Source organism: Amblyomma americanum, chromosome 2 (assembly GCF_052857255.1).
Source record: "Amblyomma americanum isolate KBUSLIRL-KWMA chromosome 2, ASM5285725v1, whole genome shotgun sequence".
In the NCBI taxonomy this organism is placed as follows: Eukaryota; Metazoa; Arthropoda; class Arachnida; order Ixodida; family Ixodidae; genus Amblyomma; species Amblyomma americanum.
Window position 1 is genome coordinate 35,061,473 of NC_135498.1, and position 258,355 is coordinate 35,319,827.

General features: G+C 48.3%; 11 protein-coding genes and 1 non-coding gene across 36 annotated transcripts in view; 7 read left to right on the forward strand and 5 right to left on the reverse strand.

Moving 5' to 3' along the window:
• The window catches only part of LOC144120972 (tectonic-like complex member MKS1), an 86,424-nt gene extending 68,245 nt beyond the window's left edge, over positions 1–18,179 (reverse strand). For 2 of the 3 annotated variants that reach the window (XM_077653812.1, XM_077653810.1), the window contains exon 1: positions 17,927–18,179. The gene's annotated coding sequence lies outside the window, so the exon portion shown is untranslated. The remainder of the gene's footprint in view (positions 1–17,926) is intronic. The other variant, XM_077653811.1, reaches the window with a different exon arrangement.
• Positions 18,180–18,328: 149 nt separating this feature from the next.
• On the forward strand, positions 18,329–78,015 carry LOC144120974 (uncharacterized). Of its 19 annotated transcripts, none has more exons than XM_077653822.1 (21): positions 18,329–18,686; positions 21,908–21,997; positions 49,885–50,038; positions 52,877–53,142; positions 54,050–54,067; positions 54,217–54,691; positions 55,268–55,378; positions 55,847–55,924; positions 56,019–56,071; positions 57,259–57,325; positions 57,497–57,582; positions 57,882–58,299; positions 58,984–59,115; positions 59,499–59,899; positions 60,945–61,003; positions 63,072–63,249; positions 66,863–66,978; positions 69,268–69,351; positions 71,072–71,262; positions 71,424–71,577; positions 74,163–78,015. In XM_077653822.1, the coding sequence occupies exons 2-21, from the start codon at positions 21,978–21,980 to the stop codon at positions 77,537–77,539; spliced, it is 6,438 nt and encodes a 2,145-aa protein (XP_077509948.1). In that variant the 5' UTR covers positions 18,329–18,686; positions 21,908–21,977; the 3' UTR covers positions 77,540–78,015. The 19 variants fall into 19 exon arrangements, with proteins under 19 accessions (XP_077509948.1, XP_077509953.1, XP_077509955.1 ...); XM_077653823.1 differs by having other exon boundaries at positions 18,334–18,394; XM_077653824.1 differs by lacking the exon at positions 18,329–18,686 and adding an exon at positions 19,618–19,636.
• LOC144120977 (uncharacterized) lies at positions 64,123–66,063 on the reverse strand. Its single transcript, XM_077653834.1, has one exon. It carries the CDS (start codon positions 65,973–65,975, stop codon positions 64,254–64,256), a length of 1,722 nt encoding a protein of 573 aa, XP_077509960.1. The 5' UTR covers positions 65,976–66,063; the 3' UTR covers positions 64,123–64,253.
• Positions 78,016–82,088: 4,073 nt separating the features above from the next.
• LOC144120979 (syntaxin-like) lies at positions 82,089–109,376 on the forward strand. Of its 4 annotated transcripts, none has more exons than XR_013312506.1 (11): positions 82,089–82,273; positions 86,474–86,560; positions 87,775–87,874; positions 88,703–88,777; positions 90,936–91,012; positions 94,638–94,746; positions 95,865–95,938; positions 97,053–97,190; positions 97,923–98,033; positions 101,138–105,733; positions 108,957–109,376. XR_013312506.1 is itself a non-coding variant. In XM_077653837.1 (11 exons), the coding sequence occupies exons 1-10, from the start codon at positions 82,241–82,243 to the stop codon at positions 105,687–105,689; spliced, it is 888 nt and encodes a 295-aa protein (XP_077509963.1). In that variant the 5' UTR covers positions 82,100–82,240; the 3' UTR covers positions 105,690–105,733; positions 108,957–109,376. The 4 variants fall into 4 exon arrangements, 3 of the variants coding, with proteins under 3 accessions (XP_077509963.1, XP_077509964.1, XP_077509965.1); XM_077653837.1 differs by having other exon boundaries at positions 82,100–82,273; positions 105,606–105,733; XM_077653838.1 differs by having other exon boundaries at positions 82,100–82,273; positions 105,606–105,733; positions 108,967–109,100.
• An 899-nt stretch (positions 109,377–110,275) lies between these two features.
• On the forward strand, positions 110,276–117,769 carry Ran (RAN, member RAS oncogene family). The gene is made up of 6 exons (XM_077653840.1): positions 110,276–110,404; positions 111,269–111,313; positions 111,927–112,011; positions 112,814–112,939; positions 114,313–114,500; positions 117,081–117,769. Exons 2-6 carry the CDS (start codon positions 111,272–111,274, stop codon positions 117,297–117,299), a joined length of 660 nt encoding a protein of 219 aa, XP_077509966.1. The 5' UTR covers positions 110,276–110,404; positions 111,269–111,271; the 3' UTR covers positions 117,300–117,769.
• Positions 117,770–118,317: 548 nt separating this feature from the next.
• rl (Mitogen-activated protein kinase rl) lies at positions 118,318–136,759 on the forward strand. Its single transcript, XM_077653835.1, has 8 exons — positions 118,318–118,502; positions 120,484–120,610; positions 122,270–122,325; positions 122,838–123,027; positions 124,199–124,562; positions 127,616–127,725; positions 131,463–131,667; positions 134,057–136,759. Exons 1-7 carry the CDS (start codon positions 118,375–118,377, stop codon positions 131,616–131,618), a joined length of 1,131 nt encoding a protein of 376 aa, XP_077509961.1. The 5' UTR covers positions 118,318–118,374; the 3' UTR covers positions 131,619–131,667; positions 134,057–136,759.
• A 3,744-nt stretch (positions 136,760–140,503) lies between these two features.
• LOC144120981 (small integral membrane protein 14) lies at positions 140,504–152,137 on the reverse strand. Of its 2 annotated transcripts, none has more exons than XM_077653841.1 (5): positions 151,952–152,137; positions 145,314–145,448; positions 142,744–142,792; positions 142,198–142,334; positions 140,504–141,231 (listed from the first exon to the last, which is right to left on the reverse strand). In XM_077653841.1, exons 2-5 carry the CDS (start codon positions 145,383–145,385, stop codon positions 141,193–141,195), a joined length of 297 nt encoding a protein of 98 aa, XP_077509967.1. In that variant the 5' UTR covers positions 145,386–145,448; positions 151,952–152,137; the 3' UTR covers positions 140,504–141,192. The 2 variants fall into 2 exon arrangements, with proteins under 2 accessions (XP_077509967.1, XP_077509968.1); XM_077653842.1 differs by lacking the exon at positions 151,952–152,137 and adding an exon at positions 151,043–151,179.
• An 11,592-nt stretch (positions 152,138–163,729) lies between these two features.
• LOC144118464 (sperm-specific sodium:proton exchanger-like) lies at positions 163,730–202,372 on the reverse strand. Its single transcript, XM_077651401.1, has 18 exons — positions 202,130–202,372; positions 200,623–200,766; positions 200,356–200,524; positions 195,746–195,827; positions 191,916–192,160; positions 190,655–190,744; positions 189,491–189,585; positions 189,293–189,353; positions 183,410–183,622; positions 183,161–183,343; positions 181,692–181,856; positions 180,893–181,018; positions 180,142–180,237; positions 179,282–179,461; positions 178,209–178,346; positions 176,026–176,223; positions 168,012–168,179; positions 163,730–163,850 (listed from the first exon to the last, which is right to left on the reverse strand). Exons 1-18 carry the CDS (start codon positions 202,363–202,365, stop codon positions 163,815–163,817), a joined length of 2,625 nt encoding a protein of 874 aa, XP_077507527.1. The 5' UTR covers positions 202,366–202,372; the 3' UTR covers positions 163,730–163,814.
• On the forward strand, positions 197,737–197,809 carry TRNAR-UCG (transfer RNA arginine (anticodon UCG)). The gene has a single exon. It is a non-coding gene; the product is annotated as a tRNA-Arg (tRNA).
• Positions 202,373–203,532: 1,160 nt separating the features above from the next.
• On the reverse strand, positions 203,533–214,946 carry LOC144119615 (uncharacterized). The gene is made up of 5 exons (XM_077652189.1): positions 214,933–214,946; positions 208,684–208,739; positions 207,410–207,670; positions 203,975–204,112; positions 203,533–203,666 (listed from the first exon to the last, which is right to left on the reverse strand). Exons 1-5 carry the CDS (start codon positions 214,944–214,946, stop codon positions 203,533–203,535), a joined length of 603 nt encoding a protein of 200 aa, XP_077508315.1.
• A 1,774-nt stretch (positions 214,947–216,720) lies between these two features.
• On the forward strand, positions 216,721–219,730 carry LOC144118465 (uncharacterized). Its single transcript, XM_077651402.1, has 3 exons — positions 216,721–216,954; positions 218,272–218,538; positions 219,100–219,730. The coding sequence occupies exons 1-3, from the start codon at positions 216,725–216,727 to the stop codon at positions 219,287–219,289; spliced, it is 687 nt and encodes a 228-aa protein (XP_077507528.1). The 5' UTR covers positions 216,721–216,724; the 3' UTR covers positions 219,290–219,730.
• An 8,241-nt stretch (positions 219,731–227,971) lies between these two features.
• On the forward strand, positions 227,972–242,029 carry LOC144119616 (uncharacterized). The gene is made up of 9 exons (XM_077652190.1): positions 227,972–228,054; positions 229,078–229,341; positions 230,831–231,065; positions 232,075–232,243; positions 234,419–234,558; positions 237,368–237,509; positions 238,841–239,002; positions 239,765–239,896; positions 241,808–242,029. Exons 1-9 carry the CDS (start codon positions 227,982–227,984, stop codon positions 242,027–242,029), a joined length of 1,539 nt encoding a protein of 512 aa, XP_077508316.1. The 5' UTR covers positions 227,972–227,981.
• The last annotated feature ends 16,326 nt before the right edge of the window (positions 242,030–258,355 follow it).

Here is a 258,355-nt window from a genome sequence, read left to right on the forward strand (position 1 = left end):
TAGGCACTGTCTGTGAAGCTTTTGTAAAGGGGAGACTCTGCGGCACGGATCACGGAGTCCTGATGGAAACTTATTCAGACATTCCATAGGCACTGTCTGTTGAAGCTTTTGTAAAGGGGAGACTCTGCGGCACGGATCACGGAGTCCTGATGGAAACTTATTCAGACATTCCATAGGCACTGTCTGTTGAAGCTTTTGTAAAGGGGAGACTCTGCGGGGGACTCTATGCTCATTCGATTCACAGCTGAGTGTAGATATGTTCTAGTACCTCCGGACTGTAAGCACTTCGTGCAGCAAGCTCCGACCGTATTCTGCCAGTTGCAGTTAATATGGGAGACCACCACCTGTGCACTCTTACGGGTCGCGTAGCTTTCCCGTAATAGGCTATGGAAATCCTTCCCATACACTGCTACAGCGGGCCGACCTTAACTTGTCTTCAATGTAAAGCGACACGGAAGTTGTCCTCTATCGATAGGTTGAAAACTAACCATTTCGACAGATTTGCCTGTCTGGTTGGGTTTGAAGACTTATAATGAACTGTGTATCTCTAACCAAAAATTTTAATTTTAACCCAACGTTTCGAAGCCGACTCGGCTCCTTCATCAGGGGTGACCGAGGGCCGGAGCTATTAGATATCTATCGATAGGGTACCCAGTTTTAATCACGTAGATAAGACTCTCGCCGAAAACAGGATGTTTATAAGTTAGAAAGGGTCACAAAACGAAACACAGGTGGCGGCAACACCAGCTGATTATGGAAGTAAACTGCGTGCGTAGAAACCGGTTTATTCGCTGATCTCAGAGGCCATGGGCTGCACACCCATAACCTGTGATCACGGAGTCATTTTCGGCGATGACGTCATGAGATTTAATGGAGAGGCGGAATAAGTTTGGAATCCAATTTTCGCGCCAATAAATTGGTCTTTCACCGCCGCACAAGCGCCGTCGTAGCCAGAAAGCCACAGAATCGATATTTATTGAGAACAATAGTTGGTTGTCCTCTGTGTATCACACATATGTACCAACATCAATTATCACCGCCGCACAAGCGCCGTCGTAGGCAGAAAGCCACAGAATCGATATTTATTGAGAACAATAGTTGGTTGTCCTCTGTGTATCACACCTATGTACCAACATCAATTATCACCGGGTCACTACATCACTCCAGGTTATCTTCAGTAGCCTTGACATGACAGACCGCCGCTTATCTGTTACGCCTGTGTTGCATTTTTCAGTTGATGACATCTAGCGGCACGCGGAAAGGCGCACAAGGAAACGGAAAAAAAGTTGGTTATTACCGTATGCAACCCCCCCCCCCCCCCCTTTTCATCTCCTGTTCTGACTTGGAGCTTCCCCTTTAATCCCTTCGTCGTTTATTCTGGTGACGTCATCGGCACATAACGTGTCCCTTCGAAAAACAGGCCGCAAATGTCTCCGGGAATCGATCGGGCAGCCGCAGTGTTAATGCGTTCTTCGCCGTAGCAACTGCAGATACCGATGGCGCGCATATGTACAGCGCAAAGAGAAGAAAATTGAAAAAAATATATTTCAGACAAACAAATAAGCAAACAGGCAAACAAACGGATGGAAGGACGGAAAGACGAACGGGCGGCGCAGGCCGTAATCGAACAAACCGTAAACAAAGAAAGGTCCTTCACCCCGTGCGAGCCGGGTGTCTCGAAATGTTGAAATGCTTCGCAGTGTCGTTGCTTTTTACCGAAGTTCCGCTTGTGCCGAAATTTCCCGCTGCTGCTAGGTTGGTGCGAAAACGGAGGTTCTTTTTTGATTTCAAATTTGCCGAGAGAGTTCGTTCGCAGGTGTGCGTAGCAGGGATTGTCGACGTAGAACGTTCATACGGCAGGTGATTCGCTCGTGTCGCAAGCAACTGCTCGTGTAATGTAGAAAGGAAAAAGAAAACACGAACGTCCTTCAAATGCCATTTCGCCATTAACAGGAGACAACGAATGATGTACGTGTATACCATACAGCTCGAACTTCTGTCCCTTTTGCCCCCCGTATACGAACATCTTTTCCCCGACATATGATCGGTGGGTCACGGGGCGGAGTCGCGGTATCCAGTACAGTGCCCCGCGACATTTGACGAATAGCGCGCTCCTTCCCGGTTCGTATTTATTTTCTCTTTCAGTTTTTTTTTTTACCCGGTACCTTTTGCATTGTTTGCTTCATTTCATCTCCTCCGCGAACTTTTTTTTTTTGCTCGCGGTCCGAAATAACAACGGTCCAAAATAACACGCGCCACGCGCGAGCTCTCATTTCACATTGGTTAATTTTTTTATCTCGATTTGCTGGCTTTACCATTTTTTTTCGTTTTTAGTGCCAGGCGCACTTCTTTGTTTTCGTTTCTTTTCCTGCGATGCGCGTCAGCTGCTTGCCATATGTTTCACGTTCGCTTTCCGGTCATATACAGAACAATGCGTCGACCTGCGTCTATTACTTCATTTTTTTTTTGTTTGAAGGAGGAGTCGCATACGCGATGTACTTACTGCACATGCGTCCAGAGATACATAACGCTGACGGTATGTATAGTTAGGTGCACACGGGAAAAGAGACTAAATAGCCCGCGAAAGATTTAAAAAAAAACGTAAAAAAGAAAACAAAATATACTTAACAACCCAAGTAAATAAGAAAGAATACAAATTCAACAGGGCACTTTGTTGGCCTAAAGTGCGGTTAGCGAAAGCCTTTAGCGCGGTGTTACTGCTTGTGTCGCTGATGTGTGGTGATGATGTTGATTAAAGACGACACAATTGCTCAGCGCAGTGCTTTATCATGTACTGAGGTCCGAGTTACGACATACTACACCAACCGCTACTATTGCTATTGATAAACTAATTACTAATTTACTCCTTTGCTAATTACTAATTAACTATGCATAGTTAGCGCATTATATAGCTGCGCCATAATACACCATTGATGGCGTCATCAGTTTGGTTGACAGCTATAGTGTGACACTTTTCTGCGAACATCCGCGCTGGCGAGTCATGAGCCTATAAATAAAGGCTTTCGCCTTAAAGCGAGCGGCGAAGCAGAGCAGGCAGATATGGTGTACGGAGCAGTCGAGTATTACGTCCCCGCCAGCGCACGATATTTTGTCCTTCGACCGCGTGTGTTCGTGCGCGCATTGGCACCCGTTAAATGTCGTTCATGCGCACGTAAGGGGGGCGACCTTTCGCTTGCCCTTATAATGTACATAATCTCCAAGCTCGTGAGCTTCAACTGTGCTCGCTTCGCCCCCTGATGGATGACCGGATTCTTTCTTTCTTGATCCGTATGCGGTTCACGTCTCACTCTCCATCTCGCTCTGTGTGCTTTATTTTTTTTCTATTGAGTTGTTTCTTTAGGGGTCGTCAGTTGTCGCGCGCGGATATTAAAACGGCCGCGACACGCACGCGTGGGCGGCGGTGTTTCGTCAAAGCACTGTCTTTGTAAATCTGCGCGCGGGTCAGCGACCCCCCCCCCCCCTCCCCCTTTCCATACCCCCTCCCACCTTGTGCGGAATGAACGCCGCCGCATCATCGAAGTGGAGGCCTTCGTTTATCTTTTGTGTGCATGGCATATGCGCAGACGGCCGAGTTTTAATGGTCGGGAACACGCGGTCGGAGCGGATCTGTCTACATAGAGAACCAAAGGCAGAACAAAAAGAAAGAACTGGCAAAAATTTCGGATAGGAAGAAATGCATCCTGCCTTTGTGTGTCATTGTGAAATGAGCCAGGAGAAGAAAAAAAATTCGTCTGCTGTTTTTTTCTTTTTCAGCGAACACGCATGCACACACCCGCGGACACACGCAAGCAGCAGAGAGGGAGACGCAGTCAAGTGCACGCGTTGCTCAAACGGGAGGAGGAGGAGGGGAAGCGAGAGGAGGAGACAAAGAGAGAGAGAGAGAGAAGAAAGAGGTCGCCCGCGGTTCGTTGACACCGTCGGCAGGTAGCGGCACTTCCGAGAAGCGTCGTGTTGTCGGTGAATCGCCGCGTTGTCTTGCGCTGCTATTCTTTCGCCGTCATTGGAGTTTTTTTATTTGTTTACTTATTCCCTTTCTTCGGCGCTCCGCAGTTGCAGCTAAGGCCGAAAGTTATATTGTGTTCCCTCTCTCTGTGCGTATAGCCGACGAAAATCGAAGAAAGGGCTCGGGAGCCGCAGGGCGGAAGTTTCTCTTTTTTTTATTTATTGACTTAGTTTTCGTGAATGCGTGCGTGCGGGCGAGCTAGCCAGCTAGCTCTAATGCGCTGTATAATTCAGGGAAATCGAATCTTAGTCCGGTAGACACGACACAGAAAAAGAGCGAATGAGGTATTTGTCTTCGACATTGTTATCGCGATACTCGTGGTTTACACAGACAAGAACGACAGATACAGACAGGGCGCAAACTATCAAGTGATTTTATTGCGGGGGAAATTCGTTTTATATGAACTGTTAAGATGAAAAAAGAAGGGACACAAAAACAAGTAGCTTCCTGGAGATGAGTCGTCTAATCTTGTTCTGCTGACAGGCATGAATAGAGGATGCAGTCTTTTCAGTTCCTTAAAAAGTTAATCTCTCGCTTCGTCAGCGCTACCGAAGGGCCGCTTACGCAAGTGCCTTCCTTCTCAGACTTCATGCAAAATGCTTCATATAGTATTTGTCTTGCCTTATAGACAGATGAATGCGATGTGTGGCCGTGGACCCTTCCTCCTTCGCGAGGGTACGATTACCCCTCTGTCGGTGCTGTAGGTGAGTGCCGACGGTTCTAGATCGAGCTATGCGTCGGTACGGCAGACCGACCTCTAGTCGGGTACGGCGCTATGTTAAAATTCTCTACCATAACTAAGGTTGCCGTACATACCGCACCATGTGCACCGCCAGCAGCAAATAATTCTCAGATGGACCCTCATCTACCTGTCGACTTGTCTGTGCACTGTAGTGTATGACTAAAGGCCAACACAGGTCAGAGGTTAGCTTAGGGTATTATTGAGCCTTGCGTGGTTTAACCTGCCAGAGACAGCGCGTGCGCGTATTTCTTCTATCCTGCAGGAATTTAATTCTATCACTGCGCGTGTTGTTTCTCTTTACATGGATAGCCTTTACATGGATAGTCTGCTGTGTTGAAAGGAAGTGACGCCACTTCCTGTAAAGGGCGTTTGGTGAATTCTTGTACGTTGGTTAAGTCGTGCTGCCCGTCAGACGACTCTTGCGTGCTTAACGTAGAAATGTTGGCGAAATAAATATACCGCTCGGGTACGATGGCAGTGCAGTGTCCTTTTAAGCGTCCAGGCAGTCGGCTTCACCGCACGTACTCTGCGCATTGCGAGAGAGCCGACGTTATGTCAGCTGTTTTTTGTTAGCTCGAGGGGAATCAAGTGACGTTCTCCCCACCGCCGACGAGCGGAGAATTGCGGCGCAGCTGCAGGACACGAGGATACACAGACGATGAATCATCGTAGCGCGAAAAGAAGCATGGGCAGTGAAAACGAATTGTTCCTTTCTTGTGTGGAGCTTTGAAAGATGCCTATTATGAGCTCCATCCCCGCACGCAAGAAATAGGCGCAGCTAAGTATACGAGCGCATTAAAGGTCAACCTCGCGGCTTCCGCCAGCTGAAGCCTGTGTTTTGAGCTTCACGCAAGCGAAGGACAGGTCTAATGCTGGAAGTTTACCCTCGAAGTTGGGCTTCTGAATGTTGCTGCCATGTACTGAAACGCGCAGACGTAGGACAGATATCAGGGTAGAGGACGAGGCACAAGACAGACTAACGACTAATTAAATGCTCCGATCTTCTGTTGAATAAACGCTGAAATTAACCCAAATAAAACATCAAGAAAAACGTAACTACATTGAAATTATTACGAGACACGTGCAATATGTCACATGAGGAGAGCTCATCATCCTGTCAGCTGTTTCCTGTGTGGGATGATGCTGTAGCTTCCGCCTACACGAACACCATATGTGCCAGGTGCCGCATTAACTAGCCCAGATAAGCATTACTAAACGTTATACAGTCTGCTGCTCTTCTTGACATTTCGAGCTCGATGCGGTCCAAAAATTTCTTCGAATTATGCCGGGTATGAATTAAGGAGGGAGCGGGGGACGCGGCTTTCAGCAATTTTTATTTTTATTTCTTGATGTTTTTGCATGAAATTTTTGAGCATATTAGAAATAATTTTATGACTACTGCCACAATTTCACAGTTATATCTCCGGAAAATTGTTTTATAATATATTTTTCCTCTGAATCATTCATTCATTCCGTTCCTACTGTCGTGCTACAGGCCGAGTCATTGTTATAATTTTTTTTTTTCGCGGAGCAAAAAAATATGATTTGAATCTTTGCGATGCAGTGGCTATTGACACATCTAGAGTGAGGAGAAAATTTCAATCAAGAAATTTAAAATTCAGAAATTTGAAAAGCAAATAATGTCTTGACCTGCATTATGGCCCTAGGAGTGCAACAAAGTAAACGGACTAATTCCTGGTCGATTTCATCAATGAAAATTCTGCAGAAAAGGCGAAGCATACAAGCGGATACAACATTCATAAAAAAGGGGGGGTCATTTTTCGGGTTATCTTAAAGAGAATCTGTCTAATACACTCGATGTTAACGGGATCGTACCGTCAGTTCGATTAAACCATAATTACGATTAAACGAGTCAACATATGCCACCCAAAAGTATGTTATTCAGATGAGATGGAAGCAGGCGAGAAAACAGATGGGGCAGATGATAGAGCGACGAGATAGAAAGACAGTATATCTATAGAAGGAGACGGGACGGATGAGGAAAAGAGTAAGGCTATTAGGCCGCGACCAATCGCGGTGACGTGTATACGTAACGAATACGTATATGCATATGTAACGATGTCTCGGCGCAAATTGCGAAGCTCTGTGCACGGTAACAACGATAGGAGGGGGTCGCAACACGGCTGATGTGGCACTGCCGATGCTGTGCAGTTCTGGCGCAGTCGTCGTCCGCGCACTTGTACAGAAAGCTCGAACTGCGCGCTGAGCTGTGCGTTTATGACAGTCGTCGCTGTATGGCGGGCCCGATGCAGGTTATGTGCATGCAAATCGGGTCAGGTTTCGAGCGCTACAGCCAACTCGTAAATGAGGCAAGTGTATACTTCCCCGGTGCGCCGTTTTCACGTTCTTGACAGGTATGTGGACGACTGTGCGTCACAACGTGTATTTCTTTTTCTTTTTGCTTTCGCTCGATCAACGACCTCTGCATCTTTCGTACGAGGTCGATGAAGTGGGTAAGATGATGTGGTTTATTTATAATAGAGGGAGCCACGAAAGATGGAGGAGTGAGATTCCAGGGTGCTGTTGGAATACGAACATAGGAAAGGAGGCTGTACAGGAACATCATACAAAAGTGTGTTACCCCTTTTCCTTTTTTCTTGTCATTCCGGTCGTGGCGAATTTAATAATAATAATAATTGGTTTTTTGGGGGGAAAGGAAGTGGCGCAGTATCTGTCTCATATATCGTTGGACACCTAAACCGCGCCGTAAGGGAAGGTATGAAGGAGGGAGTGAAAGAAGAAAGAGAAATAGGTGCCGTAGTGGAGGGCTCCGGCATAATTTCGACCACCTGGGGATCTTTAACGTGCACTGACATCGCACAGCACACGGGCGCCTTAGCGTTTTTCCTCCATAAAAACGCAGCCGCCGCGGTCGGGTTAGAACCCGGGAACTCCGGATCAGTAGTCGAGCGCCCTAACCACTGAGTCACCGCGGCGGGTAAGGCGAATTTTCCAGCTCTTTATTTTGATGCAATAACATTAGAAGCCCCATGGGGCCCAAAATGAGTCGCCGGCCATAAAATTCTCCCATTGGCCGAAGGGAAATGACGTCACCAAACCAGAACATTCCCATTGGCTGGAGCGAAGTGACGTCACCAGAGCGGAAGTGAAACCACTCCCAGTAAAGGCACCAACAGCTGCTGATGTTTGCGCATTGCCAACGCATAATGAAATAAGGTGTCCCTGTGAATTTTTTTAACATCGAAATGTTTCAACCCAGAGGATGAAGAAACGTGCGATAGTTTCTTCGTCGCCGAAGCTAATTATGCTGAAGTGCTCCGCGCGTTGTTCTTCCATGCGATCAGAGCCATGCGTTATTCGCTCTCGCGTCGGTAGCAGGCGACTCGCTCAGACCGATTACCTTAACGAAGCGATCCTCGCGACAACGCTCAAGACGGTGACAAACGAGGCCAGGCCGACATTATTCGACCCGACATTCCGGGCTCATGAATACACAGATATCCCGCGATCTTCCGCTACCGCATGTGTGCGCGGTGCCGATTAGCGTCTACAGGCGCCGAGCTGTACAGCTTCCGCGTTCCCTCCAGATCACTGTCACGACGGCCCGACTTGGCCTTCTCTTAAAACCGTTCCCGCTGCCGCGAAGCGCAAAAGGACGAGGAATAACAGCGTCAAACAAGAAGACAAAAGGAACCAAGGCCGCGGCTCGAATGACCTGCATGCGCGCGCCGGTTATTCGAGCAGCCGCGCAAATGACGACCAAGAGAAGAAAACAATGGACAAAGAAGAGAGGGAGTGAAAGCAACAGGAGAGCTGTGGTCGCGCTGTCGGCGCTGCAGCAGCGCTTCGCCTCGGCATTGAAAAGGTCGCCTGCCTTCGTCGTGCGGAGTCAAACGACCCGGAAACGCGAGGCGCCAAGCGAGCTGCGAGATGCGGACCCCCTTCCTACAATTCCCCCCCCCCCCCCCTCCCCCCACTCTCTTTCTTCCCGCCGAACTCCCTTCCGTTCTTCCTACAGCGCTCGTTTTTACTTTCCATTTCTTTCTTTTAATTCGTTCTCTCTCCTGGCCGTTCGGGGCAACGGAAACGGGCGCGGCTGGGATGCGAGTGAGCGTACGGCATATACCCGAGCTCGCGCGCGTGGCCTCGGCTAATTGTGTGCAGCGTCCTCCGAGGTGTTCTGCGATCGACTGAGGAGAATGTCGCCGCCGTTGCTTTCATAATGACCTACCGCGCGGTGGCTTTGGCGTTTCGGCATGCTGAGCCCAAGGTCGCGGGTTCCAATGCCGCGGTAACGGCGGCGGCCGCGCTTCGACGACGGAGGGCGGATACGCAAGAACGCCCGCACCGTTTGTCTTGCGATGTCGCCACACGTCAAAGAACCTCAGGTGGCCCAAACTGATCCAAAGCTCTCCGCGAATGAGCTTCGGGCCGTAATTAATTTATTACTTCAGAATGACATTCACGACTGCTTTATGATCAGTATGATACGCACTGAGATTTTCAGTTCTAAATGTAGAGATATTCTTTGCTAAGATTAAATCAGCGCTTGAACCATGAATGGTGGTTGGTTGAGTTGCATTGAAAAGGTGTTCCCGATTGCTCACACGCGCCTCATCATCCATCATTTAGATTTGATGCTTGTTTTGTTTTTTCATAATGCAAATGAGTACTGAGCTGTATGCTGAATAATAATAATAATTGTTTTTTTGGGGGGAAAGGAAATGGCGCAGTATCTGTCTCATATATCGTTGGACACCTGAACCGCGTCGTATGGGAAGGGATAAAGCAGGGAGTGAAAGAAGAAAGAAAGAGGTACCCGTAGTGGAGGGCTCCGGAATAATTTCGACCACCTGGGGATCTTGAACGTGCACTGACATCGCACAGCACACGGGCGCCTTAGCGTTTTTCCTCCATAAAAACGCAGCCGCCGCGGTCGGGTTCGAACCCGGGAACTCCGGATCAGTAGTCGAGCGCCCTAACCACTGAGCCACCGCGGCGGGTTAGCTGTATGTTGTATGCCTGTTTTCAAAGGAGATTCACCTTTATATATTTCTTTCATTTTTCATTTTATTTTTATTTTTCTTCTCTTTTTAAATCTTTAATTTTACATTACATTTTATTTATTTTAATGTATTTTATTTTTGTTTATAATTTATTTTACCTTTTATTTTTTATTTCTGTTTATGCCGTTGGGTACTTTTCCACTCGGAGTAGCATTCGATTTTTAGCCTGGCGTTTTTTGCTGACGACGCCGACGACACGAAAATATCCTTGTATACAGCTTCGCTGTAAAAAAAAAAAAATGAAACGCCCTGCTTAAACGCATAGAAAAATATCCTTGTATACAGCTTCGCTGTAAAAAAAAAAAAATGAAACGCCCTGCTTAAACGCATAGAAAAATATCCTTGTATACAGCTTCGCTCTAAAAAAAAAAAAATGAAACGCCCTGCTTAAACGCATAGAAAAATATCCTTGTATACAGCTTCGCTGTAAAAAAAAAAAAAAAAAATGAAACGCCCTGCTTAAACGCATAGGCCTGCGAACGGAGCTGCAGCGGTATTCGTTTCCAACTTGTTAGCGGCGGAAAGTGGAAGCTACGAATACGAGCTCGAGGCGTGGACTTCCAAGCCTGCAGGTGCGATTGGCACGCGAGCGCGTTGAGAATAACGACACACGTTGCGGAAGCTGTCGCCGAGAAGCGCTTCGTACGCACGATGACGAACGGCCAAAGAAAACCGTGGCGAGCGCATTTCCTGTCCCCACGAAGTAGGTCAATGACCCCGTTTGCCAAGCATTTCACTTCAGAGAAGCCGAGCAACAGGCCGTGGAAAACCTTGTGGCCATCGTAAAACCCCGTTGGCGGGCACTGGGCCTTATTAGCGATAGAATCCAGCACCCCGAGGTGGATGTTTCCACTGCCAGCAAGGTAAACAGTTCTGTGTGGTGCGGTGCGGTTTGTGTTGTGCGGTACAGTATGTGGGCATTTGCTGCTCCATAACTACACGCGGTCTGTGAGGGACGCTAGCAAGGGACATAGTTCAGTATGGGTGCGGTGCGGTGCGGCGTGTGGTACGTGGTGCGGTGTGGGGCGGTATGGTACGGTGCAGTGTGTGGTGGTGTGCGGCCTGTGATGTCTGTGAGGGGCGAGCAAGCTGTGACACGGAGTGCGCAGACGAGTCGCTGTCGCGGCTTCACTGCGCTGCACGCAAATCAGCCACAACGAGCAAGCTGTGACACGGAGTGCGCAGACGAGTCGCTGTCGCGGCTTCACTGCGCTGCACGCAAATTAGCCACGATGCCACTCGGGAGACAACATAACGCCTGCGTGGCACGGTCCGTCTGCGAGGAATATGACGACACAGTGCGCATCTGAGCGAGGCGCGCCAGACTGCGTGTGTCCGAGTCTGCGCTGCAGCACAACGTGTCGTAAGGCTAATGCACCACACGCGTCACGCGCTCAGTGCCGCGTGGATGCCTGGCGCGATGCTGGGCCGAAGGGGAGAGACAATATCCGTCAGAATGGCACGGTCACGGAGGGACAGTGTGGGAGAAAAGGAGAGGAAAAAAAAGTGTGCCGAATTAATTTGGCGTGACTGAAATCTTCGAGTATAAAAGGACCCGCGACTCTCGTCGTTTTTTTTTTTTTTCACGGCTTTATCTGACACCGTCTTCTTTATTAGTTTATCCAACGGTCAATTTGCGCGAGCGTCACTGGAACGAAGGTAAATACGCTCTACACACGAATACGCATATATAAGGGAGTAAGCTGTCATCTACCACTCTCCCATTTAGGGACAGGATATGTCAAGTCAAGTTTATTTCAGCTTTTGTCTTACAAAAACTGTGGGTGACGAAAAAAAAAGCGGTTTGCAATGACCGCTTGACAAGCTTCGTCACCCGTAGAAGTTGGCAGCATTAGCAGACACAGTTACACATGAGAGTCACTATACATTGTTAAGCATTGTTAGAGAAAGAAAAAAAAATGACAGGTAAAAAATCAACAGAGTAACAAAATACAACCTAGTCAATAAACAGTTCCCTAAGTGCAGAAGTCATTTTTGTTAAATTGCTATAGAGAGGGGTGTTCAAACATTTCGGAAGAATATATTTTAACATCGCACAGCCGTAGTTTGTTCTGCATCTGGGTAATGCGAACATTCCATGGTCTATAGTTGCATAGGGTGTGGCATATGGTACAAGAGGAACAGTGCGGCTCAAAAAAGGGTCATTTCGTGCCGTTATTTTTTTTTTTATAAAAGCAGGCAAGCCTGTAGTCAAATAGCTTATTAAACGGAATAGTTTTATATCATTGTTATATTTTGTATGCTGCCCATGTTCCGGAGCAGATTTCTACCACTAAATGTATGGAATGGTTACTCATGGCAACAGAGGCATACTCCCACAGCAAAGAATAGTAACTTGCTGCAGTCAGCACTGGGAAGAGGCTTTCAAGCGTGGCACCGGAGTTCTTGAGGTTAGCATACAGTGGAGGTTGAAACCTCGGTTAAAATCTTAGTCACTCCTAGAACTTCGCGTGTTTTAAGGAGGCAATTTGTTTGCGAGGAGGGCGAGGAGTCAGGTTGGCGTCAACCACCACAGACATCAGGGCAAATGCCGACATATAGGAGAAACCGGGCGGCGTTAGTATTTCTCTCTCTCTCTCTCTCCATTTATGACTGCGCACGCGTTAATGGCAACTGAGGCGTATTTCATTTTAAGAAATTAAACTGCGAATTACGAGAGACAGCAGGAGGAGGGATGCCGTCATACAAGCATCCATACAGCACTATACGGAACGCCGATTTTCTTTCCCTTTCTTTTAAAATTATACTAGAGTGCAGGAAGTGGTGAAAGTAAAGAGTAAGTAAAAAAAATGCGTAAATTATGGTCCTGAAATTTGCATAGAGACATTTCAAGTGTGGCCATACAAAATAGACATAAAAGTTGTTGCAAAAGGCCAATGTCTCGGAGGTCGGCAAGCAGAAAGTTCAACGTACGCCGCTTCTGCGAAGGCCAGGGGAACCAACCTTTTATTTACGTTTCGTTGTCAACGGCAGGGAGGAGAACGCGGCCTTTTTTAAGTGGCAGTATTTAAGCTCAACCACATATGCCGGTGATTCCGAAAGAATATGCACCTCAGTATTATAGCTGAGTCACAGTTATCATCGGCGACTAGTCACGTCACATGTGCGCGCGTCCTCAGAGGCAGCTTCAAGCGTAGGCGGCTGGACCGCCTTCCCGGGGTGCACTGGAAGTCACTGTACCATACCATACAATACCATATCATACCATACTGTACCATGCCCCCTCCCTCCTGCCGCGGTGGCTCAGTGGTTAGCACACTCGGTTACTGAGCCGGACGACCCGGGTCTATACCACGGTTTACAATTTTATATCACACCATTTCATGCTATATCAGGCCATACCGTACCATACCATAGAGTGTAACCAACTAGGTATACAACCCCCGTTGAAAACTTGACAGCACTTCGCTGGATGCTTCTCACTAAGCTCGGCGACTTCCTAATTGGCACCCGAGTGTTTGGATCAATATTTTTAATTTGGATTAATTAATGCAGACTAATCAATCAATCAAATGGGCGCCGTGAAAAAAATAAATGCCAACGTCTACTGTACACTTCATACTTACCAATTTTCCTTGTTTGTCGTGGTTCATGTGAGCTAGGAGCCCCTGTATGTGATGATGCAAGAGCCTCGCACGGTCACGTGACATTCAATACTTGACGCGACCCGCAGCATGGATGCGGCAAGAGACGACCGCATCAATGAACGGCGTGCTGTCGCGCCGTCTTTTCAACGCCGAGAATATGCGTATATATTTGGCTCTCAGCTCCTTATAAGACGAGCACAGAAATCCGTGCCCGCCGCGCCGTCCATTCGAGCTCCTGCCGCGCGCGCGCGCGTGTGCATATAATAACACGCAAATGTGTTGAAATGTGCCGTGTATAGCAGCAACCGGTGGTGGTGTAAGGTAATGTATACGGCTGCTGTGCGCGTATTATACGGCGCACAGTTTGCTAAAGCCCGCGTACGTCGCGTCACCAACGTCCGATTCATTCCCCCCCTCCCCTTTTCTCTTCTTACGTTCGTTTAAAAGGAACACACGCAAAACTGCGCACGGTGCAACCCCTCCCGATATATACACTGTATAACAAAAGAGCGCTCGCCCACGACTCTTGGTATCTCTTTCAGAAACGCGCGACCGACCCCTCCCCCTTTTCCCATTTGTTCACGTTTGCTTCTCCCTAATTTCGTAAGAGCGGCGCAAGGACAGAGGGAGAGAGAAAGAAAAGGGGGGGGGAGAGAAGAGTGGCGACGAACGCCGATCCGCCTTCTCCTTTCCTCCCTGCGATGCCGGCCTTTCCTTCCCAGTCTCCCCATTTGAACGCGAGGACCACCGGCACCACGATCACGAACAACGGCGCGGCAGACATTCCTGGCGAACGCATAATACGCGTGTGTACATTGAGCGTAGTCGGGGATGGGGGGGGGCTGCCCCGCTAGGCAACTGGGTAACGCAGTGAAGCACGCCGCGTCGCTCGTTGTTGCGAAGGGGAGTTTGGGAGAGAATGTGGGGCGAGAGGGAGGACAAGACGGCAGCGCATTTGTATATATCCTTGTATACACACGCAACACACACACGCACACACACATTATATATATATATATATATACACACACATCCCAGCCTCCTGTGCTGGCGCACAGCAACGCCGATCGTTTCCCGAAAGCCTTTTCCATTTCCCCGGCTTCCCCGGAGTCTCTCCCCCCCCCCCCCCCCCCCCCGGCTTCTCCTCCTTCCCTGCTCCGTGTTCCGGCATTATGCGCGCGCACGCGTACAATGTAGCGAAGAAGAGAGAAAAAGAGAAGAGGCGAGCGAAAAAGATACGAAGCAAAAGAGAGGGGAAAGAGGGGGATACAAAGAAACTATGCGCGCCCATCCCCCTCCAGTGAAAGGAGAGGCGGCCAGAAAAGCGAGATCCTAAATACGCACGCACAGCGACGGGCGAGTGACTCGATCGATATCCGGCAGTGGCTAGGCTAGCTGCGGCTCGGCTTTCTACTCTCCTCTTCCCCCCTCTCTCCCTCCCTCCCTCCTGCGGAGGAACCCAGCCGAGCTATTCATTTTGCTTTGTGCGGGTGGGTTGCTGCAGCGCATGGCGCAGGAGCGCTGCGGCGAAGCGGAGTTGCCGTGCGCTCGGTGTCCCTTTTTTTATTTTATGCTTATCCTTTTTTACTCCTGTTTTCTGCTCTTTTTATTTCTTTTTGACGGCTGTCTCGCGAGTTACATTGCTTCTAAGGAGGTATATCGTCGTGCGCTGACGAAAGCTGCACCAACCGATGATACCGGGTGTTTCGAAACAGTTGAAGTGAATTAATTTCTTCAAAGCGGGTGATTACAAAATAAAAAGAGACAAACTGAGAAGACGAATGCCGCTGTTACGTGTTAGGAGGCCACATTTCTTCATTCAGTTCCTTATCCATCTTACAAAAATCAATACGAAGTCAGTTTCCTGGGTCCAGCTGCACTACCATGAGGTGTTTTTGAGCAGCAGCGGCCGTTCGTGTCTTGGCCAATCCGCCGCAAAGGGGAAGTGCCATCTTCTATTTGAGGACAACAAAATAACAAAGGCACAGCGCCGAGTTCGTTCATCATTTGACAACACGCACTCTTAGTAGGTTAACAGTAATTAGCCTCTTCCCACGTCACGAGAATCACGTTGGCCTAGTGAGCAACGACAATCACTTGCTCAGAGGCAACCCCCCTCCCCCCCCCCCCCCCGGCCCTTACTTTTTGCCGTGCAGCTGCAATGAAAGGAAACGCCAGGCGGGCTCGGCGAAATGAGTCAAAAGCGGTGCCATTTATCGTTAGCCAATTTGTGAATTCATCCCTAATGGCAGCGTGTAACAAAAGATAAAAAAAGAGGTAGCCCTTGCACTCCGGCCGTCTAATTGCTGGCAAAATGCCATCGCCGTGGGTTGGGCAAGAAACACAGCACGCGCCTTATTTCCTCGTAGACATTCAAGTCGAGTGAGCAATCTCGCAGTTCCTGCAGCCAGCCGTAAAATAATGTGCCCTCTCAAAGCGTACGCCCCGCTCCCATCTGCGCTGCAAAGCGAAGCCGACAGATAGGCGTAACAGGTTTTCGCATTAATGGAAGTGGTAACATTAAACGCTATATGGGGGTATCGCGGAGAGGGTTTGCAAGCGACGGCGCCAGTACGGACGCAATGCCGTCCTTTACATTCAGCAACCGTTTGACCTTGGCTGACCTTGCCGTATGCTTCCTCTTGACGACCTGCAGCGCTACGCGACGCGTTTCCGGGCGCATTTTTTTCTTCAGCTGGACCGCGCAGGTGCACATGAGTATCCAATGGCGCAAGCGCCAGTGGACAGAAGCTGTAAAATGGCTTCTGTACAAAAAAAAGAAGACAAAATTGAAAAGGGGGACAGCCGTATATTCCGTTAAACAACAAAGAGCCTTCTCGTTTGCCATCTGTCGACTCCGCACTTCACTTAAAACGGCCCGACTTCTGCTCCGAACGGCCCAATATAGATCCTCTCCTCGCTTCTGCCATTACCGCTAGGCAACGCGAGCACAAAGCCAAAGAAGCGATACAAAAGAGAAACGCCTGGCCAAAAGTATCACAAAGCAAACATCCAACAGGCCCGGAGAGGAAGGAAGGCACCTAACAAGAAACATAGAGAAGAAAACAAAAACGCATAAAGGAAGCTCGCTCGCTCTCCTCCCCGCCAAAAGGAAGAACCTGTCAAAAAATGCAAGGGGGACTCGGAGCTCGCGACAGACGATGAAATCTCTGCCGGCAATGGCGTGACGTCAAAGCACCACGTGACCGACGTCGGCCAATAACGGAGCAAGGTCGAGGATGTCTGACGCTGGTAACGCTGGCTGGCCTTCCCGCTTCCTTCTATCCTCTGCGTCGTTGCGAAGCGCGTGGAGTCGACGACAGATGGCCTTAGTGGGCCCCGTGGAGACGGACAGAGAAACCAACGAGCTTCCGCGGTAGTCTGCGGCCTACGTGCGCAACTGCAAACGGAATTAGAAATTTTGTTTTCTTGCTTTTCTGCAGATATAAAAAAAAATGCCAGTCACTCAAGACCATTTCCAAATGCTCCAAGTGGGCCGATAGCCCTGAATTTTTGTACCGGGCCTTAGATGCACAGTACTGGTTACAGCACCGAAAGCATTACGTCAGCATGAATTGAACGCTTGCATTTGCGGATGACACGTTATAAACGCACACAGTACTCTCATTCGTTAAAAAGCTGCAGCGTATTGTTCGCTTCTCAGATTGCGAAGCACTCATACGCTGAATATCAAGTTTCACTTCTTGAATACCCTCACGCTTTTGTTCACTAGATCACATATTTGCATGCATTCATGCATTTCTTCAGAGTTAGCTTTTGTGCCAATCGCTGAGTGGTTTCAGTGGGGCGACACCAACACCTATTCCAATTTTGGGCACGGATAAACTTGAGCAAGAGTGCCGCGTTGGCAGTTGTGCAACATGTGCGTACGTTTAGCGCTTGAAAAGCAGGACACGGCCTCCGTATTTCGTGCCACTAAAGAAGCACAGATATTTAAAGATATATTTGAGCGGCGCGTCTGCATAATCTCGGATACCACGCTAGCACACCAATCGCACGGCGGTGCCTGGCCTGGCCGTAAGGCAAGCTTTTTAAAAAGGCAGCGACGGAGGACAGTTTGCGCGATACGCTGTGATAAATATGTCACCAACGCCGACTCCCTGCTGCGAAATGCACCGCTGCCAAGTAGGACACGTGACCGAGAAGACGTTGCATACGCCCAGCTGTTATAGTAACAAAAGCGACGGCCGCGGCATATTTATCACGCAAAGGATTTGTTTTGAAGCACGCACGCGGCAAGTGCACTTTAAGAATCTCTTTTTCTCATCCAGGTAATAGAGCAACGCTGCAAAACACATACGATCTGCCCAACTGCCGTTACTTTTTTAACGTGCTTGGGGTCGCGGCCCCAGCATGCCAAGTGCGAACGAGACTTGCACCACAATTCATGCCTCATTTAAGTGCCTAAGAATAAACTGAGAAATAACAAGGCAAACAACGAAAAACAAACAAACAGACGGTGCAATAGGACGCAACGTACTACCTCCGCTGGCCTTTATTTAGGTCGCTATTGCGGCGCGCATGGCCCGGGCTTTCTCCACGTCGTGGCGCAGCAGGTTCACTCGGATCTCAAAGCAGTCTACGAAGGAAACACTTTTGCGACGTTCTCCACTAACAAAACGCGTAAAAACTCACGCAAATCCGCACAAATCCGAAAGCTTCCACGCAATCCACGGCCAAAACATACCTGCCAGGCTAGTTTCTTTACTTTTTTGCTCCGTTTCTATGCAAACATTCATCCCGCAGAAAAAAAATGTTGAGTTTAAGTGCAATATATTGTTATTTGAAGTAAAAACGCTCTATTATATAATATGAGGTTGTTTTATTTGTTATTCAAATATTTTTTTAGTTGAGCTGAGAGGGTTGGCGAAAAATAAATGTTTACGTTTGTGTGCTGCTTTTATGATGGCGGCTTGTAAAGGAAAATGTAGACTGCTTCGAGATACAAAAGGTAACCCCCCCACCTTCTGACTTGGCGCTTGAGGAACATGCCTCGAGATTACGCTGCAGGAAATGATTTCGTAGCTCGTGCCCGTCACCCTGTGTGGTTTCCGTGGCGACACGGCGCTTCCGCCAGCGCCTAGTCGCGTGCTGGACAGACTAAGCCTATTACAGGTTTTGTGTGCCGTCTCCTCCGCTCGCAACCACGTATCGCGCCTGATGCGCGCTGACATTTTTGGCCAGCAACGGGGCATCGTTTCGCCGCGCTGCCACGGCTCGTCCATCGCCGGCTGATGTGTTGCGTGAGTAGCTGAAAATGTCTCTCCGTCCGTCCGGCTGTCCGGACGGAGAGATCCCTGTCGCACACTCCGTAGTAGCAGCACGCCTTTGCCCCTCACAGCTGTCCTTTGTAGCGTTTCAAGAAAATCTGTTTATTTCTCGGGCGACGGGGATTTGTCCGTCGTGCCGCAGGTTTTTGCTCTTTTGTGGGAGGTGTTTTGACCCGTGTGCCGCGCTCGTTGGAGTTCCCGGCGGGGCTCGGCCGCCGCCGATATGCACCGTCGTATTCCGTTCGTCCTTCATGGCGGGTCGCCGTTTACGTAACCTCTCGTGGTTTGTCGCTCCTCTCTCGGCGCGCACCACCGGGGGCAGATAGTGAGCAGGAGCCGATAGCGGGCCGTGAATGTTCCCCCCTACCGCTCCCGAGCCAGCTCCAGGTTGGTCCGCTGCGTGCGCTATCGGACGGGTCGATGCGAGTTTGCTGCTGTCCGCTTTCGACGTTTGTCGCGCCGTCGCATGTTCCCCGAGCGGACAGCAGCTGTCGTGGCCCTGCATTCTGCGAGCGAGCATTCCTTTTAACTCTTTCTAGTCTTTTCCCTGTTCGCCACCCGCCGCTTCGAGCACGCCGGGCATTGCCAGCGCGCCTTGAGGGGCGCCGACCCGTCCCTAAAATACGTGCCTTGCCAGGAGAGCCAACTGCCGGAACGGGTCACGTCCGCGTGTGTGTGTGTTTGCCAGCGAGGATCGGAAAAAGCCGGAGAAATAGCACGCTCACACGGGCCGATGTCAGTCGCCCGACTCGCACTATCGTGCGCCTGTGTTGTTCGTCGAGGCGCGGAGGAGGAGGTTCGGGCGGCGTTCTCGTTCCGTATAGATGAGCCGCGTAAACTTGATCCGGCCGGCGGCCGCTTTGTCTTCCTCCGTGCTGCCCGTTACCTTGCTGTATGTACTACGCAAGGCTCGACGTCTGCCGGCTGTGTTTATCTCTCGGTTGTGCTCGAAAATCGCGCTCATTTCTTCTTCTTACGATGTGACAAAATTAGCGTACGCGAGTGCACGTTTTGTATCGTTGCTGGGATTGCTGTGAGGAGCAATGTCACTGCATGATAACGTTTTACACGTCTCTGCCGTGCGTGCAATATACTACGATTTTGTGTGCCAGTGTCTCGTGTTTTCTTTCTTTTTTTTCTTCGTATTGCTGCGCGTGATTTGACCCTGGTTGAGCATGAAGTGTTTGAATGTGTTTCTGTGCGAATGTGTTCGTGTGTGTAACGTCGAACGCTCGCGTGCGCAGTTTTGTATTTTGCTTCAAACTTGCTTCGCTGAATGGGGTGCCACAACACTTTGTAATGTTGTGTCGAGATGAATGCAGCGGTGTCATTGCGTTTTTCTTTTCTAATGACGGCGAAATCTAAATGAAATGGCGTATATCAGTCAACATATGCTACTTCAGGTCAGGAATGCCGCTTACATTTATCGGTTTTTCCCTCATTTTATGCTTGTCATATGCCTTTTTTCACATTGAGAAAATGCGTGCAGTGTTCTGGCAGTTTCACCATGTCGTTGCTCTGGTTGCATGCTTCCACATAACATGCTGACATTGCACCATTGCCAGTACTTTTCTTCATGCCTTAGGCAGAAAGGAAATGTATATGTGAGCACTGCTTTTTTTTAATGATCCTACACCATGAGAAATGACGGGAACAGTTGCCAAAGCATGCTGTGGGCTTCATGTAGAGCTTCGTAGTGGTGTGTCACCTGGATTGATATGGTCTTTAATGCATGCTTTGCGATGTCATACCGAGAGGAAACATCTAAATGTGGGCGTTGGGAAGACAAGTAAATTTAAAGCAGTGTGAAGGCAGTTAATTGCATGCTTATTGACCCAGTGATGCGCACTTTCTCTGTTTGAAGTGGCAGCACAAAAGTATGGAATAAATACTGAGCAATTTTCGTGTATTTAGTCAAGTCTTACAAAAATGAGCTGTGGTAGACAGTCAGTTGACACAGGCTAAGTCTACAGATATAGCCTTACATGTATGCTACACTCTACATTGTTGTGGCTTGCCGTGGAGCTCGTCCTACTGTGCATTGGTTCTTATGTCGTAGATGTTGATGTGTCCTGATTAAGTGGTTGGCTGTGGGGTTAGGCCTGCGCTTCAGAGTCTGCAGCTGATATTCCAGCTTCAGTGGGATGCTATGCAAGTGCATTAATCCACTTTGGCGGCGCAGAAAGGAGCTTTATGCCTCTATATGGCTTTCCACATTTAGGCTCGTCTTGAACTGTACTGAATCTCTGATGCTCTTGCCCTGCGTTTCCTCACCTTCCCTCCACGTCTTTTGCGCTGTTGCCCGTAAAGTGAATCTCTTAGCTGTGCAATCCGTAATTCTCATTTCATTTGTTAGTGTTGCCTGAAGGTGGTGCATTTGATGCTTACAATGCACGTAAAGCTGTTGCAGCATGAGTGAAATGGGCAGACTTTCGATTTAGCTGCGGTCGACTTGGCCCCTTGTGCAGTTCAGATTGTGTTGGGTGCATTGTTGGTTGTTTTGGATAGTAAGTAGCAAATGTGTGCCGTCGCCTAGTTTTTTAAGCTGCCCATGGGGGCAGTGTTTTAATGCGAGGCTTTTTCTCTGGTAGGGCATTTTATCATTTATGCAGATTTGCAGATGGTGCTCTGCATCATATCTCATGCTTTATGTTTGAGGGCTGTTTATATGTAAATGGGTATTGAACAGCTAGCATACTACTAACATATTGTGGTATGTCACAAGCACTCGCTCCATCTATCAACACATGCTAATGTTGTAACTGCAGTAACTTGGACTGCTGGGAAGAGAAGGCACTTATAACTGTTTCACTAAGCTACTGTGTTACTTTTGAGGGACTAAATACTTTGTTTCAGGTTTCTTGAATGTCTCTCTGTGTAGCTTGCATGTTGAAAGAATACTGAAATTTCCACTGCATTGCAATTGACTGTGGTGTCCTGTAGCTTCAGTCATACTACCCAGTGTTTTGTATCAGCGTTGGCATGTGCATGGGTAGGACGCTGTCATTCTTGGTCTATTTCTAGTCTGTGCGAAAATATTTAATGTCTTTTCACATTCCAATAATAGAATTGGTGTGTGTATATTCGCAGTGCTTTGCAGTGTAGCAATAGCAGTTCGTGTGGTTTTTTGTGTCTAGAATGTTTTGCTCGAAAACTATTAGTGCGACCTGACCTTGTGTGACCTGTGCTCGCAGGCTTCCCCTATGTTAAAGGCCGAGCTTCCTAGTTCCGCAGCAAGGAGGTTGTGCATTACGGAGGACTTCCATGGACAGCCGTGGAATAAGGTGAGCGCCGGAGCACATTTGGCTTATTCATCTGACTGCTTTCCTTACGTTAGGGTGCGTCTGTGCTGTTGCTTATAGAACGGCTGCATTGAGCGGATGTTTGAGGGCCGGCCGCATAGCTGGCTTGGCACAGTCTTTCCCTGTGCGTTGGGGGAACACGGTCTTCATGTGATGGGTGTTCGGTGGGAAACTGTTTTGCTGTTGTTTGAAGCCACTGAAGACAGCTTGGGATGGGAGTGAGTGCATTGACTGTGCTTGTGAAGCATGTGCTGGTGCCAGCTGTGAAAAATGCTAGGGCATGGGCTGCGGATACTGCTCTATGGCATGGCAGGCTTGTTGCATCATGGCTATAAAATGCCACGTGCCTAGGCCGCTGCCACTTTCTCTGTTGCAGCTACAGTTTTGATGGCATTTAGGCCATTCTCTATTGATTTGTCGCTCTTGGGAACATTGAGCAAAAGTAAGCAGAGCCGAATTGATTCATGCTCACAGGATAATGGGAAAAAATATCGGCATGAAAAACCATAAAATTGAGGTCAGTTTGGCAGACTAGCCCCAGCTGCGCAGAGGTGCTATTGTGATTCTTGTAGCTGCCTCAGTAAGCCTCGTTTAGACACTGAGAAGAATTATGCTACAGGAAGTGCTTATTTTGGGTTGCTTGTTTTCTGGAGGGTTGGAATGCACTGGCTGTTGCCCATGCATTTTGGGTCTGCGGACATATCCAAACAACAGGTCCCTGGTGCAGACTGCAGTTCGACTTTTGAGCAATGCAGAGCAGTCAGTGGCTGCAAAGCACTGTGCTTGCTTCAATGAACTGCTAATGGCATGTGTCACCTTATTCGGCTTAATTGGAGTTGCTGTGCCGGCCTACGGCCTGGTACCTGTCTGTGCACTTGCAGTTTAATTGTATCTTGAGCAGCATATGCGCACTTGCAGTTTCGCCTTGACTTAGAAGCTTGCGGCATTACACAAGCAGCACTAGGCACTATAGGGAGTGTACACTGCATGGAGTGCACGCTGCATGGTACCAGAATTAACAGCTTCCTCGTCGGACCCGTCCTCTTGTTACAACTCGGTAATGGCAGAGGCGATCTTCTGCAGACTGCTGCTTGTGATTATAGCGGGAAATTTGCGCTGAAAACTCGCAGTGCCAAGAGGGACACTGCAGAAGGTAGAGCAAATGTAGCAGACCATGCCTAATGGTTATGTGCGGACAGTTTTGCACCCTTCTATATCAAGTGACAAAGCTCATTCCTGTGGTGTTTCTCTGAAAATGATAGGATTAGCAAGCACAGCACAGTCATTGATGAAGGTTCCTTGTGTGCATAATTGATGAATTGTTTTGACCTCAGCAGTCGAATAATCACTCGATTCCCGGCTCGCCTGGCTGATGCTGAATTCGTTATGCCAGGGCGAGTTTATTAGTGTGGTCATAGTCTTTCAACATCTGTGTTCTACATTTTGTACGTTTTGTGTTCAGTTCACATGAAAGCGGCACCGGCTCTTATTGCTTACGGGGCGGCATTTGTGCTGGGACATCCTTTTTCTTTTTAAAAACATCTTGGCACTGTCTTATCGTCATTGGAGGCGTTGGGATCAAGGCGCCCCTGGTCCTTTTGGCCTTCTTTGCACGAGTAAATCATGCCATTGTGACTTGTCTCGATCTATCGGGAGCCAAGTGCTTGAGATCCTTTCGATAGCTTTCCCTTTTGTTCGGAAATTGCTGGAAAAGCATCAAACCACGAGTGCTTAGCTAGCACGCATAGTGCTTTTGCCTGTAAGGAATGGGAAGTGTGTGGTTTTTCTTTGCATTTACCACAGGCTGGTTTAGTACTTTTCCTTCCCTATGTTCTTTTTTTAGTGTCTGCATAGCTGCTGTTTGTACACACCATGATGGTTTTTTATGTTCTCTGAGCGCTTTTCTTCATTCCTTTGCCACTGTTTTCTCGGCATAAGCATCTCATATATAGCATCTTCAGAGCATAGTGTTACATGTTGTGAAGTGTGATGTTTCGAGATTCTTTTGACAAATGCTTCATTTCCCGAGGCTGTACTGTGATTTTGCCCGTAATGTTGTGGCAGGTTGTTTGGACGTGGAGATGCTGCTTGCTTCCTGCTTTATGTCGCACTGGTTGTAGATCTGTTCAGGCTTATCCTGCAAAGTTGGCACTAATAAGGAAACCATACAATGAATACCCTACCGTAAATGGTTTCCTTGCTTCCAACGGTGTGCCTTCCAAATTAGGGGCAGTAGTTCAAGACCCTTCACTCCCAGCTACTTCCATAATAAGCGGGATCTGCACCCCAGGCACGAGACAGTTTGGAAGGAAAGGTTTAGCCAGTTACCAATTCATAGCTGGCCTGCCTCACCCCCTCATGATCGCTGACACAATTGAACAACCACTTCGGTCTGGGTGTTATGCTGCTGAAAAAGGCCAGCCAGCCACCCAGTCTTGCTGACCCTACTGAGTTGTCGTCACCCCCTCTATAAGAGTTTCCAAGGATGGCATCTGGGTGCACGCACAGTGGACGAAACTCTTTCGGATTACTTCACTCTTCCCTGCCCCCGAAAACTAGGCTCAGCTCAGGAATGAATGTATGAGTCGTCCTGTGGCGTCAGGTGATTGTTCTGGGGCGGATTAATTTGGCTGAGGCGTACCCTCTCGCAGCCACCCACCCAGTTGTTTTTTATGGATGACATTTTTTTTTTCTTCAGTGCATTCAGGCTTCAGTCTCAGGCATTGTGCATTTTTAAGCTCGGAGGAAGAAAATGATGCTCGCTTTAGAGGGTTTGCTTGATTGAGAGCAGAAGATAACGATTCGTCATCTTCCATTCTACTGCCGTGTAATCCTTAATTGTGTATTGCTATATTTCTTTTGTAAATCGGTTCTTGTTTTGGTAGAAGATGACCTTTGGTAGAAGTCGACGGGTCCAAGGCTGGCACGTTCCATGCTTGCTATCAACTTCAGCGCATTTCACGCATTACTTGATAATCACTGGGTGAAACTGGAGCTTGCTAGCAACAAAATATTGTCACTGATCAGCATTTTGGCGTGCACAAGACTTGAGATTGCTTTTTTTCTATGAATGCACCCATTTCACCCTGTTAACCTTCCTGTTGGCTCGCGCTTGATTGATTGATGCACTTATTGATTCTTGAGCATTTGCGTTCCTCAAAGAACCCCAAGTTTCAAATAAATACTGCAACATTTGAATATGTTAGGCTTCTATAACACCAGAAGAAACATATACACCATAAAACCGAACGCAACAATCGCCGATCAGGAACGAACAGGTTTCCACGTAGGCAGTTATTTCCTGGTCGCCCTCCTTAACCAACAGGTTGGGTTTCCGTTAAGCGCCGGACTTGTTAAAAAAAAAAAAGAAAACGTTCCTCTTGGCAGTTCCCCATTGAAGAAGCAACATTTACACACGCCAGCCACTCCCAGGTCCCTCCTGTCCATAGTGGAAAATTTTTCGGGGATCTCCTCAGGGGTTAAAGGAGGAATAAAAAAAGAAAGGGGGGGGGGGGGGGGTCGGGCAGGAGCAAAACGTTTCCTTACACCGCACTTTCGGCAGGATGCCGTCACTTTCTCGGCGGCCCCTTCTTGGCCGGGCGAGTGTGTGCGGCGTTGTCGCCCACTTGCTAGATATTTTGGCGTTTTTTTCCCTCTCCTAACCGGGCGAGTTTTTGGTCACTCTCTCCCTTCACGGCCGAAAGAACTCGCCTGCGTGCGTCGGTCCTCCAAGAGAGAGAGGGGGGTGTCGTTCGTCCGCTATACTGGAACCGACGAACCGCATTCGCTGCGGTCGGGTTGTTTTTGCTCGAAATGGGAACGCCGGGGAAAGGGTTTCTGCCGTGACGACGAGTGACTGGTGCACCGAACGGCGACTGCGAGCGATGCCGAAAAGCGCTGTGCCCCCCTCTCTTGCTCTTGAAGAAGGCGGTCGGCCGCCGCTCTTTTAAAAATAGGAGCGGAGCTGGTCTTTCTCCTGCATAATGGGCGACCCCCGTAATCCTTTTTGCCTTGAGTGAACTGGGCTCTCACTCCGCGTTGCCATTGTCGTGTGCCGTTTGACGACGACGCGGGGGTGTGTGTGTGTGTGGGGGAGGGGTTGTAGCGGACGCCAGTACAAAAGGGTGAAAGCGCTCTGGAGCTAGAAAGGAAACGGGGCCTCCCGCGTTCGCTCGCAAGGACGAGTGCACCGCCACCACCAACGTTGGTTGCTGCCCCGTGCGGCCGTCCGCCCACGTCACATTTTACGGAGCTTCGTGCGTGTTTTTAGCGTTTTGCTTCGGTTTGAGTTTATACGGGTGGGCGTTTTGTTTTTGCGTGCGTTGTCTTTCGTGGTCGCGCTTTTTTGTTGTGGGGACCTCGTTAGTGGCAGTATTCATAGCGCTCGTCTTAGTGCAGTAGTAGCGCCGGTTTAGGACCGAACGGCTGCGAACCTGCCGAGCGCTTGTCTTGCGGCCGCAATTTCATTTTTCATTCCGTAAATGCGAACGTTTCGCATCCTCACCCGAATACCGATGAGCTGTCGTCGCTGTAAGGCCGTGCCTATGATGCCCCCCCACTTGCATTCTAATGAGGGCGAGATACGAGGATGGCCCCCCTCTCTCTCCGTGTGACATGTTGCTGCACGACGGAGTGGTCGGTGCTGCCTGCACTTCGCACCGATCATTCGGTGGTCCCTTCTCTACGGCGGCGGTGGGAAGGAAGCCGTCCTCGCTCGCTGACGTCCTTCGGCCTCGGCAGGCTCGCGGAACTGCGCGTCAACAAACGGCGGCGCGCGAAGGGTTCTGTGTAACGTAACGCCGGCTGCAGGAGAGAGAGAGAGCGCGGCTACATTGCGTTGCGCTAGCCTTGTTCTTTTGTTTTGCACGGCCCAGCCGCGCGGCGTGTTGTCTCTTCGCCGCCCGGAGAGGAAGGGGGAATTGTCATCGGTCCCTCCCAGAGGAGCGAGATGGAGAGAAGGACGGGTAGACGTGAATGAACCCGGCGTGACCCCGTCCCGACTTTTTGGGACGGCGTCGTCGGTCGGTTTTGTTTGTTTGTGCGTTGCTGGTGCTACGCTTCCGCTCTTCTTCGATTCCGTTGCCCCGGTGAAGTGCATTGCTACCGGGGCCACCCTCTCGTACGAGCACTCTCTTTCGCCCTCCCTTGAACCCAGCTTCCGCCCCGCTGGGGGGGGGGGGGGGGGGGGGGGGGGGTTGCTGAAGAACTCGCTTGAAAAGGAAAGGAAAGAATAGGGCTTGCCCGAATTACGTCAGAGGTCGTTCCCAGAGGTCAAGTTTCTTCTGCAGAAGCCTAGTAAGGGGAGAAAGATAGTAAGCAGGAAAGGGGGGTCGGCCGCGGGGAGAGCACGCAGGAACAGAGAGTGAGGAAAAGAAACACCGCGTCACTGGGTTAGTGATGATGTGGGAACCCTCCCGATTCGCCGAAGGGAGAGAGAACGACAAGGGTGAAAAAAAAAAAGAACAGAAAATTCCCGGAGGGCACTAGCTAACGCGTCGTACACTGAAGTTGCGATGCGTGAAAGGTCTTTCCTTTTTGTGTTCTTGGCCCCACTCCTCGCACCTTGGGCACTTTTGACTTCCTCCTCCTGTTTCCTCTCGGGCCGAACCGTGAAATGGATGCTTGAGAAGAGGGGGGGCGGTCTAGAAAGGGAGCGGGAACCGCACCCGCGTCGTGATTGTCGGTCGGTCGCTCGCCGCGGGCTTTGAAGCAGCGACGCACGCGTCGTGCGGAAGGGAGGCGGCAGGTGAGTTACCGCAGTGTCTTCCCTCCTGTTGCTGCACAAGAGTATTGGGGGAGGTGGGGAGGGCATCGGCAGCCAGAGAAGTTCGCGCGCGCGCGTAGCGGAGTGGGAAGCGCGCGCGGCGGGCCCGAGTCCCTGACCTTAGCGGAACAATGAGGAGAGAGGCATCCTTGGCTGGCGGCGCGCCACTCCCGACGTCGCCGCCGCCGCTGCCGGCCTCCCCCCGCGGCGAGCGGCCATGTGGACCGGCCCCCGTTGCGTTCGTTGACTCGCCGTCGGAGGAGAGGGCTGCCGCTAACGTGTGGCCTTCCATCCTCCTCGTTCTCCTCCTCGCTGGCTGCTGCCGCCGCACCAGTCGCTCGGCGTTCGGCTTGAGAGAGGCGCCATGTCGTCGTCGGCGGAGGCTGCTACGTACGCCGCTCGGCCATGAGCAAAGTGAAGACGCTGCCTGCGGGACATTTGTACGCAGCACAGCCGGCGCATCATCACCACCACCACCACCTCACCCTGTAAGCATCGGCGCCGTCATGTCACCGGTGCCTGTTTGTGCGCGCTCGCCTGATCTCGGATACCGCCGCTCCGGTGGGGGAAATGTGTCCTCCGGTTTCGGGAGGGGGGGGGGGGGGGTGATGTGCGCGCTTCCTGGGCCCCAACGGCGAGTTCCATTCAGCTCGATCGTCGCCACGAAGCGTAATTTTTTTCTCTCGTTTGTTGGATGTCTCCGGGGGTGGGAATGTTGGAGGGTACGGACTTTGGTATGTGCGGATTACCGATCGCTCGCACACTGTGGGTGACGACTGGCTACATCTGCGGCACAGGTTTGTACGACACCCGTCACAAGGTAGGCCCTGCGAACCCTTTTCTTTCTGCTCTCGTTTGTGCTGCTGTCCCGTTGCTCGGAACCCCCGGTCTTTTAAGAGCGAACCGCAGGGCCTCCGCTTCCTTCACTGCTCCGGCAGAGTGGTGGTCCCTGCTGTCGGCGAGAGAACTCGTTCCTTCTGCTTTTCTTATTTTCCGCTGCCGATTCACCTACTTAACTTCCCGGCCCGTCGCTTCTTCTTGTTGCCAGCGCGGTCGTCCGCCGCCATCTTTCACCGTTACGGGCCGCCCCGAGGAGAGCGCTACGCTTCCACCGCGGGGCCGAAATTGGGTCGCGGGAACACTGGCCGTGGTGGGGCCTTTGCTGCTGCTGCTCCCTCCCTCAACTCCTTCGCCGCCCCGAGGGGTGAACCTCTAAACGTCGTCTCTCAGGGCGAAGGAGGGGGAATGCAAGTCCAAGAAGGCATTGCTCGCGCCTGCATCCAAGCCGCCGCCACGATGTCGTGTTTGTCTGTGCTCTCTGGCCCGCTTCCTTCTCTTCGTGAGGCCCGCCGCGTTGGCTGCTGCCAGCTCTGTCCGGAAAAGACCTTCGACGTCAGGGACGGGGCGCTGTCGAGGCGCCGTAGCCTGCCTCTCTTCCCTTGTCGCTGTCTGGCCGTCTCGCGTGCATTGTGAGCCTCTCTGACGTATTGGAAGCGGGACGGCCGCTTTTTTATTTCTTATTTCTTTGTACCGCGCCTGTCTACCCGTGTTGCCGCGAAAGAAACCGGCCATTATACGGAGCGTCAGCCGCAACAAGGCGCTTTTCATTATCGCGATTAACTCGGGTGCAAAAGGTCCAGGTTGTGTGCGCCTATCCTGAGCAAATCGTAGCGCACGGAACGGTCCGCTAAAGTAGGAGAGATAAAAAGAAAGAAAAGCGCAGTCCAGCGGAATGAAAAGCACAAATACCGAACAGCGACAGGAAGGCGAAGGGAGAGTACAATAAAAAAAAAAGCAAAGCTCTGTGTCAGTCCGTGCTCCCTTGCGAGGGAGGGCAGTGTAATACAACAAAGAGTATACATAAAAAGACCCGCGGTGATGGTGCAGGAGGGAAGGGAGGGGGGAATTCCGGACTATCGATTTTTCTTCCCAAGCAGGTGCTCTGCGGGGGCTGGGGCGCGCGTGAGTGCGTTCTGTTCGTGCGCGACGCTTTCGCAAGCCCCCGCGCTCGCTGTGTGTGTCGTGCGCGTATATACCTCCTCCTTTCACCGGCTTCTCTTGTTACTTTGCTTCTCCGTGCGCCCCCCCCCCCCTCTTTTTATTCTTTACTTCTTTCTCGTTCGTGTCTGCGCGCCGTTCGTCCGGTTTAGCTTGCTTTCTTTGTGTTGTTGTTGGCGCCGTCTCCTCTGGAGCGTGGTCGTAAGTTGTCTTACCTGCGGCGCAACTCCCTCCCCTGTGGGAAGTACTGTTAATAACAATAATGACGATGAGGCGCGTACACGCCCCGTGTGGTGCAGAGCGGAGAATGGGGCGCCCATAAAGAAAAAAAAAAAGAGCCCGTCGCGTCACCACCCATTCCCCGTTGGTGCGAGGTTGCTGGATATATAACCTTGACGCTGCTGCGGTGACTGGCGAGAGAAATTCCGTATTGGTCCGGTTGTATTATGTGCGGATGCCTGTGCGCGCCGGTGCCGAGTAGTGGCGTTCTCTTGTTCTCATCGTATTTCGTAATCTTGCCGCGTCGGAGTTGTTCAATGACGCCCCTTCCACCCCTTTCTTCTTGGGAGCCCTATTTGTGCGTCCCAGGTGTGGCCGCTGTCGCGACTTGTGTACGCCGGTTGCAATAAGCCATCTAGCAACGCTCGCGCGGCTTCCCGGTTTCTGTATCGCGTAACGGGCTTTTGTGACAAGAGCTTCGCGACTTATCGCCGAAGTGTCGACGTTAGCTAAATCGGGCCGATTAGCGCTGGCGTCTGCTGCTGATCGCGGGGTAATGACGTGCCCTTCCCAGCAAAAGGTTATTCAGGACATACCCGCCTCTGAGTAACGACGCGCTGTGGTCCCTTTCCTGGCGGGACCTTATACGTTGGCTCTTTCTTTGTGCGTTATATTTGGCGCCCGTCCTGCAGGAATTTTTGAACCCTCGATTTGCATGGTCGAGTCTTCTTCCCCCGTCGGACTTGGCCTCGAGGCCAGATGAGAAATGACCCTGTGTGTGCGCGCGCGGGCTATGATTGAGCATCCTCGGTGTCCGCCTTTCAACCCGTGGTGCAAGCGAGGCCTCTCTGTGGCGCGCGCTTTTTTCTTTGTTCTCGCCGCGTTTCCGTGGAGGCCGCCATTTCCATCACCAAGGCGAAGGCCTACCGCTGTTGGCTTCGCAAGAAAGCAAGCGGCTCGCTGTTTGCTGCCGACTTCAGTGCTGCGCGAGGTTTGAAAGGCCCGCGACCGTTTCTCGAGGGGTTTGCCGTATTCTCAAGTGGCGGGCTCATCGTGGCCGGGGAGCGTTTGCGCTATCGTCGCTTGTGCGCTCTAATCTTTCCGTGTCGCGGTAGTTTCAGATCTGTGTCACGTGTTTGGAGGTGCTTCAGAAGTTCTGTCGCGGCCGCGTTTTGTTCTCTGTAAAAAGAAAAAAAAAAGACATCGCATTGTCTTCTCTCCGCTTTTCTGTTTTTTTTTCTTTCGGAGCCGGAGTGCTTGAGCACCGATACCCGACGCCCTTTCCTGCGCGATATTGCGAGCGGCGTGCGCTGTAATACTGCCTTATCTCCGCCAGATAAGGTTCGATAAGGGCCGTCTAACGTACGCCCATGCCCGCTTCCTTTGCGGAAAGTACGCGGAGCCGTCGAGGGGTCGGAGATAAAAAAACTTGCGGCTGCGCGTGTTTGATAAGATTATGCGCGGACTGACCATTGTGTCCGAATGGCAGCCCACCGCTTTTGTTTCTGTTTTGTTGGTTTTTCCGGCTTATCGCTGGCAGCGTCCTCGATTATCGCCTGGGCGTGGTATGGTGACCTCGGTCAAGAAACTGCCAACCACGGTTTGATTTATCGCTTTGTTTTCTTTGACGGCGCACCCATCGCGCGACGCGGCACAATGAACAAGAGCCCGCGTGAGTCGTCCGCCCTCGCAAGACAAATACGCGCCGCTCGTTTCGCTCGCTGGGTTTTGACTATATCGACAGGCGTGCGCGGTGAGCGATAGGGCAGTGCACGGGGCCCGATGGATGGCTTCGCTGTTTGCTTTGTCTTTGGTGCCGGGTTTGGCAGGCTGAGTCTTGCTTCTCGGGTCACTGACTCTGCGCGCTCGCTTTTTTGTATGCCGTGTCGTCGATGGTTGGCGCTGGTTTTTTTGTTTTTTTTTCGTCCGTTTGGAGACCGCCGAGTACTGAACTTTTTGTCTTCGCTATTCGTCACTGGTGTGCTTGCTGCAAAAATCATTGTGCTGTTTGCCATGTATGTCGCATCTCGTCCTCTGGTCGTTGGTGGTATTCTGGAAAAGGCTTAGTCGAGGTCCGCCTGCAGATTCGGAGGCGGCCTGCTGTCCACGTGCAGCTTTCGCCCGTTTTTGCCGCTACGGGGGAAGGCCGCGAACGGCTGGCTGTTTCCGTGCTAGCGTTCTTTGCAGAAAATATGGCTCGGAGTAAAAGCTGAATGCCTTTTATGCCGGTATTCAGCGGTAGATCCATTTTCGGTTACAAAAAAGCAGTCGGTTGGCTTGATAGCTATAACTTCTCTGTGTCGACTTACTCTGGCAACTCATTTTTTTTTGCACGTTGGCTTCAAAGGTGCCTGTTATTTGAATTTTTTTTTGTATCGCGGAGCGTAGTAGCTGAATTCTGTAACTAAGTGCGTCACTCGGCAGAGATGGCAGTCGTTGTCACCGACTATGGCGAATCTATGATCGCGATGCTTTTTCGCTCGCGGTTGTAAACTACTGTGGAGGGCCGTTGGTTGCGTGCTCCCGTCAGATCGTCTGAAGAGGGCGAGGAGGCGGCCATAGCCTTGGCGATGGTCTCCGCCCCTGCAGAAGCCGTCTTCAGCGACTCTAAATCTGCGATTCGTAATTATGCCAAAGGCCGGGTCTCCCCCGTCATCCTATCTCTCCGCTCCACCAAGGGCCAACTCCGCCCGATCCAGTTGATCTGGGTTCCTGCGCACTCATCCCATCCAGGGAACGAGGCGGCCCACAATCATGCCCGAGGATTCGTCTACCGGGACGTGGTGTCGTCCGTCCTGGGGGTGGGGAGAGATCGTGTGGTTACATTTCATGACATAACCATGCACTACCGTTTAGGTAGACTTCTATATCCCCCAGCACGTATTTCTCTCACCAAACCCCAAGAGGTTGCGCGGAGGCAATTCCAAACGAGCACCTTCCCCAACCCCGCGATATATGCCCGCATATACCCTGGTGTCTACGCTCCCTCCTGTCAACTATGTGGCCAACATGCCACTCTTTCCCACATACTCTGGGCTTGCCCTCAGGACTCCTCCCTCCGCGAGGTTTGCAGCTGTCGAATCCAGACCACTGGGAGGCCGCATTGCTCAGTTTCCGACTAGGACACACAGATCTGGAAGTCGCCGAACGCCACGGGCTCATGGCCACTTGATGGGGCTATAACCCCCACGCCATCTTCTCTGCTACTTTTGTCGACGAAAATAAGGTTTATCCTCCTCCCGTGTGTGAAGGTTGCGTCATTCGGTAACTTTCCTGCCGGCGTGCGCTTGCTGCCTTGGATATCAATTTCGGGCGCAGTCCCAGCGATAAGACCGGGCCCTCGTGTCGGTCACGCGGCCAATCGGATGAACGCACTTCCCTAGGAAATGACCGGTCGCCCTCGACGCATTCGTCACTCGGCGAATTGTTGCCGACTCATCCTATTGTGACCGCTGTTTGTGATCGGCCGCTTGTGCAGTCAGTCGCCTATGCAACCTAGGTATTTACCTTTTTGGCGATGGAGAACAATCGGCGGACTTGCTGCATATCGCTCGTTTAATCTTGTGTAGTTGTCGCTAAACTGCGCCCTGGAGAGGTGCGAGCGATTCCGACGGGCTCGTCGTACACCACCGGCTCTACGCTGGCTGGCAGCCTTGTGACATTGTTGCCGTCAGCATCGCATAAAGTTTTAGTGGCTTTGCGTAATTCGAAACATTATTACCCTGTCCTCGTCGCGTTCGAACTGCGTCGGAATTTGACTTAGTTCCCTTGGACACGCAGTGAATCGTGCATGTATTTTTTTTTTTTGCATTCAGGCCGTATACACTTGCGTTATTTTTATTACGCTACCAGCAATCTGTGGTGATCGGTCGCCCTGCGTTTGGTGCTTTTCGGCCGAATATGCCCTTGCGCCATAAAGTGTCCATCGTCACCATCAAGGTTCTCATACCGCGTAACTCGTGCTCTGTCCACACCTCCTCCCCTGTTATATCCCCAAGCGACGGGTATCTCACGATGGAGGCCGACAGCATTTTGCTGATGCAGATAGCCTAGTTATTCGTTTTTGCGTCATTAGGATCAGTATAACGGTACTTCGGTTGTTGACCCCGTTTGTGTCAGTGGATTATTACCACGAGCAGGAAGACAACGCATTCGGGGGCGGAGTGATGGCGTGCAGGCAGTTTGCTATAACAACGCGGCCGGCGCAAAGCAGTACTAGGGAGTTTGTTTCGAGTACGTACAGAGCTCACGTACGCATACGTGAGAAGTCTACGAGCATACGCGCATGTCACTTCAAACCCTTTTAGTTGCACGTACGCGACAGTCGCCGCGCGTTCTTCCTAGCGCCATTTACTGACAGATGAAGACACTACTGTAGCCACTCTTAAGACAAGACGAGTCAAAACCAAGCCAGTCCAACTGCGTTGGCGCTAGCTGCAAAATTGCCCTTATATCTGAAAAGCAAAAGCTATTTGTCGCTTGAAACTTTATGCAAGGGTAAGAATAGGCAAATCGATGGCGAATACAACAGTCTAGAACACGATATCGGATCGATGGATTGGCGACGAAGCTGTTATCGCTGTGAAGCGGGCGGGCAGGGTGCCGCCATGTTTGACAACGCTGCGTACGCAAGCAACGCAAAGACCCCAACGTAAAAATCCGAATGTCACGTACGTACGTGAGACTCGCGCATTCCCTTTGCGTTCTGCGCATGCGCACTGGTCACCCGTAAGAGCTCTACGTACGTGAAACTAAAACTGTCTCTTAACTACAACTAGAGATCATGGGGCGCGAGGCCACTGTCTTCCTCAGCGGACTCAGCTCCGTTGATGAATACAGTACGGTTCGCGGCGCAATGAACCCACCCACCGGCGTGGTTGTCTAGACACCCCCCCTCCCCCTGCTCTTGGTATCCGCGCAGTAACGAAGGGAGGTCGCCCATGCCCCCTCCCAACTTTTCCTCTTGTCCTGGCTTTCACGCCCAAGGAGAAGAGCCTTGACATTTTCTTCCTTTTCCCTCGACGCTGTTATGGCCGCGGCGATGGCGGCTCGTGACCGTGACGTGTCGCCGTCCTCCGCCGCCGAGATTACATGCGTGTACCCTCTACTTCGTGGGGGCGGGAGACGAAGCACACCGAATGGCCTCGTCCTCGACGTAGCCTGTGCATCCTTGGAAAAAGAGAGGGCAGCGGAATGTCACAATCAACCAGCGGGGTCTCGGATATTTCTTGTTACTTGTTCTCTGATCGCTATGGCGGTAATGCTGTGGAGAAACAATAGCCTCGCCGGGCTGCCGCTGTGGAGAGATGGAAAGGGGGAACCGTTTTCTGCGCATGCAGTACACGGTCTTCGATAACGCGGTATCAAAAGGCTTTTCGTGCGTTAGTGGGAATATGGGGTCGAGCTTGTTTCGCCATGCAGTTACCCCTCTCTGTGTGTGCGTGTGGGAGATAGGACGCTTGCGACGTTTAACAGGTGGCATGCCATTCTTGTTAGGTGCCTCTTTTTTTTTAATTGCGTAGAAATTACTCGCGCTGATCCGGAACACTAAAGTGTCGCGCGCGCTGTCAGACGCGTCCTTGTTGTGGCACCGACTTGTAATCGGTTTGTTTCGCGTGCGCTGTACGCACGGCTGCCTATGAGTCACGTCGCCCGGACTCGTGGAATTCGAATGTCTGTTCGCCTAGCCGGCTCGAATTTCTGTCCGGGGCCGGTTGCACAAACTGCGCGACACGAAGGTGGCGTTGCCTGTCAGCCAGCGTCCTCGTTCTGTCTCCCCCCCTTTTTTCCCCCTCTACCTCTTTTCTGTAATTAACAAAGCGTGATGGAGGCCGCCGCTGTGACTGAGTGGTTATGGCGCTCGGCTGCTGGCCCGAAAGACGCGGGCTCGATCCCGGCCGTGGCGGTTGAATTTCGATGGGTGCGAAATTCTAGAGGCCCGTGTGCTGTGCGATGTCAGTGCACGTAAAAGAACCCCAGGTGGTCGAAATTTCCGGAGACCTTCACTACGGCGTCCCTCATAGCCTGAGTCGCTTTGGGACGTTAAACACCCATAAACCAAGATAAACCAAGCCAAAGCGCGATGGTCTGACTGGTGCGGATTTTTTTGAAGTTTATTACTTTTCTGCTCGGTTGTAGTGTTGGAGAGAGATTCAGGCTCTGCTCGTTCCATTGGTGTGCCCGTTAAAGAACCTCGGCGGTCGAAATTATTCAGAGCCCACCACTACGTCTTCCTGAGTTGCCTTGGGACGTAAAACCCCCATAAAATCGCGAAAAAATCGTTTACCGTGGGAGGGGCCCGACAGTGTTAGAGAGACTTGCATTCATCGGCACTCGCAGTTTCTCGATTTTGTCTTTCCCGGTTTCAGACATCGGCCTGCCGAGAACGCCCCTATTTCGGCGCGGGGTATGTAGCTCTGGACACGAGCTTGGGGCACTATCTCAAGTATATCTATAGTCTTAAGGACCAGTGGGAGACCAATCTACTCAGCTCCGAACCGGAAACTCAAAGATAATCCAACTGGCCGAAGACGCCGCCAGCGCCTACGATATCCTGGCTGCCGTCTAAAGCAGGGGTGTGGAAATAAAGTTACTGATGATGATGATGCTCGGCCGCTAAGACAGGAACTTGCCTGTGCCTGCTCTCCTGCCGGACTAAGAGGGTCCGGTTGCGCGCCGTTTTTATAAACTGATTCGTGGCGCGGCGCCCGGGCGACCCTTTATTACGCCGGCAATTAGCCACGACGGCCTTCGGCGTTTCCCGGACGTCGCGGCTGTGACTGGAGAGCCGGTAATCTTCTTCTAACTGTTCTCCGCAGCGTCCCGATAAACGCGAAATGTAGACTCTCGTGGGTTCCGGGAGGAGTTCGTAGCGGTCAGAGGAGGTCCTTTGTGCATTCCCTGTCTCGTTCAACTAGAAACAGCACCGGGTGCCCATGGCCGTTCTCATTTCTTCGGTTCCGAGATAATCTGCGAAGGGTGCACCCGTCGCGACGCCGGACGATCAACCGACCGCTTTGTTTCCCTTCTCCCTCTCCGTCGTCCCCAATTCACGTTCGATGGCGGCGGCCCCCGCTGTCTGTCCGATCGGCAGGAGCTCTTGTCCAACTGCCGAATGTCAGAAGGGGGAGGAGAGGAAATGACAGCGGCTGAGCGAAGCGCGCGCTGGGGGGGTGCATAGAGGAAGCTGGCGAGCGAAGCAGCGCTGCGAGAACGAAAGAAGAAAACGAAATAAGCGGGTTGGAGCAGCGTGAGATGCTGAATGTTATTGTTACTTCCGCGGAGAGAGGGGGGTGCCGCCCGGCGATGTGGCTGGCTGGCAGGCGGGCCGTTCTCCTTCGCCGACTTGTTTCCTTTCGCTCGCCGTCTCCTTTATCCGTTTCGTGATTCATCTTGCTTTATTCATTCCCCCCTTCGCCGAAGAGCAGCCATTTCCCTCCTAGTATGTACGCGAAGCGATTTTCCCCTCCCGGTTTTGTGTTTATTTTTCCTTTGCCTCTTCGTCGCCCGACGGCGCACGAGAGCTCTCTCTTGCATTGCTGGCGTGGTGGTGGGGGGGGGGGGGGGGTCTTTTTCGTAGTTTCTTTTTCTTCTTACCGCCGCCCTCCGGTTTCCTTCTCACGCGCGCGCCTCCTCGGGCGTCTTCCTTTTTCTTTATGCGGGCTTGGGAGCTCTTTCCTCTTCCTTTTATGCTGAGCGTTTGCGACACACACGCACGCCCAAGCCGGAGAAAAGAGGAGAGAGAGGGGGGGAGCGCACAACTCGTTGGTTGCGCTCGACGTGCGGAGGTGTATTAGCTCCGTTTTCTTTTGTCGTTCATTTTTCTCGCTAGCCGTGCGTCTTTTGATTCTTTGCTGCCGCGCCTCCCGCTGTGAGCCGCCGCTTTTCGTGGGGTGCAGCTCGGTTCGTTTTTTTTCCTCTTTCTTTCTTGGTCTCTTTGTGTTGTTATGCGGGCGGCTGTACTGGCATGCCGGCTTGCTTTCTTTTTTTCCTTTCATCCTGCGGTTGGTCGTTCTTTGTGCTTTTATTTTCGGCGCCTGTCATGCAGCCTGCTGGCCTTTCCCCTTTTTATTTCGTTCTCTTCGGCATTTTCTTGTTTTTGTTTCCTCTTCTCTCACGTTCGCGCGCTCTCGGATAGCTCCGCTGCCTTTCTATATCTTTTCATTCGTGGGCCCGCTTTGTCTGCTTTATTGCGTGGCTTGCGCCTCCTGCCTCCCCGGGGCTGGCTTGCTGTTTATCTCTCGCCGAAGCCCCCGTGCTTATCGCCTTTCCTCTACTTAGGATTTTATCTTTATGTACTGCTTGCTTCAGCGTTACCTCGTTCTTGGCGCGAGAGCGCCGCAGCCTGGCCTTTATTGCGGACGGGGGATTTCTCTGGCGGGCTGTTGGTTCTTTTCTCGCGTTTGTTTCGTTTTCGGTCGGGCGTGGATTCCCTTTCCGGACAGTTTGTTGCGTCCATGTTTTTTTTTTTCTCATTGGCTGGTATATTTTTCGTCCTTCGCTCGTAGTGCCCTCGCCACGTCGGAATCGGCGGCAGCTTCTTTTCTGTTCGGGTATTTTAATTCTGTCTCCCCCACTCCACTCGCGCGCGCTTATCTGACCTCCTGCTCGGCTTTCTATGTTTTATTTCTGGTCTCTCTCCCTCGACCCGGCAGCGCCCACGGCTGCTTTTGTTCTTAGTTGTTGCTCGTCCGGCTCGGCAATTTCCTCGCTACGTCTCCATCCGCGTTTTTCTTGCTGCTCCTTCGTGCGCCTTGTATTTTGCTGACTCGTGCCGTTGCTATTGCACCGGTTCCTCCGAGCAGGGCTTCTCTTTCCTTGTGCTTAAATTTCCTTTTCATATTTCCTTTCCTTTTTTTTATTCCGTCGGCTCCTCCGTGAATCCAGTCATCCAGCCAGTGCCTACCTCGCTCTTTGCTTCTGCCCCCCCCCCCTCTCTCTCTCTTCCTTACTAGCGGCAGCCGGCTGCGTGTGTTTTCTGCCTATATTGGTGGCTGTTATTTTTTTCTTTTACTTCGCTCCGCATCGTCGTCATCCATCCACTGCGTTCGTGTGTACTCGGTTTTTGGTTTTGCTTCCTTCTCTCGTGGCCTCTTTTTGCTGGGCAATTCGCTTTTATTTCTTTTTCTCCTTAAGCTGCGCTGCCTCTTTTTGTTTTGGTGTTTCTGACTCCGTGTTCGGTACGCGGAGGTACGGGTGAGGGCTGTTCTATGTCGCTTCGCCGTTAAAGAGCCGCTGCCGCGTTTCATTTATTTTTGCTTCTTGCCGCTGCTTGTCTTTTTTTTTCTTGTGTGGCGCCCGGTTTTCTTTTCTGCGAAAGGGTCGTCGAGTCGAGAAGGAAGCTGACGCCGGCCGTGGTAGCGGCGGACGACTGTGTGTGCGTGTGTGGGAAGTGAGGCTGGAGAGAGGATTTAGCGCACCGATATTTTTGGGCGGGCGTGCGCCGAGAGAGCGGAGTGGGAAGCGGCGCGGGGAGGGTAGCGCGCTCCTCAAGGTCATCGGCTTCAGCAGCGCGCTCTCGCTTCGCCGTTGACGCCGCTCGGCGGCGGCCGAGGACGAACGTCGGCGCATTTAAATTGCCTCTCCCCCTGGATTCTCTTCCTCTTCTCTCTCTCTCTCCCTTCCGCTCTCTCCGTGTCCTTTTGCGCGCGCAGCGCGCGGCCCGTTTTTTTTTTTCGCTTCTGCGTTTCCTTGTTTGCTTTTTTTTTCCTGCGCGCGCGATGTATCTCTCTTACTTCATCCTTACTCCATTTCGATTCCCGCGCCCTCTGGCCCTCCTCGCAGTCGCCCCCTCTCTTGATCTCTCTCCCTTCTGACGGCATTTCCTCGGCGCGCTTATGTTTTCTTTGTTGCTAAAACCTGTTTCCTTTTTGTTTCGTTGCGCGCGCGCCGTGCGTTCGTTCGTTCGTTTCGTGGAATGGCGACGGCGCGTAACCAACTGAACAACGCACAACTCATCGTACGAGGGGGGTTGGCTGCCGTTGCCTTGGGCGGCGTTCGCTCGCTCGCGGGGCTTGTTGCAGTGAAGCGGGGTGGGGAATAAAAATAAAGCGGGGAGAAACAGCTGGCAAGTGCAAGGTGTACGAGAAAGGAGGCTGCTGCGTTCCTGTTTCTCCTTTATATATTTTTCTCTTCGCCGAGCGCCTGCCTGGCGTGTTTTGTTTCTGTGTGCTGAGAGGCCCCCTTTTTTTTTTTACTTGCTCTTTCGCTCGGGTCGGCGCGCTGGCTGCTTTGGAGGACGGCGGTGTGTGCGCGGCTGGTTCTCCTTTTAGTTTTTGTTATTTTGATCGCCGGTGCGTGCCGGTTGTGTCGTCGTGCCGCGTGCGTCCGTTCCTCGGCTAAGTGCCGAAACTGGTTGGTGATGCTGTGGCGGCGGCGGCTTCGGCCCGTCTGGTCCGTCGGGCGTGCTGGCGGTTGGTTTGTTGGCCGATTGCCTAGTTGAGCCCCCCCCCCCCCCCCCCCCTCCTCTTCTTGGTTCTTATTTTATGCGAGTGCGTGAGAGGAGTTGCTGGTGGCGCTGTAGTAGTAGTACGCGCCGCATCGTTCTCGCTTTGGGACCCGCTTGGCGCCGCGCGGGAGTTTATATTTGCCTCTCTTTTCGGAAAATAAAAAAAAAGAAAAGGCAAGGAAGCGCTCGCTAGGGTTGCGCTTGTTTGACCCTCTTTTGGGGGGTTATTTTTACTTTATTCCTCTCCGTTCTGTGTACCGGGCGCGTTCCCGGTTCGGCGGGTTTGTTTGTTTCTTTTGTTTTTGCGCTTTCTTTGTCCCTCAAGGAGCTCGAGCACGTGCTCTCCGCGAGCTCGCGCGCGCTCGTTTTTGCGGGCCCTTCATTTGCTGCTGCCTTCCTCATTTTCTGGTGGGAAGGGGTGAGGCTCCTTCTCAGCTTGTGCTCGCCTTCGCAGAGTGTCGGGCGACTTTTGCTTCTCTTCATCCCTCTCTTACTCGCGGCGCCGTAGTTTGTGTGTGTGCTCGTCGAGCCAAAGTGGGGGGTTAGTTGGAGGAGGCGGCCCGTGTTGTTTGTCTGGCGCGTTTCGAGTCGACCTCGCTTCTTTGGCCTCTCTCTCTCTTGGAAGCGGCGGCGGAGGTTCGTGTGCGGCTTAACCGAACGTGGTCGGCGGGCGTTTCCGAAGCGGTCTCGCCGACCGCCCCCCTCCTCATCTAAAGCTGGAGGTTGTGGGAAGGGGCGGGAGGGGGGGGGGGGTGCTCCCCCCCCTCTTCTTGCGCCGGCGTTTTGCAAGTGCGGCGTTTTGACTATGCGGTGGCGGCCTTGGGTGTGCGTTGTTTTGTAGATAGGCAGATGAAAAAGAGGCGGGGGGGGGGTGCTCCCTTCTGCCTGGCTCTGACCTGTGAGATGTTTTTGTTCGCTGTAGGGGCACCCTGGCTGAAAAGCGGTAGTTTGTTGCTTTCGTCGTATTGTTTCTTCATTTGCGCTTCCTCGATGCATTACGACCGCGAGAGAGAATAGCTTGGCACCCTCTCACTTCTTATACGTATGTGTTCTTTTTTTTTTCTTTTCGTGAGCGTGTATATCGTCTTCCTCCTGCCACAGGCGTGGGCTGTTTTGTGGGGCACTCGTGGAACGTCCGGTTTGGGCGATGATTTTTTTGCTGCGCTGCTGCTCATATCCGCGTTCTTCTCCTTGTCATTTTCTGCCTTGCTTGCTTCATTACTTAGAAGCGCGTAATACTGCTGCTTACTACTATTCCTGCTGGTAACTACTACTACTATTGCTGCTGGTAACTACTACTACTACTATTCATGCCGGTAACTACTACTACTACTATTGCTGCTGCTTACTACTACTACTATCGCTGCTGGTAACTACTACTGTTGCTGCTGGTTACTACTACTACTGGTCACTACTACTACTGTTGATGCTGGTTACCACTACCACTGCTGTTTACTACTACCACTATTGCTGCTGATTACTACTACTACTACTACTACTACTATTGCTGCTGTTTACTAGTACTACTGCTGCTTACTACTACTATTGCTGCTGCTTACTACTACTACTACTACTATTGCTGCTGCTGCTGCTTACTACTCGCACACCGAGGTCTGGCGGCTGGCGTTTCTCGGAGGTCGAAGAAGAAGCGCGGTGGTGGTCTCGCGGCCGGCTCGCGTGGAGCCGATCGCGTTCGAAGAAAAGGAAACAGAAAAAAATATCCGGTGTATCGCGCTATGGTCCTCGGGTTGTCCCCGCTCGTGTGTCGTTCGGGGCCGACGTCTTTCGCAGCATGCGAGCGCGGTGAGTTTTTTTTTTTTTTTTTTCTCGCGAGACGGTCCTCCTGACCTTTCAGTGTCAGTGTGCTACGATAGCTTTAAGGTGCGCCTGGACGTGGCCAGTACCTGCGGTCCTCGGGGCCTGCCTGTAAGCGCGCCCTTAATTACAGGAAACTGCGGCTTGGCTGTGCATTTTTTTTGTAAGTATTTATTCCACTGCAGACAGCGGAAATTGGAAAAGGAGAACTCGGGCAGTCTTTAAGTGTGCAATAGTAGAAGTGTGTAAATTGCGATTTTTTTCGAAGCTCGGCCGGAGGCGCTTAGGTGTACAGGCGGTCTTGGACCCCCCCCCCCCCCTTTTTTTTTATTGCTCTGTTGTTGTTCAGAGACAAGCGCATTCCGCAAGGCGGAAGTCTTTTTGTTTGATGTTTCTTTTTGCGTGCATCTACATGACCCGCAAGCGTAACTGACGGTGTGCGCAACGAAGCGGAGCTACGCGGTATCTGTCGCCAATCGGCGACTCGCTGGTTATCTGCTTCCGTGGTGCCGCAGCCTTCGCCGGCTCTGCTTATCGTGCCGCGTTTTTCTTTTCTTTCCCCCTTATCGCGCTTCGTCGGTGTTCGTTGGAGGCGGCGCTGTTGCCGTGTCTTGCGAAGCCCGTCCGCGTTGAATGCAAATCGGTGTCTGAATTCTGCAGGAGAAAGAATTCTTGAAGGTAGACTCGCATACCCGCTTCCCTCCCGCTTTTTTTTTTTTTTGCCCTAATGTCCTCTTCCGCGCGCGACTATTATGCACGTGCGTTCTGTTTGCCAGAATTTCTCTCATTTGCCTTTTGCGCCCGCGTTCGGAACCGCCAGCTTGGCAGGTGCCCTGTGGGGCGGGGTCTTTACCGCTTCCGTTCTGTTGGCTACCCGTTCTCTATCATTCGAGTAGTCTTGCCTCGCTGTAGCGGCTGCGACTGGCTCTGGATTAAGTCCGTTGGCCTGCCTTTACTGATACTTCTGCGCTGCCGCGTCCGGTGAACTTATCGTGGCTGGCCGGCGCACGCCTTTTTTTTTTTTTGCCTTGGCATCAGTTTCGACCGAAGCCACGACCTCTCTTGTCGGCGCTGTACGCGCAAGGTTTGAGGTTCGATTCCCGGCGTCGCCGGCTCCTCAGCGGTGCTCCGGTGGGTAAAACTTTCCCCCACACCCAGCGGGATGCTCAGTGGAGGGGGAATGGGTCTTCCACCCCCGCCTCAAGCAGAACAAGGGCAGTTAATAATGGTCATCATAATTGGTTTTTTGGGAAAGGAAATGGCGCAGTATCTGTCTCATATATCGTTGGACACCTGAACCGCGCCCTAAGGGAACGGATAAATGAGGGAGTGAAAGAAGAGGTGCCATAGTGGAGGGCTCCGGAATATTGTCGGCCACCCGGGGATCTTTAACGTGCACTGACATCGCGCTGCACACGGGCGCCCTTGGCGTTTCGCGGCGGGGTTTTCGAACCCGGGAACTCTGGCTCGGTAGCTGGGCGCGTTAACCGCTGGGCCACCGCGGTGGGTCAAGGACACTTGCCTTGCCGTGGCGCCTTTCTGACCGAGCTGCCCCTGCTCGATTGCATTCGAATCGTCCCGGTCGTGTTTTTGTCTTCGCCGGCTGTCTTGCTGGGAAGGCCGTGGCTTTGCTTTGCCAGCGTATATGCTCGGTTCTGGGTGGCGACCTCCCTCCGTCGGCGCCCGTCAATGCGGGAGAGGCGGCACTTCAGTTTTATTCGACCGTGAATGGTGGGAGAGATGCCTGCACGCGCAGCTGCCGGCGTGGTCGCGAAAACAGGCCCATGCCTGCCTCGCCTCCTCATTGCCGTGGCGAGGCTGCAACCTTCTTCCCTCTTGTGCGTCGAGGGGCCTTCGCCTCCCGAGATCATTGTCTGCCACGCGGACCGTTACGAGCGAGCGCGTGCGATAACATCATCTCTCAGTAGGGGGGGTTTACTAAGGCAGAACGGAAGAAGAAAGATGAGTGAATAAAAGAAAAGAACTCGCAGCCCCGCGGTTTCACAAGTTTCTTTTTCCATCGCCGCGGAGAGGGACGCGATCTTTTCTTTTTCTTCCTCTGTCGCTCGCATTGATTGGCTCGGCATTTGCGGCGACCTTGGTTACGGCAGTGTGGCGAGCTCTGCCAGCGTTGCAGCGGTTGACGTCGTCGTAGTCGGTGCCTTTTTAACGCGACTGCGTTAAGGAGCTCGTGTCGCAGAAAAGCCGGTGTCGTCGGCGTCTTTGACCGTGAGCAAAAAATGGCGCATCTCGGTGGACACCTGAACCGCGCCCTAAGGGAAGGGATTTTCCTTCCCTTACGGCGCGGTACGGGTGTCCAGCGAGAATTGTGAGACAGGCGTCCTTTCCTTTCTCTAAAAAAATATTTTCATTTTATTTGCCTTACGGCGAGGTTCGGGTGTCCTACAAGATATCTTTCCTTACCTTAAATTGTCTGGGAAAGGGGTCGCACGGAAGGACAGTGGCGTTCCGTGGATTCCTTGGCAATGCTGCAACACGCTGTCGCGTCCTGCTCTTAAAGGGGAAGCTTAATCGTCCTCCAAATTTTTTTCTTTCACTTTCATGCATTTTTGCTTTTGTGGACGGACTTTCATCGTGTCCACTTTGGTGAAACCTTGTGTTACGGAAGAGATTGGGGATGACTCGTTTGCGGTAATTCCTAAGAGCTGGATTTGGCTTTCTGGCTTTTATAGACATCTCAGGCGTTACAGTGTTCGGCTTGTGCCACTTCTTCCTGGGGTCTAGCTGGTACTGCTAGTCGACCAGGCAATTTCGTTTGCGGGTCGTGGGTGCTGTAAGGTTTCTACCAGGTGCACTGTGCTGGTGCTGCAGGTCATCATGATTTTAGTCTTGTGTTTCTGTATCAAGGAACATCGAGTGGTCTTCACCACATCTTGTGCCAGCTCTCTCTTACTGCAGCTGCATGTGTCAGTACTCCACTCAACATTTCGCCTTTCTTGTCCTTGTTTTTTTTTTTCTCCTGTAAGGATATGCAGTGAAACCAGCACCCTGCAGATGCAAGGTCCACAGTTGTTGGATGGAGTTCTTTCTTGCATGAGTTGGCTCTCCTTGCATTGCACTGCTTGCCATTTGGCCTGTCTCGCCTTGCCGCACTGCTGCGCCTCTGCTTCAAGCGCAGAAGCGTGTGCCAGTGAAGGTGCAATCCTTGTGCCCCGTACACCTGCTTGCTTGGCTTTTTCTCAGACTAGTGCTAGGCGGCAGGGGCCCATAACTGACAGAAACATGTGGTAGGATTATCATTGAAATCAAAACGTCATGCTGTGTCTTGATGTGTTACCAGGCATGACGGTACTGGCTGAGTGAAGAATTCTAATTTTGTAAGGAAAATCTCATTAAGTAGGATGAACTTATTCAGCGGTGTAACTTTGGCAGCAGTTTTCAGTTTCTTTTTTTTTTTCTCTAAAACGTTCTTGTTAAAAATTAACTTGTGATATCTCTGCCATGTTTGCATGTGTTGAAAAAGGTGCTGTCATTACAGTGATAAGTAGATGGCGGAACAATGGCAATGCAACTCGGCCCACATAGCATGGTGACATGTTTCAGTGCATTTGTGTGCATGTATGCATAAAAAAAAGCATATGTGTGCATGTATAATACCATGGATGTAATTTAATGGTCCCGAATGCATGTATAATTTCATCTCGTTCTCTAACCAAAGATTGTGGTTTTCAGTCAAGGCTGCATTTGCATTCTAACTTGTCATTTCTACTGGCCTGTGACCGCTTTATCACTCGGTAGTCATTTTTTTTTTTTTGCAACCTATTTGGGTGTGTTAGAAGCGTTTACTGGTTGCAGATTTTGCCTTAAGGACATTTTAAGGTATTTTGCACCCGCCATTGTGGCATTGGGCATTTCATATGCGAAACTTTCCATTGTGGTGAAAAAAAAAAAGGTTCTTTATTTAAATGTCGCTTCAGGGTGCGATCTCAGTGCCGCCGCGTGGTACCCACTGGTGATACCATGAGTACAACCTTTCCCATGCCCCAATGCACTGCTTTTCTGAAATGCTTGGGGAATGGGTGCTCTACCCCACCTTGTGTAGCTGAAAATACTTGTGCCGTGGTGCGCTCTTCGGTCAAAGCTGCCCTTGCACCATAATAATCATCATCAAACATAATTTTTTGGTCCCTTTAACTTGCTTGCTCAGCTACCGCTTGGAATTATCTTCACACTGAAATGTCAGTGATGGCACAGCTGTTGGAAGCCAGGACGTTCTTGTTATTCTGCAAGCATTTGTTGTTTGCCGCAGTTGGCGTGACATTCACAATGGATCTCTCTCACTTCTCTGTCATTGCTCATTGACACACATAACTGTATAGTGCATCGGCACTGAAGGGCATTGGCATATGAAACGCTGCCGGCATGTTGTAGTGCCGGGTTCTTGCTGGAGCTGCTGCAGCGTGACGAAACTGCTCAGCGTTGTGAATTCAGCAGCGCAGTGATAAATTACATGTTTGTCTGGCAGCTTTTTGTCTTTTCATCCCATTATGCTCTCGAAAAGGTCTCCTGCCATCCTTGTCTTCACGTAGAATGCCGTCTGCGGTCACACTCGTGGCACAGGAGTTTTTTTTTTTCTGTCGTTTTGTGCTCCGCCTTGTGACTTCCATAGATGAGGAGGCATGTCTGCGTGCATGCACTGGGGGCATAATTCAAGAGGCATTGATCTCTTCAAGGCAGGGCAAGTGCAGTGTCAGTAGCATTCCAGTGGGTCCTGAGCTAGAGGTCGTTTTTTTTTCTTTATTGCAATTTTTATTTTCGGATCGTTGTTGGGAAATGCGTGTGAGGCCACGTCAGTTCCATGCCCTTCCAATGTCTCTGCCTTCGTGCTGCAGCTGGCTGTAGCAGCTTTTGCTTTGTTGTTGTTTTTCTGACAAGGGACCCATCATTTTTCTTGACGACGCTTGTGTAGACGGCAGCAGGTGTTTTCAAGCGGGCCCGCTTTCATATTTGTGCCGCGCAGTGGAGCTGGTGTGTGATGGTTATGGGAAGGACGAGAGAGGAAGGATGGGTCAACGTCTGACTCAGGGCTGCCTCCTCAGTCGCTTTTTTTCCCTCTCCTTGGGGTTGGAGCACATGCGCAGCTGTCTTCTCCTTTGTGCCATTGGCCTGGCAGTTTGCTCCGCTGCTTTCCAATTAAGAGGCGTCTAAACATTCACGCGGGAGGGAGCTGCGCATTTCTCGTGCCGGCATGTTTTTCCGTTAATGCGACAGACAACGTGTTTGAGTGAAGGCATCGTGGCATGCGCGGGGGGAGTGTTGCTGATGCTTGTCATATCGATGCCGGAATTTCTGTGTGGACTGTGGCTACTGGTTGGTCAGTAGCGTAGCGTATGGTAAATTCTTTCTGCTTGGGAGTGCAACGGTGGATGTGAATACTTAGTGGAAGACTCCATGAGAAGCGAGCCAGACTACATGTTTCCAGTGCCTTTGAAATGTACAGGCCAACCTGAATGTTACTTACACTGTCCTTGAGTTCCCTGCAAAATATTTGCTGAACAATGGTGGCAGTTCAAAGGTATGATAGACATGCTTTTTTTATTGCCATTTCTGTTTGGCTGTACTTGTTACGTGAGCAAGGCAGTAAAAACATTCTTTAATGTCTTGACTGAGCTGGGGCTTACACTTGCAGAGCCATGCTGTGTTTTTATACAGTTATGATAGTAAGTTTCAGTTTCCGCATGGGTGTTTGCTCGCTTGCTGGCATTACCGCCATCTGTTAGCATGTGTAGAGAACTTTTTTTTTTTAAGCGCCATCCGGTATTACTGCCAGCCCCCATCTTGCTTGCTATTAGTCATGGCTTACCCGGAGGGGAGCGTTCAAGGCTCTCATGTGCCTGTGACAATTGCCCGCATCTGCAGCTGGGCGCTTGATGAGAGTCTGTAAATCGGCGCATGCGTCGTCTATTTCCTGTTACCTTTTGGGTGGGTGTTTTGCGGGAGATGCGTTCTTGCAGCTGTGCGCTCATGTGCACCCTTGTCTGACGACGGACACCTGTGACATGGATGCTGGCCTGGATCTGTTGGTGTGCTGTTTCTTTTGTTCTTTTTCCCCTCTGCAATGCATTATGTTGGAGCTTGGAAGCAGCGCTAGCTAGGCCTTGCATGTTCACTCTTCCCACTGTGCCGCGTGCTGATGATGTGTTTTGTGCCTGAGAAAAGTGACACTCAGTGCGGCCTTTTGTTTATAAAAAATGCCTGGACCATTGAAGCACTTGATGGCTTATGTAACATCTTGCTTTCTGGCCAATGCCAATTGCTGCTTAACAGTGGGCTGTCATTCAGGCTTTTGTGGTATAAGGAAAATACGTTGGGTAGTATTTTTGGTGTAAGGGTAGCAACCATTATTCACACAATTTTCACATGCTTTGTTGCTATGAGCTACAAATGAATGGTTATGAGAATTAGTGTTATTGCTTAATGAAATCTCTCGGTATATGTTAATTTTTTTCACCTTTAAAAATTGCAGATAGGAACGCAGCTGGGAGAGGCTGTTTTGCCAGTATGTTATCTAAAATTGGCAAAAGATACAGAGGCAAGATTTAAGATGTTCTGACTTGTCAAGTTTTGTATAGCTACACGTCTTGGGACCCAGCTGCACCTGTGTTTGCCAACTGATACCTGCTACAGAGCATGCAGTCCTTCCGCTGTGCTAAGAGCAGCTGCGTTTGTTCTCAGCCATTTGTACGCTCCTATCTGGGGGTTTATCGCCACCCGTGTGCAGTGATAAACCGGGCGCTGTGGCCCACCTTTCCTGTCAGATATTTTTTTTCTTGCCTGAATATACGTGGCAACAATGTTAGTTGCTCATTGGTTGGATGGGGAGCAGGATTCCTCGTGCTTACTGGTGTGTTTATTCATTGTGCCGTAGACATGCGAGTGCATTCATTAGTTTTTTCAGATTTTTTTCCCTAATGGTCGTTTATTTTGTTATGTTGGGTGGGTATTGAATAAGGAACGCAGTTGGCAACAGCGCTGATTCCACGTGCTGTAATGGCTCAGTGGCTATGGCATTCTTCTTACTGAACACGAGGTTGTTGGTTTGAGCCCCTCTGTGACTTACACTTTAATGGGGAAACGGCTTTCATATCGCGAAAATAGAACAAATTTTAATTTCCCCCCAAATTTATTCGAAAACAGCTCAGAAGTGACCTTCAAAAGCATTTTCTGTGACCGTAGGTATCAAAAAACTGGTTGAAACCTCCGTGAAAATGCCATTTTCTCAAATGTTTTTTGACCTGACTGCCCTCCTTGCAGAAAGCATAGTATGATATTGGCTCATGTATTTTTATGCGGTTTCTTGCATTGTGTTTCTTGGTAAATTCTTTATGCAGTGATGTTTCTATATTTCTGAATTATGTTATAATTTTTCACTCACTAATTTGACATGACGATCAAGAGTGCAATATGCTTGTTCAGCATTATGGCTGGTGCGTGAGCTGGCACAATATTCAACATGACACTTGGGGCAGTTCAGTGCTCAGTAAAGGTCGCTTGTGACTGTGTATATGTATGTATATCTGTTCCAAATAGCCTTGCATGTGCCCTTGGTGCGTGCTTCTGGCTGCAGTGGCTGCATGGAGTGTGTTCTTTGTCTCTGTGCTGCAGGGGCCATGATGCGGGCTCTCCTTACAAGCGGGCTGGGCCCTTGAGTCCCCCCCTGGCTGGCACACGGGGCTACCCTTATCCACAGGATCCAACCCGGACACACTTCTCGCCCCTGCTCAACTCCACCCAGCAGAGCTACCGCGATGCCTTCCAGGTGATCACCTCTGCCTTTGTTCTCATTTGCTCTTGCAGTCTATTTGCTGTGGACTGCTTCAGTTTTTCTTGCTGACAGATGAGTGGCTCTTCTTTCTCGACCTTGCCCCTGGCATATTCGGGAGAAATCTTGTGTGGACTCAAAACGTATCTCATTCTGTGTGCTTCTTCTGTTGGGAGAACTTGGAACTATGCTCGAAGCTATGATATTTGAGGGCGTTGTTTGAGGGAGTTCTGGCTGTGAGCAAGCACACCAGGCAGTTCGTTGCAGCACTTTGCATGCTTGTTTTGCTTTTAAGCCTGCTGCTTTGGATAGCAGGCAACCAGAAAAGAAGTCCCACTGGCCGTGGCACCCACTTACTGCAGCGATTGTACCTGGGAGGTTGTCAAGAGTGTTGCAGTGGCGCCATAGTGGTACTAAGTATTGCCCATCGCAGCTGAGAGCGCCGTGCTCTCCTGGATCATGTGATTGCCCCCCTTGCCAGCGAGAATGGAGTATGGCTGTGTTTATGTGCCGGGCTTTGAGAGTCTGTCATCTGTTGCCTGGAGATCTATGTACAAAGTCCCAACTTTTCTTGCGCTGCGTGTATCCTGGTTAGGCCTAGCAGGTGTGTTATTGTGCGAGTGCAGTGCCCTTGCTGCACAAGTGTACGGCAAGCAAACCAGTGCAAACACAATACCCTCCCTGCTGTTTGTTTGCATGTGCGTGAAAGGTTGTCTATCACGCAGACCAGCTTGTCTGCACGTGCACCTCATGAATAATCTTCATTGGGAATGCATCTGTCAACGGGTATGTGTTATCATTTCCGCGCAGCCCAGTCAGTGTGGGCTGACAGGCCGCGGCCTAGCTTGGCAGCCGTCCAGGCTTGCGTGCTGTTCTTTTCCTCCTTCTCGCCCCCTCTTAGTGTCCCCTCTGTTATCAGCCCTTGGTGGCATGTTCGTCCCTGGACTGCATCCGCCAACTTTTTCTTTTATCAGTGCCGGGTAACAAGAGCACACACAGAGATGGGAAGTGGGCGAGGCAGTGGAATGGCAATAGCTTGGGCCAGCATGTGTGTATCAGTAACAGAGCGAAAGTTGCCCCCAGCCCTGCTGTGTTTCCTTCACTCGGTGGACGGAGAGGGAAAGATAGATTACACGTTGCAGCAGGGTGGCAGTGGTTTTTGAGCACCCTTCCCCTCCCTGATAAGCGGGGCAAGGCTCCTCCGCTATCGCATATCATTGTGTGCTCCAAGGTGTTGCTGCTGTCGCCCCGGATAAACATGCCACTTAGCTTATCCTGGTCGTCTGGGGCGGGGGTTAGTGCAATAGGAGAGGAGGAGTCTGGCTGCACGCTATCAGCAGCCCACTTTTGTTCCAGTTGCACTTCTCATCCTCTGTCACATTCCATCTTTGTGCCTTGATGGACGTTTTTTTCTTGCTCATTTTTTTTTCTTTATCTGCCCATCTTGCATGAAGCAGCAACATTGCAAAGTGTCTGACGTGTCTGGCTGTGACCACCCCTCCTTGCATTGATAGTGCCGCATTTGGCAAGTGCACAGAATAAGAGCGGTGTTCAAAGGCCCCTGAAAAAGGTTGTTTTGGATTTGCCTGTAAAATGCCTGCATTACAGGCCACCAAGCGTTTATGCCACGTACAAGGCCTCAAAAGCGAGTCGATAGTTCACAATGCATGAAAGTGGTAGTAATTCTAACTGCAAATTCCACTTTATATAATCATTGCTCTGTACATTGCCATTCAATACGTTCAACAGTTGAAAGCTGTGTGGCTTGCAGGTTGCTTAGGCTGAGCAAATGACGACAGGCATCTGTAAGGCTAATCCCGCCTATATTTTACGCCACCACCACCGCCACCTGCAGGTTGCTTGTGGGTGTAAACGGGGCAGCTACGGGATAATGGTAGAGGAAATAAAGCGCAAGTTTGCCCGCACGTCTTGCTTGCACACGCGATTGCTCTGGGGCATGTGAAGCGTTCTTCCAAACTTTGCATTTTTTGGTCTCCAGTGGCGGAAAGCTCAATTTGGAAGATTTGTGTTCCTTAGAAATTGCAGCAGCTGCCAAAATACATTGAAATAAGGGGTTTTTCCAATTACCCACTCCTGCTTTGTAGCCATGTTACTGCCGCTGTTCTCCCAGCACCTCATGGACATGTTTAGGAATAACTGTAAGATGTTGAAGTTGCTTTGTTGGTGATGCGAATTGGATCTCCTAAGGGGTAGGGTTCAAGATTTGGGAAAAGTGTTGTAAAGTGTTGGAAATTAGTGGCCTCGTGCGACCGCAGCGGTGGCCTAGTCGTTTGAGCATCCGCCTCGCATGCGGGAAGTGCGGGGTTCAATCCCCAGTGCCGCTGGGTACCCACCGGTGATACAGTGGGTACAAGGTTTCCCCTGCCTGGTGCTCGTCTTCTTTAGGGTGAAATGCTTGGGAAATGGGTCTTTGACCCCACCTTGAGAAAAAAAGAAAACCTTGTGCCATGGCGCTCATTGGCCAGAGACGCCCTTGCACCATATAAATTCATCATCATCATCATCTTTGGTGGCCTCATGCTGGGGGCACACCCACATTATTGTGAGCACCAGTGTCGGTGACCATTACCTCTTGTGGTGGCTAAGGAAGTGCATTGAAATTAAGAATGCAAAATAGGGTTTTCTCATGCATGCTGAGCAACCTGGCTTTTAACTGGTCGCAAACCACGTAGTTAAACTTGGCAACTTAGTGAGTACATCCTAGTTCAGCTGGATTTATCAAAGACTATGTTTATTTTGTTCCCTTGGGGGCAGTCTAGCTTTCAATGCTGCGTCATTACTGCAAGGCACTGATCGGCTGCTTGTTTTAAACAGTTGCAGGCAGAGCGGCAACACCAGCAGCAACAGCAGCAACAGCAGCAGCAGCAGCACCATCAACATCAGCAACAGCAGCAGCAACAACAGCAGCAGCAGCAGCAGCAGCAACAACAACAGCACCAACAGCAACAGCAGCAGCAACAGCAAGAGTTCCTTTTGGAACGGTATCGAGAATCCGAGCCACAGCATGTGCGGCGGAGACCCTCCTTGCTCCCCACGCCTGCGGAGTATGCGGCGAACCAGGAACGGGCCGAACGTGAACGGTGGGTCTCCTTCTGCTAGTATTTTGTCGACTCATGCAGTGGCGTGCACATACGTGCAGACCTTGGTGGCCTCCGTTGTTGTCGGGCCAAGCTGCTGCTAGGTAGTGCAATGTATTGCTTAGTTGCAGTGTGTTGAATTAATGGAACTTGGAGCACTTCTATGGAACGGCAAGGATGTTGCAATGTGCCCTACAGTGAGACGCTGTGTTGCGAGATGGGCGTAGGAGAAAGTTCACTACTGCCATTGCTTGTTTACTTTCATGTCATGGGTACAACCATCGGAATCTGCTCCCTGTTCACCACCACTCTGGTGCTGGAGCCGAGATTGGCCTGGCCTGGCCAGACTTCACTGTTTACAGGCAGTACATCCTCGACAACATTGAAAATACTCTGGCTGCTGTTAGTGGCACAGTTGCGTCTGTAGAAGAGTTGTGTGGTTTCTGATTCATTTCCCCTTAAACCAGCCGGCTTTAGTGTGTAGTGTCTTGAGCCTTCTATCCAAATGTTGCTTATTGCTAGGGAGGCAGTTTTGGAGTGTCAAACCACATTAATGATATGGCAGTAATTAAACTCTGCGTTTCGTAGCCGAGTACTGCTTACAATGCCCTACCCTGCTGTGCCTTTGCATCAGTCTTGGTGAGCAGGATTAACCACTGTGCTGTCTGTTTTGCTTACTGCATTCCTGCCTGCCTGTTGCAGCTTGGTAGGCAAGGGGCTTTCATGCTTGATCTTATCAGCTATCTTGTTTGGTATACAGACACCATGGTTCTCCTTTTCTGGCAGACCATACGTTACAGAACTAAAAATGCTGCAGTGTGCACCGTTTTTGTCTCTTCTTTCTCTGTGCCCATTTCTCGAGCGTTTCCTTTCCAAATGCTGCTGCTGTTGAACGCGCTGGACTTGGCAGCTGGCATGGACTGAGCAGGTGTGTGTATGTGTGTGTGTTTGTGTGCGTGCACATGTGTGTGTGCGCATATGCACACCAACCATCGACAAAGCAGCAGCGGTGCACATGCTTTGCATGTGCACTGTTGTTTTGTTAACATCCTGTGTGGTGTGTGTGTGTGTGTGCAGGTACCTGGAGGCATACCGGTTCCCGTATGAGCAACGTGAGTTGGCCGGGGCTGGCCTGGTGGGCCTGGTGGGCGGCCCCCCCGGGGGCTCGGCGACGGCTGCGGGTGCCCTCGTCGAACCACTGGAGGTGGTGCACCTGAACAAGCGGCCCCGGCTGGGGCTGCTGCTAGGCGACCCCAGTTGCAAAAGCCAGCAGCCCCTGCTTATCGACACCTCCTCCTCACCCCACCACCATCACCACTCGTCCTCCCACCTGGCGTCGCATCACCTGGGTGGGGTGGAGGTGAAGAAGGAGCCCGCCGCCTACGTGCCCCAGACAGAGGCCATCTCGCCCACGCTACCCGGTGAGGATGGCCGGCCCCCCCTCTCGCCCCAGGGCCGGTCCTCCAAGGACGACCTGCTCAATGCCATCAACCGGCTAGACCGGGAGATAGCGCAGGTCGAGTCGCAGACCAACAAGCTCAGGAAAAAGCAGGTGGGTAAGGGCTATCTGAATCTGCTCCCAAAGAGCTTTGAAGGCCCCCCCCATTCCCGAACCACAATTCACCTTTCGTCGCCTAGTTCAAGGAAAGTCTCACAGTAGCATTCATCATTAAGATCACCTGCATTTTAAATCCACATTTCCAGCATCTTAAGCACTAAAGCTCTTGCACCTCGCTCGCCACTGTCCCTGCGCTAGACATGCACACTTGGACTTGCTACATGCCTGACTTCATGTCTCAGTGAACACTTATTGCCACCAGTGACATTGATGGAGGTGCGTGCTCCTAATGAAAAGTGTACATGCCAGAATCTGTCAGTCTTCTATGCAGCAATTATTTTGCCATGCTGCAGCTCGTCAGGGGGCCGCTGCAGCAGTGCAAAGGGAAAGGGTTGCAGTACTCTTTTGTAATTAAATGTGGTTGAGAGAATTATGGGCACATGCTGTGCACACTACATGTTCTGTTCGTCCTGCCATAAATGTTTGCTTTGCTTTTATGTGTTGGCAATCACCTGAGTATTCTGAAAGATTTTTCTTTTCTCTCTGTCCTGTTTTTTTTTTCTTTTGCAGCAAGAGCTAGAAGCAAGCAGCCCTGCTGACAGCAAAAAGGACTCGCAGGACACGGCACCCATTGAACCCAAGCAACTGAGTATTGCTCAGATTGTCTACTCTGAAAATAGGGTACGTTGCTGCCCGGCCATTTCTCTTTCGGTTCCCTTGTTGTTAACTTGCTTTGGGGAGTGCACTTTGTTACTGCAGTGTCGGCAACGTGTACCCACTGCAGGGTGCACATTCTTGTGGTGCTGCCGTGTTTAAGTGGCATGTGAAACGTTTTCCATTTCCCCACTGGAACGTTCGCCTTCCATGGGAAAAATGTAAGAAGAGAGGAACATTTATGAGAAAGAACAGAGGTACAGTCCTCTGTGTCTTAATTTTTATTTTTTTACATTTTTTGAAGTTTTTGTGCCAGACATAGAAGTGTTTACACATTTCTACACTGCTTAGTCTCTCAGCTAGCACAGTAAGTGTGCCTCTTTTAGAAATGAATGCAAAAAGAGCTCTGAAGGTTTGCTCACTTTCTCGCTTTTTTTTGTGTGGCATATTTGCAACATTTTTGTTGACCACTTCCCGCTTGTGTCACGTTCTTAGTGGCTATCCATTTCTTTGCAGAAAAAAGCGCACCTTGCCCATGCCGCTCTCGATAATCTAGGCCCGAAAGTGGATTTGGTGAGTGGTGCCCATTGACAGCCATGAAGTTGTGTGCAAACTTTGCCCATGGTGTGTCGAGTAATGAACCGCAACGTTTTGTTCTCATTTGCAGCCAATGTACAATCAACCTTCTGACACTGCCATATATCATGAAAACAAGAAAAAGTGAGTTCTGGTTTCTTTAAGACGCAGTGTAGTCGAACCTGGATACATCAAGCCCACATATTTCGAATTATTGGCTATAGCAAACACAGACTATCCCCTTGAAAATACTGTGTAAAAGTATAGGGCAGCTGTGTAGTATATCGAACTCCATTTTCGCCGGCCATTCGATATTTCGAACGCTGTGCCGGGACCGATCTAGCGTTTTCAACTTCATTACTCACAGCAAAAACCAGACCAAAATTAGCGTGCCCGGCCGTAATTTGCAGTTCATGACTCTTCAGATTGGGAAGCCATAATTTGTCATGATTGTGGGTGCGGTTTCAGCCTCTATCTGCATATCGAATTTTCTCTATATCGAACTATTTTCCGATTCCCTTGGAATTCGATATATCTGGAGTAGGACGCTCTAGCGGGCTAGTTGGTTCATTTGAAGCGAACGAGTAAAACTGCGCAAAGAGCACGGGACGAAAGGCGCACACGTGCTTGTCTGTGCTTATGTGTGCCTTTCGTCCCATTCTCTTTGCGCTGTTTTGCTCATTCGATATATCCGGGTTCGACCTTAGTTGATTATGAAGCATCATAAAGTGAGCTGCGCATTCCGAGACTCTCTTAGTGGGATGAAGATTGAGCGCTGTGCTCATTTCGTTCTTCGTCTCGGATTGCACTGTTCTCTTCACGAGATGTTTTTTTTTTGTGTGTGTGTGCTTGCATTTGGATTTTTAGTGCTCAGTGCAATGTTGGGGCCATTGTTCACTGCAGTTCTTACCAAATAGCACCCGTATGACAGGCCGCAGATTGCAGCTTTACCATGAACTTGAGTCACGGCATTGTGTGTTGGCATTTGGGTAGTGTGTCTATTTCTTTCATGTTATAGGAGATTAATATAAAGCAAAACAAGCGGCCTTAAGTAAATAACAAATTCTTTGCTTTTCTCTTTGTGGTTTATGTGGAGATTCCGTTACAGAATATCACATGGGCACAAACCTGAAGTGACCTTGAGAGCTTGGCACGCCATCTTACATTTCGCTCTGCAATTTGATCATTCTGACATCTTGCAGTTTGTTTCTGCGTTGTCGTGTTGCGTGGAGATGGGCACTTCTCTGGGGTTAAATTAATTCACCATGTTTGTTGCTTTGTGGTTGTTCCTGTAGATTGGCACTCATGGTCTTATTTTATCCATTTTTCAGATTCCAAGAGTTTAGGAAAAGTTTGACATTATATTTTAAAAGAAGAGCACAAGAACGAGAATCCAGGGTGAGCTGTGTATTTTTGCAGATTCTCGCCTTGTGGTGTGGGATTGTCTTACTGGCTTCTGCTCTTGTGCCTTTGTGGTGTACTTGGGGATTCTGCAGCTGTTCTGTTCACTAGACATCTCGAAATTTGTTGGCAGTCATCTGACGCACGCTTTTGTTTTTCTTCTTGCAGGAAAAATACTTAACAGATACTTATAATCAGCTCATGCAGGCATGGCTGAAGAAAATGGAAAAGAGGGAAAACAATGCTGCACGAAAGTGAGTATCTGAGGCTCCTGCGGCGCTTTTGTCATTGTTCCTCGCGTGCTTGTTGCTGCATCAGTGTTGTGCAGGATCGTGATACTTGTGCGCTTAGACAGCAGTAAATGCAGAGACACATAATGGGGGAAGGCGCGCAAGTGCACAGGGACTTGTTGTGCATAAAATTAAATGATATATTTGGAATCTGCACGCAAAAGTGCGTGTTTCGTGGCGATTTCAACACGCCAAAAATCAACTGGGCATCTTGAAACCGTGAAATTTCGTGGAATAAATTTGGTTCTGCCTAACGGAAGAAGGGACGCGTGTTGCGGTGTGCTGCCCAGGGCCAAGGACCAGAAGCAGAGAGAGTTCTTTGAGAAGCAGTTTCCCGAGCTGAAGAAGCAGCGGGAGGACCGGGAGCGGTTCTCGCGGGCAGGCCAGCGGGTGCGCAGCGAGGCCGAGCTGGAGGAGATCATGGACGGGCTGCAGGAGCAGGAGAATGAAGATCGCAAGATGCGGAGCTACGCGGTGGTGCCCCCGATCATGGTGGACGTGCGGGTGCAGCGACGGCCGCGCTACCTCAACCGCAACAGCCTGGTCGAGGACCTGTCGGCCGAGTACAAGGACCGGCAGATGCAGAACGTCTGGACAGACCAGGAGAAGGAGGTTTTCCGCGAGAAGTACCTGCAGCACCCCAAGAACTTCGGCATCATCGCCTCCTACCTGGAGAGGAAGGTGAGGCTGCAAAAATGGTAGTGACGCTCGTCAAAGCATCCTGTACTTTTTCCTTGTATAGTGCGGTTTTGGGAATGCAGCAGCAGTTCAGAGCCCTGTTGCGTCGTAAAATTCTGCCAGCATTGTCGGTTCCAAATAATTCCTAGTTCATGCAAGTAACTCAGATAACCACAAGTTTGCATGGCAGGTTTCTCACTTCTTGCAAGGTGCCTCTACCTGGTAGAGTTCGCTTATCAAGTCAATTCTTACTGTTTTCACATTACGCGTCTCCAGCCGCTGCGGTGACTGAGTGGTTAAGGCGCTCGGCTGCTGGCCCGAAAGACGCGGGTTTGATCCCGGCCGCAGCGGTCGAATTTCGATGAAGGCGAAATTCTAGAGGCCCGTGTGCTGTGCGATGTCAGTGCACGTTAAAGAACCCCAGGTGGGCGAAATTTCCGCAGACCTTCACTACGGCGTCTCTCATAGCCTGAATCGCTTTGGGACGTTAAACCCCCATAAACCAAAACCAAACATTACGCGTCTCCCACTCTAATGGCCAGCGTGAGGCTTGGCATGTTGCATTGTAAGAGGGGGGGGGGGTTTACCTGTGTAGTTGCTGCTCTCATGGTTGACTTCGCTCGTGACAGTTTGGCAGCCCCCTGAGACCTGACCCGCCTGGCCCCTTCTTCCCACTTTTGTTTGCAGAGTGTGGCGGACTGTGTCCAGTATTACTATCTGACCAAGAAGGGCGAGAACTACAAGCAGCTGCTGCGGAAGCACAATGTCAAGAAACGCACAAGAGCCATGGTCAAGGCTCCCATTCCACCTGCCTCTCAGGTATGTGCATTTCCTCGACTGCTTTTCTTGCTTTAATTCTTATCCTAGCTGTGCTCAACAAAGCTCGAAATCAGCTCCAAAATGATTCTCTTTTTTTGGCAGCTGCAGAGAATAGGGAGCAGACTGCTGACACTTGTGCCCTTTTGATGCATGACTAGCTAATTTATGTATCTGAAAAGTTAGCCCCCTCAAACTTTGGCGGCAAGTGACCGTTAGCACTGTTTTAAACTTCACTCCTCCCCCCTCCAGAACTTACCATGGTTCTTTGTCTGATGTTCACAAATAAAGCCTCGGAACTGCAAACGGTGGCAATTGTGCATGTATTTCAGCCCAATTTTCGTTTGGTGTCAGGCTCATGGACTTGGCGTCTGGTGTGCTTTCAGTCGCAGCCTGTGACGAGCTCCTTACCGGTGCGCAACCCCCTGCCTTCGGGCAGCAGTGGTGGCAGCAGCGCGAGTACGAGTGCTACCACTGCCACCACCACCACCACGACCACCACCACCGTCACTTCGACGGCTACGACCAGTACGAGTGTGACGACCACCACCACGGCCACCACCACCGTCACCACCGCCACCACTACCGGTGCCGTTAGCACGGACAGCGTCAGTGGCACAACCGAAGACAAGGCCGCAGCTCCCCTGACTGCGACACCCTCAAGGGGTGGGTCTCCGTGCCAGCCCTCCGTGGCGACTGTAACTCCGCCTCCGACACAGCCCCAAACTAACGGTCCCGTGGGCGAAGAAGCCAGCAAGCCACCATGCATTGTGGACACCATCAATGGGTGCGTAAGCCAAAGTTGTTTGTCCACAAAGCAGACAGATTGTAGTGTGATGTAGAAAAGGCAAGGGACAAAGAGAGGAGGGCACTTCTCAGTGTCTCCTCCGTTTGTTTCTATGTTGCGCTACAGGCTGTCTTCGTTATGGAATGCGAACATGTCCGAGCGTCTTCCGTAGTCGACTATTTGTTCAAAAGCTGTGTGCTCCATTTTCTAAATTAACATCGGACCACATGAGAGGAGAACCTGCATGTGGCAACAGTTTGGTTGCAAAGGCTAGGAATCCAGTTTGTGAAAATTGTGCAAATTTGATCCAAGCAACAAGTGTGTGTTATCCAAACATTTCTTGTGCCACGAGGAGAGGCGTCTTTGTATGCTTTTGCAATGAGAAGTAATCCATTGTCTGATTCATACTGGATTTTTCTTATCCCATTGCAATTTGCAAGCCACCTAAATGCATGAGTCTTGCAAAGGCACACGCGCAAAGGCACATGCCTTTGCATGTGCCTTCCCCTCGCAAGCCTCCTGAACTGTGCACACATAATGCCTGTTTCACATGCAAGTGAAAACTCTTGCGAAACCTGCTGCCGCGGCGCAAAAACCTGCGCAAAAAAAGAATCGTGGCAGTGAGTGGTGAGGTTCCAGAAAGTTGGAAATTTCCGTTGCAACGTGCTGCTCCATTTCTCAGTCGCTTGCAATTGAACCACCCTTAACATTGCATGGTAATTGCGCCTAGCCGTTAGTATTGGACAGGCAGAAGTTCATGTATATCTTCACACGTCACTTTCACTTCGCTTTCACCTAATCTTCTGGTAGGCAGGCTAATAAATTACCATGCATTAATTATTCTTTGCTGCTGGTTTAGTAGGTGTGTCAGTAATAAAAGGTCTTGTCTGGGTTGATGACTGTCATTTTTTTCTGCACTTCCTGTAGTTAGTATGAAATTGGATAAAAGCTGAGGCATGCTAGTGTAAGCTGACTGTGATTTGAAGTCTTCTTTGGTATTTCTGTGACAAAATTTCAACAATCACTTTATTGTTTTCTTTCACAGCTTAAAGACCCCGGTGCTCGACAAAGTTTCTGAAGACAGCACTGCTGTCTTGACGGAAAGTAAGTGCATGTTTCTGATCACGTATCTCTTTTTGCCAGGGAGTGCTGACGTGGACTGTTGCAACTGCTGCTGCTGCTTGGTGTAGAAAAAGTCTAGACTACAGTAGAATATCGAAGATACGATTATGCTTGTTCCAAATTTTAGGATGATACAAATTTCGAAAGTGTCTTGGATGTTCTACTTTGTACAGAATATGTTACGATATTATGCGAACAGTTTTCAAGTCGGCACTGGTGATACGAATGTGTGATCGACCACCCGCACCACCTGCATCTTGCAAGCTGCCGGAGCTTTCCGCCACACCCAACTGCCCTCGCCAATACATCCCTTTGTTTACTGCTGCCTGCCTCGAACGTTTTGTGTGGTGTCACGGCGACTTTAGATAGCACTCCATAGCACCTGAGTGACGAAACTGCGGCACAGTTTTGTGCTTTTTTAGCTGGGCTTATCGGCAGAATCGAAAGGTGCAAGCAAGTATTGCCGACTTTTTCAGCTGGAAATAATTGAGCCAAATAAACTGTTTCATTCTGATGTTCAATTTGACTTGTTTTGGGTCATAATGAAAGCGTGATGATACGAATATTTTTCGAGGTCCTACAGAATTATATCGAGATTCTATTGTAATTGCCGGTCACAGGCCTGGTATTCTCTGCTCTTGTAAGGCAGATAGGCGGGTTGTTAAGAGTGGTGGCTTCTGCAAGATTGTTCATTTTGCACGAATGCTGCCCCACACTAAGTTTTCAGCGGAAGGTTTTTCAAACTGTATAGCTAACGTTGGGGATGGCCTCAAAATCTTCCTGCCCTGAGAGCTATCGGGGTTGAGCTCAAGGTTTCGGGGGGTGGCGCTGGTCCAGTGTCCTGCGCCGTAATATACCTTGTCCCAGCCTGGTTAATGCACCAACTGTATTTTGCATTAATTCAGTTGCATCTCCTCTATAGTATGTGTATCTGAGGTTTGACAGACGAATTTGTGCAGGTTCTGCAAAAAACAGGCTACAGCTGCATTGAGAATCTTCAAAACAGTGATCACACAGGTGCATTTTTCCTAAAACATAAAATGCAATAGACTCATGAATTGTTCCCACTTAAACTTTGTATTTATGTTTGTAATGAAATAACTTGCGATTGAAGTGCGTTTTTTTTTTTAGCTGTGTTTACCTTTAATTCATATTCAGTGTAATCTTGATATGGTTTCTTAAAAAAAAAAATGATGTGTGAGAACTAATCATGCAGTGCAAAAGTTATCGTACATAATACCAGATTTTCTAAAATGATCACCCATGCATTTTTAGATTTAGTTTTGCATTCTTCTTCCAGGCATAGTTCCAAGAATGCGGAAAAAAGGATATATATACTCTCCTCTGTAGCCAGCGGAATGATTGCTAGGACATTTTGTAATTTGCATCTGTAATTATATTTTTCCTGCACATTTAGGTGTGCTCAAAGATTTTATGCCTTTCAATTACTACTGTTCCTGTATGCGGTAAAAAAAGGAAGTGCTGAAGTTTTTGCTGTGCTGTTTCAGTTGTCCTTTATCCATCTTTTTTTTTTATTCGCAGACAATTGTAATAAACGCTGTTCAGTGTGTTGGGTGTAGCCTGTGCCTACTCTTTTTTTTAAATTTTTTTTTGTGTAAGAGTGTTCGCATTGTTTTCGTGTATTCTCAGTTCATTCCGTGCACTGTATGTAGTGTATTCCTCAATTTTATTTTTAGAAATCTGTTTAATTTGTTTGTGTATGTATATAAATTAGTTGTACTGTAGCTGAACAAGGCACGGATGTAAGGGCAGATGTGCTCCAAAATGCAGACATGCTCTGCCTTACAAGGCCCTTACATCCCGTGACGCTTGATATTTTAAAGGGTTGAGGCTGATGGGGTCCGCACAGGTGTGTGCGTGTAGCCCCATGTGGTATTGGTTTGACTGGTGGAGATGTTCCGTGCCAGCAGTTACTCTGGGTGCTCAGTTGAAGTGCACTTGTTGGATGTACGTGTGGCTAGGTGCGGGTTGGGTCGGGTGCAAGAACAGCAGCATCTGAGCCGACTGTGTTGGGTCTGCGTGTGTGCAGGAGGAGAAGCGGGCCCCCCATGCATGGTGTGCCAGTGCCGCCTGGACAAGGGCGGCCAGTGGCGGCCCCTGACAAAGGCTAACTGCCACATGTACGGCCTCAAGGACACAGACCTGGTGCCGGATGCACGTGTGTGTGTCTCCTGCCGGTTCAAGACGGTGCGCCAGCGCTTTGTCCAGTACGTGGGCTTGCCCAACTTCTCTTTTGCACTGCGCTTTGCTGGGGCAGCTTTCAGGGCACCGCTTCCGCTGTGCAGCTGTGTGGTCCAGACAAGGGTCACATTGTGGGCTTGGTGGAAGAGAGATCCTGGCATGGCAGGTGTGGGCTTGCATGTGTGTAGTGTAGTAGTGATGAATTGGCAGAAGTGCCTCAACTTCACTCTGGCCATCATTTCTGCGTGTGGAGATAAGCCCAGAGATGTTCCACTTGCTCAAGAACATTTCGGGGGTGCCACAAACGAAGGTATTGTGTGGTGATGGTAAACATGCGCCCAACCTTCTCTTCTTCTTGCACTCGTGTTCTGGAACTTGTATGTGGAATCTTGGGCATTAATCAAGTGGGCTAATGCAAATTGCACATTACCTGCATGAGCACACTTAAGGGGGGACACTGGTCTTAGAGCTATTTTCCTTATTTTGAAGCCTATCCTGATGAAATCATACAAATTTGTTCAGTTTTTTATGCTGGTTTCAAATATGTAATTTTTTTCTTTCGAAGTCAATTAGTCAATGAAATAATTAATTTTCATTGTTCATTAATTAGTACCTCCGTGCAGAAAAATTGGCTCTATAAAAAATTATTTCTAATGCATGGCAACGTAGTACAATGACCAGAGAGTGCAACGATCGAAGCAGTTTTTTCATTTTACCCTTATTAGCAATTTTGCAGCACTTGGAATACCATCCTTCAAGTTCTGCCTATCATGCTTCAATGAACTTTGCAAAATAAAAAAAGTTTTGAAGGTTAATTAAAGAGTTCTGCTTCGATCATTGCACTCACTGCACTTCCAGCTTTCTTTAGCAAAAAAAAATACATCTCTGCCCATCATAGGTGCAGAGATATCGACAAACTAAAACAAGCAGGTGTCCAAAATTTGCGTTTTGAGAAAATTGAGAAAAACAAACTAGACATAATTTATTCAAAATTTCATGAAGATATATACATATTTACATTTCTTAAGGGCTAATAAGCACCAGGCATGTAGTCAGACTGCTTGGTTTGACTAGAATGGCGCTTTTTCAGTGCCTGATGCATGGTTTCAGTAGAGGCACGCTTGCGTGCAGATTCTGCTGTCCGGCGCCTGTCTTTCTCGGTCATCCTCCTGATATTATGTTGGCCAGGGTTCATACTGAGCTCGCTCAGTATTTGGAAAGATGCCTTCAGGTTTCCCGCATTGAAGCGGACAACAGCCTCTGCAACGGCTGCTTGAACTGAAAACAGTGAAGCATGTCTCTCCTTTGGTGCAAGCGACCATATCAGCGAGTGCAGGCTTTCATTATTATTTTGAGTTTTGCCACGCAAGCAACGCTGCAGTAGCTTTGGGTCTCCCAAGCGCTCATATATGGGGAAAAGTGCTTTGCACACATGTGGCGGCAAATTATACCTGTGCTTGGGAGCGGGCTCGCCCTTGGCTGCAGCAGCGTTCTGGCGGCACCATGAGTTTGGGCCTGTTGGGCACAAAGTGTGGTTCGCTGCACTATCATTTGATGTTACATGATAGTATGTCGCCATCACGGCCTTGTGCATGGCTCCAATATCTCCAGCATGGGATTTCAGGGCCCAGCTGTAATATGATGTCAACTTAGTGACAAGGTCGCCTGTTAGCTTTCCTTTGCCACTAAGGCTCTCTTTTGCATTGCCTTTATGCTTGGCAATTGCATTGCGCAGAGCCGTGCCCATTCGCTTCTGCACATGGTTCGTGCAGTCTTCTTTTTGTATTTTTATATAGCCATACACAGACGATTCTTGCAGTGCAAGAAATGTGCGGCTATCGCCATCTGAAAGGACAGTTGTGTATCTAAGGCCATGTTTTTCCCATGACCTTTCGAATAACACAAGTCCTGCCTGTACTTCCATTTCACCGGACTTTTTGTCCGTGTTTTTTTGGCACAAGTGGCTGTCACTCCATGCTTGATAGGACGGGTCGTCGTCCTTAGGCCCGCGCTCGCACCCGGCACAGAAATTGCTAAACACAACGTAATCCAGGACGAGCCCAGTAAAAAGTTCAATCACTGCACCGACACCGATGCGGGATGAATGACCCCGAGTCATCCACGAACCATCAAAAGAGACGGAAATGTTTCCGGGGTTGTCAAGGTTCAGCTCGCGGTAGAGCTGCCGAACAGAATTTGCGCTGTCCTTCAACACTTCTTCGGCTGCGCGTGTTGCTGCGGGCGTCAGCTTGCTTTTCACATAGCTCTGCCACGTTTTCGTGTGCAGGCCACGATGCGATATATTCATCGCAGCAAACACATCATTTAGCGCGGTTCGCCTATTTCCGGTACTTTGCATCGCGCGTGCAGCAAGAATGTTTACGGCAAACGGATTTATCTTTTGGCTGCCTTCCGCGCGTGGCGAGCTCCATGCCGACGCAGTGTCTCCGCAATTCACACACACGAGGGACAATTTCACCGCTAAACCATACTCGCGATTCCCTTTAGAAACGTGCACATCTCCGCCACACACTCTACACTTCACGGCACGCAACAGTTCGTTGAAGGAGTCTAAACTCACAATAGAGAAAGCACTATCGTCCGCACGGCGACCGTCTGTACCGTCAAGGGGACAGTCGTCACAGCTTCCGATGAAATCAAGCTTTTTCTTCGTCGCTGCAGTCGATTCCAGCTCCTGCAGAATTCCTTCCGCTTTTCGCTTATTTTCAAGCAAGTCCGAAGGCTGCAGCATCGTTGTGTCGCAGCGGACGCGGCCGCTGTGCGTAGACGTCGCTGAGCTCGTTAGGCCTATTTCGTCCGCGGGGACTTCACTTGCCACTGGCTCCTGCACGTTCTCGGAGCATTCGGGTGACGCAGGACGTTTTCGGAAGTTGTCACCGCGTGCGGACTTCTTCTTTTTGCCGAATTTATGGCGCGAACGAAATTTATTGAGAGGCATCGTTGGACCTCGGTCTCGACTGTCAACAAAATGGCGTCTTCGACGCTTCCAACGCTGGCTCAAGCAGACGATGCATGGCGGAATCCGCCAATCGGATGGCTCGATTCAGTCACGTGTGCTCAGCAGCGAATCAGACCCAGCATTTTTTGCTTTTTTGTGGCTCTTTTTCTTGGTGGCCACTGAGGGCTTGCAGCCAGCAATGGCGGGAAATTGAAGCCTAGAGAGCGCTCTTTCAAACGAGCCCAACATGGCCGCGATCGGTACGGTGGAACGCCGGCTCCGCACGATGAAAAATGTGCCGTTTTTTCGTCTGCTCCTGCGCAAATTCAGACTGCGCGGTGATCTAAACTCAATAATACCCTGAAACTACTGACTTCTGGAAGAAGAGAACTGGTAAACTTGGAGAATAATAGCTGAAGATTCCGAAAATGCTATTTTCAGAAAATCGGTTTTTTGGCCATTTTTTGGTCTCAAAGACCCGTGTCCCCCCTTAAGCTTAGAGTGAACACAAATTCGGGTGTTCACACCTGCAGAACCGCCCACTGCTCTTTGCACCTACTAAACAGCAGTCAGGCTTAAGTTTCCAGCACTGGAGTGCCTTGCATTTTTGCCTCGTCACATGTGGCGTCCATTTGTGTGCTCGGTTGACATGGGCTCCACCTTCTCCCTGGCATCTGCAGGTGCCCCATACCGACGTGCAAGACTCCCAAGCGCAAGATGAAGAGGTTACGACCGCTCCCGGCCAAGTGGTTGGAGCTCGACAAAGACCTCAAGGAGTCCATTAGCAAAGAACTGCGTAAGTGGAACCCACCTTTCCCCAAGTTGTTTGACAAGCTGATGTGCATCAGGAGCATGTGGATAATGGAATTTGTTTTATTTCTTTGAAAATTTACATTTAGCACTCAATAAATTTCACTGGGATTGACTGGGCCCCTGTGTATTTAGTATCGGCACATCCATTGTGTTGTCCCATTAGGACTATGGTGAACGGGCCTCGTGCTTTGCTCATTAGGTGTGCTATTTGCGCAGCGCTCTTCTCGATTGGTATGGTGTTAGCGGTTTCTTGTAGGAGGAGAGATCTGCAAGTCGGAAACAGCGAGACTGGGTGCTCTACGTAAGCTGCAGAGCTTGTGTTTCCCATTAAGGCTATCTCATTTTCCTCCACACCCTATTTGACAACACAAGCCTGCCATGGGGCTAATCCTAGCATGTTATGAAGCTGTTGTTTTCAAAGCATGTCACTGTATCGGTAGCGTTGCAGTGTGTCATCAGTTAGTACCGTAAAAACCGGACTATAGGTCGGACCGGAATATAGGTCGACCCCCTAACTAACCAATTCTAAAAATGAAAAAGATCTTCTTTCAATGGGAAAAGTACCGAAAGACATCCTTACTTTGAAACAAATGCGACTCGAGAGGTTGCACAATGGTGACAGTATTTAATTTCATTTAAATGCTGCTTGTATGTACACCCGGCAAATTTTTTAACAATATCGCGCACCAATCGGCCCGCGTGTTTGTTTCTGGCACAGGCAAGTACGGCGCTGTAGAGCAAAGCTCTCCTCTTCATGAATCGCTGCAACCAGGATGGCGAGCCTTTGAATTGCGCCCTCGTGAGTCTAGAGGCACGCGCGATCTCTGCCGCTTTCACGCGGATGCATTCGGCAGTCACAGGCAGCGATCTTGCTCGCAGCGCAACATTTCCTTCCTATTCTCGATACATTACGCAGCTTCTGCCTCCGCCAGTACTGAATGCTCTTTTCGGATACTCCAAATTCGCGCTGTGCCGCCAGGCTCCCGTGAGCTTCCTCGTACTCAATCGTGTTTTTCTTGAAGGCGACGGTAAATTGAAGGCGACGGTAAATTGCCATTAGCTTCCGCTTTGCATCTACTGAAACGCAAAATGGCGGCACTGCTGCTGATGGCGATGGTGATGGAGGCTGTTGACTTCAGCCACCCATTGTTGCAAGACTTCCGTATTTTTTCCGCCAATGGCCGGTATATAAGACGGGGGTCGACTTTTCACCATGGTTTTTTGAAAAAAAGTTCGACCTATATTCCGGTTTTTACGGTAGTTACTGTATTTGCTCATATTGAACGTTTTTTCCCTTGAAAAAATTGGTGCTTGTTCAGTAGGTATGTTTATTATTCAATTAAAATTTTCATCAGTTTTAGTGACTGATGTACTGGACACATTATTTGAGAGTGCATTTGTTGTGCAAGTATGGCAAATGATTGTTAAATTTGAAGCCCATTTTTCATTTTCATTACATTTGCTTCAGAGCTAATGACCCAACAGGCACTCATTCAGTTGTGTATTGTTTCTGAAGAGTGGTGCCCCGGAGATTATTTTCAGCAGGCCTGAATTTGCGGTGAAGTGTGGCTTGCACCAGATGATCTGTGTATGTGATGATATTGCATCACAACAGAGCAAGGTTGCTTTAGCTTTTGGAGTTCTTACCAAAGGTGTCTTTCCATTAGTGTGTTCCAGCTTCCTGCATATTTTTATGTGAAATATGAATTTTGTGACCTAACAATATTAAGAATGTTATAAAATTTGCTCTACAATGACAGCTTTGCCCACATAAAGAGAGAGAGGTTTTAATTTCAGCAGTCTTTCAGTTCTCCACTGGGAACCGTGTGGTTGAAATCCAACCTTGTGAAGTGTTTCTGTGCCGCAAATTCATTGTGTTGCGAACTTTGTTTAGTCAACTAAGGCTAAAAGCTAAAACAAAGGTGCGCTCTGGCAGAACGTCTAGATTTGTTTGCAGTGTCAAAATAAAAAAAAATTGTGCATTGGAATTGAAGTCCTGCCCATTGGTGCTCTAGAGCTTCATATCTTCCTCGTCCCCTGCTTTTGTGTGTGCGTGTGTGTGCGTGCGTTGCTGCGCACATTATTGTTAAACTTTATCTTGCCTTATTTCAGCACGTTCTAGGTAAGCAAACTCCGATAGGTGTGGAAGACCCGATTGTTGCTCGTGGATATTAATAGTACGCGGCTTTGTTAGGCTGTGTGTGTGTGTGTGTGTGTGTGTGTGGGCTGTGGTGCAAGCTTTTCCTTTTGTTTCTTCGTGCTGGCTTTGCAGAGATCCCAGCAGGGATTCAGAAGTGTTGCTCTGCATGCTTCAACAGGATAACTCGCAAGCTGGATCCACATCCTCAGTCGGAAGGTAAGAAGAACGAGCATCACCCACCCTTTGTGCCCCGTTCATTACCAGGTGTGCTTCGCTGTGCACTGCATGGCAGGCAGTGAAAGGTTTTTTTTTTTTCTTCTTCTCCTACAGACACATTTCGAGTGCACAGAGAACGTGCAAAGCACTTTCAAAAATGCCGCTTGGTGGTGTGACAAAATTGCTACGAACTTTTAACTGTAGTATTAGATCTTTTTGCCATGTCTGCACTTGTTGTTGAGGGGATTTTCAAACTCGCAGCGTTGCACAGATGGCTGCTGCTCTTTAATATCCCAAGTGAAAGGAATAATGTAGGATGGCACTGGCACTCTTTTGCTTATCTCTGCTTTTCCAGGCTCGCCGCTCAGTCCTAATTGTCAAGTCACATTGTCCGCAAGTTTGGCCATCCTCTCAGTCTTTTGTGTGTTGTGTGTTATCGGAGCATGACTTGCAGGGTGCATTTTCTTTCATTTTTATTAAGTTTTTTTTTGTGATTAAAGCTGCTGCTACAAGTAATTCCTTGTCAACTCTGTCGTGATTTGCTTAACTTCATGGTTTTGTCCTAGTTCATGCATATAGGCTGCAAAGAAGACAATGACTTGCATGCGTGAAGTGCAAATAAAGAATTTTTGCATCTGTGAGCCTCTGTTGCTGGTGTAGGGTGAACACGTTTAAAGCATGTGACTCCTTACGAACACGAAGCTTTCTTTCTCCTGTATAAGTGCACCTTCCACACAACATGGTTCTCCATCAGCAGCTGTGCTGTTGCCATCAGCATTTACTGTCACTGTGCTCATGTAATTCTGCATGCAGCACTTGCAATGCAGGGACATTCTCATGCCTATTGTAACTTGGGGGACATTTGTAATCAACTGATTTTAAGTGGTTTTTTTTTTTTTTTGCTACTGTGGTTTACTGGCAGTAAACACAGCTACCAGTATACACGGCAGATTAATCACCACCGAGGAAAGTCGCTGTACATGTGCAAGCAGCCTGGGTTTGGAATAATGGTTACATGTGTCTGGGGAGGGTTGTTGAGAGGAAGGGTTGTTCAATTTTGAGAAGGGCTAGATTAGTTGCATGGTGTCTCATCGACATTTGCTGTGCCCTAGCAAACACTGTTGACTATTAGCTAATGCTGAACACTTGAGCTTCTGTATACATGTGTAATTGATAGCAGCATGCCCTGGCACTTACGAGATTCTTTTTGTTGCACAGCTATGCCATAAGACACTATAGCATGGCTTGATGAGTAAGTACAGGCAGTCTGTTGAATTATTTACTCCTTTCAGTGTTCATATTTTCTTTTGCTCTTTTTTTTATAGTGGTCTGAACAGTACAGCTAACTTAATGCCCACTTATAAATGGTAGGCCAAATTGACTTTTTTTTTTCTTTTGTCATTTCAGTAAGTCTAATTGTGAAAAAATTTTCTTAGAGTAGCAGTGAAGTGTGGAAGGGCTTTGCTTACTGTTATGTGTGGTCTTGGTGAATGCTTAGCTGTGGGGTGGAAAGGCCCGATCGCTGTTAACTAGTGGTATGCGCTCATGATGGATTGCCCCATGGAAGCTGTGGTTGCTGTGACACTGTTTATTGGATCACTGCAGCCCATTGGCACAGCACAGTGAAAGGGGACAGGGTGTGTGCGTTTGATTGCCATTCATGACAGCAGAAAAACTGCATCTTCTATTGTTAAGTGACGTGTGTGGTGCACTTGTGCAGATGTTGGAGACAGCTCCCGGTGGACAGAGGAAGAGATGGAACAGGCCAAGCACGGACTTCGGGAGTACGGCACGGACTGGACGGCCGTGGCCTCTGTCGTGCAGAGCAAATCCAAGGAGCAGTGTCGCAACTTCTACTTCAACTACAAGCGCAAGCTGGCACTCGACGAGATTGTGCGAACCTTTCGCGAAGTGAGTGGGGCTGCTTTGACGCTTCTTCATACGCTCTGTTGTAGGCATGGGCATGTGGTGAAGCTTTAATCGTGTCTGCCATCAACAGTACAAGTGGTGCTCGCTCACTTGGGTCAAAATGTGCCAAGCCTTCCGACACAGCTCTCCCCTCTTCTTTTCAGACTCAGGCCACTAAAGAGGATGGAAAACGACAGGTGACTGACGACGAAGACAGCGGTGAGACGACGACGAGTTGTGAGGAGGACAATTGTGTGGACCGCTGCAGCAGTGATACTGCTAGTGCCAGCAGCCCTTCGGCCAAGCAGATGGATGAAGGTAGGACCTTTGCATTCACTTTGTGTGGGCTCCTTATGTAAATGATGCTGAGAGGTGGGTGGGCTTTGCAAGGGACAGTCAAGCAGCAGTGGTAGGGTTGTTAAATGTAATCTTTGCATTTTGAGTCTTCTCTTCTCGTAAAGTGTAAGGGGTATAAATTTGTACAAAAACCTAAGGTGAAGTATTGTCAGGGTTACAGTCAAGCATGGAAATCGCCTTTAACCAAATTGGCTTTTTTTTTTTCTTTTGACCATGGTCAACTAACATGATTTATGGGAAGTGCAAAAAAAAAGCTGTTTAGTGAGGGAAGGAAAGGTGCAGTAGTAGTAGTCTCACTGAACACTTGAGCTGCAGAACACTTAAGCTGCTCTGTGAGGAAACGAACCGAGGGAGTGATAGCACAGAGAGATTCCGTAATGGAGGGCTCCACCTTATTTACCTGCATAATTTGTGCACTTTTTTCTTAAATTTAAGGCTTAAAAAAAGGGATGTGCAAATTACCGGGAACATGTTCTAAAAACTCTACAAAGATAATAATGCGGAATGTATATGGTATACTATCACCGCGTATAAGTCGGCCCTTTGCGCTCCTCACTGGCAAAGGAATAAGAAAATAAAACAGACCCCCCCCCCCCCCTGCCTGCCACAGATTCACGTTGTGTAGTTCCCCGCGTGATGGCATGCATGCAGCTCGAATTAATAAATGCAAAACGATGAAGTTGAAAAGCCAGTAGTGAAGAGATAAATGGAGATACAGGGCAATAAAACGTGCACTCCTCTTATGTGGCCCAACTGACCAGCGGGCAACAGAACAGGCAGCGATTCAGTAGTTTCGGATTCTGGCACAATGTGTGCTCCGGAGGTTACAGGAAGTTTCCTCTCGCAGCCATTAGTACGGGAAATCGACCGGAGGGAAATCGGCTGGAAATCGGCCGCCGACACGAGACGGCCGAGCAAATGGCGCGCAGTTGCCTTTCCTTACTGGAATCAATTTACAAACGAATGAAATTTTTTTTGACACGCTCTCACCTTTCGCGGCTGCACGCGGTGGTGCGGCTGTGCGGATTTTCCCAAGCCTGCCCTGCACGCACCCGCGTGCAAGCTGGTGTGCTTGCACAGCAGGGAGCTCAAAATTTGCAGTTCTTTTTTCAGAAATTCGGGTAAAAAGTTGTAGGTGTGCAAATTATGTGCGGCCTGCAAATTACGTAAATACAGGATATTAATTTTGGCCCCCTGAAGTTCTTTAACATCTTTTTACATTGATCTGCACACAGATGTTTATGCATTTGACATCCATTGAAATGCAGCCGCCATGGCTAGGGGGGATCGGTTCTGTGACGTTCTGCTCCATAGGAGAATGCTACGACTGATCTGCATATATACCATATTTATGCGCATAATTTGCGCACTTTTTATTCAGAAATTAGGGCTCCAAGAAGCGGGTTCGCAAATTACGCGGGGATTACGCGAGCGTGACTTAAACAAACTCCACATGGGTCATAACGCGCAATATAGGTATGGTGTATGTTGCTGTGTATACGTCAGCACCCGGACCCGCACCCCACGCTGGCCGCCCCCCGAAAAAAGATCGCTCTAAATGAAAGGCCACCCCCCCCCCCCCCCTCCCCCCTTTGCGGGATGGCACGAAGGTGCATGCATGAAGCTCGATAAGAACACTAAAACAGCGTCATTGCTTGCGGCCCAGCCAATTGTTCGGTAGTTCCGGATTCCGTAAGTTTGCTTTCGTAACTTCGTCCGGGAAAACAACAGCAAATCAATTATCACACCACTCGCAAAATGTACACCCGGCCAATTCCTTAACAGTACTGCGCGAGCGTGGACCAAACTGCTTGTCAGTGCCTTGTCACGGCGCGGAGCCAGCGAGAATAGCCACGTGCGCTCAAGTTTGCCAACACAACAATTGTTGTCTATGGGCAAACTTATGCGCACGCGGTTATTCTCGCTGGCTTCCCCGCTCCGCGCCGTGATAAGGCACTAACAAGCAGTTTGAAACTTGCCCTATAGTGATATCCCATGGCAAGACACGACTGAACTACCAAACACAAGCTGTCAGAGCCACCAAGAAAAGCGTAGCCAGCAGTCGAGTCACATGCATCAGCCAAACAGCGGTGTCGGCTCTTCTATCAGCTGCCGATCCTCCCCAGAAGCGCTGCCGGCCGTTCCGAGTGGCGATGCCACTGGTGCTGCCGTGATTGTAACAGCGGCCTCCGATGCCACCATGAATGCCCAGTACACAAAATATTCAAAAAAGCTTCCGAACAAACACACGGAATAGCTGAATGCTACTGGGTAGAGCCATAGGGTAGAGCCTGCGTGCATGATGGTGGTCTAGTGCAGCACGGTGTGTAAAGTATGTGAGTGAAAAATTTTTTTTATAAACCCAGATGATGATACGGTTTGCCGCTCTGTGCATTGTAGGAAGTGTAGGAACAGTGCATAGCTGTGATTTCATCCGGACCTCTCGTTGTAAAGCAAAACATAGGCAAAGATTTTGCATGTTGCGCACAGACTTACTACTATGGGCAGTGTATAGAGAGCACTGTTGCATGTCTGCCTCTCTTCAGTTTCAGGCTGGGATGACAAGCCAATACCTACACGGCCAACTCTGGCTGTGTCATCAGCGCCAGTGCACCATGCAGAGACATCTTCCAAGGTGCCACCAGACTTAAACAATGGCCTTGAGGCGTCCGCAGACTATGACAGCAGCGCGACGGTCAGTGCCGATGAGGGCCAGGGTGCACCAGAGGGTGAAGGGTCTTTGCGGCATGCGGGCCCCCGGGGCGGCCCGCCAGACTCCAAGGAGGCCGGCCACGAGGGCCCCACCTGCATGCGGGACCTCATCTTCCAGGCCATTGAGATGACCCTGCAGTACTCGATGAAACCCGGCCGCAACGGCCCTCCTACGAAAGAGGGCCCGTCAGAGGTGCCGCCACAGCCCAACACGGTGACGCCCGAGCCCGCGCCACGCTCGTCGCCATACCTGACAGCCGCTCCCAACAGCCTGGCGCATGCCGAGGGCCTGGTTGCCCAGTTCCCCCATGTGGCAGCCCCACCGCCCATCACTGTGTCTCGGGATGACGAATATGAGGTGCAGGACTTGAGCAAGAAGTCCTCGCGGGAGCCCAGCCCACCCCGGGAGCTTCGGCGGGAGAAGCTGCCACCTACGCCCTTTGCCACGGCCTACTCGCCGCAGCCGTATGTGCCAGCTGCCCAGCCGCCGCCGGCCCACTCGAATCATCTGCGACGGACGCCTGACCCGTCGCCGCAAGCCCTGTTCGTGCAGCGCCCATATGGGCCCCCAGAGCGGCCTCCACCACACCTGGTGGCCCAGTCGCTGGCGCCACGCAGCCTAGCCAAGGGTGGCAAGAGTGCTGTGCCCCCGCCGCCGCCACTGGTCGCCGCCAGCAAGCCGCCGCTGTCGCCCAAACTCGTGTTCAAGGAGAAGCCCTCTGGCTCCATCACCCAGGGGACGCCGCTAAACCAACCGGCCGCTGGCAGCTTCCCACCACGCTACGAGGGTCTGCTGCGGCTTACGCCGCCGCAGGGCAAGGAGGCCTCGGCCGCCGGCTCCATCACCCTGGGCACGCCCGTGCCGCACGACAGTGCTCCCAAGAAGGCCCGGACGTCTGACGGCCCTGAGGCCCGCGTGTACGACCCAGCTGAGCAGTACTACCGAGCGCCGGGTGGCTTCCAGGGCCCGTTCCCCTCTGGTGGCTACTCGTCGCCTGGCTTCCGGCCCAAGTACTCGAGTGAATCTCAGCTGAGCAGCAACCAGATCATGATAGACTTCAACACATCCAAGCAGATGCAGATGCGCCGGGGCTCATCCGGTGACTCTCGGGCCTCACCGCAGGCACGGGACTCGAGCCCCGCGCCGGCGCTGCACCCAGTCTACCAGGTGCCGTACTTTGGGGCGCAGGGCGGGCCGCCGCCACCGCCGCCAGTGTTCCTGCAGCATGCGCCTTCCGTGGAGCGGCCTCCGCCGCCTCCCGACGCTTCGGGCGGCTGGGGTCCCCCCAGCAAGCCACTGGGCCTGCACCAGGGGGCTCCTGGTGCTGTCGGGGCCCGCCAGAACGTGATCCGCAGCGTGCCATGGTCCACGGCGCCCAAAAGCGTCATCCAGGCACCAAAGGCCGGCTCTCCACGTGCCGATCTGGAGAGCCCCGGCCGCCGGGTGCAGTCTCCACGCGGTCAGCCATATGCCGTGGTGTCACCCTCCAGCCACGACCCCTTCACAACGTTGGTGAATGCGGCGGCCGCGCAGCCGAGCCTGGCCGTGCCCAAGGAGGACCAGAAGCCCCGTGAGCGGCCCGCTGTGGAGGGCCTGGAGAAGTCCCTGCTCGAGATGCACCAGAGGCCGCGGCAGTTCGGCGACATGCCGCCGCCGGACTTCCGCGTGGGGGCCGCCGCCGAGGCAGAGCGGATCCGCGCTGAGGAGCGGTTCCTTGAGGCGCGCCGTGGGGCGGCAGAGACAGAAATCCGGCCGCCGCTACGGCTTGCTCGGGACGCCTTCTCGCGGGAGCAGTTCGAGCGTGAGATGCGCCAACAGGTGTCCAAAGACCCAAAGCCATTCCTCAGCCGCACGCAGCAGGCAGAGCTGGACAATGAAGCGTCGCGTATCTTCTCGCAGTCCTTCCAGAAGGACAGCCCCAAGCCGCAGGGCATCACAGCTGCCAATCTCATCGACGCCATCATCACGCACCAGATCAACCAGAGCACGGAACCAAAGCAGAACCCAGGCGCCATGGACACCATTCTGTCGCGCTACGGCGAGCCCAAGGGCGCCTCGCTACCGCCCCGGCTCAAAGCGCTGCCTACTCGCGACGAGGTGGTCACCATTGAGGATGGGCCACCGCCACCCGCCCGCATGGAGCCCGAGAAGGTCATCACGCTCAACCAGCACATTGCCGCCATCATATCCAAGAACATCTGCAACCCGAGTGAGGGCGGCCCCAGCCCACTGTATAGCCGCATGCCGTCAGACGCCTCAGAGCGCATGGCTGCCGGGGGCTATGCGCCGGCGGCCGAAGTACCCACCGCACGCACGCCCCCTGAGGCCGACCACCCACAGACATACCACAGTTGGAAGCTTCGCAAAGCGCTGCAGTCTGAGAAGGAAGAGCGCAGCCTCATCCGGAACCCGCAGGGTGTGCCGCCCTACGTGGAGCCCATCTCGCCGCCGGGCCAGCCGTCCCCAGGACCCCCCGAGTGGGGGCCGCCGCACAGCATGCCCCCGAGGTCCTCGGCCGACACTGTTTCATACCTGCGGCCCTCTCTGCAGCAGCAGCAGCAGCAGCAACAGCAGCAGCAGCAACACGTGGGCCTGTCTGCACTGGACTATGTCAAGAACCGCATCGTCGAGGTGATGCGCACCACGGATGAGCCTCCAACGCACAAGGGCGCCCGCGTGCCCGACCACCCCCCCGAGCGGCCACTGAGTGAAGGCGGCCACCCGGGCCACCCGAGCCCGTCCTCGGGTCCCCCGCGCCCAGCGTCGGCCATCGAGGCTGGCCACCCGGACTGGCGCGGCGGCAAGTTCCGTCCCCGGTCGGTGTCGCCCTCGGGGGGCGCCGCCGCCGGCCCGCCGCCGCCGCCACACCCGCACTCCGCCTCGCGGCCGCCGTCCCACCACCAGCACCGCGACGACGGCCGCCGCGAGCTGGAGCCTGTATCACCGCCCCGGGCCGAGGGCCGCTTCTACCCGGCCCCGGCGCCGCCGCAGCCATTCCCGACGACGTACGCGTACCCTTTCTCAGCGCTCTCGGTGCGCTCTATGGCCGTAGCGCCAAGCAACCCGGTGGGCAGCAGCGTGGCGGCCGGCGGCGGGGGCCCCTCGTCGCTGGCGTCGGCGGCGCCAAGCGCGCCAACTTCCGTGCCCTCGTCCTCTTCTTCCTCGGTGCTGCTCTCGTCCCAGTACGAACCCTTGTCAGACGAGGACTGACACGACGCGACGAGTGTGCTTGCCTCCACCACCACCACTCACTGCCTCATCTCTCAGCTCAAGTTGCCGCCACGACGACGACGCTCCCCGGGGGGGACTTGTACAAAGGGGAATTTGTATACTGTGGGGCGTAGACGCGATTGTGACCCGGGCCAAGGGTTTGGGACCCAGACACCGCCCCCCTTCTCTCTATCTCTCTCTCTCTCCTGCTCGCGTGTGCGCGCTCTTGTACATTACTGTCTCGTTTCTTCTCTGTTCATCGTTTCTCCACCCCTACCTTTGTTTTTTCTTTCTTTGTGGGCGACGATTGTACATAAGTTCCGGACATGTCTCCTCGCGCGCTAAGGTTATTTTAAAAGAACACGTTCATTCACAGAGAACAGTTGGAGTGCTGACGTGCACGCGAAGTGTAATTGTCTTGTTACCTGTGTTTTATTTTTTTTTTTTGAGAAAAAAGAATTACCTTTATCATGCGACATTGTGTGAGTCTGGAATCACTTGTGGTTGTGCATCGGACATTGTTTCCATTGTCATCAAGGTTAAGGACATTTTAAATCAAATTGTTCCGCTTTTTAGTTAAGGATATTTTTGTTAAGGACTGCTTTGCAATTAATGTTTTTAAGTTGTGATCCTGCAGGAACAAAACGGAAAACGCTATTAAAACTGCCATCCGTTACCTTCACGGAAATTGCTGCTCGACAGACATACGGTTGGATCTTGACTGTTTTGCTGTGTCCCCACAGCATGCGTTTGAGTTTGACTATAGCCACCAGGCACACAATTCATTCGCCAGGTGCACCATATCGAATGCTATGGGGAAGGAATTCCACATGTCACTGTTGGTACTAATGCGGGGTCTAAAATAAGGCAAAGCTCGAATGTTTTGTAGGCTGTCTGGGTTTCATGCACTCAGTGCTGTTTTGTCACTGAGGAGGACTGGAAATTGCATAAAGCATTGTATATAATTGTCGGATAAATCTTGGCCCCTTGGTGGCCACGGGGCAGCTGTGTCATTAGGCACACCACAGTGGTGCCGAAGTTGTTCACTTGTTTCGGTATCGGCCTAGGAAGTGAGCACCACTAACTTGCAGGGAACGCTGAAATATGGCCACTTGATGTTGCCTGTGGGGGATTGCTACCTTCTCCTGCATTGCGATGCTCGGGCACTCGTCACGTTGGAGCAAACTATGGAGACACTTATTCAGGTAGCTGCTGCGCATGAGCAGTGACCTGGTGGAGATGCGCACCTGCCACCGTGCATATTGAGGGAGGCACCTGGCTTGTCCAGCGTAGAATTGGACTAATCTCCACTGTGCTGAAACTCTGTTGAACCAAACTGTGGATTCGTAAGTATACCGTGTGCGAGAGATTTGGTGCCATTGTGAATGAGCGTGTTTCGGGTACGGCTGCTGAATGTGCGCAGTGGCTCCGTGCCTGATGTGAAAATGCAGAGTCGAGGCGTGCGTGGGCTATGGGCGTAGCGTAGGAACCATATAAATGTAATGCCCAAACGATTTTAGCAGTGCCGAGCAGCATCTTAATGCCATAAGTGACGCGAGAGTGTACAAACTTATGGACTAGAGCTCCGGTTTTCGATGCATGACCCGTAATGAGTTCGGCATCTGGTGCATTATCTGGCGAGCGTTGGGCTCCGTGTATTAACGCGACAGCGTTAAGGGCCCCGTGCCGCAGAAAAGCCGGTGTCGGCGTAGGCGGCTTTGTCCGTGAGCGAAAAATCCCAGAAGTGTGCACGTAGCGCCATCAGGCGCCGCCCACTAAAACCACTCTCTCTTCCTCGCAATGTACCCAACTGCCCCAAGACGGAGCGCGCGACTGGGAACATACAGGATGTTAAAGCAAGAAATTGCCAAAGAAAATATGTGATAATTGTAGGGGAAGCTCTTTGTTGTTTGAGGCCAGGACGGGAGTTTTGCGGACTAAGACATAATAGAGTCCGGTACCACGAGATAGACGCGTTGTGCGCTGCGTGCGGAGAGGAGGAAACTGCTGAATACTTGCTAGTTTTCTGTACAGGGCTTCAAACTGCAGTGGAAAGCAGCGGGGCTGATTTATGCAAGGCATTGTGGTTTAAGGACAGTGAAGGGAAATTGGATTTTAAGCGGGTAGAAGTAACCAAGCGAAGGTTATCTGATTGGTGGCTAAAATCAAGACGAGTAAAGGCTAGGTGGCTTGAGCCACCGCCCGATTTAAAGGGTATGCTGACAAATGTTTTCCAATCCAATAAAGGGTTCAGCCTTATCCATCCCGCTCGTGTCATTCGGGCGCAGTGGGGCCGCGCGGGGACGCGGGAATCGCGCGGTGAGCGGCGAATAACGCAGCGCACATCCAAGGCGCGTTCACCACGAAGCTTGCGGCTTGCTACCCGTTCGTTCGGCGCGGAAGCTGTGCTGGCGTTAGTGGCATCGGGTTTGTCGAGAACGATGTGCCGACGAACTACGACTGCAACTTGGGTACCGCGCGTTTCGGCAAGGCGCCTGGCAGCGCTTCTACGTGGTTTGCCGCTCCGCGCGCCCGTTTACCGTACGTAGCAGAGCGATTTGTCTAACGGGCAAGGCGTCGCGCCGAACGGGCGACGGCGTTCCGTCGACTCCGTGGCAGTGCACGCTGTCGCGTTCCACTCTTACAGGCGAAGCTTAAGCGTCGATATTTTATTAGCAGCTTTAATGGCGGATGGGATTGCGCAATGACATCCCGGATATGTCTGCGTGCCGTGCACAACACTCTAGCTGTGCTCCTCGGTCGACTGAAGTGCATGGTACGGATGTAAAGCTTGCGGACAGAAAACGTACTGCATCGTTTTCTCGCGGATGAAGTTCTTAGAAAGTTAGGACTCTCGCAAAGGGGTGATCACATCACAATGGTAAGTTGGCGCCGTTTGCAAGGAACCTGTCAATGTCACAGAAAAGAAAGGTGCGGCACGAAGACTGCTGGTTTGAAAAGCTGCGAGCGCTCACTGGCGTAGTTTCGGATCGTCTGTGCACGTGCGCAAATTGAAGTTCTTGGAAATGTTATTTACCGAATTGAGTATGGACCGCGTGGTTTTAGTCTATTTCAGGATTCCATTAGTCGCAGCTGCTACGGCGGCCTTGTTTACGATTTCTGGCCCTCTTGGCCGTTATACGTCTGAACAGACACGCGCAGTTTTCTTTCACTTAGTGCGGAAGCACTATTGGACGCATTTTCCGGTTTCGGCCATGCTTACAGTCTTTGCCAAAAGTAACCAGGCTGCACGGTTTGCTTCTCAGGGGTATCCTATAAAGCGGCCAGTAGCGAGACCCAAACACTCCATAAAGCACAAGGGTATCTTATAAAGCGGCCAGTAGCGAGAACCAAACACTCCATAAAGCACAAGGGTACCATATAAAGGCTGCGTTGTGGAAAGCGGTCTGCCATCGTGCGGCAAGGATTGTTTTTGTTTCTGAAACCTAAACCACGGAAACGCGGCGCGCCACAGTGGACGTTACCGGTCGAATTCAAAGTGGTACTTGGTTTGAACTATAGTTTGAAGTCATGCTGCTGTGTGGGAAATTGTGACTTTATAGTTGCATACAACTGAAGTCTGCAGTGAAGCTCCGCCCACATTTAGGATAGTGCACAGAATCCCCCCACGACAAAAACCATAGAGTTTCTTACTATGACAAAAACGTAGTCGGTTGTTAAAACTTCTTTTGTCACCTAAACAGGAAGCTAATCACGAAAAAAAGTTAGAATTTTCATGCCTAGCTTGTTTAATAGAGTCAAACATAAAAAAGATGATTTCGTTTTGTTTTTATGACTGGCTAGCGAAGTAATACAGTATGCCGCGGACCATGGCCCAGTGTTAACAACTGCTATTTTTTAAGTTGTATCCTACTATAATAAATCGACAGAGCGAACGTCACTCACCGGATGTAGGCGCAACGAACGTGGCCCGCAGTTTCGTGCACTCTTGTTTTGGGCAGCGATATGCGTAGCAGATACGCTTTTGCGGATTTCATAATCGACCGGCCGCGGTAGCTCAGTAGTGAGGGCGCTCGGCTTATGATCCGCTGTATTTTTATGGAAGCAAAACGCTAAGGCGCCCGTGTGCTGTGCGATGTCAGCGCACGTTCCCCCCCATGGCGTCGAAATTAATTCGGAGCCCTCCACTATAGTGAACTAGAATACCCTCCACTACGGCACCTCTCTTTCTTTCTTCTTACACCCCCTCCTTTATCCCTTCCCTTACGGCGCGGTTCAGGTGTGCAACGGTATACGAGACAGATACTGCGCCATTTCCTTTCCCCCAAAACGAATTATTATAATAATGAATTCGAGCAGCATCTCGGGTGAAATGTTTGCAAAGAACATCACTGCCAGTTTTGGTTCCGATTTCTCGCTCAACGGCGGTATAGAAAGCGATATGCGTGTTGGGCCTCGGTTTGCTTTTATTTCATGTTTAAAATGTTTTAAGAGCACAGGAACAAATTATATATAAATAAAACGTCTACTCACTCAATGCCTGTAATTATGACGTCACGTCCTAAAAAGTTTCACCTTCACTGCCTTCACTTCCTGGACGTAAATAATGGTTGACGTCTAGTGACCGCCGGAGCAGAAACTCCTACCTCCGCTGAAGATGTGAGGTTTTTCGAAATTGATGTGTTTCAAGCGGTGTAAATTATTGTGTGAAGAGGAGGTCGCCAAGAGGAACTCTCGGCCATGATCAAAGACAGGATATCGGCGCTCAAAGCGGTACGAATCTCGTTCTTTTCCGACAGTTGTCCGCCCCGTTCGCTCCGGCACTTGTTGCTCGTAGTGCGCGCTCTCTATTTTCGCTCTGTATACAGAGCCTCACTTGCGAACGAGTTCACAAGAGCGATCCGTGTCAGGATTGCCGGCTGTAACAATAAGCGATGCGCAAAGGATGGTTCTGAGCGAACCTTTCTTCGGCTGCAGGGTCACCCGCGCTTTGAAAAGGAAACTCGAAACCTCCATCCATCATCTCGGTCCCAGCGGCATTTCTTGCTTGTGCTATGGTCGTGGCCCCTGCGTGCTTGACGATTGCTCGATTGCTCGCTCACTTCGGTTTAACGACTTGGCTAGCAAAAATCGCGGCAGCTGTGATTGTTCATCGCGGCTCAGTTCGCTTGGGCAGTCGCTGCGTAGGCAGCGCGCTGAGCTTTATTTGCTTCATTTTTGCCTGGCCTCACGCATGCATTACAGCTGGCTTACAGACCCCGTCATGCATGCACTTGCGATCCTTTTTTGCGCTTTTGCTCTGTCCAGCCGCCTCACTGTCGGCCGCGTCCTCTCTGGCACTACCTGAACCGATCGCTTACGTTTGTGCGTGCTTATGCTCAATCGACTGTTTCCAAGAAAAGCCAGATCGAACGTCTCTGTTCGTTTATGCGTCTCTGTGGCGCATTTCTGAATTCACATATTGGGATTCCTGTTCCTGTGGCTCGGCGACCTCGGTGCTTATTTATTTTCTTGTTTGGACCCGGCACGCGCGCCGCACCCGTGCTTATATGCATGGGCGATTTCTCCCTCCGGTCTTTATCTGTTGTGTCGGTTTGTTGCTTCCTCGGGTGCTCCTTCTCGAGCTAGCAGGCGTTTTCTTGTTTCTGCCTGTTTTGTTGTTGCTGCCTGAGGCAGTTCTTGAAACGAATAAAGCGGTGAGCCGCAATTAAAAGGAGCGCCAGGGCTCAAATGCGTTGCAGGGCTCTGTGGGAGCACCTGCTGCGAGCATGTGTTAATTCTTGTATACGTGGTACTTAATTATGAAAACGAGCATTCGGCGCACAGCGGTGTGTGCCCTCTAATACTGCCCGGCTTAATGTTTGCGGGATTCTTGAAGCATGCATATACCGTAACTGCTGCGTACGTTACAATTTCCTTGTGCACCTTTGCTTGCCGTAGACATCGCATGCCGTTGCAGAATTAATAGAAATTTTAGGGTTTAAAAAGTGCAGTGTTACGGGAGAAACTAATTGCCGACTGACTGCCCGGGCCATTCGTGCACGCGTGTTGTCATGATGGAAAATTAAAGCAGTTTTAGTGGAATCTGTTTAATCCAAAAGCTATATGGTTTCATTAATTGTAAGACTTGTTATAGTTGAGTCAAGCAGACGTATGATTTTGGCCCAGATAGTCTATTCTTGTACCCATGCCGCTTGTGCGCAAGAATTGCCTTTCAGTTATTAATATGACAATTTTCTTTGTCATAATTTTAGGAACCGGTACGAAAGTTTCAGTTTTATGTCATACACTGTCTTCATGACCAGAACGCAGCTGAGAACCTACAGCTGGAAGTTCTTTCCTGGATATAGTGTTCAAAAGCACAAAACGCACTCAATGACATTCAAGTGTGTTATTAAAATTATTTTGCAGAGAATCCTGTCATTGCTTTGTGAAGCTGAAAAAGTAGCCATCCACATGTCAGCACAGAAGTCAGTGTGGCACATGGCCTATCAGCATTGGTGCATAGACAGCTCATGTGAGAAAAAAAGTTTTAGTTAATTGATAAGATGTTTTGGGGTGAAGTAGTGTGCTCTTTTACATAAGCAATGAGCACAATATGCATTTCATAAGTGAATGAGTTGTGGTTAACTGATAAACAGTATGTTAACCCATATATGCCAAAGCTTCAGATATTTGAGAAGATTAAAATAGTTTTCAATACAGAATGTTTATTTCACTTCAGTATTCAGAATCATCTTTTTATTGGTGGAAACGTTTTTTTCAACACAACACTTTTGAGCCCTTTTTAAATTCTCTACCTGTTACACGTGGTAACATCGACTTTAAAATCATATTTCTCATTAATTGCATGTGGTGGTTTGCTTATGACAGTGCGCAAAAATTATTTGTTTTTCTTGTCGAATTACAATGAAGTTGATAGGGTCAAATTTCAAGAATGGCATCCAGAGAATACTGGCGGATATTTCTGAACGCACAAAACTGAATGCACACAACATAAACAACCCTTGCACAGGAAATGTTTAGGCCCTCTTGAATCTACGCTAGCTGGTGCAAGCTTTTACGAAATGAACTTATAGAGTTACTGCGCAAAAAAGCGGTGTCCTACATGTAGGACTCTATAGGCATATATTGGTTAAGCTTAAGCTTGGCTTTAAGTACTTCATGTAACATTCAGCGTACATATGGGAGTCATTCCCACTATTTTCTTTCCTTTTTTGCCTGTGAGGTATTGCAGCGAGTTTTTGTGAGTGCCCTGTCACATGATATGTTGATTTTGCATGTGGTTTTTCGTTTGTGTGATGTCTTAAAATACTGCAAATGTGCTGAAATTTTCCAAGATGGCAATTACAAATTTCACAAGACCACAAGACGGTCACAGCATCTGTATTTGCTGGCCACCATCAGCACACATTGCATATTTGTCCCCACCAACAGTGTGAGAGTCAACCCCATTGTTATAAGACTTCACCTGGAACAACCCCACCACAAACTGTCTGTTCCAGGAAGCCCTGATGAACTACTTTATTCACAGCCATGCTGCAGGTGTCCAAGAAAGGTGAAAGTAGAACTTATGAGTCAGTGCAGTGAATCCTGTGTATGCAGCATCATGCATTGATATGTATGCGTAGTATACGAAGGTTCTTGAATATGAGATAAAAATGGGATAAGCATTGCTCTAAGTGCTGTGTAATCATTTCATTAAGCCACCAATTGCTGTTTTTAGAGATGTTAATGATGGAGAGTTGTCATGTGAAAACCTGTATGTCCTTTAGCATATCTAGGATGTCAAGAAAGCATGGTACTCAGGTATCCAAATTTATATTGTGTGGCAGTGCAAGTTGCAACTTTTGCAACTAGTTGCCCATTTCAGAAACTCGTGAGAATAGTGTTGTAGTAGGTCAGGGAATGCAAGATAGAATGTGAGATTCACTGTATAGAATAAAGTGGTCTGAAACCGCTAAAGCCATTTTGCTTCATGAAAAGATTGGGTCTGACCGTGTATCTGCATTTTATTATGTCCATGATGAGGTGTGAGCAGATCCTTATTTGTGTCGCGGTGCCCTGCAGCGTCTTCTTGGCATCTGCACATTGTATGCCAAAGTTACTTGTCAGTGTTGTTTTGATGAGTTTTGATGAGGTTTGTCCATGCGAAGGTTGGAGTGTGTAGTTATTTTCAAATAATGTTTTATTTGGTTTTACCTGTGACTATGTTTAGGGGGTTGGTGTAAGGAATAAAACTTGAGGGGACACTCAAGCTCCACCTTAAGGGTATGACACGATAGCTGTAATGGGTCCTTTAATTGGCCTAACGTCATGCGTAGTCCTCATACCGATACAGCCGCCGGTGGGGCTTGTGAGATCGAAGTTGCTCTACTCTAGCAACCTCTTGTGACCAATCATTAATTTAGCAGCCACCTGCTGTGGTGGGCAAGCTGTGTCACAAGGCCATGGTGGCACATGGTGGCAGGTGGGCCACCTGCTTTTTCACTCACAGTGACGACATCGGTGACAATGCCGGATTTTCTGCAGAACAGGAGCTTTAACGCAATCGCATAAAAATTGGAAACATTTGTTTCCAATTTCTGCACCCTTCTTTTCCCCAACCCTTGAATCTCCAACTCTCCGTTTGAATATTTGGATGTCAGTTAAGTAAAACTCCATGGAAAATCCGGGACTGCTATAACATATGTAGCATACCTAGCAGTAAGCTCACAGCTGTTTGTGTGCCGTGAAAGGTATGGCCAAAAAGGAATGAAAGTTTTGTGAAGAATCATAGCAGTTTGATAATTTCAGCACTGACTTGGGCTCATATGTGTTCATTATAGACTCTTGGAAACAATCTGAAATTACTGAAAAAAAAAAAGATGAATTTGTGCACAATGGCCTTACTTTGTGTGGGCAACCTCAGCTGCAACCTCAGTATTGCTATGTAGTTAAGTCTTGTTCTGCTGCACTGGAAATGTATTGCAGGCCCAGCAGGAGGAAGATGACTTGGATGGAGATGTGGCTGTTACGCTGGAGACTCCTCCCACATTCATGGAGGAGTTCTTTGCAGAGGTGATATTCAACTGTCTGCTTTCTGTTGACTTGCAATACACAGTAGTGCTATGTTTCGGGGAAATTGTTTTTCCAGTCTTCTGTCAGCAAAACCTGAACCTTTGAAGTTCTCAAATGCTGACCAGTGTGGCATGGCAGGGTTGGAATGCTTCTTTTGCAACCACCTTTGGTGGTTAGATACGGGTGTAGAAACCGAAGTCATGGTGTGCTTCTTCCAGCCGTTGTGCATGTTAAGCCAGCAGGATCAATGTTCCAACTGGCATGATAGCATTTGTGACAGAACTTGAAAAAATTGGCGGTGGTTTAGCTCTGGTTAAACGTGGAGTGACACGACAGCTACAGCTGGCCGAGTGGAACTTGCTCAGCAGCTGCTCCGCATCACGTGACCAGCCACGGCGCCACATGAACCACGTGACCAACCACGCTGAAGGCTCGAAATGCTACCGTAATGTAGCTATCGCTACAAAATATAAACGAGCAGAACGTCAGGTCAGGCTATCATACTGTCACTGAGCATCCGACTATGGCCAGGCGAAATGGGTAGTGGGTTAATTGGCTTCACCACTATTCAGTAAACATATGCCAGTACTGAACATTGCAGCAGGTCCATTTGTTTGTTGAAAGCTTTGGGTGTGCGTACTAGAGTAGAATCAAAATTGTGAAATCTTTAGGTAGAAGGAATGTCATGCATTTATTCCTGTCAGCAGCAGATGACTAATGCAGCGGACTAGACTTGTGGCACTTGTGTGGGATTCTTAGTGAGCTGGCAACTGATCACGGTTTGGTTCTATCCTGTCTGATGCTAAGGAGATAATTTTCAGTGCAGTTGACCCGGAGGAAAAGATGAGGTTGGTCTGGGAAGCTGGCCTTACTGCGAGTTAAGGGTTCTTGGCAGCCTAATGCTATTCAGAAGAGTGGCGGACCGGGCTAGTTGGTGCACGTTTGACATTTTTCGAAAGCGCTACAACAACACGGACAAAGAAGGAACAGACAGGGACAAGCACTCGCCCCTGTCTGTTCCTTCTTTGTCCGCGTTGTTTTAGGGCTTTCGAAAAGTGCCGAATGCTGTTAAACTTTCCTTCATTTTTGCTCATCTATCTGCAAAATCAGTGTGGTGCCAGTAGTACCCTGAGAAGGGGCCTCTGCTGTGCCCATCCTGCCTCGGGAATGTGCACTGCAGAGCACACAGAGGGTTGTTTGCTTCCTTGTTTCAGGTGGAAGAGATTGGACAAAACATAGACAAGATCGAAAGGATTGTGCACGACATGAAACGGAAGCACAGTGCAATACTGTCTTCGCCACTTCAGGACGAGAGTGAGTCACCATTGGGCCCTCGTGTTCTAGAACAGGGGAGAAAACATGCGGAGAAATGGATTGAATAAAATAAAAAAGAATACACAAGATTTAGCAGGTGTACGCACTTCAGAAGTGTAGATATACAAAAACACCCTAACCCACTGTCTCATGTGTACGTTAATACATGCACTTATATACATTATGCAAACATAAATGAGACACGGATGGGCATGCATGCAACCATAGCAGCATAGATGTATGTACTTACACAAATGTACAGTTGCGGGCAAAAATTTGAGAGGCGTGTGCTTGGTCAACAAATTTACCGTAGTGCTGGCGCCTCGCGACTCAACCACCTGGTGTTGATGGTAGTGGGTGGAGCATGCACATTCCCTGATACTTTCAGGCGTATGAAGTGACTGGCTTGCATGACAGCCAGAATAATTCTCTTCTGCACACTCACATCCCATAAACTTTTGCTGCCTACTGTACATACATGCAGCAGTGCAGGCAGGGACTTTTTTTTATTCCTTTTTCATGCCCACGCTATTGAATGCACACACATGCATACATGAGGCACAAATGCACGTGCATGTGCGTGTGGGAAATAAAAGAAACACAGATGTGCATATTTAGCCGTGAAAACAAGGAGAAGGAGGACATGTAAGAGAACAATGTGGATCACCCAGGGATTATTTCGCTAATAAATAAAGCAATGAATCTGAAAATAAACTGCAGCTCAGTGTCTGCAGCTCAGGCTCACTATTGGGAGTGTACTACAAATGTGTGATTGGCTTGCCTTCTCATAATTATGTCTTGCACTAATCATCTTTCTTTCTCACATAGAAATGAAGCAAGACTTGGAAGAGTTGATGGCAGATGTCAAGAGAATTTCCAATAAAGTGCGAATGAAGCTGAAACGTACGTTCTCTGAAATCTTTTTTACGTGCATACTACCTTTTCACATGTACCATCACACATAACAAGTTTTGGTTGCACTTGCATGGATGTAGGTGTTCTGCACTATTGATGTTTTTATGCTTTTAGACTTCTTTGTAGCAGACACATTGTATCGTTTTTGTTCTTTTTTCTGTTGATTCCCAAGATAGTAGATATGTAATATTGCCTGTACTTCTGCCAAATGCTACCTCCAGCAAACTTAGTATATGTTGGTGCAATATTATAAAGCACTGTTCCTCTTCTGTGCCTCCTTAAACCTAGGCAAGGAGTGTGCTTTGGAATGAAGGGCAATGACACTGATCTCTCGATAGTTTGAACATACTAAATTTGAACTTCTGGTTTATTTTGTCTCATGAACGCCAAGTGCACTAAAGATTCCATCCACCTTGTCTCCATCTACACGATTCTAACAAATTGTTGCTCCCTTTTCAAGTCTGAATTGTTGAGTGTGAAATCTGCAGCCTGACTGGCATTTTAGCGGGAAAGCACTGCTTATCACGGTTGCAGCCAAAAACCTTGTGTGAAGCTTGACCTTGAGGGTGACCTTACTTCACGTGGTTCCGACCAAGAATTTTGTGTGAAGCTTGACCTTGAGGGTGACCTTACTTCACATGGTTCCGACCAAGAATTTTGTGTGAAGCTTGACCTTGAGGGTGACCTTACTTTTTATGGTTCCGACCAAGAATCTTGTGTGAAGCTTGACTTTGAGGGTGATCTTGGCCAACTTGGAGAAATAAAATAAATATTGCCGCGACTGGGTTTCGAACCTGCGGCGTCTGAACAGATCAGCTTTGCTGGCCACTGCACGAGAGCACTATGCTATCGCTGCAGCCGATCATGCCTCGTTTTAAACTAAACGCAAGATAAACACAAAGCAAAACCATGAGCCAACCAGGCTAGACACAAGCTTTAGCACGTCTACCCGAGTTAACCCCGTTAAAACCTTACCGCTTTTGTGAGCAGTCTTGACTTTTTTCATGTATTGAAGAGAACATGAGAAGCATTTTTTTCTCTCACCATTGCCATAGTCATCACATGTGTATAGTAGCCCTCAGTACAGTCTAATAGTGTATATTCCAGGTCTCGATGCATGTGAAATTCATTTTCTGATAACTTTGTTGTTCTTATTTGTGGAATTGATCAATGCACAAGGCCGATTGATCTGCATGTTTTTTGAAGCAGAATGAGGGTAATGCCAGTGTTCTGGCTTTTTGTATTGGGTCACCCTTTCTCAAACATCCTGGGAATTGCACTCAATCAATTTTGGTTCATCTGAGAAAATTCGTGTGCTTGCGATAAGTAAGGGGAGCAGTTATTTTGAAACCGTTTTTGTTTTTGGTGAAGAAGGTTATGATCCCCTCAGCACATTTTAACATTTGTGGTAGGCCATTAAACAAGGCTTATTCCCTAATGTGAAGCAATTAATTTTTTGCAGGTTTTTATTTTTCACCTAATAATTCCTCCAAATGTTGCTAGTTTGGGAATTTTCTAAATGTTACTGCTTTCAGTCCTTTTTTTTACTATATTTTGGGTCTAAGTGATTTCCCATTTTTGACTGCCAGTTTGCACTCTCTGCCAGTCCAAATAAAAAAGCATGGTAACGCTCCAGTATGGGATAGCTGGGTTTAACAATATGAAATGCAAGAAGCTTAGCTAGAGTAAATTTTTTTTTGAGAAATAAATTTTTGAAGTTAGCACAGCGGTGTTCATTGGATGGAGACATGCAGTGCTGTGTACAATGCGCTTATAGCCTTATGTGGCTGTGAGACCGCCAATCACTGCATCTGTGATGCTTGAGGTAGAATGGTTCTGTTCTCTTTTACCCATACCTGCCTTAGATATTTGAAATTAAACATTTTGCAACTGTTTTGTACACACGTCTGTGACTTTTGCTTTAAGTGTGTGGTCATGTAAGATGGAAGCCTTCTATTTGTGTTCACATAACAATGTCTTTCTTACCAAAATTTTAGCTGTTGGTGATTAAGCGCAGCTGGCAACAAGTGTGACGAAATGTGCTCCACAATTAATCAAACTAAAAGTAATTAAACAGTCTTCTTTCTCGTATAAGACAAGCTTAAAACAGCAAATTTTGAAATGGACTTCCTTTTCTGCGACTCAGTGATGCAACAGAATATCGATCAAGAGGACCAAATGGTTGGGAACAGATCAGCTGAGCTCAGGATACGAAAGACACAGGTGAGCTTTTGAGCAATACCTTAAGGTCACTGTTTAGATGAAAAACAATGTGGATTCTTTATTAATACATAAAGCTACCACTTTACAAGATCTTGTGTATTCTGCTTGTGTAACATATGTCCCACTTGGAAAAGAGTAGATACCCCTTGGAGTAGTGTTACTGACCGCTACTGTGTACTTCAAGTGTTATGTCTTTTGTATTAGTAATAAGCTGATTACAATAATGGTCATATATTTATAATATTTAAACAAATTTACTTGCGATTGTGTGACCTGTAGTTACAGCCAGAGCAGTTAGCAAATTAAAAATTGAGTTATAATTCTTCATATTAATATTGTGTGTTTGTGAGTAATGAATTTTATTTCGAACAGTCCGTTGGAAGCTTGGCATGAAGTTTAAGCTTAGCGACACAGGTACCTGCTACTTACTTGGGCCACTTTTGTAGATGCAGGTAATCGAGTGTGGATCAATATACAAGCGTAGCGAAATTTGTGCTGACAGTGGTTGTTATAACCATTGCTTTCAAGGATTGCCTATATCGTGCTGCAACAGTTTTAGTGCTTCACCAACAAAAATTCTGAAAATTTCTAAGAATAGCTGAGAAAAATGTAAACTAGATTAGTATACAACTAGTGCGTTGAATGGCCTTTAGATGCAAACGGCATTGCAGCCTGCTGGGGTTGCTGTGTGGCAACTGTCGCTTGCATCAAAACCTCTCGAAAGAGGAGCCTTGCTCACTTGTTGCCTAAATGTGATTAGCATTCATAGAGTCCATCAGTCTCAGTCCTTAAAATCTCAGGGATGTCTCTGGGCCAAAAAATGCCATGTATGAGCTGCTGGGACAGAATATTCCACTTTGCATCACACTGTTGCGTCACACTGGTAGACGGGTTTGAATGCTCCTGTCACCTAAAATGGTGGCTTGTTTGTGACACAACAGTTGGTACGTGAACATGCAGAGTTTGGCAAGTTTGGAGCGGCCTGGCAATGGAGGCAGCTATCTCCCACTGAATGCTGATCACATTTTGAGCACTTAAGATCTGTTGTCCATGGAAATCCCCCCGCCAAGTTCTTTTCTTTTTACCTTTGTGCTGCTGTTGTCAGTGTAATGTGGCGCTGCTCTCTATATGCTGACCATTGGTGGCTTTCAGGAGTTTGTGTGCGGGTGCTGTGGGGGAAAAAGCACATCCCCGGGAGACAGGTCTTTCCTCCTCTCTCTGCCTCTTGTTTTTCTCTCTCTCTATCTGCCTTTCTTGTTTTTTTACTCTCTCTGACTCCTTGCAGTATTTATGGGCAGTCTTGCTTGGCCCCTGACTCTCTCTCTTGCATGCCTCGCTATTAATAAGCCTGCTACTGCATTCGACTGGGTTTGAGGTTTTGCAACTTGGGAATTTTATTATCTCTCGTTCTGCATGGTGTGCTTTGGGACTTCTCCTCCTGTGCTAAGTTTCTGTTCTTTTCTTGGCTTCTTTCGCTGCTTTTTTTAAAATCCTTTTTCCACTACCTACACTCTAAACAGAAGGCAGTTAAAAGGGAGTAACCTGTCCTCCAGTGCACTTAATTTCCTTTGTAAAAGGGAGTTTACTCACTTTTTACTCCCATATAGCCGCATTCATGTTTAGGGTGTGAGCACTTTCACTTTTGAACAGTACCTCACAAACAATAGAGTTTACTGAGGACACTCCTATACCTTACGCCCACCACACATGATAGATACCCTGTGAACATCCTCACTTGTAATGTGTACTTCTCTCTGTACTGCTTTCGGTACCAAACCGGTCGTAGTATTGGCAGTAGTGGGCAAGAATTTCAATTTATATAGCAAGAAAGTTTGTTCGTGCACAGCAGGGCTGTTCTGTCAAACCAAAATATTTTTGCACATGCGAGCGGAAAGGAGACACATTTTGTATTTATTGTAGTACCTTTTTTTTAGTTAACTTGTTAGCAAGCTGCTTTCTTTGGTCATTTTATTTTGTGCCAGTGGCTTGACAGAGCTACACTGCAGAGTAGTTGCCACTGCGATAGCCGCGAGAAGCGGTTTTCTCTGGGACTAATCTTTGGTACTGTATTGTTCACTAATACCCACTTGGGTTGTCCGTGCTGGGCCTTATTGTTGAAGCTTTGCTTGTTGGATGCTTCATGACACCCATTGGGTACACAAAGCAGGAAACTTGGATGGAGATTGTCTGAGGTGCTTGTGCAACACTGAGCAAAACAAACTGATTAGAGAAAGAAATCTATCTTTACTAAAATTCGTGAAATAAGAAGTGCCCTCACTTAGTGGCGCTGAAAGAACACTCCTTTTTTGGGCCTGGCAGATTGCAGCCGGTGCATGCACCTTGCGTGATGGCAGATATTTAGCATTAATGGGTACACCCTGCCACTCACAATTGGTTGGCGAGGTCAACATGGACCAGTCACTGCTGTAGCTGTAGGGAAGACACCGACACTGCTCAGTGTTATTTTGGTTGACACCATTGTAAGGTATGTGAAAGAAAAACTAACAATACACATGCTTGCAAGGCCTTTTCTGCTTGTGTGCATTTGCTCATGTTGCTAAAGTAGTGGCTTGACATGCTGCATTCTAGTGCCAAGAGCATTCTACGAGCATGGGACAGCTGTAGTGTAGATGGCAATGGCAGCTAAGACTGCTTGTTGCCATGCCTTACCATGGTTGCTGTTTCTGGTTTGATTCTTCTTATTGTGCCGTGGAAAGTAGTATGCATAATGCATCCGTAAATTAAAGTATCTCTGGAAGAAATTTTTTGGATCTGACTTCAGATATCGATGATGTCTCATGATGAAAGAAATTTGCCTTTTTTTCACTTATCTTGTAGTATCTCTTCTTACGTGCAAAAAAATTGGTAGTATTAACGTCTGTTGTATTGAACTGTGTCATATGAAAAGGAGTGTTTCTCTAACCTACTGTGGCTGATTTATACATGGTTTTGTGAATAACGAGCAGGTTCTTTTCTTTTTTGTTGTTATGTCTTTTTGTATTGCAGTAGAATCTTGGTTATACGATCACGGTTATAGGAATTTTGGGATGATACGAATTTGTAAAGTTCCCTAGCCAAAGTGCATTCTGTACAATGAGCAGATTTTCGGATGTTCCGAACCCTCTTCCATGCCACTGTGGATGATACGAATGTGCGAGTCGTGAGTGCAAACTAAGTGCACTGAGCGCACGTCACCGACGCTGCGATCGCAAGTCACGTGGCACGCACCGCGAGCAATGAGCAGCTGCTGCACGTGAGCATAAATAAATATCATCACCCGTGAACAGATCTGCATGAATGAATTTCTCGTGCTTCTGCATGCAGACTTTGTTCGTATTGGATTGTACAAATTTCGGGTGATATGAATATTTTTCTCTACCCGCAAGATACGTATCATCAAGATTCTACTGCACTCTTCTGGTGTTCAAGCAGCAGGCATAAAATATTAGTTAGATGCAGTTATTTCGATCAGTGTGTGCCTGTCAGAGCAGTTATGTAAAATCGTTTTCGAGGTTGATTGAAATAAACTGAGCAGACTTTGTTTAAGCCTTTCCAAATCCGTGGCTGTGAAGATCTCTGTGGTGAAAATATGCACATTGCTGACATTCCTTCTCCTGTGTCCCAGCACTCGACGCTTTCTCGCAAGTTCGTTGAAGTTATGACAGAGTACAACAAGATCCAGAATGACTACCGGGAACGGTGCAAGGACCGCATCAGGCGCCAGCTGGAAATCAGTGAGTCAACAGATTTTTTTGCATGCATTCCTGTGGCTTCTGTGCTTATTTTATTCAACTGAATTGTGTGTTGATACAGTGTTCAGATGCAGAAATATTTTCATTGTTCAAATTGGGGATATAGCTTTAGTGCAGCTTTCTACTTTTGTAGAAGAGGAAGTGTGCTGTGATGTCAAACATAGCTCTCTGATATTGCAAGTTGCAGGTCCTTAACTTATCAACTGCCGTGCATTTAAAGGGCTCTGAAGAAAGGGGCTCTCAATAAAGATGTGGTGTGCCTGGGATATTAAAGGACACCTCTTCACGAATATCCTCCTGCAGGAATTTTTAAAATGAAATTTGTAGAATCTGAATTACCTGTAGTCAAAATTTGAACTTCAGCATCATTGCGCCTTTCCCCCTCCTCTCGTCACTTTTTGCATGCTCAAAGGTCAGCGCTCTTCCGCCGTCCCCACCGCCCACGCTTGCGGAAATTCATGGGGAGGGGGGCAAGCTTCCTGACCTGCCAGAGCGACGCGACTGACTGGCCGCAGCGATGATAGCTTTGCAATGTCTGAAAGAATCTAACCAATAGCCATCTTTTAACTGCATGTGCAGGAGCATGAGATGGAGGAGGGTGCGAGCATGACAGAGACGGCGGAAAGGACTCGCCAAGTTTCGCTCGCAACTGTGGGTTCCCTGCTGCATGTAGAAGTGTATTATTTGGACCAGGTGTCCGTGGTGTCCATGACGTGACACAGTGTAGTGATTGAGCGAGTTTATATACTCTCCTCGGAAGGCACTGTTTCAGAGTTCCTTTAACTCATCAGTCACGTGCGGTGATTACAGCAGGGTTGGGTAAGGTATGTGTATTAATAATATGACACCGTAGGTCAGCTTTCTGCTGTTTACTTTTCTCTGATATGATTAGCTCTGATGTGGATAAATATTGACTTTGGTAAGATCTGTAATTAAGTCTTGTAATAACTTCCTGCTGTGTTTATTGCTTCGTTGTGCTTGGTTCAAGTGCTCTTATTAAGTTTTATCATTCAGTGCTGTGTTTATTCTGCCAGTTTATTGGCTTCGTGCATCATATTTGTACAGATGGGCAGAATTGAAAAAGCTCTCTCATTTTTCAGCTGGTAAGATGACAACAGATGAGGAAATTGAGGAGATGTTGGAGAGCGGAAACCCGGCCATCTTCACTCAGGGCGTGAGTCCTTACTTCTTGACTGTCATGCATGCATGGCTACACGGTTGTTTTATTTCCAAACAAGTTGCTTTTGACATGGGCAGCATTATGAAGACTAGTGAGAAGGATTGCACTTCACTGAGAAACAGATAGTTGCCCCAAACGTTGAATATGACTTCCAACATGCAAGATATGGTTGGAGCTGTCTCATTGATGCAATGGTAGCATTATGCGTGACGAGCTTGGCATTTCAGCAAAACTTGTTGTTGGGCTAGTTGGTAAGCCATGATCTCAGAAGAACCAGCGCAAAAAGGGCAACGGACAAGAGCTTTGCATCCAGCAACCAATCAAAAATGTACAGCTTTCTGTAGTATGTATCGCGGTGCATTCATATGCTATGAAGTGCTGACCGTACTGGGGTTGCTGCCTACCAATTATGGTTTATACTGATCACGACCATTTTTAGTCTTATCTGCCTTGAAGTCCTTTTTTTTTCTATTCTTTGTTTCAAGTTTTTGAAGCTGTTAGCATTTGCTGGCTGCTGTGTGGGATCAGATTGGAGTTACAGACTATCTTGGTGTTGACAAGAATAGGTTTCCAGACAAAGCAGTACGTGTTAGCCTTGCAATAATTGTTTTATTTCTAGTTTCCGGCTTCTACTAAGCTAGTTTTAATATGGCCTGAAATGTACTTTGTTTTGTGCATGCTATGTAGCCAAATGATCCAGTGTTTCGTGCATGTCAAGTGAAGGTTGTAAGTTCAATTCTCAGGGTGGGCTTCATATTTTCTTCAGCTTCGTCAAATATTCTTCCATGTAAATGATTTCTCGATTACCGTCCTTCAAAAAGCAACAAAAAGTTAATACTCTGTCATGGATTTCCTTGGTCTCAGAGACCATTAGATTGTTTTGTATACGCAGATAATTATAAAACATGAATGGTCTACTGTTCGTGCAGTGCTGTGCCCTCTTCAACTCTACTGCTCCCTCTCTGAGAATTCTTCGCTGTCATACTGCCAATCTGCTAGTCTAGGAGGAAGCAAATTTATTTCTCTGTTGGCCCAGTAGACCACTTCCTTTTTTTTATTGGCACAGAAGAAACAAAACTTTGCTGGTTCTTGACGCTATTGCGTGCAGATTGTGATGGAGACTCAGAAGGCCAGGCAGACGCTGGCCGAAATCGAGGCTCGCCATCATGATATTATCAAGCTGGAGAAGAGCATCCGGGAGCTTCATGACATGTTCATGGACATGGCCATGTTGGTTGAGAGCCAGGTGAGCCATGTATTCCACCTTGAAGAGGAATTAGCCAACTCTTCTGTTTGGCATTTAAGAAGATGGGAATAGTTAAGGTTGCTGGCACAAGAACAGTGAAAGCAATTTATTGGTTGTTATCTGACCTTTTATACAAGAGCAGCTTTTTGCCTTCTGTAATGCTGGTGTGGAGGCACTGAAGTTAAGGCAAATCACGTTGTATTGTGGGGGACTGGCAGGGACATCAATGTAAGGCCACCTTTCTAAATTTGCTTCATTAATTCAAAATTGGGTATTGTTCAGCTGATGTCCAGTCCTGTAATCAGTGTTGGCTACCTTGAACAAGTGCAACTTTCTTGTGCTGTTTCTGGCTTTTAACATCATTCAACTACTTTAATTTCTCTGGTTACAGGGAGTATTTTATGCTTATCACTGTTAGTGATTATTCGCTGTAATCCAAAATGCAACTCTGAGCTAGTTGGTGATGTGCTTGCTTCGTGTGACACCCTGCAGAAAGCTGAAGGATGAACATTCAATCAACAGCTAAGCCACAACGGATTTGCGTATTTATTTCTGCATTTGACATTTCTCTTTCCGTGCTCCCACATTGTGTAATCGCTGTAGTCATTGTGCTTAACGTGCGGCAGAATGCCGGTGTTGCATGTCTTTTGCAGTATGCCTACATCTGTGCTGGCTGAATTTTGCTCACGAGGAGTGGTGGGTGTAATGTCGTAATTAAAATTTTTCTTAAAGGGTGAAATGGTGGATCGCATTGAGTACCATGTCAAGAATGCTGCAGCCTACGTTGACACTGCCACTCAGGAGACACGGCGAGCCGTTCGTTATCAGAGCAAAGCACGCAAGGTGAGCGTAAGACACTTTGTGGTGGGCTACGGGCTACCTCTCAGACCATGTAGTACATGTGTTTACGTGTGTGCATGTGAGGCACATGTGTACCTCATTTGTGAGACTTGGAGGAGCTGTGTAAGAATTTCATGCCGTTCGGGAGTTTAATGATTTTCAAAGTAATGTTTATGGCTCTAACTCTATTCACCTGGCATAACTTAGATCTGAATGCTCTGAGTAACAACAGATTTAAAGAACTGGCAAAAATAGTGTGGTCAGTGCTAAAAAAAATCTTGCATGACATAAAGAAATATCCCCAGAGTTGCTCACAGCTGCATTTCTTTCTTTTCCTTTGATGGTGATGGTTCCTCCAATTGATCCCCAATTAGCCCCGTCCTGCACCCACCCCTATTCCCAGCAGGTTTTCCTAGTCTTGTCTTTCCACCCAGTTCTGTGCTGCCATCACCTGCGTACACTTCCTTTTCCGGGGTGTCCACTCCGTCGCCCTAACAGGCCCCTGTTCATCTGTTTACATCTGTTCTCCGCATTGCATGTCCCACCCAGGTCTGTTTCCTCCTCTTGGTTTCTGCTAGGACTCGCACGGCCTCTTCTAACAGCATTTGCTGTTGCTTTGCTCCACCTTGTGGTTTCCCCAAGATGCACTATGTGAGGCAAGGTGCACACAATCTTTGGTCGTGTGATCTGACCTTTGTAATGTGTCATTTCAATCCTCATTTTGACAAGGCTGCTCATGAGCTGATTTGTTGCACAATGTGGGATGTGTTGCAGTTTTGGGATGGCCTTATTGGAGTTTTCCTGCCAGGTGATGCTCAGTCTTACACCCCACACCACCCCATTCCCCACTTCCCTCTTGGTTTTTGTTTTTTGTTTTGCATTCCATATTGTTGTTTCATGTTAACTTTTTTTTGTCATGAGTATGACACCTTCCTGTTTCCTGCCCCCGTGACCCATTCATTGATTTCTAGTAGTCTTGGTTCTCTTCTGTTCTCGTTATATTTATTTGTTTGCTTTCGTTTGGTTCATGTTTTCAGTTCCCTTTTCATTTTTTTCCAGAAAAAGATAATTATTCTAGTCCTGATAGTGGTCATCGTCGTCATCCTGGCCATTATTATCTTCCTGTCGGTGCGGAGGTGAAAGAAACTGAAAGAAAGAACGAACCTTGCGTAATGGATTGTTGACGGGTTCCACCAGAATGCGCGTTTTAACAACTGCGTGACGTGGTGCAAGGCCTCGGCTTGGGGTACATCTGGCTACAAGGCAGCAGACCTGCTGCCTGTCTCGCTAGGAAGTTCTAGCCAGTTCTCTCCGTACTATGTTTTTCATAAATAGCCCACATGGTATAGTTATATTTTGTTTTTAGCCTATGATAACTGCTGGAGTAGTTTGTAACATGACATGCTCTGCCTTACAAAAGCGCTTTTTGCGCTGTAATATTTTGGTTGGCAGATCTGTAGTGTTGTATGTAACACACCCTTTATTTTTTTTTAAATGTTCATTTGGTATAAGTCACGATGTTTCTTGTCAGTTAAATCGTACTTTTCTGTTAAATGATCATTTCACTCACTACGTCTCACTTTATTCTTGAGTGAGTGGGAAAAGAGTGGCTCTCTGCTGGTTAGCGGATGTTAAGCTCTCTGATTGTCTGCAGATGGTTAGCTAACACTCGGTCGTGTTTTCACACCCTGAGTATGAAGGCAATAGTGCGAAAAGACAGTACTAGGCTGTTTCTGCATTTTTGCTGAATTGGCCTAGCAGATGCCAGTACACGTTGCAGTTTTAGATGTCATTGAGGGGTCACTAGTGCATTGTTTGGGGATTTCCATGCGTTTGTATTTATTTATTTTTTTGAAGGAAAAGCTTCCATGTAGCTGAGCCAAATATGCCATCTTTTTATGAAGCATCAGTGAGAAGCATTTTAGATATTAGAAAAACGAGATGACAAAATTCTGGTTTTGCCATATTTTCTGCTGTATAGGTGACATTATTTTCCAAAATCTTGTGACTGTATGTCATGGAATGATCGGACGGGCCTGTAGGTTTAAAAAGCTTTTTTTAAAAAGTTCTTTAAGGGCATACATATGTGTATGTGATATGTGATGTGTGGCAGCTTGTAACAGAAGCGAAGCTACCATTGAGAAAACTGTTCACTGCGACATAGAACTGGTTATTATTTATGTTGTTGAGACAGTAACCAATGACCACTGCTAGATGAAGCTGCGCCTGTCACGTACACCACCTTTCAGTTAACTTCATAAATAAAGGTGTGCTAGCTCATAATGCCTGTGGGCAGGGCATTTTTTTTTGTGCGTTATTCTTTTATGCTCATCTTAAGGATTGTGCTTATGCACTAACTCTTCCAAAGCTAGTGCAGTAGTACAGGGAAGAAGGAGACAAAGAGATAGGCACTCCTCAAATACGCTGGACGTGTTTGTGTGGCTGTGCTTTTGACATGCTACTCTGAATAACAAATCGTGACGGATGACCAGAAAGTGCACCATCTATGGAAAATGTACCATCTATAGACCGAAAAATATGGCATCCTTTATTTACAAAGTCGTTAGCGGTTACTTGGTTGTAAGTTGGAACATGTTTTGTACTCGCACAAGCACTGACTACCAAAAATTGAATATTTTGGTTTTTCACGGTTCACATGTCGGAAACCAAAGATCGAAGCTATACATTTTGTACTCTTCTAAACCTAGTTCATGTGTTGTATTCAATGAATATGTGTCTTAGGGCTGAAAGTACTGGTCAGTTACATCGAATTATTGCCCGAGGCTTTTTATGGGTTGGCAGAAATTAAGAAAATGCTGCTTCTACATAGCTTTTTGATGTTGGAAGACTTTTTCTTTCTGCCTTTCTTTGCTTTTGCATTTTTACAGGCTTAACACAGTGCCAGCATGCTGCTGGCTGAAGGCAGCAGCATAGTTGATTGCATGTGGATGTCGTATGCCTTTAGTTTGTTGTTTTATAGTCGTATGTCTGAATCTCTTAAGCATTTGGTTACCATTTACAGGGTATTGAAACTGCAGGCTTTGCTTAGCGGATGTGGAAGTGCATGGATTTTAAAATGGTGCTTTCTTTCTTCTTTCTTTTTTTAGTTTGACGTGGCCAGAGCTTTCCTGTGACGGTAGAGCATGCATAGTCATGAATTCTAGTCTGTTCTCTCTTTTTGTTCCCCTCCCTTCTTGGAGCTTGAGGTGGGCATACCTATTTTGCAAATTTATGTTCATATTCATGGCTTTTCTCCAGGAAAATATGTGGCAATATTTGCTTTTTTGTGCAACGAAGGTGTATCTGTTATATTGACGGCACTTACGGTTACCATATTCATACAGGCGTAAGCCGACTCCTGTCTCCCCTTCACGCACCTTGCACTCCCTGCTTTCCAAAGTGAGAATAATGGGACCTGTCTAAGTGCCACTCAGGTTATACATCTGGTGGCAAGATTTATTGTTTTGAGGCCGTAGATTTGATTGGGCTGGGAAGGTGTTCAACTTGAGCTTTTGTGAATACGGTGACCCGTAGGGACAAGGTGACCAAAGTTGTTAAGGATTTTCCATTCTTCCTTGTTCTGTCTGTTTACTCACTTGAGTTTACTGGCATTATTTTTATGTTCTGTGACATTTTGTTCTTTTAAAGTGTAGTGAATTTTGTGCATTGGAGTGTAAGACTGAGTGTGCATTGCGCATGACGTGTCTCCTGCATAATTTTTTTTATCCAGTGAGACCTTCGTCACTGCTAGCAATAACTCTCATGCTGATTACTGCGTATTTTGGCTTAAGTGTTTTAGTAATGAACTGGGATATCAGCATTAACAACTTATACGTATGTGTGCATTAAAGGAAGCTGCATGGTGAGCAAGTGACAGCGTAACCTCATTGTGGTTGTGCACTAGTATAGTAAGTGGGCACTTCGCATGCCTGGCAGCATGGTGACAAGCCTGGCATGAAGTTAGAGGCATTTAATGCTTCCTGAGCTTTACACAAAAATACAAAACAAACTGGAGGGTATCAGTCACGCAAGCGGAATGGGCTGACCTGAAAAGTTTTAACGGCGCAAGAAACAAAAGCTGCTGTTGTTGCATTGTACAGAAGCTTCCCGTGTTCCTTTCCACTCTCCCAGTGAAGTTCTGTGCTACAAATTGTGACAGTGCATCGTGACAGTGTATTGTGTAGGAGGAAAGGAAGTGATGAGCTAGTGCAGCTTAGCTTCCAAACTCCACATCAGCACTTTTGATGCTGCCATTGCTAGTTTCGCATCGCCTTCCATGTGATACTGATGTTGCGGTGTGGGCGAGCTACCTGACAAGTGGTTATTTGTAGGACTCATACAGGCAAGACGGGAGACATTGTGGAAGAAAACAGTGTGTTGAATCTCGTCACTTTGCTTTTCAGCTGCTTCACAAATGGAGTCCACAAGCAGGGCGCTAAGGATTATTTGCCGGAGGTTTTTGTCTGCTTCCCTCATCATTAGGGAACAAATCATTATGGAAATGGGTCCATAGAGAAACGGGATTATAGGGAAACTGGACCGTATGGAAACAGGCCGACTGGCACTGTGGGTATCAGATAAATAAATTGATTCCCTTTCTTGCAGAGAGCAGCCTTTGAGTGGAGAAAGGTGAAAGAGGCCTTCTAATAGGAAAAAAAAGCTTTAGAAAAAATAAAGAAGGCAACATCACATAAAGGAGCAGATTTACGGAGGTGTGTGGGTGGGAATGGCTGCCCCACCTAAAGTGACTAATTTTTAATGAGAAACTCCTATTGGATGCTATTCTTTTTTTTTTTTTCTGAAGTTTCAAAAGTTGCATTGTGCACATGTGACGTCCTCACACCATTCAGTCGCCCCTCCAAAGAGTTGCTTAGAAATCTTCTTCCGATCATTATCATTTGCTCATGTCTTGAAGCAGCTGTACTGAAAGAGCCTGCCATGGCCAATTATTTGAGAAACCTTTAAGGTGGAAGGGAAGATTCAAGGCGCAGCACAGTGCAGTTAAGAAAGTGGATAAGTGTAAATGGTGCCTGAGGTAAAACAGAACCAGTAGCTCGCAGTGGTGAAATTCCTTTCCACCACGTCTTATTACCTACGTATGCAATTCTTTAACTGTCAGACACCATTTTTGGCTCACTGCTCATGTAATGTCCTGCAGCTGGTCCTGTGCAGTAGAATAAAAACGAAGTGCCTGAGTATGTTTGCAGTAGTATGCAAGCACAGGCCACTAATAATTTTATTTCCATCCAATCACTGGCACCTCACTCAGTAACTCTTTGCAGCCTGTCTGGTGCAGAAAACAGCTGCGGTAGGGAAACTTCAGCAGCACTGTATGGAAGAATGGCTGACAGGAAAAAAAGACTAACTATATTTCATTTCAGGGCTTCAACAGGTGCTGAAGCATTGCAGCCTGCGCAAGTGACCAATGAGAGAGTGCGCTAGTATTTATTGCAGGACTGCCTTGGATGAGCATTTATAGCTATGACAGTTGCTGAAAGTCGAAGCTTAAATTCTAAACTTTATAGGGCTAGGAGTGTTTCCTACAAATGCTTCCTGTCTAACTTTTTGGGTCTGTTATCACGGCCCTTCAGCACAGCTTTGAAGTAAAAGTAGCATATATTGCAGAGTTTCGTGGTTTTCATGTGCTTTTAGAAGGAAAAGGACCAAGGGCTCAGGGGTTTAATATGTGCTCCTACATAAAAGCACTATGAGTGTTAAAACAGGTTGTTTACAACTATTTAATGCAAATGTGCCATGTTTAACCGGAGCAATAGTTCCTGTGTTGTGATTAAGTCATGTGCTCATGGTAGTGCATAGAGCAGCATGCATTTTTTTTTTACTTTTGGACGCATTGCACATGCATATGTACACACTAATGCTGAAGTAGCATTCTACTGATATTCTCTTCCTTGAGTGCCATAGTTGTTTGTTTCAGGGATAAGTGGGTGTTATTTTATACATTTTTATGTATTCCAACAAAACATTCTCGGTAAACGACACATCACTAGAATTGATCTGTAGGTGTTGTCTTGTTTTGAGCTGCATTTAAAGCAGAATATTGGTTGCATGCAAACATGCAGTGTGTGTTGTTCTATTAAGCATGCTGTGTACCAATGGGGAGAACGTGTATTTATTTTGTTGTGGCTTGGTATGCGCTGTGCTTCCACTGTGTTATGTCGGACAAAGAGTTTATCCTTGGATTTTTTACGTGGTAAAAGCAGAGATTTTCTAGAGTAAAAAGATATGCCAAAGTGGACTGGCAATCTCTTTCTTAAGCATGGATGCGTTTGTTCATAAGGTTGCTGTCTGAACCTGAAATTGGATTCTTGCGTATCACTTAGAAAGGGACCTTCAGTCTCCGTATTCAGGGGAATCTTTCAAGATAGATTAATTTTCTGAAGTGGGAATATTTATGCTTAATATCCATCTATCCGTAGCCCTGTAGTAGAAAGAGTTGGTGGATAATTAACTGCCATAGCCTAGCTATGGTCCCAAATTTGATATACAGGCTGCCGTGAAGTTCCTTTTGAAAAGGCCGCATGGCTTTTTTTGTGGTTGTACTATAGGCATATCTAAGTGGATTTCAGTTGTAAATAGATTTCAACTGCAATTATCTTCTCATTAAGGCATGCTTTTATTTAGCATATCTGACAAGTTGCTGACGAATGATGTTCATATAGACTGCGCAGTGGTATATCTGATGCATTACAATTTGTTACAGTGGTTATAATTAAGAACGAGTGGTTATAACGAATTAGTATAGTGATGATGTTGCATGTAGCATTATGCTGCCTAGATGAGTGAGCTGTTTGACACTAGCCTTGTTATGTATGGTGGCTGCACATGAAAGAATATTGATGTTGTGTAGTTGTTTTAGTTTGTGTTGTTTATACAGTTTCACATTGTGTGGTCTAATAAATGTTGCATTAGGTGAAAGATTTTGTTGCAGCTTTTCTTTTGTAGCATACACGCTTGGCCGCATGTATTTGACCATATCTTGTCGTAATCAAACGTAAGTTGCTTATGTTTTCTTTTGCTTTGCCTGATAATTTTTGTTTGTTAATTCACCTATCAAATGAAATCTGTTTTGCAGTTGCTGCTTCTTTTTATCCTTTTTTGAGCTACAAGTCATTTCTGTTTGCTTTTTTGTTCCCTCTGTTAATCTGCACACCTAACTGGGAACAACCTACTATTTGCATGGTAAACATAAATTTCAAACAGAATAATGTGCTAATGCTGGTGTTTACTTGGAAGGAGTCACATGTTTTGTGCATGTAGTGGAACATTGCGCATGGAGACGCTGCTTTTTTCTTGAGAGGCAAAAAAAAGGGGGGAATTTCTATTGCTTCAGAAATGGTTTTCTTCATGGAGGCAAAACTTATATGCAAACAAAAAAAAATCTATTCTTTCAAGAACAGCCTTGTGGAGTGCCTTGGTGTAGCATAAAGGACAAATTAAAATACATTGAGTCAGTGTTGTGAGAAGTAGTGATGTACAATGCATCAGTTTAAAGGCACGAGCAAGTGCTGGTTTTTTGGCTGGGCGCATCGGTAACTTCAATATTTTTTCTTTCAGAAAAGGGTGTTCATACTGATCTGTGTTGCCATTTCTGCTGTCCTTCTGGTCATCATCATTGGCAGCTGGGTTGGTTTGTCTTAGCTGTGTTTCACAAATGCAAGAGGAAGCAGTTGAATAGGGACAAGGTTGGTCACTATTTTAAATGTTTCCTTTTTCAAAGGAACTCATTTTTAGAAGAGTACGGTTTAAATAGAGTTTTTATTTTCGTGTTATATTGTGGAACACATGGAATGTACCTCAGACAAAGGGGCTCTGTTTGTAACTGCTAGTCGGGTGGAAAAGATTTAAATGACAGCCATATAATTTGCTATTTTCCCGCTAACATTGAGAAGAAGAAGAATGAATATGGGTATGTTTTATGAGCTTGAGGTCTTTGCAGCAGTTGCAGTATTTGTTTTATGTGCTTGGCTATAACTAACTTGCGTATGTCAGACACACAGGCAGGCTCAAGGCAGGGAAAGGCTTCCTGTTGTTGATTTCACTGATTAAGATTCAAATAATTGAACTCAAACAGTCCGTTAAATATACAGTTGTAGAAAGACAGCATATGCTCACACTTTTCAGACTGGCTTTGTTAAAGGACTCTAGGTACCAAATTTTTGCTTTTGTGCTTTCTTCTTTCGAACGATGTGTTAGACATTGGTATACATAGAGCACCCCATGGTATTCGCCTATTTCCGCTAAATAATTTGTAATTGAAATTCTTCTTCGCGCTGTTTCAGTTTTGGTTTCATGAACCGAACGATGGCTGTGATGTATAGTTGGACTTTAGGTCATGTGAGGCACAAAAAACAGCGGTATTGTTACATGGTGGCCAGTGAGGAGCGATGAATGATGGCATTGAGGTGATTTTATTGGCTGCTGGCCTAGCGCGAGTCCTTCGTTCTCACGTCACTGCCAGCTTCGTCATCTTCGTGACACTACCCGCGGCTGCCGAGCGATCGTCCCGATTGTGAATAGAAGAAGACACCGACGAAGAGACTGCACTCAGTGGTAATGGGTTCAGAGGGTGGTACAAAAGAGATGTCATGGTGGTGAAATACTGGCTGCCACGATGAAAGATATGGGCGAATGAGTCCTGGTCCACGAAGCTTCAGGGCCACAGGTCGCCAGGAGCCGACGGCTGAAGCCCTTGGACACGCTGAACAGCATGGGCAGGGAGCTGGGTCCTCGCAGGTGGGTGTCGTCTCGGGTTGGTGGGGTCTGAAGGTATGGTAATTGTGCCCGCTGAGTTCGTCGTGTCAGGTGGTCGAAGCGGGCGATGGGGCGGGGGAGAAACCACGAGGTCTGTTCAGGCTTGGCAGGTTGGGGCATGGCTGGGCGGCGCCCCAGCCACGAACTCACAGCAGACGACCACGGCTGACGGAGGATGCTGAAGCTGCAGGACCAGGATGGGGATGTTACCCCACACCTCCACCAAATGTTACGTGGCGGCCAGCCGAAGAATGAGGCGTGATGAACGATGGTAGTGAGATGATTTTAATGGCTGCTGGCCTTGAGCGAGTTCTCCGTTCCCGCGCCACTGTCAGCTTCGTCGCCTTCGTGACGGTATAATTGCTGATAAGTCGTTTGTTTTAATTCTAGCTCTTGAAGCAGTCTGGTTTAAGTGCTTTAGTGAGTTAAAAGTATATATCGGCATTTATATTGCACTGTTTTCGTTCCTCTTATGACCTAAACTTCAACTGCACATCACAGCCATTGTTCGGTTGATGAAACCTAAACGAAGAAATTGAATTATAAATTATTTAGCAGTCGTAGGCGAATATCATGTGGTGATTCATATATTCTAATTCTAACACATCATTTCAAAGAAGGAAACATGCAACAAAAATTAGGCGTCTATAGTCTTTTAAGCATGGAAGAGCTACATTGAAAATAACTTTGCTGTATTTTTATCTGCTGTTTCTTTGATGTTTAAAATACTTGACTTCTACCACATTTTTAGATGTGCATGATTTAGAGCTTGTAAACAGCAGATGTTGGAAGGGAGAACTGGCTTAATGGAATATGCGGGTGGAAAAAAAAAATGCGATGTTTGTCGAAAAACGTCATTTTCGGTTTTTGCCTATCTGATGATGTGCAAGTCATGTCCAATAATTCCAGCACCGAATATACACGCAAGTTATTAAAACCTGTGATGTAAACACGCCAGGTGACCGAAAAACGAGCACAATTGAGCTGCTGTCACGACCACAACACATTTAAAGAGCAGCATTTCTCCCCATTGCGGTGCTGCACGCAGGTGCAGTACGTTTTCTTTTTCAAATGCATCGTCTAGCTTGAAAAAAAAAATGCGTTTTTTATGTCCCCAGAAGGTGCACTGCCACTGTCTCTTTAAATAACTAAGGACGCATTTCTTTTGTTTATCATTTTCATGCAACTTACGGCTTGTGTGTGATACTATTGCAGTTACCCTAATCACATCACAATGAAATTTAGCATGGCTATGCTTCACTATATGCTGAACGTAGCCATACTATTTTTATTGCAATATATGGTGGGGAATGGGAGTAAAATTGTTGCAACCATTGTAGTCCTATCATAAAGAGACACTCTACAGGTATTAATTTTTGAAAAATTCAAAATTTTTTACGCATGGCGAACTTTTTTCTCATTGCATAAAAGAGATCACAGTAAGCAAAATAAGATACTTCTCAGAGCTGTCGTGTGTATATACTGGCAACAGATAGGTGCACAAGAACATCTCTATATTTCAAATGCATGACTTGCAAAAAAACGAACCAAGCAAGATAGGCGAAATTGACAACAGATTCAAAAACAACTGATGAATATATCTAAGCTGTGAAATTTTTGTGAATAATATGCTATGAACAATAAAGGGTAAAGTAGATGATGTCTACACAGTCACTGCACATGTAGTAAAGCAAGTATTTCCTTTGTGAAAATGGTGCAGTCTCTGTTTTTGTCTCAGCGACGCGAAATTTTCACTGAAGTGCGTGAACAGATGCAAAATGTCCATGGTGCACTTTGAAAGCATTTCTCTTAGCCCGTGTGCAGGTTTGGAATACCAAAACCTCGCATACCATGTCACATCATGAGAACACAAATATCAGAGATAATGTGCTCATTGATCACAGCAGCTTGTGATTGTGGTCATTTAGTTTGATTTCAGACTAATTTTTGTTTCACCTCAAAACAGTCATCATTAATTTCGAAAAGCATGCTTTTTTCGGCCATTATATATCTCGCCTGGTTGTAGAAATGTCATGCTTTCTGCGTGAAAGACTGTTCCATCAATACTCCAAAGTCCCTGGCACACTCGTGCTCTAGGGAGAACATACTTTGAATTTTTTGTTTATCTTATCAACAACTGTCCTTTCATTGCAGCCCCCTAAAGTTTTTCAGATGCCAAGTGTAGATGCTGCACCTTCTCAAAGTGGAGCCGCAAGTGTTTGTTCTCTGGCAAGCGATGTCGTCACGTGATCAATGGAAGGTTTCATGGCCAGTGCACCTTGATGTTCTCTGCATAGTTCCTCTCACTGGGAATAAGTCTCGGACCGAGGAGAGGACAGACCAAGCATTGTTGAGTCGCCAAGTATCACTGTTGTCTTTCTTTTAGACCCTTGAATGTCGCACACGTCAGTCGCTCCTAGAGGGAGGCTGGAGAGAGAGCTTACATATGCTAAGTGTGTATATATTATACATATGATTATGTACATGTTACAGGGGCGTATGTATACGCAGATATACATGTTTGTACTGTATAGTTGTAGTTGGAAAAGAATAAAAAGAGTTTTGCATAATGAGCATTAAGTGGTGCTTTGTCTGTTGGCAGTCATTGTACAAAGTGGCGTAATCTAATGAGAATTGTGTGGTGATGCACATAGTTTTTATTGCAAAGATGTGCAGACTGGTATACTAGCACTGCTTTAGCTAAGCTGTAACAGGAGAACCATCTCACTATTTTCATTTTGTTCTTGCTAATTCCGACCTTAGTCTGCGAGGACAGGTACTGTGTTGCTTTCAGTTTCGGGAGAGTCCCTTGTTCCAGGAAGCCGCCCCGAGAGAAGGAAGCCGGTGTTAACTGGTTGCAGAGAACTGTAGAGGATGGACAGGGTCAATGACATGGGAGAGGCCTTTGCCCTGCAGTGGGCGTAGACAGGCTGACGATAATGATGATGATGTAGAGGAATATCTGATGGGACGACTTAGGGTGGGAACGAAGCTCCTGATCCCTGATCATCGAACAAGGAGGGCAACCTCCTGCTTGGAGTGGGTTCTCGTCCCCGGGTAAACTATCCGGTTAACCAATTAGGCTTGTTCGATAGGCTGCGCACCTTGATGTTAAATCTGAGCTCGAACTCGGTACACGGAGCAGTGCTAACAGCATTATATACTGGCTTACACGTTCAGCAGCGCTACGGTTCGTTCAAAGGCCGGTCCTGTGGGTTGTAATGGCTCAGCGAAGTGGTTGACTGGGGAGCTGTCGTGATTCATATCACCCGCCATTGTGACCACAGCCTCGACCAACGCCTCCTGCCTCGACGGTTGCTTCAGAAAGTGTCGTTTCAAGAAATTTGAATAAAATATTTATTGATCGGCGTCAATAGTGCGTGATGCAGTTTTTTTATTAGTAAGTAGAAGGTGCTACTCTTTTTTTTTATGCAATAAAAACGAAACCAAACGCACTGCGGCTTTGTGGCGCTGGTGGCGCCACCTGCGGCAATTCTTTTACCGAAATCCGGTGCTGTGTATGTGTGTGTGAATGCGCAGTTGTGAGGGAGAATCTATTTAAATCGGCCTGAAATCCTTGTTTTGTTGACGTCTACGTTCTTGTAAGTAATTTTCGTTCCTGCGACCTTAATTTACCGGAGTTATTATTTGTTTCAGTGCTGTCAGCGGCGAAATGAGGTTATTTTCGCTGTATAGTGCTTTTGTTCGGCCGAGGCCTAGGAGGCGGTATTTTGTGTCTGGTACAAATTGGTTCGAATCAGAGAAAACTTCCGCTGTTTCGTGTAAAAAGTACGGAGTGCAACATAAAGGATAGATTCTGGCAGCCCTGTTTCACGTTTGCGGCTCGTTGGCTGCCGTAAGTACCGCTAGTAGCGCGTTGATAGTGAAAATTGGCGCCATCGGCATTAACGTTCATCGTTAGCCACTTAGCCCTGCGTTCGGAAGTTCCTTGGGTAGGTCTGCCGAACCGTTGGTTACTAGCCTCAACTTACAGAATTTGCCGAATTAAAGGCAAGAATCGGCGGCAGACAGCTCCTGCCTCGCGTGTTGGAACGCACTTTTCGTTGACGGCGTTAGCCTTACAAAGTGCCGGCAGATTACTCATACTTGGCCCTCACAATACGTTTCACACGGTTCCACAAACGCTCATCCCGGAACCGACGGAGTAGCGTGCTTGCGTCTTGCGTCATCTCTGCTTGGTTCGGCGTCGCGAGTGCGGTAGCTGTCTGTTTTTTGTTGAACGGACGCGCGCACCGTGGAGTCGTGTATATTACTGGCCCTACGTGATGACCCCCCATTCATTACTTTTAGCTTAGTATGATCTCTGCTGTATGCTCTCATAAACATCCCGGCGTTGGCGGGCGTTTCGGTCGCGATATTGAGGCGAGAGGGGCAATAACCGCGCCTAATCTTAGCTGTCGATTCTGTCACGAGCGTGCCTTTGACAACTGGTCGTCTTTTCGCAGACAATGCAGCAGCAAGACCTCGGGGACGCGGTCCCTACCTTCAAAGTGAGTAGCAACGACTTAAGGCCATTCTTAAGTGAAACGATTACAAATAGCTGTTGTTTTTGTCAGTGTGCAGCGAGTGATGATTCAGTTGTGACCGAATGGCGAAGCCCATGCCGAGAACTGTCCCTCTAATCTGAAGCTGCACATTTGTGAAAGCCCTCATCGTGGACCTCGTAGTTCAAATATGTACCCCATGATGGAATCTTAGTGTTACTTGTGTGGGAATCTGATAGTGCACAACTTGTGTTACATGATGGAACATTTTTTATTCTTAAATATCATTTTAAACCTCTACTAGAAGTAAACACTGTATGTTACTTGCACTTTGTAATCTCTCTAGCTTTGACGCTTGTTGTGTGCAAGGCTGGTGATGTGTTTGGCCATAAAATTATTGCTTAAAAAGCAGTGAATTTCAGCTTAGCTTTGTTAAAGGTTAGTTGTTTAAGCATGTATGGTCCTGCCTTTTTTTTAAAAGAGCATTTGTCAAGATAGTCTGGGTCTCATTTGAGCCAAGTGCAAGAAGGTTGCTTGGAGGTGCATGAAGAATGGTGGCTTCATTTGCTGTCTGTTCACATGTGTGTCATGTTCGTGATGCAATGCTTTTTGTCTGCAGTGTGTTCTGGTTGGCGATGGTGGTACGGGCAAGACCACTTTTGTCAAGCGCCATCTGACCGGAGAGTTTGAAAAGAAGTATGTCGGTACGTAAGATGCTTTTGTATCTTGCTAAACCATTACTTCTGTGTGGTAAAATATGCCAGGCTGGGTTTTTGAATTTGTATGAAGTGGCTGTCTTTTCTTGTCGCAAGATTAAGCAGTGTATTTAATGTATGAAGTGGCTGTTTTAAAATGGGCCTACACAAGAGCGCAGCCAATGATGATTGACTTGTCACCAGATGGCACAACCTATGCGGAGGATTTTGTCCCTCTAATCTGAGGCTGCAAGTTGATATAACAAGCCAAGCTTTTTCTTTTAGTTGCTGTGTGGGAACATAGAGCCTGTCTGCAAGACATGATTTGTAGTGGACGTTGTGCTTACTGCCTAATTAAGTACTGCAACTGGGAAAGGCAAACTCTACCCTTCAGTCAAAGCATGACTTTGGCCTGTTAAGTAATCGTGAACAGGCTTGTCTAGAGTGCTGAAACGACAAGCTGCTGACTAAGTAACGTAAATGCATAGTGGATTGCATGCTGTGTAGCGGCATGTTGCTCAAGTTTTTTGTTGTTGCATGGAAAAGCTTTTTTTTTTGTAACTTTGAGCTCCTGCTATAAAATTTCGTTTCATTTGCTCTGCGGAGCACCGCTCTCGCCAAGCCTGCTCATGTCTCTACATTGCGTCAAGGGGAAGCTTGGGGCATGCCTGGACACTCTGTGGGATTCTCAAAAGATGCAGCATTTCATAATTTAGCCCACTGAGGTTTGGGTCCTGCTGAAACATAGCAGAAATGGAGTCATTGCGGCAAGTGTGCTGACCTACCTTTCTTGTGATGTGTTGTTCTACAGCCACCCTTGGTGTGGAGGTCCACCCCCTTCTCTTTCACACAAACCGGGGCCCCATCAGGTTCAATGTTTGGGATACTGCAGGCCAGGAGAAGTTCGGCGGCTTGCGTGATGGCTACTACATTCAGGGTGAGTTGTGCCTGAAGAAAAGCAAGCTGGGCATTCTAAGCAAGCTCTTGCTTGTAGGTTGAAAGCCGCTGAGTGCGGTACTAAAGCTTCTTTCCTCTTCCCTTTTAGTGTGAGAGCATTACTTGAGTAGCAGTCCTGAAAAAGCCAGTGGGTCTCTAGCCTCAACCTTTGTTCATTTTATTGTGAAAGCACTATTAGCCTCCTAAACCGCAAAATTCAAAGGTGGACGTCAAGCCTATCGGATACCTGCAAAAATGAATATTGACGCAACTGGGTCTTGAACCCATAGTGGTGCGAACAGATCAGCGTCACTGGCTACTGCACAAAAGCACTATGCTATCTGTGTAACCGATCATGCCTCGTGTTCAAGTGCCACACACTTGCGCTGTGCTTTGCACGTCTTTTTCAACTTCCATCCGTTCGCAAAAAGCACTATTAGCCTCCCACCTTGCAAAATCCTCAGGTGGACGTGAGACCTCTGTGTTAGCACGAAAGGAAATGCTCATACTGGCCCCTTGGGTCAGTGGACACCTCAACCATGCTTTGAGCTACGTGGAAGTAGTGACGGAGAGGTGTGTGCTACATTTACATGAGTGCAGAAACGAGCCACTAGAGCAATAGGCCGCCATCCTTCATTGGGTTCATTGGCTTGACAACGTTGCATACTCCGTTGATTATGGGGAAAGGAAAGACTCGTAACTAGCTCCTCTGTAGCTTCCCGGGTTCGCTCTCAGCCATGCTAAGCCGCCAGCCGTTTTGTGTAGTCCCTTGGAGTTGGACATTTCTTGACCTGTGTGCATCTTTTTCGTGGACACCTGCTGGAAGTTGCTGGGTAAATGTCATGCTCTGGATTAAATTCATTAGGCATTGCACTGCTGGTGTGTAGGTTGTGCAAATGGTGTGCATTGGCTACAGTCTGTAATGCGTGTTACTTGTTAGTATGAAGATGAATTTGAACTAACTTGATCCAGTGTCACATTGTGTATGCGTTGACTGCACTGTGGAGCTTGCTGTTTGCATGCTGTAATCTGTAGACAAGTGCCCTGCACTAAAGAGCAGCCTTTGAAAGCGCAACGAGCAGAAAGGTTGTCATTTTGAGAAGCACTGAAATTTGAATGATAGCAGACTCAAGCAGCTTTGCAGTATGTACCGTAATATGCAGTAAAATCTTGGTACGACATTGTGAGGAGCACGGAAATTTGAATGATGGCGTCCTCAAGCAATCTGGCAGTCTACGGTGAAATACAGCAAAATCTCTTATCGTTAGTGGTACCACGACTTTACTTTATTGTTGCTCGTGCATTATGTGCTGCAGTTGCCTGTGGAAGATGTGGAAGCGTTGAGCCTCCTCTTTTGTCCTTGCATTTGTACAGGCCAGTGTGCCATCATCATGTTTGACGTCACCTCCCGTGTCACATACAAGAACGTCCCCAACTGGCACCGCGATCTTGTGCGGGTCTGTGAAAACATCCCCATTGTGCTCTGTGGCAACAAGGTGGACATCAAAGACCGCAAAGTCAAGGCCAAGTCCATCGTTTTCCACCGGAAAAAGAATCTTCAGGTGACTGTCACCATTCTTGGCACCCCTTTGGCAGCCTTGCATGCAGTAAATTTGCTGTTTGGACAGTATGCAGAAGCAAGGCTGCTTCCTATTTCTGTCAAGAATTTAGTCGTCTGTTTATTTTTTCTTTTACTGTAAGTGAAGGTTAACTGCATACGAAAGGCAAAAAGTGCAGTGGATGGACAGAAAACAAGCATTGTGTATGCATAATTTTGCAGCAAACAGTAATGAGTGAAAAACAGGAGATGCTGCACAACCCTTGGGTAACTAAATTTGACATAACAAATTTTTAGTGAAACACATAGCATAGCACACTGCATTTTTGTCAATGGCTGTGCTGTTCATCAAGCTTGCCTATGTTTTCTAGGATCCATGCTCGTAAGCCTTCGGGGATGTAGCCGCCGCGGTGGCTGAGTGGTTATGGCGCTCGGCTGCTGGCCCGAAATATGCAGGTTCGATCCCGGCTGCGGCGGTCGAATTTCGATGGATGCGAAATCCTAGAAGCCCGTGTACTGTGCGATGTCAGTGCACGTTAAGGAACCCCAGGCGGTCGAAATTTCCGGAGCCCTTCACTACGGCGTCTCTGATAGCCTGGGTCGCTTTGGGACGTTAAACCCCATAAGCCAAACCAAACTTTCAGGGATGTCAAGAAACAACTGTTGCCTTAGCTGGCTGCTCAAACAGTAACAAAAACCTCCCTTTAAGTTTGATGTTCGAGTTTGGTCACCTTGTTTAGTTTGCAAGAGTGAGCAACACAGGAAGTTGCTGCCTGCATGCATGATAGGATGCTTGCCTTAGATAAAAATGTGCTCTAAAAAGGTAAAAACTCCATAAACAATTCTGATGCAGAGCAGGGTTGTGAAGGGCTACATGCTTCTAAATGCTTGGCTGCCTATAGTAAATCAGGAGAAAGTTTATTCAAAGCATCGCTAAGATAACCCATTCTGCCCCCTGAACTTGCTCCCTGTAGCTTCAAATTGCTTCCAAGTGCTTCATGTCACTTGAAAAGTTTGATGTACATTTGTCTCTGCTGTATGCATGTTGAGAATTTGCAGAGCTTCCCGTGCACTTCACGAGAGAGGACGCCAAAATTTCAGCTTCTTTTTAATTCTGCGAGCGGTGCTGAGGACCTTGGGATTAGTGAAAGCGTGGGGGGTGTGCCCCAGTCCATTATAAATAATTTATTACAGCATTTTTTTTTTGTTCCTTACCTCGTTCGTTTCTGTGTTCGGTGATGTAGACAACTTTCTCACAGAACCACCGTGAACCATGTATGGGGAAACAATGACATGGCTGCGACCTCGGCATTTCCATTCTTGCTTGCTTGTCCCAACTTGTGGCGTGGTGGAACTTTACTGTGCACACGCATGATCTCTGGCGCTTGCCACTATGGTGAATGTATAGCAGATGCTTGTATGGGTGTGTTTTTCAGCAAGGCTGCAAAAAGTTCAAGTCAGTGCAAAATCCGAGGTCTGGCAAACTTATCTCACGAAGGCCCCAATGTGCCCCTTGACTTTAATAGAGAGTTTTAGTTTCACGTACGTAGAAGGTTCACGTACGCAAACGTGAGAAGTCTACGTAGCCTCCACGCAGGTGGTTTGAAACCCTTATAGTTACACGTACGCGAAACACGCCGCGCGTTACGCCTAGCGCCATCTACTAAGAAACGCAGACACTGGTTGTAGCCAAAATCATCTAAGACAAGTCATTAAGCGAAGCCATTCATAGCGAGACGGTTGCTATGACGACGACCAACGCTACTTTGTCAGGCTTAGCAGCTGAAAAGTCGCCCTTCTGTCTGAAAAACAAAAGCTATTTGTCGCTTGAAACCTTATGCGAGGGTAAGAATGGGCAAATCGAAGGCGAATACAACAGTTTAGAACACGCTATCGCCTCGAGGGATTAGCGACGAAGCTGTTATCGCTGTGAAGCGGCGGGCAGGGCGCCGCCATGTTTGTCAACGCTGCGTACGCAAGCAACGCAAAGACCGCAACGTAAAAATCCGAATCTCACGTACGTGAGACTCGCGCACACCCTTTGCGTTCTGCGCATGCGCACTGGTCACCCGTAAGAGCTCTACGTACGTGAAACTAAAACTCTCTAATATGGGGACTTGTGGTGGCGCCCATTGAGGCTTTGCACGAAGCATATGGAGTCTTGTGCTGGATATGCTATACTACTGCCCCTGTCTGCTCTTTTGTTTCTTTGGTTTCTTTGCCGTTTTTAGGAACTTTTTTTTTTTTTTCAGGGTTACTCCTGTTGCTTTGCTGAAAATAAAGTGACTTTGTCAACCTGTTTATTCCCACAACAGTTAAAGTGCTGTGTTCAAAACAGATTTTAATAAGCTACGGCATGAAGCAAGCTTTGTGCAAGTAGTAGGAGGGTTGTAAGGGCTCCATGGGCCTATCGCTGTGTCTTCTGTTGTATAGAACCTGCCGCTTTCAGGAAAAATAGCAAGATGTCGGCTGTCATGGCTGACATACTTGTGCATGAACTGCTGAGCTTGGAATTTGGGCTGCTTTTTCAGAAAAGCTGAAATTTGCCCATGTGACCAATCGAGCGTTCTCTCTTGTGGTGCAGTACTACGACATCAGTGCCAAGAGCAACTACAACTTCGAGAAGCCCTTCCTGTGGCTGGCGCGCAAGCTGATCGGTGACCCCAACCTGGAGTTCGTGGCCATGCCTGCTCTTGCACCACCAGAGGTCACCATGGACCCCGAATGGCAGGCCAAGCTCGAGAACGACATGAAGGAGGCACAGAACACATCGCTGCCTGATGAGGATGATGATGACCTTTAACCAGCGGCCCCGAAAAGAGCCTTGTGTTATTCTGCACTGGAAATTTTCCGCTGCCCCCCCCTGCCCACCAGCTCCCCCACGTGTACAGTTATTGACTGATGCTGCTTGAGACTGCGTCCTATTCTCCCCTTGAGGCTGGTATGCCAGAGTTAGCGTGCCAGTCACATTCTTAGGCCTGCATTTCATTTTTTTCCTAATTCAACCAACCAACAGCTTGCAAGGTGTATGTAGTGACTGAGAATCATGCAGTGATTGTGCCTGTCTTTTTTTTTTTATTGAAGATTAGCTTACGTTTTAAGTGAATAGGCCCATTAAAGCTTTTCTGATTAAGGACGTGGCACATTTTTTTCTTGTTTCTAATCAGTTATGGAATGTATGTTTCCTAAAATGTCATGAATGTATTTCTTGGTGATGAGTGAAAATGTGTGTGGAACAAAAATGTTTGCAAATAAATGGTTGGGCCAAATTTATTTTTTGGTTGGAACTTGTTTTTGAAGTTGGGTGTAATGTAGTAAAAGCGTGGCTGTCGCAGTGCATTGCTCATCGAACGCGTTGAGCGGGTGGCCGTGCAGTCATGGACAAAAGTTTGCGTGCGGGATGTGGCTTCGCGCAAAAAAAAAAAAAAAAAAAATTGCGGTTGGGCAAAGCTGGTTAGTGAAAAGTAATGAATTCAAGGAGACATGGGTGCTCAATTCACAGGGAAAGTATCAGCTGACTGTCGAGCAGAAAATATTTTTCGCTAATCTGCATCCCGCGAACTGCGGTACTGCTTCGAAAAGCGCTCCGCGCAATGAACCGCCGGTGGACTTCGGCACCTGCAGACCATCCGCAGTGGAGAATCGCGGAAGCCGGAGCTGAAGGCAGCCAATTATCTTCCTTCCCTGGTCAGCGTCATGTCCGCTTAAGTGACGTCAGCTGGTGTCGTGTAAATCGATTGGTCGCTACTGTTGCAGCTGCCGGCCAATCCTCGTGTGACCCAGATCAACGTCACGTCCGGTGTCTCTGACGTCGCCCTATGGAAAGTGCGAACACGCTGGAGGACTGAAGGGAGCTGGTGAGAGCGTTGGTCACGAAAATGGCGACCAACGAGTTGGGTGAATGCGAACCCAAGGCGACGGAAATTGTCAGAGGCCAAGTGTTTGAAGTTGCACCGCGGTATACGAATTTAGCCTACATCGGAGAAGGAGCCTATGGCATGGTCGTGTGAGTAGAAGCCTAATATTACGTCGCGAACTTTAAAATGCTGTTCAAAATTGCACTGGCACGACTGCTTGCACGAGCGCTCTGTATGTTAGGCGTCTGCATGGGGCTCCCACGATAATGCAACAGTTGTCATTCATCAGGATTAAGCCTTTCGCTGCCTCGCGGATGATTTTGATTTGTGCACGACTTTCCGGCCAGCTGCAGCGCCGAACGCGCTGTTGGACAGCCAAGAAACGGACCGATTGTGGAGCACAGACGCCTGTCTGCGGTTCGCGCTAATGCGAGGTGCCCCGCGCGCCGGGCCCGCTGTATGGGATGTTGCAATGATTTTATACGCTCTGCCGAAGCTATCAATAGGCGCTGCGTGCCGTCACTCGCAAGGCGGAATTGACCTTGTGTCGGTAGCACAACACTAATGCGCGGCCATCGGCCGAACTGCAGTTTCTAGGCAATGCGACAAGCCTGTAAATGTCAAAGAGCCTTCGCCTCGAGCTGCGAGTGTTTCCCCCTTTTCGTGCGGTTTGTTCAACTCGAAACGAGCGACAAACGCCTCCGCGGCCGCATTTCGCGGCTGTCTGAGGCCGTGCGGAGGAAACTGTGGCGGATGCACGCGTTTTCTTTTTACCAGCGCTCTTTTCTGCTGCGCTGCTCGTGCTTGTCAGCGGCCCGCGAAGGTCTCGTGTGCCCGGGCATTCGGGGTTCGGGCGCCGGTAGGCGCTGGCTGACATTCATCCAACTTTTATGCCAGCCGTTCAGATTTAGTGAACAACCGGCGCTTTTTATTTCCTCGCCCTCTCATAGCCGGCGAGTGTATGGCAGAGGGTTCTCGAAAGGCCTGGCTGCTCAAAAATTGCTGTTTTCTGCGCGAGGAGCCGTTATCCTAGCCTCGCTGTATACATAATGCGTGTGCGGCCGTGCGTGCCGCATGTCAGTTCGTCTGCGGACGCGCTGCCGCGTCACTTTTCTTGTCTGCTGTGCACCTCTTTGGCGTCCTGCTGGCGTTTTCCTGCGACTCGGCTGCGTTTGTTGCGGTCGGGGCGTTCGGTAGTTCATACTTCGCGACATTGCGCGGTTAGGCGCCGGCTGCGGTGCGGCATGCAAATACTTGATACGCGGCTACATTCCTAACGTGCGGTGGCACCAAACGTGACAGCGGGTGCCTCCGCATGGTTAACGTCCTAGCTTCTCTTTTTTTCTGTGTCGTTCGGGGTAACCTGGGGACACCAACGCGCGTCTGTTTCCGCGATCACCTGGCGTGCGCTTGGCGGTAGGAAAACCACTGCCCGCAGCGAGCATACGTCGCAACGCGAGATTCTTGACACGCCCAGCGGCTTGACATCTGTCCTCGAGTTCCGGACGGCGATTGCGCCGGCGGAGGAACCTCTTTACTCGGTGATAAGGTTCGCGACACTTACCGTATACGTGAGCATTGTGAGAGACAAATCTGCGAACGTGTCAGATTATGTTTGACCCCTTTCGTTCGTAGTTCAGTCTGCTGCTGTGAGATGAACGCTCTTTTCGTGGCTAGAGTCGGTCTGTAGGTTACGTGACTGCGAGGTGTGGTTTGGAGTGTCGTCAGAGCTCTGCACAGCGCTGAAACGGTTTTTGGACACAGGCACGACGATTGTGAATAAACCCACGGAAAATAAAATGCTACTGTGGTGTGGACAGAGCTCCTTCGGTAGCAGTTATCAGATAATACTAGACACACAAAAGAAATGGAGCGTTGCATGCGCAGATATGGGGAAACATTTTAACCAGAGTGGACATTTCAAGAGTGTTGTTCAGGTTCACCAATTTGGGTTACCCAAAGTTGAACGGAAGACACATAATTAGTTGAGTTGTTGCAATTCTGTTCACTTGCTTTTAGTGACAGAATGTCGGCGTTTCATGGCAACTGAACCATGTGAATGAGAATTCTTTCAGATCCAGCACTATTGCCTACTTTGCACTCAATGTGCGTGGTCTCCTTTTTTTGCAGTTCTGCTTTCGACAATGAAACCAACGAAAAGGTAGCCATCAAAAAGATCTCTCCCTTCGAACACCAGACCTATTGCCAAAGGACGTTGAGGGAGATTAAAATATTGACGCGGTTCAAACATGAAAATGTAAGTGAACATGTTTGCTTTACATCACTACCTTATTCTTTCTGGTTTCTGAAAGTACTTGTTTCAGAGCTCATTGGCACAACCTTGGTTTTACTGTTGCATATTCTTTTACTAAAAAAAAAAAAAAAAACTGAATGGCAGCTTCACTAATAGAAGTGTTTTGTGTTCATGCTATGCTGTTTTTGGTCATATGTTTTACTTTTAGTACTTTGATGCATGGCTGTTTGTGTGGACATCTGTAATTGGCATACAGATAACTATAAAGAACTTTCTGATGCATGAGGTCATGCACAACTTTTCAAGATAATTTTGTGTAGAAATTTCTTCGCATGCATTACCTTATATACAACTGCCTTTAGCTTGGCAGTTGCCTGGCCAATTGACCTTTATATTTTTATTGCAGATTCTTGTTTTCTCTTTAGTATATTGAGGTATATTGTGCAGGTTTTTGTATGTCAACAAAATAATCTAAGCCATAGCATTAGATGTCTTGCTTGAACCTGCTGTCTCCTGAAGTCGCACTGTTGCCCTGTGCAAAGAATAGTCCAAAAGCCAGCTTCTGATGCGAACCTGCTCCAGCAAGTTCATTTTCTTCATGGAGTAGTGAAAACTCGGCTTTTCACAGCTAAGGCTCAGTTAGTTTTGCTTATGCCTCCACCATTAAAATGAGACAAAATTCACGTCTTTTTGAAATTTTGCTACTAATACATGCAAGGAAATTGCAACAGAAACTTGTAGCGGCTGGTAAGTCTTGCAACATACTTCATCTGTAGAAGTAGCATCACAGCTGTGCCTAAAGAACATTGAGAGTCTGGCATATTTTTATAATAATCTTTCATCACTTGCTGAGATACCATCACTTCATGGACCTTTTAGCATTTGCATCTAGCTAAAGTTCAGCTGTAGAAGCAGCATCTCTGCCGTGTCTGGAGGACCTTGCAATGACAGCTTATATTAGCACACGCTTCACTAGTTCTGCTGCCTGAACAAGCCTGTAGCCACATTAGGGTTTCATCGCAGAGCCACGCAGATAGCTGACAGAGAAAAATATTTCCTTATTTTTCACCAACATTTTCATGTTAGAAAGTAAAAAGGAGCCAGTAACAGATTGCAGCTATGTCTAATGTTGTCGTATTTAACATTTCGTGTTGAGATTGTAAAGCTCTTTGTGAGGTACCTAACTTGAGAAACTTAAGCAACGCAGAGATCAACCGACGATCTTTTAAAACACAAAATAGTGTAAAATGTTGGATGAGTAAAAAAAGTAAAAGAAAAGCTGGTGAAAGGCCGGGAGGTTTATGCTTGTGGGAGCTGTGGTTTCCGCTTGAATATACCTTTGTAGCATATGGCACCCAAGAGAAATTTGTTTTGCACATGGAAGTTAATATTTTATTGGTAATGGCCATTTCTTGCGGTGATGTTGGGAGGGAACTACATTGTGTGTGATTTCTTGTTACCTTTTGTTGTTTTACAGCATTTGCTTTCTTTTTTTGAGTGGTTGTCATTTTAGTGTCATTCTCCTAGCCTTGTTAACAGTCGTTTGAAAATTCTTGGTAGCTGCTACAAGTTATTTTTGCTTCATGCAGGTTGAGTGTAGCCTTGCACAATCTTTTTCATTCTGTGCTCACCTTCCTAATACATCAATCTTTTTGTTTTCAGATTATAGACATCAGAGACATAATTCGGGCACCAACAATTGAGCAAATGAAGGATGTGTATCCTTTACATTTTTACCTGTTGCCGGTCGTATCTCACTTGGGCATTGTTTTGTTGTAATTTGTGCTTGTAGTTAACATATTTTTCTCAGTAGTGTCAGCAAACTTCAGTCTTGTGGCACTGCTTCAGCAAAATGCAGGTGATAAGCAAAAGCCTACAGTTAAGTCTTCAGCTTATAGAGTGAATAAAGTGGCTTTTCTCTGCTTGCATGGCGGGTGCCAACAAGTATCTTAGCATTTATACTTTGCTCTTCAATGTCCGAGAAATTGGGGTGAACTCTTACTTTCGTCCATATCAATTCATGGTGGTGCACTTGCTTCATTGACTGTCAATATCTGGAAGGTAGCATTAAGGCTAGCCACAGTGACAACAACTTTGACCAAGCTCAGTACTTTGGTCCATGTGCTGTGTCACATTTTTGGTCCCTCTAGCCCCTCCTAGATGCAGTCCTTGCTTGGAAACAGCTGCCATGTTGTTGTCCTTGACCAGAGGCTTGTCGTACTACGTGTAGCTATATCGTGCAGTGCCTGATGGAGACAGACCTGTACAAGCTGCTGAAGACGCAGAAACTGAGCAACGACCACATTTGCTACTTCTTGTACCAGATACTTCGTGGCCTCAAGTACATCCACTCTGCCAATGTGCTGCATCGGGACCTCAAGCCCAGCAACCTCCTCCTCAACACCACCTGCGACCTTAAGGTGCGTGACCATTGAAGTAGCAGGGCATGGCCTGCTTTCTTGGCTAGGATCTTTGCTTGTGTTCGACCGTTTATGTCAAGTGTTACGTGCCCACCTTCAATGTGTTTCTCATGACAGGAATCGCCTCTATACTTGCTTTCACGTGGCAGGGTGCAGACCCAAGAGGGGTGGCAGCACGTTAATTTAGCAAGGCGTTACATGAGTTGGACTCTAGTGAAGCAGGTTTCGACGCAATGTCCTTGCATCTAACATGAAAAGAAGTAGTGTAAGAAGTCTGAAGTTTGCCTTTGATGCTACAGAAGAAGGGATGGAAATGCTTCTGCTTCCTGTTCTGTTTGGTGTGGTCATTCCTTTTGTTATGTGTGGAGAAGCATGTCACATAAAAATGTGCCAGCTTCAATTCTGTGAGTGCCTCATCTGTCTGTTATGTAAATATAGTTCCATCTCTCGCTCACTTTCGTAGCAAAGAGGGACATGCAGGACTGTTGCCTGTCCAACTAAATTTACATCTCATCCTCCGCACTGTTTTAAGACAGGCTGAGATTTGAAATGCCTTTTCAGTTTTGATATGCTTTTGGTAAGTTTTTTGTTTCTTTCGTAGCAGGTGTATTAGCCAAGAAACTGCCAAAAAGTTGCCGTCACTTGACAAGAAACTTTACTTGTCACAGCAAGGGACATGTCTGTTATTGCTGTCTGTTTCGTGGCAGGGTATGGCAGAAGGTGTCAGATTATTTATTGCAATGTTATGTTGCATATATTTGTGCTGCAGGCCATCAACATACAGTTAGGAATCCCAGTGCTGGTATTCTGGTTGTGGCTGCTTTGAGAGATCAGTGCACAGTGTAGACTTCATCTGTCTTGGTTGGTGCGAGTGTATATGCACATTTCGACACTGCTTGCAAAGCATATGTCAACTACAGCTCTTCAGACATATTTTCCCATCCTATTGCTAGCTGCTTAGTGGTTGTGCTGTTTGCCTTTGCAGTTTTAACAGAATTATTGGTTCATTTTAGGCCTTAGGCTGCTGTTACTCTATTATGAGTAATTCGACAGAACAGTGGTGCGGGGTGGGCTTGTGTTTCTACGTGGTGACCTTTGTGGAAGCAGAAGAAAGCAAGCTCCGTGTTCCACTCTTTGAGGGAAGGTGGTCTGTTCACTGATTTGTGCGCAGATCTGTGATTTTGGGCTGGCGCGGGTGGCAGACCCCGAGCACGACCACACTGGTTTCCTGACAGAGTATGTGGCAACGCGCTGGTACCGGGCCCCCGAGATTATGCTCAACTCGAAGGGCTACAGCCAAGCCATCGACGTCTGGTCGGTTGGATGCATCCTGGCCGAAATGGTCTCCAACCGGCCACTTTTCCCGGGCAAGCACTACCTGGACCAGCTCAACCATATCCTCGGTGTCCTGGGCTCACCTGGCCCTGACGACCTCAACTGCATTATCAACGAGAAGGCGCGTTCCTACCTCCAGTCACTTCCCCACAAGGCCAAGATACCCTGGTCCAAGCTCTACCCGGATGCCGACCCCAAAGGTATGCAGCCCTGTCGATATTGTCGTTTCTTGCTTCTTGTTGCCAGCTGCTTTTAGTCATCGCGAGTGCCTCTCTGGTTGTATTGACAATGCTGGGGACCCTTGCCACAGCAGCAGTCTGCACAGGTGCTGGTCTCTCGGTTGTTATTGCAGTGTCCGTCCTCTCCTGCATTTCTCAAAGGAATTCTTGTGCGACACGGTAACTGTGTTTACCTGGGAGCATGAATGTGTTGTAACTGTGAAGTGTACTGCTATGCAGACTTCTGTTGTTCTGTGCTTGCTAGTGCGCCTTTGGCTGTTGGGTTGTAACTGCAGTAGTGCTGTTGGCGGGCTTGTAGTGCAGCGACAAAAATAATGAAGGGATGCATGGAAGGCTGTCTCACCCGGGCCTGCTAACACAGCTCATATAAACTGCACACTTGGGCTAGTAACAAAAATGACACTGATAGTTACAGCCGAAAGCATCAGTGCGACTTCCAGCGTTGATTCTTATTGTGAAATTCTTCGGTCACCAAGCATCTTCTGTGAAGCTTCATTTAATCAAGGCTTCGATGAAGATGAACAGTGGATAAAAATTGCTTGGGTACCATGCGCTAACACTTGCAAATAATTTGCCTTCTTCATCATTCCCAGCTTTTGATAGCACTGTCTCTAAACTTTTCTCTTTGTACTTGCGTTGTTGCAGTAGGTGTGTTAAAGTTGCAAGGTCTTTAACTCCTTCGTTACCATGGGAAAAAAGGACTGTTTTTCGTAGGTCTCAGATAAACATTTTTCCTAGAAAACATGTGATAGGTAAAAGTGTACAAAATGCATAACAGTGACAGAAATTGAATGCGCTTTCTAATAAAATTTACTTCAATGCAAATACTTGTTTTAAATATTATGAAAGAAATAGAAAACAAAAAATATTGTATTTACATGACAGTAACTCTCCAAAATAATTTATGAAAAAAATCTAGAAGTTACAAAATGATTCAAATCCTTTTTATTACTTGGCACTAAGATGTAAAAGTTATAACTCAAATACTTTTTGTGCTATAAATTTTTTCTTTACGCTCTTTGAAAAGGCTGATTACAATGTGTCCTTGATATGACAAAAAAAAAGGTAGTATTATGCTATGTGCCAAAATAAAGATTGATAAGCGTGCTTTCTAAAATTTAAAAATGCATATTGTAACTAATACTTCAGGAAAAATTGAGAAAAATTATACAAACTCAAGTGTTATACAAATATCTCTAACAGACCAAAGTTCCGGGCTCTGTTTGCGTCTTTCCAGCATCTGAACCAAAATTCCATCGTCAGAAAGCCTGATACTGGATGCGTCGAAAATATCTGTTGCCGATGCAGTAGAATTGCGTGCAGCGGGGTTTTTTCGAATGCGCAGAGTCCCCGCGCTTGACGCCATGCTTGGGGCGGCATATGCCGTAACCTCCGCTTCAAGGGCATTTAAAAAATTCGCACCTTGTGGGGAAATTGCAATCTACACAAAAAATGAAACTGATATATTCTGAACATCGAACCAGATAGCACCGCATCACCTTAAAGACTTCATAGCAGTGCTCCGTTCGCACAAGAGTACCGTAAACCGAAAGCGGAACTAACAGGACTACATTCTGAGCTTTGTTTTCGCAGTTTTGAGCGTCTGAACCAAAATTTGACAATGCAATATCGTCGTCAGATGCCCTGCTACACAATGCATCGAAACAGGACATGACGATGGGCATGACAGGAGGGATGAACACAGAAGAGAAGATGCAGGCTTGCCGTCACGATGAAAGAGATTAGCAGATGATGATCAGATGAGCGCTGGTCCTGGAAGCTTCCGGGCCACAGATCACCTTGAGCGGACGGCCGAGGTCCATGGACGCACCAAACGGTATGGCAGGGGGATGGCTGTGTGCTCACGTGTCGCGGATCTGTCGGGTCTGGTCAGGATCAATTCGTCATGTCTTGTGGTCAGGACGGGGCTGGGACGAACGGCGAGGTCGGTTGTAGTCAGGCAGGCTGGTGCACAGCCGGGCGGTGCGGACCAGGAACACAAGACCGACGCAGCGCGCCGCACACCCAGGACCAGCATGGCTATGATTACCCAGCACCTCCACCAAATATTACGGGGTTAGTTCAGGAGCAGGAACGATAGCTCAGCAGCAGGAACACAGAAGACACACCAGAAATTAGCACTATCACTAGATGCTGCAGCGTCTTTGTCGTCGTCGACTGCCCAGCGACAGAACAACGTCCTCTTTGCTTCGCGACTGTGTACTATAACAATATCTGTTGCCAATGCAGTAGCATCGCGTGCAGCGGGGTTTTTGCGAGCACGCACCGTCACCGTGCTGGGAGCGCCCTACGCCATGCCCTCCGTTTCAAGGACTTTTCAAAAATTCGCTCCTCATGGGGAAATTGCAGTCTACACAGAAAGCGAAACTGTAGTTTCTGAAGAACAAACTAAATGGCGCAGCATCACAGTAGCGGCTCCATAGGAGCGCTCTGGATTGCACAGACGGATGGGGAACAAGAAAATAAACAGGCCAACGCCAACGTTCCGGGCTCTGGTTGTGCAGTTTTAGCGTCGGAAACAAAACCTGACGATGCAATATCATCGTTGAAGTCTCTGCTACTCGATGCATCAAAAATATATGGTGCAGACGCAGCAGGATTGCGTGCAACGGGGCTGTTTCGAGCACACGCCGTTCCCGACGTTGACACCTTGCTAAGAGTGTTCAGCGCCACACCCTCAACTTCAAGCGCATTTCAAAAATTACCGCCTTGCGGCAGAAATACAGGTTACGCAGGAAATGAATGTTCAATGTGTGAACAACGAACCAGATGACTCAGCAAGTCAGTAGCAGCCCTGGTTGCGCTCTCGTAACGGTTTGAATTTTTTGGTCACCGGTGATCAAAGCCTAGTGGTGCGTTAACGAAAGAGTTTACTACATGAGTGAACTTTGTCGCTTTGAGACCTAGTGCTACTGTAAGTAAGTGAAGTCTTGCAAAGCATTTCTTGATGTGTTCAAGCCATTGCTCTGAACCACTCTTTTCTTTCAATGCAGCCTTGGACCTTTTGGACAAGATGCTGACATTCAACCCCCATCGGAGAATAAATGTCGAGGAGGCCCTTGCGCACCCTTACCTGGAGCAGTATTATGACCCGGGAGATGAGGTGAGCTACCCTGTATAAGTACCCTTGTCTGTGGAGAATTATCTGGAGAAACAATTGTGTGGTTCTATGGTGCTGCAGTCGTGCTGCAAAGCTTCTCTTGGGCTGTGAGCTGAAATCCTAGGTTCAAAATGGCCAGCTTTCTGCGCCAGACGGTGCTTATTCAAAATACCTTCAGTGGGTCTTAGAGCGCTAGGTGCTAGTGAAAAGTTTTGAAGGAATAGACATGCAAGCTTTTTTGGGGAAAAAATCTTGGAAAATACAATGTGGCTTCTTGTAAAAGTAACTGTGGGATTAAGATAGCAAATGATAGATGACACTGTAGGTGGAAACAAGTACGGTGGAAGTGAAAGTAAGAAAAAAAAGTCAAGAAATGGGAAGAGCATCAAAATCTGGTCAAAACAATCAAATCTTAATTCCGAAATAGAAAGAAAAGGTTCATAATAAAATTAAAAATATACTTGATCAAAAATGCATGGCAAATTTCAGGCTCGAACTTAAATGCCAGGTCAAATTTGAATCAAATAGCGTCAGATATTGGAAAATCCAATTTGAGTACTGGAAATCGCACATGGTGCACCAAACACCGGGGTTGATCCTCCTTACTTGACTAGAGAAGTGAGTGTAGAGCATGATAACACACACAAAGCCATGAGTCAGGAGTCATATATGAGCAAATGCTTGAAGGACAACTTTGGGGATCTTTATGATATTCACGTGTTCTGAGTAAACTTTTGTTGCAGGTTTTCCACTCAATCCTAATTCTTTCCACCAAGTTTGGAAGCTGTATGGCAATTCATTCCGGCTCAAACTGATTTAAGGTTTTTCCGTTTTTAATGGCCTCAGTCCAGGTAACTTATGTGGGCAACATTGCTTTCGAGGTCATAAAGGTTAGTTGCATGTTATTGCCCGCCTGTGTGAACGCCGAATTTTGAGGCTTGTATTGAGCCGTGTGAGGCATTTTATGAACAGCATCATCATTCACAGTTGCTATTTCAGCAATTCAAGGCTCATATGAGGGTTTTTATAATCATGTCTGTGACATCATCGCTGCATCAACCGGAGCATTGTCTCTGGCCACGAACCAGTTCTGATTTGCTTTTTTTGGCGCTTTAAATATAGTTCCGCTTGGTATATTGAAAAACCGTTTCTAGTGCCAGAGACAGGGGAGGCCAAGGAATGTGATGCGATCATGAGCTCTAAATGTTGGAAGGATCACTGGAGTTGCCCTCTAAGACCTTGCCAATGACCTTGCTTATTTGGTCTTGGCTTCTTAAACACTCCGAGAGGTATATGAAGTCAAGCGCTTCAACATATGTACAAAGGATGCAGCACTGATTTTATGTTAAAGAAATCAGTATGATAATCTCTTATGCAGCTTACCGTATTTACTCGAACGTAACGCGAGTTTTTTTACCGAAAGTAGAAAGGAAGTGTCACCCCCCGCGTTACAATCGAATACTAGGTTTAAAAACGTTATGAAGAGCACCAAACACACACACTATTAAAATCATTTCATGTGTCAAACGTTTGCGTTGATCATACTGGTCATTCGAAATCACGCACTCCAACTCGCCAGTCAACCGGTAGGCGAACCACAGGTCACAACTACTAGGACAAAGCGTCAACCTAATCGCAAGCGCAAAAAAAGAAGAGACGACGTCAGTGAGAACAAGCCGACAAGAGTCGACGTCAGCTAGTCACTGGCGCGATGAGAGGGCGCTACCTCTTGACGAATGCTCGCAAGCTGTAGTGAGGTTGTGTGGCCTCCGTGACAGCAAAATGAAACAGCCATCTCGGAGGCACCGAGCGCTCGCAATCGCCGCCAAGACGCCAGCAAAGGAGCGAGCGATCCCACCGCCATCTGTCTGTTAATCCTTGCAACTGATGCAAAAACGTGTCCACATGACTATCAGGCAGCAGGGCATGGAGCAGCGCGCTTTGTTCGCTCTTTCTCGTGTTTGGTGCCAGTGCGTGTAGTTGTGCGTTCCGTGCTTTGAGTTTGAGGCCTATCCCCATCAAACAGTCGAGTTGTCCTCAAGCGGAATGGTGTGCTCACGTGCTCAGTATACAGCTGGCTTCAAGCGCAACGCTATTCTGCTTGCTGAGAAACTGGGAAATTCAGCGGCTGCAAGACGTCTGGACGTCAACGAATCGACGATCAGGGGATGGAGGAAACATAGCGAGGAATTGTTTAACTGCAACAGCCTGTGAAAAGGCTTTCGGGGGCCCAAGAAAGGCCGCTTCCCGGAGTTGGAGCGTTGCCTTGCAGAGTTCATTAGCGAGCAACGTTCCCGACTACTTGGAGTAAGCATTGAAATGCTTCAGTGCAAAGCGCAGGAGCTTGCGCGGGACACGGGTTTGACCCAAAACCAGTTTAAGGCATCACGAGGCTGGGTGCAGAAGTTTATGCGAAGGGCTGGGTTCTCTCTTCGATGCACGACTTATATTTGCCAGAAGCTGCCCGGGGACTTCGAATCAAAACTTCGAAAATTCCAGCGCTACGTCATCGATCTTCGTCACTCTACCAACATGCCACTTGGACATATCGGCAATGCCGACCAGACCCCCGTGTACCTGGACGTGCCTATGTCCAGAACAGTGCACAAGTCTGGTGAGCATGAAGTTCGCCTTCGAAGCACAAGCAACGAAAAAAATCGGATTACCGTTATGCTGGCATGTTTGGCTGACGGCCGCAAGCTCCCTCCGTTCATCATTTTTCGCCGAAGATGATCCCGAAGGAAACTTTCTCGAAAGACGTTATCGTGCGCTGCCACGAAAAAAGTTGGATGGACTCGAATCTTGTCATAGATTGGATTCAAAGCGTGTGGGACTGAAAACCAGGCGCATTGCTGCATCCGGAAGCAATATTGGTTCTGGACTCTTTCCGAGGTCACCTGACACCCGGCGTCAAACAAAAGCTACAGCGCGACCGAATGCATCTCGTTGTTATACCGGGTGGCATGACCTCCATTCAGCCTCTGGACGTTTGCATGAACAAGCCCTTCGAGGATCGCTTGCGACAATTATACTGGGAGTGTATTGAAAGCGGATCAACAACACCTGCAGGTAGGCTGAAAGGCCCAAGCGCGTCTACCGTTTCCCCACTGGGTTTCAGCAGCCTGGTACGGGCTGCCTCATGATTTGGGCTACCGCGCATTTAAGAAATGCTCAATTTCAAATGCTCTAGACGGAAGCGAGGACGACCTGCTGTGGGAGGCAGCTAGTGACAAAGAAGAGTCAAGCTGTGATGATGACAGTGACGGCGACAACTGCCGTGAGGATGAGGGTGTAGAGGAATGCCTGTTTGGTCTGTATTTCAATAAGGTTGTCTTTGACCCTCAGAACTGTGCGATGTCGGTTCCTCGCGTCACATTCAGGTTCTTTCGGTTTTTCTGTCGCACGCCAGAAGTCTACTCTCGCGTTACATTCGAGTAAATACGGTATTTGCACTGCTGAGCAACTTCTTTTGACGGAAATGAATTCTCAGCCAGCATGAAGACACCATATGGAGACATTAAGACATTGCTCAGTATATTGACTTCGGGATTCAGTGTCAGAATCTTTCTGGCTTGCTAAATCATTAGAAAGCGCACAAGGGCATGCACAATTTCAGAATTTGACACCCATTTTGCAAGCTTGGCAACGGTTGGCATTTTTTTCCTCTGGAGGGATGTTGTTTTTTGCTGCTGTGTGTACAACTTCTCACTTGCCACTGTGGGTGCGCGCCTACCTTGCAGCCAGTGGCAGATGAGCCCTTCAAGTTTGAAACGGAGCTTGACGACCTGCCCAAGGAGCAGCTGAAGGTGCTGGTCTTCGAGGAGACCCAGCTGTTTCAAGCACGCTTTGCCAACAGGCTGCCCCAGCAGGCTGCCGCTGCGGCCTCCTCCTCCTGAGCGGATGCTGCCGCTGCCTCTTTCTTGGTTGTTCGTGTGTCCATCTCGGGTAAGCGATGCTACTCGCCTCACTTTCTTTGTCTCTCCGCAGTAACGCCTGTGGGTGGTCACTCCTAATCCTTTTTGGTGTTCGTTTGTGACTGAACAACTTGGTTGGAAGACTAAGATTGCGCCAGTGGGACAGCTGGTGACAAGAGGCACAGAAGCAAGTTACTTGCAAGGAGGCCAATAATTGTATGCACTTGAGAGCAAGGGAGTGCTGGTGTGAATGAGAGGCTCTTGTCAGAAGTAGCCGTGGGAGGCACACCTTCTGGCACATTGCATCATTAGCCAGACGGGCATGCTTGAAAGTTGTGCATTAGAAAGGAGCGATGCCACAGTTGTTTTTGCTCTTAAGAGTAATTGGCAAACAGGTTGATAGTACACAATGGTAGGCATGCTGCTAGAGGCGGTTTTCAGATGGGGAGGGTGTAGCAGTTTTGGCTACATGAGTGAAAAAGCTAGTCATGTCCCTTCTGCAGTCCCTTGCGCTGTCTGAAGACAGACAACAGTGCAGGTTGTGAAACTAATTCTTGATGAGCATGTAGTGCTCGACTTGAGCCCTGCAATCGGCCCACACTGCTATCACATTTCAACAAAATTGGTGCAGTGGTTTAGGCAGAAATTTTTCTTTAGGTGTGCACGAGCCTTTCATTTGAGATTGCCACACAGAAGTGCTGAAAAACTAGGAAGCAACAGAGGCACAATCACATAAATGTTGCTGTGGTGAGAAAATGTGCCATTGATTGCAAAGTTGCACTTTTTATACCTGTGCCCACACACAAAGTGAAAAAAAAAAAAAGCATGCAAGGCTTTGCTGGCATCCATTACTTCAACGAATTACAATGCCATGTAATGATACTCAGTCTCTTTTTCTGACAAAATGACAAAGGTGCTCCGGCAAATGAATTTCTGTAGTGCATTGCATATTTTTAAGATGGCTTAGCTGTGTGTTGTGTCGTCGTCGAAATTAAGGTAACTTCTACATCATCAAATACACAAACGATGTCAATGTTTGATGCTTAAAAAATGCAAACGACGCCATTTTATAAATATGCAATGTAGGAAAGCCAACTCGGTGAGCTTTGAAGCTGGATTTTTGACCGTTGATGATTCAAACTGCATTGCGGTTTAAGAAAATTTGAAAACCTAAAACTTGAAAACTTAATATACCGCATTATGGATGCAAGTGTCATCCATCAGTACTATGTGACACTACATTTCTAGCGAGCCGCCGCGGTGGCTGAGTGGTTATGGCGCTCGGCTGCCGGCCCGAAAGACGCGGGTTCGATCCCGGCCGCAGCGGTTGAATTTCGATGGAGGCGAAATTCTAGAGGCCCGTGTGCTGTGCGATGTCAGTGCACATAAAAGAACCCCAGGTGGTCGAAATTTCCGGAGCCCTTCACTACGGCGTCCCTCATAGCCTGAGTCGCTTTGGAACGTTAAATCCCCATAAAAAAAAAAAAAATTTTAGCTGACTTTGCTAATCTACTGGAAAATACCGTTCTTCATAATACAAGACACTATGAATACTGGTATGTACCTTGTCCATGCACAAATTACGGACACTAAGATATGTATTACCGTCGTTCCTGAACAGATACTTGCACTAATCTATCCATTCTCTCCGTTTCATATAAAAGTATCAGAAATATGCTCCTACAAAACAATGAATAGTATCCAATCTTAAAATATACTAAGTATCCATGTGATATGATGATTAATCTGCTATCTTTTGCCTGTGTGTAACAGTACAGAGACTATGCTAATGGTCTAATATAAGATATTGTACATATTTTTTATTTCATGTATTTCTTGTTTTTTTATTATCTGCCATGCCGTGTCTAATCGCTACAGGAGATTGGAGCTTTGTCAAGCCACATGCGCGGCTTTTTTTCCTTTTTCCTCAGCCATTGTACATGACTGAAATAAACGGAACTGAACTGAACTGTTGATGTTGACGGCCTTCAATTTTGTGATAAAATTTGGCTCCTTAAAATCTAAAATAAAAAGTTGGTTAGGTATTCTTAGTTAATTAGTCATCCAATTATTGCGCTCTGTCACATACGTTATGTGTCCACCTTGATGTATAATCCACCTTGGCGACAACAGCCTCTTGTCTAATAATGGCAAGGAAATGGTGTGGCTTGCGGGGAGCTTTAGCATGGAGCAGCATGGCTTCCATGTTGTAGCAAGTCTGGCATGTGAAGGTGTGCCGAAGACTGCTTGTGTTGATGTTTACGAAATTTGGGTAAGCCAGCTTGAATGATGGGACGGTGTAGAGAGGCAGACAGGACACGTTGCTGCGCACTATACTATTTATGAATAGGTAGATTTCACTGCAGTAAATGGCCAGTTCCTCCAGTGGAGTCACTGCTGCACTGGTATGGTCCCCGCAGAGTTCCAGTGCCACTCCTGGGTGACGGCACCACGCGCCTCCCCGAGCACCTTGCAAGGCCCCCCTGTGGCGGAGGTTGTCCTCGCTCAGCCTCCTCACAGCTGCCGAGGAGCAGCTGTTGCTGGCCATTGCTGCTGTTGGCCTGCTGACGAAGCTTCTATTCTCGGTGGGCGCGTGTGTGCGCATTGTGAGACGACGAAGTTCCCCCCCACTGTTACCCCCTCCAGTTCAGTTTGGCTCGCCTCCGTGTGGTCTGGTGGCTGTGTGAGCAGTCTGTCCTTGCCCCCCCTTCTGTTCCTCTGAGTGGCCTTCCAGTTATAGCTGTTTTTTTTTCTTCACCCTCTCATCCTCTCCCTTCCCTGAGCCAGCCCCTTTTTCGGGAGGAGAGTTCTCGAAAGGCAAGATTTCTCGCTGCTCCTTAAAGATGCCCCAGCATCAGCGCTCAACTCTTCCTTTAGGCTGATGTCAGCAGTCCAGTTTATCAAAAATGTAACGTGCACAGAGGAGAAAGAAAGCTGGCATGGTGCAGGAAACTCGTGTGTGTTCATTAGGAAGAAGACAGGTTTTACACAATGCCACTTTGTAGCTTGGAATCGGGGGCTGTGGCGGCTCCCGCTGGGCGGTTCTTCCGCACAGAGCCATGTCAGAGAGTATGCTGCAATGTGAGGGTAAAACTCTTCCTCCTCAGATATCGCCTCCCTTCTCATCCCCCTTCTGCCGGTTCCATTTCTCAAAGGCTGTGGTTGCTGCTTTTGAGGAGGCTGGTCAGGCATCCTGTCTTGTCGATAACTGGCTCATTTTGGCCTGGTATTTAAAAGAAGCCGTGGCTGCCGCTGCTCTTCTGAGTGTTCCTTGGTGCCGCTGCTGCGCCTCGCTGTGTTCCTTACAGCTGCTGCTGCCGGCGTCTCATGATGGGCAGGCGAGGGCAGCGGTGGAGTTTCTGCGTCAGCGCTGTTTCTCGTTGTGGTTGTCTTCTTCTTGCATCTGCTTTTGTGCGTGGTGCCCCCCTGTCTCTTTGCTGGGGCTTTAGGTGTCTTCCGTTCTCAAGGGGAAAAAAAAAAAAATCTGTCATGCATGTGTTTGTATGCGTATGCGTCTCTTTGGCTCACCTTGTTCTTCTGATCATTGTCTTGTGTGTTGCTGGCCGCTTTAATCTCTTTTTTTGTTGTCACCTGTGTTGTGCTTTTAGGCTGTAACTGAGTGTGATTTGTATTCTTTTTTTTTTCCCTCTCTTCTCTTCGACGTATGAGCTGCTTGGTCGTGCAAGCTGTTGCGCCGACTTGTCTTGGAGAGCAGCGAGTATTTAACGACAAATGCTTGGGGCGATGGAGGGAGATGGAAGCTTCTTTTCTTCTCTCCAAACAACCCGAGTGTGTGTAATATATTTGTGCTAGCCCGCTTTGTGTAAGGCAAGGCGGTGACGAGGCATGTCTGTTCCAGTTTCTCAACACAAGTTTGTGTTAAAAAAAAAAAAGCGCGAAAGGGCAGGAACTGAAACGAAGAGTGCTGGCAGCGAATGTCTAGTCTCGAGGCACTAGCTGAAGCAGCGTGTTCACAGATGTGGAGCTCTGCGCTTCCACAGGAAGGAAAGCCTCCTTATTTTTCTATTTCTTTTTCCCCTTCAATTTAGGCACAGACTCCCCCCTGCCCAAAGGAGTTTATAGAAAGGAGCAGCGAACTTAGCTACAGGTGATTTCAAGGCCTGGGGCTGTTTGTTGCAGTTTTCTTTCGTCGCAGGCCGTGGAAAAGCATCAGGCGAGAGGCTGCCGCAGGCTTTTTTCATCTATAAGCGTTCGGTGGTGACAATGCCCAAACGAAGTTTCTGCACCACTGGCCTTCGTGCAGGGAGGAATAAGTGTTGGAAATGACTCTCCTGCAAAGTGGCTCTGTAATATGAAAATGAGAAATCGGATGGCACATTCGCACTTCGTTAGCTTCGGCGAGCTAGTAGGTAGCAAGCAGGGCTCGAGAACTCAGTGGCACTTTACGCTGAAAGGTGGAAGATCGATCGCACTTACGATAAACTCAAAAGTTTGTTGCTTTTTCGTTTGTTTTGTTTGGTGGTGTGATATGCTGAGGAAGGCAGAGTGCGCTGGTCGCGCCTTTCTTTTCCTTTTTTGTTGCTTCCACTGTTTCTAATCTTGATTTCAGGTAGAAAAAAAAAAAAGCAGTGAGAGACAGAGTTGTGACATGGTGCAGCCTGATGAACAGAATAGCTTTTTAAAGCAAGTTCTGCTGTACATTTGTTCTAGGTGTGTTGTGGTAGTTCGTTTCTTTGCATTGATGTTGCATTGTTTCCATCACCCCCACCCCGGCTCTCCTTGGAAGTGCTGCAGACTTTTTGAACATATGCACCTTTCTGTACAGCACACAACTCATCATCTTTTGTGTTTCAAGGAGGATAGAAGGAAGTTGTGTGGGATGCAATCAAGGAAGCTGCACACATTGTTTCAGGGAATTTTTGCAAGCTTTATATTCTTTTCTTGTTCCTTTTATCTGCCCCCCTTTTCTTCTGCCTTGTCTTTTGTGTCTGTACAAATGCTAATTGTGTGAAGAACTTTAACAATGGGATGCAAGGAGGGAAATGAGAACTTCGAAATAAAAATATCATGTAAATGCAGACGAACAGAATACTATATTTATTGATTTCTTTTTAGATCCTGCTGTTGTAGATTTTTGAATAAATACTTCATTTCCTTCCTGACGATTTGGTGCTGTTGCATTTCTTAACACTCAAAGATCATTCATATATTCGCGAGTAGGTAGATGTTGCAGTGCATTGAGTACCAAGAACAAGCTAATAGAGGTACTGTTACGATCTGTTCTGTGTAAAAATTATAGGTGACAGCATACTTCATGGATATTGTAGCGATAGCTACATTACGGTAGCATTTCGAGCCTTCAGCGTGGCGGCGGCACGTGACCAGCCACGTGGTGCGGAGCAGCTGCTGCTGCCAGTCGCGCACCGACGAAACCGAGCTGCAACAGCTGTGCGCATGCGCCGTGTCAAGTGGGACGAAGATGAAGGAACGCCCAGCGAAACGGAGCGGCGAAACACTGACTTTGCAATTCAACTGAGCAAGTTCCACTCGGCCAGCTGTAGCTATTGCGTCACTCCAGGTTTAACTAGAGATAAACCACTGCCAATTATTAAAACATTGCATACTTGGTCTGAAAAAAGTGTCATTTGCATTGCACTATGAACAGAAGCAAAATGATCACCTTAATTGTGTGCGTGACAGTCGTGCATATATATATACTATATTGTAGGCATTTTTCTAATGCTTGTGCTCTGTTGGCAGCGGAGGAGCCATACCCCCTCATGTGTTGCCCGACATATACAATGCGTAATGTCCACAACTGCAGACACAAGATGAATGTGCCGACATCTGAAAAATCTTGCGCAACTTTAAAAAATTTTTTGTTGTCTCCCAATAAATCTTCTCTTGTTTTATGCATTAAATTTTTCTTAGCAGATTTATATGGAACCTCAAAGGGATATATTTTATATTTACTACTGATTTTATGTTTCCATGTGGATGCTAAATATATATTTTGGCTGCTCATGCACATCTTAAAATGCTTGGAAAACAATGTGGCAAAAAGCTGGAAGCAGCAAAGCCATGTTTCTGAAAGCACTTGCAGTAAACCTACACGGGAAACAGTTTACATGCCACCATTGTTTAACTGGAGCAGACTCGTGGGTTTATCTATAGCTGTGCAACTGTTTGGCTGAACGTGAGGACTCTGTATGGGGGTGGTCTTGGCTTTCATTCTCCCCTGGCTACTTTAATACTGCCGAAGTGCATGCAGGAATGCCCGACTGCTTCAAAAACTACATACATTCAATTTGTAATTTGCTTTCTCCAACTTCCTTACGAGAGCATGTCTGCCATACTTTGTAGTATCCTTCCCATGAGTGTCCTCAGTTTATAAAGGTAGGAAATACTGTGAAGATGTTCAGTTGTGTAAATTAGAGGCAAATTCACTTTGCTGTAACGCAATACACACTTGTAGACTGGTTGTGTTGAAATCTGCAGCCCAAGAACACGCCAAGGAACATGAAGGAAGGAACGAATATTCACTAGGCCCGTCTGCGTGTAGTAGTGCAGCAGGTCAAGTAATCGCCAAAAATGATTGATCTTACCTTCGTCCTATAGCTGAATACCTTGAAATTAACTCCTTTACTTGTCTATAATCTTGGAATGGTAAGGAATTCAGCCTGTTAGCCACGCATGTGTTGCATGCCACAACTGTTCTCGTCACAAGTGAAGGCTTGGCCTTTATTAAGAATAGGCAATATGGTTGTATCTGAAGGGAGGGGACATACACTGCGATAATTCTCTGCTCGGTATTCCATTTGCTTATGGCAGCTTTCGGAGACAAGGAACCCGCCATTGCGGCTCGGTGGCCGTGCCATTCGGCTGTTGACCACAAACTTCTGTGTTCGATTCTGGCTGCAGTGGGTGCATTTCCATCAAGGCAAAATGCAGTACTACTACATATGTACCGAGACTGCAGTGCATGTCATAAAGAACCTCAGGTGGTCAAAATTAATCCGGAGCCTTCCACTGCGGCATCCCTCATAGTCTACATGCCATTTTGGGATGGTAAACTCTGCACACTATCAATCTTTACTGACATGGTCGACCGAACATATTCTTCCGAAGCATTGTTTGGCCGGCTCTTACATGGAATCAAGATATGCGTACACTGTTCACTTACTTGCGAAGGTATGATTGTCAGTGAAAAGTCACTGGAAACCTTCGTTGTTATGTTTGGAAGCTTGAAGTTCTGCCAACATTGTTGGAGATTCACATTTCACTGCAAACATCGTCTTGTGATTTGATGTCCGCATAAGGCCAAAGCTGTTGATTCCCACAAGTTATTGGGCCATTACTGGGTTCTTACCAGCTGTGGAACTAATCAGGTACCTTATAAGTAGATTGGACTTTTTGGATTAAAAAAAGTGCCAAATTAATTCAAACTCAGTTCTAACCTGGAAAGATTAGCATTCTTGAGGTGCATACCATAGTTTGCTAACTATTGAGTATGAATTACAGTAATCCTCGAGAGAAAATTCAGCTATGAGAAGGAGTGCAGTGAGACAGTATTGCTGCTGTACTATCGGCAAGAAATGAAACGCGAACAAAGCAAGCCACGAACAGCAAAATAAGAAGCTCTCTGCCAGGGGAAGCTTAGTATAGCGCAGGGAAATTTCACATCGAAGGTGTGAAGACTCTTCAGAAGTGTTTTTAACTTTGTATTTCCTCTCCAGGAGTTAATATGTTGGTGTTTTTGTGTTGCCACCTCAGTTTTCTTGTTCACGTTTCATTCGTTACCGACAGTACATTTCGAGACATTGCTTCATAATCTTAGACACATGGTGGTGCAGGCTGGGGAGCTCCACCTTATTGTGTGATTTCCTCTATTAGCATAGCACAGTCTGTTACGCTGTTACTTAGATGGGAAGTTTTTCTGCCGTATTTAAGAACACTGGTGTTGACAGCTGCCAATGCGAAACCATGGACAAGCATCGCAAAGTAACGAGTCTTGACCTAGGCTACGGTACAGTCATCATGCATATTATGTGATGCCAGGACCTCTGGCTACTACTGAATTCCTGCTCCAGTAGCATTTACTTTGTTATGAAGCGTTTGCTGCTTTCACAGTTCGAGTGTAAGAGCGAGTCACAAGCAAGAACAGATGCGAGGTTATTACAACCAGATAAAGCGATTCCGACATGGAGACTGAACCCAAAGGGCTTGTTCCATGCACCTCAAATGACGAATGTATTTGCGCATACTTTGCATGTTGTTTTCCACATATTCTTCGCTTATTTTGTTCTTGCGCAACCCGGTCTTTAGGACTTCCATATACGCGTTTGTCTCACAGGTCAATCATTTAAATTCCTTACTGTTACCTTTTCAAATGGTGATAGCACTTTTCTCAAAGCAGTGCTCTAAATACAGTCGTGTGTGCATCAATTACTGGGAAATCAACTGTTTCCAGCAAGCAAAGATAAACTTCTGACATGAGTTTGCCAGATCAAAAGAAAAGCAAACGTCCAACCCCTGTTTATGAGCAGAGTCATTCCAAAGAATTTTCTTCCCTAGCATGTTGCAAGGGCGCAAGCACCTAAATTGTCGCCTTTTTTTCCTTTTACTCATAGCTCTAGGAACAACACATCATCTGTCACAGCAGTGTCTGGTGGCTACTCGCCGCTGAACATGGCAGCTCTTAATGTAGAGCTTAATGTACATATCTTGAACAGAAATAGGCGATTGTGGGTGCTAGTATCGCATGTCTGCTGCTCTATGAAAGCATAACGGTGCCAGCAGAGCAGCAAAAGTGTTTGAAAAGGGGAGAGCTCACTTTGTACTCCAACTAAGAGTGCATGCTTTATGCCTGCAATGAGTGTACTTCAGAGGAAAGTCGGAGCAGGAAGTCATCCAGCCATAATTTTTTATTTGCAAATGATCCAAAACAAGCCCTAGCCTTTGTACATGGAGTCACACAATGTCATCTGATAAAAACAAGCATGTTGTTTCGTGGAACGGTAAAGCTTGGGCTTGATAGACACAAAAAGCGAACCACAGTAAACCGGTGTCTAAAAAAAAGAAGGTGCTAATCCTGGGTGAATAAACCAACAAGTGAACAAACAGCTCCCGAATTTAAAGGAAAATTAAAAAATCCACACCATTTCAACTTATAAACTTCAAGATGAAAAAAATTAAAACATTAAGGCTCTGTTATGCACTCACAAATTAAATCCTACAAAATAAGCACTGTGTGAGACATATACATATACACACACACGGCTTTGAACCAGCTGTGCATGATTATGTGTGTATCTGCCTGCCGTGGTCCATAGCTTCCTGTGCACATGACTGTTTACATGGCATACTATATATTAAGCGCGCTGCATGCGTATTATGTACATGTTATGTACACATACTAGACATGCTAGACAGAACGTGGTGAGTAGTGGTGTCGGTGGTTCCCAAAAGAAGCCTACAGCAGTTATTACAGCAGTGTTCCTTTTTCTCTCTCTCTCTCGCTCCCTGTGCCCTCGACTGGTGCGTTGCAACTTGGTCATTTTTCGATTAGGGCTGGGCTGGGCTCTGGTGGCCTTGTTCAGAAGACCGAGCCGCTCGGGGGCTCATTGCTTGGGCCCTGCACAAAGAACACATGCAGTTTAAAAGGTTTGGTGCCAACAGCAACAATGGCCGGAATGTGGCTGCATTGCCGAACAATTCATTTTTGGTAACGCTTTCACTCAACACAGCTGAAGGCGCGATACCTTGCTACACGGGACACAAGACTTGTCTAACATCTCATTGAACATGAGTCTCTCCGCACATGTGATAGTACAAGCTGAGGCTGCACTAGGCATCAAAAACAGCAACTGAATTGGTACCATCTAGCAGTACCATCACAATGTGAAAGCAATCGTGGTCCTCATTAACAGGACCAGTGCAGATTTAGCAAGGAGCTCGAAGAGTCAGGCTGCAGGCCCACACGATTAGAGATTCACGAATAACTGTGCCAGATTGGTGAAGTACCTGCAGCCAACCACTTCGAATACCCAAACAAGCAGCACTCATGGTTAAGCACAATTTAGCTATTCATGTTGCAAGAGAGTTGTTACAAGTAGAACAGTTGCTTTAGAAGATGTTGGAAGCTGCCCCTTTGAGCATTTTTACATTATCGGATTATGGCTGAAACATTCAGTTGCCACGCCAAGATCTGCATCAGGACACCTAGCTGTGGCACTGCTACGGAAAGATTAGTGGCCACAAAGCATCCTCATATTTTGAGTTGCGCAAGATGATATAGTCTGGCTTAGATTCCTTGCACCTCTCTCTTGGGAGCGATAGCCTTCTGCCCACTGCTCGTCCTGCACTGATGTAAAAAACAAATTTGTAATATACATATCGCACGTCTCGTTCGAAAGGGGTCCGAAGAAAAGCTTCTTGTTAGAAGGTACTTCAAGCTTATTATAAGCCTTGTCCACAAGACTGTGTGCATAGCCTGGAGAAAGCCTTTCAACCAAAGAGTTTTGTGCTAATTTGATAGCGAGGAAGTGATCAACAGCTGTATCGTCATCTGTAAGATCCTCGTTGGCCATAGGGTACCCACCTGCCTCCCTGGCTTGCCGTTATCACGGTTCCGCAGCGAATTGGGGCGCAAGTAGTACAGCACCATAGCCAGCAACATCCACCCAACCATGACCAGAAAGAAGCCAGAGCCACCGGCAGCCTGCTGCATTGATGGCACTGCAGAAGGGCAAGGGGGCAGCACAGATGCACACTTTACAAACGGCAGAGATCTTGGGTGAAAACAAGGCAGCAATGTAGTGCCGCCAAAAGAACGTACCATCTATCTCAAAAGTTCCTAGGTCTGCCGTGCTCAGCAGAGACCTCACAGACAGCAGCATTAATTTTTACGGCACCTGTCCTGGCACCTCTGTAGACATGGTTTTGTTAACCAAGCATCCTGGACATAGAGCTGAATTTTAATGCTTTTCTGCTGGTGCAATTATCACCCAAATGACAAAAGAGCTGCAAACTGAGCCACAATAATACCTCCATAATTAAACCTGTGTCATCACCAAAATTCATCAACAAACATATTAATGCAAGAGAGTCATTCCAAAGATGCAGTCAAAAGTGCAAAGCTACTCACTCTCTTGGAAACACTCGGAGTCAGTGCAAGCAGACTGAGAGCTGCGCAGCTGAAAAGGACAAGAAATAACAAGTCAGTTTCAAAACTCTGCCCAGCATGTACATTACCATCATCCTCATCCCGACTACGCCACTGCAGGGCAAAGGCCTCTCCCATGTCTCTCCAAATAGCCCTGTCCTTTGCCAGCTGCGGCCATCGTATCCCCGCAAACTACTCAATCTCATCCGCCCACATAACTTTCTGCCGCCACCTACTATGCTTGCCTTCTCTTGGAATCCGCTCCGTCACCATTAAGGACCAGTGGTCAACTTGCTTTCGCATTATATGCCCGGCCCAAGCCCATTTCTTCCTCTTGATCTTGACTAGGATGTCATTAAGTTACATTTGTTCCCTCACCCACTCTGCCTGCTTCCGGTCTCTTAACGTTACACCTATCATTTTTTTTTTTTTGCACAGCTTGCTGCATTATCCTTAACTTAAGCTGAATCCTTTTTGTTAGCCTCCACGATTCTGCCCCATAGGTGAGTACTGGTAAAATACAGCTGTTGTACACTTTTCTCTTGAGGGATAGTGGTAAACTGCCATTCATGATCTGAGAGAACCTGCCTTTCTTATTCTTCTAGTTATTTCCCTATCATGATCCAGATCAGCGGCCACTAGTTGCCCCAAGTAGGCGTATTCCCTTACCACTTCCAGCACCTTGCTACGAACTGCTGTTCCCTTGCGAGACTGTTGAACATTACGTTGGTTTTCTGCATGTTAATTTTAAAACCTACCGTTCTGCTCTGCCTGTCTAACTCATTGATCATGCTTTGCACCTCATCTCCTGAGTGACTTCGCAAGGCAATGTCATGAGCATGTACAGCGGGGTTCAATACAAAAGGGAACATGTGAAGCTGCATTCTAACCCATGCGAAAAAAAAATTAAAATTGGTTTTTGGGGAAAGAAATGGTGCAGTATCTGTCTCACATATTAGTGGACACCTGAACTCCGCTGCTGCCCCATAAGGGAAGGAATAAAGGAGGGACTGAGAGAAGAAAGGAAGAAAGAGGTGCAGTAGTGGAGGGGGAATAATTTGGACCACCTGGGGATCTTTGTGAACTGACATCACTTGGTGTGTTTCCCCAGGGCCTTTGTGTTTCCCTGCATCCAAACAACCTCCGTACTCTGGAAGCACCCTAACCACTGAGCCACTGCGGTGGGTATAACCCGTGTGAGCAGGCCAACTAAATCCCGCACATGCGTAACGAGTGCGACAGCAGCTGCCTCAGCACGCATGTCATCTGCTTCAGCCGTGAAGCTTCTCATAAATACAAGCTTACCCATTAACTACTGCTTTTAAAGCACTCTGTCACGAGTGCCCAAAACCATAACTAAGACACCTAGCACTGCTATGCAGGTGTTGCCAGGTTGTGGCTACCACAGAGAGCACAAAATGTGGAAGCATCTTACCCATTAACTACTGCTTTTAAAGCACTCTGTCACGAGTGCCCAAAACCATAACTAAGACACCTAGCACTGCTATGCAGGTGTTGCCAGGTTGTGGCTACCACAGAGAGCACAAAATGTGGAAGCATGCAGAGTTATGACTGTACAATGGTTTCACTTCAGGCATACAAAGGCCAAGTTAAGAAACTTCATCACAAAAAGATGGCTCTGCCACTACTTGACATGCTAATGTAAAAAATGAAAATTGGTTTTTGAGGAAAGGAGCGCAGTAACTGTCTCACATCTCAGTGGACACCCAAACAGCACTGTAAGGGAAGAGATAAAGGAGGGAGTGAAAGAAGAAAGAGGTGGCCGCTGCTGGTGGGAACCCAGGAACTCAAGCTTATAACCTTTAGCGCACTATCATAACAAACATTCTGCCTGTCATGGTTACCAACAATGCTTCCTCCTTGAATTTTCTTTGAATTCTTTAAGTCAGACAAGCAACATTGCTCAAGCCGGACTAACTTAGCATAATATATACACCACAATGCTTATACACGTGATACTGACAGGAGATAGATAAGTTCTGAATGACAATGTTTCAATGTGGAGCGTTGCCACATTCTGGTACTGCATAAATTTTCCTCATCACTGAACATAAATTTTCTAGTGTTCTTGCACAAACGAGCCTTCCTAATTTGGGTAATGATCTGCAAGTGTGTAAACTTCCCAGCAGTACAACTACCATGCACTGTAATGATCAAAACGCAGCTGGCACATTAACTTAAGCATGTTTCTGATGAACAGCCACAGATGAACTCGAAAAGAAATGCTTCATGTCAGCGTGGTATGTAGTTGTGGCAAAGAAGCTAATTTTGAGCAATCAAGAACTGCTTGGCGATGAAAATCATGTTTTTCTCAGGATGATAAAGAAAGAATCCTGTCCTGTGAAGGACCCCTACAGAATTTGAATAGCAATGTTCCGACACCTGGAAATGGATCTGTGCTACCCTGATTCCCTTTCCTTCTATCAAAGTCTTTACCGATAAACAGTGCAGATAGAATTGCTGATCAGAAAAACGAATACTACAGGAAAGCCTGCTGCTCTGCATGGACGCTGTCCAAATGCACAACTCACCAACGAGATGAGTCGTTGCATGGCAGCATCATGGCTGAAGATGCATTCACAGGGATCAAAGCCGTCGTCCATTCTTGCAGATGCCCTAGCGGCGCTTGTATCAACTAGGGGCAGTGACCTGGTGCAACCTGCAACCTGAAAGGTGGCAAAATTCACTCGTAAGCACAGGGAATCTTCCCCAGGCATGGAAGCTGGGAGCAAAATATATCCCAAATGTAATTTTTGTGCACAGCATTCATCTAACAGGGAAAAACACAAGTGCCACGTGGCTTCAAGGGCTTGAAGTAGGACAGCTTGCTGAGACACTATACAAATTTTGGCTATTTTGACGAGTTACATGCACCAGAGAGGCTGTTTTGCTGGCAAGCTTTTTGGAAAGGACATATATTTTGGCACGGTGTAGGCAAAATTTGTTGGGTCACAGCGCTGCGGATAACTGCATTTTCGAAATGCTAAAACCTAATATGGCTATTCGTTACAGTGGGATACATGCTTCTCAATAAATGAGCAGACTAACAGTAATAGTTCATTCTTAACTATTTAACATTAGTTAACCAGCCTAATAGTTAGCACGGTCTTAGCTACATTCTGATGCACTACACCTCTGACAATGCTGTGCCAAAAAAAAAAATGCTCTTCTAACTCAAAAAGCCTTTCTTTCTTTAATTGCAGACCACATTAGATGAAACACCCGGTACTAATGTGGCACAAAGTACTAGCAGCATACACAAAGGAGCCTTCTGTCCTCGCTGCAATCAAGAGACTAAAAGCAAAGCCTCGAATCTGTTCCATATCAGCCTGCATCAAGGATGACCACATACATTTGAGGAGGACATTGAACCATGGTCCAATCCCACAGCAAGAGCAAAACTGCGATTTCACTATCAGACATGACCTTGCTCGTGCACTTGGCAATAGCCAGCTGCTGCAATAAGACTCCCTAGTCTCTTCTTTCCAGTTCCTTTTCGAGGCTTTTTAAGCCTCAAGTCGGCAAAGGTGGCCTCAGAGCCCACTAAATTGCTGAAAACTGCTGGCGACAGAGCAGCCAATCACTCTGTACAGCCTTTGCAAAACTGACCCAATGGCAAATTAAAGAAGGAAATGGACACCAACCAAGTTCTTGTAACAGTCACACTCTATGTAAAAACTGAGGAGGTTCCGAAACATCGTTCCTTAAAACAACTTGATTGGCGTTCCTTTCCTATGTTAATTTGCATCCCCAACCAGACAGACCCCTGTCGAATGTTTTGTTTTGAACCCATGGAAAGTATGTGAGCCTTTCTTGACGACTTATCATTTGTGACACACCAGCCACCGCTGCCAAGATCTCATCGGTACCCTATACTCATTTCAGTATTTGTTTTGGTACATGTCACATTGCCTTTGAAAGAAAAGCAAACAGGCAGAATGAGTTGACAGTTGCACTGAATGACTTGATGCACAAGCTTTCTTTCAGTGCAGTAAATGTTGAGGCAACACACTTGCAAACCAAACTGGAAGGGTGTCTAAACAGTGATTGTGGTTAAGGGCAGTGTAGTATGCGCACAAATTCTTTCAGTGCCTGAACCGGAAGACTACACATTTAGATGCCATACAGCAAACTAAGCACCTAAAGAGCAGTATGCTCATAATCTTGCTAGTAGATCAGCCAGATATAACTTAGTTTCTTAATTCCCACCACAATGATACATAATGAAAAGGGAAACCAAGTAATGAAAGAAGGTAAATGGGTACAAAGAACTTCACATCAAACTGTGAAACTTACACAATGTGAGAAGGAGAAGAGACAAGTGCTGCTTTCAGCTGTGAAGTTTATGGCGAACTCCAATACAGACAAGGTTGTACGCTCAGTAGGTGGCTGAAATCCTCAAACCCTAAATTTACTTCAATAGCAACCACACACAATAAACACTACCATTTCACTTACATTATTGATGTTATTGCTTTATTTCGGTACGGCCATTAACTAATTAAGTGGAAATAAAATACTGACGCCTCCTCAGACTTACGACCTATTGTCTCGACTGAGGTTCGTTTCTCTCGTGAATTTAAGACTCTCTTTATTCGGTTCCCTTCCTCACATTTGTGTTTTTATGCAAATGTTTCACAGCTGTTTGTATGATTCTGTTTGCATGATTGTCAGTTCTTGAGCTTACTAATAAATCTCCATGAGTGGAAGAAGTAAACATACATCCTTCCCTCCTTTCATTCGTTCCTACTACCGCGCGTCAAATACAGCAGCACTGTCTGAATGCTTTGTTGGCATACCGTCATTGTTTATCTTTAGCTTAACTCACATCTTATAGTTTTAGCTTATAGTTTCTAAAATTAAAAAAAGAACTGCCACCTGCCATGGTTAGTTGTATTTACTTTCCATAATAAATAATGAAAAACTGTTTATTGCAGCAACTTAAGAAGGACGTGGCATTCAAATCACGAGAATCTGAAAAAAAATTGAATTTTAGACTAAAAACAGGCAGCTATCAGATGTAATTATATCCCGAAATATTTTTTTCCTAGAAATGGCCCAGAAAAGACTTTAAAAAATGTTTTTTTTTTTTTTTACCGTAGGTAGCAATTAACCAGCTGAGATTTCCGTGAAAATGCATTTTCTCTAGTGTGTTTTTTGTCCTGACTGCACTGCTTGCAGAAAGCATAGCATGACAATGGCTTCATTGATTTTAATGCGGTTTGTTGCATTGTGTTCCTTGATAAACGATTTGTGCAGCGACATTCTATATTTCTGAATCAGATTCTCATTTTTTTAACTCTGTCACTAATTTGACAAGACAGTGATGAGTGCATTTTGCGAGCACATATATAATGTTTTGTGCGGAAAAAAACCCAGGTAGATAAAAATATTTGGAGAATGTCATTGCATGAACCATTCCTTTGGCTAAAACTTAGGAGTGACTCTAGGCTCCTAGCACGTTTTTTTTTTTTCCAAACCAGGCTTTGTGCAAGTTTGGTATAGCAATGAAGCACACACAAATTTATAATGTTAAAACTACCACAGACATACGAGTGCAATTTTGTATTTATTCATTTAGTGCACTTTCCAGAAAGCGTGCCAAATTGCATAGCTCTACAAAAAAAGAAATAACTTTGAAACCTGCAACCCCCCCCTTCCATCTTTAAGGAAGCTTCCTATTGAACTTTCAACCATGTGCAGAGGGCTAAGGAAAACAGATAGGAAATCCCCAGACAGGCCACCAGAAGTGCCTCCTCAGATAAGCGCAGATAGTTATCTTCATCCCCAAGTGTGCTGATGCCAAGTATTCCACATCCACTTTTTCGGACTGTAGAAGCAGACGCCTGCTTTCCTGTTACTGAAATTTAGTTCTGTAACATGCTAGATCGTATTCTGTGAATTGCTTTGGCTGCACATGAAGACAGACACATTTAGAAAATGAGGAAAAGCAAGAAGTCCAGGCGGATGTGTAGAAAATTAAATGCAAGAAGCTTTGAAAGCATAACACACAATGAATGACAAAATTGTACCAGACAAGTACTGTAAAGTGGCACTTTGTGCCATCAGCTTGCAATTAAGATCTAGTCGAACAAATGGAAACAGACTGCATAGGTAAAAACAAAAATTGACACCCTGAAGCCATTTGATCACAGGGCTGTTCAAAAATTCAAGAAAAGAATGTGCAAGTTTGTGAACTTCTTGCAATAATGATATGTGTTATGGTTTCATTTTACTTGCCACGAAGCCAAGCTTGAATGAAGTTTTTAAAATTCAAGAACAAATGCCGAGTGAAATGTGCTCGCAAGTAATTGCAGGTTAAAGTAACAAAAACTACCTTCAAAATGATGTTGGAAAATCTGCACATATTTTGGAACCAGCTGATACAGCAATTTCGCATGCACCTTTCACAACTACAGAGACAAAATCTACCATTGGCTTTTTTGTAGCAATATTTTTTCTGTGATATGAAGATACAAATTCTAGCAAATGAACAAAGGAAACAGATGAACATATGCTAAAATGTGTGGCAAGGCTAGGAAAATAACTTTTTCGAAAGTACTATTTAGTTGGCCACTCTTGAAAATGAAGGGACTTGGTTCAGTGATTGCACAGTGAACGCTGCAAATTTTTTTCTTCCTCAGCATTCTACTTTATGCTGGTGCTGCCACCCGGTTACAAAAAGCTATTTGAACAATGATGATGCTCTACAGAGAATCTTAAAAATATAACAGTAAACAAAAAACACGGAAACTAAAAGGTGTCCTTATTTTTTCTGGCTCTTCCAAAATTTCCCACGAAGTCCATATGCTTGGGGCACAGCCTACAGAGATGACGAGGCACAATGACTGCCTCCAGCTGCTGAGGACCCAGGCCTGATGAAAGCCAATGAATCAACAAGCAGACGACATTGGTGCGAGAAGCTTGATGAACAATGAACTTTTTATGAGAAAAGAAGATGTTAAAGTTAGAGCACTGCATATGTTTACACGGAGCGATGGCAGCTGTTAGATCTCTGCAAATACTCCAGGCATCTGGCAGTGCGGGCTGGGAAAATTTCTTTTTAGTACCTTTTTAACTGGCCTTTCTACTCTTTGTAAGCTAAATGCTAAATAGTATCTGCTCATAAATGCAATTTAGTAGTCTCTGCGGCAGCAAACAGCAAACCCAAAGAAAGGTCAAAGAGATTCGCTTGAATGCACTCTGGATGAGTCACAAGTGCAGATTCTTTAGCAATGAATAAGAATGTAGAGACAACAACCACTCCCAGCTCCGTCTTCATAACAGCAGTTGTTCGGTAGAAATCATAACGATGTGCGCCAGGCAAAATTATGCTTGCACTTCAAGCCGTTGTAAGCTTTGCACAAGAAAGCAGCAGCCAGTGCCCTCAAGATGTGATCAGTCAGTCGACGTCAGCACAGCATACTTGTTTTCAGCGATCGTTTCAGCATTAGCTATGCTAACATCCCACAGGAAGCAGCTGGCCTGTTTCAAGATTTTTGCAAAACAAATGCAGCGAAAGGAAACATTTACCAGAGAGAAAGCTATCATGTACCCTCGAAAAATAAGATACTACTTGCACTGCAAAACCAACAGTATCCCTTATCAGTCGATAAAAAAGGCTGCACTAAATCTGGGCAAGACTTCTTCCATCGTGAGGAATCGCCCAAATTCCTCTTGATTACAATGAGATGTCTTTCATCGCAGTGTAGTCTGCCCATTTATTCCAGCTCGAATGACTAGTGGCATCGAAATTCTTGGCGAGGTAAACATTACTGCTATGCAAACTCAGTGCCACCTCATACGTAAGTATTAAATGCAAAAAATTCGTGACCGCCAACAACGAAAGCAAAATATATTGAAATAATGCATTTCCAACAAAAGTGTCTTGTGACAGCATGTTACAAATACTATACTTGTTCAACCATAGGCTGGTACTTGGAGTTTCCTACTTTGATTTCATATCAAGAAAAACAGTGAGCAGCAGTAACACAGTTTGGAGTCATAAACACGGCATCATTTCTTTTTAAGTGCCAAAATGCAGCAGCCAACGTTAAACCAGCAGTAAAGCGAAGCGTATGCGGGCGAACGAGACTGTTGTGATGCGGAAGTCGAAACGGTGCGACAAAGTACTTCTAACACCGAGGTCGCGACATTTCATGCACTATCGCTAAATTCGCGCAACGCCTCAGTGTTGAGGGTGCAATCTTAGATCGATGGATCGCTGTTTACATATCGACGACAGCTCGTCGTCACTTACTCCGGCGAGCGTGCAACGCAGTCCTGACGAGTCCTCCTGCCTACTGGAATAAGAAGCCTGCCTCGGAATGCAGGCGCACTTACGCCGCTGGCGTTAAGCTGACGTAGCGCTCGCAGTCCCAAACACCTGCCGGCTCGTGGACTCAGCTGCTTTGAGGCGGCTCATTTTTTACTTCGGTTTCGCCTGCGCAGCCCTGCTTTTCTGCTTGTTCGCTTTTACTTCCCAGCAACATAACGCTACGTTCACCGGAGTAGTCTTCGTTTCAACTATGCGTACAGCTTTCGCGCCCGACTGGACCAGTCTCTCCACTGGCGCCTACAGCTGATCACGGCGCGAAACTGATGATGGGCCCATCAAAACAAAAACAAAGAAAACGCGATCAAATTGCTGGAAGCCTTGTGCAGTTTGTCGAATGTTTTTATAAAGCATCGCTATCAGCTTGCTGACGTTTCAATGATAGAGAAAAGTGAAAGGCAATGTCGAAGTCACTGCGATATGTCGCACTAGACTACTTTTCTCGCGATAACGGATAGAACTCCTAATTCTCAATCGGGTGAATACGCAGGCATTACACTGGATGTCAAACGACGGAAACTGGTTGCCATCACGCGCTCGCCCAACTGTGACGGCCTTTCTGGTTTCGCAAGACGCGCCTGGCCGTTCAGGCGCAGAACAAGCTGCCAACGCAGACCAAGAAAGCACATTAGCCATACAAACATGGGTCCGTCACTGCCCAGCATATGTGTGGCCTTGAGGCAATGCGCTTCGCGAGCGCATAGGCAGTAGGACTCGCGTCTCGGTGGCTCCTCCAAGAAAGAGATGTTTGTCACTGGCACAAAAACTGGGTCACCTCAGCTGGAGAAGCACTATACACAGCCATAGAAAATGGCTCTATTTGGGAGTACGTACCGGTAGAACAGCCTGCGGCGGGTGGTTATTGGAAACAATGTTTATAAACACATGCTGGACGACAGACACGGGCGGTATCACCCACTCATTTTAACACACGTCAGCTGAGAAGACTGCAGCGGAAACGTCGCGTAGAGGGGGAGAGCTGCTGGCCTAGCGTAGCTGTTTTTCCGGCGAAACTTCCTTCAAGCGTCGCAAGTGGCAGCACGCGAGCAGCTCTTTACTGGATTGGTCCCGGCTTCGGATAGCACTACGATTGGTTTCGGTTTCAGTTTCTAATCGTTTGTCGGATGGCTGAAATCAAGGAAGATATATACTATATATACAAACCTGCTGACCTCTAGACATGCTCAGGTTGCCCCGCTCCAACAATTCTGTCCAGGTTATGAGGTTTAAATAGGAGGAAGAGGGGGGGGGGGGGTCAGAATTTTGAGGCGTTGATCGGGCACGACGCCGCCTCGACGCTTTGACTGGCGGTGTACGCGTTTCCCTCTCCGCGTGCTGCGCCTACGGCTCGTTTTACATGCTGCGAATTTTGCCTCCCGACGCTGCAATTGCCGCTCAGCGACAAGAGAGAGATTACTTGCGAATGGTTTACGTCTGACCAATGGGAAGCGTCTAGACGGCGTGCGGCGCGAAAGCTCTATGTTGACGCGGCGGAAGCATAACTGCTTATTATAATTAACACGTATATACGAAATATTGCTTTGCATCTAAATGTACGTCGATTATAACTACGCGAAAAAAACATTAAATGCTTTCGATGGTCATTCAAGTACAACAGATCTTTAGAGGTGGTCTTTGTGGGTATTCGAGTCAAAAAAAAAAAAAAAAAACTATGCGTGTACCCTATAATTTTTAAAAGTCGCTGCTCGCACTACAGTTCGCAACCGATTAGGGCGGCACCTTACCATGCGCATAGAGAAACATACTTACGTAAGTATGTTTCTCTATGTCATGCGTCCCCTACCCCAGTGACGTCAGTGGGCAGTCTGGGCGAGCCCACTGACGTCATCGGGCGCGCCCAGGGAGCGTTGGTGGGAGGGCGTGATGAGGTGCAGTTCCGTACAGTCCCGGCCTGTTTCGTCATTTTCTTTTTCTGGCGCAACGGCATGTATGAATTGAGGGGGAGGGGGCGAGGAGGAGCATCATTTTTAATCGCCCATATCTTCGGTGTTAACGAAGTTAGCTTAAAAATTTTTGTAGTGCTACGACAAGTGATGGAATACCGATTGCTCATGCGCTTTTCGTAACTTCAGTATACATCATTCCAAGGTCCCCTTGACACATTCCGTGCAGCGCTACTGTATATAGTGTTTAATCATGGGTTGCCTCGCAAAAATAAGCAACCCTATACGTCGCTTTGACCGAATTCGCTGTGTACGCGTTGCATTGCATGTGAACGCACTGGCTGAAAGTCGCACTGCGACATCACCGTCGGCTGCACCGTGTGCCGATTTGTTCGTCGGTGCGATGACCGAAGCGGCACTGTGGTTTCCTGAACGCGGGGAAGCGTCTGCTTATCTCGCGAGCCACTCAAATGACGCATTCGCTTACAGGCGTGTTGCAGGTGACAGGAATCGTTTAGTGCGAACAGGGGCGTAGCCAGGAGGGGGCTTATGGGGCTTCAGCAACCCCCCCCCCCCCTCCCGAATTTTTTTCGAACTGTCACGCACCGCTGACCAAAACAACCACGTACGGGCGCCGGAAGTCATTCTGGATTTTGCCACCTACAGTGTCTTTTTCAGACTAGAAAAGACATTTTGGCGCGAACATTGCTAACTCGTGTTGGATTTCGTGGCAACGCCCATGCACCTGAAGTCATGTGAACGGAAGGGGCCCCATCCTAGCACAAACTTTCAAGGGCCTATCGATGGTTCGCTGTTGCGACTAAAATTTCGGTGCAATTACTCGCAATACATGACCGTTGACAGCTGCTGCTGCGCAGTACACTGGAACGAAGGACAGCGTCATTGAGATTTTTCTCTCGCCGCTGCGTATGTATAAAACTGTAAAGGTTCTTGAACGACAAACATTCATTAAAAGATTTGTCCTCTACTTGCTAATTTCATAGCATTTACGTTTTTCATATCTGCGACATGCACTGCTTTGCTGGTTCCGGACCGATGTAGTTGTAGCCTTCGTGTGATATTTTCTTTACTTAATTAATACGCAAAATATGGAAGCATTGGTATCAGTTATGTCTGCCACGAGTGAGTGTATACATGTAGAAGAAGGCGTTCACCTAGCACTTTTGTCACGAGGCTTGGTTAGGCTAATGGTCTATGGAGGCTCTTATCGAGTGTGCATAAGTTCCCCGCTAATGTTTGTGGCCGGTTATGTGACTTGCGAAGGAGCGCATTTAGGACACAATGCTTTACGAATGGCGATGGCTGACATTTGACATCCATCTAAACTATAGATACAGCGAAGCTATCCCCGGCATTGTAATGCTACGCAGTGTCTAGCACCAAGAAGGCAGCAGCGAATACGTCTCATTTAGAGGCGCTGCAGCCAATGGCGCTGACCGATTGGCGTGACGTCGCGTTTATTCCCATTGCAGCACCTGCATGTCACCTGCGATGTCACGCTAGGGGATCAGCCGCGACGTAATCACAACCGGTTGACGCCATTGGCTGGAGGGCATCCTTTGAGTAACATTTCCCGCGGCATTCCTGAATTGCACCCGACTGTAGACGACAGCGCCATATGTAAATGCGCGAAATCTAACAAGGAGTCATACCGCGTTATGATACAGCAGTGGGCATGGTGCTGGACTGGAGAACTCGATGCAGCCTCTTTTGCCGAGGTGGTGGCATCTCCGCCATTTTAGAGCACGGGTTCATTTAGCCACATGAAAATACTTTTGCTGAAACCAGCGCTTTCGCATTCTTACAAGACCGCTCTTGCTTCCGACCATTGACTGAGTGCCGTCGGTTGCCACACACACCATCCGCTCCCACTGCAAGCCGGTACGTTCAACAACTCCTTCAAGCATCGAAATGTCCGCTCCTGTAGTGGGGCCTTTCACTGGGACAATGTCCTGTAGTTCTTCTGCCACGTTGAGATTTTTGTCGATGCGCCTAATGAAGATGGCACACTGGGATTATCTTTTATGTCAGTGCTTTCGTCGATGGCGAGAGATTAAGGCTTCGAAGTCCCGGCATCGGTTCATTAAGGCGTTTTCAAAGTCGTGGCCTATATCTCAGTAATCCTCTACGCCGCCGTATTGTAGTCTGGTCGTCTGGCTAGTTGTTGTCACGCGGTTGGTCACGTGACCAGTCCTATGGTTGGTTACGTGGTGCGGTGCGACCACGGCGAAACTGCGAGTTGGTGGCCAATGTACCTTTCGCTACAAAAAAACAAAATTTTCTTACTGCCACAAGGGTGTCGAAAATATTGAAATAGATGTAGCAGAAGTGAAACACAGTAGAGCTGTGCACGGGCCGCAATTTAGAGCCCGGGCTCGGCCCGGGCCCTACCCACCCTACCAACAGGAGGCCCGGACCGACACTGAAGGACCCTGAGCCCGCCCGGGCCTGACCTGCAATAAGTGCAGTTGAAGCGACGACGACACAGAAAGAGATGATTTCATGAAAATGAGCTCGAATATATACAGACACAGCGCATATAGGCATAGAATAATCACTATCACTAAGCTATTATGCAAGAACAAGTCGACCATTGACGATGGCTTGAGGCAAGCGCGGCGCTCCTGCATTATGAATCCGGCAGCGCTGAAATTTCTCTCGCTGCTTTCAAATACTTTCATAGTAAGAACAGAAAAAGTTTGGGATGTGTAGCTTCCTTGCTTCTCCAGAACTGTAATAGCACTGAGCAAGGAAGGGGTTGACTCTGCGGCCAAGTAATCGATCTCTTTCGGCATTCTGATTGCTGGCTTCGTCGCTCCACTCGCTGAACAAGTCATTGCGCGGTTTTTTGTCGCGGCAGGTTGTTCTTGCATAGAGGCCGGCAATTAACTCCTGTGGTGACGACGCGACGAGCTCTCGTATACGCCCGTACACTCCATCGCGATCCTCGGCGGAAACAATTCTAAGATTGTGGGCAGCAAACCGTCGCTATCTTGTGCACCGTGGCCAGGATAGCCTTTGTCTTTGGGAAAAATTGGGCACGTTGCTGAATTTTTGCCATTTCTGAGACCTTTAATGGTTAGACTCGGTCACGAAGAATTCTTTCTAGTTTGGCAAAGTGCAATAAGGCTAGAGGCGACCTTGGGATTTTGTCCGTCTGAAGGGCTCTCGTTGCTTTAGAAAACGGTTCCAGAAATTCAATTATTTCTTTTAGAGCCGTTTTGTACACATTGTCTATGATCGAAGAGTTCCTGGCTTCAAGAAGAGCTTCAATTTCTGCAAGCTGGCCGAATGCAGATTTCAGCGCAGAACGCTTTGAGTTCCATCTTGTCGGAACTTCTTGGCAAACGGTTTGGTTGAGTTGGCTAGCTAGGCTACTTTGTTTCAGGAATTTCACGACCAATTTGAAATTTTGCAATGTGTTACTGACTCACTGGGCTTCAACTGCAATAAAATATTCAGAAAATGCATTCCGAAGAACAGTATTTAGGAGATGTGTGCAGCAGTTCATTCTACTGTAGGGCTGGAAAGCAGAACATTGTGTGCGCACCGTGGTCAGTCACGCGAACGTAGCCTTCTGCAGAGCATCCCTGTCGATCCCCAGTTCAGAAAAACAGCGGTGCAACTCTTTTCGAATGGGTTCCCCAATACTGCGTTCCTGAGAAAAATTGCAAGTGAAAAGAACGTGACAGTGCAGGCACCACTCACTGTCATTGTAATGTGCCGTAGCCGTTCGGTACACCACTTTGCGAAAATCATCTGTCCACATGTCCGTAGTGATCGCACAGCGCCCCTCGATCATAGCTGTGGCAACAACCGGCATTAGGTTGCCCCGTACTTGTGCTGCTAAATCGGCCACTTCTCTGGAGACAGTGGTGCGATGATGAATGACATCATCAACCTGGACATTGCCATGGCGTGCTCCAATGCCGATTAACTCTCGGACTACTTTTGCAAAGCCACTGCCGCTGACTATGTCAAACGGGCACATACCTTTCGCACAGAAATGTACTAAAGCTGCAGTTAATTTTTTTCTGTAGTATATGCTGGAAGCTGTGAGCTTGGCGGCTTCAGAAAAGAAGTTATTGTTCTTGAATTATCTGAGCTCCTTTTACACCGTTGCATCTGCAGATGCGATATTTCCGTTTTCGAAGACTCTCGGGCGAAGAACATCCTGCACAGCTTGCACTGTACATGTCCCACAAGTGAATTCGTTGCTCACTCAACGACGGTGAGAAACTCGTCCCACACAGAGCTCTTACCATCAGATTTGAGAATAAGCGTGACCGGCGTGGTCTCGTAAGCCGGGGATGGCGTGCTGCGACTGGCAGTCTTTTTGACTTGTCAGACGATGATAAGCCAGCAAATACGGCGCTCTCCTGCGAACGCCGATGTGGCGGCGACGTCCCTGCTTCAGCTATTTACAGGAAGTAAGGGTGCTGTGGTCACTTCGCTGACAAGCAATTACGGCGAAACACAGCAACCAAGCCTGCGCCTGAAGAGTGGGAGCCGCAGTGGAGGCGCCAGTGGCATTATTTTACCGCCATTCATGTGGCGGGGCCCCCCTCGGCTCTGGCCTGTGAATATTGCCCGTCTCCCCTGCCGGAACCATAGCGAGTAGCACCTGCAGGGTAGACGGTCAAAAGAGAAGGCAGTCGGTGCTGCGGTGCGTTTCGAAGAGTCTTCGCGAGAATGGCACCACAAAACGTCCCATCGTTCCCTTTGCTGGATACCGACAGAAGTTAACCCTTTCCCGAGGCACTGTTGCAAGAAAAAACGATGCCTCTTGCGCTGGCAGTGACGTGTTCCACTTGTCGACCTCGGCCAACGACCAGCTAGTCCTCAATCAATACCGCAGTTCATTAGAAGAGCTTCCCTAGACACCGTACGCTGCCTAACTTCCGCTTTCCAAAAACTTCCATTCTTCTTACTCATCCTACTGCAAGGCACCCACAAACGGTGGCTTTTCCCCAGCGTTGGTACTTGCTAGAACGGGAAATGCGTTTCGAGCCCCAATTACCTTTTGTTTGCTTTTTGTTAGCGTTTGTAATTTCCTCCCGTCCTTGTACATTCCCTCCAAGATGGTCTAGACACAAAGTACTTCCTGCTGTGGTACTTTCCTCCCGTCCTTGTACATTCCCTCCAATATGGTCTAGACACAAAGCACTTCCTGCTGTGCATGCAAGACACCCAGCGCACCATGGCCATATTCGCACTTCCGGCTATCATACAGCCTTTGTGCAGTGTACAGCTAGGGTGGCACTCTAGCCACCTTAGTACAGCCTTGGGGGTTTAGTTCTGAATAACACCATTTGGCTTGTAATGCATTCCCAGAGTTCCAAGGACTTCTACGAATGCTACAGGAGCCCCACTACGCGACTTAGAAGCAAACCCCCCCGGGCTCTAAAGCTTTGACCAAGGCTGCACGTGTACTCGCGATCGTCAATTCCGGCCGGACCGTCCAAAGCAACAATACCCTGGCCCGGCCAGCGGGCCGGGCTTTCGGACTGGCCCGTGCACAGCTCTAAAGCACAAGTCAGATCAGACTATTGCCAAGTGGCGTTCGGTAGGGCGACAAAGGGCGATGAAAACATTGAAAACCCACCCCAGAAATGCGGCTGCAGTATGCGGCATGTGGATTTCAACGTCTGAAAGCGGCAAGTGGGCTATTTATATATATGAGGCATGCAACAAAAAATTAAGCACTTCTGGCTAAGAGGGCCACTCGCCAACTCCAGCTGAATGCCATTGTAGAAACGCCTGCATGGCACTGAGATTATCGGTACTCACTGAAAGAGTTGAAGGAAACAAGCAGATGTGGTGGCCACTCGCCAGCTTAACTTTGTCTTCATTCTATGTGCCTTAACACTCGCCTGGAATTCACTGATCTCCAATCGTTCAAACTAGTGGATAATCATCTCCTCCAGCTAAACGAGCACCCCTTCATACTTACAGCCTTTGTCACCTTGGTCTGCCTGATATTTCGAGCCACAGTTTTGCTGTTTAACAACAACAAGGGGGAACGTACGAGTAGGCAAGAGCGGGGTTTCACGAATGAGGGAGGACAACGCTTTCGTATGGTTGCTGGCAGTCGGGAAGTCCATGCCTTGATCGAGCGGGAAGAAATAAATGGTATATGCATGGGCGTCATTCGTGCTTCTTTCAGTAAGAAGGTGTGATCTTAACAATTAAGGCTGCAGGGACCACGCGCTCCTCCCTCAAAAAAAGAAACTTCAGAGCTCTTCCGGCCTACTCACATAGGGTTGCTTTGTGTGCAATCCGAGAGGTGCCCTCAGCGTCTCCAAATCTTTCATTAGTCGCCTGTAATTGCCTGTGTCATCTTCGGAATGCCATTTCACCGAATGAGCAAAACAGCATTCTTGCTGGAGCGCCCCGTGGAATGGTAGTGGGTCAGTTTACTGATTAACGATGCCGTGGCCACTGGAAAGTGCATCGTCCGGGCCTTTTATTGTCAGTTCAATACTTTCGCCTCGTAGAAGACGAAAGTTAGTGACTCACCGTCAGGAATAAAGGGAAAGGAAGGAGGTTTCTGCCTTTCAATTTCCACTGTGCTGTGATAATTGTCCACTCCCAAACAGTTTCCGGTGCCTCTGTAGTGAAGGCTACGCAGATAAGGGAATTAAGGAGGCGGGCTTTTGTCCCTTTGCTGTCGTACCTTGAGGAGTTGTTTCGTTGTTCGGTTTAGGGGTGCGGAGTGGGGAAAGAGAGAGTGAGAGGGTTGCAGCAAGATATCACTGCAGCAGTAAGATAGCACCGCACACTATCACGTGGAGGACCGACTCTCTCCTTTTTACCCTTTATGACTAGGCTTCAATGTTATCTCCGAACGCCTCCTCCTGCCAGCGCCATCTTCTAAAACGACCAGTACGCTAGGGTTAGTTCAACATGGCCTTTCAGCGCTGGAAGCAAGCAAATAGAAAGGCAGCGCTAGCGAACGACGGACAGGAAGTTCTGCCAGGGCTGCCTTTCTAAGAATGGCAAACGCCAACCAACTTGCCCAGCAACATACCTCGCTCACATGCAAATACGTCAGATGCCGGAACGTCGCCACCCCGTTGCGGCCTTTCATGCAGCGTGGTGTCACCGACCAAAAGCGCCAAACTTGCATGCTAATGGCTCTCTTAGAACTGCCACGTGGTGATCGGTTCTGCTGCTTTCTCCGTTTTTGCTCAAGCATGCAGGTCTGACGAAGGGTTAGCTGAACAACAGTACATCCGCTGCGAAATGCTCTCATATCGACACGGGCATCTCGGACAGTTTTCCTGTCAGACACAAGCTACCTTTGCTTTATGTGACAAAAAAAAAAACAAGCCGTAGACTTTGAGATTCGCGTTTTTATAAAAATTGCCTAAATGACAGCGTTTTGGCAGCGAACAACGAACCAACTCAAGGCACGAGAGCAAAGGGACAAATGCCCGCCTCCTTAATTCCCTTATCTGCGTAGCCTTCACTACAGAGGCACCGGAAACTGTTTGGGGGTGGACAATTACCACAACACGGTGCAAATTGAAAGGCAGAAACCTCTTTCCTTTCCCTTTATTCCTGACGGTGAGTCACTAACTTTCGGCTTCTGCGAGGCGAAAGTATTGAGCTGGCATTTAAAGGCCCGGACGATGCACTTTCCAGTGGCCACGGCATCGGAAATCAGTAAACTGACCCACTACCATTCCACGGGGCGCTCCAGCAAGAATGCTGTTTTGTCCATTCGGTGAAATGGCATTCCGAAGATGACACAGGCAATTACAGGCGACTAATGAAAGATTTGGAGACGCTGAGGGCACCTCTCGGATTGCACGCAAAGCAACCCTATGTGAGTAGGCCGGGAGAGCTCTGAAGTTTCTTTTTTGCAAGCGCCAAGGTTTTTGTCTTTGAGCGACAGAAGTTTACCCGTCGACAGCTCGAAAGTGAAATGCCACAAGGTGCGCAAAAAAATCGCGGGCACAGCTTTTCATTCATTTCACGCTGTGCTGCGAATTCATTTGCGTCCGCCATTGCATTTACTCCGAAATAGTTGTCGCCGGTAAATCTAGCGTCACATAGTCTCCACAGAGCAAGGACGGTCGGCCTAAAAAAATCTGACGGTGATTTCACGTGAACTGAACAAACGAAAGTAATATTCGGTGTTTGATTTTTCTCTCGCGACGTAAAGAAAAAACAACAACTTACCTTTGATGCCAAGTCCACAACGCGCTGTGCTAGCCTGCTGACACCGCGTAGAGCTTTGTAGGCCTAGACGACCTCAGAGGCACGTTGGAGGCAACAGGCACTCAGAGAACTTACTGCATACGATCTCCAGTCTCTTGAAGAAGAATAAGCGCGGAAAGAGTGGGGGGGGGGGGGGGGGGGGGGGTGTCACGTGACAAGTAAATGGTTTACGTCAGCTGCGACCTCATTTTTTTGCTTTGTTCCGGTTCCTCCCACCCAAATCTTGGAAGCAGTTTATCGCATTCCTGTAAAGAGTGATAATGCTCTCGAAAAGCATGTCGCATCAATGCGCTAAAGGGGAAAGATCGAGAATGGCAAGCCCACTTCAGGGGTGTTTGGAGGTGTCCCTCCTCCTCCATTTTGTGGCCAGATAACAAAGCAGACTTCGCTCAAGACACGGGTGACTGGACACATCTGCCGCGTGCAATGGGCGAAAAACAGTAGCGCATCGGCTCCGCGAGATACGCTAGGAAATGCGATACGTTACTGTCGCATTCATGTAAACGCAGCTGGTAGTCGGATACAACTTACGAACGCAGCGGCTTTTCCCCGTGAAAGGACCCCCTTCCAGCAAATGGCGTCGGCCGTTTCTCAGGAATCTGCCAGCGTGACAATACCAAGAGCGGCGTGACAATGCAAGGAGGGGACTATCCCCGACTATGGAAGGAGAGGGCTATATTCCCTTTCATCGAGCACTCCTTGCATTGTCAGGCTAGCAGGGTCATGACAATCGGCTGTCAAAGGGGTCCTCTGACCGGCCGGGAAAAGCTGGTGTGTTCTTGAGTTGTATCCGACTATAGAATGGCAATTTTTTTTCTTAGAACCGTAATTTTGTTCTGATGAGGAGCACCTGCTTCCCTGGTGCTTTTCGCCCGACTTGGGAAAAGGTCCCGCAGAAATCCGCTCGACAATGAAGGGAGATAGGGACACTTGCTGATAAGAGCCGTTGACCAGAAAAAGTGAATGCCATGCCCCCCCCCCCCCCCCCCCTCTTCCGTCCGCGTTCACTGCATTCTGCATGGGTGGAAAAGATTAACTATTTTTCCAAGAATGTCTAGATGAATTCTGAAAGGGAACAGCAATGTCGCAGAAGAATGGCAGTACTATCTGAACTCTGTGGGCATCAACCAAAGGATGACCTAGCGTGGCATTCAAAGAAAAGCACACAAGAAAAAAAATCACAAGGAAAAGGCCAAGCGGTGGTAGGAGACCAAGATTGACTACTGGAATTTGGCCTTTTACTTTGCTTTTGTTTTTTTTATTGGACCGCACATTCGTGAGCAGATACTTGGGCGTGTTTGTACATTTCTGGAAGAAAACCTGGCGCAAAAGGATGAGGGCAATACAGGCGACTCACAGCGCTGTCTGTGGACACACATTCCTGTTTCCTCTTCCAGCTTGTCATTTCTCTACTAATGCGCTAGTGTTACTGGCCCTGGTGACCTATTTAAGCGATCTGTGTGTGGTCAAGGGCAATCCTTATGATGGGTAAATGCGAGAGCACTGCTTGTCGATGAATGTATCACCCGTTTCTTCAATGCGGTCCTGCACAATACGCTGAACCACCGTTTGGTCGACGCTGCCATGATATTAAAAAATTGGAGAGCTGAACCTAAGTACAACATTCGATAATTATTCGAATTTGTATAGTAGGATGGCTTACCGGGCAGCACGACTCGCTTGTTTTCGGACATCCGCTATCGCTCATATTAATAAGTTTATTTCCAGGCAATTGTACATGATAGTAACCAGCCCGCTTAAACATTGATGCTTGTGAGCGTGGCTGGGCAGTATGGCATGACTGCATCAGGACGAAGCCTTATTACTACGTTATAAGCTATTACTACGTTATTAATATTAATATTACTACGCTACAAAAGCCATATAACAAAAAAGCTCGCTTTAAAAAATAAATGGTGGACTTCGCTGACACATCCTATACATTACATACAATATACATTCATACATCACAAGGATGCATAGTAATACGAAACCCGGAAGACGGAACAGAAGTACCACGGGTAGAGAAGCATCATTTGCGGCGTCGTGTCCTGGTGAGGCGTACGCATAGTCTTGAACGGAACGAGAGTTCCGCTATTACGGCAAGACACAAATTCGCCAGCTATTCGATGACAGTATGTTCATCGGGAACAATTCCCATCCACTGAAAATAATTCTGGTGAAAGCTTGTTGGAGTTTGTGACATCGCGCTTACTCACGTGACCAGCAGGTTTGCCGTCTGGAAACAAAATGAAATGCTGGTCGAAAATATACATGGTTGCAGCATACTACAGGACAGAGTTTTTTTTTTATTGAAGCGCAATGATAACATTAACGATCGTCGCACCAAGCTGGCAACGCGCCGGCTGTCATCACGGCCTTCCGCCATGTTGAATAAAAGTGAATGTGAACGTAAAAAAAAAACGAAAATAAAGAGAGAATGGCGAAAAAATTTGGGCCGTGTCAAAAAATTCAACTTTTCGCTCGTGAATGCTTCGCAGTGCACGCACGTATTGTGTGCCGTCACTCCAGGGACTTCGCACGAGTCACACCGACTCCGCTGACCTTTTCGTAGAATACGCCTGCAGGAAGCAGAAAAAAAGAAGAGTGGTAAACATCCATTCGTCATTTCTGCACGTCCACAGTTCCTAACACGCGGGCACTCGAGAAAACGGCTTTGGGAAAATAATAAATTTCAGTTGGGGGGCAAACGCCCGCACAGCACAGCATGACGATGTGCCTAAGACGTCCCATTGAAGTCCGAACGTCACTATCCTGTCAAATTTACGTATTTTCTCTGTACTGAACTGCATAGTGATGACATATCCCCGTGTCAAACAACGTACAGACACCGAATAGAGTAAAATATTACGTTTCTGCCTGGCGAAGGTTATATATATGTTGCTGAATAGTGAGCAAATTACTATAGTCGTGCCTTACAGGGTCCCTATGGACCCAAATGTCCCTAAAGGTGAGGAGAAAGGTTAGAGCCTAATGGGTTCCAAAAGTGGTCAACTACACGAAAAAAAAGCAAACGCTGCTGCCTGGTTTCATTTGGCAAAAAAAAAAAAATCTGTTGGCCTGATCCCAATAATTTTTATAAGATGAGGCTTCGATCTACACTTTAACAGCGCTTTTTTTTTTGCTTACCCTCACATTGCTTTGTGAGGCGAAAGATGACGACGGTGATGACGATGATGTATTTTAACGGTGCAAAAGCAGTGCTTGAAGAAAGCCATGATAGTCTTCAAAGGCCTGTGCTGATGAGGGATGTAAGCGATTGTAAGAGTAGATAAAATAAAATGCGTTTAGAGCCTGTTCGAAAATAATGAGAGGCGTGAGGGGGATCGAGCTATATAATTCTTGATATCGTATCTTATATTCGAGTAAGTACGGTATCGATATTCTTTTAGTTTCACTATCGCAATGTGCACCCAAATGTTTCTTTTCATCCGAAGCTTGTGTGTCGTGCAGTTGTCGGCAAATGTTCTCGTCGCCGATGGATAAAGGCTACAGCGCCGGAAATCAACGCAGAGTGAAAGACGACAGGAAACGGCCGACGCTGATTTATCGCTCGGCGCCGTATAACTTAGCTGCTTGAAATGGGCGTTATCTAATACGCGAGGCGCGAACAACCCATTTCCTCTTGCCAAAGAAATGAACTGAGCAACGTTTCGATGCCACTGCGCCGTGCTATCGCGGCGCCATTGCAGGGGCGTTAGACAGTGTAACGATTGGATGGACGTAACAAAAAGAAGAAGAAAAGGCTTCCTGCTAAGCAGCGTTTTGACTACGCGGCCCTCACGTGCGTATCTGTGGTGTCCGTCAGACATATTGGCAAATGTCGCCCCCGTGAAGCAGACGTATAAAGTTTCAGTTGAAGTCCAGTGTTCGTGTTGCCTTCTCCCTTTGTCCTTGTCTCTTGCGCTGGTACCATGTTCCATAATAATGCAAACAACCAACTAGTCCAGCTGTCTACCCTTAGCTATAAAGAAGAAATATAGGGATAAGAAAAAGAATAATGGCTAAACTAAACTACAGATTAGTTAAAACACTCGACTGGAGCCATGATGTCCCTTCACTATCTCCCGTTTCCTTCTTTATCCTTCTTTTCCCTCTTTTGATTCCCTTTCTCCTTCCTCACCACGGAGGAAGGAGAGGTGCCAGAGCTTGAGCCATATAGAAAAAATAATGGAAGAATGACAGCCACACTCTATACACAGACGCGGCAGGATCGGTTAGAGACATGATGAGAGCAGTCAGAGACTCGGATGACAACCTCAGAAGCAGCGCATCATTTAGGTGCAGAGACCTAACCCAAGCGGAGGAAGCAGCCATTGCTGTCTCAATAACCACACGGAAACACAAAAAGATTTAGTAAAAGATTCGCAAGAAGCGTTCAGGAACTACATCAGGAGCAGGAGAGGGCAGGTAGCCATTAGGATACTGAAGGACGTCATGGAAGCCGAAAAGCAAGCAAAGCTCATGTGGACACCAGCGCGTCAGTCGTTAGAGGTGAAACAAGGCGCGCACGCCTCTGCCCCAGCACTCCTACCCCGGGTACCCCACACATGGACGAGCTGTGCGCACACTGTGCCACAGCATCGGACCTGTGCCACATGGTACGGCCTTCCAAGACGACACTGAAAGGGTATAATAGCCGACGGGTTAAAGGGTGGGAGAAAATGATCTCCAGTTTATACCCGAAAGTTTTGCAGGAGCTGCTCCGACAAGGGCTAGAATGGTTGCAATCGAACACACTTTCGGAATAGGTGAACCTACCACCAACTTTAGGCTCAATAAAGAATGTTTTCATCGTCATTGTCTTAATTATTGTCTCTCTTCCTCTCCTTCTCACCTTTGGCTTGGCTTCACTTTTATTTTTCGCTTTTTTTCTTCTGTCTGTTCTTCCACTCTGCTTATTTTTTCATCCTTGCTTGGCTTCTGTCTTCGATCGTTTCTTGTTTCTTTTTTTCTGTTGGCTTGGCTTGCGGATTTCTACAACTATAACAACAGCCACAACGGGCTTCAGTTACACGATCACTCAAGGTGGGTTTCACTAACAGCTGTCGCCGTAAAATGGAGGGCTGGAGACGGGAGCGAGTTGCCGCTTCGTTGCATTTAAGTACGACCTGACTCTTTGGTTGGCTTGGCGATCAACTCGAAGCCTAAAAATTTAGACAATACGAGCCACCTTGGAAGAACGCTTCGCCTTTGTAATTAAATTTTATAAAGCATAAGTCCTCCTCAGATAACTAATTGAATAACAACGGCACACAAAAATTTCTCCTCCTTTTTTCATATTTCGTGTATATTTTTGAAAATGTAAAACTGGGCTTCCTTAAGTTGAATTTACTTTTAGGCTTTGCAATGCTAGTTTGGTTTATGGTTTATGGGGGTTTAACGTCCCAAAGCGACTCAGGCTATGAGGGACGCCGTAGTGAAGGGCTCCGGAAATTTCGACCACCTGGGGTTCTTTAACGTGCACTGACATCGCACAGTACACGGGCCTCTAGAATTTCGCCTCCATCGGAATTCGACCGCCTCGGCCGGGATCGAACCCGCGTCTTTCGGGCCGGCAGCCGAGCGCCATGTAGTATATAGCTGTATGTTTTGGCACTTCATAGCTTGTCTGCAGTAGGAGACATAGAAGACACCACACTTCCCGCTTGGAATTTCAGCAGCGGGCAACTTAAGCCGTTCTTACCAAAGATCGTCTTATTCCGTTAGGGAAAAGAGCGTTTGTGAATACGATGTTTAAATGGCACATTTGTCGACTTTCTTGTTTAGTACTTAATTTAATTCTCAAACAATGCCCTAGGCAGGAAAATAAATAACAGCTTTGTCAGTAAACGAGAAAGCACGGTCCAAAAAGCTCAGGGAGCTGTAATGCTTGTGTCCGCGTAAACAGATGATTAGCGCGCGGACCGACTTGACGCGGAGGGTCGCTGTATACGGTCGTCCACTGCTAGAGAGAACACAAATGGATACTTGCGAACGAACGAGCACGCGCAGGCAGCGTAAGAATGATGACGGTTCCTGTGCTTTTCGCACACGCGCAATAATTATGTAGCCATCACTCTGGTGGGACGTTCTGCCGAGCTGTGATCTAACTCCACCCCACGATCCGGTGTTCACATAGCACCGGAGGGCCCCTTGTACATCCGCACGACATTCGCTTGCCTGTTCGACTCCACTGTGCGATGCTATAGCCTATTGCTCCCGGATATAAAATCCTGGACAGTACCCCGCCCATATCTACGTCTACCATACTGTTCAGGCACACGTGGACAGTACTCTCTGGACCGCGTGATGAGTTTTAGGTTACAACATACTACGCAGTTTGCCCCGACGAGATTCATCTATGCTAATATGTCAGTGCAAGAAAAGAAAGCGTCACAACTACACAGGACAGAAAAAAATTGGTTTAGCTCTGGTTAAACCTGGAGTGACGCGATAGCTACAGCTGGCCGAGTGGAACTTGGTCACGTGACCAACCACGTGATCAGCCACGGCGCCGCGCCGCCAGCAGCTGCTCCGCACCGCGTGATCAACCACGTGACAGCGTGGCGGCGCAGCCACAGGGTGGCAGTGCCTCCACCCCGAAGGCTCGGAATGCTACTCTAATGTAGCTATCGCTACAAAAAGGTTGCGCATAACAAACAGCAACAGGAAGGTTGAAAGTACAAGAGGCTGCGATTTTGACACGTATACCGGCTAGCGCCGACTGCACTCCCACCCACCCTGGTGATGTATGCCATCTCGTCGAAGTGGAAGGCTCCACCGCCCTGGTCGTTCTCCTCTTCGCTGCGGCGCTGCTCCCGGAGCACCCAGTCCACTTCCTCCGGTAGCACGTAGTGCTGATTGGCGATGATCACCATCACGGGGCAAGGGCGGCTGTACACCTCACCCTGCACGTGCACGGCAGTTTCCTTTACGGAACATGGCAAATGACGGGCAATGGACAGACACAACGCGGGACCTACCATCTGGTAACATATTTCCAGAAGGACTTGGTGTTTGGATCGTGGTGCATGCAAGCTTAGAAAGAGTATTCCGGCGCAGAAAATAACATACGGTCAGATAGAAGACAGGGGTCCACGCCATACACTTATTCCTAAGCATTTATAGTCTTTTTTTCAAAAGTGTCTGGCACTCAAAGTTCCCTGTCCAGTGTCACCACTTCGCGCACTTCTGCGTGCGCTCCCAGATACCCTTAGAGCGTGTGGGGGTAGCGGTTTCGGTCACAAAGGAGATGCCCTCGACTCAGCGTGGCAAGCTCAGCCGGAGACCAGCTACCAAGTGACAAGGGGGTTGGTCGTTTGGTGCCCAGCTTTCGCCGGTCGCAAGCCAGTGAGTGGGTCGGAGCCAAAGGCTCACAAAACAAAACTAAGTTTATACAGATGAGAGACGATACAGAGGCTTTCACAATCACTCGTACGAGCAGATACGAAGTGATCTACAAACACAATGCACTCCTGCAAAGTAACAATAGAGAGAGAGAACAATTCAACAAAATCTTTGCACCTAAAGTGCACTAACGCAGGGAGAGACAAATAAACAAAACAAAATGCGACAGTCCGACGACCTGAGGAGCACGACGGGGCCTATCCGCAGACTGGCGCGCGTAGCCTCGCTGGTTCGTGGCTGGGCGAGTGGTGTTCTCCCGGGAGTCGGGCGGGCGCGCTTCTGAGAAGCTTAAACGGCGGCTCGGGCTAACCGACAGTGGTTGCAGCCCCTCATTTATAGGCGCAGACCGCGTCTGTTTGTTCTTCGCGCCAAGGCAGGCGCGAACATACACGCAGTATCAACTGCACAAGCTACTTCTCCTCCTCGCGCCGGGCGCGCGACCCCATTGGTCTAGCGCGGAAACCACCTTCCAGAAAAATCTAGGTCATTCTCGCCACGCGGAGTCATCGGCGCAAGAGCGAACGGGAGAGGGTATCACTTTGGCGCGGACAAGGTTACCCCCTTTCAGTCGACAACGAGCCGAAACTTCTACGACATTCTAGAATGAATGAATGAATGAAAAACTTTATTGTATAAGGGTTATTTCTCGCAGCGTAGGTGGAGCCCTCAGTCCAGGGCCCCAGCGGCCTTTGCAGTCTTGCGAGCCCTGTCGATCAGCTTGAGCTGCTCTTCAGGCTTCGAGCTGGACAGCGCAGCCTCCCACTGCTCCGGTATAGGTGTGTTGTTTATCGGCGCTGCCTGCATTTTCTGACAGGCCCATGTAACGTGGTAAAGCGTTGCGTGTTCACCGCATAGCGGGCATTTGTTTTCATAAGTGGATGGATAGATTTTGCTGAGTAAACTCAGATTGGGGTATGTATTAGTCTGTAGTTGTCTCCAGGCAACCGACTGCTGTTTACTAAGGTCTTTGTGGGGAGGCGGGTAGGTCCTCCGGAGGGCTCGTTGGTGTTCTAAGATGGCTCCATACCGTCTAGTGACTGCGTCCAGTTCCCCTTCGGTGCGCGCCTCCCGGTTGGCGTATGCTCGGGCATTGGCGTCCGCACATTGGTTCCCTTTGACAGCCTCATGGCCTGGTGTCCACGTGATGAAGCATCTCGTAAAAGTGATTGTCCTCGCCTTGAGTATGTCAATGGCTGCAGTGGATATGCGTCCACTGCTGTATCTTCTGCACGCCTCTTGCGAGTCTGTAATGATGCGTGCATGGGGCTCGTCACTCTGCTGGGTGATGGCGAGTGCAATTGCTGCTTCCTCAGCCTCGAGTATGTTGTTGGTTTTTATCGAAGCGCAGTTGATTTCCCTGAGCTGGTGATCCACCACGCTGGCTACCGAGCCATATCGGTGTCTGTATGTTGTTGCGTCAACATATAATACGTCTTTTGCCCCGGCGAAGCTTCTTTCATGGAATTCAGATCTTGCCTTTCTTCTCGCCTTATGTATATCTGGATGCATGTTTTTTGGAATCGGACTGATCTCAATGATCCTCCTGATTTCATTTGGAACGCTCGCTGTGCTATTGATTTCTTTCAAAGCGTCCCTCATGCCCAGCAACCGCAGCGTGTTTCTGCCTGTTGCGGACAGCATCAGTCTTGTTTTCTGCGCGATAAGATGGGCCTCGATATGTTCTTGTACTGTGTTGTTTATGCCCAGTTTAAGGAATTTCTCCGTCGAAGTGCTGACCGGCAGTCCGAGAGCGCATTTGTATGCTTTTCTAAGAATTGCCTCCAACTGCTCCTTTTCTTGCTCGAGCGGTGTTTGGTAGGGGACGCCGTATAAGATCCTACTGACCACGAGGGCCTGTACTAGCCTACATGTGTCTTCCTCCTTCATACCTCTTCTTCTGTTGGAAATTCTTGCAATCATCCTGGTGATCTGTGCTGTGGTATTTGCTAGCTGTCTGATCGTGTGATCAATACGACGGTTGCTTTGGACCCACATGCCGAGGATCCTAACTTTCGATACTTCTGGAACCTTCGTTTCCCCTATGTAGATATCTATGGAGTTTTGCAGATCATACCCTTGTCTGTAGACTCTGAGCACCTCGGATTTTCCAGGGGAGCATGCAAGTCCACAGTGTCGGGCGTATGCGTTGACCGTGTCTGCCGCTCGCTGAAGAAGCTCTTGTTTTTCGCCTAAGGATCCCCTTGTCACCCAGATTGTGATATCATCTGCGTAGATGGCATGCCTGATTCCTTCAATTTCTTCGAGCGCCCTTGCTAAACCAATCATTGCAATATTAAAAAGCATAGGTGATAGCACAGAGCCTTGTGGTGTTCCTTTTTCTGGGGTGTTGAAGGTGTCAGTCCTGATGCCTCCTATTCCAATGGTAGCGGTTCGGTTAGTCAGAAAGGCTTTCACATAGTTGAATATTCTCTGCCCACAACCCAGTTTGCTGAGCCCCTCCAGCACAGCCCTGTGACTGACGTCGTCGAAGGCCGCTTGAAGATCGAGAGCGAGCAAGATGTTTTCTCCATATTTTGGAACGGAAGTAAGCACCTCCTCCTTGATCTGCAGGAGAACGTCCTGTGTCGATAGGTATTTTCGAAATCCAAACATAGTGTGCGGCATGAGTTCGTTGTCCTCAAGGTGGGTCTGCAACCTGTGATGCACAACTCTCTCGTACACTTTTCCCAAGCATGATGTTAAGGAAATGGGTCTAAGATTGTCCAGGTTTGGAGTCTTTCCGGACTTCGGAATCATTACTATTTCCGCATGTCTCCAGTCGTCCGGGAGGGTCCCCTGTTCTCAGTGTTTATTGATGAACTCCGTGAATCTTTTGATTGAATTGTCATCCAGATTCCTTATCATGGCATTGGTGATGCCATCCCTCCCTGGTGTTGTGTTCTTTGTGGCGGACATCACAGCGTGTCTGACTTCTTCTATGGTAAGGGGTTCGTCCAGAGCGGGATTCGTTTCGCCCGTGTATGCCAAGCTGCTGTCGGCGTATGTAGCATTGCCGATGTAACGCTGCTTGATGTTCTGTAGCATTTCCTCGTCAGTGCCTTGGAACTGGTGCGCGATCCTTTGGGTCGTCTTACGGGTTTCGGATTTTGTGGTGGTTGAGTCTATGAGAGCCCTTAGCAAGGCCATGTCTTGGCCCAACCTAGAGTCCCCTAAAGTTCGTTGCACTTTTGGTTCCAGTCGCGCCTCGAGAGTTCCGTCGCATATTCTTCAGCTTGTCTGGTGACCTCAGCGATCTTACGCTTGAGCCGCCTATTATGCTTTTGCCTTTTCCACCTTTTTAGTAGGCCCCGTCTGGCGTCCCAAAGGTGTAAGAGATGTTTGTCCACCTCGGGTGTGTTGGTAGTGAGGGCGACCTTTCGGGTTAGTTTTCGCCAGTCTGTCTTGATTCTTGCGACCCAGCCTTCTATGTCGGTGATCTCAGCGTCTTCATGCTGTGCCCTGGATTTCCTATAGGCTTCCCAGTTTGTCAGTCTAGCCTGGCCATGTTGTCGCCTGATCGGGAGGGTTTCTATATGGATGCGCAGGATGCAGTGGTCACTGCCTAGAGTTTCGCCGTCGTTTTCCCATCTTGCGTGCCTTACCCCTTTGACAAATGATAAGTCTGGGCACGAATCTCGGTTGATGCTGTTCCCCACTCGCGTGGGTTGGGTGTGGTCAGTGATGAGGGTGAGCCTTCTACGATCAGCTTCCCTGGCTAGATCCCTGCCTTTCGGGGTTTCCCGAACGTAGCCCCAACTTTTATGCCAGGCATTAAAGTCCCCCAGAATAACGATACCGTTCTTGCCTGCTGCTTCTTCTGCTTTGCCTAGCAGGTAGCTGAAATTGGCTTTCCTCTGGCTTGGTGGGCTGCACACGTTAAGTAGGAAGGTGCTTTCTTGGCTTCTCTTTTGGGTAATGATTTCTATAAGGACGTGGTCAATGTCCGTTCCGTCGATGTTGTGTCTGATTGCGGTGACTGCTTTTGCAACCAGCGTGGCGACCTTGCTTTGCCCCTGCCCCTCGTAGACGGAGTACCCCGCGAGAGTGAGTGAGCAGCCGGTTTCCTGTAGGGCGATTATGTCTGGCGGAGAGGTGCAAATTGTGATGTGTTGTTTAAGAAGACCCTGCTTTCGGCGGATCCCACGGCAGTTCCACTGCCATATTTCAAGGGTTTCCAACTTGACCGAGCGTTTACGGTTGCTCGCCATACTGGGATGGCCTGTTATAGGGTTTTCCTCTGGATTTCATGGCTGTGAATTGTACTAGACGCTCTCTATCCTTGTGCGTCTCGTCTTGGATGTTGGAGATGAGGTTGCTAAGATTTGCCAGTGCATTGTTAACAGCAACCATGGCAGTTGTAAATTCCTGGCGCCCTATAGTTGTCGCCTGAGCTTCGTCTGTTTGCGGGTTAGTGCTGTTCTGCCTTGTTCTTTGGGCCTTTAGTTCGTCTATCAGATCGTTTAGTTTCTGTCTCAGCTCGGCGTTTTCTGCCCTGAGCGTCTGAATTATTTGTCTTAGCTCTTGAACGTCCTCGTTAGCTTCCCCATTAGCGTTGTTACCTATCACTGTTTTCTGTGTGTTTGTGTTTTTTGGAGCAGTGGGAGAGGTGGGGAAAAGATGCTGTTTCCAGCTCACCCTGGTTGCTTCCTCCTTTTTTGGTGCGGTCTTCTTCTGCTCCTGCTTCTTTTTGGTTTCTGGATCCTCCCGGGTCCTGGACGCCGATCTCGACTTTGATCCTGATCTCGATGCCGATCTGGACTTGGATCTCGAACTGGAGTCCTCGCTTAACCAGCGTTTCCGGGCCCGGCCGCGTCCGCCATTGTCTCCGCCGCCTGGTTCCTCTTTTTTTTTCTCGTCCGTGGTCTCGTTTTCCTGAGGCGTTCCTTGCACTCCTTTGCCCCCGTAGGATGCGCTTCCGTGCATAGCACACACCTGGGCTCGCAGGAGTGTCCGTCCTCGATCACTGGCTCGGTGCATTTAGAGCAGACGACAACGTCAGGTGTCGGGCATACGTCCGCCCTATGTCCGGCCTTTAAGCATGTATAACACACTTGCCGCGATGATCGATAGAGGTAGCAACGTATCTCGCCGCCGTAGTAATAGACGTAGCCCGGAACGATCTTTCCCTCGAAGGTAATGACCGCGCTTTGGGATTTGCCAAGCATTCTTGCATAAAGTATTTTGACTCCTTGGGTACGTACCCGGAGATGCGATAGTAGTTCAGTTGGCGTGGTCCCGGCGTCCACTCCATGAATGACACCTTTGCACGAATTGTCCGGCGTGGCCACGTAAGCTGTCACTGCATAGTTCTTTGCAGCAAAGCGTAGACTTGAAATACACTGCACAGCACTGGCAGTCTCCATGCTTGGCGTGCTGAGTATAGCGATGTTGGATCCGTTGTGCAGCCGTATAAGGAAGCTGCCTTCGTTGCAGATGTCTGGTTTTCCGCATGTTTTGGTTATAGCCCGGGCCATCTGATGCGTGCTCAGTTCGCTGATGTTGAGTCCATTTTTCGGTCTAAGGATGACTTTGAAGTCGTTTTTTGGCAAAGGAGGTAGCTTCTCTCGCCGAACGGGATTCCACTTGAGTTTGGGTTGGCTCAGCGCTGAATTGTCCGCCGCGTCTGTCCCGGCCTCTGGAACGGCAATCAGTCTCGAGTTCTGGTATTTGGTAGTGAACCATCCCCCGTTGCCGATTGTTCTCTTCTGCGAGAGGTCCGTAGCGTTGTCGGTAGCGTGGTCGGTAGCGTTGTCGGTAGCGTTGTTGGTAGCGTTGTCGTCGCTGTGAAGATTCTCTTCGAGCGGTGTCGTGGCTCCAGCCGACACCGCCGCGTCAGCGTCCGCCATCCTCACGGGTGCGGCGTGAGCTGTAGCAGCCGGTTCCTTCGGGCCGACGGCCCGACGCCGCCTAGGCTTAGCGCGGCGTTCTCTGCCTTGGATTTTCCGACGGGCAGAAAATGGCGAAATCTGGACTCACGGATGTAAAGCGGGTATCCACGGATTCCGCTTGATTAGTGGAAAGCGATGGAGTACTCCATTTTCTACTGCGTTGATGTTTGCCGGGTGTCGACATTCTAGAGAAATCGACGCCGCGCGTGGTTACGTTTACTTTGGCGCTGCGCCGGGGAGCTGAGTGGAACGCCCACGCAAGTTTTACGCGCTCTCCGGGGATCCTTCCCGCTGTTTTTTTTTTTCAGCGCGCGGGCGCGATTGCTTACACGCTGCGCCATTTCTTTCTAAAATGCGCCGAATTTTGTGGCATCCAGCCATGACACAGCAACCCTGATACTCAAAATGCCTGGAGTGCGAAACGACTTCTTGTCCTCACCCCTGCCGATCTCCGGAGCTTGAAGGGTCCCGTAAGCATCCTGTACACATGTCGACAGCGAATCCTGTTGTACAGGCACTTTTGAAAAAGACTGCACCAACTATATGCTATGAAGTACTTTTTTTAGGAGTATTCTGCTGTGGGCTAATGTGTCCGGGCAGTGATTTTTCAACGTGACATCTGCAGTCCAGTGACGGAACTACAGTAAACAGCCTCTTGCACAGCGGATCCACTCCAGCCTACGTTTGGTGGATTTATGACTGTCTGTGCGATCTCGATCGTAAAGAGAAACTGAGCAGTGAGCACTGGCCGCCAAAGAACTGAAGATTCGCCGCTTGCGCGGCTCGTAAACAAACCCGTGCCAAGGTGCCGTTCGATCTTGGCCGGTCCTTCTGAGCCTCTCTCATGGCTACGTCAAGTGCTGTGATAGCCGACGGTTGGGGGGTGAGGAAGGGGAGCCGCAGTTGTGGCTGTCATTTCTTAGTCTCTGAGGACGACAAAAAATTGGCAGTTGTTTAATTTTGCTGCACTACAGTAACTAGAGCACATTTCAGACTTTTCGGTTTCGGTGTCAATTTGCTGATCAAACTCATACGATAAGCGTTGTGTGGCCAGCTGCCTCTTCAGCTCACGTTTTGCGAGAAAGTGACTGTAGACAGTCCCCCGCCCTCGGAACAGGAAGATGAACCCGAGCTTTAGAACTCAGAATTTTGGTCTACCCTCCTATGAAACAAGAACTTGCATTGCCCAGAATTGATGTACGTATGGATCTACGCGATGGTGGAGGTCATGTAGTTCAAAGTTCTTAGATCATAACGGTCACGAAGCTCCCTATAACGTGCACGTATCGAAATCCGAAACTATGCAGCAAATAGTACCTATTCAGCCTTTCCCTTTTAATAATTCAGCTTTCCGCTGAAACGCATACGATTAGTGTTGTGCGGGGGCCGTATTTTGATTCGGAGCTTCGTAGCTGGTATGGTGAAAGAAAGAACTGCATGCACGCAGGGCGTGGCGTACGGGAAAGACGAGCTTGGTCACGGTGCGCGGAATGTACTGCGGCGCCACGAACTCCATCTCGGTGGTGGCGTCCAGGGCGCGTCCCTGGATGAGCAGCAGGTCCTCAATGTCGGGGCTCACGCTGAACTGCTTGGCGTTCATCAGGTCGGGCATCTGCATGCGCTCCAGCCGGTTGTTCACCTTCTCCGTGGGCCACGTCTGCGCATTCGGCAACGCCGCGCACTTCTCGCTCGGCGTCTGTTTTGTCTACAGGCTGACTAAATTCAGCGGTCAGTTGCGGCTGCACAGCTGAACATGGTGTCGATGCCTTATTTGGAACCGTAGCGTGCATGATTGTGCCTTAGTGGCCATGCCCGTTGATGCAGCCCCGACGAAGTGCGTTTGCTTTGCTAGCTCTTTAGCACTTTAGTAGCATGATTTGTGGTGTCAGTACCTTCCTCTTACATGTAATACGGACATCCATACAGGACATCCATAATAGCGAGCGTTTATCCGGGGTTCGTATTTGCTGTTTCTTATTTTTAATGCTATAGCATTCAAGTTGTCATCTCACACACGCACAAAAAAAATTCGGGCTTCTCTGTCACGAAATTCCCTGATTGGACAAGAAAGGTCACGTGACCTTCTGACGACATCACAACCAGCTGCCCATCGTGGCAGTGGGCAACCAGCTCACCGTATTATGAGCAAGCTGCCCATCGTTGCCAAGTTGAATGCATTTGCCACCTGTCCACCGTGGCGCTGCACATGAGCCTTACGGGAACTCTAGAAGAGCAACCTGGATCTCACAAGCCTTGGTGATGACTGAGCTTGAAACAGCCACCAGCCGGGGCAGTGGTGCATCGCTTAACCGCTGCACCTCTGCGCCAATATGGGTTTGAGCACTCCCCGCGATTTATGAAGGTGAATGAGCGGGTCGTGACGCCGTCAACACCACGTGACCACCAGTGGACCAGTCATAGGGCACCGCCACATTTAAAAATCTCAGGACGCCAAAAATTTCGAAGTTGACCCGACCCGAAAATTTCAAAGGACCCCTAAATTTTGGAAATAGGCCCATCCCAAAAAATTCATTAAGGTGTATTAGTGGGAATTAGTGGGTGGCGTCCGGCGGATTAGGGTGGGCCAGATTAGTATAATCCCATATGATAATCCAATGGAAGATACTCGAACATTCTAGTAGGTGATGGCTAATGCATATCATATAAGGGCTATATGGAACCGGTTACAACCGGAGTTTAAGCGGAAAAATAGGAATAAGAACATTAGGCACCCATTGTAGGCATCATGTAGCAGGCAACCTAAATGCTATCGCATTTTCTTTAAGAATGGTTAAAGGTGCACTAAAGAGGAATCTGAACTCCTCTTTTTACCGCGGGAACTGTATCTACCCGTTCCGGGCATTCTTAGAAACCTCTAATTATGGTCCTGTGCAGCCGATTGCTCTTATTAAATCGGATTAGATGTCCCGGATGCCGCCTTTTTTTTTCTAACTCAACGCGGTAGGTAGGAGGCGTCAATTACCAACGCGCCAACCAGTCCCGTGGCGGCTTGCCGCTCTGCCATCGGCGGAGTGATATGTAAATCAAAAAGTCCACATGTATTTTTATTTCCGTCGGCCTAATTTGCGGCTACATTGCCTGTGACTGAAACTGCTTATTCAGAGAAACCTAAAAAACTAAATAAAAGCGAAAGCGAAGCCGCCACTGGACTGGCTGAAAGGCATACACGCGTTGGCTGACTCCGCCTACCTACCACGTTGAGTTCAAAAAGAGGTGGGAGCCGGGACGTTTAATCCGATTTAATTAGGGCAATCGGCCGCATAGGACAATAATTCGCAGTTTTTAAGAATTCTCGGAACGTGTAGATCGAGCTGCTGCAATAAAAAGACGAGTTCAGATTCCTCTTTAATGAATTCCCCCAGGTTTTTCCTCCTTTTGTTGAGTGGAAGAGGAGGGGGTGGACAGACAACGAGCCGGAATCTGCATCGTGCAACTATATAGGGTATCACTTCTCCCTCGGTGTAAGAAGTAAGTGTGAGATCTCGTTTTGACAAGAGTGTGTGCAGTATAGACTATATCTTCACGTGTCTTTTTCCTGCGGTAGTGGAACCCGCCATGGTATAACTGCCGTCTCAACAATCACGTCGGCACCATTGCTAGAAGGAGGTGCATGTCGTGTACCTGGTACTGGGGCTGCGACTGCAGAAGGGGCGTGCTGAGCGTGGAGCAGATGAAGTGCCACAGTTGGTAGCGGAAGCTGGGCCACGAGGTGAACACCTCCAGCGCCTCCAGCAGCCGCTCCTTGGGGATCAGGTAGGCCTGCGTTTCGCGCCAGTGCAGCTATATATCTCGACATTGCGCGACACGCGCATTTGTGAATTCCCCGATTTTTACGAACAAATCGTGATTTTCTGACCCACGAACCATTTAAGTTTACATTTATCGTTCAATTTCACGAAATTGTCGAGATGTCTGGAACACTTCGGCGTTTCCAGGTTTTAGGGAGTGTCGGTGAACAGATGAAGTTCGCTAAGACGGAAGACTGGGCTTGTTGGCAGCTCATCTTTTACGAAACACCGCAGGAAAGAAAAGGGACGCAAAAAGAATATGACGACACGAGACTCGTGTCGTGTTCTTTGCTGCGTACGTGTCCTTTTCTGAGCTGTTCCGTGAAAGATTAGGAAGAGATTGGTAATCCCCAACTATTTCGCAAAATCGAATTTCGATTATATAATCGTGGAATATATGCTAACGCACGAGCATCTCAGCACGTGCGACGGCAGATTTGCGAGTATACAGGGAACAAAAATTGTTTTTTTTTGGGGGGGGAGGAAATTACGCAGTGTCTGTCACATATATCGTTGGACACCTGAACCGCGCCGTAAGGGAAGGGTAAGGGAGGGAGTGAAAGAAGAAAGGAAGAGAGATGTGCCGTTGTGGAGGGCTCCGGAATAATTTCGACCACCCGGGGATCTTTAACGTGCACTGACATCGCACAGCACACGGGCGCCCTTGCGTTTAGCCTCCATCGAAGCGCGGCCGCCGCGGTCGGGTTCGAACCCGGGAACTTCGGACCAGTAGACGAGCGCCCTAACCACTGAGCCAGCGCGGCGGGTAGTACACAGGAAGGACGCAGACGGCCAAGGTTTCCTCGAGAGGAAGGAGATATTAGGGAAATAAAAAAAATATAGAAGTTGGGACGGCGCGCGCTCAAAGTAGGCTGCAGCGTCCGACGGTACACAGGTGTCCCTCACGTTGACGGCCGTCTCGGCGGTGACCGTGGTGACGCAGGGTTCGTCGGAGACGATGCTCAGCGTGCCCACGATGTCTGGCGCCAAGATGTAGTCCTCGAAGTAGCCGTCGCTGTAGAAGTACATGAACGAGGCCGAGTTGGGAAGGGCCCCGTGAGCGTTGTCCGTCACCTCACCGCAAACCTGCGCCGTGAAAAAACAAAAAGGAGTTACGCTCATCTTTGTCACTCTACGTGTGCGTTCAGTACAAGAATTCCGAGGAATGGATCAATCCTGTCAGAGAAATGACATTCTCGCTCCCAGAAAGATACTGATTGGCATACCGAAGAGGAAAGGTTCTCAGGTTTGGTTTTTTTGCAGTGTCCGTTCAAATGTAGATATACGGATGAAAACATTCGCATTCCTTGTAACCGCAAGATTATTTTTGGCGCAATGCTAGAGCAGGCGTAACATATCATTTGTTACTGCTGATACACAGTATCACACACGAGGCCTGCAAAATTCAGTAACTCTTCATGTGCCATTTTTCGATTACGGGCTGTTGCGTTTTTCCGGTGATAACACCCTCTGTCGCGCGGAACGTACAGCTGATTTCTTGTTCATCATGACGCGTATGAAAAATGCCGATATCGCGGGCTAGATAAGCGCCGCTCTTTCCTGCCCGGCTGCCGAGATGGAATAAAGGCATTCCTGACAACCTTCGGTGTCGGCGCTTGCTCGTCGTCCGTCGAATCACCCAGAAACGTAACAGGACCGACTCGTGGAAAGACCCGCCTCAGCGCTCGCTTCGGCTTCCGGCATAATGGCCGTGGTACAGCCTGAGAGAGGCGTGAAGATCGTCACTGATATATGCATGCGCTCACCTTCACAATCCCGGAAGTAGTGACGACAATGTGCGTGTCCTCGTACTCGGGTAGAATCTGCGCACCAGGTCCGAACGACATCGGACGGATGCTCATCTGCGCAGAGCAGGAGCGGTGAAATTGCGCTGTCGATTAACGCCGGAACTGGACGTAGAACGCGCATGAGAACTTCCGTCGTGATAAACCGGCAATCTCGACCTATTACGGTGAGAAAGGCGTGCGAAGAGCTAGGCGGCGGCGTAAGCGAGCTCGGAATGTCGTTTCGATCAATCTATCAATCCATCCATCGATGAATCCATCAATCAAATTAGAAGGGAGGGCGGACGTGTGGTAAATGTCCTAACTGTGACTATGCCAGGCAGGCAGTGGTCCAGGGATACGGAATTGTACCAATGTAATCCGTTCGTGTTCTTATGATGCCGTGCTGCCATAGGGAGGGTTTGTTGGGAAGTATAGAAGTGAAATTAAATTGGAGTAATCCAAAATTATTACGACCGAAGACCGCGATTGCCGCATTTTGGTGTAGGTGGCATGGAAAAAAAGCGGTACATATTAATTTGCCGACCTCGGAACCGTTCATGTGTACACTTGAGACGTAGGAGTATAGAAATAATAGTCCGAAGAGCTTGCAGCACTCCAGGGGCAGTTCTGACGTAGTCTTACGTGAAGGTATACGCAAAACTGTGCCGTAGTGATTGCCTCACATGTCACACATATGCGACACGTGCTCGAGCAGTGCATAGGCGCGTACCGCGAGGAACTGCCTCAGCTGGTCGGTGCCCATCCAGGGCACGGAGCGCAGCACGGCGATGGGCTTGTAGCTGCTCGGGAAGCTGCACGGAGCGAACATCACCTGCTGCATCGTCTCCTGAGCGGCCTGCGCGTGGAGTTGGGACCGTTATGTATATATTTTCTTGCATTGGAAAACATCGAAGAAAAGGCAGGCTTTGAAAAATAAAAGAAAACGCCACGGATTTTAGTAATTGCGTTTGGCTCTACTATGGAGCACAGAGCAATAATGGACAACAACGTCCATTTACACTAATATATATGCGATTAGCGCTACTGCTCTTTCATGGCTAGGCTTACCTTCCAGTTCATATGACGGTTCTTGTAGACGTAGTTTCTTGGGTCTTTTTCCGACCCCTTTCAAGTTGCTCCTTGTCACGTCAGGGTCATTGTCATTGCAGTTTAGTACCTCATGACGCCACATACATTGAACAAATTAAGCACTAAAGAAGCCCCCACACATGCGACCTTGCGGCAATGCGACATTTTGTTATTCTCTTTTTTTTTCTTCTGCGCATGTGTTACGTTTAGCAAGAGCGCAATCCGAAAAGGACAAATCGATGGAACCGCAAGGGGCGCATTCGATTGTTCTGCGGTGGGAGTACACTCTACACACGAGTGCGCCTTTGTGGGAGTAAAGGGAGTAAGCTGCCCGAGGCGCATTCCCTTTTATCAAAGGGAGTGCGCCTGGGGACAGCTTACTCCCTTTTTACTCCTTTCCGTTTAGAGTGTAGATTAAAGCGTATAGCGAGGACACGTACCGTAATCATCTTCCTGTGCTCGCCACTGTCCATGGCCCCGTTACGCAGCAGTTCGTCGATGTGCCGCCGCACGTCGTTGAGGATGGTCTGGCAGGCCTGGCGGCTCTTGAAGGCCACGGTCACGCCCGGGTACTTGCTGTGCACCTCCACCACCTGGCGCAGAAGCTGCCGGCAGAAGGGCTGCAGCTTTCAAGGTTGAACGCGAAACGACAACGAGGAACAGAGGCGCGTAACACAACAGAGCAGTCCTATTCCAAGCAGCACAGGTAATTAGCCCAATTTTGGAGAGGGTTGGTTTCACAATGTAGGACCTTGTAGGACCAACAGTGTGTAGGTCCAGCATTTATAGGACTAGCCTTTTCCAAGTCATTTCCAATATTGGGCGAATTACCTGTGCCGCTTGGGACGATGGCTTGCACTCTTTTGTACAGACAGCGCGATCGAGCACTGCCTGTACCCCATGCACCCTGGAGACCCTTAGACTGTGTGGCTGTTGCCACAGCTAAAACATTCGCGTTTCTCGTCTGCTCGCGGTTTTCTTATATGTGTGGGCTTATTTGAAGGTGGCGTCGTGCCAGCTCGCGTGGCCAGGTTCGCCCTTCTGGTGGTCAAGGGGGCAGATTAACAGCGACAAGTTGACGGCGTCAAAAAGGCATCCGAAAGGTGGTGTTACCACGCACAAGAGGAGATATTTTCTTCTTGTTAATAGTGTAAAGTTGAAATTGAACGAAATACTCGTTTTAAGCAACATGATTAGCAGCTGTCGGACCACGTGTGCACCACGAGGCGACCGCATGGCAAACCCCTGCTTCCTTTCTATCGCTGTATCACCGACTGTAATCTCGCCTACTGCCATACCGGAAATTGGCGAGGATATAGCAGTTAGAGCTTAAGGAAAGACCAGAAGCTTAGTCAGTGTATTCTGACTCCCACATGCGCCACTACTATCGCTAAGCCGGAAGACCTTCCCCGGTGGCGGTCGTACAAGAATAGGCTTGCAAGGAATGCGCCTTCCTCCCTTCCCTTACGGCGCGGTTCGGGTGTCCACCGAGATATGCGGGACAATTACTGCGCCATTTCCTTTCCTCAAAAACCAATTTTAAATTTTTCTTTTCAATGCGCCATTAGTCACCTTGATCAGTTTCACGTCACTTGAAAGGACGCAGGCATACACCCTATTCCAGAAGCCGTGATACTCCAGCTGTACGGGCGAGGTCCCTCTCTCCTTCTTATACTGCTACTTGCCTATACCTAACCATACCTACCTACTCTCTTCCAGAAGCGTCAGCGTGTGAATGGGTGGGACTGCGTATAGCACTTGTCGGGGCAAAGTTCATGGTAGCGCCTTTCATGTCTTTTGGGTGTCAGAGAACAATATGGGGAAAAAAATTGCGCCCTCTCTTTCATGCCTGTTAGAGAAGTGGCTACACTGCCACCTGAAGCGCCATTCGGCGGCGTTGACGACGCACCTCGAGGCGGTTTTCGCCGGCGTGGACCCGTATCTGGTCGGCCATGAACTCGTCGACTGTTTTCCAGATGTTCTCCCGGACGTCTTCCTCGCCCTTGATGAGAGCCAGGCCGGTCTCGTACGCCGTGTAGATGATCGAGTCCATGTACCGGTGGATCTGGCCGATGCCCCACCGTCCCAGCTCCTGTGTATTTGTGAGCCCGTTACTTCCTCGTGAGGTCTACCGTCCTGTGGAACTGTGAGGAAATACCTCGGCGTACGGCGTGAAGTGCACGAGACGAAGCAGCATGGTGCAGACGAACATCGTGGCCAGCACGCGACGCACCGTCTCGCTGTCGAAGCCAAGGTCCAGCACCAAGAACGCCATCTGTAGTCCGTAGAGGGCGCTGCACACGACGACCAGCACCAGGTCCAGCAGGTTGTCCTGGTCGATCCGCACGAACCGCTGGCCGTACGCGAACACCTGCGATAAGGCCGGTCTCTAATCACGGCCGCTCTGGAGTGCGCGCAGACGGACGGCGAGGACGGACGCCGTAGTGGAAGGCTCCGGGTGATTTCGACCACCTGGCGTTCTTTAATGTGCACTGACATCACACAGTACATGGGCCTCTAGAATTTGTCCTCAATCAAAACGCGACCGCCGCGGCCGGGATAGAACCCGCGTCTCTGGGGGTTAGCAGCCGAGCGCCGTAACCACTGAGCCACCGCGGCGGCTCCTATTTTTTTAGTACTAAGGTCATTTGCAAAGCGAGCTATATGACAGACAGATGTACTGTCTTGGTCAAAAATCTTAAGGCCAAAGGCTTTTGCTTCAGCCACATAATAGAGCCAGTACGGCCCTATTAAAGACTGAATGACCTTGAAATGCTAGCAGAAGGTTTCTTCTGGATCTAGAGAAGCTTCCTGTTTGACTTCTGTTTCGAATGATCCGCTACACGGAGTAGTCTAGGGACATTCATTTCGCTGCAGGTGAACGCTGTGGCCCTAGTACTTTTCACCAATACTGTACGGTTAATCGAGCCGAGCGGCGGTGGCAACGAGAAGTATAATAGATCTTTCAAACCTTTTACTTTTGAGGTAGACAGAGGGTATGGCAGCCGCGGGTCCTGTTAAGACTAAGTTTAGCTAGACCGAATGCGCCTATCTGTGCCAGGATTGGCACAACCCCCAAACCACCCCGGTGAATTAACTAGTGCCCTCTGGTGGCTGCTGCCGAAGGCACTCACCATGATGGACATCTCAGTGACGAAGGCAGCCAGGTAAGCCGTCTGCAGGGCCAGCGCCGGGTGCTCGTACTGTTGGCCGTGGGCGGAGAACAAGAGCACGCCGGCCAGGCACGAGGCGGCGCTGACGGTTACCGAGCACTGCACCAGGTCGTAGTAGGGGTTCTCGAAGAGGTCGATCACCCGCTCGCGGAGGCTCATCTGGAAAGAGCGTTCTCCGCCCTCTCCCGAGTCGCCCACGCTGCCCAGGCCGTCACCGCCGAAGTCGTCGCCGCCACTGCCGCTCTTGAGAACAGACTTCTGCATAAGTGCGCGTTGTGGTCTGAGTTGTTAAGGGTGTTCGGCAGTGGTTTTGACGACTATTGCTCATTTACATCAGTGATCTTCAAGTTAACGTAAACGCCAAGCTAAGACCATTTACGGACGACTGCGTCATCTACAGCCCCATTCGTCATCTTACCGACAGCCACCTACTGCAAAAAGACATTGATGCAATAGCCACATGGTGCGATAGAAGGTTAATATTGGTAACATGCCAACGGTTGTCGTTACCCCGCAAACGCTCTGTAATTCAGCATTCATACAGCATTCAATGAGTCTCGGTTGCCTCAAAAACATCGTACAAGTATCTTGGATTTCGTCTGACATCTTGTGTAACTCATGTCCAAACAATATGCTTCGATGCCTTTTGCGTCTTAGGTTATATCTAGCGAAACCTCAAATCAGCATCTCCCGAACTGAAGAAACTGGCATATCAGACATTTGGCCGTCCTAAACTTGAATTCGCATTACCCATCCGGCATCCATTTCAAGCACACCTCACCAGCTAACTCGGGGCCACCCAATATCACGCAGTCCGGTTTATTGCCTCAGAATACTCGAAAGAAATCAGCATCGCTGCACTTAAAAGGGCCCTCAGTAAACTTTAGGTACACCTGGGATGTTAGAGCACTCCATTCCACGAATATCCTCCAGCAAGAATTTGTTTAAATGCGCTTCGTAGAAGCTGAGTTATCGGTAGTCAGAAATTGAGTTTCAGCGCCCTCGCTGCTTTCCCTCTCCCCTCGTCACTTCTTGCACACTGAAATGTTGGCGCTCCGCCGGCTCCATCGCAGACGCGCGCGGGAATTCCCCGGGAGGCGGAGCTTCCTGACCTGTCGGAGCGACGCGGCTGATTGGCCGCGGCCATGGTAGCTGCGTGGCGCCTGAAAGACTAATAGCCATCCCTAAACCGGCATACGTATGGCCGTGAAACGGAGGAGGGTGCGAGCACCAAAAACTCTCCAGAAAGCTATCTCCAACTTTCGCGTGTGATTGTGGGCACCCTACTGCGTGCAGAAGTCCATTATTTAGTTCAGGTGTTCGTGGCAACACAATGCAATGATTGAGCGTGTTTTTGTACTCTCATCAGAAGCTGTTTCAGATCCCTTTTAAACGGTCTATCACCCTTCCCACGCTTCAGCAACTTCGCATCATCTCTCGTCTTTGCCTGCTGCACAGCCGCGTCCAGCTTCAAGACACCCACTGGCCAGGGGTGGGCATTTGATCTAAAAAATCTGGACCTCATCTCAACCTCAAAAAGAATTTGCCGGTCTCACTCAACCTCAACCTCATCAGTTGAGGTTGAGGTCTTCTTAGACGCCCTCACCTCGCTTTTCCTGAGGCTACTGCTGACCTCACTCAACCTCAAATCTCTTGTAATACCAGGCCTCTATCCACCCCCATCCACCCCCCAGGCCACATCCACCCCCTTCCACCCCATTTCAAGATCCATATGGATCCCACAATACTACACAGGCGCGCATGACGCATTAGAAAGAATGCCCACAGCCCGGTCCACATTAATGACATTCGGATTGTCCAGCAGGTAAACGCGCCGGTTCTCATGTATGACATACTGCAAAGATTATGCAACGACACATGCCTTTGACTCTCGAGATGATGGCGATGATGATGATGCTAACAGTGTATCCTTATGAGCCCGGGGAAGTCTGATATACCGCTATCAAACTAAAGGTTGCCAGAATATATATTAAATATTGTACAGTACCCAGCAACCGAAAACAATTATTGTGCGGGAAAATATGAATACCTGCAGCTAATAATTAAGGATGATGATGTTGATGTTCCTGGGAGGTCAAGACCCTCCCCCGTTTCCGCCACTTCCCTCCAGGTGGCGATGGTAATGGTTTCGAAATCCTGGGAATTCTCCGATGACTCGGTGTACCCGCGGCATTTTAAAGAAAGGGCAAGATTACGTCTTGGAACACTGTTCCAACTAAAATCACACAGGTCAAAATAACTGAACTAGAGTGGGCAGCGTGAACCGCTCTCTCGGTCAAGAGCACCATGGCTCTCCACTCAAATTTCCCCGCAGCGACATCATTTTCCGAGCCCCCCCCCCCCCCCCTCCCCCCCCCTCCCCCAACACCGGGAGAAAAAAAAAACGCCTATATACTCATACGCCTCAACAGAATTCTGGGTACCATTTCGTCAACCAGTCTGAGACAAGCTGCTTTATGTCAATCACTTGTTTTCCTTCAGAACTGAACTAATCAATGATACGCCAGCATCCTCGACGTTTTTTACCCACGAGCACCGCGCGAGCATTCTGTGATGCCATTTAATGGTAACGATGGGTCTCCGCAAAATAGTTAAAGGAAAGATAACGTGTAGTGCCTGGTCGTCTGCAAGGCAGGCCACCAACCTTACTGATCAAGCACGAGAAAAAAAAAAGAGAACGATTACAAACATAGAAACAAAAATCGCACACTAAATACAGAAGCGAACAACAGTGTGACCCGCCGCGGTGGCTCAGTGGTTAGGGGCGTTCGACTACTGATCCGGAGTTCCCGGGTTCGAACCCGACCGCGGCGGCTGCGTTTTTATGGAGGAAAAACGCTAAGGCGCCCGTGTGCTGTGCGATGTCAGTGCACGTTAACGATCCCCAGGTGGTCGAAATTATTCCGGAGCCCTCCACTACGGGACCTCATTCTTCCTCTCTTCTTTCACTCCCTCCTTTATCCCTTCCCTTACGGCGCGGTTCAGGTGTCCAACGATATATGAGACAGATACTGCGCCATTTCCTTTCCCCCAAAAGCAGTGTGCCCCCTTAAACGTCATACTAGAAGGTTTGAAACAGAGACAGCAGCGCAGCGCCAGCATGTAATCAGTTCTATTCACACATCTTCATTAAAAAAAAAGGAAAAGGAATCAGCTACCACGTCAACATACATTCATTAGTTTTGCATTTTTTCACCGCTATCTGGTACGTTCGCCTCGTGTTGCGGTGTTCCGGCATAATAAGCGAATTTCGGAGAGGGAACAAGGAACCAGAGACCGAAAGAGAGGTCCTTCGGAAGGATAAAAAAGTGAAATTATATTTGCATCTGCTTGTATTACGGAACGAGAATATACAGAATTAGTGTTAGGTTCGAAAGGGAAAGTCACCGATCAAAAGCTTCGACGGTGCTATACAGGTTTTTCTGGCTTCGTGCTTTTTTAATCAAATCAGCAGGTGTCCTTGTTAGGAACCATCTGAATCACATTCTCTCGCCAGTGCCGGCTACTCCAGTTTCTGTTAAGTCGCCGTGTAATGTACAGCAGGATCCCGTTTATTCTACTGCAAGGCAACAGCCATGACGTCAGCGCCAGCAACGAGCATGAACACGACGCATTCTTGCTTGGGGTCATCCGCGCTGCGACGAATTTACAGCGCGCTTGTTGGACTGAACTTATTTGTTTGCGGCATCAAACAAAACTACCGCGGGTCAACGTGAGTTACGTGCTTTGCGCGCTCCCAGGAGTTCGAGCCGACCGGCAGGCAGCCGGGTGCTACGCCAGCGGGGCAAGGGGGAGGGAGAGTGGTGTGCTGTGACAGGAACACTCCTTCCGCGGGAAGACCAGAGGGATGCGTCTTCCTGTAGGGTCGGGCTGAGCGGACATTACGGCGCAGCACCGGAAGCTAAGAGCGGACTGCGGCATCCGGTTGTCCAAACAGCGGAAGCCGAACACGAAGCGTCATTGCATGAACACTGCGGTGATGTGCCGCAACTCCGCTTCGGAAGCGGCACTAGTCAGAGTAAGACGTGGCAACTGCAAAAAGTCTCGACCTCAAAATTTCGACCTCACTGAATGACGACCTCACCCAACCTCAAACTCACGCGTGAGGTTGAGGTCTGATTTGCTGACCTCACTCACAAAATTTCGAGCCGTCACCGACCTCACCTCAACCCCACCTCACAACGTGAGGTTGAGGTCATTTTGAGGTTGAGGACGAACTCGTGAGGTTATCCACCTCTGCTCACTGGTGAAATAACCAATCAGAACGTCCAGTCGCCTTAGCCGCAGCCATCCCATAATTAGTATCAAGTACCGTATTTCAGTTGTGAAGATTCATTTTCTCTACGCGCAATAACCATATGGAATGCCCTATCAAACGAAATAGGTTTGCGCAACGACCGCAAATTATTTCGCGCGAAATTCGCCAGTCATTTCCAGAAAATGTCAACGTTTCGTCGGCCTTACCGTTAATAATTCAATGACTTTAAACTGTGCATACTGCTGCACGTGCATTCATTTCTGCATTTTAGGCCTGTCATTGTAATCCATTGATCTTCTTTATTTTGTATTATTTTAGTAACTATAGTTTGTAATGTGTGTGTTCATTGTGCCTATGTTCTTATTATGCGTGGAGTTATACCAATCGTAACCCCTCCTTATGTAATGTCATTGGGCATTTAAGAATGAAATGAAGTAGGAAAGCATGGGTAACTGTAGCACAGAGCGATATTCATTTGCGACACCTGAGACCAACCAAAATAAAGGTTATTGTATAAAAGTAATGGGTAGAATGAACCGAACAAGATGTCCAAGCGCTCAGTCGCGATTACGAGACATGCTAGACTTACCAGCCAGTTGATCCAGGGAGGCACAGCTATCAATTGCCGAATCATATCGATGTTGAGGTACCTGTCGAAGATTAGAACAAGTTTTGGGGTCCATGCAACTCATGAACAAACGAATCGCAACGTAGCTAGGATTTTCTGTTCAATCTTATTTGCCATCGAGCCTAATTAGCATCGATAATTAACGATCCGCGTGCTTACGTTTTGCTCTCGTAGGGATACTGCAGGGCTGCCAGGAGGCGCGCTTCCGTCTTTCTCTGAATCATCCCCGACCTGTACTGTTTCTGGTAGCTGACCTGTATAGGGCGAGTACAAAGCTCTGCACATACCATGCATATGGTTCAACATGTCGGACACTGAGACTCGAACTGGCAGTCGTGGCCTAAGCCAGCGTCAAGCAGGGATTTAAAGCAGCTCCCGACTATTTTAGTATTGGCTTAACGACACCTTATAGGGTTTATACTCGAGTGATGAAAGAATGTTTAATATCGCTACTCCCTTTGGAGCAATGCTATAGGCGCCACCGAGGTCGCCTTTTTTAATTCTTTTTTGGAATCTTTTTCACTAAGTCCCTTGTACAAGTTAGCCAAGTGCTTGAATGTTTTAAAATTGACATCAGGTGCCTGATTTCTAAAGAATATTACCGATTAAGGGGCAGAGTAATGAACTCTGATCAGAAGCCGGCTGATTAGTGGTCCCGTATGTCCTAAGGCTGATCAGAGGCCGATTACCGCCATCCGCTGACACTTTGTCGCGGACCAGGAATATAATCCTGTCGTATTTGATTGATTGTGGAGTACACAGAGACAAATGGATTTATTGATGCTTAGAATGTCATGCTCTGGCTTTACAAATGACCACAAATTACATCAGCAGCGGACACATCATAATGCAGGCTGTCGCGGCTATTTACTTTCCTTGCGCTCTCGTTTTCCATGATAGTTTGTAAAGTACCAGAAACTATATCTATTAGTTACTTTACCAGTTACAGTTCTTTAGTTGCAAACGCTAGGATATATAATGATTCTACACTCGCTTCAACTTCGAGACCTCGTCCGTGAGGCAACAGATGATTTTTATATCAACGCTAGAACGATTTTGCACTGAATGTGCACGTATGCGCCATCACATTCTTTGCTCACGTCTTCTTGTTTCCTCTTCTCATTTTTTGTTAGATCTCGTCTACATAAAGGTGCTCACGTCTAGACATAAAAATTTGTATGTCTTTTTGATGCGTGCTAATACAATCAAAACTGACTCCATTCTTCTGAAACACTTTTTTGCTGGCCGAAAAAGGGGATGGGTTCTTCAAAGCTGGTTTCTGAGACGTGTATATACTATCACGAGCCAAACAAAAGTACTCACTCTCTGTATTCGAATGGCATTTTCGATGGCAAATTCGTAAGCTTTCATGTTGATGGCTTCCTGTTCTCCAGTACCGATATCATTAAAAATGTCATTCTGAAAAAAGAGGAAGCAAGAAAGGATTGAATATATGCTTATCGCCGCCGCCATCTTTCAGTTTGCGTGATATAACAGTGATAGTCTGAGGCGCTGTGAAAACACTTTACGAGCCATCTGTATCAAGAAAATAGTCCGACGACCTGACCCGGTCACAGAATCGCATTTAGTGCCACTTTAAGCGAGTGACATTCGACTAAAGTGTCATTTGCACAGTTTCACACGATGAGGTTTAGTGACACTCACTACAGAACGCATTTGCCAGATAGTGGGTTTATCGAACTCGCTCCACTTGCTCCGGCAATGCGAGTGTGTGGTCTCAATACCGGCGCCCCAACACACAAAAAAGATAGTGTTTTGAGTAGTTTTAAAGGTCTTAAAATTTCTATCTTTTTTTCTTGATTGTGCTTTCCTTGATATGACTCCGGTGAGTGTGTGTTTTCGTTTGCTTGTTTCGAAGCACGAGCATTTTAAAAACTCTATAATGTGCTGGGTTATTTACGCAGCATCATCTTATGTCAGGAATAAAGCAAATTAAATATAGTAAGCAGTATACTGAGTCACAATGCGGGCGCATAAGAACCCCACGGAATCTGCTAAGGAATAGCCTACGGGAATGGGAATTTGTCCGATGCAATCTTGGCGCGTCCTGTGCAAAAAGTTTAAATCTGAAAAATGTTGTTCTTAGTGGATAATATTTCGGGACTGAAGGGGGAGGGGGGGGAAGAGGGTGTAAACACGAGGTCTAAATCAAGAGAAATAAATGGGCTTGGGCAGAACACGTAATGCGAAGGCAAGATAACCGCTGGTCCTTGAGGGTAACGGAATGTATTCCAAGGAAAGGCAAGCGTAGCAGGGGGCGGCAGAGAGTTAGGTGGGCAGATGAGACTAAGAGCTCTGCGGGGATAGGGTGGCCGCAGCTGGCACAGAACAGGGTATATCGGAGAGATATGAGAGAGGCCTTTGTCATGCAAGCGCGTCGTCAACCCCTCGCAGGCAGCAAGTCCGTGACGTCATCGCAAGCGATAGCGTGCTGCCTATCGCCCGCGTCGTCCCCATGAGAGCGTATATAAATGACGCTCGTGCAATAAAACAATCATTTTGCTTGTGCTGCCGAGCGGTTCAATCGAAACACAGCAATGATGATGATAAATGGGAAAAGGATGTTGCGTGCCCCCATCTCGGTGGCCTCGGGGTCTCGCCCTGATGCGGCGTGTGGGTGCAGCGCGGTGGCACGGGAAGCCCCGCGCAGGTCGGTGACGTAGGTGCGCCCGGTGACCCAGCGCCAGTCGACGGGCACGAAGCGGGCCTCGGCACGCTCGGCGCGCGTCGCCACGCGGCACGAGTGGCGAAGGTAGCGCACCGCGTTGGCCAGCGTCAGCCGCTCCACCTCCGAGTCGGAGACGAAGCCTGCGCAGAGCGCGGGCACCTCTCGGGTCTCCAGTTTGTCCATATGGAGTTGCAATCCTTTCGCCGAAGGACTGGACGACTCCCTGGAACCGTACGTTATGCCAGTGCAGTATCAAGGTACTAATAAGAAAAAAAAAGCGTCTTCAGGGGCGTAACGAAGCATACTCACTCTTTCCTCACTCTTTACCTCACCTTCGCTGCTTTTTATGAAAGGGCGCACTGAATTCAAGCCACCTTAATACATCTACGCTGCTGTGGTCACCATTTCGTGGTATGTCAGGGTGAGAGTTTTGGGTATACAGTATAAAAACGCCCTGAAAATGCGTACTCTTTTTGTTCAGCGTGCAGTGCGATAGTGAACGCCTGTGCACCAGTTCTTAGAGTCATGAGTCACGGCTGTGCATACAGTGTGTAGTGCAATGTGTTGTGAAAATGAAGTGATTCTTCAACGCGAGCCCTGCATAGTATACGAGCATCGTTATAGCTCCAAGAACACGCGATCAGTTTTCAACTTCCTTAGTGTTCCTGTATATGCTCCCGCAGGGAGCAGAGTTGCGCGAAGGTCCGCCATTTTGTTCCAAGCTGTGCGGGAAAGCAGCTCCTCGAACGCACAGGCGCTGGGATCATGACGGGGCTGGCGCTGTAGAGCAGTTGACTTTTTTTGAAAAGCTTACAAACGGCGCTTGATTGCGGGCATCCTCTTTTCCTTTTACTGTCTCAGTGCTCAGGTATCGATGCTAAGCCCATCTACTTCGTTGAAAAAAACGCCGAAAAATAATCTGATCTGCCGAAAATATCATACAGCATGACAGAAAGATCGCGAAATGACAGCGATAGATCGCAGTACGGACATTAATAGCGCAGAAATGCTTGAAAATAAAAAACCTGAGCGAGTTGTGCGATGAAGAGAAGTGCGGTATTGCATCTCATTGCAGAACCACATTGAAATACATTATTCTATAGGGTTGGGACCGCCGATGTTGCACGAAGCTTGTGAAACCACGCTGCATACGATGTGAATGCGGGCAGTCTAAAGCAATGCATTTTGCACGCAAGTAAATATAACCAACCGAAGGCACAGATATCGCAAACTCGCGCGCTTATCTTTCACAAAATATACGTATCATTGGTTGCTCGGACTTCTAGCCCTCCATTGCATTTTTCCTATGCCATGGTCATCTTTTCGAGTCAAACACATCACGTGCCGTACTTCTTTAATAGATTCCAAGGATCCCGAAAAATGATGTGTATCTCTTTCTGGTGCTGTTATTTCCTCTTTTTTCCTAAAGCACTATTGCGTTTTCTCTTGACCTACTTGAAATATATGTACCTTCACTGCATTCTGAAATATCTTTGTTTTGGACTGCTCCATGCTTTTACTCAAGGAAAAATAATTATCTGAATATCCAATTTTGCTTTCAAGTATTTCATGCTATTTTTGTTCCCCTCTCCTCCAGTTTTAACATCCTTGTCAGTGGAACCTTAAGGGTATTCTTAACAAATAAAATAGTTAAATAGCCTAGACAAAGCTTGTACTCATGCAGAGAGACTGGCATCTCACTTCTGTGTAGTAGACTGGCACTAGAACGAAACTTCACGTACAGTTTGCTTGTCAAACATTATTTCACAAAACAAATCATTTCTGCAAAATGCTGGAGGTGGCAGCAGAATAAGCAGACAGGCTGGCAGCGGCTGCACATGAGAAATGCTCTGACACGTACAGTTAGGTTTAAGAACAAAACCTTTGTTCACATGTTCATTTGGAACTTGTAGCGCAGCAGGAAAAATGAAGATAATTTGTTGATGGCAAACATGAGTCGCCGCATGGAGTTTGAGCGTGCCTGCTGAACAATTTATAATTTATATTGAACTGTAGTTTTTTATCAGACTTGGCTGCCATCACTGCGCACTGTCAAAATATATATAACTGGAGCGCACGGAAAAGGCGGAAACACACCGCAGCCGACTGCACCGGACGCGTCCGATCCCGATGGCAGCCGATAGGGTAATAATAATAATAATAATAATTGGTTTTTGGGGAAAGGAAGTGGTGCAGTATCTGTCTCATATATCGTTGGACACCTGAACCACGCCGTAAGGGAAGGGATAAAGGAGGGAGTGAAAGAAGAAAGGAAGAGAGAGGTGCCGTAGTGGAGGGCTCCGGAATAATTTCGACCACCTGGGGATCTTTAACGTGCACTGACATCGCACAGCACACGGGCGCCTTAGCGTTTTTCCTCCATAAAAACGCAGCCGCCGCGGTCGGGTTCGAACCCGGGAACTCCGGATCAGTAGTCGAGCGCCCTTAACCACTGAGCCACCGCGGCGGGTACTGGGTCTGGCGAGGAACCGGCGTTGAGCCTGGAAAGTCGGCTCCTCCACTTCAAAATGGAACAAACGTCGTCAGCGGAATCACGTGACGGCCGCTTGGCGAATGGCGTCAAGAGCGGCTCGAGGAAAACAGTCGCGCAACTCTGCTCCCTGCGGGAGCATATACAGGAACACTAAACTTCCTTGTTTTCAGGCGCCACCTGGAGACACCTGGTGTCACTATCATGGCTTTATCAAATGGCCATTAAAGAGATACTTTTTTCTGCGTAGATAGCTCGTGCCATAACTTTTTCCTTTTATGGCTCCGTTCAGTTCGTGGACAGCTGCCAGGGCTACGGGTTCCCTCAGCCAATCAGGCGGCACCGCGACGCAAAGGAGAGAGCCGCTGCCATTCCCTCGCCTCGTTGGAGCATGCGCCATGCAGCTGAAAAATCAGGGGTCGTCAAAGCATTTCCGGTCAATTTGAACCGCATGTCTGTGAGCCATTCATTAAAGCGTGGAGAAAAAGTTCAAAGCTGCATTGCATGCACCGTCTCGAAGCTGCTGCTGCTGCTGCTGCTGCTGCTGATGATGATGATGATGCTCATAATCATCATCATCATCAAAGACTATTTCTTCCTAACAAAACTCTAAACGCCTACCATACCCAGCAGTTCTGGACAAAAGCATATTAGAACTTTAGCTCTACTGGTCGCGTTTGAGGCTTCAGAGTTATGCTGATTCCACGGATAGAATTCAAGATAGCGGCCTCCAAGTGGTTGCCTGGCAACCGAGGTGGTTACGTAATGGAACAAAACAATAACAGGCGGCAACGTGACTCCCGAGTACCACCAATGAACGCAATTTTTTCACATATTGTAAGATTTCTCTTTAGCAATCAGTATATCCCCAAATCTCCCGCCGGCAGCTTCGCATTTTTTTGTTTTTGTTATCGTCCAAAACGTTCCCCATTGGTTTTCATGGCAGCTAGTCTTAGCTGCTCGATACGAGCGGTGGAAAAACATTAAGTGGAAGATATTGCTACGCGTCGTAAGAATAAACCATTGCATTCAGTATTTCTATAGCAGCCCCTTGTAATGTTCCAATATTCAAAGTTTTTTTTTTTGTCCAAGAATGCTGGACATGCAACGCGACACTTGTCGGTCGCGATAATTGCAACTTTCACGGAAGCTTTTTGTCCAGGAGTGTACGAAGCGACCAGAGACCCCGCTCGCACAGCTGTGCAGAACAATCAGGGACCTGCGCAGTACTCACCAATCATGGTCAGAACGTTTTCGAACACCATGACGTTAATCAGGTCCACGAAGATCATGACGCTTGCGAGATGGACGATCCCCTGAAAAGCAATTACAAAAAAGCAAGAATAATAAGGACGGGTTCTCATTGCGGTAAGGATTGAACATCACGTACGTGCTTTCAACACTGAATATAATTAATATTTTCAAAAGTTATGCATTTTATGCTTTTGACTGGCTCCGGAAACAGAATGCAACGACCACAACAACCACAACAGCAGCATGTCAGTGCACTAATACACGACAATAAGAGTCACAATACTTTGACCGATGATTTTACCAACAGCGGTTGAAATTAATGATTAATCTTCTCATTTTTACGTGCCGAAGCTGGGTTGTAAACAATAAATGCCGTGTATCTGTTATGTTTTGATTATCTAGAGATTTTTAACGCGCACGTAAATATCGGTACGCGAGTGTTTTTGTATTTGCTCTCTAAATTCCTAATACATATTGATAAAAGCCTGTCCTTTCATATGTTCGCATTTCTCAGTAATTCTCCAGATTTTACAGCGTGGGGCGCGCTTTTTGGAAACACAAGCACCTTCGCAAACAACTTTTTCGCGGCCATTAATGAAATAATCTTGTGGGAGTTTCGGAGTGCCGTATCCTTCCCTGGCCGGCGAGGCGCACCGCACCGCCTCCTTCCTCAAATCGGTCGCAAGAGCGCTCCTCCAGACGACGCCGGAGCGGTCGCTGATTGGCCGAAAGAGACAACGGGCAAGTGCGCTGAGATTGCGGCGGGGACCGGCCGTGGCCGGAGAGAGACGACAGCGAGCCCTGACAGCTAGAGGGCGCCATGTAATTAGCTCCCTTCTTCCCTCTTTGTTGTCGCCATCTTGCCCCGTCAGCCGCACGACCAAGCCAGACGGCAAGCAGCCAGCGATTTTAGGAGAGCACAATAAACGCTTGGGGGGGGGGGGGTTCCGTGTTGTAAACTAACATTTTGACAGATTTACCTGTCTGGCTGGGTTTGAACACTTGGTTAAAGTTGACACTTTTGGTTGGAGATGTTCCGTGTTGTGTTCTTATTTCGCATTTCCGCTGGTGGTGGTGAAAACACCTGGTGGTGGAGTTCGCGGGCGAGACCTCAAAGGAGGCTCAGTGGCCTAGGAAGAACCCCCAGAATCTCTACTTTCTTTTGAAGCTTGCTTACGTTTCTGCAAGGACAGTCTCAAAAAACGGCATTACACAAAGATAAAACAGCGTTGAAACGATGTGTTGCTTCAAACGTTCAGATGCATTTAGTTGTTTTAGCAGATTATTCTCCCCATCAGGTGCTCGTGCCCCATAAAAGAAAGCAACCGATGCGCTTTAATGTGGCATCACTGTCAAAAATAAAAAAGTAAAAAGAAAGTCATAAAAACAGCGTCAGCAAATCTGTCAGGAAGTTAATGTCTACGGCAATGAAAATCATGTGAACACTTGTACGCGAAGCAGCGGCAAAAAACTACAGTGCACTTTTGAGTTTTTCTCTTTTTTTTATGGAGCCTAACGCAAGGAAATCTCTTTTCCTAGTTGTATTTTTTTTGCTCGAAAAGAGCAAGGGTCCAAATAACCTAAGCAGAGAGGAAACATAGCGGTTTTCATTGTGCCGGCCTTTATGTGGTGGCGAAGGAAGCCGAGGTCAGTCACCCCGGGGTCAACGCCCTTGCCCATGTGCAGAGTTGCGGTACCATGAGTTTCAGGAGCCCTTATGACCACGAGTCATACTTAAAATATTTTAACATAATGCTGTCTGTGCTTATGCTCTTTCATCGTAGCTAGACACTTCCTGTAGGTCGCACGCACTTAAAGTATTGCTGCCACCGTGTTGGCTTTCCACCTGGACGTGGAAGAGCTGAGTGTTTGCACAACCGTCTTATCTAACAACGTGCTCGTCGCGGGCAAAACTATTCATAGTCCGCTCTCCCGGCACCAGAGCTGTTGGAAACGGCGTTCCGTACAGCTGTCCGCGTGGCCTAATGGATAAGGCGTCTGACTTCGGATCAGAAGATTGCAGGTTCGAGTCCTGTCGCGGACGTTAGTTCTTTTTTTTTTTTTCATGTGGCTGAGTTGGGTTTCAAGCTGGGTTTTTCAAGTGGCGTAGTTGGGTTAAAACCGGTCGACACAAAGTAGTTTATTCTTTTCAAAACAGGGTTTGGGTTTATAACTCCGCCACATGGTCAGCATCACCAGTACTGTTAGTGTGCAGGGACTCCAGAGCAAGGGAGGGTAGGGGAGGCAAGGCGACGGTCTACCCCCCCCCCCCCCCCCCCTCCCGTAGTCTCGAACTGCTTGCACTGTGATCAGATTTTTGACAAACGTTTTAATTCTAGGGCATTATTAATGTAAAACTTAGTGGTGCTGAGGTATTTGACCTCGTTAGCGGTCGTAAAGCATTTTGTTTGAGTAACCCAAGCCAATCATGTCCAAGCAGGAGTCGTCGATTGGCTGCCTCTGTTCATGAACATGATTAGAACAACTGAAACGAACTGTAGGCATTTTTTTTTTAGTGTAGTCGATCACTCCTCATGTGCACATCTATGTAAAGGTGCACATTTCAGTTCAGGTTTTGAATGCATTCACAAATACCCTTTTGAACAGTGAAAAATAAGAAATATAAACAAAAATAATAAATGTACCATTAAAGCAGTAATAAAAATAGCAAACCAAATGCAAAGTCGTGTCCCCCCCACACACACACCTTAAAAAAAATTTCCGGAGTCTCTGTTTGTGTGCGTGTTTCTCACAATTTAACAGAAAATTGAAAGGAAAGCCTCCATTATTCCTTTCCTTTTGTTTCCTTATTAGTCTTCTTTCGATAACATTATTCGTATCGGAAACTTATGTGTGGTTATATTAAGACGCTCAGCTACTGAAACCAAAGTAGTGAGATCGAAACTCTGCCGCGGCGGCCGAATTTCGGTATGCGCGAAATGCAAAAACGTCTGTGGTCGAAAATAGCCCGGAGCCCTCCACTGTGGTCTATCTCACAGCTGACGCTCAGCTGTGGTACGATAAACCCCATATACCATATGATATGCCAGCTACCTGAGAATAATAACAAAGTTTACGGTGCGACAAACACAAGCAGAAATGCTCACGGAAGATAGGAAGATATGGTAGAAGATACTGCGTACCCCTACTGCACGTAACGTAAGATAAGCTAAGCACTAGGCCAGGGGAAAGCTTGTGCCCATTATAAATTGGGTGGACACCCGGCAGCGCTGGGGATAGAACCCCCCATCTCCCGCATGTGAGGCGGCCGTTAAAATCATAGATTACCGGGCGTTTGTTGGCACTAGTTTGGCGACATTTTTTTCCAGACTTCGAAAATTTGGACGTTTTTTCCCGGTAGGTTTTTGCTGGGGGCGTTTTTTGCGGGTACATTTTTTCCGGTAAAGTTTTTTTTTCCAGAACGCAGCCAGAATATGGCACTGTGTGAAGAATTTCTTGCCACTATAAATAAAATATCTCCGCATGAAATATCACACTTATCAGCACTTAACTGTTTAGAAAGAAGGATGATATAGCACGGAGCATTGCTCGCCGATGAGAGCGGTATGGGGAGGGTCATATCTCACTCTCAAGTCCGATCAGAGAGGGAGCAGGGTACAGGGAGGGATGTGAGAGGAATCTGCTAATCTGGCGGTTCACACAGAGCATAGTTTCAGTGAGAAATGGAAATGCAACGGGCCACCAGCCGTGAACTGCTGAGACTATGCAGCAGCTGTTAAAGGTCGTGTTTACACCGATTACTATCTCGTGCCCAGACAAGCAAAAAGGTCAAACCGCGCTCTGCAATCCATCATATAAGGCATGCCAGATCTGTTTTCAACGTTGCTTCCAGCCGGGAACACAGTTTGTAATGTAATCGTGGTGCGCGAATTCGCGTATGCTTCCGGATGACACGTGTCTGTTTGCTCTGGAATGCTATAGCATTGTACCGCACAAAGATTTCTCGTCGCTGGCACGCGTCTATATGTTCCTTGGTCGTGATCTGATGCATGCCTGGACTTTCCGTCCGGTACTAGGCGCTTTATAATCCTCTTTTTTGAAAATCACGCGAAAGATGACCGTAGTCGGACACAACTCAAGAACGCACCTGCTTTTCCCCGTCAGAATAGCCGCTTCCAGCCAGTGGAATCGGCCTATTCTCATGCCCCTGCTATTATGATAAAGCAGGGAGTGGTAAATGAAAGGGGATAATCCCTTACCCCAATGGTCGCGGATAGGACCCTCTATACATTGCGGCTCCGTTCCCTGCATTGCCACGCTAGCAGGGTCCTGAGAATCGCTCGACGCCATTGACTGTAAGGCGGTCCTTTGAGGGGGAAAATACTGCTGCGTTCTTGAGTTGTATCCGACGTCTTCACGCTCTGAAGCAGGCTATAGAGAATTGATAAGATTATTTTTCAGCACTCGAGGCTTTATTTTTCGCCTCTTTTTTATCGCTGTTTTCCTTATCCTCTAAAGCCATCTCTGTAACTTAGTTGTCCATGGAGTGGTCGAAAGTTTTACTCTTTGTCCACTGGTCCCGTAAACTGATAGATAATTATTAGCCCATGGGTGACGCATGCAGCGTACCCTGGTGGCCTCCCCGACAGAAACGTGCAGGAGGCGCAGGTAGTGGACGGCCAGGAACATGCGGTAGGGTCCGCGCATGCCTAGCCAGATGAGGATCAGTGCCTGGGCGAGCCGCGAAGTAGAGCGCACCGACGACAGGAAGGGTAGCATGCACACCACCGCCACCGCCCTGCGTCCACCCGAACCGAACGGTGGTCATTCTCTCCTGCGCTACATGCATCCAGACGACCTGAACAGCTCGATCCTGCAGGGACCAAGCTTCCTCACCGGGAAGCGACGGCCACCACGTAGGTGATGAAGGAGGCGCCCAGTTCGGTCGCGTGCACGTTGGGAGTGATTTCCACGCCGATGTACAGAGCGCACAGCAGGAGCGATATGACCTCACTGATGTCGTGCAGGACTTCCCAGTACCTGCGTCAATTGAGCAGGACGACGCGTTGCCGCGACCTGGGTCGAAAAACGACCACTTCGTAGAACTGTAAAGTATATGCACGTATTCTTTGCTACATCTTGTTCTATTCGGCGGGAAATCCACTTTCACAACTTCCTACCACTTGTCGATTTGTTTCGCTGTTCTAGCTATTCATATTGTTACGGGGAAATACTATTTACATTTATTTACAACTGTTGGGGGTTAGAATAAAGAGTTCCTAGCAGGGAGCACCAACACGAACAGGGAGCTGCATTAACCTCCTCTTCTTCGTTCGTCCTTCCACGCGAGAGGCCACTTCGTCGTAACAATATTCATGGAACACTTCGCGTAGCGCCCACGATGCCGTACGCTTTCCGCCCACATCATACTCAGCTCCAAGTGCACGTGGCAGCCGGAGATTATACAACGAGCGCGCGCTTTAGGTGGCTCGTGGTGCAATGCACTCTACGTACTATTGTCTACAAAAGTTCCGCCGCGGAGGCTCAGTGGTTATAGCGCTCGGCTGCTGATCCGAAAGACGCGGGTTCGATCCCGGCCGCGGCGATCGAATTTCGATGGAGGCGAAATTGTGGGCCTCTAGAATTTCTAGTACAGGCCCGTGTACTGTGCAGTGTCAGTGCATGTTAAAGAACCCCAGGTGATCGAAATTTCCGGAGCCCTTCACTACGGCGTCCCTAATAGCCTGAGTGGCTTTGGGACGTTAAACCCAATAAGGAAACCAAAGTTTAACGGCAGGCGGGTGTGCTGGAAAACAATCTATTTTCAAGCAGTCACGCAAGCGAGTCGCCTGAAAGGTCTGAACGAGCATGCTGCATCAGCTGGCAACATTACCAGGCGATGGGTCGTGAGACAGCGTTAGATTTATGTTTTTTTTTCCGACAACACGCAACCCTTAAACTTTTGTGGCCGATAGTACTTGTACTGCGTCCATCCGGGTTGCAGACTCGTGGACGGCTCATCTTCACAACCGCTACATAGGCTGTGACACGAAATGTTTCACCTATTCTCTTTACACCTCGACTACTGATCCGGAGTTCCCGGGTTCGAACCCGACCGCGGCGGCTGCGTTTTTATGGAGGAAAAACGCTAAGGCGCCCGTGTGCTGTGCGATGTCAGTGCACGTTAAAGATCCCCAGGTGGTCGAAATTATTCCGGAGCTCTCCACTACGGCACCTCTTTCTTCCTTTCTTCTTTCACTCTCTCCTTTATCCCTTCCTTACGGCGCGGTTCAGGTGTCCAACGATATATGAGACAGATACTACGCCATTTTCTTTCCTCAAAAACCAATTATTATTATTATTATTGCTCTTTACACAAGCAAGCGCAATTATGACGGGGTACCTCTTGAGCTCGTCCTCGAGGCCCGTCGAGGTGATGAGCGTGTCGGTGCTGATCATGACGCAGAAGAAGATGACCCCAAGGATTCCGCAGCCGCCGTACAACTTGAGCAGCGCGAACAGCGCGTACGCCGAGGCCACGATGAAGGTGACCGTGCTCTGCGCGTGGTAGTGCACGTGGCGCATGGTGGCCTTGGCCAGCAGCGCCCAGAGCACACCACACGCGCCGCTAAGCACCATCGACACGCACATGTCGAGCAGCAGGGGCAGCACGCTGATGCCTGCAACGCAGAAGGCGATATCCGAGGGACAACATTCGGTTGAATCCGAGAGGAATACTTCTTTCTTGCATGTCGCATGCAAATAAAAGTGGAGGCGAGGAATAGAAGAACGCAAACGGGGGCCTGCTTGTATATTATAAAAATACAATCTCGCAAAAAAAAAAAGCCGAAACGATGCATTTAGAACTTGTTGGGCTGAGCATAAAGTGATCATAACAAAATCATCCCCAACTGTACACAGTACGTGCTCGTACTACTTAACCCGCTTGGAAAATGTCGAAGTGTGAAACGTCAGCAAGAGTTACTGTCGGGATAGTTGGCTTGATACTTGTAGTGCCTTGAAACCTAGCTAGTGGTATTGCCCGTATAGCCGCTGTTATACAACGCGGTGTGCTTTACTTTATTGCGAGCGGCATTCATTTGCATTTTGTATACGGACACAAGGACATTTATAACCACCCGGCCTCCTCTTATCCGGCGCTTAATCGCCGTTTTGGCAAAGGTGCGTATGATTGAAATTTAGTGAGCTGATGCACGCTGAATCTTCTTTTGGATACTGATCCGTACGCTTGTTCTGCACACAAGGACAGACTTAGGACCTGCGTAACGGACGTCTTATCGGGAAAGAATTTTTCAGTTTGCTATTAGTCCACATATGAAGTCATGTACAACCTTGTTATGAAGATTAAGCTGCACAGTTGAGCCGCCTTGATAATTCAGGCTGCTATACTGTTCGCAGTTAAGTAGCGCTTCTTGATTGGTAGGCACCCGTGCTCTAGCCAATCGAATTTGCCAGCACAAAAAAAAAATACTGTCTGCCAGTCACAGAATGTTGTTACGTAAACAAGCAGCATAGTTAATTCGTAAGTTACATCTTGTCACATCCCATAAAAAAAAAGAGCACAGCAAACGAAAACTTAGTGTATAGGAAATGTGCGTGTAAAAACAATAATCGTTATCTCTTTTACTTAGATGTGAATGCGGGGAACGTGCACAGATTTAGACGAGCTTACCCAGCACTGAAGCCCTATCGTTGCTAGGTTTGTCTTTTTTCAGCATATTCGCCGCGGTTCGATGCGCAAATTTCATATACTGTGTCAGACACTGATACAATGGGGCCTACACATCATATGTGCGTGCGTGTAGGCTCACGTTTGTGGTCCTGTGCCTGGCGGACGGTGATGCTGAGCATGTCCCACGTCAACACGCTGCTCACCAGGGTCTCCACGTTCAGTATGGTGGCGATCATCGGGTGCTTGCCTGCGCGCGCAGAAGCGGGCGGGGTTGTTTCTGCGCTGCTTAGCGGTGAAGAACTCGAACAGGAACAGCACACATTAAGGAAGATGCCCACGTACGAGCACTGTCCGTGTGGTAAGACATCGAATAATGTCACCTTGAGCTCATGGTACATGTGTGGTGAAATAAATGAGGTGGGATGGGATGAATTATGAGACGAGCAATCAGATTTGTACCCTAATTTGCGCTGGTTGAGAAGAAGCCGGAAGACGAAGGGCCCCTCATATACCATATGCCACGGGCACCGCCAGTGTGCGGATGCACGTGCATACCTTTGTTGAGCAGGCTGTCGGCGACGGACACACGCTCTGTGCACGTCTGCAAGGCACCCAGGATGAAGCACCAGAGGCGGCCGAACTTGTTCCGCATGATGGCCATGTTGTACTCCATCATTATGTACGTGTTGATCACTGCGCCAAGGAAGAATTCAGCGCACGCCGTGAAACACCCGGCACTTTAAAATTCAGGGGATGGCCTCATCAGTGACAATGCTACGGCACACACTGAGCCGAAAGTATGCGTATAACGTGACTAGGTGCGCCGCTTATAGAGAAATCGCACCAGCCAAAAGAAGACGCACGCAGGAAACTGGGAAGAAGAGAGGGCAGAGATTGGGGACTACCAACTGTTTATTTAACAGACCGGAGCTCAAATGTATATAGGGCATTCCGCCACATGACCCTTGCACAAGCACCATCCCATGCAGCCATCCGCCGTGGAACAAATTGTGCGATCGGCCGTGAGCGACCTTTACCAGAGCAGTACCTCAGATTGGTCTTAGTTCGGCCTTAAATGAAGTATTTTCGCTCTTACTTTGTTTTGATGCCGAATAAAGAAACAAAAAAAAATGGCGGTGGTCTAGCTCTGGTTAAACCTGGAGTGACGCGATAGCTACAACTGGCCGAGTGGAACTTGGTCATGTGACCAACAACGTGATCAGCCAAGGCGCCGCGCCGCCGGCAGCTGCTCCGCACCACGTGACCAACCACATGACAGCGTGGCGGCGGGCGCGCCGCAGGGTTGCGCTTCGCCACGCTGAATGTTCGAAATGCTGCCGTAATGTAGCCAGCCTGCAGGCGCAACCAGACTGTTCTTGCCTTAGTTCTCTCGTGTGTTCGCCTCCGCGTTTTGTCAGGACCATTCAGTGACGTGGTATGCGTCACGCAGATAGATAGCTTGCAGGAGCGCGAACACGGTATGCGATATCTGCACGAACAGCCGAGTGCAGGAAAGTACAAGAGCAAAGCTGAAGGAAGAATTGGCCTAATATAGCCGTAATAACTGCAGAAGAAAAAAATACAAATCGGTCTGTTCAGTTTCCCGAAAGCGGGTGTCATGATTCCGAAAAAATATACTCTACAGAACTTCTCAAGCATCTAAGCGAGCTGTGAAAGTTTCGGAAGGCAGGAAGGATCTTGTGCTTTTGCATTCTCTATGTATACTATACTATCTATAGGTGTTTATTCATCCGTAAGCTGCGCCTAATTCTTCCCTCTTTCAGCTGAAGACGGCCGGAAGATGGGCGAGGGTGACCGCAGTCGGCCAATGCGTCGAGCAAGAGTGCGTGGGTAAAGGTATGCGTCACAGCAACCATGCGGTGCGCCGAGGATTCACTCTCTCTACCCTTCCCCCCCCCCTCCCCCCTCCCTCGGTTTCGCCGGCAGCTGCTCCGCACCACGTGACCAGCCTCGAAGATCAAGGGCGGCCACGCAGCTCAAAGGGTGCAACGCGTAGTGTAGTTATCGCTACAAACCCTCTTTACCCATTTATCATGCTCCATGGATGCGTCTTTCCATTTCAATGCACGAGGGGAGCAGGTACCAAGGCTAGCGGATGAGACAGGGTAAGAATGATATAGTCGGATGCAAGTCAAGTAAAAAGCGGCTTTACCCAATACCACCTAGACTTTACCCCTCAAAGGACCCCCTTCCAACCAATGGCGTAAGCCGATTCTCATGAACCTGCTTGCGTGAGTAGCGTGACAACGCGGGGAGCGGACTATCATCTTGAACATCCAGCAACTAGCCCAACTTGCCATTCTACTACAGGGTACTATACCCTTTCATCTGTCACTCCCTGCATTGTAATGCTATTAGGTTCATGGGAGTCGGCCGGCGCCATTGCCTGGAAGGGAGTCAGTCCTTTGACGAGAAGACATACCCAGCTATTCCGGACAAAGGCATTTTTGAGCGGGAAACCGTTTATGAAAGCAGTTTTTGTATCGAAAGCTACATTACGGTAGCATTTCGAGTCTTCAGCGTGGCGCCGCCTCCACGCTGTCACGTGGTGCGCAGCAGCTGCCGGCGGCGCCGTGGAGATCATGTTGTTCGTCACGTGGTTGGTCACGTGACCAGCCACGTGGTGCGGAGCAGCTGCTGCTGCTGGCGGTGCGGCGCGCCGGCGAATCCGAGCTGCCACAGCTGTGCGCATGCGCCGTGTCAAGTGGGATGAAGAGGGAACGCCCAGCGAAACGGAGCGGCGAAAGACTTCCGTGAGCCTAAATCTATTGAACATTTTTGGCTGTATTGTCGCCGATTCAACTCTCTGAGAAAAAGGTTGCTGGAGGAGCCCTTGCAGCATCTTGGCCTTAATTTGAGCAGCCCGCTCTTGCTATCATTTGGCGCCACCACATTTGGGTTCAGCCACAGATCTGTTTGTACCGCTGTTCTAGATTTCCTGATTGAAGCTCATCGACTGCCTTGCTAAGTGTTCCAACCTTTTCTTTTCTATCATTTATTACAGTTTCACTAAATCATTAATATTTAATCCCTCTCTATATTATTATTCTTAAAATTTTAAAATCAAAACACTCATCTCTTTTCTGTTCATGACATAAAATTCACCGGTGTTGCGCTCCCACGTGCTTTTCCTTTTTGTTAACTGCGTTCAGGTGAATTGCCACCCGATTCTTGGCCGATCCCCCAGTGTGGGTATGTGCCATCTTTTGATAGGCTAACAACAACAACAACGACTGACTGCAGTTCAACTGAGCAAGTTCCATTCGGCCAGCTGTAGCTATCGTGTCACTCCAGGTTTAATCAGAGCTAAACCACCGCCAAATTTTTCATATAATGTCAGATTTCACTATAACAATCAATATATTCGCAGATCCCCCGAAGGCATTTTTTGTATTTTTTTCTATTCACGTTTTTGCTATCGTTATTATTATTACCTGAATCTTATTATTACCTGAAATCTCAAACTTCCTTTCCTTCCAAAGTGGAAGATCCACACGTTATTTTCATACCTTTTCCAAGATCACGCATGTCCTCATGTGCCGCTATCTATATCAACATGAAAAACCTACTGTGCGTTTAGGGGTGCCGTAAATATTTTGCGGCGGCCTTTTGATCCTATCGTGCCCTCCAGGAGCGACAGCGAGTTACGATGCTAGTAGGTCGGCTTGTGATGTTTCGCAAGTGCCTGCACGTTACCCATTGATTTTCTATGGCAGTCTTAGCTGTTCGACGCGATCTCTGAATGCACATTAAAAGATTTTGCCCCATGTCCGAATAATGGACCATTACCTTCAATATTTCGAAACCAGTGTCTTGCAACTTTCCAATTTACAGAATTTTTGCCCGAGAAAGCTGGACTTGCATCCTACAAGAGTAGGAGATGGCTCGCTTTGCTGAAACTGGCTGACGGTGCATTCGTGTATTCGTATCCTACAGCCCCTCTCCGTTGCCCCGCCCACTGGCGCGTACCCGTGGTGCCGACGGCGAAGAGCAGTATCTCAACCAGGCAGCGTCGCAGCACGTAGAAGTTGACGCCGTGCGTCGCGTGGAAGGCGAGCGCCGGAAGGAACACCACCAGCAGCTGGGCCTCGCTGAAGCTGTTGGACGCGTCGGCCGCGAAGCGCCGGAAGTGCTCGGTGAACGTGTAGCCGTACGAGAACAGCGTGCTCAGCACGAACAGCACCAGCGTGTGCGGGATGTGGAAGCTCTTCTCCAGCAGCTTCAGCACGCCTGTCACAACAAGGGGGCCGGGTTACGTCACTGCACCGCTCTCTTACGTCACTCGCATGCATCGGCCAACGCTCAGCACTCAATGTTTTTTTTTTTTTTGCAAACTATTCAGGGGTGTAGGCGCTTCCTCGGATCCCGAGTGGCCGGCACAGCAGCTCACGTATGTGGCCGCCTGTCGTGATTGGCCAAAGCACTACGAGCAAATCACGACACCGTGCTTGAATATCCGGTCATTAGTGGTTTTTAAGAGTCATTGAAGAGTTTTGGATATGCATATCTGCATTAATGAGGGAGCAGATTACTAATCGGCATCACACCAAGCGCAGCCATGCGGCTAGAAAGGATTGCTAAATAGCTTCCACAGAAACTTCGTAGTTAAAATGCGTCCTGGTCCGAGCGCTCCCACCCTACCATGCACATGCTAGCCTTCGCGGTTAGCTCAGTTGGTAGAGCGACTGCTCCGGCCGTGAAGCGGTGGTCCCGGGTTCGAACCCCGGACCAGGACGAATTTTTCCTTAACTACTAAGTTTCTGTGGGAGCTGTATAGCTTTCCTTTGTAGCTGTGGGGCAGCGCTCGGGTGGATGCCAATGAGTAATTTTCTCCATTATCACAAATGTACTCCACCTTGGCGAATTGCCCTAAATATATGACCGACCATACCTGCACTATTATCAACACATTCGGCTGCAGCCCTGCACGATCTGCTTTCAGCGATCGAATTACACAGACCGTCGTTCCCTAGATAAAGTTAGCGGCTTCTGCTTTCTTGGTTTCAGGCGCCGCTGATTCTTTTCTGATATGCACCTCAACTGTAGACAACAAAATGGGTTAATAATAAAAAGAACAAAAAATAACAAGACCCGACCCCGGCTTGAATTTCCTTATTCTAATCGACTCATGCCACAATTACTACGAAATTTTCTATCTCTCTGAAGCTTCACTTTCACCATGCCGTTTGCAGTAAGCGCGACATAAAACGCGCGGAAAAAAGGCTGGCTTGTACATTTCTTACCTGAGAAAGCGATTATCAAGAACATGAACATGCACTGAAAAGCCACTTGATCTCGCCTGGAAAAGAGAAGAGGCGAATCACTACACTATGCACATGCACCCAAGCTCCGTGCAAATGCCGTTAATTCGACATCGCCTCTGCCTCCTGGGCGAGACAGAATACTAGCACTAATGCTGCGGGCTTTCATTAAGCTGAAGAAGACAGCAGGGGGTTTGCTTACAGCTGTGTATGCTCTTTCGTCAGATCCGCCTGGAAAGAACACATTAAGGTTTAGTTCGGTTTATGTGGTTTGACATTGCAAAGAGACTCAGGCTATGAGGGACGCCGTAGTGGAGGGCTCCGGATAGTTTAGACCACCTCATGTTTTTTAATGTGCCCTGGCATCGCGCAGCACACGGGCCTCTAGCATTCCGCCTCCATCGAAATACAACCACAACGGCAGGGGCGAACCCGCTTCTTTCGGGTCAACAGCCGAACACCGTAACCACTGAGCCACAGCGGCTACATGAAGTGCATTCAGTTCGGCTTATCGTTTTAGGAGGCCTTCATGCCGCTGATTTTGTAAAAGCGCTGATGGCTGCCATTGAATTTGTAGTCGCTGACGGTTGCACGTTAGCCACATCGGCTTGTTCTCGTCGACAAGACTGGAACACTACCCTGGCGTCGCATTATTCGACAAATCTTGAGAAACCTCAGGGAGTAATTCGCGCGTCTTACGGGCGTCCATGCAGTTACTGCGTTTGGAGAATCTCAGTCACGTCAAGGCGGAACTGAATGCTGCGCGGTGGTTCAGTGGCTGCAATGCAGTGCCCAAGGGCGGGGGTTCGACTTCAATGGTGTCGATATGCAGAAACACCGGCATACTGAGGTTTCGGTGCACGTCGAATCTCAAGCGCACTGTTGCTTTGGCACGTTAAAATCAATCAATCGATCAATCGCACTACAGAGGCTCAGCTATTTTCAGTGCTACTGAGCCGGTGTAATTCGGCAGATGGTGAAACCTTAAGCACCTCGTTTCACCTATTGATGTTCTGAATGCGTTAAAGATTACAGAAGGGCCGGAGGTTGATGGGGTACGGGTCACTCGCTTTAAACCCGCAAGTGATGGGCATATTGTCTAACATAGCTGCCAATACATGACCAAGGAACTGAGACTTACGACGGCAGAAGATGAATCCATGTCCGCTGCAACAGCGCTTGTGGCGAGCTGTTTAGCATAAGATGGTGGCCAGAAAGAGCAGCGCGAGGAGACGTTCGTCTGCTGCAGCACGTTGATGCGCGTTCCTCGCGGGAACGGGTGATGATGATAACCGCAAGCGATGAAGAAGATGATGACGTCATTGGAAAGACAAGGGCGATCGCTATGAAAATTTATTTTCTCCCTACATGACCCCTCCTGCTCCTCGTTATATGCACTTTTGTCGAGGGCATACAAGGAACGACAACAGAAAAGAGATGTCTTACACATGGTGACATACTTTGTCCTCCAACAAAATGATGTGCATGGCAGCTGGGACGGAAAATGAAAAGCGAGTAGCTGCAGGTTAGTGCACGTTCACCCAGTGTCTGCAAAGTGAAGAAAATTGGAAACCTCCACACAACGACTTTCCAGGCTAGCACTCCCGCACGATACGAATGTGAGCCGAGAAATTCTGTGACAATGATCCTATGGGAATTTCAAGTTATTCAAGAATTCGAATCTATGAATCTTCTAAGTAAAGCATGCAAATCAGTTTTGCGCTAGCATTCAAAATAGCACCGGAATCACCAATTAAAACCGCGATGATGTTCAAGCTTCTCCTCACAGCGTTGAAGGTGTGCGGAGAAACTCGTGGTGACGCCATTGTTGCAGAAATTTCGGATGTCCGCTGCCTTCGTGTGCATGCTGCCGTGCGTCTTGCGATGATCCGCCAAACCATGTTTCGTGAGCTTCACCTTCGACGACAGTTTGTTTTCTTCCTTGAAACAACCGCTTCTTCGCTGGAAACTTAGCGCCGCCTTACATGACGTCATCATTGCGCCATCTGCCTGTTGCTGTGCACTGCGCAGAAGCCTGGACGCCGACGCCGCTTTTGTCGACGATTACGTCACCATTTCAAACGCCAGTGCAAAAAGATTTCGCATAATTTATCTGAAAATTTCACACATTCGGCTCGTTTAAAATCATCGAATTCTCGAACGTCTTCAGTTTCCCTTTAACATCAACAGCCGCACCTTCAGTGAGTTCTTGCCAGATGTTCTTAATGAAGAGGAAATATGGGCTAGTTCGCACGAGTCTTGAATTGATTTTGCCGTGCACTTTTAGAGCGACGCGTGCGTTTTTTCATGCGCTGACCTCAAAGCGCCTGGAACAATTAAATCAAAAGAATTGATTCAAAAGCAGGAAAGGAAATTCACTATAGTCGGATACAATTCAACAACTAAGCAGCAGATCCCCTCATAGGAAGCCCTACAACCAATGGCGCCTACCGATTTTCATTCCGCTGGAGTTAATCACCTTTCAGCTATCAGCCGGGCCTGGAATGTCACCCTAGCAAGTCAAAGGGGATTTTCATACACGTGACAAACTGGAGATCACAGAGACAGGATGGCTTTTTTTGTGCTGTGGACTTGCTTGACTGGTCTTTAGACCGGGTGTAGGAAGAAATGTTCCTAAATGAAATGTCCCTGGATGATACGTCCCCGTAAAAGAAGTCCCCAAGTGAAAAATTACCCGAACAGTGAATGGTTGGGGAATACGCTTGACAAAAAAATTGCCCTACTTATTGGGCTCTGTCTTGACTTTGAGAATAGATGTAAGCTTGAAGTTTTTTGCAGTAGATTCCAAGGTGATTCCAAGAAAACCACACCGCAAACCACTTTCGCCGGTGAGTTCATTGACGCGCCGAACGATTCAGGGACGCACTTGCCTTCGACCGCTCCCTTTACGCCGTCATCACTGTTTTTGTTCGTGTTTTTGTAACTTCCACGCCAACGGCTGCAATCACTGTAGCATACAGTATTGCTTGAATGTTGATCCTATGTCGTCCATAAAAAGTGGCCGAGTAAAGGCTCCACATAGCAGGGTGGCAGGGGAGTGGGGGGGGGGGGGGGGGGGGGGTGGCGTGGTAAGTGGGAGCATTCATGTGCTAAACAAAGATGAATAAATTTTGATTTGATTGGATTTTATTTTCCGTAAGAGTACCATGTTTATAGCTCTGTTTACCCTCCTGTTCGTACCGAAACATATCGTGCATCAAACAGTCTAGTATTTCTCAAGCAGTTTCTGGCATTTGTCTCTTGAAGCATTGTACACAATTAAAGTACTTCTGCAGCCATTACATTTAGCACAGCGTCAGCGGATGCCAGTAGCAATATACTTTTGCCCCGTGCACACATAACCGACAAGGCAAACTTTACGTTTTCTTTTTTCGACCTGCCGGTCTCCGTTCTGAAAATAAATACCGCATCGTTTATATCAATACCGGACAAGTATCCAATTTAGGGAAAGTATCCACCGTTAATGCACGTGGCGTAATACATGCCGAACACCAGGGCAGGGGAAAGCTTGTACTCATTAGAAAGCCAGTGGGTACCAGGCGGCACTGGGGATCGAACCCCCCCCCCCCCCCCCCCCCCCCCTTCGCACGCATGTCACGCGGATGCTTAGATCACTGGACGTTACGGGACGTTTGGCGGAACCCGCCTGGGGACATTTTTCCCTGTTTCGAAAATGGGGACGTTTTTTCTGGGGACATCTTTCACGGAGCTTCTTTAGACCACGTGACCCGCCTGACACGAGAACAAAGTTTTACCTACCGATATTTCTAAAGAGAAAATTTCTTGATTGTATTTTGCAAGACGCGCAGACATGGCCACTTACGGCGCGAATTTAAGTTACGCCTGCACTGCTGTAGCCAGCTTTTACTCAGAAACACAAGATTCAGTCCTCATTAACATAAATAGCCTGTCTTTTATTGCGGTTTCGCCTTCTCTGACGATCTGCACCCCATGATCTAGACTGTGCATTTCTGCTCCGTATTCTGGGTCACCTGCTCAGATATAAGTTGGCGATGAGTGCGGTGATACTCCATGGGAGGCAGATGGAGAAGCGTACGGATTGCGGCCGTGACAGCTTTCCCAGAGAACGCGGAGGGGATTTTTGTTTCATGTCGCCATGAACCGCTACAAACCAAAGCAAAAACGGTAATAAAAAAGAACAAAAAAGGGGGCTGTCGTTCTAGCATTGCTAAGCATGAAATATTGCGGGAAAGCACAGTTTTTTCCAGGTGGACACCACTACCACGTACCTGAAAGCGCGACTGACCTAGGGAGCCAGTTATGCGCGTCCTCAACTTTTTCATCGTCAATGCCCAATGTGTTCAATTCACCCAATGTACTCTGGCTGCCTATGCTCCAGTACCGCTTTTCTGCAGCAGTGTTGTGAACGCCAACGTCTATTGCTCTAAAGCCGTGTTTCTGTCGCAGCGTTGTCCCCGTTAGCACATGCAGCGCACTTCTTTCTGCCACTACCGCCACATAGCTCAAAGAGCGAATATTAGTTTGGTTGTAGTGTTAGGTAATAAAGAAGGCGATCTGCAAACAATGAGCGCGAGAGTGTGTTGCAGTTTAATACGAGACGCGGTCGGATACGGCGATATTCATTTATTTATTTGAAATACCCTCAGGGCTAAATGCATCACAGAGGGGTGTGGTTAGGGGAGAAAAGTACATTTATAAATGGTTCCTAGTTATACAGTGTGAGCTAAAAATGTTTACAAAATGGGTTATATTCCTAAATTAAATCATTTGAGCCAGGGCCCTGCGAAAACGCGAGGAGAGATATACAAGGGAGGAATAAGGAGGTCATTATGCTAAAGAAGATTATGAAATATTTTTGTAATGCTAACACAGACGAGAAAATTACGACGGGATGTTAATGATGTAATTACCAATGAGTTTTTAATTGAAGTTACGCAAGCATACAATCATAATTACTATGGATGAATCGGGCGGAGTTATTTGCAGCCAACAAGCCCGCCTTGACCAGGTCGCTGCCAGGATAGGTGTACTTATGCAATAAAGAAAAAAAACTGCGAGATAGCCCAGTGCTCTCGCGCAGTGGTCAGCAAAGCTGATCTGTTCGCGCCGCCGCGGGTCCGAATCCAAGTCGCAGATGTTCATTTGATTCATTTTTATTTATTTATTTCACTAGGCACAAACCCGCAAACACCGCAAGATCTTGTCCTGGGTTTGCCTATCGGATCAGTGCTTAGAGGAAACATGAATATGTGTCCACAGACACAGCGCTGCGTGCAAGTCCAGCTTTCTCGGGAAAAAAAAAAATTTGAAAATTGTAAAACACTGTTATGGAAGTATTGAAGGTGTATTATTTTGATATTTAGCAAAATCTTTCTTTTAAAGTGTTTTCAACGATCGCATCGAACAGTTAAGACTGCCATATAGAAAATCAATGGGGGACGCTTTTGACGATAGCAAAAACGTGGATAGAAAAAAAAATACAAAACTGCCGTAGGGTGATCTGCGGGCATATTGATTGTTACGGTGAAATCTTACATTATACGAAAAAATTGCGTTCATAAACTGTTTCCCGCTCAAAAATACTTTTGCCCAGAATTGCTGGGCATGGCCTTCTTTTCTGTCCTTGTGTTTTTGCGCTGCGTTTTTCATCTTCCAAGCATGTGCCAACACGCCCAATTATTTGCTCAGGAGTGCGTGGTCCAAGACGATAAACCGTTTCTTTTTTTCTTTGTATGCTTTTCTTTTTCGAATGCCATGCTCGGGCATGCTTTGGTTGACGCCCCCTGTGTTGTGTAGATGCTCAGCTACATCTTCCCGGAAATAGTTAATCCCTTGGGCAAAAGTAAACTGAATCATCAGGGAACATGCAGTGCTTCGAGACGGGAGGGCGGGAAGGGGGGGAGGGGGACGCTGTGCGGACTTTCTCCCCTGGACGACTCTTTTCAGCGGGACCCCCCCCCCCCCCCCCCCCCCCGCCTCCCTTCATTGTCCCCTGGTTTCCTTCCTGTGGGAGCTTCTCTCAAGGGGGGCGAAAAGTACCCCAGAAGCAGATTCTCGCCTCCCTTCATTTCCTGTGTAATCCTGGGCGCTGGTCTCTCAAGCAGGGAAAAAAGCACGAGGTGGGGGGGGGGGGGCAGGTGCACCTTATCAGCTGAGTCTCTTTCTACCAGCTTCCAAGAAAAAAAAACTGTGTCAGTCTTGTGAGTCACCGTGGTTACCATGAGTCACCATGGACTAACCATGGTGGGAGACCAAGATGACGTCACCATGGACTCATCATGGTGACGTCAACCATTTTTTACCTGTCACGTGACCCCCCACCACACTATGTATACGCCCCTGCCCGTTCTATCTAAGCTTATTCTTCCTCTAGGGGCTGGCGATCGTAGACGGCCGATTTTCCGTCGCCTTCTACATCGTCTAGGCCTACGAAGTTCCCCTTGGAATCAGCAGTGCGAGCTGTGGACTTGGCATCGAAGGTAAGTTGCTTTTTTTTTCCTTCGTTTACGTCGGCAGAGAAAAATTTAGAGATAATTTTTATTTGTTCAGTCCACGTGTCATCACTCAGATTTTTCGAGGCCAACTGTTTCTGCTTTGCGGAGATAAGTTCACGATAGATTTACGGCTGCCAACTTTTGATGTGTAAATGCAGTGACGGACGCAGCTGAAATTCGCTGCACAGCTTGAAATGAATGAAGGTCTTGGCCCGCCATTTTTTTTACACACCTTTTGGCGTTGCAATCTCGAGCTCTCAACCGGCTAACTTTCGTCGTAAAAAGTCCTGGCGCTTCCAGTTCAAGGTATACAGAGTCCACAACGCTGTCATTTAGGAAAGCTTTTATCTGACGCGAGTCTGGAAATCTACGGCTTGTTTTTTTTGTCATGTAGAACAAAGGTAGGCGGTGTAAATGCTGTGCCATGTGGGGTCTTACATAAAAACTGTGAGTTGCCCGTGTCAGCACGAGAACATTGCTAAGCGCGAGTGCTATCGTTCACCTAACTATTTTCCAGTCTTACATGCTTGGGGAAAACAAGAGAAAGCAATATAACCCATTACCACGCGTCAATTATGAGAGTTGTTAGCCTGCATCCTTAACGCTTTTGGTCGGTGACATCGCGCTGAAAAAAAAAAAAGGCCATGTTGAGCTAACCCGCGCGCGCTGGTAGTTTTAGAAGATGGCGCTGGCAAGAGGCTAGTCCTTGAGGCAGCGTTTCTGTATTAGGGTGGCCGCACCCATTGGTCAATCGGGAGACGCCATTTTGGATTTTGACCTGCACGCTGCAAAGATAGCCTTTAAAATTTAATCTGATGTAAAACTTTGATGTCTGGAAGGAATATTGGGCGCTGTCATTACTCGCTAACACGACAATGTTGATTTCCGAAAAAAAAATTTGTCGCTTTAGTCCGGTACTTTGCAAGAACGCAGCGCCGAATGTCCCTGAAAATGGCGCGCCTATGTGTGTGTCCATTGTCCTCTTCTCTGTCTGCCGTGTTTCATTTGGCGCCTTTTTGCAAGGAGGCCTTCCAGCCACTAACGTGCTAATCGCTGCTAATCCCCTAGCCTGATATCGCAGGTCACCGGCAAGTGACTCCAGGAAATAGGATTACCAGTGACGTCATGTCAGTCGCTCGACGCCATCGGTGGGGGGGTGGGGGGGCTCCTTTGTGAGGTATAGTTGCCGCTGCCTGCTAGGAATTTTATGCTAGTTTAGGCGTGACATTGCCGAGGGCTCCTTCATGGAGTCGCATAAGCAGCCACAAAGGTTAACTGGAAACTTTCCCACCCACAAAGACACTCCTCAGACCATTTGCCTAACCTTGTTGACAGCCGTGCTGGGTGAACGCCCTCTTTTCCAAGAGACGCGTTATCTCCCTCCCCGATGACCCCTGTCGACCCAACCGGCCACGCTTGTTCTTAGCTCCTTATCCGCGCCCTACCCCTCTCATCGTTTCCTGCGGGCTTGACTGTACTCTTCACCCGTGCCGGTTTTCGTTGCAGATTCGTCGGCCGAGCACATCATGAAGATCGCCTTGGCGTTGGTGCTTTTTCTGGAAGCGGCGTGCACGGTGCGGGCCCAGATGAACCCGCTAGGTTCGGGCCTACAGCGGTTGCTGGTCGGCGTCCTGGGCGCCCGCGGAGGAGGCCGCTACGGTAACCCGGGTGCCGCCTATGTCCACCAAGGTGGCGCCGCCGCGGTTCCCCAAGCAAACGTTCGTCAGCAGGCCTACGCGGGATATGCACCAGCTGCGTAAGTAAACGGACAACATTGTAGCTTCTTTACAGCGTCAATTCCAGGAGGCTTGTTTGACGTTGTTAATAATTACTGTTGGCACTATAGTGGAATGGGCAAAACAACGCTGTGCATAAAGTGATAATCTTGTTATATTTGCCTGTTCGCGGGGAGTTGTTTGGAAAAAACTACTGCAACTGACAGAGGACAGCTTCTACATCGTTTTATTGGCATGCTAATCTTGGAAAATGGTTAGCGGTTTTAGGTTGCAGTGGATAGTTGTTTAGAACTGGCGCTCTGAAAAAGACCAAAAATGGCGCATATTATTGGCTCAATAGACTGCGATCTAATGTATAAATCGCAGGAATATTTGGCAGATTTGTAATAGGGGATGTTTCCTTCAGTATGCAAAATTTCTTTAGGGTGCACTCACTGATTCGCTAATATTTGTTTTTCAAAGTTGCCCGTTATCACGAAATTTGTGCGGCCCAAGTAGGTCTGCACACTCAGTACTGCTATGACCGGCGATCTTCGCAGCCACTGGAGAGAGGAAATGAGTCGTTTTCTCGCTTCGGCCAGAGCGGGTTATTGTGAAGTAAATACACATATTTAAATCTGGCACCACAGTCATCATTTTTGTTACTCTTTTAAAACACAAATGATGCATTTTCTATTGCTGCTTACGTTCTGTTATTCTGACTTTTTTTTCCCGCGTGCGATGTCCAGCTGTCACTGGCTGCCTGTATTTCGTTTCGTCCAGCGCCTATACCTCGCCAGTGAAGCATGGCGCGCTCGTAATGAACAAAAAAATTGGCGGTGGTTTAGCTCTGGTTAAGCCTGGAGTGAGGCGATAGCTACAGCTGGCCGAGTGGAACTTGGGCACGTGATCAGCCACTGCGCTGCACCGCCGCCAGCTGCTCTGCACCACGTGACAGCGTGGCGGCGCCGCCACACTGAAGGCTCGAAATGCTACCGTAATGTAGCTACCGCTACAAAAACAAACAAACGGATGCTGTTCTGTTCCTCCGCGGTATCTGGTGACTTGCCGTCAATCCCTCCATAACTGCTGCGTCAAGGATTTGATATAAATACTCAACTTGTCTGAAAAGAGAGGATACACACATGTATCAGAAAAGTTTGTTTTGTGTTCAAAATCCCATAATTTAGTATGTTTCTTGCATTCACAATGGCCACGGTTACTGTAACCATGCAGGCATCCACTTTGACTTCAGAAAGCACTTAAATGTGTCTTCCGTGTACCGCACGCTTCCAGGTTTTTTTGACTGAGAAGCAAGACAGCTGTTACACCGTGTCGTCTTTGCTCATTTCCCACAGCAATGGCCGCATGCAATCCCGGCCCATGTTCGGCACTGGCCTGCTCTCCTTCGGGGCCGGGCGACGTGGCGCGGTGTCTGGCGCCCGAGCGCCTGGTCGTCGCTGGCGACGCCAGGCGTCCGCCTACCCCGAGGACCTGTTGACACGCGGCTTCAACATCGTGCGGCGTCTCGACGGCGACCGGTGCATCCTGCGTGCCTGCTGCGAGGCGGCCGCGAAGCCCGGAGAGTACGGTGACGAGGGACAGCTGGCAGTGCAGTTCATCCTGTGAGTATACGCTCGGCCTGTACATTATTGTCTCTTGCAGACGATGGACGAGCCAGAGGAATACGCGGATTGGACGTGGCTTGACGGGGGCCACGGTGGAGACCAAAGGCATAGTTTCTACCGTGCTGGTCGGAGCAGATGGCGATAAGTAGATTAGAGAAATGAACAGGTCTCCGCAGTGCCTCCGGTCTCACACATGGCAACCGTTATGACGTGGGGAAACCTGCCATTCTATAAAGAGCAGAATTAGTCCCATTTCGTTGTCTATCCATGGCGAAGTGGCAGAGTTCGAGATGGAGGGACATATGCGGTATACTGGCTCTACTATAATCTCTGTGTAACGAAATTTAACGAGTGTAAATTACACCCGTAAATAAGTTCATATTGTCGGGAGACTGTCTTGTGTCCGTATTACAGCGAAGAGTGGAAGTTCGACGTTCCTTCGTTGGCCACGTTTTAGTTTAATCAGTACGCATGTGACGAGAAGGCTGGTATGCACCTTCTGCCGAGCAGATGCCAACGCACAGTGTAAGTGAGATGTCTCTTGTCTCACTCTCGCAGGTCCCTGAGGCACGACAGGAAAGCCCCGTGGCAGCCCTACCTTATGTCTGCTCGCATGGGACGGGCGCATGGGAGCCTGCAGCTGTGCCGGCGCATCTTCAACGGCTGCCACTTGAACCGACAACAGCTGGATCGCACCACTCGAGAGCGGCTCCTCAAGGCCATCAGCTGCTTGAGTCGCCGCTGCTAGCACCCTGAGAAATACCAGAGAGTGCCTGATTTGATGTTCTGACCAGTGACATTGCGCACGTCTGCGGAAAAGCGATGCGTATACGAATGCAGTCCACAGCGTAGGAAGGCTGCGATTCGTGACGCAACTGATGATGGCCTATGGATCACATTTGTGTGTACAATGTATATTCGCAGATGTGGCTTTTGTTCCCGGATTTCTGTAGACACGTTTGATATGGCTCCACAAGGAAGAGTGTGCTTCTTTAAAGAGATAGGAATGTTTCATTGCTAGCCGATGCTTTTGAGCATCTTTTTACATTGTAGAATCTTGTGCGGGTTTCTACGAACACTATGTGAGAATTGTAGAAGTGCTGTCGGATGAAAGATGGCTTTATTGTTTGCAGCACTCGCATGGCCTGTTGTAAGTAGTGTACAGTATGTGTGTGAGAAATTGAGTGTATTTTTTCTCGTATTAGCCTGTCAATAAAGTAGTTATATTTGAAACTACTGGGGCTTGTGCAGTATCTTATCCGTGCTCAAACTTCGCTTTTATTAAGAAAGTTCTTGCGGATAATCACAAACTTATGCTGTCCCTAGGATTTAGCAACGCAGGTGACAAAGGTAAGAGTAGCTAGCGGGAAAGTTTGAGTAACAATTGGCGGCTGATGGAAACGTGAAGAAAGGTATGTAATTATGCAAAACAGACATTTGGGAAGAGCAGTCACTTCGCGGCTCCCAAGGATACATGCGCGCACTGACATGCAAACCGAAACTTCTCAGGTACACACCGAAACATTCTATATGCGCGTAGCGGATGGCAGTTGGAAGTTTATTAATGCATTCAAACAAAGTTACAAACGTATACAGCGCGAGGTCCCATGTTACAGGACCGCGGGCGGGACCTGCCATGGCAAAAAATTTCAATAAGCAACAAAATAATAAATACAACACATTAATTAGCGACACAGAGAATGAATACATAGTGAAATGTGAGTTACCGAAATATTTCAATACAAACAATATAATGCAGGAGAATGTACAATAAAACACTCACAGATGCCGCGATACATAGGATCAATAACAAAAAAGAAGGAAAACATGCAGGCAATGAAATAAGCATTCATGGCGTAGGTACGTGCTCTTATTATTAGGGCACACCCTTTTATAAAAGGGTGGACGCTAGAGGACAGCTTACTGCATTTATACTCATTTCTGTTTAGAGTGTACAGACCCTTCACCATTTCATCACCATCGCGGATATTCATACACGGTAGGAGTGCCAGGGTGCAGTCGCAATCCGAGGGAAATGGTCGCTTTGTTCCGGAAGGTAAGAGCGCCCTCTATGAAATGGGGTGGGTGCTTCCAGGCTAGGGCCAGGCTCAGAATTACATTCACCTACACTTGCTGCGCCACGTATTGCTTATAGATGAAAAACAGAAAGCAGCCGTGAAGCTGTGCGCCATTGTAAGGAAAGCTTTGTTTGTCATCGCTAATAATAACTCGCCGTGCTTCTACCACCCAATGATTTGCATTCATGAAGTAAATTTTGCGCAGCAGATATCAACTACGACGAACATAGAGAGATAGTAAACTTAAATGAAAGGACACGTCAGCCGGTGTAAACATGACCCCGGCCTGCTACTCCACACGGAAAAAAGGAAGAGTGAAAATGAAAAAAGAAAAAAGATCTTGTTATAATACAGGGACGTCCACGCACACATTGGGTGGTGCTCATATGTCACCTATATTCTAATGCATAGAACAAGTGATCCATGCCTTGCACACCCAACATACCACGAGCACATATATTCATGCAGCGTGCTGTATTGAGCCTAGGCGGAGTTCAGGTACACGGATGCACACGGGCCGCAGCGCAGATCACCCTTGCAGTGTAAAGCACCGCACTCACTCATGTGCCGGGCACAGGTATTTAGGCCTGTTTCACATTAAAAAACAAACAAACAATAACGGCCTTCGTCGCACAACGGCCAGGATGCTGGGTTTTCTTGGAACAAGCGCTCCATATATAGCCTCAGAGAGCGCCAAATACGAAAAGCTTTATACTCCACTTTCACTTCGCACTTATGCACCATTATTTTTTTCTGCAAACGGTGGTTACAAGCTTGGGCGTGGAGACTGCCGCTTCCTACTCGCCTTTTTCCGGCTAGCGTCTCATTTCTGGAGCAACCGGTTGTTCCTCTTCCGCCGGAAGTTGCCCGCATGTTCCTTTTCATTGCGTCTGCAAACAAAAAAATTCTTAGGGGCACATAATTGCATTACGTGTTGGCAACGCGAAAGCATTAGAAGCTCTAACGGACGCGACGGAAGCTTCACCGGATGTGACGTCACCGCCAGGACACTGCCCTCCGGCCAATGGGTGAATTTTATAGCCGGCGACATCTTTTCTTTCCGATGATCGAATGTTCTACAATAACACTTCTGTTGGGCCTAGTTGGCGCATGGCGATAATACAGATGAATGATCGATGTGAGCAAAACATTAGAAGAACCACGTACACGGGAGAAACACAAGGACTGGCGCAAGGTTCTAGCGCTGTCGAAGGAATAAAAACTGCGGGCATGTCTTCACCGTGCCAAAGGCGGCGGGGTAAACCGCAGCGTTGCAAGCGTCAGCGAGGGGAGTAAATCAGCAACTTCTGGCATCTACGCAAATTATAATAAATAAATAATTGACATGTTTACAGATCTTTTTTTTCTGTTTATGTCGAACAAAAATATGGCTTGTTGTGCATTAACCCTCCGCACTGTATGTAGGTGAAGCGCCCTGCATCGCATGGCTACGCTCTCAGAGTTTATTTGTTTATTTATTTATTTGTACATACTGCAGCCCTATTGGGCCATTGCAGGGGTGGGTGTAAACAAAACAACGTAGAGAAACAAGGAGCACAAATATGGCGAACAGCAGAGAGACAATGTGAGTAGAGAAAAAAAACATATGCAAGAAAAGACAATACTATTCAATAGCGTCTAAAAACTGTTTTAAGGGAAAACCTGTATCGACACAGATTTAGTCCTACATAATCTCACCTTTGTGTCCGTTTTATCCTGAACCAGACGATACAAGATATTTTCTGAGTTGTTGCCGCCGCCCGCCTGAGTGTCAGCAGATGATGTAAATTTCAAAATTTCGCTCCAGCAGCTCAGACTCTTCACTGCCTTTTGAGAAAGATCATTTCAGTGCAGCCACATTACTACCTTCACTGTCACACGGGACTTTGTTTTCAAACTGAGACGGCCACTTTGCCGCCTCAATTTACTGCCGTTTTCTTGAAATTTATGATTCAGTAATCCCAAATTCGTACGATCCGCATTGCGCCTTCTGCGATGAAGTGGCTGACTTATACCACATGGTACGGGCATGCCAGAAGAATCCAAATGTATTCCAAGAATCAATAACCCAATAACTGAGGACTGGGCGATGGCTTTGTCCAGCTCACATTCGGAGGACCAGCTTGCGGTGGTGAACCGGGCAAGAGTGACGGCAAAAGGCAATGGGCTCCTGGAATGAGGGCCCACCCAAACTAACTGCGATTTTCTCTATGCATTGTATATATATATATATATATATATATATATATATATATATATATATATATATATATATATATATATATATATATATATATATATATATATATATATATATATATATATATATATATATATATATATATATATATATATATATATATATATATATATATATATATATATATATATATATATGTCTCTCCCTCTCTCATTATTCTTCATTATTTTTTTTTTTGAAGCGATGTTTATTGCCTCAGGGCATAAAAACTATGAAGTGAAAGATGAGTGAGATGCTTAAATAAATGAAAAAAGGTGGGCTGATTTGATGAAATCAGGAAGTGAACGATGATATGGACCTTGTGTCCAGGCAATATAGCAATCCGGATTGTCCGGTGAGAGTCCCACTGTACCGCCAGGTGCCGAATTCTCATCGGCTTCAGCGCCGGGCAGTCCCACAACAGGTGGTGGATATCCGCCTCACAGTCTCTGTTCTTGCAGACTGGACACCCGGGGCGGGGATATAAATCTTCGAAATGCGGCCACTTGCGTGTCACAGCTGGAGTTAGGGCAACCCCGACCCGTATCCTCCGAAGCGCAACCTCCTCTGCACGGATAAGACCGCGGGGGAAGGTTACCGCACACGCAGGGATTGGAGCACGTGTGCGGCGCCTCATTAGTTGTTCTTCTTTTTCCAATTACCGTCAATGAAGCCCGCTGAACTTACTTGACCACTTATTTTTTTTTTCTACAAAGAGGTCAGTTTTCGCAGTGGTATTATTATTAGCGCTGTATTATCTGCCCTGTTCGGCCACTGCGAGATTCTTGGATAATTTTCAGCAATAGGTGAGAGCAATTAATCTTCTCAGGCTAACAACGACAAGAAAGCGTTCGCGATGCCTGAAAGAGAGAGAGAAAAAAGAAGAAGTAGAAGATCGTTCTCTTAGGCTGCCGCCAGGCCTAACTCTCTTGCAGAAGTTCCCTGCAAGGCATCCCCATGTCCTTGTCCTCTCTCCAGGATCGGTGCTGCTGCGAGCGACGGTCGCCCTCGCCCTCCAGCGCAAGAAGTAATTTGAAAATATTTGTCTCCGCTTACGTGACAACGTATCTTGCCAGCGTAAAGTGTGCATCCCTCATGTGCTGTCCTTAGTTATATTAATTACACTGGTTATGCTTTTGGGCTACCCTGCCGGTCACTGCTGGAACTCTGTCGTCGGGGTCAAACTGCCGGCAAAGTTACCTGCTGGATAAATTGCCGGCCGCCGACATAGTAGTCTCGTCCTATACTTTTTCCCGCGCTGGTTTCTTGTTCGTGAGCGCTTCAAACACCCGTTGAAAACATTTGATGAGGATCTTAGCCTTATATCTCGCGTGCGCAGGCTTCGCGAACGCTTGTTCTCTGGTGTTTCGAAACTGCCTAAATTTTCTCACTACAGTTATTTTTGTCTTAGAAGATGATGTGTGAGAAATGTGCGGGGGCGGGGGGGGGGGGGGAGTGAAAAAAAATGACTGAAGCCGTGTTCTCGCATTACCAACCAGATGCCTTCGCACGGTGTCTTCTATATTTGCGCTCTTCTCTTTACCCCCAGGATATGTCTCCCGAAGAACATCGTCCTGCACTTCCTGCGCGACGATAAGGCGCTCACGTAAGTCGACCTTCGGAACGTTCCCGACCCGAAGCACGGTTCAGTTTCTCATATGTGCTGCTTGTGCTTGCTTGCGTGTTTCCGGGCCATTATACACTGTCCCGCAATTTTCCGGCACTGATATGAAAGCTGTCATTCGCTGCAGCCAATCATAAGGTTAGTTCTTAAAGGGGCCCCGAAACACATTTTCAGTGCATTGTTTTGCCTGTTGGTTGCATAGAATGAGTTATAGTGATGCTATTAGCATTGGTCGTGCTGCTTATACTGCGGTTTTTAATATTTTAGTTAGGTCGCAAAAACAAATTCGTGGCGCTGACGGTGTCACCATACAGTGGCGGTTTTTATCAGCGGATATGACATCACTTAGTGGGAGCTTGATGATTGGACAAAGAGTAAGTATACAGCAAATTGTGTTAATAACTAGAGATACGTTTTGTAAAGTTTTCGTGTTTTATATTACATTGACAAAACCAAATTGTTTGCCTTAGATAAAAGCACTGTAAAGCAAGTAAAACAAATATACACCACCAGAAGGTCTGGCTACTTTTTGCATCGAAGGACTTTGCGCCTCTCTGTAAACATCCTGCGACCTAGCACTCAACACTTATGGCTACTCCCTATATATCTGAGAGCGGCTTTGCGGAATCGATCCGATCTAGTCATTGAACTCAGCCTTGGCATGAACGAGGTATAAAGAACAGGCAACCATGGAGTGCTAACTTCCGCCACGTGCTAAGATAGGCTCTTTTGATTGGTCGCGCTTAGTGTCGTCATTGGGGGAGTGAAATGGGGATGGGAAGCTGCGCGAAAATCGAGTTGAGGGCAGCATTTTGTTTGCTTGTACTTTAAAATTTCTTCTTTGCATAAAACTCCCATTTTTATGCATCGATTCTCGTAATTCTTTTTGAGTCAGCATCTGTGTGACAAAGGATCCATTTGAAATGTAGCCGGCATCCGTTCAAGCAGTGTTTCGCAGCCCCTTTAAGGCTATTGGCAAGTTAGAACGTCGAATGATTAATCGGATTCTCTCCCCCGCCAGTGCTTTCACGACTGCCAAAGTGACGGGCGCTCACCAGGCACGAATCATTCTCAGTGCCAAAAGGTTCAGTGTTTCTGCTTGAATTTGCTGGTGCTGGATGTATACATTTCAAAACCTTGCGACAACGAACTGTCACAGGGGACACAGGCTTGAAGACCAAAGGATGAGCGACAAGATCAACTTCTTTGCCACTCAAACAAGCAAAGAAACAAACAAACAAAACTAAAAGAACGTAGTGAGAGTAAGAAGACCGTGCTCCGACGGCAAAGGCGACGAAGGCGTTTGGGCTGACTCAAATTCCAGTTAATTCCAGCTGGTGCGTGAATTTCAGCTCGAGTTGTTGTCGTGGGGCCCGGTCCCACGATTTGCTTTCATTGAGGTTCCCTCATCCAGCGCTTCCAGTGTCACAACAAACCACTCATTCGCTTAGGAAAATCGCGAGCCGAATTAAGCGTGTATATGCATATAGGGCGGTCTTGACTGGCGGCCGTAGAGAGGCTCTTGTTGTGTCCCCCTTGGCTAAATTTTTGGCCGTTTATCTTTTTGCACGGGTTAGAGTGTGCACAAATTAGGAAAAAGATTTATTTTCGCTTATAACATGACTACCAGAGAGATGTTGTTGGTATTCCTATCATTGCTCAAAGAGTCCCTTTTGTAAGGAAAAAATAAATAAACGACTGATACACTTTAAGTGATTCATCTGCAGTGGATGGCTTCTTAAAATGGTGTTTGCCTATTCCTCTGCAATTTCTTGTTAACGTGCAAATGAGGAAAGTATAACCAATAGATAGATAGATAAAGAGGAGGAGGGAAAGGCAGGGATGTTAACCAGAAAGGGGTTCCGGTTGGGTACCCTGCACTGGGGAAGGGGAATTAGGGGACTAAAAGGAGGAAGATAGAAGGGAAAAAAGGCATAACACACACACGCACAACGCTGTCACAATTTGTCACTCGATCCAGTCGCTCTCAAGTAGGCAAAGAGTGCCTTGTATGCCTTGAGGGCAGTCGACTGCTGTGGCCACGGACCGAGGATCTTTTGCTCTGTTAATGGGCGAGGATCGAGGCGGCCCAGGGCACAACACAGTGTATGTCTTGCACTCGCAAATGCAGGGCACTCACAGAGAAGATGAGCGATGGTCTCCTCACAACCACAGCTCTCACAGGCAGGGCTGTTGGCCATCCCCATCCGGAAAGCATAGTAATTGGTTAAGAAAAATGGCAGGAAGTGTTAGCGACTCAAAGTACGATTCGGGTACCGGCTATGCAGGATATATATCTCGTATCAGGATACGCGTGTCTTGCAACATTGCCTTAATCGTATGGCCCTGTACCAGATTTAAAATGTGATGCGGGAGGTCTTTTTCTTTTTTTTACATTTACAGATGGCAGAATAGCGCCGTCCACATCTATTGAACCAGAAGCCAGAGGTATGTAAATGAACGCACACGCCACAGACACAGGTAACTTTCTCAGACACACAAGGAAGGCGGTCATGTTCCCACTATGTGTGCTTTATTAATGTCCAAGGAGACCAAATCCGCTGCTCGTTAACTAGAATATTGTATTGCATTTTATCTACGAAGCACGCGTCTTAGGAGACGGTTATACCGGCATTACTGTCATGAACCTAGCAGACAACTGGGCTTTTCGTCAGCAGCGAACTGTAAGCACTTTGGAATGTTATACGTAATGTTCAGACGCTCGCAGAACTAAATGTAACGTTTCGGAAAAGCGTGCCTTGCGCTTTTTGGTTTACGCGTGTGAAGTTGCCTCAAACAGCTCGTGAAAGTAGTCCTATAGTCAGCTTTTCCTTTGGCTCAACCAATGTCCAACATTCTTGGACCAAAATTTTAAATATTGAAAAATTGTAATCTACTGTTCTAAAAATTGTAATCTACTGTTCTGAAAACATTGAATGTATTGGTCCCTTCTTCCGATGTCTAGCAAAATCGTTCTTTTAAAGTTTTTTCATCGCTCGCATCGAGCAGTGTAGGCTGCTATAGAAAACCAACGGGGAACGCTTTTGATGATAGCAAAAACGTTCAAAGCAAAAAAGTGCAAGCCTGCCGACGGAAGAACTGTGGATATATTGATTTTTGTAGTGAAATCTTACAATGCTTTTGTCCAGAATTGTTGAGTGTGTATGTGTTCTTGGGTACCAGAGGTGCTGGCAACTGAAGCCTAAGGGGGTTGTTGTTCACATCGTTTTTGCTAAAACGAGACTTTCCGTTTCGCCTTTGCAGTGGATGTGTAAGTATATTGATTTCCAAAATTATAGTTATGTTTAATTATTACAGAGGTCAAGGAAAGATGAAGGCACATATGCTATCTTCATATACATAAACGAGACTAGAATTCTGGACACGCTAATGAAAACTATCCGCATCTCTTGCTACGATGTCCGTGACCATGTTGTGAAAGGGTCTACTATAGCAGTGGTTTATTTACTCCTCCTCACTTAGGCCAGGGGGGTTCGTAATGTCGTCGCTGTTCATCTTTCTCGTCGCGCTGCTGGCCATGCTGTCCTACACTGCCTTCCTCTTCGTCACTGGTAAGTCCGACACGCCGTGGAAAAGCAACACCTAGAAGAAAAAAATTCCTCCTTATTCTTGTAAGCTAAACTCGTACTAAGCTTAGCTAACCGGCCTGGTTCGTAATTTATTGAAGGCGATGGTCCCTGGTTGAAACCCCGGACAGAGAAAGATATCTTTGAGCCATACGATGCGCTGAAGTGGCTGCTGTTTGTGACTACATTTTCTCGTACGCCCCTATAGTTTCGCCTTCGTCTCGGCAGTCTCACTGTGCGGTGAAACCTTTCTGTAGTTTGCACAAGTCGGCAATTCTGGAAGATCGTGCTGGCGGAAACCTAGCATTGCCTGCTCGTATATCATAGATGGTTACGAATGCATTTTTCGCGCCAATTTCCTGATCAAGCCCATTAAACAGGCATCAGAAAACTTGAGCTCACATTCGATGTACGAATGCCAATCACGCGAAAAAAAACAACAACAAAAATTTTCATGAGGTTCTCGTTCCCGCCCACTGGGACAAAAGACACCGATAGGTGTACGCACCCAACTCCTTGCGAGTGCTCGTTCGAAGGGCGACATACGTCACAAAGTCACGTGACCTGCACGGTGCGTATTCGTGGACTCTCCTACTTCCCGGCATACCTTGTAAACACCACCACTGGCCAGAAGCTCAACGCTGGGCATTTAGGCAGTTAGAAACTACGGCCACGTATATGACTCTGGACGAAGCCCTTAATGCAACTCCCGTTGGGAGAACAAAACAAAAAAATTTCGCCCTTCACCTCAGTCGGTGCTGTGCACGCTTTAGATGCTGTGGAGGCTTGGATAGAAGTTAGCGTGGAGGGCACCTTCATTGTGCCATGAACAGTGTTGGTATATTTTTGAAAACGCTTCAATTCTATTCTGTCTAGATACAAAGATCCTTATACAACTCATCTAAAGCGACTGTAGGGCAATTTGGATGCACACACTTTCGATAAATAACGTCGACTGGCAGGCGCGTATCCGCCAGTGGTCATCCTGTCGTTCGCGTGCACTTTCAGCGATTTTCGAGATACCTCCCGAGGCTGCTCCGGACATCCACGCCGATGCCCCGAGGCCCACAACTCACGACACCACCCTCAAGACGACCGAAGCCAGGAGCTCAACGAAAGGCGCGACTACCACCGCCGCGACGTCAGCGATCATTGCGACTACTACTCCCACTACTACTGCCACTGCTGCTCCTACTGCTACTCCAACTACTACTCCCACTACTACACCCACTACTACTCCCACTACTACTCCCACTGCCACTACTCGAACAGGTATTACCTCGAAAGCAAAAGTTTCCGGAATAACACATGTTTTCCATAGTGTTCATCTTATTGCGGCTCACAAACTATACCACTACCGTTTGATTACTGGATTTAAATAGTAAGAAAGATATAATTAATATACATAACCTGAATACTTTGGCGCATTTAATAAAGGATGAGCAATATTATTCTACCAGACATGGCGAATATTGAAAAGCAGCCGCATATCGTTTGTCTTCTGGTATGGAACGCCTAAGCTATTCCTTACCATGTATCGCTTCTGGACCATTATCAATCTACTAATTTTGATTAATTTATTTGTTCTACTGCTGAACTTAGATTCAATTTTGCAGACCGGGAAAATTGACTTCACTTATCTTTGCATTTGTTTTCTCGGACCAAAATGTTGTAATTTTTGTTCTGCACAGATCATGTGTTTTGGTTTGTTTACTGCTTCTGTTTTTCAATAAAAATTTGATCTTATTTCCGAGAAATTCGAATATACTGCAGCTGTCTTGCTCAAAATAATGCCATTACGGTCGTAGTATCAGCGAACGCGGCATGAAAGACCACATATACTTTTATGGGAAAAAGTTTCTTGCCAACTAAGTTTTCTGTTCGTCCATGTATAGTGTGTTATATGGCCAATTTTAGAAATCCCCGGAGGGTCACAGAGCTTTTATCTTCACTCTGCGGGAACTTCGATGTGCCAGCGGGTACCATAAGGACCCAAGTACGCAGCTAAAGGCGGTGTCCTGGGAAATTAAGTCTGACGTCGACGGTACATTAAACATTGCCGACACTACAGTCCAATTCAACGGCAGTGCGTTTACATTAAGCAAAGTAACAGACGGCAAGCCATATAAAGTGGTTACTTTGTGTTTAGATACGAGTACACCTGCATGGTAGTAACAGGGGAGTAATCTGTTCTCTAGCGGGAGTGCTTTAGAGGACGATTACTCCCTTTTTTACTCCTTTCAGTTTATAGTGTACGTCGACTGCGCGAAAGGGAACAATGATACGAAACCTGCACTGTGCAAGGTGCAAAAATTTCAAACTGACAGGCTTAAGGGTTGTCCGAGCTGTGAAATACCACTAACAGTGTTTCTGTTTTATTTTTATCCAGAAACAGCGAAACACTTGGAGCGACTCAATACAAAACGAATGCACGTGCTAGATTTTAATTGGAAGAAGCAGAAGTGGCATATATCCCCGAATCGTGATCTGTACACCGACTGACAGACTATGCTAGTATAGTAAAGGCTCCCATGTTGTATAATGTAAAAGATGTTTCATAGGATAATATATCTCACAGCAACCATATTTCGGGTTTCTATCACTGTGCACTTTGTTGACAGTCTCTTGTTAATGTTGTTGTATAACTGGACCCCATTTACGCATATTCAAGGAGAGAAAACAGCCGGTATCGTAACCTGCTCAGTTACAGGAAGAAGCCCTCTACCTGCTGCTAGGCGCCAATCCGCTTCCCGCGTCTCAGCCACACCCGTGGTCCCGAGGCCCATGGGCAAACGGCCGCTGTTCTGCACGTTCGGCACATTCGAGCAGGACTACGAGAAGATCGCCATCGACGGCGTGTGCGACTACGCCTTCGTGCCGCTCTACTCCCGCGGCCGGGATACCCTTCTGGATGACAGCCACCCCGTGCTCCGCACCATGCTCGAGCAGGCGGCCAACTCGCGATCAACCTCCTACGGCATCAGCATCCCTCAAAGGCGAGTCGCACCTCGCAGCATTGCTGCGGTAGCTGCGGCCCGTGTTGTATAATGAACTCGTAGTTTATTCGAAATCGCTTATTTCGAACTTTCGCTTTATTCAAACTTACCCTTTGATCCCGTCAACGTCGAATGTAGGGAAAAGGGCGTCCCTTGTTCGAGCTGCTCATAACTCGGACAAAATTTCAGACCCTTGCGTGTTCGGGTTATCGAAACTCAGCTGTGTAGGCTTCGTTCAAAGACTAGTATGTCTCACCTCGACAGAGGCTATAGTCACTAGCCCACTTGTCTGCTGCAAGCGATATTTTTTATAGTACACTAGACGCTGAGCTTTCTTCTTTTACGTCTACGAATACTCACGGTGTCTACCTCATGTTCTTTAATTATTGTGTATTGTTACCGCTTGTAGAATTTCGGTCCACCTGCTCACACATACTGAAGTGAAGGGAACGCGCTCAGCGGAAGCAACGAACGCGAAGGCAACTATAAAGCTTATTTTGAAAAATTCAAAACACACGCCAGAGCTCAGTAAAGCCTAACTGTGCATTTTCTGGAAAGTAAAAAAACAAACAAAATTAATGATGTACAATGAATGGTATGCACAATCACTTGAATCGTTTTTATTAGGATTTCGTGTTTCTTTTCCAAAGGTGCATGCGCTTGCTTGCCTTTTCATATTTTGCAAAGACAACTCCTAAATCCAGTCCCCCCCCTTTCTCCCTTGCGCTTCTCCGAGATTTTGTGCAGTTGTCTTCCCTCTGAAATGATGTCATTTGAAGCTTGGAAGCAGCATGTCTGGTTCCTTTAGGGTTACTTTTTTTATACTTCGAAAACATTGTAGGTCCCTTGAGACAAAGTAAACGAAATGTAGATCTCCCGCAGTCCTGCAGGTAAAACTGAACGGAGTTTTGTACGGTGGAGAGTGCATGGTTTGGCAGAGATCGGCCGCGGAAACAGTGCGACAGCTGGAATGTGTTGTTCCAATTGTCGACTGCCCGTGGCGTCGCAGGAACCACCTCCGCGCTCTCAGGGATCTGCGGGTGACTCGCGGCGTCTCCAAGGTGCGGGAGTACTGGACCACGTGGAGGGTATTCCACTACGGCGTCCTCGACATGGAGGTCAAACCGAAGAACCTCGCCGTTCGCCGGAAGGTCAAGGATGTCTTCAGCTTACTAAAGGTGCTCTTCCATCATCATCATCATCATCATCATCATCATCATCATCATCATCATCATCACCACCACCACCACCACCATCATCATCATCATAAGCCTTACTACGCCCACTGTAGGGCGAAGGCTTCTCCATGTCTCTCCAATTAACGCTGTCCTTTGCCAGCTGCGGCCACCGTATGCACGCAAGCTTCTTTATCTCATCCGCCCAGCTAACTTTCTGCCGACCCTATAGGCCACGTCTAATGCCATACACTCCGTGACAGCTTTAATAAATTAAACAGAAAAGCTGACTTTTCGCCCACTCCAGAGTTTAAAATGTGTAGCGATTGTGGACGTGATGGTTAATTTGGTTTGTACAGTGGTACAGCTGACGCGGCATAAAACATAAGCCAAAGCACAACCTTTCCGGAGTGCCGGCCTCTATTCAATGGCTAACTTAAAGCAACATCACCATGCATCGTTTTATGCAGCTAGACGCTCTATGTGGCGCGAACTTAATAAAACAAGATATTAAAACAGTTCCCTCCATGTTTTATGCGGCATGCTTGAAGCGTTACAGAAGCGAACACCGTTGGAGAAATAACGTAATAATAATAAATTGTATGTTGGGAAAAGGAAATGGCGCAGTATCTGTCTCATATATCGTTGGACACCTGAACCGCGCCGTAAGGGAAGGGATAAAGGAGGGAGTGAAAGAAGAAAGGAAGAAATAGGTGCCGTAGTGGAGGGCTCCGGAATAATTTCGACCACCTGGGGACCTTCAACGTGCACTGACATCGCACAGCACACGGGCGCTTTAGTGTTTTGCCTCCATAAAAACGCAGCCGCCGCGGTCGGGTTCGAACCCGGGAACTCCGGCTCAGTAGTCGAGCGCCCTAACCACTGAGCCACCGCGACGGGTAGAAATAACGTATGCAGCATTTCAGTATTCTAGCCTGTTTTCTTCGAATGTGTTAGCGCGCGCCACAGGAGCCCACGAAGCGACGATTTAATGCTCACGTGCCCTCAGCCGCATATCCACTCGGTGAAAGGAACCACGGCACGATAACGCTGCGCGAAGTCGCGCAGAGAAATAGGATTTCGTTCCACGGCTATATATTAATCATCGAAGGGTCTCAGGGAAACGAGCTTTAGGGCGAGTTGCTTGCATACTTAAGTGCAGCGCAGGAACCACATTCACACGAGGAACACACGGGTAAACTCTGAGTTCGTCCGTTTGTGCGTGTTTTATGTCAATGTGTCTCTTACGCTCCAGATATGCCTCAAGCAAAGACTGTAATTTAGTCTACGAGTCACTGAATTCCCATTTCCTGTTTCAGCATCTTTCCCGTTGATGGACCCAGTGTTTGATACTACGTTTTGAGAAGCGCATGCCCTTGCATGCCCTTGCAGTGTGCATTACGAGCTTGCATTCATGCGCTTTGACTGCATGGCGCAAATCCTGCTGCAAGTCCCGCAAACCTTGTTCCCGAATATGGAATGTTATGTATTTCACGACAGACCTTCTTTTTAACGAACACAACTGTCTTAAAGATCGCTGCAGTATGACCGCGTTGACAACCATCGCCGTCACTGAATGGTATCATGATGTCCTATAGGACTAATCTATACCGACTAGTGTCACAATCTCTGCGACAAAAATTCGTGGGCCGTGGTCGGCAGGTCTCAGAAACCGCGTGTGGTCTTCTTGTGCGTGCACATTTCTTTTAATTCGATGACCGACGAATTACATGAATTTGATGATATTAATTCGAAGGGGTTAAAATGCATCGTCGGTCATAAAATTCGCCCATCGGCATATAAGGAAGTAACGTTACCCGAGCGGAGCATTTCCATTGGTGGAATGGAAGTGATGTCACCAGATAGGAAGTGACGTCACGTTCTGAAACGGCAGCAACAGCTTAGTGCTCTCGAATTGCGAACACAATGAAACTAGGTGTCCCTGATAATTTTTTCAACTGTAGTTTCTTGTAAGTGGAAAACCAGAGTAGGAGATACGAATAGGAAACCAGACCTAATTTAGGTTAACTTTTCTGTCTACTTTATATCTTCTGTTCTCTTATCTTAGGTGTGATCTGCGCGCAAGTTAACACACGGAGTACCAAGGACACTATAAGCCACTGTACATTATTTGTTGTCTACCTTTCCCTAAAGCTGACTCGTTAATTGCGCTTGCAGGCCCTGAGAGTTGAGCAGCAGATGCTGAAGAAGGCCTCCACACAGCCTCCACCACCTGGGCGAGGGTTCATAGTGCTGGGCTTCCGCATTTGGCCGCAGAACATGCATCCCTTTCTGCGCAGCATTTCCCAAGAATTGAGGTACGTACTCAAGTCGTCGGATGGCATCACTTGTTCACATCTCGCAACCTCCGCATTATAGTATGCAGTCAATGTACTGCAAATATGCAGAGAACGAGGACGAATAGACGTGACTGCAACTTGAATGCAAATGTTTACGCCTGAGCTTCGTATTCAAGTAGTCATATTTAATTAAAACGCACTGAATCGACAGATCATTTTGAAAGTGTAAATCACTGTTCTGATGTGATGGTTTCCTTGCCTGAGATGTCATATGTCGGTGCTTCAATGCACGCGGTTGGCGGTATAAAAAGGGACACGATGTGCATATGTGCACTGTTTCTCATTTTTTGAAAGCTCGGTCACAATATTACCGAGCCAATGTCTTATAGTATATTCTTCGACTTAGCCCTGAAAGTTTTTACTTGGAATTTTTCTTTTGTGGAGGCGTGTATTGCCATACCACTACACACTAATTAAACACTCATTACATAATACAGTCAATCACTCCCGCATTCTGCCGTAAATTCAGGCAGGTTCGGGCTGGCTTCTTTCTTTTCCGATATGGGTACACTGGTTTACGTTTTGAATAGTTTCACATATTCCCGAACACATGCTGTGATGACCCCCCATAATGCGCAGGTCCACACGGGATGGAGAGGCAATGAGACACTGTATGGCTCAGTTTAAACAAACAGATATATTCAATAATTACACTTGATTATGATTATACATCAGAGGCTGGGGCGTCCGAGCTTACGTGCCGACGAATTCATGGGGACGATGGAGGGGCTCCGGAGTTGAGCTCGAACGGTTGCTGGCAGAAGCTGCACGCCGTCGGGCTTCGGCGCTGAAGGCCCCCTTGGCGAACGATGTCGTCCTGAGCGTCTCTTCTTCCGTACTCCTTGTCGATTTTTATATCCTCTTATCCCCACACTCCCTAGGGTGAGGACGCCCACGCCGGAGTGGGGGGGGGGGGCTAGGGCTTTCACTTGGGCGCACAAACACACCACCGCACTTATGGTCTCGCCCCCCTCACGTGTTGAGTCCGAGGGAAAGAAGGTTGTCGTCGAGGTAGCGCATAGCGTCGGCTGTGGTAAGGCGCGCTCTGGCCCGCTGACTGTTCCCGCGGGTCACCGGCGTCCGTTCTCCATCAAATGACACTCGCCCCTCAAGGCCGGAACGCGAGGTCACTAAAAGGCCGGGAAAGTGGTCCCTTGTCCTGGGATGTGCTCGGAAGGGTTGATTGATGATGCCCGCCGTCTTGCCACGGGGCCAGGCCCGCCGAAACGAGGCCGCCCTGGAACGGCCACGGCAATTGGGGAAGATAACGCCCGTCTCCCCGCGGCGGTGGCGGCGGCGGCGGCGTTCGTCTCGTGCCGACACTATGGAAAGGGGGTCCGGTTGTGCTTAAACCCCTTCGTTCTGGTCGTCTCCGTGCGGTCCACGGCGGCAGGCCCGAAAGCAATCCCACTCAAGTTGCTTGCAGCCATATACAGTAGAAACATGAAAGGGGGTCCGGTTGTGCTTTCGCCGCCACTGGGGGCTCCGTCTACGCCGCGCCGTCGAACGCGGACGCTCGTAGCACACACAAGGAACGTCACAATGCCTTAACAATCTGTTTCATTTGTAACCACGGCTTGGGATGACATCGCGTCTGGGAAAGAAGCTGCCGTGAATCAGGAAAAGCTTCGGATTTTCATTTCTGAATGGCCCTCCAAGTTCTTAGAAACGTGCCTACCGTACGTGAAATAGAGCCTCCAGGGTGCATGAACTGGGGAAGAAGAGGTTAAGTTGGAAACTGCAATCAGCAAAATATCGTAGTGGTTGTGTGGAGTTGCACCCGATTCCCGGCGCGGGAGAGAAGGGGAGGAATAGTAAGTCGAGCTGCTGCAACTCTCGTTTCGATAGTTTCCACAAAGAAAGTGTTTGGACAGATTTTTAAGTCCGCTATTCATCAGGACATTTTGTACATTGAAACGGGCCTGACTTTGGGTACCACCCACTGATTTTTTTGCGTTCGATGGCTCCGAAGCATCGCGTTGTGTGCACACTTCAGGAGACTACGCAGAAAGCACACCAGAAACGCAATTAAACGCATACTTATGTACCGAATGCTCACTCTGGTCCATGAAGGACGCGGTATTGGAGGATTCCTGATTAATTTCGACCATCTGGAGTTTTTAACATGTGCTAACGTCGCACAGAATGGTTCCGCTTCCATAAGAGTACGGCTGCCTCTGCCGGGATTAAGTGCCTGTCGAGCAAACAGCAGAAAGTTATCTTTTGTACCAATAGATTTTGCAGAGTATTTTGGCCATGAACCTCTACACTCTAAACACGAATACGCCTATGCGGGAGTAAAAAGAGGGTAAAAAAAAACGAAGTGTGTTAGAGAACAGCTTACTGCCTTTTTACGCCTTTCTATTTACAGTGTAGTAACAATAGAAATGGACGCTGTAACAACAGAATTTTCTGCAGTATTTTGCTGTGCCCTGTCGTAGCGACAGAAGTACTAAGAAAAATCTATCGTTACGACAAAATATTTTGTCGTATTTTGGGAACGATTTTGTCGTTTCTTCTACTGGGGTCCCGTGACCTCGTGGTCATCAGCCGAACGCTATAGTCACTCAACGTGTGCCTACAGCACGCGGAAATGGTAAAGTGCTACAGTATCGCGGCACCTGTTATTCTCCACAAGGAAGAACACGACACATTTATTGTGTTCTTTCTCGCGCTTTCTTATAGTTGCGCAGCTGTTCTTTTGCATCATGCACCACCTCACCCAACAACCTGTTGTTCTCTTATCCTCATTGCATGCACACCGCAGGAGGTTCATGGTGGACGGCGTGATTGCGCTGACGCACTTGTGGAAGGACGAATTCGCCGCCCGCTACCCAGGTTGCTGGGTGACGGGCCCGGCGCCCTTCGAGGTGTCGCCGCATACAAAGGCATTCCACATGCTGGGCATGGTGAGCGCGAGCGCAGCAGCCGCTTTCTTTTTCGAGAAAGCGCCCACTTTGGTACTCTGAGAAACTTAGAAATCAGCGCAGACTTTTTACGTCGGCGGTCACAGAAAGCAAGCGGATTAACGTCCATTCTAACGAGCTTTAACGCCCTTTTGAGCGTTTAATATTATTCGTAACGGTTGAACCAAATCACATAAGCACGCCCTGCGGTGAAGACGAGACTCTTCTTTTCCTGTGGGCTTCAGAGATGTCATGATTTTCTCCATATAGAATGTATCAAAAGTTATAAAGGCAGCAAAATACTTTCTGATCATATTTTGCAGCTTAAATTATCATCCCAAGAGTTAGAGCAAAATCGAAGTTACAGTTTTCACGCTCTGGGTCTCAGGAGGATATGTCTTGCCAGGAAAATGCCGGCTCCTCACCCGTCCGTTTCTTTGGCCAAAGGCAATGCTGCCCAAGTGTGGGCGTCAGCCAGAAGGGACACCTAAGGAGAGAACGGCGCCCTTAACGTTGGGCTAGCTGCTGTGACCATGTGGTCCACATATAGTGGTCCGCATATGGTTATAATATGGGCTTGAGAGTGGCCGCACTTTAGAAGAACTTCAGCTGACATTTATGCTCTGCCCCAAGGGTATGATGTGATAGAGTTAAGGGGCTAATGCGCATGCATGATGAATTTGTCATTCCCTACTTTACATTCATATATCTATGGGAGTCATCATACCACTCCTGGCGCAGTGGTGCAGTGGTTAGGTGATGTGCCACTGCCGTGGGATGGCACGTGCTGTCACCGGTGGAGTTTGTGAGACCTAGGTTGCCCTTCCAGAACAACCTCTCGCGACCGATCATTAATTTAACTGCCCCCTGCTACGGTGGGCAGTTTGTTTACAATAAGGTGGGCAGGTTATCATGACGCCACAAGCACACGTGACCTAGGTGGCCCAGCTGCCCCCTAGGTTGCTCCTCTGGGGGTTTTTCGCTCACGGCCAATGACGCTGGCTTTTCTGGCACACGGGGTTCTTAACGCTATCGCGTTAAAATCAGATGGTATGGAGCAGGGCGGGTGGGATGCATCTAGGGAAGTAAGCTGTGCAGAAGACACGAGGGACATAGGAAGACACGCAATGAAAACGACGCCACGGGCGCGGAGGGTTCGCTCGGCGTTCTCTTCCTTTGCGCAGTTCACTTTCCTAGGCATGAACCAACTAGCTCGCAAAAACATGCTTTAAGTTACGCATTTTAGAAATAAATGCAAATTCGATTCAACTGTCTACCTCTTCCTCTTCCGAAGCCGACGCGACTTCTTCGGTTTTGTTGCGGTGCCCATACAGAGCAAGACCATGGAGGCGATCAGGAACCAGACGGAGTGGAACGCGTACCCTTCGCTGGCCGTGTCCGTCACCATGTGCACGCGCTTGTACATGACGACGACGTCCAGGAGGCTGTACGCGCCGTGCGTCGACCACCAGCAGCCACCGAACACCATGTCCGCGGTGAGTACGTCTGTCTGCCTCTCCGTCCGTCCGTCTGTCTGTCTGTCTGTCTGTCTGTCTGTCTGTCTGTCTGTCTGTCTGTCTGTCTGTCTGTCTGTCTGTCTGTCTGTCTGTCTGTCTGTCCGTCCGTCCGTCCGTCCGTCCGTCCGTCCGTCCGTCCGTCCGTCCGTCTGTCTGTCTGTCTGTCTGTCTGTCTGTCTGTCTGTCTGTCTGTCTGTCCGGACGTCTGTCCGTCTGTCTGTCTGTCCGTCTGTCCGTATGTCTCTCTCTGTCTGTCTGTCTGTCCGTCCGTCCGTCCGTCCGTCCGTCCGTCCGTCCGTCCGTCTGTCTGTCTGTCTGTCTGTCTGTCTGTCTGTCTGTCTGTCTGTCTGTCTGTCTGTCCGTCCGTCCGTCCGTCCGTCCGTCCGTCTGTCTGTCTGTCTGTCTGTCTGTCTGTCTGTCTGTCTGTCTGTCTGTCTGTCTGTCTGTCTGTCTGTCTGTCTGTCTGTCTGTCTGTCTGTCTGTCTGTCTGTCTGTCTGTCCAACAACCACATCCAACAAAGACATGCCAAAGACATGTCTGACCAACAAAGACATGTCTGCCAATAAACAAAAGCATATGGCGACACTTTTCGGGAGGCTGGACGCAAAGCGAAACTTGCACACACAAACTTGACGGAGTCATATTGTAGCGTTGATGACGCTTAACAATGCGCAGCTCCCCGAAAAGAGCTGCATGTCCTCTCATCGTGTTCGCAATTCTTCCGTTCACTTCCCTTGCAGTTCTGCAACGACCCGCTAAACGTCTACGTAGATCAAACCATGGACGCAGAGCAGTTCACGATGGTCTCCAAGCCTGCGGGAAGTGGCGACCTTCTGGCAACCTACGAATCATCCATGACCATAACGACAAAGGTGCCGATCCGCAACGTGCGCGCTTTCTCGAATCGGGTTTCCTGACTGCCCTTTGGTTGTCCCTGGAGTTTGGTCGGCAGTAAAAGGGCGATGTCATCGTGACATATTTTGCAGCTAATATTCTGTTCAAAGGTCTTCACTTTTCTACATTGGCTTGAATTTTCACCTGCATCCGTGTGTTTAAATGGGACAGCATTGAATTCTTCCATTGGCTCGAGGGAGGTAACGTGACTAGACCGGGCAATTCTCATTCGCAGGATGGAAATGACGTCACTAGATAGTAAGTGGCGTTACTTCCGGTAAAGGCATCAACATCCTCTAATTCTATTGCATTGCCAACGCATACGATAATCAGATGATCCCCTTCAATTTTTTCTAGTTTATCCCAATTTTCTTTCAAATAACCATGGAAGATATGTCGATAAACTGTGCAGGTGGATTGCACTATGCGGCGGACATGAAGTACGTGACAAAGTTCACTTAAAAAAGATTTCTGGCAAAAGTAGCTGCATGCACATGACACGGTCTTTGGATTTCACACGAGATAATCCTGATAGCAAAATATAGTGAAATATGACATAGACAACTTGGCCTTCGCCAAAAGCTTGCCAACAGCATTTCCAACAGGCATTTCTCTACATGAACAGCTAAGGCGCCCGTGTGCTGTACGATGTCAGTGCACGTTAAAGATCCCCAGGTGGTCGAAATTATTCCGGAGCCCTCCAATACGGCACCTCTTTCTTCTTTCACTCCCTCCTTTATCCCTTCTCTTACGGCGTGGTTCAGGTGTCCAACGGTATATGATACAGATACTGCGCCATTTCCTTTCCCCCAAAGCCAATTATTATTATTATTAAAGTGGCTAATACCTCTTAAATTTTGGTACTGGGGTGCAACATTATATCACGAAATTAAGGGCTGTAAACACGGAAAGAGAGCAGTTTTTGTAATTTCTGCTTCAGTATCGTGGCACGAGATAATGAAATTTAAAAAAGTGAATTTTTAAAGCTCTTCATCGTGGATTTCCCACGTTGCGCATTGATGAAATGACGTCGCAAGAATGCACGTAATGCGCCCAGTATCTGAGCGCACCAAATTTAATGCACAAAATACACACGCAGTTCGTTTTAGGACGTCGAAGACATAGGCGTTATTTCTGTGACTATCAGCGAGGCCATTTTGCCAATCTGCAGCTCGGGAACGCCACCGTAACGAACTTTCAATTGATTATTTTTCACGTTTCATATCCCGAACGACGATGCAGTTTCAGAAAATTGAAAAACTGGAATCGCCTTCGATGTTGACGACCTTCAATTTCGCGATATAATCTAATAAAGGTAAGAAAAATCTAAAAAGATACAAAACAACTCCTCATTATAGTCAAAGGGTGCTTCCCGAAGCTCCCTGCGAGCAGTATCCTTTTGACGGCAGCGCAATAATCATCCATGTGTCTCAGCAAATTCCGGCAACATCGCGCCGAAATACATGCACTTTCGAGAAGCTTGCAGGCAAAACATTCTCTCCAGTGCACGTAACTCTTCGAAATAGCCAAAATTTGTTTGGCCACAGCGCCGGGGGTAACCGCATTTTCGAATTCCTAAAACTGATATGGATATTACTTACGGTGGGATACACGCCTCTCAGTAATTAAGGAGCCTAGCAGCAATAGTTAAAAAGTTTACTATAAAATTTTAGTTAGCCAGCCTATAGGTTAGCCCGTTTTAGTAGTATTCTGATAAACTGCACAAGCTGTCAATGATATGCCGAAAAAAAGCACTCTTCTAATCTCAAAAAGCCTATTAAAAAAAGAAAATGTAGGAAGTCTTGGTTGAAGCACGCCGTACATAATATTAAAAAGTGAAGGGTATAAAACATTTTGAAGCTTCTTTTATGCTTTCTTTTCACCCCCAGATATGTCAGATAATGCGCGACAACTGGAATCTCGACGTCGGCCTGGCCATGTTTGACATCGACTGCGAAGACTGGGCCGAGCAGTGTCATTCGCCAAACGTCGGGGAAGGAGGTCAAGACCGAGCGTTCGACATCAGTGGGCACACTAGGTTCAGCTACAGCGCGGACTACTTTCAGGTCAAGGCGAAGCACAGGGCTGCCAACGCCACGTCTTGCCCGTGATGCAGCGCCAACGGCCGCCTGCAGATCACCAGCCTCGGAATCTGCGATCTCGCGGTTTATTGGAGACGTGCTTTCGTGGCCAGTGATGTACTGTTGTTTTACGAGCTTGTTTTGATATTCTCCTCAACCTGTATCTTGCTCGTGCATAGCGGTGCAATATTACTCCCTTTATAAGTGTGGTAATATGGTGACAAGATTTTATAAGGCTGCTACAGGTAACAGTTGTGACACTGAGGCCAAGAAAAGGGTACGCACCGTTTTTCCTCACTTTGCACGTTAGAGCAATACCTTTTTGCGTGAATTAAAGATCGTACATTGCCGGATCGATATATTGCTTAGTACCACATTGCCTCACTATGCACGTTAGAGCAATACCTTTTTGCGTGAATTAAAAATCGTATATTGCCGGATCGATATATTGCTTAGTACCACATTGCCTCACTATGCACGTTAGAGCAATACCTTTTTGCGTGAATTAAAAATCGTATATTGCCGGATCGATATATTTTTAGTACCACATGCCTGTAGGAGCACACTGAGCCGTAAGCAAACTTTCAGCCTATTAAATGAGAGTGGCAATGGGGGGTGGATAGGCAGTCCCTTAGCCGGGGAGGTGTGGTGCGGATGCCACTAACAGGCTTTGCTTTTGGAAGGTATAGGGTTCACTCACCTAGGCTTCACGCAGACAATGCCGGCATTTTCGCTAAGTACCATCAGACTAAAAAAAATGGCTGTGGGGTACCTGGCGGTGTTGCGTTAGCTTGCTAAATTTCTCCTTCTTTTTCTCTGTGCCTGTTTGCTCCTGTTCTGGGGTGATTGGGTGCGGGACGAGAGCTTAATGTCGACTTCTTCTCCTGGCCAGGGGTTTTCCCCTTGGTCGGCATCTCTTCCTAAAGACCAGCTCCCACTTGATCTCTTTTTCCGCAGCGGTGTTTCAAGCATTCCAGTCGCATTAGTGCCTTCCGATGGAGGCGCTATCCGACTGAACAACCCGGAGGCAGTGCAGGCAGCCCTTCAGTCCACATCGAAGCACTTTATGCACATTACCGATGTCCGGCAGTTCGGCAGGGGTGGTGTTTTGTGCCGGTCGTCGGATAAAGACTGTATTGAAGATCTTCTAAAGTGCACGACCTTCGCCAGCCACCCGGTGAGCGCATTCATTCCGCCTCATCTAGCATGTTCCAAGGGCTTGGTCCGAGGGGTCGACTCTCGATTGAGCCCTGCGCAGACGCTTGAGAACCTCTCGCCTGCGGGAGTGATTGCTGTCCATCGCTGCAGCAGGCTGGTTGACGGAGTAAAAATTCCTACTGAGTCCGTCATTGCCACATTTGCAGGATTATTTTGCCCTTCAGAGATTAAGGTGTGGCCATTGGTATTTCGAGTAGATGCCTTTAACTCTCGGCCCCTTCAATGTCAAAACTGCTGGCGATTTGGCCACAGCGGCAAAGCCTGCAAATCGGCCTTACGCTGCTGTGCCTGTGGGGAACGTCATTGCAGAGAGGAATGTCCTGAACAGCAAGAGAAGTGTTGTTTGTGTAGCGGTGCTCACTCTGCTGATTTGCCTGACTGTCCTGCACGAGCACAAGAAGTTCAGGTGCTCGAGCTTATAGACAAGCGCAGATGCACGCGGAGAGAGGCTTTTGCCGCAGTCAAGGAGAGAGCCTCAGCCTACTCTAGTGTGGCCGCCAAATGCCCACCCATAATGGATTCTAGTTTGTCCCAGGCTATTACAGCGGCAGTTGAGAAAGCTGTGGCAAATGCAATGGATCGCATTATGGAAACCGTGTCCACGTGCATTTCGCAGGTCATAGCTGCTCAGATGACCAATCTTCTGCAGGCGTCCACCACTCCGCTCTTATCTTCTTTGGCTTCGGAAGCTACCCCTCCTTCTGTAGTAATCGATTCCGCTCCACAGGGCCAAAAACAATGTGAGCAACAAAAGACCTCTCAGCCCTCTCCTTCGAATAGCGTTATGGACGCATCCTCTATGGATTGTATGGATATGGAGTCTGATCTCCGCGCCCAGAAACGAAGTGGGTCTCCTCTGAATATTGCAGGTCCATCTTGCCCCCAGTCAAAGACAAAGAAAAGTCACACAAGTCAAAACGCTAAGACCAGTATTCTAGAAAAGGCAGTCGCGGCTGCGGCACTTCCGCCAAGATAGGGTTCTTAAGTGTCCTCCAGTGGAATTGTCGATCAATATTCTCAGCTTCAATAGATTTAAACTGCCTATGCAATCAGCTTCTACCAGATTTAGTTGCTTTACAGGAAACATGGCTAACTCCAAATTTCAATTATCATCTCAAGGATTACCATCCGTTCCGGCTTGACCGGTCATCACGAGGGGGAGGGTTGTTATTGCTCATATCTAAAAAGTTTTGCCACAGGGCATGCATTTCTTTTCAATATGCGGACAATGAATGTGAAATCCTTGCGGTTGACCTCAGTGTCCAAGGTCAACAGCCCTTTACAGTAGCTAATGCATATTTCCCGTCTGGTGTGCGTGACACTCGGCCCCTTGACTCACTCATGTCTAGTAGCCGACCTCAGGTTCTATTACTTGGCGACTTCAATTCGCACCATGTGACTTGGGGGTTTAAAACAGACAGCTTTGGTTCTAGGCTATTTGATTGGGCTTCTGGCAACAACTTGATCTGCAACAATTCCGGATTGCCTACGTTTGTTCGCAGTCAATGCCGCTCTGCCCTGGATTTAACTTTTTCCTCCCCAGGAGTCTCCGTTATGTCTTGGGCGCCTGTTGACTGTGCAACAAACAGTGATCATCTACCGATTAGTTTCAAGTTTGCGTGTAAATTAACTCTTCCTGAGCGACATCAGCGCACGTTAATAAATTACAATTGCTTTAAAGACACTCTAAAATCAGCCCTCCAAATCACTTCAGACACTCGCGCTCAGATAAGTGCCGAAAGCAAGGCTGCACATCTATGTTCAGTACTGGACCATGCAAGGCAAAAGTCTGAATTTTTGGTTAAGAGAACAAAGGGTGCAATCGCGAACAATTGGTGGAATTCTGAGTGCACGCGTGCATATAGACGACGGAAAGCAGCTTGGAAGAAACTTCTCATCAATCAATGCCCAAAAAATTGGCTGGATTATAAGTATGTTGCAGCAACATTTAAGCGCACTGTCGCCCGTGCAAAGGAGGAGTATAATACAAATCATTATGATTTCCTTTCCCAATCGGGAAGTAAACGAGCCTTGTTTAGTTTCATGAGGCGCAACAAGGTGATTCCTCCGACTGCCAACATTGAATCCCTCGGTCAGTCCCCTGCTGACATCGCAAAGGCCTTAGAAGATATTGCGTGTGGCCTAGAGCTTCGCTTTACATCTGCTTTACCTTCTACTATATTCACATGCACCTCAAGTGATTTCACTGAGGTCTCTATGCCTGAGCTGTCGCAAATTGTTCTGCGCTTATCCACAGCGGCTCCTGGCCCCGATAAGGTCACTTCATCTATGATCAAAATTTTGTTCAATGAATCGCCTGCAGACCTGTTGGCTCTAATTAACCATTCTATTAAAGGTCCTTGGATACCGCATGAGTGGCGTCTTGCTGAAATAGTTCCATTGCTTAAAAAGCAAGGGGAGGGCTTAACTTTAGACAATATACGCCCTATTTCGTTAACATCGAACCTAGTGAAATTGGTGGAAAGGGTCCTTCTCGGCCGTGTCATGTCATTCATTTCAGAAAATGCTGTATTGAATCCATGTCAAATTGGTTTCAGGCCGGGTTGTTCAATTTGGTGTGCTCATACTGATCTTGAGAGTCGTATTAAATTAGCTCGCAATAGAAAACAGTTTGCTGCGCTTGTCACCTTGGATATCAGTAAAGCATACGACAGCGTGGAGCACTCGACTCTATTACTAAGATTACAGGAACTCAACTTCCCAAGCTATTTTGTAGCCTGGATTTCTGTTTTTTTAGAAAATAGAGAATTTTACTGCTGCCAAAATGGTATTTCCTCAAGGAGATTTCCACAGACAAGAGGTGTTCCGCAAGGATCAGTTCTCTCCCCTGTTCTTTTTAACATTTTTCTAAGCTCAATTCCATGCATTCAAAATGTGAAAACTTATGTGTACGCCGACGATATTGCATTTTTTGCATCAGCAGGTGACATTCACACTCTTTATCGAACCCTGCAAAATTACCTCAATGTTCTTGACAACTGGCTAGGAAGAATTCATCTGTCCCTTAATGTGAAGAAATGCGCATTGTTAGTATTTCCAGTTTCTGTTCCTGTAAACACCTGCCTGGTCTATAGAAATAACATAATACCTCAAGTTCAGACGGTGAAGTATCTCGGTGTAATATACGACTCTACTCTCTCCTGGCGGCCACACATTGAGCAAGTTTCTGCAAAAGGAGTTCGGGCCATTGCCATCCTGCGCAGGCTTTGTAGGGCTAGGTCAGGCATGAGAAGGCATACGCTTCTGATGATTTATAAAATGTACGTCCGCCCAATTTTGGAGTTCGGGTGTGTTTTATTCTCAGGAGCTCCTGCCTATAAACTTCGCCCTCTTGTGCTTTTGGAGCGTGAGGCGTTGCGCCTTTGTCTGGGGCTTCCAAAATATGTCGCCAATGCTGTTCTGCACCTTGAGGCGCGAATGCCTTCGTTATCAGCTAGGTTTCGCTTTTTAACAGTTCAAACATTTTTAAAATTGTGCGACTCCCCTCTTCACGCTTCCAGTATAATATTTCTTAGTCAACCTTCCGCCTTTTTTAGTGCTGCCTGGTCTCGATTTCATACCACGCAGATATGTTACGTGCAGTCCCTCCTTGATCGCATAAATATCCATTTCACTGATGTCCGCCAAATATATAACAACTCCTCATCTGTCCAGATTGAATTCGATGACATTTTCCCATCGAATGCAAAGCTGCAGCCCTTCCCGCTTCTTCAGGGTCTATTGCTGGACCACCTAAGGTCCTTTCCCTCTCATGTTCTTATTGCTACCGATGCCTCGCAGGATCGCGAAAAGGCAGGTGTGGGAATTTTTTCACCTTCACTGGATTGGTCTTTTTCTCTCCGTCTTCCTGACTTCACTCCAATTTTTCTGGCTGAATTATTAGCAGTAATCTTAGCCTTACGAAAATTAGAATCTACCGTTTCCCAGGTCGTGGTTATGACAGACTCTCTGTCCATTTGCTCTTCCTTATCCTCGCCCACTGACTCTCGGCCATTACGCCTCTTTAAGTTCCTGATTCCGCTGCATCTAAATTCGGTAAGGTTGCTTTGGGTACCAGGTCACATGGGCTTTCACTTAAATGAGGTTGCAGATTCCTTAGCAAGAGCCTCTCTCAGCGGCCCAATTGTTGCTGTCCTACCATCGTGTGCATATACAGCTGCGGTGAGGTTTCGCAGCTACACAATATTTCAGGAATTTGCTGCCTCGGCTCTTACATCGTCTCCCGAATATCAGCATCTTCTGCATCCTTGGAGTAGCAAAGACTGGCGCTCACGCAGACTAGAGGTCTCTTTCACGCGCTTGCGTTGCCGGGTTCCCCTTCTAAATTTCTACCTTCACAGATCTGGCCTGGCAGCTTCCCCACTGTGCCCTTTTTGTGCCGAACCTGAGACATTAGATCACTTCCTGCTGTTCTGCCGCCGCTTTTCTCATTTGAGGAAGCGTCTTTTGCAAATTCCATTTCATCAACTGGGCTTGCCTGTGTCTTCCGCGGTTGTTCTTTCCATTGGCGCTTCTTTGCTTGGACGAAGCGACAGGAGTGTGCGCTCTGCTGTGCAAAATTTTCTTCAAGAAACGCAGCGACTCCCATTCTAATTTCTTTTTCCTGATCTCTGTCAGTAAGACATTGCAACATTACAGGCATTATGTACTATTGTGCACATTAAGCAATTGTCCCGTCTTCGATCTCCAAGTTAACTGGACCCCTTTCCTTCCCTCTTCCAATCTATCAGACTACATACTATTTCCACTGCTTTTCCCGTCAAAAATTTCCTGTATCCAGTAATTAACCGCCTGTGTCTTGGCCACTCCCCCGTAGTGGGTATGTTCCAGCAACGTCTGAGGCCTTCCTTCCTTCCTTCCTGCCGGTAGCAGCAGTTACTTCGCACCACGTGACCAACCACGTGACCAAAGCCACGGCGCCGCCATGGAGCTCGGGGGGGGTACCACGCTGAAGGCTCGAAGAGCTAGCATAGTGTAGCTCTCGCTACAAAAATGCCATCGACAATCCTAAAACTGCGCTGATAATGGTAGCATCTTTAGGACTGTCGCCGATATTTTTTAAATTTATTTCCCTCTTTCATTTAATTTCCTGATTTCTGTCTTGCATCTTTCTGCATTACGTTTGCTTTCGATACCCTATATACTACCATACCATACCCATTGGATTGGATTTTGGGGCTTATGCGCATACAACGCACCCTGGTCAACCCTCGCCATGGGTATGGGCCATTCCTAAAGAGGCCATTAACAACCGTTTCCTCAACAGCCAAGGACAGACATAGTGTAGACAAGTTCAAGGGCTGTTGCCTGAGATCACCGTGCAAATATTTGGCTACGGGGAAAGAAAAGGCGCAGCAGCTGGCTTATTTCCCGGTGGACACCTCAACTAGGGAAGGAATGAGAAGTGAAAGAAGAAAGATAGAAAGAGGTGCCTTACTGGAGGCCTCCTTTTAATAATAATAATTGGTTTTTGGGGAAAGGAAATGGCGCAGTATCTGTCTCATATATCTTTGGACACCGGAACCGCGCCGTAAGGGAAGGGATAAAGGAGGGAGTGACAGAAGAAAGGAAGAATAGGTGCCGTAGTGGAGGGCTCCGGAATACTTTAGACCACCTGGGGATCTTTAACGTGCACTGACATCGCACAGCACACGGGCGCCTTAGCGTTTTTGGAGGCCTCCTTTTCATTTCACCATTTCCTCAAGAACCGAGAACGGTCGTTCTAGGCAAATTCACTACTGCATAAAGCCCCGCCGCGGTGGCTCAGTGGTTAGGGCGCTCGACTACTGATCCGGAGTCCCCGGGTTCGAACCCGACCGCGACGGCTGCGTTTTTATGGAAGAAAAACGCTAAGGCGCCCGTGTGCTGTGCGATGTCAGTGCACGTTAAAGATCCCCAGGTGGTCGAAATTATTCCGGAGCCCTCCACTACGGCACCTATCCTTCCTTTCTTTCACTCCCTCCTTTATCCCTTCCCTTACGGCGCGGTTCAGGTGTCCAAAGATATATGAGACAGATACTGCGCCATTTCCTTTCCCCAAAAACCAATTATTATTATTATTAAAGCCCGAGAGAAAATCTGTGGAGGCGAAACGCAAAAGGCGCCCATGTGCTGTGTGATATCATCAGACTGACCACGTCCACTGCAAAGCAAAGGCCTCTCCCATGTCTCTCCAATTAACCCTGTCCTTTGCCAGTTGCGGTCACCACCCTACCCCTGCAAACTTCCTTATGTCATCCGCCCACCTAACCTTCTGCCGTGCCCTGCTACGCTTGCCTTCTCTTGGAATCCACTCCATTACCCTTAAGGACCAGCTGTTATCTTGCCTTCGCATTACATGCCCTGCCCAAGCCCATTTCTTCCTCTTGATTTCGACTAGGATGTCATTAACCCGCGTTTGTTCCTTCACCCAATCTGCCCACTTCTGGTCTCTTAACGTTATATCTTATCATTTTTCTTTCCATAGTTCGCTGCGTTGTCCTTAACTCAAGCTGAACCCTTTTCGTTAGCCTCCACGTTTCTGACCCGTAGGCGAATACCGGTAAGATACAACTGTTGTATACTTTTCTCTAGATACTGGTAAACTGCCATTCATGATCTGAGAGAACCTGCCATGTGCTCTTCATCCCATTCATTATTCTCTAGTATATTTCCCTCTCATGGTCCGGATCAGCGGTCGTTACCTGCCCTAAGTCAGCGCACGTTAACATTCATACGTAACCCCTACGTAACAGTCATCCGGTCCAAACTCGAATATGCCTCGGCAATCTGGAATTCCCATCAGAAACATCTAATCGATCAGTTTGAAGCCATCCAAAATCCCGAGGCCCGTTTTATCAAATCGCAGTACGGTAGACGACACAGTGTAACTCTTATCAAGGCATCCCTTGATCTCCAACCTTTGGCACTTCGGCGTAAAATTTCACAGCTTTGTTTATTTCACAAATTATACTACACCTTCCCACAGCTGAGAAACTCCACAAACTCATTTAATAAATCTTTTTTACCTAGCTCCATTACATTGTGGAATGACCTACTCGATTTCATAGTTACTGAAATAGAACCTAATAAATTCAGGCAGTTAACAGCACATTTCAAGGACTAAGTTATTTTGCCGTGTTTTTGAGTGTGTACATGTGTGTTTGTTATCTTTCTCCAAGTTGTTCTTGAGCCGCTGTGTATTTCTTAATGCTGATACTTTTGATAACGCTAATGTTGAACATGAACACTGAACCTTGTATTTCTTGATGTTACCGACCATTGTATTATGTAACGACTGCTCCCCCCCGCCCCAATCGATTCCCGGCTAAAATCGAAAGTAACAACAAAAATAAAGTGGAATGAGAAGTTGCCTGTACCTGCAAAAAGCATCACCAGGCTTAAACCAATTAAATAAAAATGAACAGGGCCCAAGCGGCCAAAGGTTTAATTTGGTGGGAAAAGCCAATTAGAAAAAAAAAAGTGGTGGTCACGGTAACCGAAACGATGTCCTAAGGGCGCAGCGAGCACAGAGGGATGAAAATTCCCGCGAGAGCTGTTTTATTCATGAATGATGAATTGTTTTAATAGAAGATGAAGGTGCCCAAAAAAAAAGAAAAGAAAAAAACACAAAAAAACACTCATACAAAAAAACAAAAAAAGAAAGAAAGCGTGAAAATGAAGATATGAAGTGGAAAGCAGTGAAGAGAAGGCGGACGATGAACACGTGAAGAAGGTCCTCAGTCCCAGGACACCAGCAGCAGTGAAAGCCCGGGCGGAGATAGCACGAGCCCGAGGACGGAGCCAGGCAGATGGGCAGGAGCTCGCTGGCACACGTCCAATCAGTTCGAGAGCGCTCCTCGAACTCAGAAGACAAGTGCACAGAAAAAAAAATAAATAGAAAGTGCAAAAAAAAAACAAAAAAATGCCGGAAAAGAATGATGTGATCTAGAAAATAATGCAAAAGAAAACACACACACACAAACACGTTAAAAACACATTCCTGTACACAAGCACACACACAGACAAAACCGCAGCATGCTGTCTTCAGAGGGGCAGACGACTAAAGCGTCCACCTCAAGTGGCCAGAAAGACCCCCCTGAGAGACCGCAATACCACGGGAAAACAAATGGAAAGAAAGAAAAATAAATAAATAAATGAATAAATAAAAGAAGGAAGCAAAGTAAAATGAATCAATGGAAGAAAATGACAAATGAAACACACAAAGGAAAGACAAATGAAAGAGAACAGGCAAAGCCAACACACACACAAAAAAAAACACAGAAAAGAGCACACAACACATGCGAAGAGGGAAAAAAACACGCACAAACAAAAAAACAAGAGAAATGCATAGACACACACATAAAAAAAGAAAAAAAAGAAAAAAAGGAAGGCCAAGAAGGCCCAAAAGACAAAGCCAGGGTGTCTGAAGAATGAGCCCCCAAAGGAGGCGGCAACAGGAGAAAGCGCCCCAGGGACGCGCCGTCGACGCTCTTAAGAGGCGGGCCAAAACGATGAAGCCCTGGCTGAATATATAAGAGTTGAGGGCGCCTCGAAGACGCGCCGTCGACATAAACGAATATTAATGAAGGCCTTGTGGGGCGAAAGCAGAGAGGGCGCCTCGAGGACGCGCCCTAAAAAAAAAAAAATTGCAGCACAGCCCTAGAGGGCTGAAAGAGGGTGGCTCGGCCGAAAGGGTGGAAGGTTAAAAATATTGAAAGCTCGAAGGCCTGGCCCGCGGTAAAACGCTGTAGGTAAAAACTGGGTTCGTCAAATCAGACGCGGCCCCGAACGTAGTCGGGGAGAAGCGCACTCACCGTGGCCACCACCCGGCAAAGGATGGCACAATAACGGGGGTTATCGAGCCATCCGCGCCAGTGACGGGTGGAATCAGTTTCCCCGTGACCGGGCAATGCGGCCACCATTGCGCGCGTGAGAGGGCAGGTTGTTAAGTAATGGTGTACCGTTCCATCCGGGGCCCCGCATGGGCACACCGATGATGGAGCTATGCGGAATCTGTGCAGGTAGGCCGGAAACCTGCCATGCCCGGTCAACAGGGAAACCAGAGGGCGCGACGGTGGAAAAGAGAGTGGCCGAGTGGAAACGACAGGGACCCAGGAATAAATCCCAGTTCCCTCGTTGTATTCGCGCCACCATGCAGCCCACCTCGCACGCACGACGGCGCGAAACGCCACTCGAACCGAGACTCGAGCGCAGTACACCCCGCACCCGCGGCGACAAGCTGGCGCGAGAGGCCACTAAGTCTGCAATTTCGTTGCCGAGGACACCGGAGTGTCCTGGCACATGGAATAGTTGGAAATTTTTGGTGGTCTTCAAAGCAGAGAGGTCTAATTTGATTTTATCAATCTTTGAATCGTGTGTGGCATAGGTAGCCAAGGCCGAAAGGATTGCCTGGCAATCGGTATAAAAGAATACCGGCGCCGCACCCGGAAGTGTACGCGCAAAGGTGACCGCCTCGGCAAAGGCGACCAGCTCCACGGCGTATGGAGATGTAGCACCCTCAACCCGAAAACGGCCGACCGCCCGCAGGTCACCGCGCACGCCAAACGCCACAAAAGCAGCGCCCGCAGATAGAGAGGTGTAAGCCCCGTCGGTGCAGATGTGGTGCGCCGGCAGCAACGCCGCAGCCGCCGCCGCCTCCACATCCAATCGGCGGCTCGAAAGCGACAACCTCTGAAGGATGTCTATCGGTAGGGAGGAACGCCTCCTCGACCTCGACAGCACGGAAGGACCTCGTCCCGAAAGCAACGTCTTGCCGACGGGAGAAGAGGTCAAACGCCGAAGAGGTCAAACTCGGCGTTCAACCTGTCGAGGTCTATCGCCAAGGGAGGAGCGTGCAGAAGTATCCGCAACGCCCGCGTGCTCGTTGTGGAATAGGCCCCCGCCAACACCAAAAGCGGGGACCGCTGCACCGAGAAGCGGCGAGAGCAAAGACCCGAGTGAGGAGACGTAGTCCACCAAACGGGCGATGCGTAGGCGAGCGTCGGGAGCACGACCTGGCGGTAAAGCGCCCTCAGACGAGCAGCCGCCGGCGTGCCGCTAATCAGGAAGAAAGTCGCCAGGCGAGTGGACAGCGTCTCGGCACGCTCCTTGAGTCTCTCCGCGTGGGGAATAAATGAGAGGGTGCGATCGAAGACGACGCCGAGGACCTTGACGGCAGGCCTGAAAGACAGGCGGGCACCGTCAAGGCGAACGGCAGGCATTGTGCGACCCATTCCCCTCCGAGGAGGAGAAATGAGCAGGTACACTGTCTTGTCGCGAGAGATGGTAATTCTCGCCCCTCTCGCCCACGCGGCGACTCGGCCGAGCGCATCGTCCGACAAACGCTCAAGCTCCTTCCTGCTCGCCCCAGGCACCAGAACGACAACGTCGTCCGCATACGCCTGGAGCGACACGCCCTCTGGCATCTGCACCGCCAGAAGGCCACGCACTATTACATTCCACAGTAGGGGAGACAGCGGGGATCCCTGCGGGCTGCCCAAGGTGGGACGCGCTACCGCGTCTCCCGCAAAGGAGCGGAAAACCACCTCTCGGTCGGATAGAAATGACCGGAGCAACGCGCAGAGGTTCCTCGGGCATCCCCAGTCACCGAGAGAACTCAGGACCAGGGGGTGCCACACGCTGTCAAATGCCCCCTGAAAGTCTATGGAAATCAACAGCACGTGCAGGCCAGAGTCCCGCAGCTGCCTCAATTTTGATACGAGAGCGTAAAGGGCCTGAACAGCCCCCCGCCCTCTCGTGTAACCTAATTGTGCCTCGTGGTGCAGGCCGCAACGGAACAAGAAATGGTAAAGGCGGTCGTACAAGAGGCGCTCCAACACCTTTCCGACGACGGAGTTTATGACAATGGGGCGGTACGACGCAGGGGCCTCGGGCGGCCGACCGGGCTTCAAAAGGAAGATTATTCTTCCCCGCCGCCAGATTCGGGGAAAGTGGCCGAGGCGGAGCGCGGTATTGAACACAAACATGAAAAAGTCGGAGCGAACGGCCCAAAGGGCACGCAGCATGCGCGGGCTGATGCCGTCGAGGCCCGAGGCCGTCCCCAGTTTGGCGCGGGAGACCGCCAACTCGACCTCGCCAAACGTGAAGGGAACGTCCTCGGGGCCTCCCAAATAAGGACGGGCCGCCGAAGCGCGCAGCGCCACGTGCTCGGAGGTGTCCGACGCCGTCGAGTCGCTGGGAACTTGGGCTTCCAAGAGGACTGCGGCCGTCGCCAACACGGACTCCGTGAACGCTCCGTCCGGCCTCAATACCGGAGGGAGCAGAGGGGGTCCCCGCAAACGACCGAACGCCCTCCCGAAAGGCCGCCCATATAGATTTTGTAACGTGGCCTCGCGCGCAAGCTCGCGCGCGGCCGCCTCCCGCGCGGCCGCAACCCGGTTCCGGAACCGGGCCAGGGCCCCGCTGAAAGCAGCGCGGTGGAATGAGCGCATCGAAGCGTCGCGCGCGCGCACGCGTCTGCGCTCGAGTGCCAACTCGTCCGTCCACCACGACGCGCCCTCCCTGCGCGAAGTGGTTGGCCCTCGGGCAGAAGAGAAACGGCGGCGCTCGCGTTCGAAGATGTTATGAAAACGGGTCACGATTAAATCGAGCGCGATGCCCGACCCGACGTCTGCGCCCGTCACCGCTGTGAAAAAGGTGGAATGGCCGATGGCCGATACCACTCGGGCAGCCCCACGAAAAGTGAGAATTCTCTCACGGGGCGCACTTACTGAGCCGAATGAAACGTCAATATGTTTGTGCTCGGACAGCGTCTCGGCGTCAGCCACCGACCAGCGAAAGCCCGCAAGAGCGAGGGCGGGGCTGGCCAAGGTGACGTCGATCCAGCTGTCCGAATATCGGTTAGTGTAGGTAGGGGGAGACGCCGGATCGTTAAGCACGAGGAGGTCCGCTCCCGCAGCAAAGCGCAAGAGCTCGCCTCCGCGCGCGTCGCATACGTCTGGACCCCACACCTCGTGCTTGGCGTTGAAATCGCCCGCCACCACTGTCGGAACGCTAGCGGCAAGCGCCAGCGCCGCAGATACTTCTGCGAGAATAGGCGAGAGCGGGGAATGGGGAGCGGCGTAGATTGCTATTAACACGAACGTCGCCGTTAGGCGCGTGCACTTCACCGCGACCACGCTGGAGGACACGTATATGGGGAAAAGATCGACGCGCGGGTCGCGAGCGAGAACCGCGCATCGAGGGGCGGAGGGGTCGGCGAAAACCGCCCACTCCTGCGGAATGTGCGGGATGCGGCCATCCCGGACGTAAGGGTCCGAGAGCAATGCAAAATCGAACGAATGTTCCTCAACTCTGGAGACTAACACTCCCGTGGCGCGCCTGCAATGGTCCAAATTTGCTTGAATAAATGAAAAAGGAAAGTTGAAAGTCATGACGAGAAAAAGCTAAGAATGAAATGAAAGATATGAAAGAAGGCGGAAAAGAAAAATGAGTAGAACATTGCAGGCATGCACGAAAGTGAGGACGGCAGTACAAACCGGCGCGGCGCCACGGGGGCACACCCGGACGAACGGAGCCGGCGGCAGAAAGGGCGGGAAAAGCAGAAAACGCGAGTTAAAGCAGAAGGGATGGTTGAGAAATGGAGCGGAAAGTGTGGGAAAGAATCAACGAAGGAAGGCAGACGCAGCGGGCAGGCAAACCGCGCTGCGAGAAAAGAAATGGAGGAAAGGCGGCGGAAGCCGGAAGCGAAAGGAACAAATAACGAATGGGAAATGAAATGGGCGGCTCGAGCGCGTGCACGCAGAGCCGCTGGAGACAGAGATACGGAAGAAGAAATGCAAGGAAAGAAAAAAAAAACCTCCGTAAATAAAGAAAAAAGAGGGAGGGAAAAGAAAAGAAAAGAAAAGAAAAGAAAGGGTGCGGAAGAAGCGCGTCAAAGCGCGACTCCGGGCGCGACGCGTAATGGAACAGCGCGGTTGCCCACCCACTCCGCGAAGACAAGGAATGATTACGTTGAGCCATAATCCGTTCGTCCCCTTAGGCGAGCCACCCTCTCAAGCAAGATAGGACAAGAGGCCGCTCCCGCAGGGTGTGCAGGACCCTCGCGACCAGCCCTACGACACTCAGCGCAGGCAACGGCCGCATCGCCCGCTCGCACCGAGCAGGTCTCCGCCAAGTGATTCTGTGCACACTTGGTGCAAACCGCACTGTCGTGGTTGGAGGACTGACGGCACGCCCTGCGGGAGTGGCCGTAAGTAGCACAGAAAGTGCACATGGGCACGTGAAGGTCCTCGACCACAGAGGCCGAGGACCAGCCGATGGTAAGACGTCCCCGCGCAACGACTCGGTGAAATGCGTCGGGCGGAAGGGACCACACGTGCGTTTTGGCCCCGTCCCGCTGGCGAAAAGTGTAGAGGCGGCGGATGGATCTAACGTCCAGACTGAGGTCTGGATTCTTCGCCGCCAGTTTGGCGACCACCGCTTCCTCCGGCACATCCGGGTCGACACCATAAACGCGAACCTGCGGCTTGCGACGCTCGGCCATCCGAACAGTCATAACTGTGCGGGTGGCCTCGTTTCGCTGGACCGCCGACCTGAGGTTATCGACCGTGCTTCGATCACGCGCCAGAACCATTACGCCAGCGGGCGTGGCACGCAGCACGACGGGACCGATCCCTTCGTCCTCGGGGGTGATGTTAGCTTTCAAGGTAGTGATCAAATCCCGCGGCGAGACGTGCGCCGCGGGCGCAGATGTCAAAAAGGCAACGTGATTATTGACTTGCCGCAGTGCTGTTTGAGGCGGCTGTGACGGAATGGAAGGGGCCTCCCGCGGGGTCGAACCTCGGACGACCTCCGCGAAAGTGGGAGGCCGCACAGCCTCCGCCGGGACAGGACGCTGCTGGAATGTTGTGGACGCCGCCTCCAGTCGCGCCTCCGCGGTAGAGGCCCTGGTCCGGGCAGCCGAAGACTCCCGGCGCTCCGTCGACCACATGGCGCGGAGGACTTCGGCGCGACCGCGGGCGTCGGAGGCCAGGGCGCGATATTCCGCGCAGCGGTACACCATCTCGCCAAACATGTGCGAGATTTGTGTGCGGGCCTGGACCGGGATCTTGTTTTTGCCGTGGTTGAGGAACGCCGTGAGGCGCTCCTGCAACCGCGTGACTTCCGCGAAGTCCGGCATGGCAGCAAACGCCAGGTCTAGCCTGGCGCCGGAGTCCGCGGCGCCCGCGACGGGGGTGTTCAAGAAGTCACGGGCAGCCTCCGCGGTCGCACCCGCAGGAACCGGAACCACGGACGGGTTCGGAGCGGCCGCTGTCGACTCCGGGACCAGCGACGAAGATGACCCGGTGGCAGGACCCGAAGGTCCCGCGAAGTCCGCCGCCACGTCTGGCGGCACGGGCCGAGGCTCAGCGGGAGGCTGCGCGGTCGGAACCTCGTCCGGGACCAGGGCGATGATGGCGTCGCCAGCCTCCGAGAAGGGGAAATCGGAGCGGTCCGACGGCACCCTCGAAGCGGTCGAGCCCGAAGTCGCGGTCGGTGAAATGCGGTGCAAAGTCACGACAGGGAAATTCGCCCGTGTGGGCGAAGCAGGGGAGGGAGAGCGCGAAGCGCTCATGGTAGGGCCGGAGGGCGTAAAAATGGCCGACCACCAACGGGACAGCGCGGGGCCGGGCTCAGGCCCCGCTAGGGCAAAACCCCAGGGCGAGGGCCCAAGTCCGCAAGCCCGTTCAAGTGGGAGAAAAACCAGCCGCCCGAAGTAGCGGCCAGCGGTCGTGGAAGGGCGGAGAAAATGAAGTATGCGGACCACCTAAAGATGGCAGTAGGTAGGACCGCGGCCGGTGAAGAGCGCCACTACCAGCGTAGGGGACGCAACCGCTGGGGGTCGGGCGACGACAAAGTGTCCGGACCGGAATGGCGGGGACCGCAGGCAGGGGCGGGACCAGGATCCGCAGCCGGAACAGGCGTCCCCGAGGCTCAGAAAGAGCCAGAGGCGCCAGCAGCGGCAAAGAGGCAGCCGCGAGCAGCCACAGGAGGCCGCAGGCAGAAGCGGCCAAAAAACCGCCCCGACCGCCGAGACGGCGAAGACCGCCGCGTCCCAGGACCGCGGGCAGGTGGCTAATCCCGCAGTAAGGCCCAGGTCCGCGAACCGGGACCGCAAAGGTGCCCCGAAAGCCC

What these genes read in the sequence shown, in the direction of transcription:
- LOC144119616 (XM_077652190.1), top strand. Translation starts at nt 227,982, where the DNA reads ATGTCGTCGCTGTTCATCTTTCTCGTCGCGCTGCTGGCCATGCTGTCC. An exon ending in CACCGAACACCATGTCCGCG is followed by an intron (nt 239,003 to 239,764) that starts GTGAGTACGTCT and finishes CTTCCCTTGCAG; the next exon opens with TTCTGCAACGACCCGCTAAA. An exon ending in CCATGACCATAACGACAAAG is followed by an intron (nt 239,897 to 241,807) that starts GTGCCGATCCGC and finishes TTTCACCCCCAG; the next exon opens with ATATGTCAGATAATGCGCGA.
- LOC144120981 (XM_077653841.1), bottom strand. Translation starts at nt 145,385, where the DNA reads ATGGACGACGGCTTTGATCCCTGTGAATGCATCTTCAGCCATGATGCT. An exon ending in CTCCGAGTGTTTCCAAGAGA is followed by an intron (nt 142,335 to 142,743) that starts GTGAGTAGCTTT and finishes GCCCTTCTGCAG; the next exon opens with TGCCATCAATGCAGCAGGCT. An exon ending in ACGGCAAGCCAGGGAGGCAG is followed by an intron (nt 141,232 to 142,197) that starts GTGGGTACCCTA and finishes TTCTTTGTGCAG; the next exon opens with GGCCCAAGCAATGAGCCCCC.
- LOC144118465 (XM_077651402.1), top strand. Translation starts at nt 216,725, where the DNA reads ATGAAGATCGCCTTGGCGTTGGTGCTTTTTCTGGAAGCGGCGTGCACG. An exon ending in GCGGGATATGCACCAGCTGC is followed by an intron (nt 216,955 to 218,271) that starts GTAAGTAAACGG and finishes CATTTCCCACAG; the next exon opens with CAATGGCCGCATGCAATCCC. An exon ending in CTGGCAGTGCAGTTCATCCT is followed by an intron (nt 218,539 to 219,099) that starts GTGAGTATACGC and finishes TCACTCTCGCAG; the next exon opens with GTCCCTGAGGCACGACAGGA.
- LOC144120979 (XM_077653837.1), top strand. Translation starts at nt 82,241, where the DNA reads ATGATCAAAGACAGGATATCGGCGCTCAAAGCG. An exon ending in AGTGCGAATGAAGCTGAAAC is followed by an intron (nt 88,778 to 90,935) that starts GTACGTTCTCTG and finishes TCTGCGACTCAG; the next exon opens with TGATGCAACAGAATATCGAT. An exon ending in ATCAGAGCAAAGCACGCAAG is followed by an intron (nt 98,034 to 105,605) that starts GTGAGCGTAAGA and finishes TTTTTCTTTCAG; the next exon opens with AAAAGGGTGTTCATACTGAT.
- LOC144118464 (XM_077651401.1), bottom strand. Translation starts at nt 202,365, where the DNA reads ATGGTGCTTAGCGGCGCGTGTGGTGTGCTCTGGGCGCTGCTGGCCAAG. An exon ending in CTACTTCCGGGATTGTGAAG is followed by an intron (nt 179,462 to 180,141) that starts GTGAGCGCATGC and finishes TTCACGGCGCAG; the next exon opens with GTTTGCGGTGAGGTGACGGA. An exon ending in TGACCAAGCTCGTCTTTCCC is followed by an intron (nt 168,180 to 176,025) that starts GTACGCCACGCC and finishes GTGCACGTGCAG; the next exon opens with GGTGAGGTGTACAGCCGCCC.
- rl (XM_077653835.1), top strand. Translation starts at nt 118,375, where the DNA reads ATGGCGACCAACGAGTTGGGTGAATGCGAACCCAAGGCGACGGAAATT. An exon ending in CCCGGATGCCGACCCCAAAG is followed by an intron (nt 124,563 to 127,615) that starts GTATGCAGCCCT and finishes CTTTCAATGCAG; the next exon opens with CCTTGGACCTTTTGGACAAG. An exon ending in ATTATGACCCGGGAGATGAG is followed by an intron (nt 127,726 to 131,462) that starts GTGAGCTACCCT and finishes CCTACCTTGCAG; the next exon opens with CCAGTGGCAGATGAGCCCTT.
- LOC144119615 (XM_077652189.1), bottom strand. An exon ending in CTTGATAATCGCTTTCTCAG is followed by an intron (nt 207,671 to 208,683) that starts GTAAGAAATGTA and finishes TTGTTGTGACAG; the next exon opens with GCGTGCTGAAGCTGCTGGAG. An exon ending in CGACAGCCTGCTCAACAAAG is followed by an intron (nt 203,667 to 203,974) that starts GTATGCACGTGC and finishes CTGCGCGCGCAG; the next exon opens with GCAAGCACCCGATGATCGCC.
- LOC144120977 (XM_077653834.1), bottom strand. Translation starts at nt 65,975, where the DNA reads ATGCTGCAGCCTTCGGACTTGCTTGAAAATAAGCGAAAAGCGGAAGGA.
- LOC144120974 (XM_077653814.1), top strand. Translation starts at nt 28,185, where the DNA reads ATGAGCAAAGTGAAGACGCTGCCTGCGGGACATTTGTACGCAGCACAG. An exon ending in GAAAACAATGCTGCACGAAA is followed by an intron (nt 57,583 to 57,881) that starts GTGAGTATCTGA and finishes TAACGGAAGAAG; the next exon opens with GGACGCGTGTTGCGGTGTGC. An exon ending in CACTGCTGTCTTGACGGAAA is followed by an intron (nt 61,004 to 63,071) that starts GTAAGTGCATGT and finishes GCGTGTGTGCAG; the next exon opens with GAGGAGAAGCGGGCCCCCCA.
- Ran (XM_077653840.1), top strand. Translation starts at nt 111,272, where the DNA reads ATGCAGCAGCAAGACCTCGGGGACGCGGTCCCTACCTTCAAA. An exon ending in GTTTGAAAAGAAGTATGTCG is followed by an intron (nt 112,012 to 112,813) that starts GTACGTAAGATG and finishes GTTGTTCTACAG; the next exon opens with CCACCCTTGGTGTGGAGGTC. An exon ending in TGATGGCTACTACATTCAGG is followed by an intron (nt 112,940 to 114,312) that starts GTGAGTTGTGCC and finishes GCATTTGTACAG; the next exon opens with GCCAGTGTGCCATCATCATG.